Source organism: Lates calcarifer, linkage group LG14 (assembly GCF_001640805.2).
Source record: "Lates calcarifer isolate ASB-BC8 linkage group LG14, TLL_Latcal_v3, whole genome shotgun sequence".
NCBI classification, from domain to species: domain Eukaryota; kingdom Metazoa; phylum Chordata; class Actinopteri; family Centropomidae; genus Lates; species Lates calcarifer.
The window spans coordinates 12,253,590-12,484,035 of NC_066846.1; the positions used below are offsets into that span (position 1 = coordinate 12,253,590).

Here is a 230,446-nt window from a genome sequence, read left to right on the forward strand (position 1 = left end):
TAGTTTTGTGAACCTTTTTCTTTGTTTGCCTGTTCTTTCTCCTTGACCTCACTATCAGGAGAAGCCTTTGAGGACGGTCATGTGAGATTTACATGAAGAAAAAAAAGTCAAACTGGACACAAACAATCAAAGCACGCCCTTTGACATAAATATTTAGGTAACTTGTCAGTATAGGTTGAATAAATAACTTCTTGACAAAACTACACTAGCACTAGTTTTCTGTAATTTAGTGCTCTGACCCTTGTTATTCTTACATTGGATTTATAGCAATCAAGTAGTTGAACCTGTAATATTGCACTTCCTTGGATGTAAATATCATTTTTGTGCCTGAAATGTTATGTCAAGACAAGAAGAATGCAAACAAAACATTATTTATGGTAAGTTGATAAATTGTGCACAGCAACAAAACTGACAAATGGTTTATCAAATTCAAAATACACAGATGATAAGGAAAACAAAACAGGAACAGAAAATATAACATTTATTGTAACAGTAACAGCCTGGTTCATTCTGCAGCTGTCCGCATACAAAAAGCGTGTTGTATAAAAAGAACAAAAGTTTTCAAAAGGACTGAACAGAAGGTGAATCAATACATAACGCCACATCGACAACTAACTCTTTACCTGCTGCCTCACCTTAAACCTGACAACAGTCTATTCTATTTATCCATATCCATATATTACTCTGAGCATTGGCTTACAGTCCAGTATGGGGCTTTAATTTGGATGATTAATTGACGATTATTTGATGATTCATTTGGAGGCTGCAGTTTGTGGTGCTGTTGAATTATTGTTCTGTTGTTCAATAGTTTTTGTTTTTTCTGCTATTTACAGTACAAATTATATACTGTATATGAAAGTAAATTAATTAGAAACACCTTTCAGTGGAGCACAGAACTCATGTCCACGTCACAAATTTGATAAACCGTTACTTGCTGGAGGAACACAACCTGGCATTAATGGCTCGTAACTGATTGATAAATCAATTAATTACAGTTTATATACCCTTTCTAAATGGTGCCATATTAGAAAGTGGTACCAAAACCTGATCGATTGGCAGAAAATTGCTTGTCTTTATAGGATCCATTATTAGATGTGGATTGATAAAATATGCTTCAGAGCCTTTAAACTTTACTGTAAATTGTGACTCATCACAGCAGATGAAGGACAAGTTCAGAGTCACTGTGTTACGAGATGCACTTTGCTCTGTATTAAATAGGTACTACACATTAAGTGGGTCAAAGAGAAACCGTTCCCTCATCGCTGTTTACCGACACACCCACCTCAACATGGGTATCTATGTGGGTTGACATAAACATGTTAATGTAAACACACATAGTCAAAGAAATGTACACACAAACAAGCACATAAATCAGGATAAGACGTGACCTATTTTTACTCTGTGAAACATGAATACAGTAAATAAACAGTAAACAGTAAATGACGTTTTAGATTTAGTGTGCATCACCTAATCCTACATTTGCACATGCATGGTTTTGGAAAGGCTACAGTGAATAATGACATCCAGAGCAGCACTATAGTCCTGTGTCTCTCAGTGACCCAGTAACCTCAAATAATAATATGCTTTCCTTCATGTATCACACAGTAGAACAACAACAGTGTAATGGGATGTAACCTTGATAATATCTGTCTAAGGTTGTTGATCAGTGCCAATGTGACTCAGACATTGTCAGGAGATTTGTGGATTTGAAAACTCACTTTCCCGTAAGGATTTATTTAAAAAACAGTCAACACACCTATGGACCTTTGGCTTGTTTTGACCCAGAAAATATTAAGACAAAACAATATCACGATTCAAGTGTTTTGCCTGGTGATTTTCAGGCAGAAATATGGTTCGATGTAACCTCTAAAATGATGCATGTAGGGAGTTTGATTTAAACTTAAGCTTGTTTTCAGTATGCCGAACAAAAACATGACTCTTGTGGATTACAATCAGGTTACAATTTTGCCCGAGGTTCCGCAGTGCTGGTCTGTTACAGTAATATTTAATTACCAAGTGACTGGAAATCAGTTTTACAGGACCTCCCTGACTATTTCCTCAAGGGATTGTGTGTGTGTGTGTGTGTGTGTGTGTGCATCTGAGTGTGTTGTTTTGTCCTTCTCATCCTAATCTCCAGTGACAGATGCTGTAATGTTTTGAAATAACACACAGAAGCACATTTTAGCAAGACAGCTTCCCATAAATGTCACACTCAGAGGTGTAGCACTGGGAAGAAGTGACCTGTCACATCAGATAACATCAGGGCTTGTATTTACTGTATGATGTGTCATTGTTGCCATACTCTATGCCTGGAATTAGCAAAGTTTTGTGGTGAAGAACATGCAGTATCTAACCTGTGGAGATTTGAGAAGCTGGAACTTTTAGAGTTAGATTTTCTATTGTTAAACCAACCAATTCACCAGCTGCTGACATTTAGCCTGCAGATATATCGTGCTAACATTACCGTAACATTTAGCTTGTTGGCACTGCTAGCATGTAAATGCTATCATGCTAATGTGGCTCTGACAACTGTGTGACTTTTTTACTCTTTTTAACTTTTTTCATACCATTAACTTAATTGAAACATGCCTATTAAGTGCATTAAGCAAAAAAGTTTTTTAGCGTCACCGCTGTTGGCCCACAGATGGCATGTTAAAAACAGTTTTTCTAGGCTGTGAGAATTCTCAAAAATATAAATTAAATGGATTTAAATATATAATTAAAGCATAATAAGTGACCTTGTATGCAGATCAAGATTTCTGGTCAAAGGTTCTACAGACTTCTCTTTTATAAAGGGAAAATAATTTTTAGGCTGCAGGGGACTTTTTTGTTTCAATTCCATGAGTGGCCACAGCTAGGTGGTGGCGCTGTATCCAGCTCTCTTAACTCTGTATTTTCTTTAAAAAAGCGAAAATAGTGTGACAATGATGTACAGCCTCAAAGAGCACGACCTTGGAGACAATTCTTTGTTTCCCATCTACCAACAGCACGGTTGTTCCCTATCCTTAACCAAACCTCGATCTGTCCTCAATAGCAACCAAGTAGTTTTTGCACCCATACCTAACCAAATCTAGACTGATGTAATGACACAAATATACAGTAAAAAAAAAAAAAATTAAATGGTGATTTATTAATGGTTTTGGATGGCACTGCATCAGATCAGAAACTGCTAATCTAGGTATTGAACTTTGTCGCCTGGTCTGCAAGAGTTGTTGCTCATGAACTGAAGTTTAGAACAAGATTGATCCACTTGTGCTGCCAGATTAAATGTCAGAGAACGACCAGAGTTTATAGGAGCCATCATCCGGGGACCATGAATGTTGATACCAGATTTCATGATTATCCATCCAATAGTTGTTGAAGAATTCAACCCTGGAGACTCTAGAAGTGTTGGACCCTTTTTTATGTCATGTGGGGTGATGCAAGACAGTAGTCGGCCAAGTTCTTATGTTTGTAATCAACATTACTTATTGAATGGATCAGGTCAATAAAAAAGCAAAAAATATTTCTGATTATATGAATGTGCAGACAGGAGTTGTCCCTCTGTAAACCAATGAACCTGCGATCAATCTAGTGATGGTTGACAGTTTGCCAGATCACACAAAGACAGAACAGTCAACAAAACATCTGCGTCAACAGTCAGCTAATGCAGCATGTTACTGAGAAACAGCTATAAATATAAATTTGTTAAAAGAAAAGCTGGGGAAAAGAAACTAAACTCTGAGTTCTAGAAAAACAGTTGGTGGTAGAAACCTCATTCAAATACATTCAGGCATCATCAACATTTCCTGTCATGTTTTGTGTTTCTAGAGCACTTTAGCCTTTGTGAAATGCAAACTAAATAAAAACTATATGTTCCAGCTGAACTCTAAATAACTTCTGATTACATTTAATGGGAGAGATAAGGGACAACCAGACATGCACTGTCACCACATCCGCTATCAGAGAACTGTTGGCTTCCAGTCAAGGCCTGTTCACATTTATATGGCATTCAGGGTAACCCATTTCAGCGAACTTCACCCTGCACAGTCCACATGAGGACTTAAAACTGGTCAGATGAGGTCATGTCTGCAACCTTTCTTCGATCCGTTTGTCCAAGGGAATTATTTCCTTTTACTTCATGGCAATCAAAGTTTAAAGTTCACAGGGTGGGCAGAGTTTTTTTTTTTTTCATGACCAGATGACAGTGGACTGATTGTGCTATAAGAGAAACTGGCACAGGTCAGTTGACAAAGGCTGCACCTTCAATGTCAACCCTGCTAAAGAGTCCCTTGGCAGAATTCCTGCCCAGCCCAGTGAATTGTACCAACAGTGACTTGAATCACCCACATTGTTAGGTAGAAAAGTGTAATTAACTGAAAGATTGTTTGACATGAATGGCTAAAGACAATATAAACACAACAGCCAATCATCAAGTTTCCAGTCACACTTAGTGTGGTTTAGGATTCCTCAGCACACAGATGGATTTTGTAAAATAGGGCGATGTTTCAAATGAACTTTGAGCAAAACTGTATTGAAAAGTATCGCAAACAGCCATCAAAATATCACAAATCTGCAACGTTTGGATGTTGAAAGCTGGAGTTGTCCTTACACTATCATAAAAAGCATTAAGAGTAAAGAAGACATTTGTGGCAGAGCTGGAAATTAGAGTTACCTAGGCAGCAATGGTCAAAGTCCACAATCATCAGGTCCACAGTTATAATTCAAGGTAAAATTCAACAGTTAGCTGCCTGTGAGGTCAGATTCAATCTGCGCTTTGTGCTGACAAAGGGAAAACTGAACCAACATATTTAAGAAGTTTGGAGTAACTGATAAAGAATAAGAAAAGTCACATTAAATAGATTTTAAATGCAGATTTATGGCTGTTATCATGGCAAATGATCATGTCACGCTTTTACCCGGCATCTATTTTCCATTTGCAGAACAAATTTATTTAGTCTTTCCAAATCTTAGTTTGTTGTTTGTTTATTTGTTTATTTTAGCTTTTTGGATGGATTTAGGTGAAGGCAACATTGCAGAAAGTGCACATAACATTCATCTAACACATGAATGTACAGTGTATGATGAGCATAGCTGACTTCTCGCTTTGATAACAAGTATCATAAAACTTTATGTTCCAGCATTTTTATTGTTGTGCTCTGTAAATAGCTATAGTCCTGCACTTTCCATGCTCAGGATGAAAGATGTGCATGTCAGTATAACTGGTTTTCACATCAGTTCCTTCAAATATTTTTGCATTTGTCCCACATTTTGCATCTGTCCTGCATTTGCTCAAATAATCATCTACACAAGAAACCTTTAATTTCATGTCTCAGCTCTCTGCTGTTTCACTCTGCAGCTGCTCAGCCTGTCGGGCACAATCTGATGAGTCATGCTTGGCGATAATGTATGATGCAGATGTTCTCAGTTTGTAGGGCGCAGGATTCCTGTCAGTCTCATGCTCCTCTGGGGGCCCATCAGTGATGAACAACCTTACAGGAATCAGAGCAGGAATTTTCCATTACATCCATCAGTGATCCTCTGTGCTCCTTGATAAAATCAACCGTACTTATCCTCTCTTTCTCTCTCGGTCTTGAAATTCAACAAGTGTTTAAACATACTTTAGTTGTGAGTCTGTTTTGCACGTAACGTCCAACGTTTCTGTCTTGGCCGGGACTCCCTTTGGATAAAAACATCCTTGCCTATTCCAGGCTGACCTGATTTGCCCTAGAAAACCTAAGACTGGACTTAGATCCCAGGTGCTGCTTTGTACCTGTCCACTGCTCTGAAATTGCTAGAAAAGACCAGTGTAGAGGAGTTAGTTATACTTAATTAATCTCCATGTGGATTGATAATTATTACATAAACACAACTAATGGTTTGCCCAGACAAATTTTGCTTCAGTCACATCATCAGTACCAACACGGAGAACACGTGCTGGCGTCTTGTGTACTGTATACCTGCTTATGTAAACCACATATGCAGCATTCGCATATGCATGCTGTCTACATTGTATAAGTGTGGCTGCAGGTGTGTCAGGTCAGGGGCATCAGTAGTCAAAGATATACTGCAACACACAGACTCTGCAGATTGATAAAAGCCTTATCTCACTGCAAGTTCATTCACACACTGTGGCACCGAGATGGAAACACACACATTCAGTGACCTCTTTACCCCCACTGAGTTTCTGTGTTGCGGTCCCTTTATGTTGCGATCACGTGTGCTGTGTCTGGTCTGCCTGTGCTCACGTTGTCTATATGTATACATGTAGAAGTAGAAGAAGAAAGTGTCTTTGTGTGTGGAGGAGACTGAGAGAAGTAGCACACAGAAAAAAAGAATTGGACTAAATGGGTTTGGATGGCCTCATTTAGGGAAATAACTGGTTTTCTCCAAACACATAATGTCACATTTGGGCCAGAAAAGGGAGATAAAGAGGGAGTGAGGGGTGGACGACACAGCATGGACTGTGACTCTGTCTTCCTCCCTCCCTCTTTGCTTTCCCTCTCCTGGGATCATGGCCTGTCTATATAAAGGAAAGCCCAGCCTTCACTGCCGGTGCCACAGCTGAGTTCGCTGAGTCAGGCTGACTTGAAGAGACTTCCAGCAAACCTGCGACTAAGAAAGACCATACTGAACCTGACTTCACAACACCTCCAGACTCACTAGACACTCGGACTGGTTGAGATTTCTAAAGTCCTGGAGGTCAGGTTTTGCTCAAGACTGAAGAGCAGCAGGTCACTAAGAGGAAGAAAGTCTCATTGCTAAACACCTGAGAGCACTGACTCTACAATTAAGTGTCCAAAGATGCAGGAGAAACACTTTTTTGGCCAAAGGAAAGCAGCAGTAGCACTGTGCATTGTGCTTTTAATGCTGGTTCAGCAGGTGAGTGGATTGTCTTGACTTGAAGAAATAGTTGTGGTCCCGAAATCTGGATAAATGTGTCTGATCTTAAATCAAAGGATGGATGGATATGTAGTTTAAATGATAGATTTATGTCTTGTCTTGCCAGGACAAACCAAAATTCTTGTGGTGCTATAACTATAAATACTCTAATTCTATGTGGCCCTTGGGTTAAAATTATTTTGTCACAAGAGCTGATATTGTTTTGCACTGATGATTTTCATGTTTTACAGTGGAAATTAGGCAGTTGGCATACATTATGTGCTTCTATATTAAGACAGCACGCCATTAAAATAAAATAATTTCAGAATTTGTTGAGTAATGTGACTCCAAACAAGCACTTTAAGTAAAGTATTATCTCAGCACTTTGATTCAGCATGCACTCACGTGTCCCATAGGGATACTTAGAGTTGACTTATGGAATTATTGTAATAAATCAATGCTAATTATGCCATGTCTGCCTGGTTTTCCTTGTTTCCTGCTCGGTTCTTTGCTAAGAAATATTTCTGTACCTTTCTGTCTCTGTCTAACAGGTGTTTGCGGGTCCGTTGACCTCTCAGGTGCAGTCCAGCCCCGACCAGAGTGCTGATTCAAGGGGGGAACATATCGTCCACACACTGAGGAGAATAGCTCGGATGACCCCACTGTGGAGAATCATGAACAGTAAACCATTTGGAGCTTATTGCCAAAACAACTATGAATGCTCCACAGGACTCTGCAGGTAACTGAGACAGAAAAAGTACAGAAATAACAAATTTAGTACAAGCAGTCATATTTTTGAAGGAATTGTGCTCAAGTTGAGGTAAAACTATTGGAGTTTAAAGCCAGTAAATATAAAAAGCACTCAATTAAGGTTACTGTCAGTGAAAACACACTTATTCAGTTTTATTAATTTTGGTGGTGATCATTTATTAAATTCTGACTGGCCAGAGATCGCGTTTGACGGTCAGTCAAAAAAAAAAAAAAAAAAAAAAAAGCTGAATCAGAGCTAATCTATGTAATTTGAGTTATATAGTCAGGTTAACTAGCGCCACCTTGTGGCAAAAACACTTACCGTAAGGACTACAATATGTTAAGCACTCAAAAAATTGAGTTTTTAGAGTCATGTCCTCTTTTAATTTTTGGTTAAAAAGTGAAAATGGTCATTGTACTAAATGTAACCTACCATACACTGATATTTCAGCTACCTTGCACCGTTAGCAAGAGTAGCGGGTCGGTATACTAGCTAACGAATTTTGTTAAGTTAGGCAGTTAGCAAACTTTATATTTTTTGTTTAAGCTTAAAATGAGTCATGTTCATTTTTCTCAATATAAAGAATTCTTATGAATATCCAATAAATTTCTTTACTAGCTTAGCACATGTGCATTGGTAGTATAGCTAAGCGAATGTACTTAGCAAAAACATAAGAAAAGAAGCAAGCTAATCAGACACTTCATAAAATCACATTTTTAGGTGAGAAAAACACATCTAAGTGAATATTATAGTTAAAATGTGTGTGAATGTTTGGCTTCTTTGGTTTATTTATTCCCTCTTTCTGTTTTTCTTGTTATCTTTAGAGCGGGACACTGCTCCACCAGCCACCGCTCCCCCTCAGAGACCGTGAACTACTAGACGTCCTTGGACACAACCAGCGTGTTTACATGAGTGTACAGCCATAATCCTTATGAGGGGTTCTGATGACTGGGATATGAATTTACCAGGCTTTTTTTTTTGTTTAAACCTGAGTTTTGTATTTATATGTGCCAATACGTTTCTGATGATATCTAAATGTTTATATGGCTTTACACAATAGGTAGTTATAGCCAAGAAAAGGTGCGTTATGGGGTAAGTTCACTGCTCCACTTTATAGATTTTTAAAAGGTGAAAATATCACTAAAGAAAGGAGTCATTTAGCCTTTATACTTGATATTCTCTGATAGGATAAGATGTGATCAGTGAGAAAGGGTTCAAATAACTAAAAACACTTGTATTTTTACTGCTATGGACCAAAAATCTTTCATCCCTGAGCTGAGACTGCGATTCAAAATGAAAACAAAAGGATCAGTTTTTAATCTCAGAGGCTCCGTCCTGCCAGTTACTGTAGCCTTGAACATGCCTCCAGAAATTAAACAATCAAGTCTGATGCCTGCATAGCTTCATATAAGGTTTTAATGGTGACAGCCCATTGTTTTACTCATACATCTTGGCGATGAGACTCTTTATCAGTTGTATTATTTTAATAACAGATAATGATGGCGGCAGCAGGGAAGACTGTGTACCTTTTAGAAGCTCCTGACCTTTAAATCTTTCCCGATTTCGTCACAATCGTCTTGTGTCGAGCTCGATAAGTTATCACTTGGGTGCATGTTAGACTTAGACTTAGACGGACTTTATTGATCCCTTTGGGATGACTCCCTCTGGGAAATTACGTATGTTGAGAAAGTCTTATCATTGTACCGATAATGTGCTGCATGGAAACACGAATGCTTCCCTTTTACCAAGAGGAATCGATGGATTTGGTTTGCAGATGTGCTGCACTGTACCAGACATCTAGCATCCACTTAATGTAAGAATAAAAACATATATATATGAGTCAGTTACTTAAATTATAACCATTATCTATTAGTAACCAGCAGGAGCATTAACAACGACAAAAAGACACATTTTCACAACAGACCAAAAAAATCAAAGAGCTTGAGAACTAAGGAAATGACCTGGAGCTGACTTTCAGCCTTTGAACACACTGGCAGTTTGGTAATACGAAGCACACAGTGTGTTTTGAATTCCAGGAATTTCAGTAATAGCTGAATCACTGGTATAAATCGACAAGTTCTGCAAAACTCAAACAGACGTGTGATATGTTGGAATTACAGGAGTCGACGGTCAGAGGCATAAAGTGTTCAAGAGAGGAAAATGAAAGTAGGAAAAAAGGTATAAAAGAAGAAAATCAAGATAAGACAGCAAAAAGGAAGAGGAAAAGATAAAGATGAAGCAAAGAGAGAGGGAGCAGAGGTTACAAATACTGAAACAATGCTTTTAACATCTTTGAGGGTTTTTTTTATTCCAGTTTTATTCTTTTAAAAGTTATATTTAAAGTAAAGTTTGATAGGCTACAAATCCCTCTTCAAACACATCATTTATACCAAATGGAGGATACATAAACGTCATTCATAATATCTGTAATGCATGCATGTTAATTTTGTGTAATGCAGTGATTATCTGATCTTTTATTTATTTTATCCTTGGTCTAAATGTCAAAAATGTACCCATTTACATCATTTTATGTAGTATTTTTTAAACTATATAAATTTGTTTGATATTTTAATGGATTGTTTTAGAATAATCAATCACCCAGACTGGATTTTTAAAAACTTTTCCAGTGGGAACTTTTAGATATCTCCTTGCTCAGACAATCTTAAATCTCTAACCAACAACAAATCTATCTAATATCCTGGTTGAGTGTACAACTTCTTCTTTCTTTTCTTTTCTTTTTTTTTTTGCACATCCATCTCCTCAAATCAAATAAGCGACGACAGATTTCGCTTCGACTTGCCTGCACAGTTTACGTCATGCACAAAGCAGGTGGTGGCTTATATTTTGTACACTCAACATGTTTGAGAAATGTTTGAGTAGGACTGCACTTTTAAACCCAAATTATCTTTGTACTGTGTACTGTCTACTGTATGTACTGTGTTACTTACATGTAGGGAGAGGGAGACAAAAGTGGAATAAAAGCATCGGAAAAAAAAAGAATCGCATGTGTCTGTGATTCATTTTTAGTTTTGGTTTAAGAATAATTAATGTCAAGCAGATAACTGTGTCTTTATGGTTATGGAACAAATAAACCATGCCTGCACTGTTTTTCTTTTGTTGGGAATTTTAACACACTTGTATAAATCTGCTGAACAGCTTGCTCAGCAGATTCCTCCAGGATGTTCACATGTTGTGTGGATGACATTGATTCCTGCTTGGCTGCAGCAAACACCAGCACTAATGTGAAACTCCTGCGACTCGTTTCATACATCTGCAGCGAGGTGACAAGACCATGCTGTCGCTGCAGAGCCAGACACTGACTCATGAACTCTGACTCATGAACTCTGACTCACGTGCTCATTTTTTTTTTCTTGTCAAGTCAACCAGCTGTTGGCGTTCGGCCGTGCAGCCTTTCACAACGACAGAGATAAGCCAAGTGTGCGAGTGGAACAAACTTGAGAGAGTCAAGAAGAATAATGTCTCCTGGAGGATTTTTCTGTGTCTTAAGAGAATGTGCAGAGTCAACACATGTGTTTGCGTGATTGCATGTGTTTCACATACATACATGTGAGCAGCTGTAAACGTGTCTACATGTACTTGTGATGAGTCTACATGTCAAGAGTTTTTCTTGACACATGCGGAAAGCACAGTGCAAATAGTTGAACGTTTCAGTTTATGTGTTTTATAGCTGTTAATTCAATAGGCCCTTTCACATAGGTGATTAACTTTAGCATTAGCTTTGTTAAATTGTATTTAGGCTCCAAAAATCATAGCAGTGGTGTTTATTTGTGAAGAGTATCTGATGAACAAAACATGTTAGCATCATAAATTTTTGTTGGTCACAGAATTCGTTTTCTGGAATAATCCAAAACCCAGTGGAAAAATCTCATTGGCTTTTTGTTGACTACTACAAGGCACTCATGGCTGGCATGCTGCAACCAAAGGCGGCATGTTCAAGGGAATTCTTAACGTCAATATTGTGCAACCTGTGTGTGATTAAATCTAGGACAAAACAATTTCTAGCATCAGATCTGAATATGAACATTGGCAACAACGAACAGGCCTTGTAGTGTGACACAATCATATTTTCCTTCCTAGCGTGACTTCTTCTACGACGTATTCCTTTAGGTTGACGAACACAAATATGGTGTTGGGATTATATCGCCACCTGCTGGCTTCAGACGCTCCTGATGCCAGACAAGGACGTGAACGATGATTAGTTGGGGCCTATGGCACTACGTTTAATCTATGTGGTGGCCATCGTGAAAGACAAAAAAATCACCTGGTCTTACTATGGAATAATGGAAGAGAATACAAGGGTAGTAAAAATAATGGGTATTGTAGTGTTTAGAGCTGTCCGTCACACCAGAAATGAAACTGAAAACCACTTTGCAGCTCTACATCAGCGCTGCTTTAAAGCCGTATTTACCGTTCCTTTGTATGATATTGTGAAAAGTTCGAGCTCCTGTGGCCTGGCGCTGAACTTTCCCAAACACTCACCATCCATCAAATGTTGTCTGAGCAGGAGTCATCTGGCATGCTTGACTTGAACTCAGTGTTCTTCATGCAAGTCATACCCGATGCCATGTTAAACTGTGTGTTGGATCTTTTAATAGTTGTGTGGAGGATGATGATGATTTAGGGGGATCAGGTGATAGAGCTGGGCAGGTAGGCTGTTGTTGGACAGTGATTCGCACCTTGGTTTATAAAATCTCAGGATTTCTCTTGAGATTAAAGCACAGATCCAGGATCTGTGTGCATCGGCAAGATTCCATTATGAAATAGCTCAACCTTTCCTCTGCTTCCATGTCTGTTTTTGGGTAATTCTCGTCTCTTCTTTTGGGTTTGGGTTCACAGCAGGTCTTTGTTAGAGCCGCATCTGATTCTGGTTTTATTTAATAAGCAAAATTACAAGGCTGCTATCTACTTTCATTTACTTAAAATGGGAACTAACCCTTCCTGGAAACCTCCTTGGAAGTGTTTTGTGAAGCCTGTGACTAACAGTTACTTTCATTATTGATTAACCTGCCGACAATTTCCTTGAGTAATCATCTTGTCTATTAAATGTCAGGAAATAGTGAAAGTTTACAACTGAAACTGAACAAAATAAGAGTAAAAAAAGAGGATATGTAAAGAAAAACTGAAAACTGCAAGTGTTTTTTATTGACTGGTCTGTGTTTCACATCAGTCCTGAGAAATAATTTTAAGTGTTACTGTTGGATTTACGACACTGTCAGTGTTCTGCTGACTGCTTCAAACTGGGTCATATGTTTCACATTTGAATCTTTTTTTGATCCAACAAATGAACACTTTCTACTCTAGTTGAACTCTATTTGATCAGGCAGATGACAGGTTCGTACATGTATGTATGTGTGTTCACGTGATCACATATGTTCAGTGTCCAGGTCAGCATGTTTACTGCCTGTCTGTTTGCTTTTTTCAGATATATGTAACCCAAGTCATGTATTTTTGTCTAGCTAGCTAAACTTTGAACTCTAAACACAACAGTTCAAAGTTTAACATGACATATTCACTATCTCTGAACATTTTCTTCTTTGAAAGAAAAATATTTATAGAACAGTGCAGGGATGAGGTATTTTTGTAGGCCAACTCGGAAGTTAGCATCACCCTGGTTCCCTTGACAAAAAGGGTTTTTGGATTATTGCAGAAAATAAACTGTGATCAACAAAAGTTTGTGATACACATTTTGTTCATCAGATCTTCACAGATCAACACCACTATTCTGATGCTTGAACTCTAAATCCAATCTCCAGAGGTAAAAAGCTAATGTTAGTCTCCTGTCAAAGGGAAACCAATAACAATTTAAGCATATAGCCTGTTTCAGTTTCCGCTGTTCAAGGCCTTGGGTAACATTTCCCTCCTATTTTCAACTTTGGTTTGGAGAATCGAGTTGAAAAGGTCATGTTCTCCAGAGTCAAACTATGTTTCAATCTGACAGTTTTCTCCTGAGAATGAATACAAAACAGTTTCAGCCTCAGTCCTTGTCTGAACCTAAATGTTATGTCATATTATGTTCAAAACACATCCACAGAGTTCAGCTGCTCTTTGTGCTGGAATCCACATTTAACCAGATGGTTGTTTTCAGGCTGTCACTGTGTTTCAGTGACACTGCAACAGTGATGAAAAGTAACTAAGTACATTTATTCAAGTACTGCACTTAAGCACAATTTGCACTATAATAGAGGCAAATATTATTCTTTTTACTGCACTACATTTATCTGACTGCTGTAGTTCCAACTTACAAAATACAATCAACAAATACTTATGATGTACTATATAGATTAAGCTGTATCATATAAAGCAGTTAAAATTAGCCCCATCTTTAGCCCCCACAACAATGTATTGGTGGCTCACGATTCTACATTATTAGTGCTTTTACTTTTGGCACTTTGAGTATATTTTGATGTTTTTATATTTTGAACACTTTTATACTTTTACTCAAATAACATTTTGAATTTATGACTTTTACTTGTAACTGTGGAAGCCTATTTCCACCAATAAAATGAAATAATAACATCTCAAAATAATGATAATTATTAAGAGTAATGATAATTATTTTGAGAAAGTTTCTCATTGTAATGACCTACAGACATTTATTTTTTCATCACACTGGCAGAAATTGACTTCCATATTTAAATTCGTTTGGACTGAACCTGGGGCTTTTGGGACCCTTTGTAGTTGCTTGCTTAATCCAGCCTCGTTTTGTTACTTTACAATAGTCTAAAAAAAGATTACATTTATAGATGAATAGATATTCTCCACAAAAATAGACATACATTAGAATACATCTCTCAATGACGGAGTGCCATTGTAAAAGATCTTCATACAGCACACAAAACGCTGAGTGATGAAAATGGCCTTGGCCTGAATCAGGAAGTTAATAATGATACACAAAGCACCACCTAGTGGATGCTTTCAACCACTAGCAAACAAAACATGATGCTAAAATTAACCTTCAATGTGTATGTTAACATCGTTGATCTTGGAAACTGTAAGATGACAAAACAGTCCCAACTCAAGGACTGCTCAAAAGATTTCTCTGGAGCTGGAACAGATCCATCTCCACAAGGAAAGCTGAGGAGGCAGTGTGATACGACGGAAAGCTCTGGAAGAAGCACGTAAGTGGACCTTGAGTTTGTCAGACTACGAAATCATCAGCAGATGCTGTAAAACTAAATCTAAACTTAGAAAATAAACGGTAGCTTCTTCTCTCTTTTATTACAGAATTAGTTTCAAAAATAACAACAAAAAACAGACAACGACCAGTTTTGTTCAGTGGATATTTTCTAGTAACAGAGAAATCACTGCCTCCCATTCTTCTCAAATGTAATAATATTAACACCCTCATTCTGCCATGATTGATTGTAGCTCACATGGAGTGTGGTGCTCACATCTTCAAATATCACAAAATAATTCAGTTATTGTACATTCAACCGAGAGACATTACACATTTCTCAATAATGTCTCAACCTGAAGACATAGAATCATGTCTGTTCTCAAATTACCTTTAATTTATTCACATTTTTCTCCCAGTGTACTGGACGGTGAATCATTGAAACACTCTTACAGAAAAAGGTTAAAGGTGAAATGCGTCCAAAATAATGTAAACTAACACGAGTTACTGTGATTAAACTAGAATGAACAAACAAAATGAAAGTTAAGGCCACGACAGCAGTAAATTAAGGCTTTTCCCTTTTCAAGAGGACAGAAATCTGAATTGCACATTTTAGTATTCACTGCACTGCTTTCAAGAATAACTGCAAAAGTACAGTATTACATGCTAAAACTATTTTATCTCCAAAGTAACACAACAAAAGCTCTAAATGCTAATTTGCATAGTTAAAATTAAACAGTGTTCTTGTAGTTTCAATCGCACACACACTTTAATAAGTGCTACAACGTTAAGGCGTTCAAGAAATTTCCTAAATAACTGTTGTTAAGTGAACTATAAAATAAATAGTAAATAGATTATCTAATTTTGTCATTATTTTGTACATCACACAGCGAGTGGGATTTGAGGTATAGTGACATGAGACTTGTAGGTTCAGTAGGTGTACTACAATCTTAGCATATGTGTGGTAATAAATTAAAGAGTTATGTAGGTTTTGTAAAACTTTACGTTTCGACAATGGTTGTACACGTGAGAACTGTGTGTGTCCTGGGTAAAAGTTGAGCTTGTCAGCTGGATATTCAGACTGAATTGCTTTAGGAAACTGCCCGGGTCAAACCACGTTCTCTTCTACTGGTTTTAATGTTTTATTTTCGTTTATTTCGTTAATGTTTTATTAAAAGACTAAAACCAGCAATGAATGAATCCTATAAACAAGTATTGTCTGTGTATCCAAAACCTGCATTTATGCATTACTAGTTTATTTTGACCAAATCCCACATGGGACATTCTGCTGTTAATACTCATTGGAGCAATAAATGTGTGTTAATCCGCAGCTGAAAGTAGTCCCCAGCAAATGCACTGTTTACCGCAGTTTGAGTGACGTTTAAGAAAATTATTTTAACTATATGTTTTTTTTACAGGTTGTTCGTCTTCAGTAGGAACCAGGGCTGAGAGCCACAGAAAGTTTAGGGAGGCTGGAAAAGCCACGTCCTTTAAGCTACAAAGTGAGGACATGACGCTAAGCTAACTGCTGCTACAGTTTCTGTTTCTGAATGTAACCTATAAATGTAACATATTAGATCTTAGAATTTATCGGTAATTTAACGTTAAAAAAATGTTGTATGTCTCAGCTTTAACGAGTGGTTTCATGCCTGCTCTGGTTTCTCGTGGCGTCCTCTCACTGCACAGCACACGACCCGCTGGGCAGGAAGTCCTGCACGTACACGGCCACGGCCTTGGTGAGGTAGGTCATGCTCCCGAAGCGGCCACTGGGGGCGCTGTCGTACAGCAGCCTGCACACTCCGGTGGACGGATCCCGCTCCAGGATGTGCTCCTCTGCTCCCAGGTCCATCTGGAGGAGAGGGAGAGATGAAACATGCTGCCCTACTCCATCACAAAACTAATAACACCAGATTTGAGTCATGTCTGTTGACGCCGACCTGATCTTTGTAGAACATGTCATTAGCGATGTGGACGATCTTCTCCACGTGGATGATGGAGCCGATACTCTCGATCTCCACGTCGGCCAGCATGGTGAGGACCAGGATGGCCTCCACCAGCAGCTGCCGGTACTCAGGCTGAGGGACGCGGTTCAACACCGTCTCCACATGGACGGAGAATTTGATCTCTCCAGGCGTCATCTGAAAGGACGAGGAAGGAAAAGACAAGAAGTAGAACAGGAGAGGGATGGATTTAGGTTCACCTTTTGTAGGTGAAATGTGCCTAACATTGGTTGAACTCCTAGAATTAAACTAGCATTAAAACAAACCTATTCCATCAGACTTTTTCGTCACTTTTGCGTCACAGAAATCTAATATATATCAATATACAGTCAACACTAAATGAAAAACAAAAAAAGAGAAATGAAAGGGTTGTTTTGGGAGTTTGAAAAGGTGTTTTACAGTTCTTAGTTCTGATGGCCAATTTGATTTTTGATGTTAAATTAATTGAAATGTATGCAACTTAAAAGCACTGACAGACAAATCTAAAGAGATCTGATAAGGAACCTGTTTCAGATTAGCTGTATCTAAGTGGTTAAGTGAAATTTAAATTTAAAGTGTGTGAAGAGTGTGAAGAGAGCATGAGATTCACTGTGCTGATGGATTACCTCTCTGGTGGTTGAAGAAGGAAGTACAAATCCCTCTATAGAGAGTCCATGGCACTGGAGGGCAACATATTTGTATCAGTACATTGTGGTAAATGTCCATTACAGATCAAGAACAAACAGAATATCATCTGTGTGCCGTGTGAGAATCTGTTTTATTAAAACCCCAAAGCGTCAAACTCTTGTGTGTCCTTCAGCGCATAAAGACTGACCTTCTGCAGGATCTTCCAGACCTTCTGGTAGAACCCGACAGGGACTCTGTTCAGAGCCCCGTCCAGACGTCTCCTGCGCAGCCATTGGCCGTGCCTGGTATCCTTGGCAACTGGAATGCTCTCCGGAATGTCCAGAGATTCTATTGACGGCAGCCTGTACCTCTGAATCACCCGAGAAACAGAAAGGATTTACTGTAGGTGAGTTTTATCCTGGAAAAAACAGCACCCCCTTCCTGTTTTTGAGGCACATCACAGTCCCGCAGACCACAGACCAGGCTTTTACTGAACTGACAACGCAAAATATGAGAAAAATCTGATTAATAGACAAATTTTTACCCCAGATTCGATGTTTTCTATGTCCAGTGACTGAGATCGCATGCCCTGAGACGCAGTAAAGACAAAAACAAAAAAGAAAGGGAAGGGAGAGGAAAAAAAAGGAAAACAGATGCACAAAATGAAAAACAACAAAGCTCAGCAGTTGACAAAAGCGCGAGTGATGGATTCAAACAGTGATGACAACAAAACAAAACGAAAGCTGGCGGGTTGTTGCCTCTTCGTGTGCTACATCAAGAGTCACAGCATGCATGAAAATCAAGATGGGAAATGATAGAAATTAGGTTAGAAAACAGCAGATTAAAGGTGAATAAACAGATTAATTTCCTGGTGTGCGAGTTTTAGAGGCTCTAAACGCTGAATGAAACTTCCATCGTCATGTAACAAGAAGTTGAGAAGCAAACTGGTCAGTTTACATTTCCATTTTTTTCCCTGTGCCTTCATTGATTTTCATTTTTTTAATATACATTCTGGAACACTTAATTTACCTTAAATTAACTGCACTTAATCCATCCAACAGGAAAGTGCCTGTTGTTCCTGAAAGTATAACTTGTTTATATCATTTATCAAGCAGAAATGCCAAATATTTACAACCTCCAGCTTCTAAAATCTAAATATTTGCTGCTTTTCTTCATCTGAAATCATAGTGCGTGAGATATCTTTGGGTTTTAGAGTTGACTGTTATCTGTAGACCAAACAATGAATCAATTAATCAAGAAACAGATTGATAATGAAAACAATTGTTAGTCGCAGCTCTGCTAACAATAAATTATAATTAACTACACACAATAAAGTTGCAGGATATTTCACTTTTTGAGCAGCCACAAGGTAGCAGAGGGTTAATCACTCAAATTATTTGATTTATAACTTTTTTAGTTGATGTTCATGTGAATTAACACCCAGAAAAACGTGTTTAATGTCGTTATCACCTTGCGAGGGGAGGACAGTGACCGGTCGAACTGAAATGGAGAAAAATAAAAATCCACATTTCATAACAGGTGACTTTCATTTAAAACCTGTAACACCCCAGATAATTTAAACCCTCTCTATTAGCCGAAATTAATTAATGGGTCAAAACAAGTCTGACACCTCCACCAACACCATCATCATCATCATCATCGCTCTGATCAGCTCTGTCAAAAACAACCTGTGATCATTCCGCATCTGAATCAGAATAAAATCAACACTTAATTACAATTCTATCAACTGTTAAAGGAGCTGTGTGTAAGTTTTCCGTGCCGCTGAATGTGGTCTCTCCCTGGGAATAGGTGGTGAGCAGCACTGTTTGTTCAGAGCAGTGAGTCGCTATCGGAAAGTAATGAGACGGGACAGGGCTAGCTAGCTAGCTAGCATGCTAACTTAAGTGGAAGAGAAGAAGTGATAGAACTAGAGGCAAAACTTTAGCGTTGCATTATTGACTCTTTGGCAAGTAAAGGAATACAGTTTGATGCTGAACTCGCAGCATTTTTTCTAAAACAGCTGCTAATGCTAACGTTAGCTATGTAGCGATAGCAAAAAGGTACAACTAGCTCCTTTAATTCAGTCAAATCTCAGCATCTAGCTCTCCCTCTCGTCTCCAAGACTCTTATTTATTAATTTCATCATCATTATCACCTTAACTGAGTCAGTCAAAGACACCCTGCGGTCCATCTGCAACAGAGGAAACACAATGAAGTGCAAAAATTAAAACACAACTGTCACCACAACTGCTAACTGTCATATTAGCGAAGCCATATTCTGTTTCCACAGCAAAGCCAGTTAATGAGATTAATGTCATCCTCCTCAACATCATTAAAATCTTCAGTTTACAACTCCACAGCAAGGTGAATTAACTCCTCCTCCTCATCATCATCATCACCTCCAAAACTGGATCTGTTAAAGACAGCCTGGGGTCCTGAATCAAAACAAAGACAAAACAAGCAGCATTGTGAAGTCAAGCTTCAGTCTTGACCTTACAGAAAGCAGCTAGAAAAACTCAACCTGCTTGATCTCGAGCTTTCAACTGCATCACACAATCTTCTTCTACCTCTGTGATCAGATTTTCCTCATTAAACATTTAGGTTCACAGTTCAGTCTTGACCTTGGAAACAGCAGCTTAGCTCAAGCCAAAAGCTCAGGAAAAAGCGAGTAAGTGGACCTTAAGCAAACCTGAAGTTGTTTTGTCAACAGCTCTCCAGAAGACCTGAAAGTACTCAGAGTTTGTTTGACGTTTGAACATCTGCAGTTTCATTTCAACGGAGCTAACTCCATGTGATGATGAGAACAGTGAGATGCAGCTGAAAGCTCCGGAACAAGACACAGAACTACCCTTTATTGACTAACAAAAACAACCACATTACTACAACCACAATTAAAAAAAGTCTCCTTCACTTCCTGATCAATCTGACATCTGGTGATGTTTACATGGAAGATGAATTAACATCTACAGTATATTCTGGATCATTGTTTACTGATACAGTAGAAACATATAATACTGTGATCGTTAATATTCCTTCATGTGATCATCACCTTAAATGGATCCGTCAAGGACAACCTGTGCTCCGCCTGCAACACAAAAACCATGAAGTCATGAATAAATTAACTAATAAACTGAGGGTGCTCACATCGACCACAACAACTTTAATTAATTTCACCCTGTTGATAATTTTTCAGGATTTTTAAATTTTTCCTTAATTGTCTCCTTCTCCTTTCAATTTCTCCACTAATTATTTTTCCCGTCAGCCTCATCAAACTGAATTAGGACCTGATCTGATTCAACATTTTTCAGTCGTCGTCACCTTGCTCACATCCGTCAAAGACAACCTGTGTTCCAGCTGCAAGAAGACAGAGTTCAGTTTGAATAAGATCCTCTCATCCTTTAACCTCATCCTCCACCTCTTCATCATCATCGTCCTCGTCACCTCCTAAATGTTCTGGGTTTTTACGTCAACACCATTTTTAATGACGAGCTGTGAGAGACGTGTTTTGATCTCACGACCACAGGACCCTACCATCTTCATGTCGCTCTTCAGTTTGCTGATGCCGGCTCGCTCGCTCTTGGTGGCGCCAACGTTGCCCAGATGATGGATGGAGATGGCCGGACTGACTCCGGCCTCCATCTCTCGCACTGAGGAGGAGAGAGAAAAGAAAAACAACTTAAGTGTGTTCAGTCTGTTCTTTCACAGGGAAAACTGAGTGCTTATATATGAAATTTTTATTACAAACTTGTAGAAATGATTTCTGTAAATATACAATCAGACGAAATAACATCTATATATCACTTATTATTGCTGGCAAACGTCGTTACTCTCCTATAAAACTACACCCAGGGACCAACTGTCTCATAATTAATATAAATAATAGACTGCTAATTCAAGTTTTGCTGAAAGCTTCTGAGCTTCGTAGCTGCAGAATCTACAGACCTGATAATTCAAACTGGAAAAAACACTGAATAAAGAATTCCTCGTTAAAAAACGTTGCTTCTCCGTGGCGCTCTTGGACGGGAACAGGACGTCGAGAGCGGCTGTTTGCTTAGCGTGTTTCTCTGATTACTGAAGATCCAGACGTCTGATGATAAAAAAAATCTGTCATCTGGTTAAAACGTTATAAAAAGTGACGGCGATTTTGAACTGTGAGAAAGTAGTTGTTCATGACGCTTCTTAAGACTTTTCAAGACCTTCACATGCTGAGCTTAATGAAACAGTAACTACGAGATAATGAGGCCTTAGTTCAGAAAGACTGAATTGAGTTTCGACAGAGAGGAGAGACAGAGCAGACTCTGATTGGCTGCATGGGATGGATTTGATTGGTTGACTGACCGCTACGCTGAACTCCAAACTCCTTCCCGCTGAGGATGTGGTGGAGGAGATTCTTCAGTTCGGACGGACTCAAACTCATCAGACTTTCTGTGGCCTCTTCTCCTGCACACACACACACACACACACACACACACACCACAGAGATTTAAAAAAAAAAAAAGTCAAATCGTGATTTTAACAATTTGCTTAAGGCCCAAGTTTAAACACCACGTTCTTCTCGTCTCACCTGAGCAGTTGAGCGACTGGGCGAGTTCAGTGGCCATGACCTGGATGATGAGGCCGATGCGGAGCCTGAACATCTCGCTGAACAGACTGGGCTGAGTCCTTATGCTCATAGCCAGGTACACCATGATCTCCTGAAGGATGGAGGGAGAAAAAACGATGAGGGAGGGAAAAAAATTCACAGGTGATAGCGGAGGAGATGGCTCACCTGGGTGAGTATAGCCACGCTGATGTTGTTGTCGCTGGCCTCATCGATGAGGACGGCCAGCTGGTCTGGAGGTATGGGAGCGGTGATGGTTTTCTCTCGGGGTTCAGGAGGTAAACCCACGGTCAGGTGCTTCTGGTGAGCCAGCAAATCAGAGCAGGCCTACAGAGAGAGACCGAGAGATTACAACCAATCAGAAAAGGCCGCCTTTGCTGAAGGAAAACTCTGAACGCTGCTGTGTTTTATTCATAACCACGTTTATGTCCACGCGAGCTGCTGTCGTACCGAGTCGAGCTCCTCCACCTTCTTCCTCAGCATGCCAGAGATCATCCTGATGAGGCCCCAGTGTTTGAGTTCTCCGGCCTTGTCGTAAAGGTCGGTCAGCAGGGAGCGCACCGTGGAGCCTTTGCCGTGCAGCTGAGTGTCCCAGTCCATTCCCCTGTTAAAACAGACGCACGAGAACAAACACAGGGAGGCTAATGAAAGCTGTGCAGTCAAGAGACGGTGAGAAATGTTTGAGTTTTATGCAGTTTGACAGGAACGATTTTGATTCTTGTTTGCAAAGTTTGAATCTTCCAGTTTGAATCCTCATTTTTGACTTGTTTTCTGTTTTACACCCTGTTTTCTAGAGCACACGAGGCAGAATCTTTGCATGAATGCATGAGGCACCACACTTTTATTTTATCAGAATTATGAGTAAATGAAGGAAAGGTGATGAAAAACAAAGACACATGGTTCTTGAGCAAGTTTTAAGCATGAAAAAATCATATTTTCCTGGTCGATACTGCAGATATTTTTAACAAGGTTTGCTTCTGAAACACTGCAGCGTTATCAAACTGTGTATCTCACTGGTCTTTGAAGAGGATGTAGAGTATGTCAGCCTGGTCCTGGAGATTCTGTGTCTCTTTTAGCAGCTGGACCAGAGCGCTGTAATCAATGTTGCCGCTGGCGTCTCTCGGGATGCCGCTCTCGGCCATGACTGCCACGTCTGGACTCTGGAGGAGGACGACGGACGGATAGAGGAGAAAAGTTAAAGTTGGATTTGGATGAAAGAGGGATGGCGGAGGAGTTAAAAGACACAAAAACACACCGTAGTTTGTTGTGATTCAGAGGAATCTGGGAGGTTCAGGTTGAGCGACGGCTGAGAGGAGCGAAAGAGTTTGTTTGGCAGGTACATGTTGACGTCTGGACAAAACAACACAAATCAAAGAGCAGTCTGGTGTCAGCGAGTGCTGGTATCTTCTGAGGGGTGTCTGGAATATCCAGTCCCAGATTAGGGATCCACTCACTGTGAACATTGAGGTCCTGAGCCTTGTTCATCAAAGACACCATCTCCTTTGTTTTGGTGGCAGCAGCCTTGAACCTGCTCAAACCCCCGACCTGCTTTTTGGGCTTCTTGGGGGCAGCGTGGGCCAACAGGTGGTCCAGGTACTGAGCGAGGTCGTCAGCCTCTGTGAGAGAGGACAAAAAGGACATATGGAGATGGGACAGAAGGAACAGGATGGAGAAATAGTTAAAAAATGTCACGAAAGTGTCACAAGAGTCACAGGGAGCAGAAGTCACAACTCACCTTAAAAAGTGAGAGAACCATTCATTTAAACTGAACCACCTCAATTATCTGACTTCATGAAATCCATTTAAATATCTAACAGTAATAACAAGAGTTGATATGCAGTTCTTAAAAGGTTTTTTCACCCAAATCCTCCAAAAAACATGTTTCTCCCACACATATACACCTGAGGATATTTAACCAAGCTTATAGTTTTATTTGGGGTTTTAAGATGCTGTAAACAGTTTTTATCAGTCGTTTTCAATAGGAGCTATATTTTTATATTTGTTTGTAGACTGTATATGAGTGTATGTGTCTTCATATTCAGTCATTATGAAGTTCAGATGTTATTTTTCAGTGCCCTCTTGTGTCAGTTGTATTAGCGGAGCAACATTATCTGTGTGGCTATATTCACCTCTTGTGAAAATAAGTTAATTCATGAGTGAATTTAATTGTACAGTGATGTAGCTGTGAAGATTATTATCATGCAACCAAAATGCTCTAAAACTGTGAATATACAGATCATCAAGTAGCAAAAACGTGCATCCAGTCACAGGCTATTTAACACCATGCATGTGTGTTAAATTACAACAGACGAGCACAAAACACAAGCAGCACAACATTTCAGGATTCTATGATCAATAAAGTTCAAGTTATCCGTCATTTAAATGCAACATTACTGAACAAGTCTCATTTACCAACAAGCCAAGACATGTTTGACAAAAAACAACTTTAGTTTCATATTTATATTTCTGTTGAGATCTCTGTCAGGTGAGGAATATTAAAACGTACGTTTTTGAACAGCAGTGGTGCAGGAATGAGTCGTAAAACCAGGAAGTAAGTTAGCATGTTAGCACTTCCTGTTCCCTCGTCTCAAAGTCAATGGGTTTTTGGTAACTTTGAGTGATTCAGCAGGTTAAACATGCACAGCTACAGTCTGTGGCCGTGTATGTATTTCAGGAATACATACCACCAGGAATGGTCGAACCACCGATGGAAAACAAACCACCTCGCGCTGTGAAGTTTATTTATCTATTCAAAAAAATATATTATTCCACAGCTGGTGTCGCCATTCCAGCCATCTATTTTTTTCTTACCATCATCACAGCGTAACTCATGCACGTATCCATCGCCGCTACTCTCATCATCATCATCATATGCTTCCTCGTGGCGGCCCATGCTGCCAGGACCCTTACCGTCCAGGAAGCTGAGGTGAGCAAAACAGGAAGTGGTCAAGAACTCCGACAGCTTCCCCGTCTGGATCCTAGAGGAGGAGGAGGATGAAGAGGGAAAAAAGAGGTTTTTAGATTTTGTATATGTCTGTTTTTAAAGCGTATGTTAAATATGTTAACATGTGTTATATTCTTCACAAATTACAAAAATACATATACAAATACAAAAAATAATTAATTAAATCATTTAACATTTTTATTTCCTGTAAATTTCATCTTCTTACGAATCTACAGTAAACTTCCAGGACATACAGTAATTCACCAAAATACTAATCAATTTAATTTGACATTTTTTGCCTAAAATTATTCATTTTTAAAGATGACCTGTTTAAAAAAAACAGCACAAAATCAACCATGTTCTTTCCTGACGTAAATTCACCTTGCTCCTCCATAGTAACCGTCCTGTAACTTTTTCAGTGTCGCCAACACGGCAGGGTCCAGGTTTGTACGATCTTCAGCTGAAACACAAACACACACAAGACGAGGAATACACACACTCTGTTCATGTTTTCAGCACAAAGTGTGTGTGTGTGTGTGTGTGTGTGTGTGTGTGTGCTCACTCAGCATCGTCTGTGAAATGGGGAAAGTGACGGTGGGTCGTCCAGTCATCCTCCATCTGGATGAGAGGTAGGCGATTTCTGTCCTCAGCATCTCCACGATCATCTTGTTGTCCAGCGCCATGTAGAACTGCTGGTGGTCGATGAACTGGAGGGAGGATTATGGGAAATCAGGGCTTTGGACCAACCTCTTTTCTAGTGACTCAATGAAATTAAGGCAACAACATTACGTAGAACTAGAGAACATGAAAAGTCTGGGTCTGGAAATTAGTATTTCAAGTACAGAATATGTGCAGTATATGGACATTTTGGAGATAAAATCAAATCCAGTCCCATTTAAACACCAGCCTGACTTTCTTAAATTATAACACAGGACCTTAACACGTTTTTCATTAAATTTTATCTTCTGCTTTTATTAGTAGCTTTAGGCTTTTGTAGAAGAGAAAACAGGGCCAATTTTCATCCCCCCTCCTGATCAAAGTCAGCAAAGGACAGATTATCTGATGGTTCTAAAGATGATCTTATCAGATTGTCCTGTGGTGTGAGGTGTTTCAGATTTTTTTTTTTTTTATGTTCATATTAGATTTATCTTTGTGTGGAACAATCAGGCAGCTGACTGAAGGACCAACAAGAACTGCGTGTGGATTTGGTTTGCAGTCGCTCTGGTGTTGATCTTCTCATAGCACATCACACACTATAAAAACAAAACAGTGAAATCTGACATTACTTGTCGTCGTGTGTGTGGTCTCTCACATTTTATCAGTTACCTGAGGTGTGAATGCGAACATGGTGTTCCTGATGATGTAGAACTTAGAGGTTCCCAGGACTCCGATCCTCCTGTAGGGCCGTCCTGTTAGACCCAGCCTCGGGTTACGTCCTGGGACAGAGCAGGAAAAAGTGAGCGGCGGCTCGGAGAGTCGAACATTTTCTAGTTGTTAACCTCTCAGCTGAAAGTACCTCAACTCTACATTTTGCCTTTTTGTACAAATTAAGATCTGAGGTTTTCTAAATTACGTGAAGGGCAAAAAGATGGATTTAAAAAAACAGACACTTTCCCTTTATTCCTAAAAGTTGTCACTTCTGATTTAGATATTAGAAATATTCTTGTCTGAGGTCGCACCGAGTCTGGCGTAAATGTGGCTCAGGACTCTGGAGGGCTGCACGTGGATGGGATGGATGTCGGCCACAGTCTCCACGTATATACCGTTCTTCACCAGCAGCTCTTTAATCTCCTCAGTCTCTGCCAGAATCGACACTGAAAGAGGAGAGAGAAGGTTTCGACATGGATTAAAACACTCCCCACGTTATTGCTGCTACATCACTGAACTAATCATGTTTCCTGATAACTCACCCTGTACGACCACGTCAGGTTTAGGGATGGTGGAGAAACGTCGGTTTAGAGGGTCGATCTCTCCGGGAGCAAGAAAACCCTGAAAAATGAGAAAAAGTCAGAGCCCCTAAAAATACATAAGTAATGTTTTGAATGGGTTTGAAAGAAAAATCTGGAAACTAAAGAAGAAATGAGACACAAAACCAATGACACATGATGTTACTGGAACATTTTGAGTCATGAGATAACTTTGGGTTCAAATAAAGGTCAGTAAGTTAGTAACATTAGGCTCAGTAACATTCAGTAACATTAGGCTTTAAAGTAATTCCTCATTTCATAAGCTCAAAATCTGATTATCAGCATTTTAAAAGTAGCAACTGTAAAAAGTCGTGCCTGATATAAGATTCATGACAGCCTACAACAAAAGAAGAGTTACAAAAATATAGTGACCAATTAATTTGTTTAGCATTTTAATTAGAAAAAATTAATTAAACTAAAATAAAATGAGACTGTAGAGACAAAGCAGTAAGAATAGTTAACACAAGGGTCCAAAACAATTAGAAAGATTTTTTTTTTAAAGAATTAAAGCGACAAAAAAACTAAATAAGTTAAAAAAAACAACTAATACAGCTGACAAACTTAATCATGACGCTTTCTTATGTGTTTTTTAAGGTGTTTGCTGATAAAATGACGCCTCACCTCGGACAAAAGGTTCCCCAGGATGTACAGAGACTGTCCCCATTTCAGAGGACATTTGCCCATAGGAACTCTCTCCACAGAGTGAGGGTTCATGTACTCTTCCTCCACCTGTTTGAGAACATACAGGAGAATAAAAGCATGTTAGCAGAGTAAAAATGTCATCAAGAAGAGCTAGAACTTCCCCTGAATTCCTCACCTTATCCGCGGGGACGCTGTAGAGCTCCGGGACCAGTCGAATCCCGTCTTTCTGTTTGATCAGGATTCCCTCCAGAGCCTCCTGGTACTCCTGCACCTGGATGGATTAACACAAATATTATTAACCTCTTTAAAATCCACAGAGTTCAACAGGTACACACTCTGTCAAACCTCACATGCAGGTGTGAATTACCTGTTCAGGGCTGTTGATAAAAATGCCGTCCAGTATGAGGTAGGTCCAGAACAGCGGCCACTCGCACTCGATGTTCTCAAACAGCTTCAGCTCTGCAGACTCGTAATACAGTCTGTTTGGATCCTGCAGGAAGATCAACAGAGGCAGAGTTTAGACGAGCAGAATATTCATTGATCCCTGCAGGAAAACTTGACTCTTCTCCTCCGTGTGCTGATCGAATGTCGTCTACAAAGACAGACTGCTGCGTGCATGTTTTTTTTAACTAAATAAAGGTATTTTTTTATCCAGCATGAAACTTTAAGACTGTTTCTCTTCTCCCTGCACCTTGGACGTTGGTCAGGTTGTGCCAGAAATCCCTTTTCTGCTTTTCTGTGACCTACAGAGCTCTAGACATTCTTCAGGGCACAAATAGTCCAGCTGATAACTGGAAGCTGCTCAGTAGATCACAGCAGCCGTTTCTAAATGAAGTTGACATGAGGACAGTTTTTTTGTTTTCTAATATTTCTTAATGCCAGACATTGAACACCATAAATAAATTGATAAGTGGTTGATGGACTGTGAAAACACCAGGGACAACAATAATAATCCAGCACAGTCCTGATAAAGTCTGAAATGTTGTCTAAAAAGAGAGCACAGAACAGGTCAGAGGTTTTTAAGATAAAGTTCGCTGTCAACTCACTGACCTCTAAAGAATAAACCTTTATAGTGCTGATGTTTTTCTACGCTCCATTAACTCAATGACCTCCTCCAAGTTGTTACGTAAGAGCTGAGCAACACTGACCATAACATACAGCTCCCACACTCAGCCCTCTGTGACCAGACCCTGTTTGGATTCATTTAAATGTTCCTGCTAACTACCAGAGTTAAAAACAAAAGAGGAAGAGAGGGACTGAAAAGGAGAGAGATTAAACCTCCAGAGAAGAGTCACAATCTTCCTCCAACAGCTCATGTACTGAAGGGCACCTCCTCAAAGCTAATAATCCCAAATATAGTCCGTGTCTGTGCAACATGCAGACACCGTGTACTGACATTTTATATCCATTACTCATCTGAAAAAGACTTTTACAGGTCGTTCACCTCTTTGGGTGTTTTGTGTCCGTCTCTGAGGAACCTGCAGCAGCCGTATCGACCCTGAGAAGACGAGAGAAAAGGCAAAATATCTTCAGTCTGTCTATATGTAAAATATGTGCTATTCATTACTTAAAAGCAGATTTAAAACAGTTTAATCAGTGTCAGGTTGATCTCCTCTTTCCAGTGAACTCCTCTGCACCTGGAGTTTGGAGATGATCTCCTCCTTGGTCATGTTGACTATGCTCATGTCCTCCACAGCAAAGGCCGGGTACGAGATGATGGCCAGGACGCCGGCATCCACCTCTTTGGAGATGGAAGCTCGAGGCAACATGGAGGTCAGGATGGACTGATGAGAGATAGCTCAGAATCAGAAGATGCTGATATGGTTTTTCTGATATGTGTAATGTGTGTGTGTGTGTGTGTGTGTGTTTGTGTACCTGGCAGTGCTGTATGTCGTCAGCCAGGGCGTGGACCACAGATCCAGGTCCTCCTTTTGCTCCAAACAGGTTGAGGTCGTCTAAGGCCTCCAGAGCTGCCTGGAGGACACACAGCAGCAAATCAGAGCGGCAACTATCGACCAGTTATCAACAAAAATCTGTCAATTAAAAGAAAAATACATCTAGAACTGTTTTCATAATTGTGAGTCGCTTTTTAGGCAAAAATCCTGAACAGAATTTCCTGCATTTTTGTTCTAAAAACTGAATATTTTTAGGGTTTTGGACTCTTTGTCGCACAAAGTAAGACGTCTGCCGGCATCACTCTGGGCTCTGATATAACTCAGCTGGACATTTTTCACAGTGTTATGATGATTTGTGATCAAAAATACAAATAACTAAATTTCAGTGCACGTTACATTCAACTCGTGCCGCTTTGCTTTTATAAATGCTAAAAACGACATGTAATTAATGGAGCAGGGAACGACCTGCAGTGGTGCCTCTTTCCAGTGTCTTAAATTAAACTGTGTGTCAGTAAATATATGTATGTGTGTGTGTGTGTGTTCACTGTGTTGAGTACTGTGAGTACTGTGTTATTTCTGAGCCAGAGGCCATTCTTGGAAGACCACAGAGAACCTGATACCTCCTGTTTGCTGGCAGCCAAGGACAGCACTGGGTCAGGCACAGAGAGAGTGAATACCATATCATATGTAAAAATAACTACAATGTTTTCGGGGTTTTTAATTCTCTTTGTATTTGAAGGATGTCTGTTTTTAAGACCAGAAACCATCCAGCAGCATCAAAAACATGCTCTCATTTAGCTAAAAACACGGCTGATAATTCAAGGATTTTCTCTGACAGCAGGATTACATTTATCCACACTGACATCGGGACACGCTGCTGCTGCGTCGTACACCAAAACAAAGTCCTCCCATCTGATCCTGAGTCAGTTTTCCAGCGTCTGGGTTGCATAAAGGTCAGAGTAAAGGCCGTCGCAGTGACTGGACACCTTCCACCGTGCCAGAGATTTTTAGTGGAGCACCTGTTTCTGCCTCTGTGGTGGGAAGCTCGGCTCTCGCTCAGGCAGTTTCTCCTCCTCACACCTGATTCCCACTGTTCTCCAGAGGCAGCATATATCAATCTATTCCCTGTATGTGTGTGTGTGTGTGTGTGTGTGTGTATTAACCTTGGCCATGCCTATAGAACTGGCGTTAATCTCAGTGATGCCCTGGTTGGTTTTGTCTCCTCTTTCCCACATCCCATAATCCTGTGGGGAACCAGAGAGGACGACAACAACGTTAACGCTTTTCCTAAAGTCCTCACAAACATAATAACATACAAACCGAAACACACTGATTGTTGTACTTTTCTGTTTCTCTTCAGCTGAAAAATTGAGTTTGTGGGTGAATGACTGAGCACTTACTGCCACTTTGTAAGCTGCCTCGATGTAGAACATGAGATTCTGAACCACGTCCACTTCATCCTGGGTGTAGACGATATGAAGACCTGAGGCATGCACACAAAAACGTTGATTTATCAAAGCACAGAGTAAAAATAACATTACAAGTTAATGGATATAGAGAAAGATGCTGTAGGTGTTTAACAGAGCATAAAACATGGTCAACGTGGTTTTCAAAAAACATACGTATTTATGCTCAAATTGCTACTTCCCAAGCCAACTTTTCCCCCACATTCCCTTGCATTTTTAATAAAGCAAGACACTCAAACAACAATCCTCCTGAAAAGCTGAAACTTCCCCTGAAATTCACTTGAAATTAGCTGCTTTTGTCCCACTTTACAACTAGAAACGCATCTTAAAACTCCATTTGAATGGGGTCTCTACATGCTGTATATATTTGTAAATTTGCTCCGTCGCTGAACATGGTTTCTCTCCAAGATACAGCTCCTTTAAAGTTGCAACAAACCACACAATTTCTATCTGTAAATCTTAATTGGATACTGCATTTAAGGGTAAATAGGGCCCAAGCTAGTATTTAAAATGTAAAAATGGCTCTTTGTTGCATTATTTACCAGATGCAGTCATCTGAGCGAGGAAGAACAGGAAGAGAGAGGTGGCGTCGACCTGTAGGTGACCCCACTGGTCGTCTCCAACAACTGTAGCGCAGGTCCTGGTGTTGTACTTGGCGTGGAGAGAGTCTGAGGTGCTTCGGCTGTATTTAAACTTCTCCACCTTATCCAGCTGTGGAGGTGGTGGTGAGGGACAGAGGAGAAAGAGATCAAGTTAGTTAACATTTTCTTCATTTAAGACCATTCGGCTATGAATCTGAAGCACTGCTGTAAAAAGAAGTAAGAATTTATGTCAGTAGGATTTATCTGGGGCTTCAGCAGGGTTTAACCTCCACTTCATTTCTACTGTTATTGCTGGGACAGTGTCCAAATCCTTTGTTTACTTCTCAACCTGTCCTGTGTGAGTGTGTATAAAACAGACAGAAACAGATTCAGAGGGAAAGAAACGAAGAGCGGCACATAGAAAAATGACATGACATACCTGCCTCATAATACACTGCAGGACACCTCTCATTAGCTTCACCACACTCTAAAGAGAGAGAAAGAGAGAGGGATGTTAAATGTCAACATCTTCAACACATCGTTCCTGGTTTCTAAGCAGAGAAACACGAGCCCCTTCATCAGCAGAAAGAAAGGAGCACACTCTGCTCCGGGACATGGAAAGGAACCAATATGATACTGCAGGGAATAAAAATATTAATCCCATGTTCCTCTTTATGTCCATGAACGCAGACACACGCCCACCTGCTCCAGTTCGTAGGCCTTGGCCTTGTCCTCGTCTCTGTCTGCGTTCTTCCTGTAGGCGAGACTGAGGGCCCACACTGACAAAATGCTGTAAACATTGTCTCGGACCCAGGCGTCCGGCTGGTCTGTGCTGCCCGGCAGGAGACCCGTTACTGGATCCTGTCAGACACGCAGAAAGGTCAGAGGTCACAGGTCAGGACTTAACAAAAACTAATAAGATATGTTGGACACTCGAGGGTGGAGATAAACTGCTTCAGGGTGTGCACTTTTGAGGGATTTCAATAAAACAACCTGGGAATTTATACATTTGTCTTGAATTTTTAAAGAGAGGGTAAAATTAATAAAATGAATATGACAAAATCCAAATAATAATAAGAGTGTTTTAAATACATCAGGGACTCTGTTGCATGATCGGCAGCTTATCTACATTTTCTCCCCCCCTTTGTCTTCATATAATATTATTTTCATTAATGTTTAACCAACTTGGTCAATAAAATGTGAGAAAACAGGGAAAACTGTAACAGTTAACAGTTAAACAGATTGTTTAAAAGTGCAACATACTCACTTCCCACAAGCCCTGTTGCTTGTTGTTGTAAAGAGGATGTTGCCACTTGTCTGACAACAGCCCTTCATAACAACAAAACTACTTGGTTAGAGCTAAAAAATAAGTGGAATAAATATTAATATTTGTTCATTATTTTCTGTAATTGTCCTTGGACATGAATAACTACTAAATATTCATTTTTCCTGACGTCTACGTCATAAATTGTCATTTTATTACAGCGGAGACACAAAAGCAGTCAACTGTTTCACCATCAAGTTGAGTTTCATCATCAGCAGTGAGAAAAGTCACACAATGTGGTTTCTGGCCAAGTTGCATAAATACACAGTGAGAAAGTCGACATGTTAGACCTTGTCAAGTCATCAGCCATTGCTTCTTCTTTAAAAGTAAGTGATCCGTGTGTTTAGACTAGCTTGCGCTGAGCTATTTTACTAATGGAGTAGACAGCTGAAAGGCTACCCAATGCAGATGCCAACTCAGCAAGAACAGACAGATTTACTAACACTGGATTTATCATTTCAAATTAAATGTATTATCGATGACTCCTGGCTGAGCGTCTGTGCTCTCAGTGAGCAGATTCTGGTCATTAGTGCAGCGACCCATCTGAGCAGCGAGCTGTATACAACTGCAAGGTGGCAAGCAGCCATCTGGAACAAATTCAAAAGTGACTTCATGCTGAGTTTTTAGTTTTTAGAGTAGTTTTTTGCGAATGGACTCTGGAGAGGCCAGGGAGTCAAGAAATGAGATCCAAAACCCTATGGACCAGAGTTTGTCAAGCACCCATTGGTGCTGGATCAAACCCACTCATCAAATTTACGACAATTTAAGATCCCGTCCAGTTGGATTTTGTGTAATCTTTTTTGGTTCCCCCACGTCAACCCTTAGACACACAAGTCACATGTAAAAGAGACTTGAGACCTTACCCAGAGTCCAGGCTGCTAAAACTGAACTTAGTTGCTTTTCTCAATAAGGATTTCCTGTGTGTAAGCAATCTGTTATTTCCACCAAGTAAAACATGGCAACTATCGGCCATCTATGTCCATCTGGAACATCCATCTTCGAACAAAGGTGGTGGCCTACAACACCAACTATCAGCCACCTACAACGCAACATCTTGAGATTCTTCCCTGGACGATTGGACCCCGATTGACCCTAACAACTTACATGATGTTAGGGTGGGTCAACAACTCTCAGGAACACATCCAAGAGGTTTAACACCTGGGACGCCCCGGCCAAGCTCTAGAACTGAGGAAGCCTTTCAGATGAGAGGTGAACCATCTTCAAGAAACCTGGAGGAAGTCCAGTTGCCTTCGACTCTGGCACTTAAGACGTTTTAAGGAAAGACAGTGTATTTTCACAGAAGGTTAGGGTAAGAGTTGGGGGCAGAAATGTAGATGTTATACTCTACATGGCCAAATTATCTGGACACCCGCGTCCAAATACTGGACAAGGGCGAATCCCTGCAGCCAGATACCAAAACCCTGTGGGCCAAGTGCAAAAACCCCCTTAAAAATCACTAACACAACTCCATACCTTCATTATATTCAGTTCACACACACACTTTACAGTGACCAAACCATGAGTGTATGTGACAGATCACCGTTGTCTTGTGAAATGTCAGTTTTCTTCACCTACCGCATGAAAACATTTGAATATTCGCTCGCACCGGACAAGCTAATATGACTTGGTCTGTAGCTATGAAGAAGAAACTGCTATTGTCGTTGACAAACAACCTTTGTTTAACTGTTAATCTAAATAAGTAGAGGTGAAAAGCAGATTCAAACACCTACTTGGTGTTTCAGGATAGTTTGCTGCACTATCCGGGCATAGTTGTCCAGTTTAACGCCCGAGTTACTCCGACTTCTCATGGTGACAAATCAGCGGTTTGAGTTCGGTTCAACGGCACAAAACTCGTTAAATCCTCGACGGTAAAGTCATTTCCTCGGCGCTTCTCTGAGGTCCACACCAGCAGAAAGAGCAGGCAGCTTTCAATGCGAGCAGAAAAGCTGCTGCCCGGCTGTCATGAAGGCAGCTTACAGGCGGCAGCGACCGGACATACAACAGGGGTTGTAACCTGAAGCTGCGGTAAGTTAGGCACAGGTAACGGACGAGAAACAGGAAGTGAGGAGTTCTTGCCTTCAAAATAAAATAATTTTGTTGCCAAATACCCCCTTTTTTAAAGTTTAAAGGTACAGCTTTTCTAAAAGGTGGATACCCCCCTCTCCCCCCACATTTTAATTGATTAGGATACAGAAAAAAACCCAAATCAGACTGTATATACATACTATTTTTATTTAGTATTTTCACTGTATCAGAGTATTAAACCGTTGAGTATTTTATTTTGAATTTTTAAACCGGAATAGCTATTCTTCGTTGTAAATAACTTTGCACTTGTGTAATTTAACACAAGTTTGCATGTTTGTATGTAAGTGTTTGTATGGTGTGGGAGTGCAATGTCAGAATTTTAGATAAGGATGAAAGTAATAAACCTACACTGTTAAAATTTACTTAAGAAAAGTTTAATGCTTGAAAAAAATCTAATTGCTTTGCAAGAATATTTGAACAGCTGTGAAATACAACCAGGAAGCAAACTGATGCAAAAACAATAGAAAACAGTCAAACGCCAACACGTAAAGGACATTTGCTGTTTTAACCAGTGCACTATCCAGCAGCATGGATTAACATTAAATGTGGTCAACTATAGGTAAAGGAATGACATTTTATATTTGGCAATATCTCAGAGAGTGAATTGTGGTTTGTAAGAGTCCGCTGTTTTTGGCGCCCCCTGTCGGAAAGCATAGATTCTCCCTCAAAGCTTCCATTGAGCTAAGCCACTTCATATTTCCAGTCAATTATAATTTAGAGGGAAATATAATAAATATACTTTTGGGTGCTGTGACAACATCACAGACTCCAGCCGGGACTTCCTGCCGAACTTTTCTTCAGGTCACTTACGACAGCTTTGCAGACCTTCCTGGTGTCCTTCAGGTCTGGGCAGAAACCTTCAGACAGTGAGGCCCTCCAGTGTCTTCTCTACCAGATGTTTGTTGTGGTACGACACTTGGTCAACACTCTCATTATCAGCACATGCAACTAATAGTTTGAGCTGGTCGTCGACTGTCTATAATAATAAAATCTGTTGCCCCAGGAAAATAAAACCATTCTCCATCTCGTTGCCTCCATAACAAAAAATGTCTAAAATCGATCGTTTTCTCAGTCTTTCTCCTTGTAAAAGGAAACCTCCTAAGCCATTGTTTTACTGGATATGTCTGATGCAAATGACTAAAGGAAACGCATTTGTTTTTTATAATTAACACTAATTTTACCAAAAGTTAACCCTTTGGTTACTTTAGAGAGAAAGACTACAAGAAATCCCAGAATGCTTCTCGCTCCGTGCTTAAAAACGTCCGCGCTGTTGAACGTTAGATCCGTTGTTGTGTGACCGTTAGCGTCAGTTCTCCGAAGTAAAATAATCAAAATGTCGTTGTTTAAAACGAGATAAAAAAAAATCCCCACAATTTACATCTTTATTTTATTTTATTTTTTTTACATGTTATTATCTTAATTTTCTCTCAAACCGAGTGGTGAGGACCAGTGGCAAGTGAACCCACTTTACCGGTTGTGTGGGGGGAATGTTGACGGTGTAACACCAGACTAGAAAACAGGACGCCGCTCGCATCGCTTCACTGTGAATTTCTAGCTTCATTTTCAGCCAGATAATTTATATTTTACCCACCGTAAATGAGTTGCAGAGGAGACAGTGATGATGACAGCTGTGGTAAACGGAGAGTCGCGTATGTTTACAGTTCGGTTTACATCGAAACTTGCGACACTTTATCCAAAGTGCCAAACCGGGTGAGTTGTTTTATTGAATGAGGAGCGTTATTGAAGCTAGTTACCAGTTTACACTTAGTCTCTCCTCGGTCAGACGGTGTTTTTAACAAGTGGTTTCTACTGCTTTTCTATTTCCAGGCGAGTATGGTCCACTCACTGATAGAAGCCTATGGGCTGCTTGAGCATATGAGGTGAGTTGTTGTTGTTGGTAGTTGTGTTTTCTAACCCAAATGGAGCTAAAAGCGAGATTAAAGTAGAGTTTATCAGAGAGCAGTATAGCTTCACATACTCTACAGAAGCAGCTTGTTTGGCTAGCTCCTGATAGAGATGTTTCACAAGGGCTACCAGGCTTATTTCCTTCACTCATAATGTCTTAAAATGTGTTTGGGCTGCAACTAATATTTTCATTTTTTAGATAGACAGATAGATAGATAGATAGATACTTTATTAATCCTGAAGGAAATTATTATTATTATTATTAATCAATCAGTCAATCGTTTGGTTTGTAAAACACCAGAAAACAGAATTGAATGCCTGTCAAAATAACTTACGGCATCAGGTGATGTTATTAATTGCTTTGTCCAAAATCCTAAAATATTCAATTTACTCCAAGAAAAACAGCAAATTTCACATTTGAGAAGCTGGAACCAGCAGATGTTTGCAGGAAAAAGGACTAATTGATTGATTGATAATTGATTGAATTTTCTTTGCAGCAACATATATCCCATACTAACACATACAGTATGATCATCTACATGTTTTCTCCTGGGTTTGTGACATGTCAGCACATTGAACTTTGTCTACACAGCCACTTCCTTTACAATACAGTAAAGGCGTCTGCCTGTTCTGTGTTTTTTATTCTTATTTTACATGAAATCTAAGGCTTAAATGTTCTGCTCTTAAGTATTTAATATTGTTACAGATGCATTAAATAAGTTGGTTTTTGATGCACCAGTTTTGTCAGTAGCTTCTATTCATGAGTCACTTTTTTATTTTTTACTAATTACTAAATTTCTATGGTTGTTCAGGTTTTGCTGTGAGTTAATGATTATGATTTCATTTCATTGGATGATCGAGCAAAAAATGATTCTATGCACATTAATAAATTAACACTTTGCTTTTAGCACTTAAATTCGTCTAACTCATGAAAACAGAGGATGACGGCTCCGTATCCAAATCCCAGCATATCAGCATAGTATTAATTCTGCTGATTTATTTTACGTTGGCACAGCAGTTTCTGCGTAGCTTGCATTTTCTTTTACTGCCGGCCGTGTTGTGCCAATATTTTCTGCAGCTTTATGCTTTATCCTTGTATCACCAGACTCCAATAATTCACCTGTAGTCGTCTGCAGATTACTGTGGCCTTTACTCACACACAGTATGTTATCTGACAGCTCAGTGAATAAACCAGTCAGGAGAGTGAGCTGCTCTCTCACCGTGGAAGCAGCATGTATTATTAATAATGTTGGTTTATCTTTTCTTCAGCATTGTGAAGCCTCATCTTGCCTCCATAGAGGAAATGGCCAAGTTCCACACAGATTCCTACCTGGAGCATCTTCACAAAATCAGCCAGGACGGAGACAACGACGACCCCCAGTCAGTCGACTATGGCCTGGGTGAGAAAAATCAACCTTTAGATTTTAGTGTTTTATTCTTTAAGCACATATTTTACTGTACTTCAGTGTTAAGCAGGTGTTCACTCTAGATTCAGATGTGGTATGAAAAGGAAATAGAGAGATGAAAGTTGGAAACTGGGACGGGGAATGTCTGTAGAAGTCAAATGCAGTGCGTGTTTGTCGGCAGCAGAGGGCAGTGTAACATCAGATTTAAAAAACATTACTTGAAATGAAAACATTATCTGCTTGAGGCTTTGCTGTCCCTTTCACTGAGTCTTTTTGTTTTGTTTGAGACACTACATTTTATAAAATCTGGTATATTTTAATCCAGATTTGCCTCATCCCAGTGAACCTACACCGGGTGGAACTCTGTCAAAAAGATCCCACCATGGTTTGTTGGTCTTGGATGTCCACCCGGTTCCAAGTCCTTACTTTTCCAAGGTTTACATTTCTAACTTTAGAATAATCCTCAAGTTCACCCTCCTTGTTTTTATTTCCTTGACTCATCCCCGTCTCCCTCCTTTCCTTCACCCTCTTTCACCCTCGCTTTTCACTGTATCCTCCACTCGTCCCTCATCCTGCCCTCTTCCTCCTTTTGTATTCTGTGCTCTTCTCTCCGGTTCATCCTTCCGTCTTGTTACAAAAGCAAACTGCTCCACCTTTTCCCAGACTAAGACCTTTTTCTCTCTCTTTGCCATCTTTCTCCAGCTTCTCTTCAATTTATTTCACGCCACACTCCCATTGTTTTCCATCGATCAGATCTATTCAGCTCCCTCGTTTCTGTCTTCCTCCCCTCCTTTCTTCTTAACTTTCTCTTTCTTTATCTCGTTTCTCATTCCTCACCCATCAGTTCTCTTTAACCTCCTCTGTGAGGGCATGAATTAGCCTTGACAAGAGCTGTCTGTGCAGAAAAAAGGTTCAATTAAAGGCTAAAATGTGTCACAGAAAATAACTATATTCCTAAGAATGGCCTGTCTCTACAAAACAAGTCATTTGAAGGCAGCACTTTGCGCTCTGGCAAGTTAAAATTGACATTTCTCATTATTTTTGACATTATAATATTTTTTTGCCCCTCATCCCCCCTCCTCCCAACTTTGTCTCTCCAGGTTATGACTGTCCAGTGGTGGAGGGGATATTTGACTATGCAGCAGCAGTAGGGGGCGCTACACTGACCGCAGCCCAGTGTCTGCTGGACCAAAAGTGTGAAGTGGCCATCAACTGGGCAGGCGGCTGGCACCACGCTAAGAAGTAAGACAACCACACATCCAGGTGTTTCTAACAGTTAACAACTGACCTGATGGTTAATACTTCCTCCCTTTCTCCTCCAGAGATGAGGCGTCAGGTTTCTGTTATGTAAACGACGCTGTGTTGGGAATCCTCAAACTGAGGGAGAAATACGAGCGAGTCCTCTACGTGGACGTTGACCTGCATCATGGAGATGGTACACACAACAAACAATAAACTTAACAAAGCGCACAACTGAAATTTTATTGTCTTTTAAGCAAAGTCTGGTTCCCATGCTGTGTTTGATCAGAAACAGGCTTCTTTTGTCTGTTTTGTTTGTTTATCATATTTATTATCAGGCTGAAATTCAAAAACCAGCAGATCCCCAGAGCATTTTTAACATTTTTCATTATTGATTCAGGATGACATTGTGATTTGTTTTTCTGCTCCTCTCTCTGCAGGTGTGGAAGATGCCTTTAGCTTCACATCCAAAGTCATGACCGTCTCTCTGCATAAGTTTTCCCCTGGATTCTTCCCAGGTCAGTCCTTGCAGATGTTTCAGATACAATATGTTTTAATGGGATAATCTACAGTATAGTGTGTAACATAAATGTGTGTATATGTAGGTACAGGTGACCTGTGTGATACAGGGCTGGGTAAAGGTCGTTGGTACGCTGTGAACGTCCCGCTGGAGGACGGCATCAAGGATGACCGATACTACCAGATTTTTACCAGGTACACACACACACACACATATAGAGTTAAACATTAGGAATTCTCTGTGCAGCTCAGAGGCGACATATAAGAAATGTTTTCCTCAAGGATCCCTGAGGAGAGATTCTATTTTTCCTCCCCGCTCCTGAATGCATCGCCCCTCCCCAGAAGTCAAAGATCTGGGTCGGTTACAGAGCACTAGCCTTGGAGCTGGTGCAGTGTCAGGGTTTTGCTCAAGGACCCTTCAGCACAGGGGATTCCCTCCAACATGAGGTCTTAAACTTTTTCTCGTAGAGTAAACGCTCAAACATGTAAAACTGTTGCAGCTAAAAGTGAAAGTCAGTGCTTGTTTGAAATTACTTGTGATTGGTGGAACTAACTGTGGACTAGTATTCCATTGCTTCTGATTGGTTGAGCTGAACGACTGTTTCTTCCTTTGTGACTGTTTGAACTGACAAGTGTTCCATCAGTTCTCATTGGCTGAGCTGACTACCAACTAGTGTTCCACTGTGATTGGTGGAAAATATACCGACTCCTGATTGGTCCAGCTTGTATCATAAGTTAATAAAAGTATCAACGTGTTTTTTTTGCAGTGTGATGCAGGAAGTGCGTGCGCAGTTTAACCCGGAGGCGATTGTGATGCAGTTGGGTGCCGACACGATGGCGGGCGACCCCATGTGCTCCTTTAACATGACCCCAGTGGGGGTGGGCAAGTGTCTGCAGTATGTCCTGCAGTGGCAGCTACCTACACTGCTGCTGGGAGGAGGTACGCCATATGTGTGTTTATTATTCTGGCTGGTGTTATGTTTTGTATATGTTTTTGTGCATGAATGCATAGATGTACGTCCGTGTGTTTGTGTGTATGCACGTGCATCCCTGTATATGAGCACATATGCACATGTGTACTTGTACAAATACTCCCTAATGAAAGGCAGAGAATATACCATGCCCTTTGTATGTGTTTGTATTCACTTTGAATCTCAGTGATTTACTCACTTGGGCACAATTACAGACACACATACAGTACACACACACACATGCACACACACCGTGCTCTGTTCCAGACCCCTCAGCCCTTGGCCAGATGATAGCTACTAATTATACGACACAATGAAGCCATTTTACTCAACTACAATCCCACCTCTCTTCCTTTCTCTCCCTCCCTCTCTGTCCTACATACTTTCTCTTCGTTACATCCTCCTCTCCTTCTTGGCTCTTGTCATTCTCCTGATTTTAAGTCCATCCTCTTCATCCTTCAGTCTTTCTCCCTCGGTTTGTCTTTTGTGCGTGAGAGAGAGCTGATGACTTTTCTGACTTAACATTTTGTCTCGTTAGCTTCCAGTTTGTTGTGGTGAGTCAGAGATTTTGACTTTGTCCACACCACGCTGGCTAAAATTGAAGTTGACACTGCCTAATACAGCTCCATTTTTCCCACAGATTCTTCTTTTTCACTTCATGTCTTTGTATTAACTAAATGAAATCTGTGCCATTTAATGTAAAATAAACTTTCAGTTTGACACATGAGAACTTTGCATTTTTATGTTGTTTGTAACAAGAAATTTCCCCCGTTGATTGAAAGGAAATTTAAATTTAAACTAGTTGAGAAGAAAACAGTCAAAGTTGAGCACAATTTTGTCAATTAAGCTTAAAGATTGTGTTTAAGAGCCATTTGAAACGGTTAATGACACTCTGCTAACGCTAGCACTGCTAGCAACAGCAGCCTTCTTTCCTTACAGGTTAATATCCACACACCTGTGCTCAATGTGGTTATATATTACTCCAGTCAAGTGGTTCTGACACAGCCTACATACAATCTTATTTTCATTGCCAGTCCAGCCTTAGCAGGAAACGGACACATTTAACTGGTGATGTACATTAATAAACAGGTTGACTAATCGTGAGTTTCCCTAATTAACCACGGTCAAATGAGCTTTGGGAGCATCGATGTTTGATGTATATGCAGCGTAAAACTACATAATAAAGAACCCTTCTTAACCTTTCTCCCTCTCTCTCACCAGGAGGTTATAACCTGGCTAACACAGCTCGGTGCTGGACGTACCTGACGGCAGCCGTGCTGGGAAAGACTCTTTCCTCTGAGATACCAGACCACGAGGTATGACAACACACACACACATTTACATATTCCCACATGAGCACAAATGTGCTCATTCATTGCACTGTCACACAAAAAGCCACACACACACACATAAAAACACAAACACACCCCCTTGTGTTCGCCGTCTGCTGAGTCACTTGGACTAATCAAAGATGGCCGCCCGTTTCTCAATAAAGGGGTTTGTCTCCAGGTGAGTCAGACTGTGTGTTCGTGGAAAGAGAGGGGTAGCAGTGTTGACAATTCCTCTCTGTCTGTCTCATCTAACACAAGCTCCTCTCTCCATCGTACCTGGCTGTCAGTTATTATTAAAGGAGAGGGAGAAAAAAAACACAACATTAAAGGAATATTTAAACATTTTGGGAAGCATGTTTGATTGTTTTTCTAAGAGTGGGATGAGAAGATTGATATCCGATTCATGCCTGTGCGTTAAAAACAGAACTGGAGGCAGAGTACAGCGAAGTTGTTTTTTGTAAATTGTGTGTATGCACCAGAAAACCAACTTTTCTGTGGAGCAACATCTCTCAGGATAAAACCAATGAATTTCTCTCGTTTTGTGATGCCATTAAGATGTTCCCTGTAGGCCACCAGTTATAGGATTACCAAACCCAACAAGAAGACTTCTGATTTATTGCAAAAATCAGGTGACTGTGAGCCATGTAAACACTTTAACTGGACTGTAATCTGATTATTCTCTGTAATTAGGTCAGAGTGTGGATGTAAACAAATGCACCTACTGAGACGTGAATGAAAACACGTCTGGGGATTAAATTAAGCAACGAAGGAAAATGGCCCAGTAATTTATGTTTGTGAAAGACAGGACATGTGACCACTCGCGCTCATTTTTTTTTTTCATTATGCCGGTAAATGGTAAATCAAATAGACCCATCTTCTCTCCAAATAGAAACCAGTAGACCCATCTGTCTTTCTTGCTCCTGTGTTCACACACACACACAAAGAGTCTCTTTCTCCAGCAGCTGATTTTTGGACCTTGTCTTGGTCAAATGTAATGAATAGCTGTGTGTGTGTGTGTGTGTGTGTATGTGTATGTGTGTGTGTGTGTGTGTGTGTGTGTGTGTGTGTGTGCGCGCGTGCATGCATGTGTGTGTGTGTGTGTATTGTGGCCGTGATGAAGGTACCTCTTGTTTCTCCTCGTCGGCGTCCAGTGGCCCTAAATAGCCTTTGACCTCATTAAGAGGCACTCACTGAAAACAAAGCGACTATCAGTGCAGGCAGCTGCCACAGATGATGAAGACGAGGACACACTCACACACACACACTCACACACACACATATTTTTCCCCTCAAATCAAAAACTGAAGACACAAACACCTCTCTTGCTTTTCCTAACTTGAATACTGAAGGATTTATTGGCCTCTTTTTTCCAATTTGGTCTGTTCTATAGATCTATGCTGAAGTCGTAGCACTACACAGCTTCACACAGATGTGTGTGTGTCTGTGTGTGTGTTCGTGGCTCTGTCTGTGCCCGTTGTGCTCGATAAGAGGGGCATTTATCCATGATGACCAAGCAAAGCTGAAGTTCCAGCGACAAGGGGAACAAAAACTACCTTTGTACCCCTCTGTGTGAGTGAGTGTGTGTATGTGTGTGTCCACCCTTGTGCTCTACTGTAGACAAAACCACATGAATACACACATTCATTACAGTCAGATAATGGTCTGGCCTGTTTTATAACATTTTTTGTATTTCAGCTGTATGATAAATTACAGTTAAAGTGGAGAAAGCAACTGGTGAACTCTCAGTTAGGAAGTCGTATAAGTGGAGTGTTTTCGTTAATGAAGAGGACTCAAGTAGAAGTAAAATAAATTTTTATTTGTTTTTTCTGTGCTGCTGCATTTCAAACCTCCCCTTAACTGACACATGTCTGTCAAACTGAAATAATAAATAATGCTTCTCAGTTTTCATCATCCAAAACCAGCTGCTTAAAACCATTTTAGTTTGTTTTTTCTGCTCCAGTTTCACTGATTTCAATCCAAACAAATTTGTTTTGGTTTAATCTTGTTCAAAATATTTTGTTAAAAGAGTTTTTTTTTTTTTTTAAATAAAATCAACCTCATCTTTTTTTCTCCTCACTATCCAAGAGTGAGTGTACAGTTTTTGGCATGTACGTGGCAAAATGATTAAAATAGCAACCTTAAAAACACAGTCATCAGTCAGAGTTGGCCAGGCACATCAACAATAGTGCTGTAATATTCCCTGATTACCAGACAAAATATTACACAGCAGATAACCCACACAATGACCCTGCTTCTATCACACTTATTATACTGCAAAATCTTATAAAAACATCAGAAAAAAAACCTTTTGTAGTTTGGACAAGGAATCGAGCCGCTAGGTCGAAAGTCATTAACCCTCCCTGTTGACTTGTATTGTGTGTTAGTGGTTTGCTGATACATGTTTGACCCCCCATTGTGTGATAACAGTGGAGCCAATCTGCATGTGAATCGTAGTGCGACAATATGAGGTCTGCTAAGAATAGCTACAGAGGTCAAAGGTTAGTTAGTGCCACTGATTAGACAGGCACGGGGATTGTCCATATAACCTACTTTGTTTCTGAAGAAAATAATCATTCATCTTATTTATGTAATTACTTTACCAAGAACTTTTATTGGTAACGTTCGCTGTCCACATGCTATGTATTGACCTTTAAATTAACAGCCGGCACCATGAGGAATTTTGGATATTAAGCTTTTTGTTTTATTACATTCCTTCAAATGTCAAAACATTGTGACAAATTGATAAATTTGCCCACTGAAAGACATTTGTTAGTTAAAAATTAGAAAGTAAGATATAATATTAGCACATTTTAAACCTAATTGTATCAGCTCATTCTGTTATTCTTCATCAGAAAAACTTTGTGAATTTAAAACTTAAAGTTTAATTAAAATTTCCATTGATAGTCAAGCAGCAGATATGGGAGGATATTTAGCAAGCTAACCAACTGATATGCTACATGCTACATAAATAATACATAAATGATTGTGCTAGCATTATAGTCATTACACCGGAAATGATAGCGTACCAACATGCTAACTGCACATACAGTAATGAACTACCACTCGAAATGTTACATCCTAAGCATTAGCATAAGCATTAGCATGTTAAAATACTAATACACCCATGTTAATGAGATAACATTCTATACGTTACCAAGTATCAGCATGCTGAAATGCTAATGCTTACATATTAATAAGATAACATTCCAGATACTAAATGCTATATGTTAGCATTGCCAGCAATAAACTCCAGATTATTACTGATAGTTTGTTTTTTTTACTGCCCTTGCAAGCTAACAGTAAATGTTACATGCTAAAGTTAGCTTGATAATATGCTAACAGGGCATACATTAATGAGTTAACATTGTGCTGTTAGCGTTAACAGTATATACACCGATGAACTGACTAAATATTAGCATTTAACACATTAACCACAACTTTGCGAATGTGTATTATACATCTTTAACATAAGCTAGTAGAGATGATAGATAGTTAGCCACGCAGCTATGATGTTTAATAGCAACATGTTTGGTAAACAGTCAGAGCTGTCCATCTGCCCGTCTTTTGATAAATCAACCTGCCTCACTTCAGGACTACTACTCTTCCTCTAATTCTGTTTCCAGTCATTTCCCAGCAGCTGAGTTCCTTCCAGCCGCGCTGTGGTTTGATAAAAACAAACCACAGATCCAAACTTCCTGCAGCCGCCCTGCTGCCTCAGTGGGCAAACGCACATACCATATTCTCAACAACATCGTTGGTGTGAATCCAGCTCACATCCTTTGTCACATACTGTACCTTCCCCTCTTTCTGTCGCCTTTCTCTTTCCTGTCTCCATAAAGCACATATTGTACATGCTAAAAATATTCCTAAATGGAAACTGGCAAATGGATTTGTAGAGTGAGGGTCCTAGCCTAACGGATATTAACTTTTATCTCGTCTTTTTTGTGAGGGAAATTTGAGTTTGTTTCTGTTAATGACAATCTTTGATATTTCCGACTTTTTTTGAACATCAACCCTGGATAAAATGCTAATCTAGGCCGAGTTAAATGATCAGTCCAAAGGGCTTAATTTCCTAGCAACTTCCAGATCTAACACGTTCCTGTGAAAGAAAGTGTTATTATCGGCTATAAGGAAGCAGAGGAACAGGTTTCTGTGCAACATATAGCTCAACACTGAGAACTTTGTCTTGGATATCCAGCAGCACTGAGGTTAGGTCTACTTTCAAAACAGAAATAAAACAAAGTACCAACTGTCAAAACCATTATTTTATGTCTTCATGAAGGATAAACAAAATAAAACTGAACCAGACGGAGCAGCTAACAGATTTGTGATGCAGCTGCAAACCCTCTACTCCTGTGACCGCAGAGTGGTCAAATAAGAGAGGCTGTTTTTGTTTCTCTTTTACTTTTTAATATTTAAAGCATTTTTCTTCTCTGGATTGCAGACAGCAATGAATGACACAAAATAAGGACAGAGAGAAAGGCCTGTGAGCTCATTTGTAGGTTTCAAACCTACGACACTGGGAATGCAAGGCATTCGGTTGATAAGCATTTAATGTGTTATGATTTTTATATCATAGCTATTACTACTGCCAGTCAGTGAGTTGTTTCTCTTGCTGCATACATCAGTAAAGTGCAGCACGGTTGGGATTTTTCTTGCTTTTCTGGTGTTTATGCTATAAAGTGAATACATAATTTACTTCTGTCCTTTTGTCCAGTTGCTAGCCTGGTATATTTTCACTTTTTTCACGCTTTGAATTTTAAAAAATCTGAGATGTTGACAGTGATTCAGAGTTCAGGCTCTCCTGTCCGCCTCTGTTACTGTGCAAACACTGATGATTATAGATCAATATTAAACACCTTCTTGAAACAGGTAGAGCGCAGAAACTCATCACCCACTGTCAAAACGCAATCTCCTTCGTCCCGTGTTAACCCATCAGAAGTAAATACGAATGCGTGTCTGTCTCAGAGCCACACAGGAAGGGAGGACGTCTCTTGTCCCAGATTGGCAGCGGGGAAGCGTCCCGCCTCTTTATTTCCTCTCTTCCTGTCTGCAGCCACTTCCTGTCCTGCCCCTCGCTGCCGTCAGAGATGTGTCGGCTCCCAGAGTCACGGGCTCAATCACCGGAAACATCACCCGAGAGGAGTGTGTGCATCGAGGACCTGGGGAAATTTGTCTTGTTTACAAAATGACTCTGAAAAACGTGACTGTGAAGAAGCTGATTATTATTATTCTCATTCTTTTCCATTCAAAATTCTGCTGCTGCTGTGGAATTTTTGACAGATTATTATGTTAGGGAAAATGGTTGGTGAATGTTGGGATGTACCAACAATGAGCTGAATGAATGAGTTGGTTTCCTGTTCTATTTCCCTTCAGGGAGTCACGTCTGTGTTGCAATTATCTTTTAATGTGTTTGTGTTTCAAGTTCAAGGACAGGCTTCATCCTAGAAGATTGATTCATCTTTCACTTTGTTGTTTTAATTTTTCCTATTAGGCGAGATGTTTTTATAAACCCACTTGCCCTGTATTTTTATACTAATGACTAATTAATGTCTTTCAATTCTCAGTTACAACTGAGGTCAGCTATAGAAAACAGAATCTTCTTAGACACATTTAGCATATAGCCATTAATACATGTGTTTAAAATGTATTTTCACAGATTTTAGTGATAGAACTAGAGGCAAAACAAGAGCTAACAATGCTGAACTTGCAACAGGTAAACAGCAGTTAATGTTGGCTATGTAGCAATAGCAAAAACTTACATATAGCACTTTTAAGTTCATCTGAAAACCATTCTCAGGATTAAATTTAGCAGAAAAACAAACATTAACACCAGCCTACATAGTTAAAACAGTAATAATAGGTTAGTGACACAAGGGACACTTAAGTGTTACTCATCATGCTGCAAAACTACATTTACACTTTCTCATTTTAACTTGAATCTGATCCCCTGGGTTTCCTCTCAGCTTTCCCAACATTTCAAAAATACACAAATGCTAATTGTGGGGTACCGTGCCTTAAAAGGAAAAGCTGACAGATGAGTCTAGAAAAGATGGTTTGATGAAAAGGTCGGGAGGGTGAGAGAGAGTTCAAATGCAGAGAGAGAGAGAGAGAGAGGTGTACGTGCGATATGTGCCTGTGATTTGGGCATCGGGCCGTTTTTCTTTCCTTGTTGAAAACATTTATTAGATAGCAGCTTGATAGCAGACCGAGTCCATTTGTTTTCCCCGAGACGTTTTCCCCTCTGCTGCGCGGCTCGGCATCCTTCATAGCTGGAGATCCTGCTGATCGCTGTAAAAACAAACACACACACACATTACTGTCCACAGATGGACACACACACTCAGAATTTCTCACAAATGTACATGTTACTCCTCTTAATCATGTGTCTCAAACGACTGCAGCTTTAAGGAAGCCTGACAAAACATACATCAAAGCGTGCAGTTCAATCTGGAATAGTGTGCTATGTCTTTTAGTAACATTTTTAGTAACCATGACGACATAAATCGCGAAAAAATTTCCCCTTTGAAAGTGAATGAAAATGAATCATTGTGAAAACGATCAAACCCAGCCCTGTTTGAGGCCACATGATTTCATCATACTTTCACGTAGAAACATGGTTGAAACTTTAAACGAGTCACAAGACTTGAGGCTTTTTTGGGTTAAATCTGCGTTCTGATAGCTGTTAGGGTTGTAATGAAATCGCAGTTTAAATTTTATGGAGTTTTTTTTACCGTTTCAGATTTTACAGTGGGTGTGTATTGCACGGAATGTTCTGGGCTAGAATGCGTGACATCACCGGCGCTCTAACTGCCACCTCTGAAAATTTTGCCAAAAAAATTCATTCAGACCTCTTTTAATTCTTATAATTTCCAACTTACATAGACACTTTATACATGAAGATGTAGATAAATTTGTCCTCTCTCACCCAGTGCGACTCTCACTGCGACCTGAGTCTCAGTTTTTGAATAAAATGCCTCCAAGCACAACGAATGCTGACCGACAGTCCCACAGACTGCCATGTTAAACTGATCTCTGAAGTTCTTATAGTACTTTTACTATATAGTTACCACGAACACTAATACTAGAACTTCTGTTACTACTATACCTACAACTATCACAGCAATTTGTACTTTTTCTGCTGCTATTGTTTCATTGTGTACCGTAATACTATTTAATATATACTACTAATCGGTGTTGGCTAATGTTACTTTTAGAAGTAACTTGGTACGTTAGTTACCTACTGAGAGAAGTAACTCGTTAAGAGTAACTTTTGAGTCACCAGTGACATTTTAGCCGTTGCTGTTTCAGAGCTGTAGCACCGGCATGGTTCTCCTCCTCAATGGGCCTCGCTACCAGTGTGTGGAGCTGTTAGCTTAGCTTGCAGCTGCATCTTCAAACTTGAAGTGCAGTTCTTTGCAGCTGACACTAGCACAATTTGCATTTCACTGTGATGCTCCTTTCCTTTTCACCCACAAATTTAAAATAATGTGACTATTTCCATGAGTATTGACACACGAGGAATCTCCATGCAATGCTGGCCAGAAACAGACTGTGCATATTTAGTTTTGGTTTTGTTGTAACGGTAACAGATTACTTTAAAAAAAACTGTCAAATGATGATAATGAGTGAAAAGTGAAAAAGTAGATTTGTGTACACAAGCTTTCTTCACGTCAAGGCCAGAGTTTCTCATACAAACAAGCCCATATGAACAGTGAGTGATGGCCACAGGGTCCATGTTAAGAACCATGCTAAACAAGCAGGGACCTTTCATCATTTATCTCCCTGTGTGTCTCTACCACAGACACTGGAGCCAGTCAGAGGGTATTTTCTGTCTCCTGACCTTGTCCAGGTGATGTAGATGTGCTGCGTCACTAATGTCTTGAATGTATTTCATGTGCTTGAGTCTAAAAAGTATTAGGAAGATATAAAAAGAGACAGATATTATAAGAAAATAAGTGTTTCTTTTAGGAGTGTCTGCACTTCGCTCTCCTCCTCGCTTCCCCTCCCTCTTCTCCCCATGGTCATCCAAGCCAAACAAGCAGGCAGCAGGAGACTGTGTGTGTGATTTGTGTATGTGTGTGTGTGTGTTGCTGGACAGCAGGAGACAGAGCACTGGGTTCATGGGAATACATTGCGGGTGTACATGTGTATGTGTGTTAAGTAACTGCTCTCATGTTGAGCTCAGTTGAGACCGGAGGTAAGACACAGAAACTCATCGGAGTTAATTGGAAACAGACACTCACACACACACACACACATGCACATATATTAAAACAGGGCTTTACCTTTGTATGAAAACACCCATGAACATTCACACAAACACACACATATACACACACACACTTATCTTTCTTTGTCTACCCAAGGGATTGGGGTTTTTCAGCACAAATCCACATTCTTTATTATTTGGTATCTGCCAATACTGAGTCAGATGTGATACTTCTATCAAATCGGATTTGCAAATTTGTAAACCATACACACTGATTTGCAAACAACTCCTGTCCTGTTGTTCTCTGAAGAAAAAAAGTCATTTGCGTATCCACACCCACAGCTTTGCAAACCGTGAGTACAGATTTACACATGGCTCAGCTGACCCTACAGGGACGCTCAGGGTTCGAGTTCATAAACTCAAATTGTGATATGATATGAATGAAATTATTCTGTTGGATTGTGTTAGAGCTAAAGAAACACTCGGTATGGGCTGGTATGCGTTTCTGATGGTATGTTAACCTGAAGCAACAATATTGCGGTATCGCAGTATTGCGATTACAGGTCTAATACTAAAGCACTAATTTCACAGAACATTTGTACTTCACTCTTGACTGCTCCATGGAGTAATGTTAGTGGGGAAACTAGCTGATGTTAGCTGGTTAATTGTTATCTCCTGCAGTAGCAAGCCTATAATATGTAGTTCACAGATACTAGCATGCTAGCATGCATACGTTCATTTCAAGTAACTTGAACAGTATACCTTGAAACCAACCAATAACAGCCAAGTTTAATTAAAGCCTGTTATGTACTTACTTACAGGCCTATCACCACCAACATTGTCATTATAACCAACAAAAGCAATGCACAGCACCGACCGAAAACTAGAGGCTGCTAGCTGAATGCTTTGCTAACCATTACTAGCATCAGAGCCAATACTGATCCTCATAATCAGCTCGGGACATCTCTGCTACACGCACTAGCATAGATTCCCTCTCTCTGACTCACACACACCCATACACACAGGGCTATGAAACAAAGACAGAGTGGTCTTTGTCTTTCAAGTAAACAAAAGTATACTCCTGCTGCATGTTGGCTCGGCTCAGCTGCGCTTGTGTTGCCAACAGACCTTCTGAAGTCTTCTCTAATGACACCCATCTAATCCGCTAAAGAGTTTCAATCCAAAACAAGATATCCCCCATCTTTAAAATGAGCATGGCATCAGTGTAGAAATCATTAAAGCATGTTGAGTCAATCAGTTCGCCAACTTAAAGGGCAGTCTGAGATTTTGGGGGAATTCTTAGGATGAATATGGGTCTTTTGTTTTAGGCCTCAGTCACCTTGGCTCGCTCCGTGCGTTCTGCTGAGTCTTCAGAGTCCAAGGCTTTCACAACAGTCGCTGCAAATGAACTGACGCACTTGTGGTCAAACCTGGCCGCTGAGTTTGTTATGCTCTCATGGCACTGAGTCACGGCCCCGACAAATTCCCTGGAAATACATTTTTTCAACTGACGTGCTCTGGTTTTAACTTCTGGTTGAACCCACTCTCTGGATTTCCACCTGTTTTTTCTTTTTTCTAAAAAAAAAAAAAAAAAAAAAAAAAAACGTTGGCTGGTTTTATTTTCATGGAATTGGTCCGACTCTGCATGAAATGCCAGGAGCCCTTGGTATTTGCTGAAATCATCTCAGACCTTTTTTTTCTTTTTTGTTCGTGTTGGTGAGGCCCAGGCTGTGGAGGTTTGACTGATTTGTGGTTCCTCTTCTGTGTTCTGCATTACATTTTCTTTCTGTACATGAACCAGACGTGACTGTCTCATACATTTGTTTGTGTTAATGCAACTCCTAGACAACACTGAGTTCAGAAAATATAAGGAACATCTGTCCATCTGAAAACTCTGATTGGATCTTTTTTTTTTTGTTCTGGCTCTTGAGACGTCTTTGTTGGTCTGTCCACTGCTTTGGTCAAAAAATATCTCAACAAATATTGGACAGATGGCTATGAAATTTTGTGCAGATGTTCATAGGTCCCAGAGGATCAACCCTAATGAGCTTGTGATCTCTTGACTTTTCCTTATGTACCTTCATGGGGCTCACATTTGTGGTTTTGAGTGAAATGTCTCACCAAATATTGAACACATTGCAATTAAATTTTGTGCAGATGTTCATAGTCCCCAGGGGATCAACTCTAATAAGTTTGGTGATCCCTTGACATTTCCTCTAGCACCATCATGAGTCTCATATTTATGGTTTTGAGTGAAAAAGCTCTGAAATGGATGTCTATGAAATTTTGTAGAGACATCCATTGTCCTCAGAGGATGGATCCTAATGAATTTGCTTATCCCTCTACTGCCTTCATTAGGTTCATATTTGTGGTTTTGAGTGAAATGTCTCAACAAATATTGGACAACAAAGATGACTGTGAAATTTTGTACAGACATTCATGGTCCCTTAGAGGATGAACCGTAATGAGTTTGGTGATCCTTTGACTTTTCATCTTGTGCCATCATGAGGCTCAAACCTATGGATTTGAGTGAAATGTCTCAACACCTTTCAGATGGATTACCTTGAAATTTGGTACAGATATTCATGTTCCCCTCAGGATGAATTGTAATGACTGATCCCTTAACTTTGCTTTGGTTCATGATTAAATACCTGCAAAACAAATGACATTGCCATCAGCCACAAAGGTACTTTGTATTTAATGCCAACTAGCACCTGTTAGAATGCTAATACAGTAATGTAGCATCATACCTGCATGCTAGCATCATCGTTATATGTTAGCATACTGACGTTAGCACTTACCTCAGTGCATATGTGCACAGATTCACAGAGCTGCTAACTTGGCTGCACACTCTTTATTTTGTTTTCATCCCACTTTTCATCATCTATCTCAGTTAAGAAGTGAAAACTACTTTTACTGACTATTTACCTTAATAATAATTAATAAATTAATTTCTATAATGCATAATATGGGTATGAGACAGAATAAGAAGTTGGTTGAAGAGGTAGCTCAATATTTGTAGTAGTCTTGGCTATATATTTTTTTTAAGAAATGATCCTTAAAAGCCTGTGTAAATATTCATCACCAGTCAGTTTCACAATCCAAACTGAGCCTGAAAGTTTCCAGGAAAGCAAAGCAGCTGCATTCTTTAAAAAAGCAGACAAAGAGGAGAAAGTGTACTTTGGCGCTCTGCTGCAGTGACTGTGTGCAGATGTGAGAGATGAAAGTTTGAATTTTAAAAAAAGAGAAACAACATTTTAAAATCAGTAAATGTAGATTTCTTCGAGTGATTGTTGTGACGTGATCTGTGTGTCTGTGTTTAGTTTTTTACAGAATACGGACCTGACTACTCGCTGGAGATCAGCCCGAGCTGTCGGCCAGACCGCAACGATGCCAAACACCTGGACCAGGTCATCAGCACCATCAAAGGTGTGTGTGTGTGTGTGTGTGTGTGTCATGTGTCTATTTTTGGGTGGATGCACAGGTGTGTCTGTGAGGGTGTGGTAGGTAAACAGACGTGTGTCTCCGTGAACCCTCACTCACCTAAAGCTCTTTTGTCTCTGCACGGCTCTTTTTAAGTGTGGTTTCATGTTCTGTTCTCGTTTCTATATGTCTCTGTGTGGGATCAAAGTATGACTTGTCCTTCTTTTTTCCTCCTCCCTGTGACTCTCAACTTCCTTTTTTTTGTGTGTGTGAATATACTGCCGACCCTGCTCCTTTACCCGCAACTTCCTCAGTCTGAGTCTGGGTCTCACACATGTGGCATTTATATTTTTTTGCATCTTTCTCTTTCTATATATCCCTTTATGTTTTGTATATTCACCCGTGAGTGCGTCTGCAGCCTTGTGGTTTAAGCCCTAAAGTCTAGGCCTTTGGTCTCAGTGTTGACAGCCCACAGCACCCAGGAGAGATCCTCCATCAGGGGTGAAACGTAGGCGAAGAGTTGAGCGGCGGAAGAAATCCTGGAGATGATGAGGTCAGGAACTCGCTGCAACAGAAACAACCGAGGTGCATGTCTACGAGTCGGGTTCATTTTCCGAACATCAGACGGTACAAAGAAAACAAATTTGATTCAGTGTCTCGTTAAACGCCGAGGTTCTGGTGTGTAGAAGTGTTAACCACAGACCAAAAGGAAATCCTCCTTCCCTTCTCTCTGTTCATGAGATGTTGTGTTTGACATATCAGCTATCAGCTCTGTGAGTGTTACTGATTTAATGAAAGGTGCCAGAAACACAGTGGACTCTGGAGACACTATGGCAGATAAAATCAGGTCCAAATCTGCACACGTCACCATGTTTTATGTTGCAAAAGTGAAAGATAAACTAAGAATTTTTTACAGTTACATATCTAAGGACCGCTAAAGGCCAGAGGAGGATTTTGTTTCCTCTAAACCACAAGTCAAAACTGGCTTTGTCTTGAAAAACATCAAACAATACATAAAGATCAATGTTTTCAGCTCTGTTTATTCTAAATGTAAACAACTGTTTTAGGTCTCCAGTAAACTATTTTAACCCTGCTTCTGGAGTAATTGGGAATCAGTGCCTAGCTCAAAAGCAATTTGTTGAGGAACATGGGATTTTTTCATTTACCTTACCTGCTCAGGTTATTTCAGCAACTTTCTACATATCAAAGAGATTCTGCATCTAACCTTTTTTTTTTTCTAAAATGCTTCATCCTCCTATAGTTTAAAGGTTCACAATTGCCAAGCAATTCAGACAAAGACGTGTCCTTGCAAAAGGCAGGAGGAAAAAAGAAAACCATTTGCTTGGAAGGTTCCTAATTGAGTAAAATGACCTGGAATGGCCACAATAAGAGCTGGTCAGATTCTCTAAATGCTAAGGAAAGGTGCTTCTGTGCCTCTTATCTCCTTTAGCATATGCTGGACCATCCTTTTTGAAAGGAGAGTAGATAAAGCTGTTCCACAATTCCTTGCAGCAGCAACATCAAAGCTGCCTGTGTCAATAACATCTGCCACTGCATAATTGTGAAGCCTAGCGTAAGTGCTGTTGTATTACCCTTATCACCTTCCTTCCCATCATACAATACAATGTTCTGCTGGGAAACCTTGGGTCCTAACATTCATTTGGATGTGACTTTGAACACGCCTCACCTCCACCCCCCATGGCAACAACACTCCCCAATGGAAGGACCACACCACACTACAAAAGCTCAGAAAACGACAAAGAGCCCAAGATGTTGACCTGGCCTCCAAACTCCCCAGATCCCAATCTAAACCAGTATCCTGTGGGACAATCCGGAACAAGCCAGATCCATGAAGACCCCACCGTGCAACCCACAGGACCCAAAGGATCTACTGCCAGTGTCCCCTGTCTATCTTCCAATGGGTGAGAGCTGTTTTTGCTACGCAAGGAGGACCTACACAATATTTGTCAGGCCCCATAGATTGTGGATCAGACTGGAATCTGGGGAGTTTGGAGACCAGGTCAACACCTTGGGCTCTTTGTCGTGTTCCTCAAGACATTTCTGAGTGTTGTCCATGCTGAGGAAGGCCCCTGCCATTGGGGAGTGTTGTTGCCATGGGAGTGTGTTTGGTGTACAACAATGTTTAGGTGGATGGTCCGTGTTAAAGTGACATCCAAATGAATGTCAGGACCCAAAGTTTCCCAGCAGAACATTGGATTGTAACGAGATGATCGATGTTATTCACTTCACCTGTCAGTGGTTTTAATCTTTTGGCTTATCAGTGTGTGTCTCCCTTTAAGCTATTGATCAAAACACTATGGCTTTCTGCAGACAAAAAATATGTCAGCGAAAACACTGATTATGTAATCAGCTACAGTGAAACAAAATTAGTGCTGGATTTCAAACTTACCATTGATGGCCAGTGGAAATACTTACCCATGTCTGTGAAGGGCTGATAATCACAGGACAGCATTTTTGTTGAGTGTAGTTTTTACTGTGCAAACTGCACAAGGTGGGACTGTTGTTGTCAGATTTATTCACTGGGGAGGAAGTTTGAAAAGCTCCATACTGGTGATGGAAAACTGCGGCCCAGTGTGAACGGAAAGCCAGAAAGGAGGGAAAGCTGTGTTCTCAAATTTTATCCACATTAGAGCGGACATGGTATCAATTAGCAACTAAAACTTCATAAATTCTAACAGAACAGGTCATCGCGCTGCAGCAGAATGACAAAAACCATGTTGGACGTTGGAGCGGTTTATCCAAACAGCATTAAAAGCTCTCCGCTCTGAAGAACTCCAGGTCACATCGAATCAGAGGAACGGGAGTTTTGTTTGCCGAAATTCAGTTGGTCTGTTGGCTCGCATTAAATCATCACAACCGGAGGGGTTGAAAGTATCGCTGGTTTCCAGTCATACGGCTTTTATTAGGGGCGGCGGAGGGAACGGATGGATGAACGGATGGATGGAGGGAATAAAAGGGGAGGAGAAATGAAATGCAGACGAGCCAGAGATGGAGAGAAACGGGGGGAAAATGTGCGCTCGGCTGCTGCGTCCCATCTGCCTCTCCCGACGTTTATCAGATCTCTTGCTCTCTTTCCTCCCTTCGCTCAGTAATTGTTAACTGCTCGTTGAGGGAAAAATGAAGTGGTTTAAGTGTGTAAAGTTGTCAAGTTATTTCAGGATGTCTTACACATTCATCATCACGAATACTTTATTTTTACATTTTTGGTTCGTCCTTTAAGGCTAAGATGAGTCCTTAGGCTCTCATGACCTTTAGTTTTCATCCTGTCTTTTTCACCCTTTTTTTTACTCACCTCTCTTTTCTTTCTTCTCCTTCTTCCACCAAAGTTTCAGTCCTGGTTTGAGCCTGTCGTGTCTGTTTTATGTCCTCTCTCTTTCTTTTCTTTATGTTTCCCTCTCTCTTCTACCAACCTCTGCTCTCCGTCAAGCCAGAAACTACTTCTCACAAAATTAGCTCTGTCACAAAGCCACCTCGCCACACAACAAGCACGACTCCGAAACCTCAACAAGCAGTGAGCGTATGATAATTTTAAATATCGGAGTGAGTGTGCGTGTCTTTTTGTCTCTGTCTCAGATTAAAGAGGGATCTACATGTCTGTTAACTTAACTAATGCACACACACGAACACAGAATAAGGATAAAACACACACACACCTCTCGGCAAACATATCCACATGACATCATTGGGGTGGATAAGTGTTTCTCTGGTTTTGGAAGTGCTGTGCTGCTTATAAACATTGGTTTCCCTGAGAAACTGTGCAGTGTGAGTTTGTATGTTTGTGTGTGTGTGTGTTTGTATGTGTGTGCCCACATCTGCTCTGTCTGCTGGCACGAATGGACTGTAAAGAGTTGAATCTTAAAGTGGTAATCCCAAAAATCCTTTCTTTTTCAATTTGGTTCAGCATGTGCTATGTCTCTAAGCCATATGTTTTAACTAACTAAACACATACATCATAGACAATATGAGCTCTCAGTGCATTGTTTTATGAGAGAATACAGTTTTGTACCAACAGGGAAAGATTCAAGGCATGCATACTTCACAATTCTTCAATGAATGAAAACTAGGGAGGCGACTTTGCTCTTAGGTCCTTAATTCAAGCGCGGCAGAAAATGTAAATTGTGTCCTGAGGGTGGTGTTAATGGAAAGGTCTTTTTAAAACTAAATCAAAAGGGATTGTTGGTTTGTACAGGGGTCATTTTAAGACCATGTCCACATATGACATGTAAAAGCAATGTTTCAATGCTAGCATGCTACCTTGCTAATGGTTAGAATGCTACTTCTGTTAGCATGTTACTCTTTTTAGTAACCTTTAGCGTGTTATTGTACCAGAGTAGTAGCAGTTTTAATGTGCTAATGCTAGCAAACTATCTGAGACTTGTAGAGGTTATCACAACATTTACTGTCATGACACTTCATATAGTAAAAGTCAACATTGTTCTGTCACCCAGTTTTGGTCAGCCCAGTTAATACATTTTCAGTGAACGTATGTGGTAGAATAAACAAATGTTACAGGCTTTAAAAGCATGTAAACAATGCAAAAATATAAGATGCAATAAAATGTTTTCATTTCAGGGAATTACTCAGTCTTTCCTGTTGTTTTGTTTCTCATACAAACACACTCGGGCTTGTTAAGCGCCTGTATTAATTAAATTGTGATTTTTATTAGGTGATTGTCAGAAGCAGCAGCAGCTGTCTGACTGTTTGTGTATTCACAGTTCTCTGTTTACGAGACTCCGGTCGTGTGATTTCCCCAGGGACTTCTTGTTTTGTGTGTTTGATGGTGTGTGTTCAACGTCATCACTGTGAAGTTGTTGTGTGTGTGTGTGTGTGTGTGTGTGTGTAAACTACCAGCCTTTCTACGTGACTGTATCTTATATTTTATCTGTGTGTGTCAGCAGGGAAATATTGCAGCGTCCATACATCCTGCTCCTCTTGCTCTTTAATTTTTCCCTTTGCTGACAAGACCCTTGGCATGTGACGCAAATGAACACACTCTGACACACACAATATAAAAACACACACTCACACAAAGATGAGCACCCAGGACATGAAACACTGCACACTCAGAGATATAAAAGAGATATCTACACATTCAAACTTGAACTAGAGAATTACCTCCACCAATACCACCTAAGAAACACACACACACACATGCACAGTATAACACCCACCCACAGACACTGTGATAGATTAATGTTTGCAGATAGTAAATATCAGACTCCCCCGTGGTCGCTCATCACTTCAGCAGAATTTACCGTCTACATCTGGAAAGCGAAGAGAGACCAGAGGGATGGACACAGGGAGAGAGCTTGTGAGGTACAAGAGTCAATCTTTCTTTGTCAATATTTTTAGATTAATTGTTTCATGTCAGAGAGTAATGAAAAACACCCGTGGTAAGCTCTCAAAGCCCAAAGATGATGTCTTCATATTGTTTGTATCATCAAGCCACCACAGGCCCCAACCCCATATTACTCAATTTATTCCAATTTCCTATTCCTCCATGATCCAGTTCTGATGCTCACATGCCCATTGTTGGTTAAATCTACCTTTCTTTCTCTTTCTCTTGCCTCAACCGGGTGTCAACACTGTCTCCACTTCCTGTGACCGTCGTTTCAAATTAAAAGACCCCGCAAATTCAAAACATTGCAGCGGCGACAATTATTTTCCAGCGGGAACACTGCAGACATAAAGTTAGTGTCTTTGTTAAGTCGTACTGCACCGCAGAGTGTCCCTCCTGCTGGGCTGCTGACACTATCAGCCTGTTTTAATTCACCGTAACACTGGTAGTCTCTGCTTTAGATGTGCACATTCCCCTGACGGGCACACAGCTCTCAGCAGGTAGGACTCACCTGACACCAGAGCAGACAACAGAAACAAGTCACGCTGACCTTCGTTTTCATCATTCTCTGCTTCCAAGACAAGATTTGTCTACGTTTTTCAGTCGAATCAGGGACTTCCCAACCGATGCATCAAGTCGAGATTTACGGGGCAGCTATTTGTGCAACAAGGGCTGGCCTTCAGTGAGTCTTGGGCGTCCATGACTCTGCTGTCAGTTCACTGGTTGTCCTTCCTTTTGGTCAGTACTGACCCATGTTGTCTGGGAACACTGCTCTGCCTGAATCATGTGAACATCACAATTCGACTCTCATCAGAGTTGCTCAGATCCTTAGGCTTGCACAGAAGACTGCTATTGTCTGTTACCGTCCAGGTCCAGGACGGTATCGAGACACTTTTGTTCTTGCAATATCGTGAAATCGAAAAGTGCATTGATAGATGAACAAATGGGGAAGATACCATCAAAAGTGGAAAATAAACAAAAATAAAAATGTTGCACAAAAAATTAATGACAAAAATATTTTACACATTTTTTTCTTCTGTGCAGTTGATCACACACATTTCTCTAATAAAATCTGTTGCCTCTTTTCTACAAATCTATGTTGAAGCCACCACTGCAGATTCACCGTCACCTTCTGTAGAGACACAGAGTGATCAGGACTTGGGGGAGAGACACATGGAAGTATTAAAAACAGTTTATTTTTTCCAGTGTGGTCGTCGATAAAGCCGCCGCTGTTGTCGCTGTCACGGCAGGCAAAACATGACAGGACTCCACTGACAGCTCCACAATGGCTGACCAACAGGACATCCTCTCTCACTGCGTCAGCGACGGGGCTACATTTGTCAGGGCAATTACTCATCCGCAGAGTGTGTGTGTGTGTATGTGTGTGTGTGTCTGTGTGTACGAGTGTGTGTGTGCACGAGGGTACAACATGTTTATTTTTCGCAATCAGGCCATTTAACATAACAATGGACAAACAAAGCGGCATTGTTCGCAACGTAACATATAAAGTAAACGGACGACTAGACTTGATAATGTGTCTATTGTGTCAACTTGCTTGTGTGTGTGTGTTTTGGGTGTGTGTGTGTGTGTGTGTGTGTGTGTTTCAGACAGACATGGAAACCAATCTGTGTCCTCATGCAAATGAACTCGCAGTGTTGCTTAACGTTGTCATTTCCATATCGATTCCCTGTTTGCATGCTTGTATTTCCTTGGGAGTGACAAGGCTTACCTCGGCCAGATGTTGTTTTGCATTTTCACTGGCACAAGCGTGTGTCTGTGTGTGTAAGTGTGTGTTTGAGTGTGTATACATGCGTACAGTGTCCATCTTTGGTTTGTTTTCTCCTGCTGTCTAATATGTGTATTTAGCCTGGTTTTCTATCCCACTTAATGTAATGATGTGTTGACCCTTCTCCGTCCTCCCTGTGTGTGTGTGTGTGTGTGTGTGTGTGGTGTATGAATATGCGTTGTTACATGTGTGTGTTCACCCCCCACCACCCTCATTTCTCTCTCTTTCTCTTGTTTACAGGGAATTTAAAGAATGTCGTTTAGGAGCCGGCAGCCTCAGCCTCCTCCACACACACTCACACACTCTCACACACACACACACACACCATGTTTCCAAACCAGGTCGATGCTCGCCGGCTTTAATGAAGACAATATGGAGCGGACCCCTTCGGCCCCGAGGCACTGGAGCGAACGAGGGAGGGATGAAGGCAGGAAAAAGAGCGAGAGAAGGTTTTGGAAAACATTAGCTGAGTGTTTCCAGGGGAAAACAGTTTAATAAGAGAGGGACAGGAGGGGGGAGACAGAGTGGGTGGTGGTGGTGGGGGTGATGTGGTCGCTGTACAATGTTCACTGTTTTTAATCCTTTCTTTTTTTTGTTGAAAAGTTACGTGTGTTTGTGTGAATGAGAGAGTTTATGGTATGTTCAGTTCAGTGTGGTTATGTAAAACTGAATTATAGCAGTTTTTTTACAGTCGGTGCACACACCCCCAAGTTTTTTGGTTTTTTTTGGTATCAAGGGATGCATTTGTGTGCGTCCTATCAGTTGCACATTTTAAAACTAAATGGAAAAACAGATTTTTCAGGTGTCCAGTTTCACGTTCACCCCGGTGCTGCTGTGATTTCAACCCCCCTGAGGACGAGTAAGCACTAAAACAGACATAAAGCAAAACGCCCAGTTGTCCTTGTTAAAAAAAAAAGTCCTGAAAAGCATGTGAAATGTCTAGAGAAACTTGGAAAGTTGACAGACAGTCTGGAAAAGTTACAGATAACAGATTTTAAGTTGGTTTGCAGTAGCCACATGGTTTTGACCCCAGGGCAAAAATCTGCGAATTAAACATCTGGAATTTTAAATGGAAAATATGTAGGGAAAGTTAAAAGGGTTTTTTTCCCACCACAGACTGACAATAACAAAAGATTACATGAACTTTAAGGAGGATTTAGACAGAAACTGCAATCCTGAACTGGTTTAACTGGCACGACTGGAGATGTAGGTGAAATCCATTCATTTCGGGTCAGTGAACAAATATGGCCGCTGTGGGTTCCTCAGAAGAACTGGAAATGAAAATATTTTGAGGTTTTTCAAACTGTGTATCATTCTCAACTATACCATCATATGGCCTCTACACTAGGCCTGTGTATCCACTGCCAGTACTTTGACTGTGATGTGTCCATTCGCAGCGAATTGAAAATCATCATGTACCAAAAGTTGGCGTTAAATGTCGGCTCTTGTTAGCTTAATATTTGATCAGATAGTAGCTGATTTGAATAATAATTTGGCCAATTTTAAACTAATACTCAAGTTCTCACAACATCGAACACAAGACAATTGACATCTTTTGGGAAATACCAAAACAAGCTAACACTGGCTAACGCTATGTTGCTAACATTAACATCAACAGCTGTTTACTTACTAAGAGCTTCAGCCATTGTTGTGTTTACAAGACGAGGTTAGAATACGTCCTCTTGTTAGCGCTACTTCTTCATCCTCTCATGTTGGACTGACGGCAAAATGGTATTACGAGATGGGTCGATGTTAGCTAGTTAGCATGCTAACTTCAGTAGAAGAGCTGATAAAAACATCAAGAGTTGACATTGGTGTTGCTTTCCACCTCTGGAGACAGCTCTTGGTAAGTAAATGAATTAAGGTTGATGCTGAACTCACAATGTTTCAAAGTAAACAGCTGTTGATGCTAACGCTATGTAGCAATGGCAAAAACTTACACAAAGCACCTTTAAGAATTGTTAACTTGTTTTTTTGTAATGGCAGAAGTATGAAAAATTTCAAATGATACACAGCCCTTTACCGACACAGCATCACTCTCAAAACTGATAGAGATCTTTTAACATTAACTGTAATATTAACTGCCATGGCATTCTGTTTATAGGTTAAGATTCCCTAAATAGATGCAAAGTGCATCTGATTATTTCCATGTCTGGCAACGTTTGGAAAACAGCAAAATCTTGTTTAATCCCTCCAGCTGTATGGGTTTGTGATGTGGCGTTCTCAATGTGGCAGAGTCACATTGCAAAGCTTCAGCAGCAACACATCAAACTGAACAGTGACCAAAAATCTCCAAATCCTTCTAATGAAGGTGAGGTGCATGTGGGATTTTCACATTAGGGAGGAAAAAGAAGTGAAGGCTCAGTGTTAGCATCATTAAATGCTATTAAGAAATGAATTGGATCATCAAGTGTTGGAATGTGTGATTGTACTAATAATTTTAAAGATCCACAGAGTTTCAGCTTTCAGCTGCATGCTGTGGTTTTCCCCAGCTTCCAACTCCATCAGGGGCAAGATGTGGTCAAAAGCTCCAGAAAAAGTGTATGTGGACCTTGAATAAAGACCTTTTTTTGTTAATGTGCTATAACTGTTGTACCTAAAAACATTTTCAGGCATTAAAATCCTTTATTTAAGGTTCATACATCAATAGTTCTATGTAGTTTTTTTATTATTATTCTTGCATGTTTTTTAAGTAGAAGTAGAAAAACTAAAGGAAAATCTTGCATCTTAAAGTGCTGCTGTTAATTCTCAATATATTGTCTGTGACAACACTTTACACAAAACTGTAAACTCACTTCAGTGTCTTTTGACCAAAACCTTCAAACCCACTGCAGATAAACATGAAATCTTGTGTAGGAATATCTCAGAATTGAAAAGAAATTAACGTTAACTGTTTTTTTTTATGTTTATGCATCATGTTTTCACAGAATTACTTTTTTGTTTTTTAACTGTCAGAGTGGTTTGATGTACATACCACGGGGCGCTTTGTTGAAATAAAAGACAGGAGAGCATGTTGTTGTCATGTGTCTCTGCTGCGTTTTTTAAGCAGTTGATTTATGCAGTGTGGGCCGGTTAATAGAGGCTTTAATGGAGAGCGTTTGAAAGAGGAACCACAAATGTCGGGGCAGTTTCCTTTAGAAGTGATGTTCCCCAAATTAATGGCCTGGAAATTCACACCAAATGTAGGAGTCACCACTCAAGAGCTGGCATGTGCTGAACAGAAGTGAGCTACGAGTGTGTGTGTGTGTGTGTTTGAGAGGATTCCCTGTGATCTTTATGAACACTGCTGCGGTCACCTCGGCGGTTTGAGCCCAACGTAGCCGAAGCAAATGAAACTCATTACACCGTTTACGAGTTCGGAAAAGGAGAGACGATTGAAATTCTATCTCATAAACTCGGGGGGAGAGGTGGAGGGGCTGTAAACATGAGCGACGTGAGAGACTTGTGTGTGTTTGTGTAGTTTTCTTTGCTCTCTGTGGAGTCAAATTAGAAAAACTCGGGGGGCCTCGAGAGAGAGAGAGAAATAGAGACAGGATTCGGGGCACCACTGGAATCCCTGGATTGCGTTTTCACAAAAAGAAAAAGTCGGGATCGGGTTCTGTCGTGACCCTTGCGATCTTATTGCGGGAGGAAACTGAGTCTTTCGGTTGTTTATGGTCGGAAATGTGGCCAAGCAAAACTTGAAAATGCCTAATACCAAAAAATAACAAGACGCATTTAAAGCGACGGCGCTCACAGGGTTCATGTTTTGTTGTTTTATGTGTATGATACAAAAACTTTCCCATGTCATCAGTCCCACCAAAGACGCACAACACTGGAGCCACTACATTATGTTTCAGCCCAGTTTCCCTTGGAATTTAAGCAACATTGTGCAACTATTTTACCTTAAAATAACAGCTTAAAAATCATTCTCACTCTGCTCCCTGAACATCTTTGGTGAACAGGTACGATCTCCCTCTGTGACAGTGATAGTCAGCAGCTTAAACTCCTGGAATCAGACCCAGTAAGTTCAAGAGTAATGCTGAACTGTAGATCAGTTAAAAAAGACCTATAAATCATCAAAAAATCAGTGTCCATCTCTGATATCCAGCCAGGAAACTTTTAAATTATCAAGAATTCTGAATGGAGTTTGGTGTGTTTGTCACAGCAACAGCACTTCCTGCTCCAGAAGCTGGAGAACATGGGTAATATGTACACTATTTGGATGTGTTTCAGCTCAGTTAGTGAGACTACCCTACTCCACTACCCTTAACATGGAGGTAAGGACGGACCGTCTTTTGTACTTGAATCTAGTCATTTGTTGATGTTGGTCAAACCAACCTTTCTCTGAAGTAACACAGATGTAGGTCAACGACAGAGCAGTGCACCCAAGAAGGGGGAACAACTGGCCCCAAGTCAATATACAGTACGTGTTATATAACATTTGTTCACTTGCATGCCCTGTTTGCATGGAATTTGAATTACCAGGGACAAGATTATGGAGATTTTCTGTCATTTTAAAATCCCACATAAACCAGCCGTGTGATGCAATGTATTCTGTAAAGGAAAAAAACTGTCTTCCACATTACGGCGAAGACAGAGGGTTTCCTTTTGCCAGCGTTGAGCTGTAATTTGTCTCTGGCTCATACTTTTCTTCCTCTAGACGCACGCAGATTTATTTTTTTCCGAATGAAAATGGAAGACAGTGTTGGAATCTGCCAGGGTAAGGGCTCTGGATTTAGTTTGTCTCAATCACAAGGTGGTGAGTTATAAAGTAGGGTTTGTATCCAGGCCTCCAGTGACTGACTTCAGCCAGTTTTGTTAGCCCAGGATGCTCCGTCAGCGTCTTTATACATTTGTATGATACTTTTTAGAAGCGAAGAAGCCTTTTTAAATGAAGTCCTGTCAAAACAGGTCGATCACAAAGAGCTCCAGAGCAAGAAAGGTCATTAACTTCACCTGGTTTTACTGTGATCTACAGGTTATTGTTGTTGACTCCTGTTCTTGTTTGTATTGAACACATCTTTACTGCTCTATGACAAAAATTTTCCCAACGACTTTTATGCAAATCAGCTCCACACCTCAGCCAGTGCTTTGAATAATGTCTTTTTGACCCCCTCACTGTTGATTTGCTTTGATAAACTAAACCAATCCTTCCTCTTCCTTTGTTTTCCTGTGGTTCCTTTTCTGTCGAAAACATTTGCATGAATATTGTAAATCGTGCGTAGCTTTTTGGGAGTTTTCCAATGCAGATCGTATCTATCGTGGGAGAAAAGAGTGTTTGTTTTCCAATAGGCTTGGTGGCTCTGGAATATTGGGAAGTCCAAGCAGTTTTATCAACTTCTAAACCAAATCCAACCAACCAACCTTTAGAACAAGAGTCCGGTTTGTTTGTCCGCCTGGCAGTTTGACCAACATGCCATAATTATTTGTCTGCAGAGATGGAAATCACAAACGGTTTGTTTGATTTGCATAACGTCTCCCCCGAGGGGAACAAAGCGGCAGTGGGCGGGGTGGGGTGGGGGGGCTCTATCTATACGTTCCTCCTCCTCCTCATCAACATGTGAAGTGTCTGTGGTCAATGGCGGAGGGGATTTAGCCGCACAATAAAGACAGATGCCTCCTTTTATCTGCTTAACGGAAGAGAGGCCTGAGCGCGTGGCACTTGACCGCGGCGTCGCATGTTGTTGGCGCGTAATGACGTCCTCCCTCCACAGGCTCATTGAGATGAATGGTGAATGGGGGGCAATGGACTTGTTCTTTTTTAGCAGGAGGTGGGGGAGGGACAGGAGTTTGGATGAATTGGTGAAGGTTTCCGAACAACACTTTGGGGTGAGAGTTTTTCTTTTTCCCCAAACAGCCTTTGTTTGTCCCTTATGAATAAAATAGGCCAAATCAACCCAGAGGAGAGGAGAATCTGGTCTTCAGGCAGATCTGGTGTTGAGGTTAAGCAACTCCAGATGACGAAGGACAAACTTTTAAACATTTAAACGCTCCAACAACAGCCTATCCTGTGACCACAGACAGTCAGCGATCACCGCTAGTACTTGATATTTGGCAGAAAGTTGATGTAAAATGGGCTTTTGCCTCCAATAAAACTGGAGCCCGGAAGACAAACAAAAATAAGATTAATTTTGCTGATTGCTGCGAGGAAATTGAGTCATTTCAGGGGAAAGAATAGAGATACACGTTGGAAATTCATGAGTTAAAAGTTTGAAATGTGTGGAAATTTGGTATTTTCTCCTGCCCCACATCCTGGCTGTTTTTCATCTTATTTATTATCCTTTTATTGTTTTAGTCTTCAAATATAAATAACTTTTGTGCTGTTGAACCTTGTTTATTTTGTGCATATTTTTGCAAAAATGTCATGTTGTTAATAAAACCTAACCACAACAAGCTGTGTGACTGATTACACCAAATAAAAGAAATAGTTTGCCAAAAAATAGTTACAGGTGGCTATAAGGGTTTTAAACACACTTAATTAATGTAATTTAAACAACGGTGATTATATCCATTCATTAATCAGCTTCTGCTCAGGTGTCACTGATGGTAATTTAAATGTTTACGTGATACAGAGTCAAACAAACATTATTTCTTCTGTTCCAACCGCCAGCCACGATAAATAAATCATTCAACAGATATTCACCAGTGTCTCTAATGACATGAAGACGTCTGTGAGAACATGTAGTCATGCAAATCACTCACAGACATGTGAGCTCTCTCTCTGGTTGAGTGACACAGACAAAGACAGAGAGAGGTTTGACTGAAATGGTCCATTTGATTCCTGATGGTGTTTCCTTCACAGAGCAACATCTGCCCTGTGTGTGGAGCAGCAGCCTTGAAACCCCGGAGGCCGGATTTGTCCTGATGCGGAGCTGGACTGACTTTTTTTTTTTTTTTCCACAGTTGGGACAACATAGGTTGGTTGCTCCCATGTCAGGATCCTGGTGTTTTATGTGTGCACCTGAACACAACACAACCATTGTGAGTATTAGTAGTAACACCTGGGCAATCATCTGAAATAAATCTTTATTGTACAAACTGAATGGAAACACCCAGCGGCTCGATGAAAGGGTGGTGAAGAATCAGCAGTCTGTTAGGTCCAGGTGTGAAGGGGAAAAGAAACCCAGACCCCCCTGGAGAGTCAGGAGCAGGGGGTTATCAGACAGAAAAGGAGGACGCTATTAGCAACAGGGCATAGTGTATATATATTAATATACTTACAAAGAGAGACCCAACAGTTGCCACCATATTCAAGCATTAGGCTACAGTGAAAAGTGCCTCGACCGGTCGGGAACGGAGGGAAAGAGAACATAATCTAAACGGTCCCAGCCCTCTGCTTCAACACTCATCCATTCATCCTGTCTCCATCCAAATCCTGTGCAAGTCCAGTTCCTGGTTTTCGGATGGCAGCCTGCCCGGACAGAGACGCACACACCGGGCTGGTCAGTGAGGAGAGAGAGCGGCACAAAATGCTTTTTATTCAGTAACAAGCTCATTGAGGAGCGGACAGACCCTCCAGAGTCTCTGCAGCCAGTCAGCGTGAGTCTAGTTTATTTCTCTGGACTTCTACTGCAGTTTACTGGCTTCTACTCTTTCATACATACACTGTGTTTATATTCAGACACTTTGGACTTTCCGGACTTGACAGTTGAATTACAGTTTTCTGTCGCTGTCAGTCTGCACCGAGCTTTTCTCACAGGTTGGTCTCTATTTTCTCCACTCAAAAACTGTTGTCAGTACTTGTCAGCGTGTGTGTGTGTGTGTGTGTGTGTGTGTGTTCTCTCTTGTAAATCTATTGAAAGTGTTTCTCCGGGCTTCTCTCTTTTGCCTCCTCGAGTGTTTACATAACATTTTAAATGAGGTCAAGCGTTTTCTGCCTCGAGCTGAAGGGTTTCGCTGCAAAAAGCGTGTGTGAAATTTAATGTTTTCTCTTCGGTTTGAGTTTATAGATGTGGAAAAAGTCAAGTTAGCTCAGTTTGCATGTCTTTTTATATCTGCCTGATATTGTCTTTTCTGCAGAGGTGAATGGTAGGCATCAGTGTACAAGCTATAAATGCGTTTTTTCCTGCAAATTCAACCAGTGTGCTCGCAGGTTTCCCAATTTTATTCACTTTCAATGGATAAAAATGTGACACAAGATTACTAATTAGAGTTTTTAAAGGTAACTGGACGCTTTTCCACCCGAAACAGCAAAGATTTAAAGGATAAAACAAACAAAAACTTTAGATCATCAGGCTGTTTTTTCTCTAAATTGGCTTCTCATTAAGTGTCTTCAGTGTGGATGTTGGAGGCAATTAAAACAAGTGGTGAATGCGTCACGCTGGGACAGCATATGGTGTGTGTGTGTGTGTGTGTGTGTGTGAAAGGGACGGAGACAGATTGACGTTTCAATTTGCTCGTCACGCTTTAATTGTGTAATTGAAACCTCTGTTGTTGGTCTCTCTCTCTCTCTCTCTCTCTCTCTCTCTCTGTGTGTGTGTGTGTGTGTGATGTGTGTGTGCCTATTGACAAATTGCAAAAGCATTCCTTTAATTGTATAACAGGCTATAATACAACATCATTTAGCCTTAAAGTGTAATCAATACTGAACTTATTTTACTTTTTTTGACTTGTTGACAAAATAAAAGCTGCTAAGTAGAGTAAATAATTAGCCATGATAATATTTCTGTATTTCCTTCTGGAGCTGTGTCGTTGTTTTCAGTCTGGCAGACTTTTCATTGCTCATAATTAAAATAAATGTGGACCGGTCCACAGCCAGGACAGCAGCCTAGACTGCTAATGAAATCATTTACAGGGAAACTGAGCCAGGGCCGGTTTCACAATCTCATAAAAAGTGGTTGGAAGAACACAATGAGTCAGGTCAGCTGTGAACAGGAAAAAACATTGGCGCTCCTCCAGCAGTTTCATACAGCATCCTTCCTAAACTCCACCAAACCGCCCCTTCTGTTGGTTGGTTTGGACGTCTCTGGCTCCAGTCCTCATCCTCATTCCAGAGACAAACCGGCGCTTTTTAAAAGTCAAAATTTACCCAATTTAAAAGGCTGAAATCCACTAACTTGTGTAGACAACCTGATTTCATTAATTAGACATCTTTAAATTTACAATGTTTCACAAGGTTTATAATCACAATCATTGCAAAATAAACTGGAGCCTCCAAAAGGCAGCAACTTGAGTACCGATAATTCCTGATATCTATCAGTAAACCCAGAGGTCCTTTGATGATTTAACCCAAATGAAACCAGCAGGAGACCATTAACTTAACTGAAATTCTATCTTTAAACACTCATAGCTCCTCAATAATATCGCAAATATACCACTTGTTGTTGCACTGTCACCTCCTCACAACACTTAGAATCCACAGAAAGAAGCATATTTACCGCTTTATAGACCAAAACAATACTTTAATTTGCAAAATCGGAACATATTTTGCTACAGAAGCGGCCAAATTTCCCAACTTTTCACGAACTTCACCTAAATGAAATTTAGGGAGCGTTCAGCAGTGTTGCAAGTCCTTGATTTGAAGCAGGAACTATGTGATTAAATCATAAGCAAACCAGTATTTTGACCATTAAACAGACATTTGATGGCAGCTTTAAGTGCTTGGAATTTGCTCTGGATGCATTTCAGATGGTACCGAAACCACTGGAGTGGAGACATGGCACATTGTGACTTTTATTTTGTTAATTTTTCTGGGTTGCTATTTGGAATCATTGTAATTGCTATCAACCCAAGCTGACTACAGTTTACATACAAAGCAACCTTTTAAGCCCTACATGCAGAGTATTTCAAGCCGGAATGTCTTCTGGTCAAACTGGATGTATTGTCACTGCAACATGTTCCCTGACACAACTTCAAGATGTTAAATTGTGTGTTTATAAAACAGTCTTAAAAGGCTGAAGTTGTGTGCGTTGTGTGTGCAGATGATCGAGCTCCGTGTGGTGTTTTTTGTTTGCGTCTCCTGGACTCAGTGTGGTGGAAAGCTGTTGAGCAGAGACACCATGTGCAGCCTGGCCCTGACAGTAATCAGTCGATGAATAATGAACACACACACACATACACACACACACACACAGACCTGCCATTGACAGCTGTTTGGTATCTGTGTGTGTGTGTGTTAACTCTATCAGTCGAGTGCAGCTGCATGCCTGCCTGTAGCAATTATGTTCTTGCTAAATAAGAGCCAGTGCTGGGAGGAGGGGCCCGGTGTGTGTGTGTGTTTGTGTGTACTTGTACGACTATCTTTGTGAGGACCAATGTGAGACCTTGGAGAGTGAGGACATTTTGGGCTGTCCTCACTTCTGGAAACATTTTCCAAGTTGTCAGGTTGTTGTTCATACTACAAAACATGTTCTCTTGTAATCTGGAATCTCTAAACCACTGGGGTTTCCATGCTATCTTATTGATCAGTAATGTTGATGTAATGATTGGTAGCAAAGAAGAAATTCCAGAGATGTAGTTTCCCTTCATCCTCTGTCTTGTGTTCTTATTGGTGCAGGAATGGTTTATAGCCTAACATTAGCTTTTTACTTCTGTAGATGGATTTAGGCTTCTAAAATCATAAAATCATAACAGCAATGTTCATTTGTGAAGATTATCTTGCTGGATATTCAGCTATCACAAACGTTTGTTGGTCACAGTTTATTTTCTGTAACAATCTGAAAGCCAGTGAATAAATCGCATTGGGTTTTTGTCACGGAAACCAGGGTGATGCTAAAATAAGTCATCCCTGCACCACTCTATTATCTTTGATGTCTGTGATGCATTGGTGAGTGTCTGGGATTGCATCTTTGAATGATGGTGATCTCCAAAAACTGTCGGCAACCGGAAAATCAGGGCTAAAATTGTGTGGTATGAACTTAGCATCAGGGGCTAGCAAGTGGATCGCATGACTGGCGGTCCTCATGAAGATAGATGTACGAACGTATGTGTGTGTGTGAGAAAGAGGGAGGAACGGGGCACAGGATCAGCACATTTTACTAAGCGATTAACTTACTCAAAGGATAGCCGCTGTGTGTGTGTTAATCCACACATGCTGTTTGAACTGTGTGTAATATAAACCAGCTCGAGGACTTTAACATGAGCCTCCAGGAGTCTTTTTGCAAGAAGGTTTGAGTCACACACACTAAAAAACACACACACTCACCCTTTTTTTTTTTTACCTCCACACACATCCCAGTGATATTTTCTCGCTGTCACGCTTCATACCACACACACTTTCTCCCATTCACACACACATCAGTCAGACATATGCTCTGTTCTCAGGGCCCATATGTATTTATCCTGCCATGTGACCCAATCACTCTTTCAGATCCTCAAAGGCTCTGTTGTGTTGTGAACTCCATTCTCACACACACACACACACACACCCAACCATACATAGACCTATAAACACTCCTTTACCCTGTTGATACCCACAGGCTTTCTCCTCATGGCCTTTTCATGGTTAATTTGCTGCTCAATAGGTCAAGAGGAAAAGCAGACATCAAGCGAATATACACACACACACACACATATATATATATATATATACACAAAATCAGCCTTAAACACACCGAGTCATGCGGCCGTCCAGGCACCAGGGTCGCCTCGTTGCCTGTTTCCCAGACAGATCTGACTTCAGTGATTTACTGGGTCATAAGAACATGAGTAAAGCCGCTCTTGAGTCAACAACGCTTTTGTTGTTGAGGCCTGAAACTGTGGGGATACGCTAATAAATGACCACTTAAGTTATTTGTCATCCTTTCCTCAGTCATCACAACACAAGCTACTAGTTTATCTATTTTTTTTTCTAAGAGTGTGATGTTTAAAAATATTCTTCTTCTTATAAGGAGATTAACCCAACAGGAAAGCTAACAAACAAACAAATCTTTTATCTCAAAAGTTAAAGTAATAGTTCAACATTTTAGTAAATAAGATATTTCACTTAATTTTCTGAGAGATGAGAAGATTGATACTACATTCACATCTGTGTGTTCAGTATTGAAGGTGGTTAGCCTAGCCTAGCATAACAGCTAGCATTAGCCTGAAAATCAAACTGGATTTTCCACATTAAGCCTGTTTCTTCCTGGAGGATTTGTTTAGCTTTGCCTTCACCAAACAGTGGTGAGTGACATATCTGCCCTTGACTGACATTATTTTCAATTAGCACGTTAGCTGCTAGCATTTGCTAAGAGTGGTCAGTTTAGCATTTTTCAAGTTGATTGAAAACATATGAGTTTCTATTTTAAGCACTGAAGAAATCAGAGACATAGACCAGTCTTTATGCTAAGCTAACCACCTGCTTACTGTAGCTTTATCAGAGATCTAATCTAACTCTCAGCAAGAAAGCAAATAATGTGTTTCCAAAAATGTAAAACTGTTCCTTTAAAGGAGTTAGTTCTGCAGGTAAACAGTGTTTAGTGGATTAGTTTTCCAGTTTTCCGTGAGCATCTGGTTTAAAGTGGAATGTGTGTTTTCACCATGATGTTTTTTTTTGTAGGTATGACAGAATCCACTAGGTATGAGCAGACAATAAAACAGCATACAATGAAGTTATAAAAACACAATATTTTAATTTCCTGTTGTGCTGTGCTGTTCTGCAGGTCTGGCTTCAGCATCTATTGGTTTACATCGAATCATTTCAGAGATCTCTCTTTGTAAATCCCGTCTTTAATCTGTAGTCTGGATGATATCACCTGCCACCCGAGCAGGCCTGTTAAACTAACAAGCTTATCTCTTCCCCCTCGTGTCCCAGATTGATGACATTGCATAACATCTCCCTGTTCTTCCTGCAGGCTCGGGGTTTTCCTGGTGATGACCTCACTGCTGTTCCCTGGCAACGCCCACGCTGCGATGAAGGACCTCTCCTCCTCCTCCTCTCCACTCACCTCCCTGCTCCACTACCCTTCCTCCAAGACCTCCGTCGTGCCCTTCTCCCCGTCCTCCGGCCCCGCCTCCTCGCCAGGGTCCACGCTGTCGTCAGCACCGCTGTCCAAACCTCAGCCCTTCTGCCTGCAGACGGGGCCGCATCTCATTGCCAGCATGCAGCTGCAGAAGCTCAACTCGCACTACCAGAACCTCACCGGTGCTTCCGCTGGACACCCAGCACCCGGTGGAGCTCAAAGGGGCTTTGGAGCTTCACCTCTGGGCGCAGGAAACCAGCTCCTGGGGCCATCCGGGGGCCTTGGAGGAGGTGGGATGGGGGTCGGGATCAGCATGGGGAACCAGGGCTCCGGTGCAGGTGGAATTATCGACTTTGACCCTGTGGATGAGGAGGTTCTCATGTCGCTGGTGGTGGAGCTGGGCTTGGACCGAGCCAATGAGCTGCCCGAGCTCTGGCTGGGTCAGAACGAGTTTGATTTCATGTCAGACGTGCCGGCCGGATGCTGACCTACAAGAAGAGAAAACACCCAGATGCAGTGGAATTTATTGACAAAGAGAGAGGAGACTTTCTCTCCCCTGTTTTGTTTTTCTCTTTCCTCCCTTTGTTGGTTGATAAAACAAGGAAACAGAAGAGACACCGAGTGATAAAGAGAAAGAGATTAGAGACATGCTGTTGTTTCTATTTTGCTGTGGGCAGACAGAGGGATGAAAGAGAGCGTGAACTGTTTTTCGTTTCATTCACTCAGTTTATTTTTCTCTCTTGGATGGAACCGGCAGTTGAAGCCCAGCCTGATTGGGATTAAGAATTCTTTTCTTTTGCCTCATACTGCTCTTAATTCTTATTTTTCCTTTTTTCTTTAAAGAAGAAAAACAGAAGCATCGAGCAGAGTATGAACAGAAACAAGAGACTTTATTGCTCCTGTCCTCTTCCCTCCATCACGCCCTCTTGCAGGCTTAATCAAAACCAGGTGATTTAATATGAGAAGGTTTGGCGGAGATGTTTGAGTCAGTCTCTTGGAAACAAACAGCACAGATGACAAAGACACACCTGTTGGACTCGCCCCCCAGTCTTCTTCTCTCAGTGCTGTCCTCTCTTGATTAAGTTAGCGCTTAAAGAAAATGAAAATGGGAAACATGACTTTATGGGAGATTCGCGAAGGATGACAAACACTATGTTTCCTGTTTTCTTAATGGACAATATTAGACTCTGGTCTCACGGGAAAGAGACTCCTGTCTCTTGGCTTCACAAAGAAACTGATTGTCTGAGAACTGGTTATCTCAATGTACTTCTCTTTCTTTCTTTCTTTCTTTTTTGTTTGAATTTAGTTCAACCAGTCGTATTCATAGAACATGTTATTTAAGACAGTGGCTGATATCAATCAGGTCCCTTGGACAAGGAGCGCTTCTGTAATGCATCTATTATCGGTTCTACTTTTCTGAACAAAATGAATTAGATCAAGAGACGAGGAATCTTTCGGGCCTGAATGGAGTAAATTGTTTCTTGCTCTGGAGCGTAACCTCATTAAAAACGATCGAGGCCTTATGGTCATGTGAGTCGCCGCAACGTGTTTTGTTTTCTGTCCTGCAGTGACCTAGGCGGTCAAGTTGGACTGGTGCCAGTGATCCTGGGTAGCACTTCCTTGTATGTTGAGGACACAAAGTTTTGTCAACATGTGTGGACATAAACTGAAGATAAATTCACATGTGATCTGGTTTTTGTTTTTCCTGCTCTGCCACTTTGATGTTTATGTCAAAACAGTTCTTCTTATCACCGCACTTCCATGTTACTGATAAGGAGGCTTTGTCTGTTTTGTCATTGCTGTTCCTGGAGGTTAGTGTTTGCACACCTTGCAGGGCAGCCTTTGACCTAAACACACACTGTGGTTTGGTGTCAGAGTGTCCAGGTGCTGGTGCAGACCAATTCAGGCATTTGGAAGGTGTGAATGGGACCAAAACCTCTGTTCATTCTTTAATGTCTCTTGACGACTGAGACCTTACATAGAACATCTTGAAGAGCTTACGGTGCACCCTCTGGCGGCCATATTGGAGGTCCTCACAGTTATTTGTCAGAAAGAAAGAAAGAAATAGGCTTTTTTTATTTGTTTGTCCACTTTCCACTTGTTAAAAATCACTATTTGCAAGACTGGCTACCTGTAGGAACTAGCATTAGCATACATATAGATAGCATGCTGCTGAAATATCAAGAGACAAAAGGGAAAGTCATGTTTTCACATGAACAACAATATTGGTTTGACAAAAACAATTCCCATTTTTCCAGAGCTGTCACCTGCATCAAACAAATTAACATTTGAGCAAACATGGATGAGAAGTCCTAAAAGGTTTGGATTATATCATAACAGCTGCTGAGCTCGCATGTCGAATCCATCTCTGTCACAACTGAGCCAACTCCCATCTGCCACCGAAGACCATGTGATGTGGTTGAGGCTGCGGAAAAAGCAATTAAGTCGACTGTGGGTCGGGAATGTTTTGTCTAACGTGAAATGTTGTTTTACGTGTGGTATGTGGAACCGCTGTTGTCATCACATTTCACAGCTTAGATTTCACATGAAAATCACATGTGCCTGTTGTATGAGTTTGTCACACATGACACTTCCAAACAAGTGCCTATATGAGAATTCTTGTGAAACAGGGCTTTAGTGAACAGAGGTCAGAGGGCATCGTCCAAACTGCCCAAACGTAACTGATCCCACCTAAAATATTTATTTGATTAAATAAAAATCCTTAAAAAAGGAGAATAAGCTTATAAAATTGTTAATATTATTAATTAATGTAAGTGTTCACTTATATTTTCTAGCAATTCGACCACCTCTGTCATTTATATACATAACCGTGATACAGATTTATATAAACATTACATTGACATGACCTCAGTGTCTTTAATAGCAGCCACACGGCTCTGATGTGTGATCCATGTGTGATGAATTCATGAATCCTTCACTGAACTGGACCTCGATGATGCTGCCAGATGTGGTTGCCAGTTTGGTTCACACCTTATCTCAGACTTTGTGGGTTTTTTTAGTTTATAGAGTCACCTCTCCACCTACCAGGTGTTGTTCCTTGCTGCTGCAGACATTAGCGGCTGAGAAAAAAAAAATCCCATGAGGGGGTTAAACTGATACCTAACACTCCACCCCCTCCTGCCCACCTATAGGTCCTGCTGTAGATGGATGCAGTCCGGATTGGGAAGGGGGGCGGGGGGTCTGACCTATATCTGTTGTGGTAAGAAGAGCCCCGGTAAGGCAGGGTGGGGGTTCGAACTGTGCGGCAGGAACAAAGGCCTTTCACCTCAGCCCACAGTGTGTCTGTCATCTGGGGCATTGTGAGTCTCTTAGTGGACCACACAGACGAAATAACACACCTGTACGTACATGAGAGTGCAACAAAACACCTGCATGTACATTTAGATCCATACAAACCAACTATACGCAGACGTACAAAGGCATGGAAATAAACCCACCACACACACACACATACACACACACAAGAGCAATGGGGATGGTGTTACAGCTGGGAAATGGGAGTAGCAGCCATGAAACAAGCACTTGTTCAGTTGCACACAGACTTTAGAGATGGTTGTTAATGTGTGTGGGACAAGAGATAGAGAAAATTAGGCTGTGTGCAAAACCAAAAATGCAAAAATGTGTGTGTTAAAGCAGGGAAACTATGAGCAGCAGGTAATTCATGCACGTGAGGAAGGAGGATAAACACACGCTGGGCCTTGTTAATTTATTTAGATATAGACAGGTCAGCTTACACACAAAAACACAATCAGTTCCTCAGGAGTGCACACACAGTCCTCAAGTCCTCTCCGACAGTTTTCCTGCACATACACTGCCCAGGACCAGTTTTTGATGTCGATGAGGGTCTCGGTTACAGTCAGTGAGCACAAAACTTTCTTTAATGAAACACGAGAAGCAGAGATTAATGAAAACCCGCTGAAGGAGTAATTTGACAGATCCCTCTTTTAAAGGGGGATTTGCTGGGTATTTCCTTTATAACAATCACTTTACAAACACAGTGGGTCGTGAAAGAAAAGAAATAAAGACGGCCTCTCATCGCTTCCCAAACCCAACAGACAGACACACTGATTCCTCTCTTCCTCTGTCTTGTCGCCTAAGTGGGTCAAAATAACATTCTTCACATCGAAGACGGTCTTGTGTTTGTTTCCATCTGCTCAACATTGTTTGAAAGTCCTTTTTGTGCGTGTGTGTGTGCATATATGTTGTTTTGCAGTCTGGCCTTAATCCCAGCTGAGTGAATGTTATTTTTCTCAGTATGAACCAGACGGACGTCCACCCTCCCCTCCTCCATCTCCCCCTTCCTCTCCCCTGAGAAGTTGCCCGTTTAAGATGTTTGAATCATCTGGAGGGCTTTCATTTCCTCTTTTTCCTTGACCCCTGATATTGCAGATTAACCCCAGCACAGACCTTTTTGAACTAAAATATACCTCCAGTTATTTGTTATCTAATGACAGAAACTTAGATCTAAACTAAAATATTCCTCACTTTGGTTTCAGCTTGCTTGGAAAACCACATGGGTGGATTTTAGCACTTAATTACTGCAAAAAAGTTCTGATGATGGCCTTAACCTAACACTATTTTAAAACACCACACTGCATGTTTTATAACCTGAGTTTAAAACATCTTCAGTGCATCCTCAGGCTTCAGTTTGCTCTCATACTCCATTATATTCAGATTTTTATGCTTAATTAAAGTAATTTTTTCATCAAGTATTGAAACAGTTGCTGTTCTGGGACTGTTCAACTGGTTGATAGAACATTAGCCACAAGATTTATAGTGTATTGTGACAAAACAGAAGATAATTTCCCCATGAAAATGAGATGCTAACTTCAGCAGTAAACAAGCTACACCCAGTAGCATTAGCGGGTTAGCTTGAAGTTGCTGCGCCTGTTTTCACAAATGGTTTCACAATCTGAGAGATGATTTCAAACAGCATTAAGGCTGTAAGTGGGGTGACTAACACTTTCACAAGGAATAAGTGTATTTAAAAAACCTGTATCAGTCAGAATCAGAAGCTAACTTCAGGATTGTCTGTTTCATTGTGTAAATCGGCTACAACCTGTAGCATTAGCTGGTTAGCTTAGCTTAGCACAAAGATGGGAAATAAGTGAAAACGACTCCTGTTTTCACAATAACAGTTTTTCACATTAATACTTTTTGGGTGTTGAGATGGGTTTTCCCTGCTGAGATCATGTAAACCCTTCATGGTGCCTAACTAATGAAGTAAATTTACAGTTTCCACATGACAGCAGTGATTTGTTACACACTTGGCCGTCTCCTCTGGGCCTCAGGGTCATGAAAAATGTTCCGACACATCAAGGACTGTGAAAACCTTCGACACAAGTGGTGATATATCTGTTAAAAGGTCCTTGTTACAAGGTTTCCTCTCCAGAGTAATGAAAATGTTCAGCCACTGCTCTGCTGCCAGGTCTACTTGTGAAACTGAAGTGAACTCTTCGCTGATTTATTCCTTAATTTTCATCATATTTACCTTTAAACCAGTAGATTAAGGTCTTATTTTGTGTTTTATTTTGCTTGCCTGATTTTGGTTCTGCCTGCAGTTTCTGTCCTTGTTTCTTTTTTTTTTTTCCTAATGATGAAATGAATATTATTCAAAGATGATTTTTAAAGCACTTTTGCTCACCGGCTCTCACTTGTACATCTATATCAATATGTAAATGACTGAGATCATATTGAAAAAAAATGCTTGTATTTTTGTTACGGCTCATGAAGTTTGGGGGGAAAATAAAGAAAGTGAAATCTAATCTGCATGGAGTGAATATTTGTCGTTAAAACAGCAGAAAAACATCACATAAATGAAGCAGCAGCTACTGATTTCTACACTTATTCCCTTGAAATGAAGGTCTAACTTACATTTTTCCAGTTTTCCATCAACAAGTGCTTATAAAGATACATGTACCATACACAAAATATAACACTGAAGTCACCAGCAAAGATCTAACATACTGAATAATGCCTATATGTGTTTAAAAACATATTTAATTAATAGTTAAATATTTTATGAGCAGTTGGATTATTCATATGTCTCTTGAGCTAACATAAAAAACACAGTAACATTATATAACAATCAGGTCATCTGTATTACCTGTAGAAAATTAAGTAATCTTGCTGTAATGCCATGAAATTCTGCTTTTTAAATATAATTTGAAAGCAAATTCTCCTGATGAAGATTGTTAACGTGGCAGTTTTTTGTGCAAGTCTTCCATCTGCTGGCTCGTGATGGTAAGTGCACAGGTTGAAAAACGTGGCATTACTTGACATGACAACACCATCAAGTAGTGCACATATATACATAAAAAGAGAAACAGTTTTACAAGATATGGAGCTCTGTAGATTTAATGAAGCTTTAAAAGTACCCAGCATTTATGAATTTAAGGAGCCCTTGGATCACGAAGTATCAGACTTGTGTATGAACTCGTGCAATGCTGCCACCTGGTGCTGATATTACCAAATAACACTGGTACAGAGCTTTATTGAAGACGCATGGCACAGGAACAGTACTTATCAAATGACCATACTTTATATAATTAATGCAGAGATGAATAAAAGATAGATATAAAGGGCTTCTTCAAATGAATTAATTAACACAGAAATAAAGACGACAAATCCAAGTTCAAGTGCTTTACAGAGGGAAAAGTGAGGCATGCATCTTAGAGAAGAAAATAATAAAGAGTAAATGGATTTAAAACAGCAGAGACACAAAAATAAATATGTAGGACCAGTGATACTACAATATAGATAATATACTGCACTATAATCCAGTACAAGCTTCATTTACAAGATAAACTTTACCTTTTAGGAAGAAACTAATCAGACTTCTCACTTTTGTGCTCTTTTGGTCTTATATTCATGTTATTGTTTCTGCTTCCTGACATTTTGCCCAGGCCTCTCTTGTAAAAATGCATCTTTTTAAAATTATTTCTAGGTTCAACAAAGGTTAGATGGATAGACATCTGAGAAAAGAACCAAGAATTAATATGGCTATAGCAACATCTGCACATAATAACAAACAAACAAAAAACAGAGAAGGATGTTAATAATTAAGGGAGACTAATAAATCATGACTGTGTGTCATAACAACATGCATGTTTGGGAATACAAAGCACTTCATAAAAGGGTGAATCTGGCCACAATGTGTGTATTTTCTTGTACTTCTGAACCAAGAAGAGTTTAAACCATACACACTCATTTCATTACCGCCATCAGCTCTACATCTGCATTAAACAACACTTTAGACAGCCAGTTTGAACAAATATCGCCTCTTTATTCTGTCAACTTTTGCAATACGACTCCACAAATCTGCGTTCAATCCTCAGTTAAAACGTCCAGGGTTGTGTATTGAGTGACCAGTATGTTTTTAAAGAAGTGGGTCAGGAAATTAAAGTGATAGGTCCCCCAACTTGCTGCTGGCTGTGAGCCATGTCGTGGAGTTCCTCCAAGTTTTTTGCAAAATGTAAAAGCAAGTCTGAATAAAATGTAGGTTAGTGGGTTGGTTCTGCTGGAAACACACTGCACGTTCTGAAGATTTATGTTTCAAGGAAAGAAAAATAAGGGAAAAAAGTGGGTCACCAGAGATAAATGTGTGAATGTACACAAGGGAGCATTTTTATTTTTTTTATTACGTATAAATAGACTCCAGGTTTGTCCCGAGCTCTGGGATTAGTTCCTGCCGCCTGGAGGAAGCAGAGATGCCTTCAGAGAGAGAGACGACATGTGTGCATCAGTTGGTATCATTTGGCAGAGGAAGAGACAGACCCAGGAGGAGTTTTATCTCCATAAAGTGTAAACAAGACTGAGATCTGCCTGCAAAACTGGCATTTCCTGACCAAGACAGTCTGAAACACAGCGAGTAAAAAGATGCACTGGCAGCATGATAAAAGGAGGTTATATATGATATTTATTTTATTTGTTAATGGCTCCTGGAGGATAAAAATGTGGTGTTTGGCATTTAGAATATAACATAAATATGAATTTCATAGTCATAAATGCAAATTTACAGGTAAAAAGATCAACAGCTTTATTTTTCTTTTAATCCAAAAACTATTAACACCTTCATTATTGTTTAATATTTGTAATTTTTGTTTAAAATCTGGAGAAAAAACATAATAATGATATGATTGTAACTTACAGCAGCTCAAAGTTGTTCATTTTGTATCAGTAAACTATACAGTAGCTCATGTCTACTTTATATAGGATGATTTTGTGGTGAAAAATAATTTCTACTCGAAGAACAAGAGGGAAAACGTTCGGATTTATGAGAAATTTACACTACGACTTTCAGCATGTATGTCCCTCCCAGTCTGCCGTAGACGGCCTTATCATTGAATACCGGAAGACAGGAGGTCCTTTTCCCCGCAGACTCCAACATGGTGAGCTGTTTCTCCTCACGATTCCTCTCTGAAATAATCACCTAACATCGCTTTCTGCTGTTATGTTATCGCACACATATATGTCCTAGTTTGAAATGACACATCTTATCAAACGGTAGATGTTTAAATTGTGGCCAGAAACACCGATTATTGCTATTTATCGATGATTTAAAATCACCTTCTCCCATTCACGGCTCGTTAGCTTGAATGTGGCTATCAGTGTTAGCTCGCTAAGATAACGGGAACGTGCTCTTTAGTTAGTCAGTAATACAATTTGTGCGTAAACTTGTGTGAATTTTCTACATTTTGGGACTGAAGTTGCACTTATGAGTTAATAAAATTGTTAAACTTAAACCAATGCTAATGGGGGATAGCTGTAGCTTAGCTAGGCCGCAGCCGGCGATAGCGTACCATGCTAACCGGTCTGACCTAGTGTGCAATCTTCTAAATCGGGTTTCCCACATCGCCAGCTCCGCTATTTCACAGCCATGGTTCTTGTCATATTCTCGGAGCAGCACCGCCGGTTGTTTGCCCCGTTGTTGACCGGGTTTGTCCTCTCTCCTCCAGGCAAGAGGACCGAAGAAGCACCTCAAGCGCGTCGCAGCGCCAAAGCACTGGATGCTGGACAAGCTCACCGGAGTTTTCGTAAGTGCGGTTTCCACTACTGTTTTAGATTAAATTCAGCTTTGACCTCTGCTTAACGCTGATGTTTTACATTTTGTGTGAAGGCAGGTTTGTTGGTGTTTACAGTAAAATGTTATGTAGCAAACAGGCAGTGATAGTGAAGTGAAATGTACCTTTTCCAAAGTGAGTGTTTGCATCCTCACGTGTTTTTAGCTCAAGAATTCAAGAAGCAAAGCATCAGCCTCTCTAAGAGGAAAATCCCTGGTGAAAATTAAATGCAAACATTAAATCCTGTAGCAGGGAGTTGTTGTGTAGCGTGTTTTCTGTCTGTATCTAAGGAGTACAAATGAGTCTGAAAGGTTTCTGGAAAAGCAGCATTTTGTGTTTTAAAAATGTCAAGACATCTGAGGATTTAATCCTTAGAAAAAAACCTGCTTTACTCTGTTTGTGGGCGATTTACTCTGTGCACTGTTTGATGCATGAAATGTTAAGAGTGTGGAAAAGAGGGATATCACAGTAACTAACTGTGTCTGGTTCTGTCTGATTAAAAGTCCAAAATACAGATCTTCAGTTTTGTGTCACACATGATAAAGATCAGCTGTCAGTAGTTTATCATTTAATTTTCATAATCAGTTATTTTAGACAGTTGATTATCAATTAACTAAGTTCTGTGAGAAACACTGATCAGAAGTCTTGTTTGTGGCTCACATGAGGCAGAAAATCAGCTCTTTTCAGTAACAATTATCAACCTGGCATTCATCAGAAAGAGCTGCTCTGTAACTGTACTCATGAGTTTTTATCATCCTGTCAAGCCTTGCATAGAAATGTAGTCGTACATATAAGGATGAGGGAAATCATGAGGAGAAATCATGAGCGTCTCTCGTTCCTCCTCCCTCCTCTCAGGCTCCTCGTCCTTCCACCGGTCCCCACAAGCTGAGGGAGTGCCTGCCCCTCATCATCTTCCTGAGGAACCGCCTCAAGTACGCCCTGACTGGGGATGAGGTGAAGAAGATCTGCATGCAGAGGTTCATCAAGATCGACGGCAAGGTCCGCACCGACGTCACCTACCCTGCTGGATTCATGGGTGAGTGGAGCTGATGGAAGAACTTTCACTGCTGCTCACATCTGTCCTCTGAAGGTTTTTGACAAAGTCTACAGTCTGGGGTCTTTGGTTAATGGTTTGATGCTAATGTAGAGATGTACTGTTAATATCTAGTAAGATTATGTGAGTCTGTTCAGCCTGTAAGTTGTAGTGTGGTTGATCCTGATGGATTTGTACGTCAGTGCCTGTTACGAGGAGGTAGAAGGAGCAATGATGACTTTGTTGGTTTGATCAGAAATGAGCTGAAACTACTCAACCGATTCCTCTAAGAAGTTCTGAGCTCCAACAACAACACGTTCATATTTCAAACACGTCATTCCAATTTGTTAGAGGCAAGTAAACATCAACAGTGATGGAAAGCAGAGTTTCTGTTGTGAGAGTTCTTTTGAAGGAGGCGCCTCCCCCCTCCTTCCCTAGAGAAAGTTAGAAAACCATCTCAGCACGTCGGCTGTCACTTCAGGTGAATCTGTTCAGGAACAGACTCGTGTTAGTCGTCATATTAGATGTGATTCTTGAGCGCCGGTTGTCAGGTTTGACACTCTCCTCTGGTTGGTTGTCTGGAGACTCAAGCTTTTTGCAGTCACTCTGGATTTGTGACCAGACTGAGGTGAGATACTGAGGAGACCAAGTCAGTCTGTAAATGCTTGGTTTTTGTGCAGAGTCTCTAACAGCCACGCCTCCTCCAAACCTGTCACCCCGTCAGTTTCCTCTCCACCTCGACGCCGGCCAACAGCCTCATATGGAGGTGTGGTGTTTTAATTTCCAAATCCAAGGGAAGTCTTCACAGCAGATGACAGCGTCCTATTTTTATACATGGACGCTCTGCCAGACCAGCAGCAGTAAAGGATCACTCCTAAACAGTTTCCATCACAAGTTAAATAAATATCTGCTCTCCTGTTATTGTTTTATCCTGATGGTTTTCTTTAAAATCTTAATACTTGGACTTAATAACCACATTTGCTTATTAACATTCAACCTAAATGTTCTTAAAAGACAGATAATCTGCCTACTTGATCTGTCCAGTACCTGAACATGTGAAGACAGTCGTTAGTGGTCTTCAGGTGTCTTTGAGAAAGACGAGACCTGATGCTCTTGGTAACGTAGTAGCTGGTGATGGAAATAAACTGTAACTAATCATCTGAGCTGTTAATGGTTTAAACTGGCAAGACAGGTGGAGGTGAGTCAGTCTGCTGGTTCTTGGTGAAATAGGTGGAATATTTCCTGCTGTACTGCTGATGGTTTAGTCAACACGTTAGAGGAGCGTTGGTTGGCTGTAAATCTGTTTCTGCTGTGTTTAATAGCAGCCTCTGTATAACTTAAATCTGCCATTTATACGTAAAAGAGGAACAGGCTTTTGATGCTAAGACTGTCAACTGTTTGTGTCTGTCCAGATGTGATCAGCATCGAGAAGACCGGCGAGCACTTCCGTCTGATTTACGACGTGAAGGGACGTTTCACCGTCCACCGCATCACCGCCGAGGAGGCCAAGGTAAGAACTGGAAACTTATAACGTATTTTAGCCTCAAGTTGTTCGTCCTTGACCTTAATTTTGAGAGCTCACGACTTGTTGATATTTGAAACTGCCACAGATGGAAAAGGGGATGATCAGCAACAGAATGTGTATAAGTAGCCATGTACTGAAAGGATAAGGGGCTAGAGGAGACAGTTAGAGGTTACAGTTAAGATTAAAACCAACCACAGTCTGTCCTTTGATGTAGTGGCTGCTGGGTTTTAGAGACCTAGCCGAATCTTTGCCGTCTTATCCGGTGTAATCGGCATGCGAGATGGGTTTTAAGGATCTGGTCTCTCGCCAAACTTTAAGATCAGCTGCAGCAGCCGATGGCGTTTCAACTGGTTTATTCTCCAAAGTCTTGGTCAAATCTGGTTAAAATCCTCGGCTGTGCGATGAGTTAGAGCTGCAGATGGCAGAGGCAGAGTCGGTGACAGCTGACCAGGAATGAAAGAGACTCAAAGCTTTGATTAATTGTGATGCTCTGCTGGTTTTTCTCTCTGCAGTACAAGCTGTGCAAGGTGAAGAAGATCATCATCGGCACCAAGGGAATCCCCCACCTGGTGACCCACGACGCCCGCACCATCCGCTACCCTGACCCCCTCATCAAGGTCAACGACACCATCCGCATCGACCTGGACACCGGCAAGATCACAGACTTCATCAAGTTTGATACCGGTGCGTTCAGCTCGCCTTCAGCTAACTCAATGTTTATACTTTTTTTTTAATAAAGAAAACTTCTCGAATCAGATTTTTTTTCCTCGTCCTCCCTCCAGGTAACCTGTGCATGGTGACTGGTGGTGCTAACTTGGGGCGTATCGGCGTCATCACCAACAGGGAGCGTCACCCCGGCTCCTTCGACGTGGTGCACGTCAAGGATAGCACAGGCAACAGCTTCGCTACCAGGCTCTCCAACATCTTTGTCATTGGCAAGGTGAGGACTCCAGAAATATTCAGTAAAGTACTAAACTTACCTACAGTTCAACGTGGTGACAGGACAGACCTCTGTCAGAGCCACGGTGGTAAATTCACTGTAGTACTGAGTCGTCTCAGTTCACAAAGTCTCTGGTGCAGAGAAGAAAAGCTGAGATTAAAAACGTTGGAGCAATGATGACAATTTCTGGTTTTGATCAGCAATGAAAATACACTACCATCTCCTCTAAGAAGTTCTGAGCTCCTCAATAAGACAAATCTGTAAATGTAAAGTTTAATGTTCATCTTTCAAACCTCCTCCTCTCTCTCTGGGGTTTTGTGCAAGTTAATTAAAAAATAGGAGGAATTAAACTTTAAAATAGCTTTAGTACAGCGCAGCACTTGGCAGCATTTATGTCCTTAAAATAATCAATTGATAATGGATGTTGTCAGCCTATGAAGCCTCATTTCATAATAAACTAAACTGTGAATAAGTATTGTTTTAGTGGAAACATTGACAAAACAACTAGACTTAAAAATCCCCACATGAAGCTGATTGGATCTGACAAATGTAAAATAAGCAGCAGCATGATTCAGGACTACACGTATTCGTTTTCTCTACAGTAAAGGTCCAGTTTCTATTTTGAAGTAAAGTCTCGCTTCCCTCACAGAAAGCAGAGGTAGACATTCAATGACAAACTGTAAGAAGGTTTGTGTGTCGTCCTCTGTCCCGTCAAATCAAACACATTCAGAGATTACGAGGACCTGGCCCGTGGAGAGCGTCCGTAGTAAAATGTTGGACGCCGCTCTCCGCTGCCTGACATTTATTTGGCCGCTGACGTGACCGGAGCTGTCATCGGCTCGGGCGTCTTTCTTCTGCCTGACATTTATTCAGCGGCCTCGGCCCCCGTGCTTTTCTTCACCTCCACGACGGCTCCACGCTCGAGTGTCGGCGGTCAGATAAATGTTAGCGCAATCAAGTGTTGAGCTTTTCTCCGGCTGCTCGTTAAAATCTGTCATTTTACTGTTGAAAACTTGAATGGCGATTGCAGTAATATCTCCAAATTCTCAATAGGAAATATATTTCTGACTGTTAAAGGATCCTTTCTGCTCAGGGTTTTACAGGATCTCAAAATAAATCTGTTCGACTGTGAATATTTAGGGCTTCAAGCTAACCATTATTTTCATTTTAGAAAAATCTGCAGGTTATTTTCTTGATGGTTTTTGTCTAAAATGTTGGAAATAAGTGAAAAATGTGCAATTTAACCCAAAGGTATTCAGTTTACTGTCACAGGACAAAAACAGCAAATTGACTGACTGAATTTTTTTGCTCGAAACAACTGAAACAAATTAAGTAGCTCAATGAGCTGTAAAGTCATTTTAACAGCTGTAATAAACCTGAATTTTAATTATTTTTAACCAGTTTCAACGCTAATTAATTTAGCTGGTGTAAATAAGAAAGTTCCAGCCCCTCGGTGTGATTCCACCTGTCTGCTGTTGTTCATCCGTTTTAATTAATCTTCTGCCTGCCCCCCTGTTACCCCTCCTCCCGTCTGCAGGGCAACAAGCCGTGGGTGTCCCTGCCCAGAGGAAAGGGAATCCGTCTGACCATCGCCGAGGAGAGAGACAAGAGGCTGGCCGCCAAACAGGGCAGCAGCTAAACTGGCCACAGAAACAGACCACCTGGTTTTCAAATAAACTGTTATTTACAAAAACACTGGGCTCCTCGTACTCGTGGTTCATTTCTGCTCGTTAACAAGGCTTCTTAAGACTCTGATGGTTTATTTACATCAGAGTATCTGGAGACGTCTTAACAGTCTCGGTTCAGATAAAGAAAGTGGTGTGTTCGCCAAAAATGAAACCAGTTTAAAATACAACTGACCAAAGTTTTTCTCCAGTTCACTTCACTCATTATTTCTTCCAGATGGGAAACTTGGCTTTCAGTCAGGAAGCAAAAAAGTATGCTAAGTACATAATTACTACCTAAAATATCTCCAGTACAAAGTGCAAAAACAATCTCTAAAATACTATTTGCAAAAAATGATTTAAAAAATGAATATAAAATTAATTTAAATTACATGTGCAGAAGTTTTTTTGTTTTGTGTCCTGTCGTCCGTTAATGATGCAAAAGTAGATGAACATTCCCGACCTAAAGATAACGGAGCCCGGGAGGAAAAAAAACAAACTAGAAAGTTTCTTGAGATTTCATCAAACTCTTTCAGGATCTCAAACTTTCTCGAAATCTAGAGAAACTTGTGAGATCTCGAGAAATTGTTGAGGTTTTGCAAAACTTTTTTTTTAAACTTACACTTTAGAGACGGTCTAGCTCGTCTGAAATTATATAAAAGGAATTAGAAATGTTTTTTTCAGGAGTTTCTCAGACAGGATACAAAGTTTTGGATTCGTCCTAAATATAAAAAGTTCTTTTTCATGAAGAAGTGATTTTCCTTATTTTCAAATTTGAGTGTTTCCTGTGACAAACCAGCTCAGTCAGGTTGATTTACCTCTTTTTTTTCCAGCAGATATTTTGTGTTGTCAAAGCAGAAGAGGAACTGATGACACTGATTGTTGTGTCCAGGCAGTTAATAATGCGACACCTGTTTGTAGTTCACATTTTTAGCTGAACTGTCCCTTTAATTCCGCTGTAGGACCTTAGCTCTATTCTTCTTCCATCCCTCCCTCCATCTTTATAATCCCTCCATCCTCTGCTCTCGTTCCATCCCATCTGTTTATACTCCTAATCCTTCCACTCCTTCTTTCTTCTTTCCCTTTTCTCTTTCCTTTATCTGCACTTATTCCTCCATCACTTCCTCTCCTCCTCCTTCCCTCCTTGGTTCCTTTCCTACATTGATCCCTACCACCCTTCCCTAAATTGTTTTCTCTCCATCTCTGTCTTCTTTTTTCCTTTCTCATCATCCCTTCATCTTGTCTCCTTATATATTCCTAGATCCTTCCTCACCTCCTTCCTGCCTCATTTTGACTCTTTCCATCCTTCCCTAATTCTTCTTTCCTTTAAAATTTGCCATCCTTTCTTTCTTTCTCCCCCATCCTTCTTCACATGCATCCCTTCATCATTTTTCCTCCCCCTTTTCCCTGGATTTCTCCTCCCATCCTCTCACTCTCAATTCTTGTACCCTCACCTTATTTCCTGTCTGCTATCCTTCCCCTAGTTTTCACCATTCTCCTTACCTCCTTCCTCTCCTGCTTTCTTCCCTCCATCCTTCCTACCTCTCCTTTTTTTACCACTCCCTCCTTCCCTAAATTCCTTCTCGTTTCCCTCTTTTCCCTCCATCTCATCTCCATTTCTGCCCCTGAATCCCTCCTCACTTACACCTCATCCCTCCTTCCTTCCTTCCTTTCTCCCTCCTCCTTTTACTTCATCCCTCTATCCTCCCCCCCTCCCTCCTCTCCCTCCATCCATCCCTCCATCTCTCTGTGTTCTGACTTCAGTACCAGTCCATATGGTGACTGCTGAGTTACAGGCTGCTCGGCGCTGCAGAAACCTGGCCTGGCACACGCCACCTCAGTGTGTGTGTGTGTGTGTGTATTTGTTTGTGAATGTGTGTGTGTGTGTGTGTGTTGTGTATCCTCTCCCAGCCTGTGTCCATGTGTGTGTGTGTGTGTGTGTGTTTATGTAAAAAAAGAGCAAGAGATCAACACTGCAAACACCCGCGACTTCCACTTCCAACCCCGCCTCCTCTCAGCACAGGACACATACTAAAACAACACACACACACAGCAGGAGTGTGTGTGTGTGTCGTTGTGTGTGTGTGTGTGTGTGTGTGTGTGTGTGTGTTGTTGTGTAGACGGGGGCATGGCTCACTCCCATGACCGTCTGCTCCCTGACACACTGAACAGTACAGTAATCCATCATCTCTGGCAGGGAGGAGTGAGGACAGTGAGGACAGAGAATCTGCTGCATTTTAAAAAGAAGAAAGAAAAATCAAGTTCAGCCTTAAAAACCTGAGACGCCATTTTGACTTCACCAACTTCAAGTTTGGACCCAAAGGTCAAAGGTCACTGGGCGCGGTGACGGGGATATCTCTGTAGCTCCTTGAGGGAATTTCTTCATATTAGGTAAAGATGTTCACTTGGACTCAAGGATGAACTGATCAGAATGTGGTGGTCAGAGGTCAGAGGTCAAAGGTCAAGGACCCTCGTAAAGCAAGTGTTTATCTTCTTGAATGTGATATCTCCGTAATGCCTTGACGGAATTTCCTCAAATTTGGTAGAAACGTTCCCTCAGAGTCAGAGATGAACTGTTTAGAATTTGGCAGTCAGGGGTCAAAGGTCAAGGTCACTGTGACCTCATAAAAAAACGTTTTTGGCCGTCTTGACTTGATATCGTAAGTTTGTCTTCACAGGTTGGCCAAAACGTCCGCGTATACTCAAAGATGAACTGATTAGATTTTAAAGGTCAAAGGTCAAGGCCACTGTTAATTAGTCACTCACTAATTAACTGCAGTTAATTAGATTTAATTCAGTGTTTTCATAATATGACCTGAGCTGTAATGAATCAGAATCTGATCATGGTGTTCAACCAGTCTGAAGCACAAACTGGAAACTGACTTTGAATCCACCAAAGTGACGATGACCTTTGACCCTGGCGTGACTCGAGGCCGTGCTGTGCCCAGATTTGGATTCGGATGTAATGCAACGAAATGAAATGACAGATTTTAAACTCTTTTTGGGGCGTGTGTGGTTTAGTAGCAAATCAAAAGTGGCAGCATTGTCCCCATTTTTATGGGCCTGGGACCAGTCCCTGTAAACAAATAAGCACACACACACACACACACACACACACACACACACACACACACACAGTCTTTGAACATTTGAAATATGAGACTCGCCAGACACATGCTTTGCTCCGGTCCTGCTCTGCATCCCCCTTGTGAGCGGAGCAACAATCACATTTGATTCACACTCTCTCTCACACACACACACACACACACACACACACACACACACACACACACACAGTCACACTGAGGCTTTGAAGTGCATTGGGCTGGATGGTGAGAAAAAGCAAAAGAAAATGTGAGCTGCAGAGGGAAAAAAAAACATCCACTCAGAGAACAGAAGACTAATATGTTGAATTATCTCACAGAGGACTGAACACAGAGCAGGACGAGAAACAACAGGCCTTCAGTCATTAGAAACGTCTTTAATGTATCAGCTCTGCTCACATCGCACAAGAAGCTTTTATTAGCAGGTCGTGCATCTTAACGATTCACTAACAAGCCTTAATTGATGTCTGGAGAAAGAGTTCACTGAAGCTCACACGTAAAGACAGGCGTCATGTATGTTTCGGTCCTTCGTTTAGCACGTTATATTTTAGCATAGTTAGCATATTACAGGATGTTAGGTCGTAAATGTTAAGCATGTTTTCAGTTGTATGATTTGGAATTGGGGCGTCTGTGATTGGCTTGTGAGTAGGTCAGATTTGGGTGAATTCCTGGATTTCTTCAGGCTTCAAAATGTCACTTTTCCACACTAATATCTCAGAAATTTCAGAGGTCTCGCATCTTTATAATTTTGTCCCAGTTGCTTTTTATTTGGAGTTAAATTTGACAAATGAATGAATGTATAAATAAAAGAAAGGCAGAGTTATGTTTAAGAAGTATTTCCAGATAAGTTGAATGAATTGTTTGCGTCTTTAAAACTGTTTTTTATGAAATTATGTTGCAGCAGTGCAGCAGTGACTCAGTGTTTACACGACTGATGATCGACAGTCTGGGTCTGTCCTTTGAAAAAGAAACTGCAATTTCAAAGAGATTTTATTTAATTAAGCGTTGGTTTCCAAGTACTTTTTGGCTTTTGACTCCTTAAAAGTTAAATTACATCTACCTGTGATCCCTCTTTACAGGTTTAGTGTTTTAGTTTTCAGTACATGTGGACAAAAAGTCTTTTTTTCCTCTCAGGTTGTTTCATTTGAAAGCTTTTCACAGGCCTGAAGTATATCCTTTTCCACAGGGAGAAAAAAGTAAAGAAAGGTCAGAAACAAAAAGTTTGAAAGCAAATTTTGTGAGGACATTTTGCCTTTATTTGACAGCAGCAGTGCAAGAAATGTGAGGAGATAGAGAGACGTTTGTCTCCCCAGCCAGGAGTTAAACTGTGGATTCAAGAGCAGTTAAGTTCAAGTTCAACTTAATTGTTGTTTGTGCAGAATAACACATCTGCAGCTTAATCATCAGGCTACTGAGGGCCGCGTTTTTCTTTTACTATATTAATACTTTAATCATCTTGTGACCTTTCCTCTGAAATAGTGTAGAACAAAAAAATAGAACAAAAGTGAGACAGAGGGAAGAAGCGAGTCAGAGTGGACAAACAGTAACGGAGGTAAATTTGGAGCGTGCTCCCTGCGCGAGCACAGAAAAGTGGGCTGGGCTGCTAAAACAATGAACTCAGTCATATGAGGAGGTGGAGGGAGGGAAAGGGAGAAAGGGAGAGTGAGCGGGTGAGGACAGCTGTTTCTAATCAATTGCTTCCATGTGATTGACTGCCTGCCTGCCTGCCTGCCTGTCGGCTGATTGGACGACCGGTTTTCGTTGACGGTTGCCTGACGGCGTTTTTTTGTGACGTCTGGTGTTAAAAGAACCCAACGTGGACGATGAAAAGGGTCGACCAAAGCCGGTTGGTTGATTGACTAAATTGACACCTTGGTTGTCATGGCAACTGATTGGCCAAGCGACAGCGCTGATTCGATTAGCGCGAGGCCGTGGTAGTAACTGGAACGGATGATGTAATGTGGCCGCTCCCATCCGCTTCTTCTTCTTCTTCTTCTTCTTTTCCCCTCGGTCTCCTGCACAGACGAGTTTATATCTACATGCTTGATGTCGTGCACACACACACACACACACTCCCTCTCTTCTGTCTCTCTTCAGTTTCTTGTGTTGATGTTTTCAATTGTGTCAATAAAAGGCAGTTTATGTTGAAATTCCTCCTCGTTTCTCTCCCACTCCATCCCCCCTCTCTCCATAAGACAGACACAGACTGCATGAACAAAAACATTTAGGTAGGCCAAGTTCACGTCTGGGAGGGGTTGCTAAAGGGGGCCCGGGGGGCGCTCTGAGGACCAGATGTGCTTTTTTTTTAAGGGGGGTGGTGGTGGTGGAGGAGGAGGTAGGAGGGCTACGTTCTCCTACAAACTAGCAGTTTTCACAGAAAGTGGAGAGTCCTGGAAAGTCCTGGAAAGTGTTGCAGAGCAGAGTGCAGCAAATCCAACAGTGGAGTTTGTCTTGTTTAACAAAGAAAGGGGCGCGACTTGTCACAAAATGATTAAAGGGACAAAGATGAAACACATTATGGTGAGAATTTTGACAAAATAATCACTCTGAAAGACTAAATCCTTGATATCATGCAGATATTAAGTGTTAGTAGATTAATAAATCTGAGAGGTTGCATGTTGGGAAAAAAAGACAAATTTGGTTATTTTTCCCAAGAGCTCTCTCCAGTGTTTGTTTTCTTCTTGTTAAATATTGCATGTAGTTTTACCTCTTCAGGACATCCTCGAAATTATTCAAATTTAAACAGTTTGAGGAGAGAAAATCACTCTGAAACAAACAGCTCGCAGTCATGTTGAACTTGTGACACTGCTTCATTTGAATAAGGCCACAAACTAAAAGGGATGGGTTCAGCTCAATCGATGTTATGAACCACTGACAGTACAAAAGGTCAAAGGTCAGAGTTGTTTATAAAACACCACAATTGTGTTAAGGACTCAGCACATATTGTTTGTGGCAAGTGGTTCAATAGGTGATCCATATTTGATTTGTATTGTTCTAAACAGCTACAGAGACATAATGAACATGTCGTCTCTCAGAGCCAATCAGTGACCTTCACGTCTTTAGATGTAATCGTATCTTGGGTTAATGTGCAATCTTAAAATGCCAAAACAGAGGCACAACAACCAGAATCCAGACTCTGGTTGTTGTGTCTTTGTCATCATATGTGTGGTCTCTCACATTTTCCAAATTGGTTAAGATTTTATAAATGTCATGCATAGAAACAGAACCATTTGGTAAAAGGTCTTCAAATCACCAGAGAGAGACGGATTAAAACAATTATTAAATTAATCAGGGTGAGTATTAGATTCTTCAGATCTTGTTTTGGAATTAAACTCTTAATTCATTCGTCATCTCTCATGAGAGGAGGTGAACAGAGGACAAGTTGTAAGTGTAAAGATTTACAGCAGAGGATGTGAGCAGCTGGCTGAGGGGAAAACACTTGTGAAGCAAGAGGATTCAAACGGCTCCAGAGAGGGAGGATAGAGCTTCTCCACCCTTCTCCTCGGAGTCCAGGGGGGCCACGTCATGTGCCTGAGAGGCTCCTGCGGTGATTTGATTTCTTAAAGAGATACTCTGACCGCTTTCTGTTGTGTTACTCTCCCTCTCTGCACACTTGTGTCACTTTGTGGTGAGGGAAAAAATAAACAAAACAATCCTCTCTGAGAAGTTGGTAATGTTGGTTGACCAGGGAAATTTGGCTCGGATCAAGGGTGCGTTCAGGGACTACGACAAAAAGCAGGGAAACAGGAACCCTGAGGTAGTTGCTATGCTCAAGTGCCTCTCAGTGATATTTAATGATGATCTTGTGACTGTGTTTTGTAATGTATCTGATGAATAACCTGCCCTGATTCCTACAGAAGTCATTCAGCCTTAGTCAGATGCGTGGGAAACTAGAGTCACGTGAAAAGGAACTCCAGTCAAGTCAATAAATGTTTGAATTTAGCAGGGAAATTCACTAACACTCCTTTTCCACCAACATGGAGCAGGTTCCCGTCTGGTTTGTGCACTTAGTTTTGAGCCATTCGGAGCATTTTAACCAAAAATAAATAGGTTCAGAACCTTGAAAATTGGTTTCCAAAAATCACAAGTGTGGTTTTGCTGACTTGTCATCTGCTTATCCAGAGTTGTGGTAGATTTGGAAGACAAGTGGGCTCTGATCTATTTCTTGAACTTGTTTTGATTATGGCCGAACTATTTGATTTCCAGCTTTTTCCTTAGTATTGATACTTGTTTTGTTACTAAGTACCTACAGACACCACTGCTGCAACCCAGATTAAAACCTCAAGCAAAAACCCTAACCCTAACCCCATGGAATAGAGAGGAGAACTGGACTTATTGCTATTCCTTTGCTCAGTTTGAGTAAATTTGAGTATATTTGATGCCTATTTGAAACTATGAAGCTCTTAAATCATCTGTAACGGTCAACCAACTACAGAAGTAGAGATCCATTGGAACGTCTGGTGTTCTTGAGTTAATCCAGCAAACACCCTTCAATTTACCACAATCTTGGTAGACTCAGCAGGTTATAGCGTTGTTGTGTAGATATGGTAAATTTCAAGCTATGGTTTGGTGTGGTTTTATGGGTGCACCTCTGTCTTTGTCTACAGGAATAAAATCTACAACAGGCTCGGATTCTGTGATCTTAGTTTTGTCTTTTATGGATTCAAGCACTATTGTCCCCCATCTGGAAATATGTGCCCGGAGTGGAGGCCTGGACCTGCATTCAGTTTATAGAGTAAGAGAGGGAGAGAGGGGGAGAGAGACTACAGAGCTCTGTGTTGTCTTGGTTCATTTCTGCTCTCACTCAGGAATTTGTGTGTCCCCTGGTTCTTCGTCTTCTCCTCATTTCCAGACCCAGTTGTTTAAATCGACCTCATTTTTACAGCACAAAGCCTCTACTGACATGTTTTGTGTTGCTGATGTCCTTCTTTCTTTCACTATCAACTTTAGATTTAAACAAGCTTTATTTCCATTAATGGACGATAGCAACTGTCCCGTATTTGATTAAAAAACATGACAGTTGGATTAAGAACACACATAAAACTATCAGAAATAAATTAAATGAAGATACTTGGCCAAAAGTATTTGGACAAATAAAAGTTGTACCTCTGCTCCAATCAGCTACAACATTAAAACCAATGACAGATGAAGTGAATAACATTGACTATCTCAGTACAATACAATGGTCTGTTGGGAAACTTTGGGTCCTGACAATTATCTGGATGTTATTGTAGACCAAGCACACCCCATATGGCAACAACACTCCCCAATGGCAGGGCCAAAAGCTCCTCAGAAATGTATCAAGGAACATGACAAAACCCAGAGCCCAAGGTGTTGACCTGGCCTCCAAACTCCCCAGATCCCAACTGATCCAGCATCTGTGGGACCTGCCTAATATTACCAAAACAGCTCTGACCCATTGGGGCATGAACACAGGGTGTTCTTTGGTGGACGTTGGCAGTGGATCCTTTAGTCCTGTGGGTTGCAGGGTGGGGCCTCCATGGATCTGGCTTGCTCTGGATCATCCCACAGATGCTAGATCAGATTGGGATCTGGGGAGTTTGGAGACCAGGTCAACACCTTGGGCTCTTTGTCGGCCCCTGACGTTGGGGAGTGTTGTTGAAAGGGATGGGGTGGGGGTATTGTTTAGGTTGAACATTGTATTGTACTGAAATCATCAATATTATTCACTTCACCTGTCGCAGGTTGACTGCAACAAGTTTCCAGCTCATACAACCATATCAGTCTGTTCTTACACTTAAATACGACTGAGAGGATCGTTTCCTATACCGCCCTTACCGGCGGCAGGACGTATTGCAGTGTGGCAGCATGCCAGCGACAGCGTACCGGAGCTTTGTCGTCATGGTAACAAAAATAAACGTGGGTAACGTTATTGAACGGTATCTGTTTGGTTAGGTTTAGACATAAAAATACCAGGTTAGTTTTAAAAGATCGTGGTTTGGGGTTAAATTGCTTGTCAAAGAAACAACAATAACTGCCACCTCTACTTAATATATGTCAGAATTACGGCCGCTAGGTGTCGATTAACAAGAAGACGTCACTGTGGGTCGTAATAAGGTGCTTGCACAAACGACATATGTGGTCGTTTTTTTAATAGTAGGACAGTGGTTTTAATGTTGTGGCTGATCAGTGAATGACTGCAGGACCAGAACCAGGGGCATTAGCTGCTGCATCAACTCTTCTGGGTCCGGGTTTTCCATGAGGTTTTAGAGCCTGCTTTTAGGGATTTGCTGAGGACCAACATTGATCAGGTCTGGCTCACAGTCCGTGTTCCAGTTCGTCCCAGAGGTGTTGCATGAGGTTGAGGTCAGGACTCGGTGCAGACCACTCAAGTTCTTCCTCACCAAAGTTGGACAAACAGAGGAGTATCCACTCACTTTGTCTTTTCACCCACACATGCACACGCATACCCACACGTGGGCGCGCTCAGTCGCAGGCAGTGATGCATGAAGGACTCCTGAACAATTCCTCCATCCCTCCTCTGTCTGACGCCCTCAGCCTCCTTTTCTCTTTCTCCTCTTCATCTTTCTTCTCCTCATCTTCCTCCTCCATCCAGACAGGTTTGCTTCTCGGGGAAACACCAGACTGTTGCGCCCCGTGTCGCCACGTCAAGGTTAACAAAATAAGATGCGACTTTAGTGTGTTCAGCTTCAAAATAAAAGCACGCACAGGGAGAGAACATGTGCAGAACAACAAAATTACACCAAAAATATAATCAGAAACACTCGGTGCAGGAAAAAATGGTGATAATTAAGGGAAATTAAAAGCCATGAAAATGATTTTGAATGATTTTGTTTAGAGATTTTGAGCGTGCTAAATATTAAAACATGTCATAAATACATATATACATTAAACATATGTCACAAAACTCAGAAACCAAACAGAGAAAAGTCAGTTTAATCATTTTTTCAACTTTTGTTCTTTGTTTTCTGCAGTTGGATCAATAGGAGTGAATATTATGAAGCTTTACTCTAAAGATATTTAGTCTATAAGCTCATATATCAGTGAAAATATACCATAATACGACGACAAATAGATCAGTTACTTAAATCTCACATTCATTTTGACACTTTTGTGGCTTGGATTACTGGGAAAATTGTTCAGCCTACAACTTGGAGCTTTGATTTTGAAAGGTTTAACCGGATGTTTTGTGTGTTACACTCTGACAGATTTGACACCAGTCGTCACAGCAGCTGAGTCTCTCCTCTACACCGAAAAACAGAGAAAAGCTCGCTCCCAGTCAAAAACAATGAGGGCGCACGACGCGCAACTCGCTCCAAGCGTCTCCAACAGCGGCGGAGTTTTTCCTCCCGGAGGATCCGTAGCATGCGTCTGTGCGCCAACCGGAGGGAGAAGGACCACAGGAATATAACTTGACAACCCACGGAGTTTGATATTTTTTGGCGGGGGGGTGAAATCATGCCTTTTTGCAAGCGGACTATACTTCCGAAAGATGTGTGCAAGCCCGACGGCAGGAGGCTGCTGGAGGCGCGTCCGCAGCAGCAGCAGCAGCGGCGGCAGCAGGCGGAGGTTTTCGGGGACTTGGTGGACGTGTGCGGCTTCACCCTGTGCTCGGTGCTCCGGCAGCTCTCGGATCTGTCCCGGCACTCGGTGAGCATCCTGGAGGAGCTGGAGGGAGAGCTGGTGTCCATCTGCCACCGGTCCGGCGCGCTGGAGGGCAGAGTGGTCCGGCTGCAGAGGCACGTCGCGGAGCTGGTCAGCAAACCTCCGCCGAGAAGTAAGAGGAAATTAAACACACAAACACACACACACACACACACACACACACACACACACCTGGTGTCACTTTACACAGATTTGCAGCTGCAGGAGCTGAAGCAGCTTTTTCGTCTGGTGGAGCCAAACTTTGGGAAATCACCTCAAATTCTCTCTTTTTTTCTGATGAGATTTATGGTTTTGTCAGAGATTTTTGTTCCTGACTCATCACGGGGTCATGACCGCGCCGTGCATGGTCTATCTCAACATTTATCCAGGGTGTGAGAAAGTGAGGTTTATTATTGGAGGGTTTGTTTGTGTCAGCTGGCAGAGAGGTGTCCTGCCCTCAGCTGCTGCAGGAAACATCAGATTGTACTCTGAATGCTGCGGGAAAGTGATTAAATTCAGCTGGGAAAAGTTGATTTAACCTGAGCTAATTGCCCAGATGTGACGTTCAAGGAGGCTGGGGAATTCTGTGAGCCCGTCAGTCACTGCTGAAAGATGAGTTGCAGTTTCAAACGCGCAGGGAGAACAGGAAGGCAGTGTAGACTGGTCGTTTCTGATCAGTGGCTTTCTGTCACTTTCGCTCTCGGATGCGCAGGTTTACAAGACGCTCCTGAAGGCAGCACGTTGTGGGTGCAGAGACTGGAATGTAGACTTGGTGTAGATGCAGAGATGTCATGCGTGTTATAGAGTTTTGTCTCTCTACCTGCCACTTTGTCCCCGCATCGACTCCTGCGTCTGTGTCACATTTTTCTTTTCATCTCTGTCGACGTTAAGGCTCAGTTTGGGAGTTAAAGTGACTTGTAGCAGGTCAGGGTGTCTGTGTTCAGATTTAAGATGATGCTCTTTTCACCCACTTACAACTTGAAGCTCCCACGTACTTTCTAAAATGTGTTTTTCCTCTTGTTTATGCAGAGTTTGACTCTTGAAGCCTGTTTTCACATTCACCTACTGAAGAAGGAAACTTTCTCTGATCTCACCTTAAATCAGAAGTAGTCTGGAAGTCAATCATGGCTTAACGTCCAATATTCAACTTTAAACCTCCAGTGCACAACAAGACATGATAGGACTTACTGATGCATGTTGATCAAAGCAGAGTATTTTTAGTCTAAAAACACGTCTTTTAAGTTTGAAAGCCAATTTTTGGTCTCATCCTGGGATTTAGACCTGTCCTTATGTTGGTCAGAGAAGTCTCGTTAATTTAAGGGTTTACTGTGTGCTTACTGTGTTTGTATTTTCTGTTGCTGTAAAGTCAGGAAATGCCAGGATTCAGTCGTTCATATTTTGTATTTCAAGACTGATTTTATTTGAATGTGTGTGTTGTTTTTTTGTGATATCACTTCTCTCTGGTGGATGACTATGTGTTGGTGTCAGTGTTTCTAAATATATCTACTGAAGCTTGAATGTAATGGACGTTCATTTAAATGCTTTTCCGAGGCTCTTTTCCGGTGAAACTTGCACTAAATCAGACTCTCGTGGTCTTGTTGACTGATAGTTTCGCCACAGCTGGTTATGTTGGTGTAAAACCTGTAGCTTCCCACACATAGATCACCTGTAGTCGATGGTAAACGAATTGTTTCAAGACTCACAATAATAATCAATAATCTAAATGCACCTGGTGATGTATTGATCCGTAGCACCACAACAATCCTGGTTTAGCTCGACCTTTCGACATCAGTGTTACAGGGGCTCGTGAACCTCTATCTGACAAAGGTTCCCATGCATGTAAGAAGCAGCCCCAGATGCATGATGGGAGATTTTTCACAGCGGCTGCCAACCTATTTTACTCTGCAAACTTGTAGATGTGCAGTTTTGTCTTTGTTTGCGTTGCAGCTCAAAAGAGTGAGCACATGAATAAAGTAAGCCAACTGCGAACGCAAGTTTACGAGGCTGTCATCAGTGTGTGTGTGTGTGTGTGTGTGTGTGTGTGTGTGTGTGTGTGTGTGTGAGAGCACGTACAGTATGATAAGAGAGAAAGTCCCTCTAAACACAGACCAGATGTAGAGCTGGAAAGAGGAGAGGAGGAAAGATAAAACAAAGTGCAGCTCGCCATTAAGTTTACTTTACTGAGAGTGAACTCACCCATGTGTTGGCCTGTGTGTGTGTGTGTGTGTGTGTGTGTGTGTGTGTGTGTGTGTGTGTGTGTGTTCATCTATGTGAGATCCTCACTCTTCTTCTCTCCTTTCTAAATTCTGTGTGGGCTCTCACTGTATCGCTCACATGTGGGCAGAAGCACACGGCTAAATAATCAATAGAGCCGCCGTGGGCCTTCATCTCTCATCATCATCCCTATTCCACCGCCTCCTTTCCTCTCTCTCTCTCTGTCTTTCTGTCTTTCTGTCTTTCTTGCCTCCTACTGTCGCAGCAAAGATGGAAAACACTGATCTACCTTTTTACCAAAAGAAAAACAAGATATAAACATTTGGGGTTTCCTCCTTTGCCGATTTAAAAAGCTCCAGTCTCCACACTGTGATCTCTCTCTGCTGCAACAGAAGGACTGTCTGGCATTTATAAACAAAATAACATTTTACTTATTGTGATGTTTGTTGGTGTATTTGTTCTGAATCAGTGTTAGAGCAGGGTAAATTAAACAAATTAACATGTTAAACTCAAGATAACTTGACGGAATGAAACACATGATTCTCTAAAGCGAAACTGTGTGTCTTTGCAGTCGTTTTGTGTCTCTTGGTAGTTGTGTGGTGTCTCTTTGTAGTTGTTTTGTGTCTCTTGTTAGTCATTTTGTGTGTCTTTGTCGTTGCTTGATGAGTCTTTGAAGTCGCATTATGTCTTTGTAGTTGCTTTGTGTGTCTTTGTAGTAATTTTGATGTGAAATGAAAAGGAGCTGATCGAGGGATTGATGCATTAGCAAAATGCTTCCCCCAGAAATGTAATGATATATTTTGACCCTGAAAAACAGACTTAATGAAGTTTTTTTTCATTAATGCACAAATTGTTCATACATCATTCTTCTTTCTTAGTTATTTTCTGAACTGTGGCTCCATGATTTTTAGATTTTATCAGCTGTAGCTCGCTATCCAATTAAGATAACATTAGCCTCATGAGTTGGTTGCTCCAGCTGACTCATTTTAAAATGAGAACCCTTTTAACTGAACCATAAATACGCAGTTAATGGCTGCATACGTGATAACGTGCGACAGATTGAGCTGTGTGCAGCTGGGAAGAAGTCAGCAAATGCACAAGTTGATGATCCATGTAGGAGACATGGAGACAAAGAAACAGTATTACAGTGAGGAGCTATTTAGGCCTGGTGTTGTTAAGGAAAAATGCAAGATCAGGCTGTTGTTTCATTATAATGTAACCCTGTTTAGATGCTCAGCTTATGAATGTGGACAAGCAAGACAGAGGTTCGGTTTATCCTCTATTGTTCTTCATACATGGTGTCTCGCTGCAGCTTCAGCATGTGGGCAAATCAGGCTCGGCAGACCTGCTGTGCCTGGTTATGGTCGCTAAGCTGATTGGACAAGTTGAAAAGGATCCATACGACTGCCACCACTGTGGTTAAGTTTTGGTTAGATGCGGGAAGTTTAGGCGATGTGTGTTTTTCCTCCAGTAACAACCGCTGACAATCCCCCCTCTCCTCCACCTGCCAAGACTCAGTCAGAGCCGGGCTGAAACACATGTTCCAGGCCCGGATGAGGGGATTTTTTCCACCCAGTTTTGAGTTTGTACAGGAGTCGGGTCTCCTGATCCTGAGCCGCCTCCGGGGGGGCCTTCGACACGGTGAAGCGGCTGAAGCTGGTTTCCTCTCTCTGGGGCGGAAGAGTCGGACTGATACTGGAGGAAGAGGATGTCAGTCGTCACTTCTTTGGAAAGCTTGATAGCGTGAGCGCTCTCTTTCCACTGGAAGCTGTCACTCAGAAGGGCCTGAACTTGAGGAATTTGTCCTCTGCAGCTCTCTGTTTCTCACACTGGCTTCATTTCCTGTCATTTTCAAGTACGAGTGCACGAGTATCCCAAGTATGTGAATGTGTTTTCTTTCGGTGCCTTTTTCCAACTTAATTCTCTGGGAAGCCGCATTCTTCCCTGGATGCAAAACAGATTTACGGGGCTGTTGTAACAAAATGTTCCTCCCCCCACTACTCAGTCTCAGGCAGGATTAGATGTTTTGAAGGTGATGAGTGTGTTTTAAAGGGTAAATCCGCAGGGAGGCGGTTCAGAAACGAAAAGTGCTTCTCACTTCTGGATGAATCCTGGTCGTTGACATCACAGCAGGTGTTTTCCCTGAGCTGTTAAAGACAACGCACCTGCTATGACATCACTGTTTCAGCAACTTTATTCTGCTTTAATATCGGCTGCATGTTATCATAAATATCATTAGTACTGAATAAATCAATTACTCTAATTACACTGTAGTTGCATTGATTTTAATACTGAAAATTATGACCTTTAGAGGATTTCTGCATGATCTCATGTAGGAGAAACTTTACCAAATTTATCACCAATATCACTGGGTTTATTTGATTTTTTTTTAAAGGTAATTTAATCTATAAAATGTCAAAAATAATGAAAATGACCTTTTATATATTCCTGAGAGCCAAGGTGATGCTTTCAGCAATAACTAAAAACCCAAAATATTGAATTTCCAACTATTTTAAAGAGAGAGAAACAATGAATCCTCACATTTGAAAAGATGGAAGCAGCAAATAATCTGCAGTTTTTTGATTAATCCTCTGTCTTTAAAAGTACAGTGGAGTGTGAGAGGAATGTTTCAGTAATCTAAAAAGAAATATGTAACAGGTCACTTGTAGCAGTAGGAATCCATCAGGATCTGGTTGCTGCTTCATCTGTTTATGGTTTGAACCTCAGACAAGTTTGGAGTCAAAGAGTCACGGCAGTTTTATGCATGAATTAACACCTGTGCTGTAATTCTGGCAATTTGTAACAACTGGTTTCTCTTGGCCTCGGATGTAAAACTGTGGTTTGGAGAGAAGGAGCGAGAGCTTCTTTGTAGAGCTGCCATTTAGCATCGACATTCATCAGTCGTACGAGGAGAAATCCATCATTTCATCGAGGGCACGGATAAAAAAAAATACCATGCAGCTAGAATAAAGTGTACAACTGGAAAAACTTGATTCATTGTTGTTGGCTGTCTTCACCTGAATAAAACTGTCTCTGGAGGACGTCTGAAGGGACTCTGGGAAATCACTAACTGAAGTACACAAGGCAAGTTAGAGAAGTAAAGAATCCATGTGCAATTTGAAATATAGCCCAGTTTGGAAGTTACATTATAGTGCGACTCAGGAGAAACTGAATGCACCAAACAAGACGGATAAACCAGGTAAAATTCAACATTTATTCCTTCCCTGTGCAGGTTTAAATGACTCTTCATTCACTGGAGTAATCGGAATAGTTTATCCCCAAATATTAAAATTAGCCACTGCTAGCATCTAGCACCTCTTGGTGCGGAAGTCGGAACTGGGAGTGACGCCAACTCTGAATTGACCACGTTCCATTTGAGACGGAAAAACATGGTTTGCTCGAAGGAAAAACCTTTTGTTGCCCGCAACCTGAAGAACATATCGAAGGAGGATCAAAGACTAGAGGATTGTGTAAAAAATGTTTTACGTTCAGTTTGTCATTCCATTACCAAGTACGGTTAAAACAAGTAGCAGCCATCTTGAATTCTTACGTTGGGGTCAGCCTGACTTTTTGAGTTAGAAATTCGACTTCAGGGGGCGTTCAAGTCGACTAGGAGCTCTGAAATTCTGACTTCTGAGTACAACTGGAACGTAGCATCTCATCAGGCCACGCTGTCGGCAGCTGAGTTGCATTGTGGGTAATGCAGGGCGCCAGGTTTTGACACGGAAAAGGAGGATGTCTCTTCTTCATTAACTGTGACTTTTTCTCCCAATTGACCTGAATGTTGCACAGGATGAAACTCTCAGCGACAATATTTTTGATTACAGTCGACCCAGTTTTAGTTAAAGTGGAGTTGGAGATGGTGTAACTGAACAAAATGGCGAGTTTATAGCAGATATTGTTGACTTTACACCCCAGCTGAAGCTCAAACTAACGCTGTGCTGGTGCAACAGGCTGCAGGAATGCACTGAACTCAATAAGAGTTTTTTTTCCTGCAGGCAGCGACGGGGAGTGATCGCTTGTTGCTTTCTTTCACTCTGTACCGCTCATTTCCTTCCAAGGCCTGTTATGAAAATCAAATGGTTGACGAGCGGATGAGAAAAAGGTTTTAACTCCCCTCCTCCTCCCTTCCCTCTCTCTCCTCCCTCGTTCCCACGGGTGGACGTCAGCCTCATGACTCAGTATCCCTCCCTGTTGGCCCCTCTGTAATTCCCCTTCTCCTCCTTTCTTACTTCTCCTCCTTCTCTCTTCATCCTCTCAACACATTTGAACATTTGCTTTTACAAACTCTGACACGCTGGAGGCAAAGAAATCGACTAAAACCAGCTTTGGAAACTTGGTGTTTAGAGATGAATTCAGGTTCTGACCCCACGCGTCGACACATTCAGTGGCGATGGATGACTTTTAACATCTTGGCTTTTCGTTTTTGGAGATCTTCTCTAAAACCACTGGTTGTTTTTTTTTTTTTTAAAATCACAGATGCAAGCCTCTAAATCTTTTCACTGTCAAAGTGTTCACTTCTCCTCCTCCTCCCCCACCACCTCTCTTCCTACTGGCAGTGATTCAGAGGGCAGCAGCAGAAACTTCCCGCCACCACTCCAACACACTGCAGGAGAACGGCTTTTATTTTTTCATAATCTGATTTAGATTTTAGTGAAGCTGAAAAATTCAGAGCTGCCAAATCACCAGAAGACGACACTCAATTTCAGATTATTACAAACCAAGTGGAAGTATTCGTTATAACGATGATATTTTCCTGAAACGAGCTATAAAACTGAGATTCTGCTCTCTCTTTAGCCATGTTTTGACCAGATTTAAAGTTCAGTTTGAATTTATACCGATCATCAAAGCAGCATTTAACAAAAGCTTGTTAATATTTTTTAAATACTACAAATAATAATTTTTTAATTTCAAGGATGTACCTTTAAAAAAAAAAGACATGTTTTTATTTATTTGTGTATTTTGCCCTCCTTCCTAGACGTTAGTTGATCATTTCATCCAGACTTTTCAACATTTGAAAACAACAGGCGAACACAAACGTGAATACAACAGTACAACTGGATCAACACAATAGTGATAAAGCAAGGGTTGAACTAAACAAAGACAAAGACACAATCGTTAAGTGTCAAATTAGTGCAGAAGAAGGAACTAAAAACAAAAATCGTCAAACGTCTCATACTTTTTTAAAGACAGGGTCCCATATCTTTGTAAATTTCCCCAGTGAGCCTTTAATTATGAACCCAGTTCTTTCTAGTTTGGCAGATTTAAGGACATCTCTTACCTCAGACTTAAAAGTTCAGTTTCAGTTACGTTGACGTTCAGTGTTTAATGCATTTTCTTCCTCATGGAATTTGCAAATCTGATTTTTTAGAAGTATTTTAAATCCGTCATTGTTTATGTTAATGTTTCCAAACCTGCAGTCGTCGTCTTCCCTGCCTTTGTTGGCTCGTTGCTGAGAATTGCGCACACGTGCATCTGTGCTACTGCAGGTCAGAAACTCCACAGGATACCTCTGACTCACCTGCAGCTGGATAACGCACGTCATAAAAACTTTATGTGACTGTGGTTGTTTGAAACAAAAATGTCACATCAATCTCTGTGTCGTCTCATTCCCGTATGGTAGGTTGGAGAAAGTTGTGTGATTCAGTGGTAATCCTCAGAAAGTCTGTAGAATAAATCACTCGGTATATATGTGTGTGTGAGAGGAGAGTGTGTGTGTTCAAGGTCAGTGAGAAACCATGAGAGTCGTACTGCATTTAATGTTTCTGTTGGAGCTGCAAGTATTCTCTCTGCTCTGTGTGTTCAGACTCAATGTGTGTGTCTGCTGTGTGTGGTGTGTGTGTGTGTGTGTGTGTTTGTGTGTGTATCATTAGGTAGTAAAACTGGGATTAGGTGGAGGTGGAGCTATAGGCCCCATAGTGGTTTCTGTGGTCAACGTGGCCATTAATTACCCGCAGAGAGAGAAACAGAGTGGAGTGTGTGTGTGTGTTTGTGTGTGTGTGTGTTTGTGTGTGTGTGTGTGTGTGTGTTTGTCAAAATGAGAAAGTGCTGTTGTTCTCCCTGAAAAAAACAAAACAAAAAAAAAACAACAGGAGCGAGTTGTAGATTCAGGTAAAAGAGAAGAAAACCAACTAACTAACAACTTCCTGTCTTGGCCGAGAGCCCGGCCATGGACACACCACACCACACACACACACACACTTCTCGTACTCTTGCAGCAGAAAGGAGATGAAACTTTTCTCTCTTTATTTAAATCATACGGATGTGTTGCCACGACAACCGCCCAGACCCATTGTACACTTACCGTAGGCCTCGGCGAACCACAACCAGTGTGTTTTAACGTCTCGTCTCCCGGTGTCTCTCGAACGTTCAGACGTACAGTACGGACAGGAACAGGAAGGAGGATGAAAACCAGAGAAGAAGAGATGTAAAGGAGGAGGAGGAGGAGAGAAGTCGACTGAAAGAAGTGGAGAGATAAGAAAACAGAAGGGAATTGGAGGAAGGATGGGAAGATCAAAAGGAGGAGAGATTGACAACAGCTTAGGAGTCCGTTATGTAATTTTCCAGTTTGAATTTTTTCTTTGTTTGATGTCTCAGTTTCTGTCTGAGAGGAAAAGTCTCCAGACTTCACACTGATGTTGAAAAGTCGCTTAACTTGAATGTCCTATATCTGAATCACTCTCTATGTAACATACTGTGTTTTTTATACAGTTTTAATCTTCTCCTCTCTGTTAATATGTTTCCAGCAGAGACGGTCAGTTTCTGGCAGTGGTGGGAGAACTTTCTCAGACCAAGATGTGTATTTCTTTAAGGATTTATTACAGTGTTGATCTGGCAGACAGCTCTGAAGAAAGGGAGACGCCATATTTTATAAGATTCCACTCGTAAACTGGAACAGAAATAGTTTGAGTACCTCATGTCTAACATATCAGTACATATATTTCATGTCTATATTCGAGTAACTTCTCACAGTGGGTCTGTAAAACAGTCTTTCAGGCTTTCTGTGGGTGGAGAAGGTGGGAGTGGAAGGTTAAAGCTGCACTAGTCAATATTTTTATTTTAAAAGTGGCCAGAAATGTGCAGGTGAACTACAGTTACTGCAGGACCAATTAGTCATCATCAGCGATGGAGATCGTTCTTATTTCTTCAAACCAATCACAATCATCACAATCGTCTTTGACGGTGCTAAGCCTGGGATCCAGGGACGGTGTATGTTGATCAAAGTCTTCGTCAGATTTATCATTTTCATCGTTGCTGAATAAACTTCTAGGTTTGGGCCGGGGAAAGTCCTGTTGACTCTGAGTCAATATTACGCTAGTCCGCCTTCAAAACTCAACAAGTTTATTGAGCACTTAGCGAGCGATAGCGTCAGTAAACTCAAGCAGGTTTTTGAGTACACAAAGAAGACAAAGCCAGACTGACTTTAACCTTCCAGGATTGTTGATGTTATACTGTTTAACAATCCTTAATCTTAAGCAAGTGTGTCAGGTCCAGCCCTCGTTAACCAGATTTAGGATACCCCTACGTCTGGTCTTACCAAATGTTGACTCCATTATCGCTTGACTTGCCCACCGTGTTATAAATCCACACAGGTATATGTAAGTTCATCAGGGTTATATAAAAAGTATAATCTCCTCATGTTCTTCACCATCGTTAGCTTTAGCTTTAGCAACTCAAAGTTCTTTTAAACTTCTTTTCACACCACACTGTGGTAATTAATGGTGCGTTCCAGGAAGTCGGGATTTCCAAGTTCCTAGTCAGAAGCTTCAACTGGAACACACCCTGAAGTCGGATTTCCAATTCGGAAAGTCGGAACAACCCCAACAAACTCCGACATAAGAATCCAAAATGGCTGCTACTCACATCAAAAGCAGTACACGTTATAGCAGTTCAGTCTTAGTTGTCCATGTTTTTCCAACTGCTCAGTTGGAACGGTGTTAGCTCGTAGGTCGAGTTCCAACCTCCGATGTTGATGGAGGTTCACACTTAACACAAACAGTTTAAAGTAACATCTTAATGATTAGGTTGAGTTTAATTTAATCACCGCAGCATGTAGGTTGCTAGCTTGGTGGTTGTTTGTAGCGAAGCTGATTTTGAAACGGTAACAGGCAGGAAGAGACGGGCTTATACCCTAGATCGGCTGAGTCTAAGCACTGGTTGACCATCTCCTGACTTCTATTTTGTCTGTTATTATTTATTAGATGCTAAAAAGGAGTAAAAATTTTAAGCTAAAGAAGAAGAGAAGCAGCAGAGAAAAACGCAAAGATCCCAAAACCCTCTGATTTCCCCACAGTGTGAGAAATAACAAATACCACAGGAGTCCTGGAGAGATTGAGTAACAGCAGTGATATAATGCAGGAAGAGGCCCTGAGTGTGTGTGTGTGTGTGTGTGTGTGTGTGTGTAATGAATACTGTACATGTGCAGAGCAGCACACTCTCCTCTGAGTCCAGAAACTTTTCCTACAAGTGTTTTTATGTCCGTGTGCACAGATGTTGCAGCTTTCGTCTCTCGAGCTTACAAGATGTCTTTTCTCTTTTTCTATGTGTGTGTGTGTGTGTGTAAATCACTCTCTTGTTCTCTGCTGCACACACACACACACACACACACACACACACACACACCATGCATCTCAGTGTTCTGTTAACATGAGGACATGAGGGCAGCGTCTATATGGTATCTCCTAGAGAGCAGATTCCTATCATGGAGGGAGAGAGAAGAGGAAGAGGATGTGAGGATCTCGTTTAGATGGTGTGTGTGTGTGTGTGTCTGTGTCTGTGTGTGTGTGTGTGTCTTAATGGAGGCATATTGTTCACAGGGGGCAGATGTACAGCCTGTGACGGCAGCAGTATGTAAACACAACACGAGACTACACACAGTGAGGAAGATATAGTGATAGTATTGGTGTGTGTGTGTCATATATATATATAGACACACACTTTTTACTCATATTATTAGATTTTATTCTTGTCACTTACATGTAATAGCCTCCAATAATAATAACAGGTGTGTGTGTGTGTGTGTGTGTGTCAGTCATGACTTTCCCTCTGTCATCATTCAGTACAACATGCCTCGTTCGCTTCCTGCCTCCGTGTTTCCTTCGTCATCAGAAGGAGTTCTCGCCGCAAGTGGTCGAAAAACAAAACCCTGATTAATTTTACTTTAATCAGTTTAATGCAAAGAAGAAGTAACGTGATTACTTGGAATACTCCAGGTTATTCTGGGGATTTATTCACATTATATCTGATTGTTTTACACTGCATTGGTCAGACACTGAAAATGACCTCATTTTATTTTTCTCCTGTGAATTGTACCTTAGTTAATTAGCAAACATGCAGGTAGCGAGCTGGGTTATGAGTAATTCAAGCTTGTATCAGTGACGGACAGTTGTTCGAGGTGTGTGTGTGTGTGTGTGTGTGTTTGCAGTGCGAGCTGGTTTTCTCAGTGTGTTTCTGTGCACAGTTTTTTTTTCTCTCAGGGCTGTTACATGGACAAAAGGTTGGCTGTCAACACCAACACGCTTTACGTCGGCCAAGGCATGCTGTAATGGTGGACACAATCACTTCCAGATGACGGACGGAGAGCAGTGTGTGTGTGTGTGTGTGTGTGTGTGTGTGTGAGGTTTAAATTTGAGAATGGGAGAGAGGAAGAGGGGAATATCACTTCATCGTGGAGGGAGTTCACCTGGCTCACGTGCAGGGAACAAGACAGAGTGAAAGGGATTTTAGTAAGTGCATAAATGTGTGTTTGTGTGTGTGTGTCTTTGTTTAAAATGTGTCACATCAACAGCAGAGGAAGGAACGACACAAAACAGAAACAGGGACAAGGAGAGAACGCTGTTAATGGAAACAGGAGTACGACTTTATGTAACAGAGAAAAGCTGCTTTTTGTTGTTTTAAAACGGCCACAGCAGCGTGATATTAATACTTTAATATAGACTGTTTCTCCTTGAACTGTTGAAGTGACCATTTTAAAAGTTTGTGGAAATTTAAATGAGCTCAAATTAAGACAGAACATCTTTTAATAATATCTATCACATGCTAACAGTTAGCTAGCACCAGGGTTGGACATTATAACTGACTCCAGGCCAGTTGATTGCATGTTCCACTGACCCGGAAGGCCTGATATAACTTAATATCATCCCCTTAGCACCCTTAGCTAACCTTAGCTTAACACAGTGACTCTTAGAGGTAATGTCTAGGAAGGAAGCTAAAAAACCTAAATGGCCAAACACTGAAGGTGATGGAGATTAGGAAGAGACTTCTAACAACAAGTCAACAACATAAACCCAACCTTGGGTCGACGAGAAATTAATTTGTCAAAAGACAAGAGACATTTCACGTGTTAATTATCTGAAAATCAAATGTGCCGACACTAGGAAATTTATCATGTTTTTATAAGGAAGAGCAGATTAAAATAGAAACTAGAAGAGGTGTTTAATTTTCCAGTCTTATGTGCTTTTAATGGCCCAAGTTTCCCTAAAGGTTTTATTTATTTAAAGTCATAAGAAATCAAAGTCCAGCTCTGGACCTAAGCACTTCTGTTGCATCTGGGCTCAACAGCGACGTCCTCCGACCGAGCTCAAACCTTCAAAATAAAGGTTTTAAAATGACTTATGAAGTGACTTCAGGAGTTAAACTTTTGGTTTGTTGGACCAGGCAGTTTACAGCAGATGAGATATTCAGCACTGTCGGGGAAAACCAGAGTATTTATTGGCAGCGTTGTGGTGAGGAGGGCTGCAGGAGTGAGTTTTAGTAGAGGAGGGATTGAACAACAACAGAACACACAGTTCTGACACTGAACACATGGACCTGGACACCCTGATGAGTTCTGCCTCTTGTGTTTTTTTGTGTGGTTGTTCCTGCTGCTACCAGCCCGGCTACCTGGCAGACATGAGGCTCTACGGTTTGGACATGGTGTGAATAAACAGTGTGTGTTTGTAAACAGCTCACAGACCAGCTATTCCTTCCGTTAACACCCTGTTATTGTGCTGCGTGGTGTGGAGTCACGCGTCGTGTGAATCACCATTTTGCTTCATTAGCCAAATGCTGTTTTCTGTGGCTGATTTAATCTGTTTAACAGAGCTTTGAAAGTACAGTAAACTGCAGAAGTATCTGAATGTTATGTAGTTCACACTCCAGACCAGTTGGTGGCGGTAATACACCAATTCATTGTTTACAAACCTCCAATAAACCTCAAAAGAAGAAGGAGAAACTTGGAGGAATAGAGTGGTGCAGGAATGAGTTACACAGTCAGTGGCTTTTTGTTTAAATGGCTGAAATAAGATCGTTTTCATGTTTTATTCTGCAACATAAAATACGTCAGAAAATATCTCACTTATGATTTTTTTTTTTAAGCTTTGCTTAAAAAAGGCGGTTGCTAGCAAGTTGCTAAATGAGACTACAGAGGTTGTTGACGTCATAAAACTGCAAACAAAACTCGTGTTATACTTTTTTCACAAGGAAGGAAGGAGGAATGAGATCATGGCAACTGCTTCACTTCCTTTTTATAAATTTACTTGTAAAGTCATAACATCTTGGATTTGCAGGTTGTCCGTGTGTAGCCTCTTGTTGCTGCTGCTTTTACTCACGTAGCCACTTTAGTGACAGTTTTCATTTTTCTGATTCTGACACAGTCAGTGAACGCATCGCCAGACCTAGTTAAACAGCTTGAAAACATAGGGTAAACACATGCTTATTAATCACAAGTAATTATTATAACATGTTAAAAAGCAACATTTGTTCACCAGAGTCTTTAATTCCTCTGACAGCCCGTCAACCGAGAGACAAGGTTTCTATGGTTACGTGGACTCACATCCGCCTGCATCCATGCAGCGTCTGTTAAATATTCTGTTAACAGGCTTTTACTCTGGAATTGTGTTTTATCAGCTCAGGTTGATGTTATTGGTCGAAAACGCTGGTGCAGCTTATTAGTACTTTATATGATCTTTGTGTGTGTGTGTGTGTGTTGCTGCGTGTCCTCTATCTGCCCTCTGTGTTCATTAGTGCCCTGTGTGAAGCAGGCACTCTGCCCTGTCACACACTCACACAGTTTATTTACTTGTTTCGTTTCGCTGCAGACGCTCGAGTGTCGCAGCTCTCACTCTGTGTGCTGCTGGAAACTTTCACTTTAAACACCTTTAAAGCTGCTGCACTCGTTTCCTGATTAGGATCCAGTTTAACCTTTAACTTATTGTCATTTATAATGAGACAGAAAAGCACTTTTCTGTTATTTCTGTGTTTATTCATTATCTATCATCTTCTTTCATTAAGTTGCAGTTTCACCTGGCTGGAGAAGGACCCACTGAATTTCAGTGTGGATCCAGATAAATGCGCAGATACTACATATAAATCATTAATGTTATCCGGCTGCTTCTTTTCTCCTTTTATTCTTCGCTTGTTAGAGCCAGACAGACACCTGTAGGATTGTTTGGCCTTGGTGGAGGTATGTGCTGATGAAGTTTAGGTAAAAAGGAAAACAGTGGCAATATTGTTCCTGATGATTCAGATCGCTGCAGTGCACGTCACACCGAGGCTACAGGTTCTCTAAAAGTCTCCTATTATTAATAGATTCTTGTTTTTCATCATGTCGACGATAATTCACTCAAATTCCATCTCTCTCCATGAGCTTCATTTAATCAGGAGGTCACACTGAGAATAGGAGATCTGAGTTCAGAGGAGTCGGATCAAATAGTGAAAAAGCAGAGAATTAATAAAAATAAGAGAACATGCCTACAAATAAACATATAAATGAAAGTGTGTTGTACATAGATAAACATATACGGACACACCTGCACACATACACACACATATATCCACTCATATACATGTAAAGCAGTCACACCTCAAGTTCGTTAGGCCTTGAACTGGCCTCTTGGTGTCTCAGTAACTGGTTCCAGACAGATGAAGCATTGTATCTGTACTATACTGTGTCTGTACTATACTGTGTACTATACTATACTGTGTCTGTACTATACTGTATCTGTACTATACTGTGTACTATACTATACTGTGTCTGTACTATACTGTATCTGTACTATACTGTGTACTATACTATACTGTGTCAGACAGTGTTTGGAACAGGGTTTTTAAGGTGGAATATGCTGGACACAGGAGTAAAGAGGTTATTTTTGAAGCAGTCCCTCGAAAATTAGTGAATGAAAATGTTGATTTTGCTAAGCTAACGTCCAAACTGTAGCTGAGACTTAAAACCCAGGTTAAACAATCAGCCAATAAATTAGATTATATAATTTATATATTACAAATAAAGAGTTATATAAACACACACACACACACACACACGAGGCAGCGCAGTGTGTGTTCAGTAAGACAAAAGTCGGACAGAGGCTGTTGATAAAATAGAAACGTTGAATTTACTGTACACAACATAAAAATCAATGATGTTTGTGTTATTTGAAGAGTCGTAGGTGTGTGTGTGTGTGTATGTGTGTGTGTGTGTGTGTGTGTGTAGCATCTGTTGCTTTGTGTGTTCCTGCATGTCTGTGACTGTATTTATCTCTGTTGGTGTGTGTGAGTGTGTATGTGTGGGCAGGGCTGACGCAGCAGAACTGGCAAGTGAGCGAGGAGGGGTGCACACACACTCGCACACACACACACACACACACACACACACACACACACACATTTTTACTGTTAAACAGCAAATTAATGCTGCAAATCTAACATTCGGACACTGATGTGATTGAGGTCTGTGTGGGAAAACACACTCTGGTGTCGGTCTTTCTGAGTTCCCTCGCTCTCTCAAACAAAACTGAGTCTACACAACCACAGAAAGACACACACACACACACACACACACACACACACACAGTGGGATTGGGTCATCATGTGAACTGTCAGTGTTGCTGGTTTTATTCCTAGAGAGAGACCACGTGAGAGAGAGAGAGAGAGAGAGAGAGAGAGAGAGGGGCAGTGAAAGTGAGGGAAGGGGTGAGGAGGGAGAGAGAGATGAGAGAGAAAAGGAGGAGAACGGGGGAGTGAAGCGAGAGGACGAACAAGTGGACACACACACAAACAGTCCAACTGACACAGGAGGAGACAGATAGGTAGACAGATGCGCTGGAAAAGGAGGCGATCGCCAGCACGGGGGAGGACGGGGGACGATGAGGATGAGGAGAAGACGGACACCTCCTTCAGAGTGCATTTATTTAAAGGTAGTGTGTGTGTGTTTCTGTGTGTGTGTGTGTGTGTTTCTGTGCCTTCTTGATTTGCCGCATTTGGCTCCTCGTCTCAAGTGTGTTGTCAAGTGACCAGTCAGTGCATCAATACTGTATGTTGTTCTGGTGTGTGTGTGTGTACAGAGGAAATTCTTTGGTTTTTGAAGAAAGTGTGTGTAGCATTTTTTAAAGTGTAAGTGTATTTGCGATATCGTAACATGATGAAGATTCATACTCTTGTTTGACACGCTCTCTGAACAGATATTTACTGATTTAAAGCAACAAAATGTAACTTTTGCGTAGCAACAGCGGCTGCTGCTGCCACAAGTGCTAATTCATCCTGCTGGGCTCCAACTCTGAGCAGTTAAATAGTTTTCATGTGCAGAAAACTCTTGATCGGAGTTCCGACTGCGTAGTCCCACTCACTGAACGGTGTATATTACCCACGATCCCCGGCTTCTGGAGCAGGAAGTGCTGTCGCTGCGACAAACGCACCAAACTCCATTCAGAATTCTTGATATTTTAAACGTTTCCTGGCTGGATATCAGAGATGAACGCTGGTTTTTGATGACTTCTAAGTCTTTTTAACGGATCTACAGTTCAGCTTTACTTTGGCAGTTTAAGCCGCTGATTATCACTCAGTTAGACGGAGATCGTACCTGCTCATCAGAGTTATATAGAAGTGGGAATGACAGAGGCGAGTGAACCATCACAATGATTCTGCAGCTGAGATTTTAAGGTAAAATATTTATAGAATGCTTTTAATTCTAGTTTGGTTGTGGTACCAAATACCCAGCTCTACTTAGCTCTAGTTTTAGTATTTTACCACAGTCAAAGAGTATTTCCAGTGATGTACCACTCAATTGTTTGTGTATTGGCGGCTACATGGTCGACTTTCTTCCTCAGCTGAGCTAAAAGAGGCTAAAAAGCTCTTTACAGCAGCAGAGTTGGTCATAAATTCATCTGCAAAAAACTTTTAAAGGTGTGTTCACATAACTTCATCACATTAGTTCTTAGTTTGAGGACACAAAACTTGTCTCTGTAATGATCCTTATTCTAATTATAGGATGATTCATGGGAGCTGGTCCTGTCTTCATTCATGGCAGGAGAGCTGGGCACCATGAGTGTGGATTCAGAAGACCAGTTGGAGTAACAGATTGATGCGTTTAAAGGCTCATACGATGCCAAAACACTGAACAATGGTTGGTAATGTTCACAGACTGGATTGAAAACTCTGTTAAGTTATTCAGGTGGCAGCCATTTTGTCTCTGGTCATGATTGTGAGGTAAAAAATTGCATTTTAGAGCAACAAAAAGTCAACAAACTGTTACAACAAAAGATCACACATCAACACATGGGAGCTGCCCTGCCCTTCACTCATTAAATAATGTTTGACACATACAGAACTGCTGCTGGATGATATGGAAACATTCACAGATACTTTTGAGCTCATGCTGCTTTATTCCTGATGCAGCTTTCATGTCAGATATTCCACAAAATGTCTTCAAGTATGCGGAGAAAAGGGAAGAGGAGCTTTTATTTTGAAGGGCGAGTCAGATAAACAGAAGCAGAGATGCTGGTTTTCTGCACAGATGAAGCTGCAAATGATGGTTTTGTACCATCCTTTGTACCTGTACCTTCCAGATATAAACTCTGTGAGTCTACTGAGCATTAAAGAAGCTAAAGTCGACGACAAACCTCCACACAACAATCCTGTACGACTGGTAAGACTGTATACTTTGCCTGCGGAGCCAAGATAAACAGATGTCTTTCATATGCGGACGCTTGGCTCACTCCAAACAACGAGTGTAAAAGCTGCTGAGGAGGTCTCGTGTTCAAACTGGGAACAAATCTATGTGGACACATTACCCCCCGAAAACCACAAGCCTCATGCTGATCTCTGCAGTGACACAAACACACACTCACACACACGAAACGCTGGTTTGAATCATTACGCTATCAAACATGTGTTGCTCTTATTATTTAGATGTTTTCAGTGTCTGCCAAGTGCGTTGTACGTCTTATTTTCCCGGTGGTTTGTTGTATGTGGTTGTGGTCAGACAGACAGAGCTTCACTGGTGGCTTGGTTTTTATGAAATGAATTAAAGCTGTATGCAAGTGTGTGTGGCGGCAAAACACTAGTAATCTCCTGTTAAGCTTATCAGAGTAGCTAAAGTTGGCCCTAAAATATCCATATCGATATTATATCTAAAGTTAAACAAATACTTTTCATGTTAAAATTGTTTGTTGGCGTTTTAACGGTGCTTTTTGTTGAGTTTTCAGCGTCACATTTCCATCCACTGCTTTCCACCAAAACACAATGTGCAAATCCCTGAGGTCTAACAAAAGTGCTGAATGCATTTTTTCTTCCTCATAAAATACTTGCAAAGCTGGTTATTTTGGAACAAACTCTTCTTACATCCATGTTTGCTTATTAGATAAAATGAGACAAGATAGGCTGTACTGTCCCAGTGGGAAATTTGCCTTGAATGAAAAACAAAAACAAATATATTAATCAGTCAATTGCGCATGCCCATCTATACAGAAAAGGTTTACAGGATAAAACGGTAATTAATGACAAGAAGGACAGGTAGGGCAGCGTAGGTGGTGATGAGGGTTTTAATGGACAGGGAGACAAAGATGTACTGTCTGCCTGAGGGGATTAGATGATACTCAGGAGGATGTGAGTTGGATCTGAGGTGATTTTTTTGGGGCTTGTCTGATCATGGTGTGGAGCCTTTGACTGTTCTGTCTGGCAAGGAGTCCAACCGGTGCTGAGATTTGGAGTCAAACACTGTCTCTTCTGCAGTATTCTTCGTCACTGCTGTGCTGCTGTACATTACCGTGACCGACTGTTGATCAACAGAATTGATCAACAGACGTGTTTTGTTTGCGTAGGTTCTCAGTCATCCAGGTCACGGTAGTTGTAAGTGCTAGAGTTTAAGACGAGTGCTAGAGTTGACTTAAATGACAACAGGATGGGTCAACGACTCTTAGGACCACCTCCAAGAAGTTAAACACCTGGGACTCCTCAACCAGCCTCTAGAACTAAGGAAACCTTTCGGATCGGATCGTCAACAAACCTAAAAGAAGACCAGTTGCCTTCAATCTAGCACTTAAGAGTAAAGTGGTGACTTCCTCTGAAAAAATTTCTTCCTAGTGCTAAAAAACCGCACATTGTAACTGCTAAAGCAAAGTGTTGTTGCTACGTTAGCTTGTTAGCTAATTAGCTTGTATTATCGCTATTATCTATTATATATCTGTGTTAAGTACTTATTAGTATTTAGTATTAGTATTTGCTCAAAAAAGGGAAAACTTTGACTTTTTAGAGCCAAAATTAATGCCGGGACACAAGCTGGAAGAAGGGTGGATATTAGGAACACAGTGTTTTTATAATCTTTAGTTATCTTGATCTCCTGAGCTTCAATATTGTAGCTTTAATATAAAGTTAAAGGCTTACTGTATTTAGCACTTTGTCTTTTTTGAGATGGAAAAATTTATATCTTTTGATCACAATGTTTTTTGGTGATAGAAAATCCCACTCTGCCGTGCAAAAGAAAAAAAAAAGGAAATAAAAGAAGCTGGTGTTTGTTCGTGCCAACCAGCCTCCGGCTAAAGGAGGATCTGCTGCACAACCCAACTCACATGGCAGGGCTAGACACGGCATCAGAACAGACTGCTCGTGGACAGTTTATAATGTTCCTAGAAATGTTTGCCGCCCTGAAGGAAATTTCCTGAAAGATTTTTTTTAAAGAGAGAAGAAGAGGGAGATGAGCCTGACTCATCAGATCAACCCTCCATCTGTCTCTCTGTTGGAGCTTTTGTGTGTCTGACTGGAACAGCTCCCGAAGAAGCCGCCGTCTCACAGGCTGACATTTAAATGTGCCCGAAAGTTTTAAATGAGCTTATTTGTCCACGTCTTCTGAAAAATTCAGTTGCTGGAGAGCCTGAGACAACATGTTCGCACAGGATGTTGCACCATAATGCTTTTGTAAGGCCACAAATGACCCCAGACTGCTGACAAATGCAGTTAATTTTCTGTTATGGCAGTTATGGCAGCATAGAAATCACGATCAAATAATCTGTGCTGACATGTTGAGCACAGATTGAATGGTATCTGCTGTGAACTGGTGGTTTCAACTTTAATTCTGGTGATAAACTATGTTTAAATGTCTACAAATTCTTGCTCTGGTGCATCCCACTGGTGGGTGATACGTGTCAAAATTGTGGCTGATCAGTGTATATTAGTCAATGCCAGTCACAAAACGTTGACAGATATAATGTCAAAACCTTAAAGGGTAGGTTTTCACCTCATTAAGTCTTAAAACAATAGTCAGGCATCTTTCATAACATTAAAGCAGGTTTTTCTTGCTGTTACCATGTATATATGTGTTTTTGTTTTACTTTGGCTTCTGCTGCTGTTGACCAAATTATAATAGAAGAAAAACAATTAAATAGGATTAAATATCTTTTTCTTTTAAATTCAAAACTACTATAACACACGGGAATAATTTAAACTTGTGCTGTATTTATTTTAATTATTGTCATATTGATGTATTATGATGATGTATCAGTGGGTGACACATTTATTTATGTTGTAAAATGTTGTCATCTTTACATACGCTGATGTATGAAGTGATGACAATTTTTCAAAACAGTATTAAAAAGTAATTCCCTCTTAATATGCTTTTAATTGAAGCAATAGCGGACAAAATCCACTCTCTCTGTGTGAAAATACATTCCAAAGTTTGTTTGTAGTTAATACGATGCTTCAGCCGTCTTAATTAATCAGATTAAGTGGAAATCTTCCAACGTTCTAGTACAAAACTCCCTCTCTGTGTTTGCCTGGACAGTGTTTACATGCTGAGCTGTTGAGGACGGAAGGAAACAAAAAAGGGAACTTTGTACTAAAAAGGAAGACAATGACTTAGACTGCTGAAGCCTCATAGTAGCTTCATCTTTTCATGCAGCAAGAAAAACCTGTTTCGGTGTTAAGACGGACACCTTTCCTTTATTCATGTATCAAGTAAATGCAGCAGATTTTCTGATGTAGTTTGCCTCAGCTTGCGTTGTGCCTCCTCCAAACGATTTGCTGTGTCATTTCTGGTGTGAACGCCCCGTGAGCTGGATAGAGGAAGTCTGATTGCCTCATTCACACACTCACATCCGCACATACACTCAGCCTGGGGGGTCTGGAGCTAGAGGCAGCGAAGTAGAAGGAAACCGACCTGACATTTGGACTGTTGGCACAGCAGTGTGGTATCAGAGCCACATTTTATTTCTCTGATACGACCAAACACTGAAACAAAAGCTTTTTTTTAAGGTGGGTTATTTGCACCTGTGCGTACAAGACATTTCCTCAAGTCTCATTAACTTCCCTCTTGACATGTGACAGCGGTGGGACTTCTGGAAAAGCTGCACCTCCTGGGACTTTACACTCAAACACACTCACGCAGTTGTACACAACTCCCAATTAGTGCTAATTTGGGTGTGACTTATCCACTAAGTTGGTTTTGACAGCCATAAAAATGTAAACCACACAGCAGATGGGGGACGAAAGGGAAATATGAGATGGGATTTACCACAAACAACACTGACATGAAAAGAGTCTTGTTGCACTGCAGATGAGGTCTGACAGGCATTTTCATTGTACTAATTTCTTTTCTGAGTCATTTAATTAATTGTTTGATTAGAAGAATTAGCAGCTCTTTCACTGTGTTGTTTTTATTTTAGCTGGTGAGCAGCAAAATGAGTGAGGGCAGGGTTAATGAATTAACAGCCCTTCATCCCAGCAGAACGTCCATGGTTTAGATTTGATAATTAATTTCTATTAGTGTCAGTGTGATTCATGTCTAGTAATTGGTCCCTAAATCAGAATTAAAATTAAAGATTAAAGTCACGAGAAGAAGCTACATTCTTAAAGCAACAAACTGTAATTTTTCTGTGCAACAGCGCCCTCTGCAGGCACGAGTGGTAACTAATTAATTTGGCTCGTGTCTGAGCAGTTTAAGTGGTTTCCATCTACGAAAAACAACGTTCATCAGTCTCTTGACTGGTTGGATCGTGGGTAATATGCAGGAAGTGATGTCGCTCTACCAAATACACCAAACTCCATTCAGAATTCTTGATATTTTTTAAGTTTCCTGGCTGGATATCAGAGATGAACGCTGGTTTTCAGTGACTTCTAAGTCTTTTTAAACTGATCTACAGTTCAGCATTACTCTTGAACGTGCAGGGCCTGATTCTGACAGTTAAAGCGGCTGACCGTGACGCACTTCCAGCTGTTTATATTGAGAATATGGGAGGACAGTGGATATGCAAGAGTGGCTTGTTTCCTTGGTGAAACTTGCTCACTGTTAGAACAGTGTACAAATCTAACATCAGGACAGTCTCCACCCTCTGCTGTGTACAAATTTACGATTTGATTTGCAAAAGACAAATACAGGGTTAGATATAACTTGAAATGCCTTGCTTAATGACACCTCGATGACAGTCTCGGGCCTACAGGCAGTCGCTGGCCCAGATAGCGACGGTCTGATCTTCAGTCTGTTGTTCAGCACAGGGAGAAACACTTTTCTGTTAATTAAAGTGTTTCCCTCAGCTGTGTTTTATGTGATTCAGCAGATTTAGTTAATTTCAGATCGTTTTCGACCGGCCTCCCATTCACCCCAGGCAGCTGCACTCGAATGCATTTGTCTCCCTTACTCAGAGGAAATAACTTTATTAAAAGGTTGCACTGTTTTGTTCTCTGCAGAGTCGTTTGTAGTTTTATTCTCTCTATTTTCATTAGTGTCTGTGGAGAATTAGATCTAGATTTTATAGGACGGGGACATGGTTTTTTATCTGCAGTCTTGACTTAACACACTTTCTTCTAGTACTTGGCTAATTAAACTCTATATGAACCCACTGGATTGCTAATATTTTATTGTAATGTTTGAGATGATCTTTGTAAAAATATGGAGAGAAATATGGATAAATTACAAGATATCGTCACCTCTGTAGTTCCTACTGAAAAGTGTCATAATGACATGTTCATGAACAGTTGATATTTTGGATACACAGGACGTGGTTTTGCCAGAACTTGTGACCGTAATCATAAATTGTCACATTGTTGAAAAAACTCTTTAAATAATGTATCACATATCGCATCGTGTTTTAAGAATCGTATTGTACTGCACTGTCGCAAATCTTATCATCACAAGCCACACAGACATTTTTACGAATCTTACTTTATTGTACTGTAACATCATAACAAATCGTATCATCGCAAGTCACATAGTTACGTATCTTATTGTTACGAATCTTAATGTATCGTATTGTAATAAATTGTAGCAAATCGTATCATCACAAGTGACATATCTTACTCGTGTGAATCGTCGTTATGTATTATAATGAATCATATCGCATTGTGTCATATCTTATTGAATCTTATTGTATTTTCGTTAACTGTATTGAATCATATATTTCATTTTACTGCATCATACAATAACTACATAAAATTGCATCATGTTACTGAATCAAGTCGTGTTGTAACAGGTTTGTATCATTTAAATCATTGAGTCTTATGATTTTGAATATTATTGTATCAAAGTATCGTGTCTCATTGTAACAAATCATATTGTATCAGATTATATTGTACCATAACGAAATGTTTAGTCTGTATTGAATCATAAAGAATCTTATCGCATGATGTTGAATTATATCAAATTTTATTGTATCACGTTAAATCTGTCTCGTAACAAGTCATATTGTGTAAAATCGTAAAGATCTGTATCGTCCCATATCACATTATATCAAATTATATTACATCCTTTCTGGTATATAATCTACAGTATATTTTAATTTACTTGACATAACTATATAACTTAAATATTGATAGGTCAAACTAGATTCAGACTTTGTTTCCTGAGGAGCATCTTACAATATGAGAGATCTTATCCTTCATTCTAGATACTGCGGTTGTTTACAGAGGCATTTCTAGGACAGGAAGTGTATCTAAATGAAAGAATTTGTGTGTTTGCGTCAGAACAGATTGGTTTGTACAAGATTGAGAGTTAAATTTCCTCTTCTGTTCCTCAGGCAGAGATTTTTTTTCTTTTTTTTAAGGGAGCAGTGTGTCTTTCTCTTTTCAGCTGTCAGATTTGTCTTGTTCGTCAAACTGTCACTCTCCTTGTGCTTGTCCTCCTCTGTCACAGCTTCCCCGTCTTTTCCAGCCTTTTTTTCTCCGGCTGTGTCTTGTTTCACCCTTCAGTCTTCCCTCCCTCCTTGTCTTTCTCTGCAGATTGTCAAGCGATGACAGACACCGGTTTGGTGATCGACAGACAGAGAGAGACTGAGAGGGCAAACAGAGAAAAGATGAAAGACAGAGAAACAATGAATTAGTGGAACAGAGAAAGAGAGAAAGAGGGAGGAGAGGTGTGAAAAAACAAAGAGAAGATGAGAGATGAACTGAGATAAAAAGAGAAGATACAAGTGGAAATATGGATGCAAGGACTGTGAACCAGACAAAAAACATCTTCCATTACTGGAAAAAGTTTTATTTAGATTTATTTTCATTTATTTAACAACTGATTTCATTTAAAGAATTCATTTGACACTTGACACTGCAAATGAGAATGATACTCTACACTCTCATGTCTGTGTAGGAAGTGCTGGAGGTGATTAGCTTAGCTTAGCATAAACACTGGAAACAAAGGGAAACAGCTAGCCTGGGACATGACTCTCACTGAAATCACCACCTGTTGTTTATACATTTATGTGTTTGTATGGATTAAGCAAATGTGATTTAGTGTGCTATTTAGTGAACTTTGGACAGAGCCAGGCTGTTGATCACTGCTTCCAGTCTTTATGCTAAGCTAAGCTAAAATTGTTCCTCCTTACTCAAAGCACAGACATGAATCTTTTTATCTAAAGCCCCTTAAGGACGCACACATGGACAGCTGCAGACATGAATTGTACTTGTTTTTCATGGACGTCTGCACGGAGTCTCTGATGAATAAATTGACGTCATTCAGCCCATCGCATACTCGCAGATGCAGAAAAGAGCGAGACAGGGAAAAAGCACATTTCCCACAACATCGAAATATCCTTTAGCGTAATTAATGCTTTGGCAATATATGCACAGCCGTACAGCTTACTGACTGTGGTTAAAATCATAAAAATGAGTAATGAGGAAAAAGGGAAAGGAAAGAAGTCAAAGAGTGACTTTGAAATAATTTGAGTGAAAAAGAAACAAAAGATGGATGGAAAGAAAGCTGGAGCATAAATAACAAGGAAATGAGACAGAAACAGGGAAGAGAGAAGAAGTGAGAGATGATAAAGAGAAAGAAGGAAGAAGATTAAAAAAGAGGGAGGAAGAGATGAATCGAATGAGGGAAAAAAAGGAGATTGTTACTGTAGTACGATGCTCTCTGTTATGGAACGCATCATTCATCAGCCTCTCAATTAGCTTGTGTGTGTGTGTGGTGTGTGTGTGTGTGTGTCCTCGGGCCCCTGGTGTAGATTTCAACTGGGTGTTCCTGTGTGAAATATGTGTGTGTGCGCGCCACGTGGTTACTGTTTATGTGTGTGTGTTACGTAACATTCACTTCATACTTTAGAAGTTAAAACAGATTTTTCTGACGTGAGTGTGTCACTGTGTAATGACAGTGTGTGTGTGTTGTGGCTTTGGGGGCAGGTTTGGGGAATGCTGCCCATCTGGAAGTTACCTCCTGTGTGTGTGTGTGTGTGTGTGTCGGATACGAGGCTGGCTGACAATGATACACTTGTCTGTTGTTTATGTGCTCTGTCTGACAGTGCAGTTTTCTCTCCAGCAATCCTGGCACAGACTCTACTCACAGTGAAGGAAGGTCATTCAAGGTTTAACGTTCAAAACTGTTTATCCACTTGTGTTTTGTTTATCTGTAAATGTTCATTCAGATGCCTCAAAGGAAAGTTTGAGAGTTTATTCGTTAAGTCACGACCTTAATCAAAGACTATAAAATGCAGAAACATGACCTAAAAAGTGTCCTTGTCCTTAGTAGCTTGGAAAATATGTTGATTGACAACATGTCTTCATTATATTAATAGAACAGCAGTACAGTGCATTTCTTTCAAAACATATTTGTGCAAGTTAATCTCTAGGAGACAGGGTCATCAGTTTACATTTGCTGTTAGGGAAGAGAAGAGAATTATTAAGGTGCACAGATGAAACAAACAAACTAACAGATTGAGACAGCGTTAGATTGGAAACGCCGGTGCTCTGCTCAGTAAAATTCATGTTTTTGTCAATGGAGTCTGGTAGTGATGTATAGCACAAACAAAAGGATCTTTCTTTGACAACATTATGTATAAGATTCCTACAGAGACTGACCTTTCACATCACTATATATCACTACCAGACTCCACTGACAAGAACATGAATTTTACGGAGCAGAAAGTTGGAGCTGTTGGAATACCATCAGCCTTGATCGATAAGTTTGTTTGTGTTATTGCGTAACTTTCAGCAGTGGAAGAAGTATTCATATCCTTTACTTAAGTAAAGGTAACACACAGTAAAACAAAGAAACTAACCAATGGAGCCACCGGTTTTTTTGCAGCTCCTGGTTCTGCTCGGATAAATCACTGTTTTTGTCAATGGAGTCTGGTATTGATTTATAGAGATGTTTCTGGTTAAACAAAAAGGATCTTATTCTTTAATAAAAATGTTGTCAGTTGTCAGGTTTTTCTTTCTTGATCTCCTGCTCGTGCTCTTTATATACACTGTATAAAACAATCAGATAATTAGAAGTAAACAAGACATAAATACGGAAACTAATTATGTTATTGTGTAGAAAAACTCCAGGTCCAGGGTCATTGTTGCGCAATTTCTTTCTGTCTTTGATTATTAGCAGCTTTTAAATTGTCCTTACCCTTAAATTCATTGCATCCAACTTAAAATATAACAAGAAATGACACAGGTGCTTATAAAATGTACAAATCTATTGTGATAATCGCTCAAAATACGACTACAACACAGTTAAAGGTTGAAATGTTCTTCCTTCCCTTCTTTTTGTCTGAAATCCTTCCTCCCTCCTCATTTCCATCCATTTTGTCTCCTCTGTCTCCATCACACACCTCTCTCTCTCTCTATCTCTTTCTCTTTCTGTCTAGACAGACTCAGCAGTAAATATTCTGTAATCAGCCTCACATGCTTCTCTGCTCGCACAGGGCTGCTGCTGTCGCTACACACACTGACGAGACTGTGTGTGTGTGTGTGTGTGTGTGTTTATACATCCTTCCAGCTCTAGTTTTTGATCTAAGTGCCAGTCTGTTTCACATGCAAATGATTTAAAGTGCATCTCTCCTCTGTCATCCCTCGTTTCGTCCAGCTGCAGCGCGAGCCGAGAGAGAGAGGCCGTCTTTATGTTTGAGGAGTCGATAGCGTCAGAAATTGGGCCACGAGATTTTCAACACTGAGTCAGGTCAAATATATCTAGAAATAACACCCCCACTCACTCTCACCAGAAGTGTGACATCCTCACACTGCACTGAGGTCGCGAGGGAAGAAGTCGGAGCTAAAGTTTTGGAAAAGAAGGTTGTTTTGTTAAATATTAAAAAACATAGAAATGTTTTCAACTCAGAGATTTTGTCTTTGCACCAAAATCATCAGATCTTCCATCAAAGCCAATATGTTTACCCCTCCAGAAACATCACTATATATCAATACCAGACTCCATTGACAAAAACAGTAATTTTACTGAGCAGAACACAGGAGCTGCTGGAATACCGCTGCCTCCATCTGTTAGTTAGTTTGTGTTATTGTGCGACGTTCAGTGGTGGAAGTATTCAGATCCTTTACTTAAGTAAAAGTACGACACTATAACACAACACAAACTAACTGATTGAGGCAGTGGTATTCCAGCAGCTGCTGTGATCTGCTCAGTAAAATCTCTGCTTTTTTCAATGGAGTCTGGTATTGATAGCGATGTTTCTGGATGCCAGTATTGGAAGTATTAAAAGAATATGAACTTCATTTCTAGGAAACTGGCTTGTGAGAAAATGTATATATGTTTTAACATTGAGACAATATTAAGGCATAACTCTCAGTGTATCCACCTCTCTACTCTTACAGCCGCATGTGTGTGATTCAGATTATAATGTCGTACAGTAAAGAGTCTCTCTGTGCGTTTGTGGTTAATTCTGATCAGTTTTGAAGTTGGTTTCAGTCTCTAGTGATTCAGTTTTTTTTAAACGTCTTTGGACTGAGTTCTGTTGCAGAGCAGTTGCCAGCTAACGGCTAAAACGCAGCACTGTGACTGGCTGAGCTCTGCTTCGTTTGCCTGACAACACGTTTTTTTTATCAGGACGTGGCGGGAAACCATGGAGCCTCAGGGGGGGATTTTACTCTACAACTCTTCCTAGAAAGTTGGCGCTGCACCTGAAAAAATAAAACCAAAGTGATGTAGCTCTCCGTTCTATTTTTATTTCTTTTTCTGCCTCACTCTTTCCTCTCTCTCATATTCTCCCCCCCTCCACCTTCTTCTCTTCACCTCCTTTTTAATTATTCATTATCTCTCTGTTTCTTTAAGCTCTCATTCTGAAACGATGCAAACTCTTTTTGTCATTTCTTTTGGGTCTGTTTTTGGTCTTTCAGCTCTGAGACTTTCAAACAAGAAATACCAATCATTCCACTCGTGACTTCCTCTTCTCATCCTGTAAAATCAGGGGTCAGGAATCGGCTGATTCAGAGTCAGCCAGCTCACATGAAGGTGGACTAACACTTCTGCGCACAGGTGGTGCATTGATGTACTGTTTTTTTGTGTCTCTCTGTTGTTGAGTTTGAGTTGTTTTTATTGTCTGACAGATGCTTTAATTAACAGACGTCTGATTCAGAATTAATTGTCAGAACATTAGTAATCACCTCAATAAGAAAACAAGTTTAATTAAAGTCAATCTAGTTAAATTAATCACCACCAAAGTGTTCTCTCGCCTGAAAGAACTTCTACATTTTCTCCTTAGATGATTAACGTCCTTAAAGTGAGGGATTTCAAATGTTTTCATTGTTAGAAAGTGTATATCTTTTAAAGTATTTTTAGCTCAGGTCATTAATCTGCAGGCAGATTGTGTTGGCGTGAAGTCAGGAAGACGAAGTGACTTAACAATACTGCACTGTGTGTGTGTGTTAGTGTGGATTTCAGTGGAGGCTGCGCTGAGATCAGGTCAGGAAATAGTGTTTTAAATCCAGGAAATGAGCTTTTATACTCAGCTTGACCCTCATCCAAACTCGTGCATCTCTTGGTTTCGGTTTTCCTCAAATAATATTTGTCGACGGATGAATTCGGTTCAGTGAGAAAGCGCAACACTGCCGACAGACCACACTGTAGACTTAACATGAGGTGAAAATAACAAAGATATTTCACACAGACTTCACGTTAAAGCTCTTAAATGCTGAAGGAAACGGGGCTATAAAGATGGTCAAAGGAAAAAGCAAACCAAAAACAACAGATCGCACAAATGCAGACAAAAAACTCAAGGTACAACCTTTCCTCAACATTTGTCAAAGCCTAATAATATAATCAGGTAATTACAAGTAAACAAGACATAAATATGGCTCCACCTCTTAGAGTAAATTAACGTATTTTAGCTCAAAGTTCAAGGAAATTTGTTCCATTTTTGCAGACTTTTTATATAGTGATTGTCACTTTTGATCATTTAGCAGCTTTTAAATTGTCCTTACCCTCAAATCGTTGTTTCTTTTTTCAACCTAGCAACCTAGAATATGAAGAGAAATGACACAGGTGCTTATAAAATGTGCAAATCTGTCGTGATAATCACTTGAAGTATCACTATAACACAGTTAAAGTCACAGTGTTTTGGCTGCACAGTCTTGTCTTCATCTACAGTATTCTCTTTGGTTTCACATTGTGCTGAAAACACTTTTCATCCATCAAACTCTGAGAATGTATTCTCACATGAATCCTCTGCAGCGAGCTGAACATCTCAGCTCTGAACTGAACTTTCATTTTCAGTAGGTTTAACAGAGTATTTTTGTGATATACACATTCACAGTCTATTTTTTTACTTGACAAAGCAGCACATTGAGTCTGCTCCCTGCTCAGAGAAGTATGCTTGTTCAAATCAAGTTATTTTTTATGAGGAAAAGTTGTGTTTCAAAGTTAATTTTCGACAAAAATCAAAGCTTTGAATGGCCTGTAATAGTTTTATTCTCATATGTATTATTTCAAATTATAGTTTCTACATCCTTTTCGGCCTCAAAATAGTTAATTAATCCCTTTATTTTCTATTTGTTTGAAATAATTTAGCATATTTTTCATTTTAACACACTTTTATCACCCAACAAACTTGATCAAATCAACGATATTTCAGAAGTTTTGCAGATTACCTTCATTATCACAGTTTTTCTGTGCCATTACATTCATTTTAGTTCATCTGTCAGCTCATATGATGCAATCTAGAAATACTACAATGTCAAATATCTAGGTTTTTATCAATGTTTTGAGCCAAGTAAGGTTTCAGTTCCTGTTGTGGCCACTAGGAGGCAGTGCAGCTCAGTTAAAGTGAAATGTGCCACATTCTCCTGAGTGGAGTTTGTGTGTGAGAGAGAAGATGCTGCAGTTTATTCGCTTTACTTGACGTCATCACTCTAATCATCCTCTTCTCCTCCTCCACTCTTTGTTCCCCCTCCCTCCCTGTCATGCACTTTGAAGACAGCTCTCATCTCAGTGTGTGATATAGATTTTGAAATCTTGTTAGGTTTGCTCTGCAGAATCTAAATGTTTCGGTCGGAGACAGAAAGAAGGCTGCACTCTGAGTTTGTGGTTCTCCAGCGGAGAAGGGTTGTGGGTTAAATTCCCTCCTTTTGACTCACAGTGGTTGCCTTTGCTGTGGCTGCAGCTGAAGGTTTTCTGGCCATTTTAACATTATTACCTCCTGGGAATTATCATCTTTTCCCAGATTTCATTTTTAATAAGGAGAACTGTGGATGGCCAGATTGGAGAAGGTATTTTTGTTGGATTACACATAGAGGCAGTGGTAGAGCTGGTTCAGTCCTTAAATCTGGAGGGGAGAGGTGTAAAAGCAGGAAGGTTCTGGATTCAAACCCAACTTCCTCCCACCATCCAAACACATGCAAGTTAGGTCTAAATTGACTGTAAATGTGAATGGTTGTTTGTCTATATGTGTTGGAACTTTTTTGCACTGCCCTCTAGTGGCCAGAGAAATCATTTATTGCAGTCAAACAGGTATTTTTCTTTAGAAATTGGACTGAATACTTAAGAAACATCAAGATATCAGTTCCCAGTATGAAATCCTGGTTGTGGCTGAGTAACTGTGGCTCCTGCTGATTTTAAATTACAAAAGCGATTACATGAAAAATAATTACAGTCTCGAGATTCTGTGCTGAAAGTAAGATGTCTTGAAGTCTTGAAAGGTCAAACTTAAAGTCTGTAATTATGGATTTATACTGATAGTCCAAACTATGACGACTTTAAAATGGAAATTTTCAGTCGGAAAAAAAGCTTAAAGAAATGTTTCATCTCCCTGCAGATTACTATAATTGGACGAGGTGAGAGCGCTCTAACCTGTTGGTTTCCACCTGTTCCACCTGAGCAGCCTTTCAATCACTGATTCAGTTTCAAACTTTAAAATCAATGAGTCACTGATAGGCAGCTGTGTCCAACACACTCTGGCTGAGTTTCCTTGCCTCCGTCTCTCAGCTCTGTAGGAAATGGCTAGATGATTGCTTTGTTGAATGCAGCATGAGGGTGAGAGGTTCAATTTCCTCTCTCGCTTGGTGGAGACTCAAACTGGCACTTTCACAGCAGGTTTTATGAATCCAGTTGTAGAAAAAAAAATATCTACACAAATAGTTTCTGAAAAGCTCTGAGAAATCCAAGAAACTTCAACAGCAGCTGAAGTAAAAACATGGCCCAGATTCGGAGGTTTGGGGTTACATGTTTTCTTTCTTTGCTCAGTTTGTCTTCAGGTTTCTCTTTTCAGCTCAGTTCAAAAACAAGCTGCAGGAGCGACGTCGGGACGATACGAAAGACAGAAAGCAGAGCATCTGAGAAGACAAAAATGTGATAAATAGATACAAACAGAAAGAGAGGATGCCCCCCGACAGAGAGGAGCCGGTCCTGTCCTTCTTTCCACTCCTTTTTAGGGATTACACTCCGGCTGCTCTGGCTTCATTATCTGCTGTGGGATGGAGCTTTGGAGGACCACAACACACTCACACAGTCAGGAGTGTGTGTTGTGTTGTGTGAACGTCAGAGCATGTGCCTTAAAGTAATGTGGGTTGTGAGTCAGTGATGGTTTTCTGGGCTGCGTGCTTGTGTTTATATGCAGTTTCCTTACCGAATATGTGTGTGTCCTCCAGGCAGCAAAAGTGTTTATAAGGAGAAGGGGATGATAATGAAGGAGGGAGTGGGCTGTGGCTTAGAGAGAGAGAAAGAGGAAGAGAGGGAGAATTAGAGCATGAGAGGCTCCCAGCAGGAGAGGAGACCACAAAGTGAAATAAAAACAAAATAGAATGAAATAAAAAGATATGAAGTGGAGTTATGAAAAACCCAGAGTGATGAATTTTACTGTGGCACGAAAGAGGGAAGCTGGAAGGGAATAAGAAATCAGAGAGATGGGAAAAGGAAGATACTGAAGAAAGAGGGAGAAGGAGGAGGAGAAGTAACTAAACAATACATCAGAAAATGAGAGGGGGATGAAAAGTCGCTGTAGCTAGCTTGTAGTTTATTCCTCCTGCAGTGGGACAAACCTTGGCTGAGCTAGAATAAAAAAAAAAAGCAGGAAGAAGAATGTAGCTCGACCATATCAGTGCAGAGTAAAGAGAAGTTAATGGTGGTAAGATAGTACTTTAATTGGATGCAGTGGCTCAGACCTGAGGACTGGTACGTTACACTGACATTACTGAATTACACTTATCAGCTGGGATCATCGGTAACTGTGTGTGTGTGTGTGTGTGTGTGTGTGTGTGTGTGTGAGACCAGCGTTAATCCATCCAGAGGAAGGGGAAACAGAGATGTATTATTCCCCCAAACCCTCATTTTGCTCTTTTCCCAAGTTCATGTTTCACCTCTCTTTACCTAACCTGGAGTCTTTTGTCAATTTCATCCGGAGAGAGGGTGGAGCAGGAATGAGTCCTGAAACCAGGAAGTAAGTTAGCATGTTAGCACTTCCTGTTCTCTCATCCCAGAAGTCTGTGGTTTTAACACGAGCTCAAGACATTTTCAGGTTTTATTCTCCGACATAAAATGGGTCAGTAAATCCCCCACTCCTGATGTTTGAAGCTTTTACGTGTCTTAAAAAAGGCGGTTGCTAACGAGTGTCTAAATGAGACTACAGAGGTTGTCGGGGACGTTAACATGAAAACCCATCTACTCACCAGTCCACCTTTACAGCCTCGTTGTGTTTCTACTCACGCTCTTTCAAACTCTCACTAACTTTCTAAGAAGAAAGGCTTTTGTAGAAGAGCTCAGAGCTAAATGAAATGACCAGTTGGAAGCTTAGTGGAGGAGACGTTGACGTCATGTGACCGTGGTGGAGTTGGTTTATAGCCTAACATTAGCTTTTTACTTCTAGAGATTGGATTTAGGCTTCAAGCATTGAAGTAAATGTTTAAGTGTCATAAACTTTTAGGACACGACAAAGAAAACTTTTGCCTCTTTTAGAAGTGGTACATTATTACAACGTCCTCCATTGTTGCCATGTTTGTCACTGCCAGAAACTTTTGACTCTGAGCTGCCCCCTAGTGGATATGTTGGTAGTACCCATGCCAGTGTAAAGTATGTGAGCAGTGACTGCTACAGTGTACAAGTCTATTTTTATACTTAAAACAAGGATAAATGAGCCTTAAGGGAAAACCAAAATATCTGGATTTGTCCTTTTAAATTGCACAACTTTTTCTAACAACAAACACTCGCCAAGACTTAAAATAAATCACACTTTCAGGTGTCTTGTGGTGGGGGAGGAATGTCTAAGTGGAATACAGGGACTTTATTATAAGGTTGTGAAAAGGTTAGAAGTTTAAAAAAAATGCACTGTCTGCAACAGTGTGCTCCGGTGCAGGCCTTTTTTGTTGTTTTACTGTTGCAAGAAGATGCTAAGCCCAACAATTTTACAGCAAACAATGTCGTCTGACAACGATAATGGCTCAGAAAATGCCTCTGGTAGTAAATAATGTAGGGAAAATGGTGAATGAGCTGCTTTGCACCAGATTCCCTGAGTGAAATAACAGCAATAAATTGTTAAAGCGGAGCATGTCCCCCCTCTTCTCTCATGTTCAAATACCATTTTCAGAATCCACATTTGTCAAATGCAAAGTCTGTTTTTAGGCAGAAGCTGCATTAATTTGAACGATTTTCTGTCTTCCGCCGTCTCCCATCTCCACACCCCGTCGGTTTCTGCCTCCCTCTGATGAGAAGAAAACAAACAGCCTCCCTCTCCTCCATCTCCGTGTTGTTCCTCGCCTCTGGTCACATCTGAACCAAACGTATAGACAGAGGCCGCTATAACGGCCTGTTACCGTCTCTATCTCCTCCCGTCTTTTCCCTTCCATCCATCCGCCTCCCCCTTTCTAACTCTCATCTGTTTCTATTTAAACGTGTCAGATCTTATTTTCTCAGGACTCTTGTGTCTGGAGGAGAAAGAGAGGGCAGGGCTTGTCTTTGTCACACCGAGAGGAGTCACCGAACGGGTAGACGCCGGCAACTGCGGTTGCATCACAAATACAGCAGCGGATTGCATGTAAAATAGCCGTTTTTCATAATTTTGAGGGTGAAAAATTGCACCAGAACCGCCCATATATCGATTTATTTGCAAACTTTCATGCCCTGTGTCTCAGTGATGTTTCATTAATCAGCCTCCTTCTTCTCATTTACATTTTTATTGTCAAACTATTGAGGAGGAAGCTGTGGATGTGTTTGCTTTATGTGTGTGTGCATGCATGTAAAGCAGCAGTGTTTCTGTTTATGTGCAGGGCAGGTCGAATAACTGAGAGTTTGGAGCGAGGCACTTTATTTATTGCTAAAAGTCCCTTCCTCCTCTTCCTCCTCACTTCTCTCCTCTTCCTCTCCACTACTTCACTACTCCCCCTCCCTCTGTCCTCCTTAATCCGCTCACAATATTGTCCGGAAATGACTCCTGCGACAGGAGAAAGACAGAGAGCCACAATATTTTTAATAAGGACATCTTATTAAAACAGGTGGGGTATTATTTGACCCCGTTTGAAGACTGTGAGAACTTGCCATCGCAGCAAAGGAAAGACCGAAATACCCAGAGGACAGAGACAGAAGGACTAAGAGGAAATTGGAAAGAAAAAAGTGAAGAAAAAAAATGCAAGAAGTCATTATTTTGCAGTAGAAGTGGAAGGAGACCCAACTTCCATTTTTACTTTGCTGATAATCTACTAGTTTAGAAGCCAAGTTTCTGATGTAAAATATGCTTAAATTAATGCAAAAGAAACTTTACTCAGAGTACAAACATGATATTTAAAATGTTGAAATGTTAAATATAAGCAATCACGTGTAAAATTAATTTGTTTTTATGCTTTTTCATAGATAATGAAATGTAGATTAGGACATACAGGTTTTTTTGTGTATGGTTTTGTGTTTTATTTGTAAAACAAATTCACAATATGGACATGTGATATTTAAATATCATATTCCAGTTGTGAGGAAGTGCATTTTTATTTAAATGAAGTATGAGTCAGCATGGTTTAATATATGTATTCTTATATTCAGATGTGCTGATGAGCAGACAGAGAAGATCGAATGTGTTTCACCTCGGATGTGATTTAACTTAAAGGTCAACTTGCAAATAATTCTCAAAAAGTACACGTGCAATGAAAACCACAATAAAAACTGACATTAAGGAGAAGTGTGATTAGTTGCCTGTTTTGGTTTTTACAAAGAGACACATTTTTGAAGATGGGGAGAGAGAGGGGAGACAGGAAGATGACTGAGAGGAAGACAGCGAAAGATGAAAAGAGGGAAAGACACGAGGGAAGTCATTATTCTCAGCAGAAAGGCCGACTCTTTGTGGTTGTACAGTGTGTGTTTGTCTGTTGAGGATTATAATGCATGTGCACGTATACGACTTCTGTTTGTGAGTGAGAGCAAAACTGAAGAGGAGAGCGACTGAGGGAAAAGTGAAGAGGAAAGAAAGCTGGGAGGAGAGGAAAATCAATGACTCAGACTCTGATGATAAGACTGACTGGTTCAGACCTTATAAACAAAAACACCTGAATGCTAAGAGGTTGAGATGGAGTATGTATATTATTCAAAGGATAATTCAAACTGGGTTTAGTTTTTCAGTCATTAATGACAACATTGTACTTGATGGAGTAATTGCTGTGATGATTGTGTTAGATTAGGCCTTTATAGAGCCAGAAATTCTTGCTATGACTTAGCTGAAATATAGGCTACACCTCAAACCCCGTCCAATTATAGTCTACCCTCAGTCAAGACTTGAGTGACGGATTATATCTGAAGATAAGAATCAAGAAATTGGGGGAAAACTGTGCTTTTTTGATTCTGCAGTGTCTGGAATAGTAAGCTCTGTACTACTCTGGATAACTTGGGTTTCTTTGCTGTCACGCTGGTAAAACATTACGTGATTTGTTTTGAGAGATATCGAGTTTCGGAAGATGGATGAAGAAAGATGGAAGAGATGAAACGACGGAAGCTGTTATTTAATAATGTCAGGGAGGAGTGATGTGAGGATAACCAGAGAAAGCGGGGGGAGCTTGTAGAGGAGGCGAAGTGACGATAGAGCGACATAGGAGTGAAATGAGGACAGTGAGAGTAAAAGAGAGAGAGAGGGGCAGAGCAGTAGTCCTCCTCCTTCACCCCCCCTTCATCCCTCCGGGGAGCAGAAAAAGTCTGGCTTGAGTTAGCCATGCAGAAGAAAAAGAGAGGGACACACACACACAGTCAATCCATCACTCCCCTCCCACCCTAATACTCGTCCTCCTCTCCTCTCTTTTCCCTCCATTTGCTATCTGAAGGGAAAGACGGTACATTTACTGTCCCTTTTCTTTCTCTCCATCCAGCTGCTTTTTTTCCCCTGTTTGTTTATATTTGTCCGCAGGACGGCCGAACTGAACTGCACTCAGGTATGTGGGAGGGTGAAGTGGGTGAGGGAGGGATGTGGGTGAGGTATGTGTCAGCATTACAAGCCCTCTCTCTTGTTGTCCATCTACCTACCTGTCTGTCTCTCTTTAGCCACTGACACGAATCTCTAAATTTTTTATTTTGTTTATTGACTCTTCCTCTAAGCTGCAAAGACATGATAGACGGAATATGTCAACTTCAGTTTGAAATACCTTTACTGCAGAAGATGATCTGCTACCTCTGTGGTTCTGGTTTGATTAACCTTAAGCAAGTAAAACTTCTTGGTTAAGTTTGGAGAAAGATTGCAGTGACGATTAAAAGAAACCACTGTTGGTTTGTTGACCGAACCACCAACCTGAGTGTAATAACCTCATCAAGCCAGGTTTGGGAACTTTTTCCCCACACATTGAAAGGGCTCGGATTGTGTTTGGGTCAGGCTCTGGTCAGGCTAGGAAATGGGTTTGGGTCAGGCAGGGATTTGGTTAGGACTTGAGATCAGATCAGGCTTTTGTTGAATCTGGCTTGGAGTTGGCATGGGTCAGACTGAGATTAGGTGGGTTAGGATCAGGTTAGGATTTGGCTAGGATTGGGTTACGATTGGGCTTTTGTCGTACTAGGAATCAGGTTCAGGCTGGGGTCGGGCTAGGACCGATCTAAGATTGGGCTAGGACTCAGGCTAGGATTGGTTTAAGATTGGACTAGGATTGGGCTCGGTCTTGAGCTGGAATTAGGCTAGGATCAGGATCGGATTGGGCTTCCTTTGGGAATTGGGTCCATGTCAGGCTAAGACTGGATAAGGCTCGGGTCTAGGTACGATTAGTTTTAGCTTGGGGTCCAAACAAACTACAAAACATTGAGCATCAAATGTAAAAACATTCATAAATGGGGTCTAAGTTGAAACTTTGTCACATCAATCAACAACAGAAAAAACAGATTTATTCATAAAGAAATTGATACTGACTGTTTTTCAGTGGCTTGTTTTTTGGAAACATTTTGTTTTGAGCAGTTAATGTGTTGTGCGTCGGATGCCACAGGGTGAGCGCTAACCTGATCTCCTGCTGTCAGTGCCTTAACAACTCTGTCCTCAACATTTTGCAGACATTAAGTTGAACTTGGAGCCTTGAAGGCTTTATCGCTGAGCATAGATGTTGTGTGTATGAGAAAGAAAGAGCATGTAAACAAATAGAAATATAACACCCAGAGGTATTCTGAGGTGATAACGATCTCTTTCACACACAGCCCAACACAAAATCAGCTCTTATACGTCTATCAGACTGTGTTGCTCTGTATCAGGGAAGATTTTCCTTTTAGACATAAATGTGTCACTCCACATTGCTTGACTGACTGCAAACTGCAAACTCACAATGGTACACACACTCTTTCTATGTTCACTCTTCGCATCAAACACACAAAGATTTGTCTTTTACACTGCTGCAAAATTTATGTCTTATCATTGGCTTCATTTGCATTGTTGTACAACACTGCTTAGAACTCTGTGTGTGTGTGTGTGTGTGTGTGTGTTTCACGATGTACTTGCATGAAAAGACTGCTGTTTGGAGCTAAACCAGGAATCCCAGTGGAAAACAGTGTCAGATCTCTGTGTCTCTGTAAGTGTTGGGGGAACTTTTTGGTCTTTCTGGTTTTCCTGACAGAGCCGAAAATCTTTCTGCTGGAGAAAAATCATCTGATCGGAATCACTTTTATTCACAGAGAAGAATAAATTCTGATAGAGCTGCAGAGATATATCAACAAGTAACTGATAACATGTCGATTCTTAGGCGATAACCACAGTAAGACCTCACATACAGTGCAAATGCATATAGACGATGGATGAGATGGCTTCATGTGATGCTGTACATTCTCTGGTAGATGTTCAAAATGTAGTAAGGGTTATACATATTTTTAGCAGCTAACAAAGAAAGACAAGAAATGATAAATTTAGTGCTTTCTCTTTCATAAATACAATAATTTGGACGTTTTTGACATTGAATACTGAGAAAGCATTCAGAACAAAGGTTTAAAGGTTTAAATATGTATTTGATGATACAAAATTTAGCTGCCTTGGATACTGTGTTTACACTTGTGGCTGGTTTATTGGGTTCTACTAGCCAACGTATCTGCAAAACAGGAGAATTGCATCACAATTTTTTTTTATGCAGCTGCAAAAACTTGAGTAGTACACTCTGAAAGCATTCCCAGACTTGTACACACTGTACAACAGTGACTCTGAAGTGCATACTTTGTTTTTACATGTACAACTTGCCCGACTCAACAGAGCTAGCATAGCAGCAAGCAGGTACGTGTTAAAGTCAACACTGGTCGGTTAGTTAATGACTTGGTTAGCTAGCTTCATCAGTGTGACTGAGCTTGTTGACACAAGAGCAAGTTGTTGGATTTTTCTCTGCATATAATTCCTCAGAAACTATGGTCTTTTCAGTTTTCAGTATGTTTTCAGTAACATTGAACTTAATATGTGGTTTTGTAGATGCCACCACAGTCCTCCTGCTTGAGTACTCCTGTGATTTTACTTACTATGGTGCGTTAGCTTGTGATAAAAGTCACATGTTTAGCTCATAATTATTGTGTCACTTGTGCGTAACTAGCGTTTTAGCCTGCTGGTTCTCTAGGACGCCCCATTCTTTCATTTTTCGGTTCTTGAAGGTATTTTGTTATTTAAGTGTAGATTTGTGTCCCATCAGTGTGTCTCAGTACCTCCCAAAGAGATTAGGGGCCAATTTCACAGCTGGGGATTAAGCTTCATCCCTGACTAAACTCATTTTTCCCCCAATGGAAACCTCCATTGAGACAGAAAATTACTCTCAGACTTGTAGCAGCATTTATGTCTGTGATACCAACACCCCTCGCACACACACTCCTTCATAAGTTTGACAATCACTAATTATCCTGCAGCTTTCCTTGTGACAGTTTCATTATTTAGTTGCAAAGTTTTAAAAGTGTTCATACCGCTGAAGTACTTATGTGCTCTTACAAAATGAAACCTGTGAAAAAATATCTCATAGGATGTTTTAATCCAACAAAATGTACTAAGGATAAATTCTAAATAACATGAAAAAAAAAAACACTGTAAAATGTGTAGAGACTGGATGGTGGCACTGTTTTCCACAATGAATACTTAGTGTTTTGGAAGTCTTCATCTCCTTTAGTTCCAGAGTTCAGTCGAGAACTTCTTGTCCCTGGTGTCTGACCGCAGTGTGTCCACCAGTATTAGGTTATCTGCTCTCGAGGGATTAACCGATTTTCTCTGGTCTGGAGGAATGTGTGAGAGCTGAGCAGCTCTGGCAGCGTGGATAGCAGATCAGAGTACATGAGCCCTGCCCAAGGAGCAAGAGCATAGGACTTAGCAGTGAGGGTGTTTACATTAGTGCACATTAATATTCAGGATATCAGCCCTATGAAAGGTCTTTGGTATATACATACATAGTGTTGAGAAACGTAAGTCTTGTAAGGAAAAGAATAGATACACAGTACACCTTGTTTATGTTGGTCATTTAGTTTATTTGTGTTTAGAGGTCCTGAAACTTATTGTCACGACTTCTTGAATTAATGAGTTTTTTGGTTCTTTCATGTGAGAAATTTTCTGTATTTCTGTTTTCTCTTTGCTCCTCTGATCAAAGTTGGGTTGTTGCCAGGCCAGTATCAATTGAATGTGATAAAATAACACCCTGCAGTCGTAGTGAAGCAGATTATCTGAGACATTGAGTGTTAATCTCTTAATTAATACCTAAGTGTTTTTTTCTGAACTGATATTGGTATATCCCATGTTTTTTAGATATCAGTATGGTTTTTTGCCAATTAATGTAACTCTAACATTGCAAACATTACCAGGATGTTTGGAAAAAATGGATATTAATACTAATATATGGTAATTTGGTGCCTTTGCTCATCTTAACTGTCTTATTAAAGGTGCTATATGTCAATTTTTGCTGTCACTACATAGCAACGTTAGCAAGGCTGTAAGTTCACCATCAAGCTTCATTCCTTTACTCGCCAAGAGCTGTCTCCAACAGTAGAAAGCAACAGCAGTGTTATTTCTTGTTTTGTTTCTATTTCTTTTACTTCGTTCTCTGATGCCGAACGTAGTTTCTTGCCCAGAGCAGGTGGTGATAATGGTTGCCTGCCAAGAGCTTTGGCCATTGTTGTGTTTACTGTTCCAGTCGTTGAATCATTGACTAAAGGTTAGAATACGTTCTTCAGGCAGCTCTACTTCTTCACTCTCTCATATTGGACTAAGGACAGACCGGATGCTACAGTGACTCACTGTTGCCTCTTGTGGTATGAAGTGGCATTATGAGATAGGGCGGGCCAGGGCTAGCTTTTTAGCATGCTAACTTCAGTGGATATACTGCAACACAGTACACAGATGTCTTTAACATGACGTCAAAACTGTTATTTCTTCACATCCTGTTGATAATTTTACTTAATTTTTATGTTTTAAACTGGAATACTTGCATACAGCTCCTTTTAAAGTTACAGAATTCAGTGTAATAAAAAAAAGAAGTCAGTGGGAATTTCAGAAATTCAAGTCTTTTGTTAGCTGACAGGCAGCTTTTACAGGGCTTTCTCAGAGGGATAGTGTCAGCCTGAACACAGCCTTACAGGTGTTACCGTTGTGTTAACCAGTAGCCCAGTTTGTTTGGTATCTTGTTAAAAGCACCTTGTCTCAGTTTAACGTTGTACTGTAAAAAAATTTAGACTCTTCCACAACACACACAATATTCTTTAGATTCGGTTTTCTTTGGGCGTGGATACAGATTTGGCCTCAGTCTCCTCGTGCAGCCTGGTCATATTACTCATCACAGCAGAATGCTTTTAACAAATTACACCAAGTGTGATGTTGTTTCCCACGCTTCTCATCTGTGCCTGCGGGGATGACATCAACCAGCAGCTAGAGGAGCATCTCACAGTGATGATATCATGTGTTATTGTTGCTGCTGGGATGATCACAGGGAAGACCCAAGGGTATATTTTAGAGGCTGCTGGCACTCACAGGGATTATGCGCACTTCCAAGTGATGTGACATACTGTAGTTGGTGAAAGACCAAGTTCAGTTTTGGTGATTTTCTTGTAAAGGAAGGATTAAGTTTTGAAGTTCACACACAGAAGCCAAACTAATGTTCTGATTTGTTTAAAACGTCTTGATCCAACAGAAACAGAAATATTCATCTGGTTCCCAAACATCATCAAAGCTGCACCGTGATGATCCAAAACAGTGAATTAAATACTGCTCTGTTGCATTGTTCAGCTCTAGAAAATGACCCCCTTTTAAACCAAGTGTAGAACATTATAATAAATCCTTGAAAATAAAAACCTTTTTTTGTAATTTCTGCATTCCAGTTTTTACCAGCAACTGCAGTAAATGGCTTGAGGTTTCTTTGTAGAATGAGCTTCAGATCCTTGTTAAGGCTTGTTATCCCAACGTCTCCAATGGTTCTAACCCCCAAATTATCTGTTCATGCCATGACTTCACTGATTTGTGGACAATTAAAAATCACCCCCTGAACTTTGTCTTTCAGCATCTCTACATGATCCACTTGATGCGTGTTTTCATTTTGCAGACCAATTACTGACTGTAATATTGTTACATATTTATAATTCATTTGGTACAAATTACTATACCTTATTTTTATTCAAATGTTCCACAGCTCATTTTGTAATAAAATCCCTCAAGTAAACAAAAATGACCTGGTACAGACGCCGCCACAGACTTGGCCCCATCGTGTCTTGGAGCGACTTGCGGCGCTCTCCCCTTATATTTGCATTGTTCTTTGGCTTTGAGGGGAGCTAAATGTTTAACCACCAACCAACAACACTGATTATTATTTGATTAAGGGACCATGGGGTAAGACTGCAGGAGGCAAATGAAATTAAAGAGCATAATAGAGCAGAACTAAATACCAAAACACTGGGTTGGCCTAATCCTCCCTCAGCACGACAATGTGGGGCGGGAGGAGGAGGAAAGAGGGGTGTGTTTCTGCCTGTTTGTGTATTTGTGGGTCTGTAGTATATATGTGTGTTGTTGTACTTGTATACACATGAGGATCAAATGGCAGCCCAAGAAAAGATAATAAACCCCTCTATAGTAAGGATGTTTTGCCCTGGTTCGCCTTATTAAAAGGCTGACTCAAGGTTAAGAATTAAGTCTAGGAGTAGAATTAGCTGTAGGCCTTCAACTGGTGGGACTATTCCTCAACAACAGGGTTTGGGTTGACTTTGTTTAAACCCACAGATCTTTATTTTTCCAGCTTCCTAAGATCCCAAATTTGCCAAAATGTTAACAAAATGAAACACAAGACTTTGACAGAAAATCTCAACCTATCTTGTCTTGATAGATGGTTGTATTTCAGATCCAGCTCAATGGCCTTATGGAAACCTGGCCCAAAAACAAAGAGGCTAAGAACTCCACCTTGCACCTTTAACTTTCACACTTTGTCATCTGCTACCGACTTGTTAGCTGTGAGAGAAGAGAGACTTTTCTCCAGAGACAAATAACAGCATCAGATGTTTATTCGGATAGCTTAAAACACATTTGTTCATGTTTAACTGACAAGGACTTGTGGTGGCTGTGTGAATCATGTGCATGTTTTTGTGATTTTCTAGCTCAATGCACCTTACACTTGGCCTACTGTGAGCCCTCACTCTTGTTTACTGGTGTTAATCGAGGAATGAACATGTTCTGCAGCAGGGGCTAATTTAGCTCGAGGAAGCGCCAGCCGTATATTAGAAGACAAAAGCTGATATCAGCCAAATAAAACATATCGGAGGTTTGATACCACCAGCTGAAAGCAGCATTGTTTTTTATAAATGCAGATTGAAATCCTGAGTCAAGCGTCTGGCTCACAGTCTCTGAGCATATTGGTAACAATCTGGTCTGTCTAGCTTTTTTTTCTGAACAGGATAACAGTTGTACCAAACAGGGATCTCCTGTTGCATAACAGTCTGTATTAGAGATTGGGAAAAAAAATGTCTATTTGCTCCAAGTGACCTCAATCTCCAGAGAAAATAAATCTGCTGTTGGACCTTGCAGCAGTTGTAAGCTATTGTATATGCATCAGCAGAGATAAGGTAGCATCCACAGTATTAGTATTAGTGCAGGTGTTTGTAGGAGCACTGTTGTACTCAACTCCAGCACAATTTATTTTCACTTATACCCTGTGGGGAATGCAAACGTGGGAGTGTTACCCATAATAGAGCGCAGCAAATGTCCTTAATGGAGTGTTGTTGCATGTGTTAGCACATCAGCCAGAAATACTCTATACATAGCATTCCTGTAAACCATTTTCCAAAACATACCGTACATTTTAAATTGATTATTACCCTGTTCATATCCAATAATAGCCCTTAATAAACCATCCTGCTTCTCATCCAATGCATATTTGGATGGCTTTGTCATATGGCATTACCAAAATTGCTTCAAGCTAGCCGTGAGCAATCACATCTTGTTTTCTTCTCATTGTAATTATGATTACAGACAGATGCAAACAGACACCTGTCCAAAAGTGGCTCTTCAGAAAGGCTCACTTTAAAAGGGACGGTTTTTGTTAACCATTGTCATTGTTTAAAGATACTACATGTACGTTTTTGCTACCGTTACGTAGCTAACGTTAGCATTAACAGCTGTTTACTTAGGAAAAGTTGCGAGTTCTGCATCAAACTGGAAAGCAACGGCAATGTTTTGCTTGTAGTTCTTTCTGCTCTTTTCTTCCACTGAAGTTAGCATGCTAATTACCTGGCTCCAGCCCACCCCTGCCACCTCGTCATTTTCCGATAGCAACTCACCTTAGCGTCCAGACTACCCTGAAGAAGTAGCGCTGCTCAGAGGGTGTGTTATAACCTCTTGCATTGTTAAAACGATTGTTGAAACTCTTGGGAAGTGACAATCACCATCACCCTGGTAAGAAACCGTATTTGGTTGCAGAGAAAACTCACGAACAGTCCTTTAAGTATAGATGAACAACAGTTTTTGGCAGCACCTATAACATGATCTATCATCATCACAGTATTATATTTACTATTTGAATCTAAGCTACCCAACAGTAACATTTAAATCCAAGCAAAAGCACAGTGTAACACACCATTGGTTTTACATCATGTGGAGTACTCCACAGCCTGTGGAAACAGTTGTATAATATCTTCTGTGTCTCTGGATGTCATTAGGGGTCATTGCTTGATCTTGGAGAGAGCTAATTTTTAGCAGAAGGCCTGGATTGAAAACTCGTGGGGGTGAGCAGTTTGAAAGACACAGGCATTTACCAGACAGGGAGAGTTTAATGAAAGATACAATCAAGTGTCATTGTGGGAAGAGACAGGGGTTTTGGAGCTTGAGTCATACAAGGCTCCAAAAGTCAGGATGGCTTGACCGTTCTTTTATCCTGTCTCACCCTTCTTACCCGTTTAATCAAGGCAGCGAATAGGACTGAAAGTCACGATGGCATGATGTCTGTGGCCACAAGTTAGTTTTCATTGCATTATGGGATGAACTGAAACCACTGACAGCCTGAGAGGAAGGACAATAATCACCTTGAGATGTATACCTGTAAGCTGTGTTGTACCTACTGTACGTTATACTGTATTTTATCTGAGTCCTGGCAAACAAAGCACATCAAGTGTCTCACTGTGTTGAAATATAGCATGGTCTTGTTGCATCAGTGTTGCCTTCAGGGTGTTACAGCTCCAGGCAGACAAGGGAGCACTGAGAATTGAACCCAAAAAAAAGTTGTTATTTTTAAAGTTTTTAGTTTTGTGCATCGTTGTACTGTCTTGTTTGTTTATTCCCAACCTGCCACAGCCTTTCTCTCCTGGACCATTTTTTTAAACTCCTTTTTTCTTCATCTTCTCCTCTGTTTTATTATCAGTTTTTTCTCTTTATTTCATCAATATGTCTACTTTTCTGTCCCTTTCTGTGGAAACAGATGCTAACATGCCAGCCTGATACAGATGATGGATGGATGATGAAACAGTTCTCCTCTGGGAGTGACAGAAAGAAAGAAAGCCACGAGTAAAGCCGTACAGGGATGAATTTGGGAGGGTGGCAGATGAAGTGAGGGAGAAGAGAACAAAAGGACACAAGGACATAAAATGGGAGAAATGGAGGAAGGGAAGAGGAGGGAGAAAGAAATGGAGAAAGATAGAGAGAGAGCCAAAATTTCCCCTGCCCCATGTGGTCCTCCTCACCCCGCTGAAATCTTTCCCCACATGGTCCCCCCTCCCATCATCACCACGACCACATTATCTGTCCCAAACCAGAGTTATATAACTAGATTGGGGTTCTGAGCCAGAAATTTCCTTATGTAACCCCACTCTCTCAGACCACACTGTGACAACAGCTGAATTTTTTACTTTTCTGGTAATAATTGAAGGGTTTTGATTCAAATTACGGCAGGAAGAAGGCTCCAGATTTCTCTAAAAAAGTTTTTTTTATTTACTTATGTCTCTTGTCAGACATGAAGAATTTTACCACTGGTCGTTAATTGTTGGGTTAAAGCTGAGGCCAACGCTGCACAGTGGCAACTTTGCTCACTAGCAGCACCACATGGTAAAAAGAGGTAGGTAATTGGATTCTGGGGACTCTGTTACACGGATTTCTTGCAGCACGATATGACGAAGAAATGGTCATGAAAACCTTAGAGTTTTAGGGGAATTCCTGTAGTGTTGATTCACTGATGACAAAATTTGTTAAAGAGTTTTATCTTGACTTTTATTGCAAAATTATAATTTCAGAGTGGTAATATCCATCGCCATCATTGCCAGCGATCAATGTAAGATCTTTATTAACATTATTTTAATTTCTCAACAAACAGCTCCAAATGTAGCATAATAAAAAACTTAGTTTATGCTTTATTTAATCTGGTGGGGCTGCAGGGCTAGCAAAGGGGGAACCATCTTGGAATAACACACAAATGCAAAGATTGTTTTCGTGGAACAGTTCAGGTTGAACCTTGGAAATCCTGACACTTTAAATTGCAATGTTTTTTTTTCGTTGTATCACACAATAAGATCATATTGTATTGTTTTATGCAACATAATCCATCAGTGAAGAGCTGTGTTGTCTTGTGAAATAAAGGATTTGTCTGGTTCTGACTGTGGGGAGCAGTGAAACACTAATATATTCTAATGCCTCCCACATTTTCTTATCAAACTTCTAACAGTAATCTGGCTCTGTGGGGGGGTGGATTAGCAGATTAGCAACTCCCTCCTACATTGCACACATACACACATGTAAATTAATGGAAACTTGCTTTACATGGAGCGATTACTGAAAGCTTAAGACTTCAGGTGACAGTTGTCGACTCCCATCTCCCTGTCAGAATAAGAAGATAAAGATGGTGGGACAATATGTTGGGCTGTTAAGTGATGACTGAAGGGCTGAAGTCACCACTACAGCCAAGAGAGGATATATGTCTTTAAAACTGCATAGAAAGAGGCACTGGAAACTGATAGATGTCAGTATGTGTACTCTAACAAGCTGGAAAAATAGCAGGATGTTAGACACAGTGAAGACAATACAAGATATAGTGTATGGTTAGCTTTAGCAAGTAGAAAACCCAGCATAAGGCTTGTTTTGATCACCATGTTTTAATGTTAGCAATGTTAGCATAACATTAGCTCAAAATGCTACTGAAAGTCATTGCAAGTTTGAACCTGCTAAACCTAACAATCTGTCTAAAAATGGCTAAAGATGCTAACTTTGACCATGTTGATGTTATAACATTAGCATTCTAACGTTTATGCTACATGCTAACTTTGTAATGGTTAACTCTAACTATAGGCATGCTACCATGCTAATGATGGCACATTTTACTAACGTTACATTATGTTTTAATGTTAGCATAGCATTGAGCTCAAAATGCCACTAATAGTTGTGGAAAGTTTGAACCTGCTAAACCTGACAAACTGGCTAAAACTGTTAAAGATGCTAACTTTTAGCTTGATATTATAACATTAGCATTCTTACACATTCACGCTACATGCTAACATTATAATGTGTACACTAACTATAGGCATGTCACTATGCTACTAACAATAGCACACTATATTAACATTGCATTATGTTTTATCGTTAGCAATGTTAGCTTAATGTGAAGCCTAAATTGCTACTAAAACACGTCCTAATATGGCCACTGTTTGTCTAGCGCCACCCTCAGGCCAAGCTCAATTTTTTTGCCCCACAAATGGTAAAGATCTGAGAAAAGGAAAGTTTTTTCTCCTATTTTTCTTCCTTTCATGTTTTCTGACTGTAATGACCATTACAACTTCTTTATCCCCATTTCCTCCTGCTGTTTCTTGGCTTATTTTTGAAGCAGCAGCATCAGTGTTGTAATATAGATAAAGCATCCTGTCTTGTGTACCTTTCTGTCTCTCTGTCACACTTCTCTTCTTGATAGGCCGTCTCTTAGTGTTCTTTCTGTCTCTCGAGCCCAGTGTGAGCAGCACTAATATCACCAGGGGATGTCACATAACTTGTTCTGCTTCAGGGGAATTGTTGATGATTTCAACAGCTTACAGCTCTGCCATGCCTTTAGCTTGTAAAAATTGGTGAAGACAGAACTCCCATGAGGATACAGCTCCGGAGAGAATTAAACTCTCTGCTGTTTCTTTAGCAATTTGCCCATCTTGGTGATGTTTTTCTTCCTTTCCCAGATCTGGGATTTATCTCATCTTCATCTTCCTGTCATTAAAAATGTCTCTTTTGTAGAGAAGTCTTGATGTAATGAAGGTTTTGAATGCGCTTTTTGGTTTGAGCCTGTATCAGCTTGGGGAACGTTGGAGATGTTTCAAGACTGTGTCTATTTTACAGAAAATAAAGACAATTCTTGTTTAGTGGACACTTCTAGGACAGGGAAATTTTATTATTCAGTCCCCACAATGATGCTCATGAACTCATCCGGTCTGATGAAATGATTTAAATATTCTTGTTCCTATTTATAGCTGTTTTCCTCTGACTTATTAGCATTTTAGGGGATTCCATGTGAGGTCCTGAACCCAAGGTGGGGAAAGGATGCCACAGTATATGATTAGCATTAATTTATGCTCATTAAACTATTCATTAACCTCTTACACTCTTTATGGAAGCATCTGCTTTTAGTAGATTTCTAAGATACCCCAGGTTGGAGGCGTTAAGTTTTTGGGTTGTCCGTCCCATTTTTGTGGCTGTGATATCTCAGGAACGCCTCGTGGGAATTTCTTTAAATTTGGCACAAACGTTCACTTGGACTCAAGGATGAGGTGATTAGAGTTTGGTGGTCAAAGGTCAAAGATCAAGATTGCAGTGACCTCACAAAACGCATTTTTGGTTATACCTCAAGAATTCATTTATGACTGAAATGTCTGAAAGAATAGAAGGATGAAGTGATGGGGGAGTCGCTACAGTCTTTAACGCTTTGGCCCTGGGTCACTGGGCAAATGGACAAGTCTGGAAATTTTGTGGATTAAGTTGTTCACACACACACAGACACGCAACAGTCACTCGAATGCGCACAGCTGTTCATTGCACACATGACTAGTCCTCTTTGTCATCAGACTCATTTAAGAAATGAATTAAGGTAGAACATTTGCGTGGACATTTATGTTAGGTCTGGCTGTGTGTGAGTCTGCATGTTGTGTTTTTGTGTTGTCGTCCAGGACAGTCCTCTTAAGTGCATCACAGTGTAATCTCAGTTATTCCCCTGGTTTGCTCTTTAAGGGCACGAACACACACTCACATAGATACAAACACACACACACACGTTTTTGTGTATCCGAGTGTAATCTGAGTTCGTCCTGTCAGAGTCCTCTCTCAGTGGGAATCATTAAAGAGCAGTTAATTACCCATAATCCACTCTGGGCCAGATGTCTGCTCTGTTGGAGTGGTCAGAATATGTGTGTGTGTGCATATTTGTGTGTCAAAGTTTACCACTATTTTTGGCAACCTCCTCTTCTTTTTCCTCCACCTTCTCCTCCTTTTCTTTCATGCACTGTGCAGAGTTTGTAGACAGGATTTGTCTCTGTCAGCGTTGCTCCTCCTCTCCAGTTTGCCTCTTTCTCTCTCTGTTTGTTTCTCTGCCCACAAATCCATCCATCCCTCCCTCCCCTCTCCACCCCTCTCTCTCCTCCCTCTCTCCTCCCTCCCTTGTTCTCTATCATTTTGGTTCGTACTCACTCCTGGACCCAGAGGGATTCAGACGACTTGTTGCAGCTATCACAAAGCAAACTCTAGTCCAAACCTGCCGTCTGATCTGTTGCAAGGTACTGTAACAGTGTGAGTCAGTGTGTATATGTATGAGTCTTGTTTGTAGCATTAAGAGAGTCTGACTTTGAGCTGTGATAGTTGACTGCTCAGTGATAAAGGAGGTTTATGGCTTCATGGTTATTTCACAGTTCAAAGTGTGAACTTGTTTAATTTTTAACTGGGTCAACTGATCTCAAGAAAAAAATGTGCTACCTGAACGGTGTTACTCAACAGCTGACCAATTATTAGTATTAAAGGATGATTTCTGTTGTTTTTTAAATCCTAAATGTGGCGTAAAATGGGTGGTATATCTAATGGAAATGAATAAATGTCAGAGATTTTAGTCTAAAGGTCCATTTAGGTCTTACTCTGGGGCATCCAGTCACTGCTTGTGTTGACATTTGTAGATGTACATTTTGATGATTTCTTGACCACGTTCACTTAAAAATCGAGAGTGAAAGGTTATTTTTTGACCTTTGAAACCGTTATCGTAAGGTTCAGTTAGTCACTGATCTTAAGTTCATTGTTCTTAAGTCGGTTACCTTGAATCTAGAATATTTTAAAGTGATTAAATACCACTTTAAATAATAATACACAGCTCAACATACTCAAATAATCATCCACATTTTGAGCGTTAGAGTTCCTTCTCACCTTGGAAAGCTCACCTGAAGGTCCATTTAGTGTTTTTTCTGGAGCTTTCTCACATGACCTCCATCAGCAGATAAGTTGTCCTTGTCATCATGAAATAGTGGTTAATCAAATTTCAGAACACTTTGAAGAATTCATGTTGGTTTAATCTGGTGAAATCTGCAATAGGCAAATTTTACACAAAAAACTCCACAGTGGATTAGTTGTTCAACTTTGGTGAACATTTATGGGCTGCTGACCTGGAGAAAACCGTCTTGACAGTGTTGATCTTTATTGCACCATCTATGCGTTAGTACCAGCTCGGGAGGTATAATAGTATTCACTACATTGCAGAGTTTCTAACACCAGTTCTGCAGGATCTTCACTGTGCCACTTTCTGGTGTGACCTGGATTTAAATCTCAAAGAAGGCTGGAATGAGTACATTTTCTCATCTCTCTTAATTGACGCATTAAAGATTAATTGAAAATTAAAGGGGGGGGGGACTCAAATCCAAATCTGGATTAACAATCTTTGGCTGTACTGCTTCTGTATCTCCACAGCCGCTAAGAAGAAGAAATGTAGTTCATGACCGTCTTGTTGGATGATTTCTGTGAGGATAAATTCATCTGCATCTACATGTGATGTTGCCTTCTGCAACTTTTAACACTCACGGTTGTACAGCATGAAAAAAAGGTTCTTTTTCTTTCTATCCTTGGCATGGGATCTAGTTTGAAAAAACTTTTTTTTGCTCTTGAATAACCTGAATGCCTCAGTGAGTCTCCAAACCTTGTAACAACTGAAGTGGAAAAAAGCGATTTCCTTTGGACGAATGAGGTTTTGGTGCACAGCATCTGAACCAAGGACATAAAACAATGTTTAATTTACTTGGAAGAATCACTGTGCACTCTAAAGATAAGACAAGTTTTACAAGTTTTACACCTTGTTACTAGCTCTGTAAAGCCTGGAAAAAAAAAAACCTATCCTCCCTTTCATTTGTTTTAACTGGACAAACAGGTAAATCATTTCTGGTGTCATTTTTCTTTCGTAGTAGTGGCTCTTTGAATGGGAAATACCTTTTGAGCAAACCATGACAGAGGTAAACAAAGCTTGAATGACCTTTTGTTTTGATCCTTTGTTTCTCTCAAATGAACCATGAGCTTATTATTATGAGAAAGTTTGCCCTGGCACGCATTGTTAGGGTGTTAGTTCAAGGTCGGGCCACAATTATAAGGAGGAGATAAGAGGACAATAAATATTATGGATGCTTGAGTGAGATTTGGACAGAGAAACAGAAATAGAGTCGTCCTAAGGTGAACTAGTGTGAGAACTGAAGTGATGTTGTGGAGGAAGATAGATCCTCCGGTCATTCTCATGTGAATATGACACGAGAAAGAGGGTGAGAGACGGAGAGAGAAAGGAAAACAAGAGTGGTAATGTAAAATTTTCTCACCTTGTCTGGCTTTTCTGGGACAGACAGAGACAGAGAACGAGATAAAAGGTGATAGAAGAACAGAGACAAGAGGCTGAAAAAGTAAAAAGAGGACAAAGCGGTTCAAAGAAAGAAGACTGTGTGTGATAAAACGAGCTGTCAGCATAACACCGACTCTAAAACAGGGAGAAAGAGAGCAAATGTCCCCCGTTATCCACACTGATAGCTGACAAGATGTAGCCGCTTGTGTGGAATCGATGCCGTCGACTTAACGAGATGGTCTGGAAAATGGATGGCAAAACGGCAAGTCAGCAAGAAAAGGGAACAGCTTGGTCTCTAACGACGCTTAGTCCCCCTCCGGGCCTCGACACCGTTACGTAAGCAGCGGGATCGAATTGTAGGCAAAAGCTAAAAGCGATCTCTATGGGAGGTCCAGGGATGAACCTGGATTAGCAGTGGTTTAGGGATATTTGTAATAGGGAATCCCAGCAGATTTCACTGTGCAAATATGTTTCTTATATGCCAGGGAACATTCACTGCTGTTTCTCATAGCAAAAGAAGAAAGTAGAAAAGAGTTGCCTCAACAACTGGTGGGGACAGACATTCATGTCAAAATTAGCAAATGTTAGCATGCTAACCGCTATACTAAAATATGGCAAACATCATACCTCTGAAACATCACCATGTTAGCATTGTAACTGTGAATATTTAGCATGTAGTTCAAAGCGCCTCAGTGCCTATGTGCAACCTCACAAGGTTGTTAGCATGGCTGTAGATCCTTAAGCCGTTATTTCATATGAACAGGGTTTTTTCCAGCTGTTGGCTGGATGGCCAGACGCTAGAACATTTTCAGCCGACTACTTTCACTGTTTCAAGTCACACACAGCTCCTCTGGGTTATGTCTAGATCAATTCAGGGTTGCAGTGCATGTGTGAAAGCAGCTTTAGTCTAGTTAAAGATGGTGGAGGTGGATCGAGAGTTGTTTATAAAGCTTGTGCATCATTTCAGGCTCTGGTAACTTTTATTCACTGCCGTCTGACATTTTATTGACCAAATAATTAATCCATTAAGTGAGCAAACAGTAAGAAGATTAATTGATAATGAAAATAGTCTACAATTGCAGCTCCTTTTGAGGATTTTGCAGACCTTCCTTTATGCTATAGGGTCAGCCCCTAACTGTAGTACCTGCCCTGTAATGAGCACCAGCAGAGAAACAGACACCATCTATCCTACAAGACAAGTCCTCCAATGCACCCTAAAACCATAGTGATGCTAATAAAGTGAGGAATAATTTACTAAAATGTATCTTCTGGGGAAAGGAGATGAGCTGTGAAGCCATTTTTCTGCTGTGATAGCTCCTGACAGAGAAGGCACAAGTAAACATCCCAGTGAAACCACAGAGCAGAGTTGAATCTCATTTCGCTGGAAGAAAACAGAGGGAAGTCATTGTCCTGGAATCTCATCTTCATTTCCTCATAGCTGATGCTATCTGTGTTTTACCAGAGAAATAAATGTGAACAAACTGGAGGTGTATGAGATGTATCAGAGGTGCAATCAGACAAGGCTTCATTTAGATTTGTTTGATACATCATGTTTGTCATGATGACAATGGTGCAGAGAGGAAAACCTGCTAAACTCACCTGGTAAAACATGACTTTATCAGGAACTTTACAAGTAGAAATGAAGTATTCTTCAGTTCATACAGGTTCACTTCTTATATGTTAAATATAAGATACTTATTTTAACTCCTATTTATTTTATATTGCTTTAAACAGCTGGAACAGACAACACATTTAGCTTTGAGCTAACTTTTTTGTTTTCGGGTTTTTTCGTCCGACCCAGTCTTGTGAACACGATATCTCTCAAACACGTGGAGGGAATTTATTCAAATTTAGCACAAAGCTTCATTTGGTCTCAGGGATGAAGAGTTTAGAATTTGGTGGCCCAAGGTCAAAGGTCAAGGTCACTGCGACCACACATCCATCCTGTTTTTGGCCCTAACTCAAGAATTCAGTTTTGGCAAAATTTCACACAAATCTGATGTCTAACAGGATAAAATTCTGAAGTGATGATATTTTATATCCAAAAGGTCAAAGGTCAGCATCATAATGTTCTGCAAAATCACTTTTCTGGCCATTATCCTACCCCATAACTCTGGGACAGAAGGGGAGATTGTGACCATATTTACAGCAACTTCACTGATTGGTGGAGGCGTACAACAGCAAGGAGGTAATTCTAGTTTGTGGAGAGATAAAGGAGGATTTCATGCCCAAACTAAGAATAATTTCTAGAGATTTGGCATGTGGCAAAACTTATCACTTCGCAATTGCTATACACACTCTGAAATATGTCATTCCTTAATTAGCGATAAAACATCCGGACAGCGTCTTAAAATAACTGGCAACTTGGGTACAACTAAATATGGCTGTGTGGATGTGATGTCTTTTTCTGGACTGCTGATATTTTGGAGCTCTTCAGTACATTCAGCACCTTCTTCTATCAGCTGTTTATCAGGATGTGAGATGCAGCAGTGAGAAAGAGGACGAGCAGAGACGGAGCTGATCTATGATGGCAGCAGCTTCACGGATCAATATAAGGACACAGAGAGATAATGGCGGCCTTGTATTAATTATTAATGTAATATTTAGATTAAAGCAAGTGCAATGAAATTGAAATAAATTTAAAAAAAAAGAGATATAGAGAAAGAAAATCTTAAATAAACAAGTAAATAATCAGCTGTCACAATGTCTATTTATATGTGGACCTCAGGCAGAGTAGCTGGTGTGATACAGCAAACAAACAAACCTGAACTGAAAAAACAAAAAGCAACGAAACCGACTAAATTATTAAAGTCACAATCAGAGACAAAGGCCTGATGGGAGATTCTGCAGTTTGCTTTTTCCAGACAATATGATGGTTGCAGTTAAAATAAAAAGAGATGAAGTTCTGTTAGAGGATATATTTAAACACGCAGAGGAAAATAAAACTGTGAGAGAAAAGTAAATTATACTTTGGGACTGATTGTAAGTTTAAAATGCTTGTAATACAGTGAAGGGGTTGTGAGTTTATGAGAATCGTCCACATTGTTTTTTTCTTCTTTTTCGACTTAAAGTTGCGAGTTAAGCACTCTACATTTTCGAGATAGAGACATCTCCACTGATGCGTCTTGAGTGGAAAATGAATTTGCAATCAGCCCTTTAATAGCAGTGTGTGGGTGTCTGTGTGACCTTGAGTAACCTTTACAGCTGTTGGCCATTTCATGCATTAGAAACTGTCTTCAGCAGTGCATGAAACAGCTGTGAGTGAGTGTGTGTTTCGACGAGATAGATGGAGGAGGGAGAGGGTAAGGGAGGAGAGGAAAGGAGGAATAAAAGGAGGAACTAGGTGGTAAAGGAGGTAGAAGTCATCAGCAGACCTCTCCTCTCTTCTCCTCATTGTGTATTCTCCCCATTTCTCCCTCTCTCTGTCTCATTCTTTCACCCTCTCAATCTCATTCCCTGTGCCGCTCACTTCACTTTCAATTTCTCTGCCTCTGTCTGAACCCAGCCAGTCTCACCTTCCTCATTTATTCATTTCTCTGTCTGTCAGAGCACATTTCTGCTTCCTCCCTCCACCTTCCTCACTCCTCTGCAGCCTCTCCTTCTCTCTATCTCTATCTCTTTTTGTGGTTACATCATGTGGACAAAAGTATGTGGACACCTGTACGTCGTTGTTGAACCAGGTGATAACACCTGGCCAGAGGTGTTGGACAGGGGTTGTGACCAGTCAAGTTAAACAACAAACTGTGAAAACCTTTCCTGGCTTTGTGTTGAAACAGTTAAGACATAAATCAAACTTATTAAGGGTGTAATTAATAGTAAAATCACCAATATCTAGTAAGTCAGTGTGTTTGGCTGTGCTGTATATTCATTAAAATGTTTCATGGACCTTTGCCAGACATCGTATTCACAATATGAATCAACAGAAACTTTATAATGGAGCCAAAGTTAGTATTCATCAGAATATGATGTGGATTTTTAGATTTAGATTTTGACATTTTTAGGATGTTTTTTTAACCTTTAATGATCCAAATACTTGGTATTGGTTGTTGCATAAAAATGTTTCTTTTACACAATTTCTTTCTCCTACACACCTGTAATTCACTTAGCTTGTTAGTTCATTATTATCCTTTCACACATTTTTTTTTTTGTCTATTGCAGCTGCCCGACAAAAACAAAAACCACCACCAAAAAACCCGACACATGAAGACGTAAAGAAGTTGTACAGTTAGCATCTGAATTGCCCTTTAAGTGCTTTACGTAATTATTTTATATTTATGAGATGAGCTCAGTGTCTTAAACATCATGTCTGTTGGTGGAATGTCAAATGTGGGAAAAGTTGTGTTTAAGTTTGTTAACTTTGTCTCAAACGCCTGGATAAGAAGGCAAGAGTAATTAGTGTTTGTATTGTGTCTTGTAGGCACATGAACTTCATTTGTTTGCGCCGTTAATTACGATCTATAAGAAGTCTGGCTCAGCAGATTCAGCGTCCACATACTTTTGGCCACATAGTATTTTTCCCCTTTGTTTTCTGGTCACATAGCTGACAGTCAGCCGATCTATCGCTCTCTTTCTCTGAGCCAACCCCTCCCCTTTTTTTCTTATTTCTCGCTCTACCTCCTTCACTCCATCCAAGATATCTCTCTCTCTCTCTCTCTCTCTCCTCTGGCTTCTGATTGGTTGTTTTCTTCCTGACTCTTTATGAATTGAACGGCAGCATCTGGATGCGACTGGCTGGGAGCTAATCAACACAACGGATGCTCTCTCTCTCTCTTTCTCTCTATCTATCTAGCACACACACACACACACACACACACAAATATACGCACATGCTCACCGGCAACAGCCAAACCTTTCATTGAAATGTGTAGATGTACACACACACACCCCGTCCTCTTCCCTCCTCACACACACACACACCGGCACACATCCTGCTTTGTCAACAGCTCACGTAGCACGGTGCACTCAGACGAGCTCACACACACACACACACACACACACACACACTCCTCTCTCTCTCTCTCGTCTTCTGTCACTCACTCTCTCTCTCTCTCTCTCTCTCTCGTTCAGCCGCAATCACACACACTCACACTCACAGACATGCAGTCACACACTCCGGGATGCAGTCGGCTTCAGTGATGCTTTGACGCTCTCTCTCTCTCTCTCACACACTCACACGCTCACACACTTCACGCACTTCTCGTTGGTTGTCGCTCGTCTCGCACACTCGCATGCTTTAACACGAGACGCACACACCTTCGTCAGCCTCTCTCAGTCAGTCAGTCAGTCAGTGTGTGTGTGTGTGTGTGTTGGTGGAATGAGGCGGTGATGTTTTGGGACAGGAAGAATAGTATGGGCAATTCCCAACGACGGCCCAAAGGAAGACACAGACCCAAATCGGCAACAGGTACTTTATCTTTCTATCTGCTGTGTTTTATTGTGTCTCTCTCTCTATCAGTCTTTTCATCCATCCATCCATCCGTGCACTGATTTGTTCGTCCTGGATCCATCTGTCGTTTATCCACATCCACACCTCAGCTGGCCGCACTCTTTCCGTCTATCCAGCGCCGGTTTTCCAGCCGTTTACGCAGCCGGAATTGTCTCATATTCAAGTGTCCGTTCATCCCTCTCCTAACCCATCCGTCAACTCATCTGTTCATGCACTCGTTTACTTACTGATCTGTCATTCTTCCGTCCATTTATCTCCTAATTTCTGCCATCCCTCCGATCCAAAACTGTCTCATATTTGAAGATGCACACCTCACTCACAAGCGTTCACTCGTTCACCCATCGTTCTGTCCATTTATCTGAAAATTTCTCCATCCTTCTTTCCATCCATCCATCCATCCATCCTATATGCACCTGCACACACAACTTGCCAAGCTTCAGCTTATTCATCTGTTTTTTATCTCCCACTTTCTTCATCCACAATGACCATCCGTCCCTCTTTTCACCCTGCCATCCATCCATCCATCCTTTCCCCAATTATTTTTACACACACATGCACACCTCCCTTGGCAAGCCTTCATCCATCCATTTCTTTCAGCAGCGGTTTATCATATCCAGGTGTCCATACATCCCTCTTTTCACCCCTGTCATCCGGTTCATCTTTTCTTCCATAACTTGCCAAGCCCTCACTCTTTCACCCAACGTTTTCCATCCAGTCCATTCTTCTATCTTCTAATGCTTCACGTTGAAGTGTCTCACTTTCCTGAATCCATCCATCCATCCATTCTCCTCATACTCCACCTCAACCTCAGCTGGTTTTCCTATATGTTTATTCATCCATCTATCTATCTAGCATCCATTCGCCATCTTGTCCAGTCCTCCATCCATGTGTCCAGTCAGGTGTCTCATGTCCAAGCATCCCTCCGTTCATCTCTCCCTCCGTTCATTGCTGGCAGCCCTCCGTCAATTCTGCGTCTGTTGCTTTTTCTGTTTTCCGTCCATTCGTCTGTTTTAATTTCCTGCATCCGTCCATTCAAAATGTCTCCTACTCTGGTGTTTCAGACCCATCCATCCATCCCTCTTTTTTCACCTCTCCACCATCCATCCATCTTCTCCTCCAGTCATCTTTCCCTTCGCCTGGGTTGCCAGGTTTGAATGAACTAGGTCAATTGGTCTTTTGCCTCTTGGCGAGTGACTGAGCTGAGAGACTGAGAGAGAGTGTGTGTGTGTTTCTGTGTGTGTCCTATACACTTTTTGCTTTTGGTTTACTGCTACAGCTGAGCTGAAGAAGTGTGTGTGTGTGTGTGTGTGTGTGTGTGTGTGAAAATCTTGTGGTTTTATGTTTCACACATCATGCGACACCGCCGCCACACACCGCAGTCTTGTGCATGCATGCTCTTGCGTGCGCTGGGAGTGTGTGCGGTTGCTCGTCCTGCACGGCTGGATGGGATTACTAGTGGGCTCTTTAATTATCTCTGAGGGCGAGCGAGAGAGCGAGCAAGCTAGAGACGGTGTGTGTGTGTGTGAGAGAGAGAGAGAGAGAGAGAGGGGAAGGGAAAACGAGAGAGGGAAGCGGAGATGACAGCCCTTGTAAATCTGCTTCTCTTACTCGCTTCCTCGTTGGACGATAAAGGAGGAGAGGGAGGATGGGGTGAGATAGGAGGTGAGGAAGAGGAGGAAGCAGGAAAAGAGAGGAAGAAGGAAGGAGGAGAGAAAACCAGAGGAAGCGAAAATAAAAGGCAGATGAGCAATTTTTGGAAAGCTGGAGATGAACGATGGACAGACAGGCATGATGAAGGACTGGGGAGGAGGAGGAGGAGGAGGAAGGGGAGGAGGGGGGAGAGGTTGCATTAATAAACACACATGCACAGTGTTTGTGTCATGCTGCAGAGCTGCACAGTGCACACAGTGCCAACCAAGAGTAAACATACCCATATGCTCACTCGTTTTCTTTGTCCACACCAGCTATGTGCATATCCCCCAGGAGGAGAGTGTGTGTGTGTGTGTGTGTGTGTGTGTGCGCGGTGGAGTATGTATGTAAGCTTTAACACAAACCGACAGCAGACCAGGCCCGCACACACCTGCCGTGGTGCAGTAATCAGCACAAGACATTACGTTTGACCTTGACTTTAATCAAGGACGCGTTAGTGTCACCAGGTGTCGCGTTGTGCACCGGACACCGCAATTTACTGCTGTTACTGATACGACGACGATGCGGTCAGGGACAAGAGGCGTAATTGATGCTTAATGGGTGAAGAGGGGAGTGAGTTTTTCAGGGATGAAGGAGACTCGGGCGTCCTCACCAGGAGAAACAGCAGCAGTGGTCTTTTGTTGGTCAGACAACCTGTGATGACATTTACCTGCAGGGACCTCTCGTGGCTCTTGTGAATAACAATTATCGCCAAAGATGGAGGTGCTGCGATGTTGGTGTGATGACAGTCAGGGTCGGTTTCTTTTAACCACGACTGCACCAACTTGGCCGAGTGAAATGACTGCTGGGGGGGGCCTTGAGTTGAGTTGAGTTGTTTTGTAAAACTGCTGCTTCCCAGCTCAAAGAAAAAGGGACGTCGAGAAGTGTTAAAGCTGCTGTGGGTGAAACTGTGATGGCTGTTGAGTTTATGTGACAAGTATGATGTGGTGAAAATGTTCATAAGCAGACCTCGAGTTAGGATTATTGTCATTTCTTTACCCATGAACTTTGGCTGAAACAGCCATACGTTTGAAGAGACGTCAGAAAACGCTCACACGGCTCACAGAAGTGACAAATGACCCACTTTGTTGTTTAGTTTGGAGGGAATGTCGGAATAAAGAAAAACCCATGAAATTTAATTTCCTCTTTGTTCGCTCTGTCCAGCTGTAACTGCCAATTTCTTCTGGTTTTATCTTATTCCATGATATTGAAAACACTGAATACTTCACTATAATACTCAGTTCTTGTACATTGAAGCCTTTTCAAGACAAACATATTGAGTCAGTTTGTGAATGATTAATTCGGGTAGAATCCAACTGTCGTCTTCTTTTTCCTACTTGTCGTCATTGCTTGTATCTTCTCTCGTTGTAATCAACTGTACATTTCGTGCACGAATCAGGGTTCAGACTTGATGATGATAATGAAAGAAGAAATGAATGCTGGGAGCGAAAATAGTTTGACAGTGGAAGACGACAGATTTTGAGTCTAGTACACCTCTATACAACAAGACGCCTCAGAGGTTTGTTGACCTTTCTGTTCACTGAAGCTAGAACAGTGACGTTAAGATTAAGACTCTTTGCCCCGCCTCTCCACGAAAACCAAAAACCAATGCCATCGTAAAAAAAAAAAAAAGTACGAAAAAATCTGCAGATCGTCATTAAAACACATGATATAAAACGTATTATCATAAAGTAAGATAACAATATCACGAGATCGTAATTTTTTGATGTCTGTGTTTTATTTTTCAGTAAAACTTTTTACAATGCTAATATTTCAATGCCACTGTTTCCTTTTTCCGTTTGCTTTCAATGCCAGATCTTAACGTCCCTGTTCTAGCTGCAAAACTCTCTCACATCTGTCATCCTCTTTTCCCCTCATCCGTTCATCATTTACCCTCTTCTCTCCTCAGTGTTCCAACTTCATTTTTCCCTCCTCTCGTTAATTTTTGGCCGGCCGTAGTTTTCTATATGATGCCTTTGTCTTCTGCTGCTATGCAACCGTTGTCCTAGCGATCACCCGACAACGCTCTTCTTTTGTTTGGTTTTCATGCTCGAATGTCTAAGAATATTTTGTCTTTATCGCCACTTTTCCTCTCCTCTGTCGTTATCTGATCTGTTTTCATTCACCCGCTCATGCTAAAAGGCATGACCGACCGTTCACACACACACTCACACACTCTGAACGTGTTCATTCATACATTTTCAGATCGATGATGTCATTTTCAGCACAGCCAGAGCCCTGCAGCAAGAGAGAGAGGGAAGAGAGTGAGGGAAAGAAAAGAGGGGTGTGTGTAGAGATAATTGGATGGAGGCGAGGAGGAGGGTTTAGAGAGGGGAGATTGAGAGATCTGAGGCGAGATGCGAGATGAGGGGGAAGCGAGGGACGAGAGATGTGGAGCGATAAGAAGGCAGGAGGGAGGAAAGAGGAGGAAGAAAGGAGTAGAGGAAGAGGAGGAGTAATGGGAGGAGACAGGAAACGGCGCCTGGGAGCGTGCGTGTGTGTGGCCGATGCTGCTGTTTCCATGGCAACCGTACAGGTGTTGAAGCAGGTCAATTGAATGCCGGTCGGCACGCTGCCAGTGACCAACAAGCACGTGTGTGTGTGTGTGTGTGTGTGTGGATGCACTCCCTGGTTTGTCCATTCATTAACAGGGTGTGTGTCGCCCTCCGATCCGTTCGCCGCACGGTGGGCGTGTCGTAACGTTACCTGACGTCAAAGCTGACGGCGTAAAGCAACAGCAGATGTATTCACAAGAACGAGATGAGACTATTTTAAAGAAAACTTCAAATATATACGCCTGGAAAAACAGTCGCAGTCGCTGTTTATTTTTTTCTACCGGGTACCCAAACGATTAAAAAATTGCTGGGGTATCTTCTATGCTAATGTCGTCGGTCATGCTAGCTGCAGTCGGACACTGTATCATCACGGTTTAATATTGCGAGATTTTGTGGCACGAGATCTCGTTTCTTAGCTGCAGCAGCAGCATTTAATCAAATCTCCTGAAACCATTTAGTCAGTTTGTATTCCTGAAATAACGTGTTACCTTTTCCCCACTCTGATTTTAATCAGTCAATACCTACTGAGCCGACACTGTGTTGAAATAGATCGGACTGTGATACGCTGTGATCAACAGTTTGAAGAAACAGTGGTGGAAACTAAACAAGCTAGAACTAGTTGATCAGGATTAACAGGAGAAAGAGTATTTTTACTTTTCATACTGGAAGTATATTCTGCTGATAATACTTCTGTAGGATGATAGAGAAGCTGTATTAAACAAAGAATCATAGTGATTATTCCACCTCTGTGAAGAACACACTATTGAATGGGCATCTTGGACTCAGACTCCATTAAAGTCGTCCTGACTGCAGCTCCTCTTAAATGCACATACTGTGGTATTACAGTCTGTTATTAGCTTTTATCTCTCTCCTGCTGCATCAAAATTAATGGCGTGTTGCTACGAAGGAGTTCGGAGATAATCAAGAGCAGATGGTGCTTTAAGATGAAATGACGCCTTGAGTTGCTTTTTAACATGGGTGGTTAAACACACAATGTGCCACAAGTTGTATGATGCCACAAAACCAAATGTTTCCTTGTTTACTTTTTGTTTTTAAACTTAGCTCATGAACTTTTTAATGATCATGGAACCCCGTCTTGTATATATATTGTATATGGGTCCTTTCTTTCGTGGCACTGAAGCTGCACTGGCTCATTCAGAGGAAATCTGTTCAGCGAGCAGCTTGTGTCTGTTTGAGATAAACCGGTGGTCATTGTTGCTGAGTCACTGTGTATAAAGTGTATAAATTAACCGAGCACCAAGCACAATTTCTGTCACTGTAAACAAACGTTTGTCTCGTCAGTACTCACATACTCCCTCCCATTGTTTTAAATTCTGCAAGTCACATTTCTAATAATTGTAATCTCATTACCACCAGCTTAAAACATGCATTGCTTTATTGCGGTTGCATAGCAACACAAAAAGACTGACCCGTGTTTCTGTGTTTCTTAAAGGTCTTAAAAAAGGTAAGACCCCTTTTAAACCGTAGTTTATCCCAGGCAGACTTGCAGCGAGGCCCCTCTTCTCCTCTGCAGCTGTTATTTTCTGCACCGCTGTGCTTTAAATCCAGTTTCTACCGAGTGCAGCCGCAGTCCTAATGGTGACTGAGCGGCCTCTCCGGCGCTGTCGGGAGTTTAGTGCCTTGCTGAGAGGATCCTCAGCTGTTGTATTTAAAGGTGAGGAGAGCATTAATCATTCGCGCCCTCTGTGGTGGAGATCTGCGGACTCAGCCCCCGTCACTGTCCCAGGCCAGCTCCTCCAACACTTAAGCTGCTGAGGCGTCCAGATATCATATTATTAACAACGCTTGTCATTGACTTTGTTGCCTTAATTCTTCCTGTGTCGTTGTTTCACTCCCACTGCTGTGTGCTTTAGCTTCCATTGTATATATTCCCGTTATTGTGTCCATACCAGAGAAGCTCGTTCACTCTCTCACTTCAAAAAGCGGAGTTTTCTCTCGACAGGATTTTGACACGCTGATCGAACTGATACTGATACTGAAGATCGCCGTTTGCGATAAAAACACTCACAATAAGTTGATCTTAGTGAATTTCCATCCTCGGGATAATCGTTAATGTCCTCGCAAACATACAGTCCTGTACTGATTTATTTAGATTGGCCACAAGGGGGAGCTGCATCTTTCCAGTCATTCCAAAATGCTAATCCAGTCACCATAGCTGAAGGCTCGGCTAGCCCGTTTTATCCCGCGCAAAAGAAGAATTGGGTGTATTACTTACTACTTAATGAAGTGTTGGTTTAATTATCCAACTTTAATGTTTGATCTAAATACGTTATGATACTGTTTTGGTCACCGGTGAATTAAGCTAATGTTAGCCAGGTAATGTTTTGGAGCCATTTCAAGAGTTTAATGCATATTTTCATGATTATCGCATTAATACGGTTAATCGCAGTTATTTTTCATATCGTCCCATGTGTACTGAAGACATGAAACACTGCTTTGGGTGTGGTCAGTGCACTGCAACATCACTACAGGTGTGGTTACAGGTGCAAGAAGAGGTATAGTAAAATAAAACGCTGCTTATAGTGAGCGTTTGTTTCCCAGTGGTGTGTGAATCCAACTCTGCAGCTCCGTGTCAGATGGAGAAGTAATTAGCAGCTTGTATCGAGAAGCAAACTTGTTATTTTCACAGTAAATTAATTTTATCTGCTTTCTCTACTTCAGCAGCAACCTCCTCAACTTTTCACTTCACAACAATATAATCCACAGGCTGACACTGACTCAGTAGCTTTGGGCACGCACAGCGCAGCAGCGCTCCTCCTGCCCTTGGACCTCTTGTTCTCTCTCTTCATAACAACTGTCAGCTGCGTTTTCCATCTGAATAAATGAAAAGTGCCGAAACTGACCACAAGTCATGTCAGTCAGCAAATATTAACACATGCAGATACACTGAGAACAGATGCACACACACAGTGTATTATCATAGGGTACAGTAGAGTGTTGTCTTTGAGCCTGGTGAACATGTTCAGGGTCAGATCACAGTTTACTGTTGCAGATATCTGGGCTGAATTTATTCTTACCTTTATCGTTAAAAAAAATAAGTTTCACTAAGTTTTTTCCAACTTTAATCACATTTTGTGAATTTAGATTTAACTCCAGCTGCTTGCTTCATGTTTTCTACCACAACTCATAAACCCTGCCACACGCTGTCCTCTAAGATGCCTACTCACACATGTTCACATGCAGCATGGATACATAAACACAAAGTGTGAGTGCTGTTGGTCACTCTTGTCACCTCCAGTATTTTCAGGAAGTAAGTGTTGAGGGGAGGAAGGAAAGAGCTGGGCTGCACCGACAATAGACATGACGGAGTAGAGGAAAAGGGGACAGAAAATATTTGACTCTACACAGAACTTCAACACTGTGTTTTAGATGAGAGTAACTGCTATTATGTGAAATCATTTCACTGCGGTTTCATACAAATCACTATTTTCTGCCTTGATACTAATGTAACTAATGAAAGCAAGTCCAAGACCCAGTAGAGTCAAATAAGTGCTGTTTAGTTTCACGTACAGTGAGATGTGAAAATGTGAAGTGAAGCTCCACCTCGGCCGGTTGCGGACATATTTTTTAGGATGTTTGTGGGACAGTTTGAGGTCCTGTTTGGGGCTCCGAAAAAATCAACCTTCCTTTCAAAACAAAATTTCACGTCGTAGTATTTTGTATTCAGTGTGAAAGTAGTCATAACAAAAACACCAGCTCGGATAAATAAACTGACGATCGCACGGAAAAAAAACACCCTCAGTGTGACAGCTAATCATAGACGCCGTTTGATCACAGACTGTGCTACTACAAAGAATGTTGGATAAACAGTTGTTATTTGTTTTAGTTAACGTATAACAACCTGCATGTGCGGTTGCTATCTATTACTTAACAATCAAGATGTTACAGAAATTACATTGTAGCAATCCTTGCCGGGTATGCTGCTGTTGCTCAGTAATCCTCCAAACTGTTTAACAGCATTGTCTCGTTTTCTGTTTCTACGTGTCGAACACAAAAGATGCAGCGTGTGGATGCAGAAGACTTGGAGTCAGATGATAACGGCTAACAAAAGTAAAGTTACGAGTGATATAACTCATTACTTTTGCTGCTGAGTGTGTAAGGAGTAACTGATTTCCCAACACTGTGCAGTAGACTTCATTAGGAATTAATTACTGACAAAATACTTAAAGGCCACTTACTTGCTTTTTCTGGCACTATGACTCTCATCTTATTTAACTGTGTACTGAAGACGACAATAAGAGTTTCTGGTTTACAATGTTTTTAATGTTATTTCTTTCTACAACGTTCGAACATGTCAAATAGTTTGGACAATGTTGTAGTAAACCGGTGCAGGTATATGTGTGTTTGTACTACAGTGGCAGCCTGAGGTGAGAGTTGAAGGGGGGAGAGAGGGGAAGGAGTAGGAGACGTGTTAGGAGGGGAGAGGAAGAGAGGGGGAAGTCACAGCACCCGGCTCCATCAGTTTCCTCCCTTTCTCTCCTCTCACACCACCAGAGAAAACAGTTTCTTTTCCTCTCTCGCCCTCTGTTCTCTCCTCTCCCTCCGTATCTTTTCCCCCCATCTCTCTCATTTTTGCCCGCTGACACGCTCGTAGCCACGGCCTGAATGAGTCACTGGGTTTACCTCTGTAGGCAGCTGGCCTCTCCTCCTCCTCCTCCTCCTCCTTCTTTTCCTCCTCCTCCTCTTTCCCCTCTCTCCACTTCTCCCCACCGAGTTTTGCATGTGTGTGATAGTTTCTGTGCCGGGCAGAGTTTAGGAATAAGGACATGGAAGTTTTCTGGGCCAGGCCAGGTAAGAGACACTGGGAGTATTTTCTGTTTTACTGGAGGATTTATGTTGAAGGAATCAGGGTCTAGAGAAGCTGGAGCAGGGAGCGAGGTGGTACTGAAACGAGGAGGACGGCTTCTTCTCACGATAAGAAAAGACTCAGGAATGCTACACTTGACATTAGTGCGTGTAACGTGACCGTGCAACATGTGTTCGTATTCGCATCATATATGCAGCTGTACATGCATATCCTCTGGTTGTTTTTGAAGCAACATACCACTAAAATACTCTGCTTCTCGAACCGTGCAGAGCATCTGGTGGTTGATACGAATGTGAGTGTGTGTGTGTTTCGAGGTCTGGCATGAAACTTTTCACAGTTTTGAGAGGGAAAAGAATTTCACAGGTTGTTGGGAAAGAAAAGCATCAACGTGTCGCAGAACAGCAAGAAAATATGCAGATAAACAAAAGCATCTTCTTAACTAAAAACTCTATAAAACAGCTTTTAACTAACCTCTTAATGTGCACGTTCTCCCTTTATTTCCCCTTAAGTCGCTTTATGGTTGGAAAAATCCACGGCATCATTGTTCCAACTCTTCATTGAAGCAATATGATTCAAACTCAAGACTCTGTGGAAATATTCCAGATGTCTTGTGCATTATTTTACACACATTTCAGCTGATATCTGTGGTATTTTTAAAGACTTTGGGATCTCACCTAGAATTTTGAGTAAAGCTCTGTGAGTGTGAATAACATTTGGCAGCACAGCGTGAGTTTTTAATGACAAAAAAAGGAGTGAAAACAGTGAATCTGCCGGCTGGACGAGCGATTAAACGTATGGTCCTGGCTTAGCATGTGGTCATGTGTGTGTGAGTGTGTTTTTATGTGTGTGTGTGTGTGTGTGTCATTCGCTCTGAAAGACTCTCTGTGTGTCAGGGAGTCCACGCTTTGCACCTCGCTCGACTTCTTCCCCCGCGAAACGTCTTTGCACATGGCTGTTAAGGTGCCACGAGGTCACTCGAGGTCATCTGCAGGAGTGTGTGTGTTTCTTACTTCATGCGCACACACACACAGACACACACACACACACATTCATATTGGTTTGACAATGTTGCTGAAAGTGCATTTTGACTCTGGCTTGGTCACAGTGTGGTTTTGAGCTAAGCTACAATGGTTTCCAATAGAGCAATTATTATAATATCCAATACACACACACACACACACACACACACACAGCTGAGGTTCTGCTTTCCACCATTTTACACTCCAGTATGGAAAAACGACACACACACACACACACACACACACAGTCACATGCTCATAGCACACATACATACAGTATTTCACAAACTTGTACATCACCTTATCTCTCTCTCTCTCTCTCTCTCTCTCTCTCTCTCTGTCGCCCAATCTAATATGAAAATGAAAGGGAAAGAAGTCGAGTCTCATCAGATTTTTATGCAGATCAGTTGCTAAATGCGGCGCTCCTCGATTGTCGGGAACGGCCCCGCTGATGGATCGAGTGATGGGTTTGAGCCTGAGGAGTGAGAGGGAGGTGAAGAAGAAGGAGGAGGAGATTGTTTGAGTGTTTGCATTTTTTTTCTTCTGTAGACTTTAAACATAAACAACCTGCATTTTGAGTCAGTTCATTTTAGAGTCTGTACTCGCTGTGGCAAATTAAAGAGTGACAGAGTGAGGGGAAGAAGACGGAGAGAGCAGGAGGACGGGGGCAGCACACAGGACACAATGGAAAGAAAGAGAGGGTGATTTGTTCAGAGGATAACAAGGTGGACAGGAGGCAGGTGTGATAAATTCTCCTGTTGCAGGTAGAAACATCCCCCACTTTCCTTTTCCTCCTCTAACTCACTCAGGAGTATGATATTTGTACATTTCTGGTGACTTTCCTGTAATGTTTACATACTGTGTGTGAGTGTGTGTGAGTGTGTGTCGATGAATCTAAATTAAATGAGCATGTAAATGATGGCTTAGACCTGCAAATGACTTTCCCTGGAGCATTTTGGCTCCACATCAGCTGATTTGGTGAGTGTGAGTTTCTTCCTGCCTATAAACCAACCACATCTCCTCGTTGTGAGTCTTTCTTTAAGCAGCAGACGTCTGAGTGCTAAATATGGAGCTACAGTCAGCTGTGATTAACCTAGCTTAGCACGAAGACTTCCAGGTGATTGCAGAGCACCAGGCTTCGCCTGCGCTCTTTATTGGATCTGACTGTCTGGTGAAAAGGAAGAGAATGGGAAATAGACGGAGCACTGTTTCCTGTCAAGTTCTCCTCTGAGGCAAGGAGGCAGAGTGTATGAGCGTGTGTTGTGTGTGTGTGTGTGTCGGCCTGTGGTGTCTTGGGAGGTGGTCTGCACAACATCAACCCACAGAGAGCAGCAGTGTGGGAATAAGCCTGAATGAGAGGCAGGATGAAAAGAAAACACATTCTTTACGAGCGGCGTTGTGGGATGTGGGAGCTGGTATCGGTCGTCTGGTGCCAGTGGGGCTTGTAGTTCGCTGTCAGACAAGGTTAGCTCTTTCAAAGCAGACTGGAACTACAGGAAGTGGTGCCAAAACAAATCTGAGGGCCTGGCAGCTGGTGATAAGGTTCCTCTGGGGACTGTAGTCTGTTCTGACAGATGAGGCCAACTGTCAAAGTGGGCCAGACAGGAAGTACAGCTCTGGATCTGGAGCTCCAGAAACAACAACATTATCATTATTATTATTACAGCAATTAATTGGTGACTCTGTAAATATGCCAAAAATATCATTCAGTGCCTGGCGTAAGGCGTCAGATAAAAGAAGACAAAAACAGAAGAGCTGGTGCATGATGTGAAGGCAATCAGACACATTTTATAAAGATTTTTCTTTAAAAGTTTGAGAAAAATATGATGAAGTTCTTAAAGCTGCATCGATTGATTTCTGGCCTCCAGGGGGCAGTAGAACAAGCTGCGAACCCGCTATTGATCTATTATCACCTCAAAAAGTTTATCTGGCAAATAGCTGCATATTATTCATCTGCAGACATGGAGCAACATTATATTTCAGTTAGAAATTCATGTTTCCATCCACTGGAGGAATATAAGTTGAATATTCACTCTTCTAGCTCTGGTTTTGGTCTCCAACAACGCCAGAGAAGAATATCTGGCTCCTTAGCCGCTAACTGCTCCACTGTGTTCATTAGCTAGTTGTCTGTCAGGTGTTTGGTGCCGAACAGTTAATGTACAGTAAATAATTATTAATAAAAAAGTATGGGTTGGTGCAGCTTTAAAGTGCCTGACAGTTTGGTTTGTGTAGGGATCTTGAGAGCTGTCTCTGCTTTACGTGTCTTAATTAAGCAAACATCCAAACATCCTGCTCTGACACCTTTCAGCATGATGATTTGCTAAATGCCTCCTGTTTTGCTTGTTGTCCCTCTCTTCTGTCACAGGGGGGGTTTAGGGTATGAATGAATGAGCGTCCACATCTGTTGTCCAGCTGTTTGCCATGGCTGGAATACAAAAATCAACCACCGCATCTCTGTCCAAAAGTCAAAACTCAGACTAAACAGAAAAGTGCCCACAGCTCAAAAACACTTCCACCATTGTCCTTACAAAGAAAACAAACTGCAGCTGTAATCACACCTCTAAGTGTGACACAATAAGAGGCTTAAAATAGAAGTGGTTTGCGTGAATTAAATATTGCAGCGGGAGCAAGATTACAGTTTGTCGTGTGGCGGGAGGCCAGAATAAAAGCGAATTAAGTCTCTTCCTCTTAAAGCGCTGCTGTGACTGCTCCTCGCAGACGGCTGCTGCAGTTTGCAGCATGAAATATTAAAAGCACCACAAGTGTTGTTCAGCATGAAATGTTAAAGCAACATCATGTATCGTGGTCGCGGCGTTGTTAAAAAAGCGAGGATACACTCCACGCTGAGTGCAGAGACCGTCCGCCGCATTACGTTTATCCATGTTACATTTAGAAGAAACAATCTCGCAGGGGAAACGGGATTCTCTTCAAACTGCTCTGCCAACTCCTCAGCGGATTCTGTCGTCTCTCATCGACATTTTATCTTGAAACTTTGAGGAGCAGGGTTAATTTTACAGATGTTTTTTTCCCACTTAGATTAGTGTTGACAGATGTTCTGAGTGTGTGTGTGTGTGTGTGAGTGTGTGTGTGTGTGTGTACAGTACACCTTGGACCATCTGTGTCCCAGTGTATTTGCTACAGGGTCAGTGCATGCAGGCGTGAGTGTGTGTGAGGTGAAGTGATAAAGGAAGATTGATGGACTACAGGAGGATGAGTGTGCACTGGCCTTCGCTGATGGGGTCAAAAGGTCGGACCTTGGCAGAGAAAAGACTGTAAGAGTGTGTGTGTGCGTGTGTGTGTGTGTGTGCGTGCGTGCGTGCTATTGACATCACTTCCTGTCTGTTTGCTGCAGTCTTTTCCTCTGGGGCGAGAGACACATACACAGATATACAAACTCTCCCTGTTCCTCATGTGCACACCCAAACTCACGCTCACACTTCCTGACCTCTGGCAGAAGCTGCTGAGTCAGCTGTGTGGGACCTGCCCAGTGATATCTGCAGCGTGTGTGTGTGTGCGTGTTATCAATCACTGTGATAAATAATCGGTGGCTGTGTGTGTGTGTGTGTGTGTGTGTGTGCAGTATGCTGGGTGTCTGAATTTACAGCTGCAGTCAGAAGAGTGACACATAGTCCATCATAGCAATCTGAGCACGAGTTAAAGTTACACAGTCGAAACTTTAATGGAAAGATCAGCGTGTACGTTTTTAAAAAAAAAGGAATTTCTGGTTTCTGTACAAAAAAACTCAACAAATGATCTTATCAGGATAAAAGCAAAAGGCCACGGGTGAAATGACTCAAGAAAAACTCAGTGCATCTACATGTGAATGATGTGAATGATGTTGTATTTTCATCTTATCAAAACCAAACCAGCGCCACATCGCATTAAGGTTTTGTTTTTCAGGAGAGGTTCATCTTGGGTCAAAGGTGCTATATGCAAGTTCTTGCTATCGCTACATAGCTAACATTAGCATTAACAGCTGTTTTCTTAACAAGAGCTTCAGCCATTGTTGTGTTAACAAGAGGTTAGATATACATCCTCTGGGAAGCGCTACTTCTTCATCCTCTCATCTTTGATTGAGGGCAGACTGGACACACAGTGACTCACTATCGCAAAGTGGTATCACAGGATGGAGTGGGGCTAGCTGGTTAGCATGCTAACTTTGATAGAAATAGAGGAAAAACACAGGTTGGCATTGGTGTTGCTTTCCACCAGCGGAGACAGAAAATGATGAAACTGATGTTGAACTTCCTGTGTCTCCTCTAGACTGTTAAGTTAGCTGCTAACGCTAATGTTAGCTATGTAGCGATAGCAAAAACTTACATATAGCACCTTTAAGGGTAGAGTTTTGTTTTGGTCGTGGGTTTGCTGGCTTTAAGTGAAAACAAAAGCCTGGTTGATTCAGATCTGGTTTGCTGCTTTTCATACACAAAGCAGTGTTGAGGTTGGAGCCTATACTTTACAGCTAAATAATAAAGTTTTTTCTGCAAGCTGATAATCACCATAAACCACTACTCAAATAATCTTAGCCCTGTTCTAAGAGCGATGAGGCCCAGACCTGTTGTCTGAGTGTAAAAAATGCAGCAGAGAGGCTGCCAAGCTTTTTTGTGATCACCTCATTTGCGTATGATAATCACAGCAGCGCCTCAGCATGAATGTGCTACTAATTTGTTGTTGTAAAATACTCCACGCAGCACCTTTAAACAGTTTACACGCCCATAAAGCACAAAGTATCTGCGAGTCAGACGGCCGCTGACCTCATTTTGACTTAAATGATGAGAGATTATCACCGAAGGAGAGTTTTAAGGGGATCTGAAGGGATTTTGCAGTTCAGAGACGAGTACAAATTAAGATAAAGCTCATATTTGGGTTGTGGGAGCTCAAATAACACAAAGTCAGATGCTCGTACACAGCCAGCCGTGCGGCTACAGAAAGTGAATGACATCAAAGATTAGGAATCCTGCTTTGGGAAACAGCGCTTCGACTTGACTGTCTGAAATCATCCTCCTCCTCTTTTATGATGGATCTCACAGCTGATTGAAGCTCAGCAGTATTTTTTTAATGAACATGACTCATTCATTGGCTGTAGTTCATATTAGATCATGGCGTATTAGATATTCCACACCATATTCCTGGCATATCAGCAAATTTGACCAATCTGGATTTGTTTACTGTAACAGCCTGTATTTAAAGTGTTATTTATGCAGGAACGTTGTGCGTATGTGGAATACACAACAGCCTGCTTTGCATTTATATAGCTGCACTTTTTCACTCCTGGGAGCAGCTAAGTGTGACTGCATCTATTAAAGAGGTCCCCTGGGGGATGAGATGCCTTGCTCAAGGGAAGAGCGGTTGTTGTGTTGGGGCTGAGCTTGACTGAGATTTTAATTTTCCTCTGACCTGTGACAGCTGTCGGTATCTGCAGGGACTCAGAGTCCTGCAAGCAGATTTTGCCGACACCGGGTAAAGAAATGTTATATTCACATTTTATGTTAAGAGTCTTCATGAAACGTTAATATCTGTCCTGTCTTTTAAAGCATTTTTTGTTTGCAGCTTTGTGTTTATTGTTTGCGTCATATTATAGTTGTTACCTGGAGCTCTTCTAATAGTTTCCACATCACCTACAGTCAGCGTTATGTCATATTAATCATAATAAAGCTGGTATGAATAGTGGTAAAGATATAAATTTGACACATCATGACACTAACGATATTGTTAATATATTTACATCATCAATCAATCAATCAAACTTTGTTTATATAGCACCTTTCACACAGGTTAATGCTTCACTGTCGACAGATAAGAAGACAAAACAAATACAAAACAGTAAAATTGAATTTTAAAACTATAAAAACAACAATTATAAAAGGTCAGTTAAAACGGTCCTGAAAGATAAATAATTGTAAATAGAGAAGCAGATAAATAAAATCTAATAAAAAAAAGAAGAAGCATAAATTAAGGCCACGTATGCTCCGTCATCATGAGGTAAATTGATCGCGAGGGGGAGACGTGTCAGGATCTGACTCTGCTGAGGCGACAGTGATCGATCGTCACGTCATATGATCATTTTGTGGTAATTAATAAGAGCTGCGAGAGACAGAGAATGAGTTTTATAAAACTGATTAAAAAGTCAAAGACTGACAGTCACCAGCGGGACACCTTTAGCTAAAATGGCCTGCATTGACTTTACAGTTTGATATTGATCAGCTGGAGCTCATCAATGATTCTGATCAGAGAGGTGTTTCCCCTTTGTGCAATCACCAGGTTTATATTACAGTTTCATAGACTGTATATGTAATGGATTGTGTTGATACCAGCCTTTATTAAGTCCTGAGTTTCATCTGTCCTTGCCTACAGTTTTTATCCAGTTAACTCTTCCATTATGTTTTGATAAATTCATTTTCTGTTAATATCCTGTGAAGGACGACCTTGTCGTGAACACCTGCTGATCTTCACTTGACTGAGTGGTTTTATTGGAGTGTTTTACTGCCCAGTGGTCGTCTAAATGACCTTTTTACCCCCTAAGTAATATGTTTATGTACGAACCACTGGATGTTTGTGTGAATATGGTGAAATGTGGGAGTTAAAATCTTTCCTCAGAAGATTTTCGTCATGAAGTTTTGCAAAGCAGCAACTGCAGTTTTCACATAACTGATCATGCGTTGAATATAGTGACTGAAATGCTTAGTAATTCATGCTTATGTCACTGTGTGTTTGTGTGTGTGTGAATCACATGTTGCACTGCAGTTTCCCGCCAGGCTGATTCAGCTGTATCCATGGCAACCGCAGCATAATAAGAGCAGTTCGTATTGAAAATAATGGTTATTAATTCCCAAAAATACAGACATTGTCCCCGTGTGGTGGTGGTTTTTGGAGACGAAGGCACTGTGTGTGTTTCTGTGTGTGTGTGTGTGTGTGTTCCCAGTAGTGAGTCATGTTAACTATCTCCTTGTTCGACCAACCATCACAATCAAAGTGACGTAAATCTCTGCGTCAGTAATTAGCATAAAATTGGATCTTTGTTCCTGTTAGCAAACATGGCTGAACGCAGCCCGCTCTTCAATTAGGCCCCCGACTGACACACACACACACACACACACAAACACACACTCTCACACACACACACACACGCACTTGTACTCCTGCAGAGAGGATGAAATCAGTATATGTGCGTTTAGCGGTGTGTCGTTTTTGGGATGATACATATGCAAACACACACACTTACTTGACAACACAAGGATTCACACACACACACACTCTCTCTCTCTCTCTCTCTCTCTCTCTCTCTCTCTCTCTTTCTCTCTCTCTCACACACACACACACACACACACACACTATTTTGTTTGTGCACACTTCAGTCGAGCTCATTCACCATGTTGGCTGAGCCAGGTGGATTAGTCCTGTGATTACCCACAAACACACAATCCCACACACACACACACCTCGTCATTACACTCAATTCTCTTACTCCACCCTCTCACTTGTCCCTCATTTTGTGTGTGTGTGTGTGTGAGTAATGAAGGAGATGTGACAGAAGAAGAACGAGGGAGAGGAAGGAAAGCTCTCAGCAATAAGAGAGGAAAATGGGAAAGGTGGAGAGGAGGAACTCTGTGTGATTTAGGGAATAACGGATGAAATGAAGCGAGACGTGGAAAGAGAGGGGAAGGAAGACGGGGGAGAGTGATTTAGAGAAGGAGGGAGGAGGCGGATAAACGAGTGAAAGGAAGGAGGGGAGGGATGAATTGTGGCTCATGCCACTGTAAATTACTCCCAGGGTCTAATCGCTGCAGACAGCCAGGTCTCACTGTAGAGCAGAGGAGTATACGCCCCTATTAGTGAATGTGTGTGCGTATTGATTCGGGAACTATATTTGTGTGATTGTGCTTGTCTTCGATTGCTTGCGATGCCAGAGACGAACCCGTCCTTTAATAAACTGTCTCTCAAAATGTTTGTAGGGGGAAAAAGTCTGGCTTGAATTATTTACAATCGAGGTCTTCAGAGCATTTAAAAGTCTTAGATAAAGTATTGTTCTTTTTGTCTCAGGCTGATACAGCTGTAAAATTAGATTTGTGCTGACCGACTTCTTGGCTTTGTTTCATATTTGGTGATATTAACTGTAAATGTAATAAGACTCTTTAATCAGGAAACGCTTATTGATCCAGATGTGTGATTTATTACATTGTTTACACCTGTGGTTTGTCATGTAAATTCTAATGCACCTTTTTAACAATCAAAGAAGCTGATGTTCCTCTAGATTTTTCTAAATGTCAACAAATCCCACGAAAACTAGCCATGTATCAGTCCGTCTATCAGGACTTTAAGGACTTCCCGTCCTTGTCCGTGGCCTTTAACCCATTGGTTCCTACTAAGAAAATCAAAACAGGTCATAAAGATAAAGTTTATGACCTGTTTGATTCAGTTTACTATCACTGATGAGAAAATAAGCAAATATTCATATTTTAAAGGCTTGAACTGGTGAGAATTTGCCATTTTTGCTTAAGAATGACAAAAAATCTATCATTTATAAAAATAGCTGCAGATTCCATTAATCAACTAATAATTTCAGCTTTAATTTCAAGTAGGTAAAGCTCATAAAACATCATAAATTAGTGTTTCTGACAGCTTGTAGTTTGTGAAGTAGATTCTGTGATTGTATATTGTGTGTCTGTGAATGTGCTGCTTATTCTATCACAACATCTGGTACTGAGTCACAACTCTTCAAAAAGTCTTGACTGTTTGAGTGCAGTGTGTTTAGCAGTAAACAAACCAACTGATTTAAAGAAATGATTCAGTACACACGTATACTCTATGTGATATTGGCTTAAACATGAAAACTCTGCAGTCAGATTCCATTAGTAATACATCTGAAACTCAAGAACTGCAGGAATAGACCAGAAGTCAGACTATAATTTAACAGAATTTGTTCTGCTTCTTGACAGAAACTCATAAATAATTGATGCGGTTTGTGGTTTCCTCCTCATTGTCATTTTGTTTTGTACCTGCTTCTCCTGCAGAGGGCAGGACTGAGCTATGAAGCGAGACCTAGCTGCAGCAGTGAGAGGCTGCACATGCATGCATGCCTGTAAACACACCCACGAACACACATATGCACACACATCTCTTGAGTGAATCAGATGTGTAGCATGTGAACACATGCACACACTTGATTTTCTCCTGATTTAGCCACTTAGACAGAATCTGACTTGTTATGAGGAAATATTTTACGCCCATGTCCAGATCAGTGGGCACATTAATTAACAGCCGTCATCTTGTTTGGCCGGAGCTTCCTTTAAAAATCTCAGATATCATCATCAAGCACAGCTGGGACTTAAAATTCTCAAACACCCTCTGCATCCTGCACAAGGTCTTAAAAGAATATGTTTACACTGTTTTCTCCTTAATTCCCAAAGAAATGGTCTACACTTCCTGCATCGTTAAAAGTTAATGGGCACTCAGGGGAAAAATGTGCTCTTTTTAAATTGAATGCCCATGAAATTAAAAATTAGAACATGAAAGTGGCCTCGATGATCAGCAGAACCTTTTTTCCCCTTTATTTCAGTTTTTGTTCTTTGAATTGTCAAACTGTGAAGCCTGAATGTGACTGTCCCTTGTGGGCCACCGTGGGTGTTAGTGAGTGATTTGCAGGACTAGCCAGCTCTTTAAAGTGTCAGAGATACTGAATGTGACAGAGGAGTTTGCTATAAACTAAAATTTACCCACCAAAGCAGAAAGAAGTGAGAGTGAGGAAGGCATCTGCCAAAGCCAGGTGAACCTCCAAAACTTCCAGGATTAAAACACCACCACAACATAAGGAAATACTGGACCAAACCAATGCCAAAATATCAGGAAATACTGGACCAAACCGAGGCTAAAACATCAGGAAACACTGGACCAAACTAGAGCTAAAACACTGGTAAACATTGGACCAAATGAGGGCTGAAAGACTTGTTACTTTTGCACTAAACACTGATCAACAACAAGAGCATGTACATATATTATACTCCCAATGGATTCAGTTTGAAACCTCACGTATAAATGGGTTGCTAATGGTAATATTTAAATGTTTTTTTGCCAATATGTATCACAAATCTAATCCGACATACTCCTCAACACTTGTCCTATCTCGACCTACTGTGCGTCATCATTGGTCAGTCATAGCAGTAAGTAACCCCCGGCTTCCTGCGTACCTTTCCTGCTGCAACACCTCTGATTCACACTCAGCTAATTGCTCATTTAGCCACCAGGGTGAGTGGGCCGCTCTGGCATGGGCAGAGTCACGAAAAATGGTAAATGATACAACTTCTTTTAAATTCAGTGGTGTGACTCAGATTTGAATTGGCAGCGTCCAAAGGTCGTCGCATGCTATTTTGGTGTTACTTATTCTGCCACAAGTTTGACTTAATTGAGTCATTTAGTGTTCCAGGATTTATTTTTTAAAGTAGGCCAGAGAGGTCTCTTCTCCAATATGACTTTCAATTTAACTAAATCTGAATTTTTGCAATAACAAAATAATATTTTGTTTATTCTTAACAATAAGTTCGTAATATGACAGATAATCTTCCCATCATTGTAAAACTACTGTGCAGTTGTGTTGCAGTTACTTACTATACTTTTGAGGTGTATTCTTGATGCTAATGCTAAATAGTGCTAACAAAAACTTACATATAGCACCTTTACTGTTGAGAATACAGTTCAGGTTAGGGTTAGGTTAGGTTTAAATCAGAAAATACCTGATTGAATAACAAGTGAAGAAAAGTATCTGAGCAAGTATTCAACAGGTACAGGTACAAGGTACAAGTATTGAGGTTCAATACTGAGCCTTACGTAAACCTTTAGGATTTGTTTTCAGCAGGTACTTTCTGTATTTTCACATAAAGCTCTGGTGCTTTATTACCTGGATAGGAAAGAGACTCAGAGGTCACTTATATTATCTCCACTGACCTTTGTTGTTGCTCAGTCGTAACGACAAAGGTCAGTATGGATAATGTTGCCGCTCAGGAAGCCTGGTTCATTTCGATAATGACACCCAGAGGGATGGCTAACGTTCGGTTTGGGTCTCAGCGTGGATGGTAAATCTGGTTTACTGCACAGCTTTTATTAACTGGGAGAAAACACAAGGCCTGCACACACACACTTTGTTTTTTTTTTTTGTTTTGTTTTAGCCAGGCTTTTCATTGTGCAGTGACAGTGTTATTTAAGATAGCACATAAACCAGTCTGCTGAGCACCAAGCTAATGCTAACAGTGGCTCATAAGTCTGTCATTCATAAATACACGTACACACAAATACACGCACACATAGGTCAGTACGTGGTGTACAACACGAGCACCAGAGCTATCAACCACACTACATTTCCTCATGAGTGTGTGAAAGATACACAGATGTATTTTTATCTGTGCGAGTATGTGGGTGATAAAATGTTAAAATATGGGCGATGGATAACTTGGTTTTACCCATTCATTTGTGTATATGTGTGTGAGTGTGCAAATGAGTGTGTGTGTGTCCGGTGATAACAGCTTGTCTAAATCTGTGTCGTCCCTGCTGACACTCCAACGCACACAGAGGGGAATGAATTAGTAATAGGCCTTAGAGAAAAATAACGTCACACAACACCTCGCTAATGCATTTGTGTGTTTGTGAATGTGTGTGTGTGTATTGGTGTATAGTGGGCGTATTGTGAAACTTTCTATTTTCTGTATGCGCATGCGAGCTCGTGTGTTGTATGGACACGATACAGTATAGACTGTCAAACTTTTTCACGCCTGAATGTGTTGGCGATAGAGAAGTTTTCTACATTTGTGTGCGTTCACGAGGGAGGATGTGTGCATCTCTCTCTGTGTTGTGTGAGTGGGTGCAGCGAAAATATCACTCTTGTGTTTTTTATGTGTCAGCTGGAAGTAACGCTGGGTGTTTGAAAACTCTCTCACCTCTCAGTTTCCCTGTGTCTCTTCCTCTCTTGGCCTGGGATGATGTTAGAGGAGGTCAGCAGGTACTCTGTAAAGTTTGTCAGCAACACCACTAATGATTCATGCTTTTCCCTTTGCACTTGAGTGACAGCACACAGGCTCTTAAATGCTGCAAGGTTGCTGTCGGGTTTGAGTCCCACTTGGATCCAAACCCTGCCAGATGGGTCTGTGTACATAGCAGCCAATCGATTTTTGTTTTGGAGCGGGAAAACAGAAAACAGATGATGAGCCTTTTCCCGTTTTGGAATAAGAAACTGGAAACAAAAAACATTTTTTGTTTTGGAACAATGAAATCTGAAAACAAAGAACGACTAGTATTTTTCATTTTTTCATTTTGTTTTATGTCAACACGGAAAAAGATAAATCTGTTATGGGCTTAAAAACCGTCTGTTTTGTCGTGCATTAAATTAGCTAACGTCATCTGTTCTCACCTTAGCTGGGCGAGGTAGCTAGCTAAGGCCAGCTTTAGACTGTGCTAGCTTACAGTGATTCTGTGCTATCGTTCATTGGTTGACTTCCAGGGCAAAATAAAAATGACAAAACAGATTGTTTTTATGCCTGTAACTGATTTCTCATTTTCCATGTGTAAACATAAAACAAAAATGAAAAAAATACTAGTCGGTCTTTGTTTTCAGATTTCATTGTTCCAAAACAAAAATTGTAAAACAGCTTGTTTTACTGTTTCTTATTCCAAAACGAAAAACAGGAAAAGGCTTGTCATCTGTTTTCTGTTTTCCCACTGCAAAAGGAAAAGCAACTGGTTATTACGTACTTGGACCCAAAGATACAGATACTTCGGAGAGTCTGAAGATTTTAAAACAAGTCTGCTGTGTCATCCAGAGAGTACATGCCATGCAGGCTGAATTAAACCAGCTCACTGGACTTTGATGAATTGCGAACCTGAGACTTTGCGTTGTTCATCCAAATGTGGTTTTCAACAAGATCGATGGAAAACAGAAGCTGGCATGGAAGGGGGTGACTCTGACTCTCTGTAGGCTGCATTCAAATAAATCTAAAACTGGCAGAGCACAGATATGTTCCTACACATACCTGTAGGAAGTAACGATCACTGCAGTTCACTGAAATCTTTACAACCCTTTGTGATAAACACGCAGCTCTTTAGGTTAGCTTCAGTTTGACGATGCTGTGAATAAGACTATTGACTGTTTAACCTGTGAGTTTCAATTTAACTATGAACTCTGAACCATCCACTCACTGGAATGCATTTCTCTCCAGAACCATATTTTCCCTTTCCTCAAAAGTACTGTGGAGATTGAGTTTCTTTCTTTTTTTCTCTCCTAAATCTGCCCAGTGATGCCCAGAGGCTTGTATCTCTCCTCCATCCAATCCCTCCATCTTCTTTCCTTTTTCGTGTCACCGTGGTTACATAAGGGAGGAAGGAAAAAAGCGTGACATCTCCGCTGAGGAGGACTGAAGGTGCTGTGTGTAGACAGTTTGACTCCTGCTCAACTTTTAATCAAGAATTAATTGTTAACCACAAAGGAAAGAAGTTTCCTCTGAAGACTCCTCTTGTCTCTTGTACCTGTCAAAACAATCTGTGCCATCAGCTCTCAGGTTTGAAAGTCTGTTGAGGTCAAAATATTCCTCAGATGCAAGGACTGTGAAAACACAATACTTTTATGTCAGCAATAATTACTGTGGCTTTTCTTTCATCACTTTAACACAGGACTGAACCTATACATTTGGTCAAGCAAGCAGATTAAGCTCTGCTATCCTCAAAAGACGTAATTTTTTGCAGTGTATCAGCTAGTAATTGTTGGTTTTTTGTTGGTTGTTTCCTTGAAATTGAAAATATCATTTAGGAAGCAAAGGAAACACTATATGATTATTTTCATCCAAAAGAGACTTGGAAAATATTCCCCACTGGCCATTTGTTAGTTATTTAAATTATGCTATCAGTGCCAGGGTTAATTTCCCTCTGGAGGTACGTTTATTGAATGTAAACACCCATCAAACAGCTCTAGCCTGCTATGAATATTGTAACTCTATTAGTCAAATAATATCTTCCTATCACCTATTTATTCTAGCAGGAAGATTTGATTTTGACCTACAATCTATTGCCTGACTATACACAGTTTAACTGCCTTCGTTAGCATACGGTAAGGCGTAGTTTTAGCTCATTTGGCTAGTGTGTGCAGGCTAGCTTAAATTTGCTAACTTTTACGCTTATGTCAAAACTCAGACTGTGAGCACTAATGCAGCACTCACACAATGTTGGCAAAATGGGATATAAGAGGACATAAAAATACTTTTTACTTGTGAGTTCATGCATTTTTCCAGGGTGGTGCTAACATTGTAGTCACATCAGGTAAACAGCCTCAATTAGCTGCTTTTGTCGTGTTGTGATTCTGTAGCAATTTGCTGTTAGGTAAAACTAGATGCAAACAATGTTAATCTATATAATTAACTAAATCAGTTGTAATAGTGTTAACAGCAGATTTTAATCACAACATGTTTTTTTCTCACTTGGTTGCTCGTAATTAAAGTTTAAATGATATGACACGATATGTTTGCTAACTTTTTAGCTTCTGTAAATACTGCTGAGCTATTTTCTGATGTCCCTAGTGTTTCTTTGAAGCTACACACATTAAATTAACCATTTGTCACGACGGCATGAGCAAAAATAGCTAGGTTATAAAAAGACAGTAGTTGGAGAAAACATGCTTCCTAACATAGCTAGCAAACAAATTACCTATTTGTCCGCATTAGCATGTTTCTCTAGATGTTTTTGAATTGCTCAACAAATTTTAATTAACATTTTCCAGGCTGATTTACTGCTTTGAAGTACTGTTTTGTTTTCTGGCATCAACATCACAGAAAAGCAGCGTATTTCCTCAGAGCTTGCTCCCTGACTGGCACATCACGGCTACTGTACTTTGAATTTTTCTCTTGTGGATGACAGGTTGCGTTCTTTTGTGGTCTTATGACAGGTGGTGTTTTTTATGGTCTTCAATCAGGTGACAGGTCATCTCCCTCTAATGTCTTCTAGTTGTCACAGCAGATGAGGAGAAACTCACTGTCAAGGTAGATTAATACAGAGAACTCTACAACCAATTATCCATAGGCTGGTCATTTCATTTTGTTCAACCAAAACCTTTATAGTCCTGTTGACATCCAACTGCAGCAGCAGTTTTGGACTTGAACCTGAATCCTTTGCGGCTTACAATCTGTGAAAAGCCTTGTTAGATAGATGATGACTCCGTGCTGTGTTGATGTGCAGTGAGAACAGTGAGAAATCCTCAGCACACAGTCGAAGTAACAGTGATGTCTCAAAGGTATGATGGCAACTAAGGTAGTTAACGGTCTCTCTCCCTCTTTCTCTCTCTAGATTGCATATGCACAGTCTAATTTGTACCACATTTTCAGAAACTCCTGAGGCTTGTGTGACTTTAGCACATATTACCTAACTCTCAAGCACACACAGGCACACTCACCCACACTAGATCATATATTTAACTTATTAAAGTCCCACATCTTCAAAACTCAGTGTTTGATTTGGTCTGAAGCTACAATAGCTATACGTTCTCCAATCCATGCTATATTGTTTTAGCATCAAAAACAATTTGTCACTTCTAATTATATAATCAGAGTACTTTTGGTAATGTAATCTGAGAAGTTAAAAAGCATTTTTGTTTGAATATTAGTTGATATTCAAATAAATTTTAAAACATAACCTTTAAGAAATCTTTTTGAGTTTGCAAACATAACCAGAATTGCTACACATTCATTAACTTTCAAGATGTTTTTGAAACTGTGACTTTGGGGAGTTTGGTTCCATCAAACACACTTGTTTTTACTTTTCACCTGTGTCTATGTTTTGTTGGTTTGCTTGTTTTTTTGCAAATTTGTTAGCAAGATTATACAAAAAGTGGTGAACCGATTTGAACCAAACTTGGTGGAGGGATGGAGCTTGGGTCAAGGACGAACCCATTAAATATACGTGCGTGTCTGGCTTAAGAGGCAGATATGACAAAGAAATCATTTAATTTATCAGACTATTTCCTCTTGCCTGTTACTTTTCTATTATAAGAACTAGACAGACATGTGGAGAACTGTTTGGCATTAGTAGAAGTATGTGCTCTACTGAGTGCCATTCTAGTGAAGGAATTTTGCCTTTATGTTTTTGCCTATGTTAAAAGAAATGACTTTCATGCAGACCTGACCACATCAGCTTCCTCTGTTATTATGTAGCTGTAGAAAGTCTGATGTGCTTTTCTTTTACTAGGGCTAGAACATCATATTTTTTCAGTCCCTTATTTAGATATTCACTACGCTCTGAGCAATCTTGAGAGTGCATCCTTTTTTATTGTAAACAATGAGAAAGGGAAGCTAACATTTTGAAAAGATGTTTCTAGTGAGCCTCATCACTTATCTTCTGTGTTGACATAGCATCTGTCTGTGGCTAAAATATTTCTCATTTTCTACATGTGCATTTCAGAGGTTAGGAAACTTGTGCTCCAGATGCCAAAATCAAGGTATTTTTGGAGAGACCCATATCAGCATCTTAACATGGGCAGAACAGACCTCTTGTCAAATTCTAGCTAATGTGATCCAATAACCAAACCTCCAGAAAGTTTGTGATGCTGCAACCCGCTGGCTGCAACTCAGCATCTTTGAATAATTTGAATTAGAATCTTTAAAAATGAGGATTAAATTACTTGTACCATAATCTGCTTAAATTTTCTGTCTATTTATATTTTATTTTGTCAATATATGTATATTTTCAAATGCCAACAAGAACTAAAAGTTATTTTTGACTGTATGTTGTTTTGCATTCAGTACAGTAGGTAGGTTTGTGGAAGAGTTTGTTTTCCTGCTTGAAATATTGCAGACTAAAAAAGGGGGAAAAGGATTATAATCTGCTGGGTCAGTCTCCTCTTCAAACTCAAGTTTCCTAATGGGATATTTAGCTTGTGGCAAGAACCACAATACAATGCATACATCCAGTGCACACAGATTAGCCTCAGCGAGAAACAATGCAAAAAGAAAGAGTGGGAGACTTAGTCAGAATGAATGTATTTAAGGCTCCAAATGAAAGAAGTAAAATAGACTCCATGGTGAGAATATATGTCTATTCTACAGTGTGTTATAAATCACGTATGATCGCCTTAGTTCTCCTCTCTGCAGCTGATGCTAACTGACGTGCACTTCTGTATCATAAACAGTAGCTCTCTCTGGTGGGAGCCGATTGTGTGAAAGCAGCTTAGGAAGATGAAGCCAGTGGCTGGAAGGGTGAAATTGTGATTGCGTACAGTACGGTGGGTTTTGTGAGAGTACACAGCTGCTTCAGAGCAAACACGACAAGATAGTGCCGGTGGTTTCGCTGCAGAATTATGAAGAATAGTCTATACGTCTTGTCTGTCTGCTGGGAACCACTTTTTCCCCCAACAGTTCAAATCAAGAAACAGTTTCTGCGCATTCCCCTTGGGGATACTTCCCACACACATGTTGGAATCGACATTTATATTTAGAATATTGTGGGTTTAGTTGAGGATCTTAAGTGGTTTACTGAACAGCAGTTGGTGCTTCAGTGCCACTCCGGCATGGACACATACTGTATTTTTTGTGGCAGGATTTGACATTTCTGTCACAGGACAGTTTGTTTCAACTAAAGGGCAAATCACCCTGCCTTTATTTTTGTCTCCGGTGTTCTCTGAAGCGCTGTAGAAGATCATTTAGTGAAAAAAAAAATCAATTGAATTGAGCCTTGTAGATGAAGACCTACCTTATTTGGTCTGTTCCAGTTTTGGCTACTGGATCAACTGTACTACTTTACTACTTTAATACAGGCAAATGTACTTTTAGTTAGTTTAGTTTAATTTAGTTTGCCATGTATGTCTTCATGGGTGTCACCATTATTGTGTTACGTCAGACAACTGCTTGCCCATAAAGTTGGGGTAGATGGATTTGCCACAAGCTCACAAGTCAACTTTCTCATTTTACTTTTTCTAGTTGGAGGTCAGAAAATTGCGGTGTGCCCATTGTTTTTGTGTCATTTAACCTGTATTTGATAGATTCCATCAGAGAAATACAAAAATCATAGGTAGGAATCAAAACCAGGACATTCATGGGATTCCACATTAGCAGCAACCATTAGCAAACTGAAGTAGCATACCTTCTAAATAGGGAACAGTATGTGTGTAGTGTGTTTTATTTATCAAAAAAGCAATATGAGTCGCTCTTCAGTTCATGCGCAGTGTGTGATGTTGATGCTTTGTTTGTGACTGTTGCACCAGTACTTTTTATGTTGCGTTTAGGGATTTCTACCCTTTCTCCCACAAATTTAGCTTGTATCGGACAGTTTATGCCCAATACCAATGTTTGGCGCTAATATAGAAAGTAATTGGTTGTGTCATGGTTTTTTGTTGTTGTTTCTTTTTGAGGTGAGGTGTCCCCTGTGGTTTGCCGTAGGACAGGTTTCTGACAGGCTGTGTTGGTGATGAACACACAGTTAAACCTCTTGTGACGACTGTCGTTTCTTTAAAATTAAATTTGCTCTGTAAGGTGAGCTCAGGACACGTGGTTACACTATTAAACCTAATCAGTGATTTTGCATAATCTAATCGTCCACTTCCAACATTAACTCATGCGACTGACTCTACTATCTGTCACCTGTGGTCGCCGTCACAGCTGATAAAGGTGATGGTTTCAAGTTTTTTTGTGTTTCTTTTTGAGGTCTAGCTGCTCAGTTGGACAGCGGCTGCTGTCACATTTGGGATTTCCTGAGTTTTTGTTAGTCATGTTTTATCAGCTGCTGAATGTGTCAAATTATTTCATCAGCGCTGATTCAAGGCGACGCCTCATTCATGTCGACGCTGAATGGCCATTTGCGATCGCACGGGATGGTTTGTTTTGATTGTCTGTTTGTGTTGGAGTTTTGATAGTGACAGGGGCAGACGTTTCCTTCCTTCTAGCCCTTTCCTCCTTCTCCTCTTTACTCAAATCACACAAACTCCCTCCTTCCTGCCTCCATTCCTCCGTTCTCCTCCCTTTTAAATGTCATCCCTGTTTCCCTCCTCCTCCCACTCTTGTTCTTCTTTTTCTTCATAATGCCACAATCCCTCTTTGTCTCTTTTTTTCCTCTCATACCTCCCTGCCCTAATCCCTCCTTCTCCCCCTCTCCTCCCTCTCTATCTCCTCCCGTGACCGTCCCTCTGTCTTCCTCCCACTCCTTTTCCCTCCTAATTAAGCGCTCCCTTCTCTCTGTTTCCCGTCCAAATCTGCTCTCTACCTCTCTCCCTGTCCATCCTTCCCCCGTTTTCTCACTAATCCCCCTTTTATTTTTTGTCACCCTCTATCCCTCCCTCCTTCCCTCCTTCCTTCCTCGGTCCTTGTTCTCCCTGACAACACACTGCGTTATGTAATCTACGTCTCTGGGTATTAGTTATGCAAATTCATACATTTTTATTTACGTGTGATTTTTTTTATCCTCCCCTCTGTCTGTCTCCCTCTTTCTCCTCCCTCCATCCCTCCATCTCTCCTCCTCTATCCCTCCTCTTTCTCTTTCTGTACCTCTCTTCTTCTCTGTTTTTCCATTTACTCTTTTTATATTCTATCTTCCTCTTCTCATTATTCATCTCTTTCGTCCCTCTCATTTGTCCCTCTCCTCTCTCCACCTTTCCTTCCCCTCTTTCATCTCCTCTCTCCACCTCCTCCTGTCATCCCCCTTTTCTTCCTTCTCTCCTCACTTCTCTTTTCCCTTTTCCTCCCTTTCTCTTTTCTATATTTTCTCCTCCTTCTCCCTCCCACTTCACTCTCAATAATCTTATTTCCCTCCTTATTTCACTTCCTCTCTCCCCTCTGTTGCCCCCCTCTTCCTCCTCCTCCTCCTCCTCCCTGCTCTCTCCCTCCATCCATCACTTCCTCTCAACATTTTTTCCCTCCTCCCTCTCCTCTCTTCCCTCCCTTTTCCTCCAGCCACAAGCGGTCTAGAGGCGGAGAGCGGCAGGCGCGGCGGCAGCAGCAGCAGCCACGGCGACGGCAACCACAGCAGCAGCGGCGGCGGCGGCGGAGGAGGCAGCAGCAGCAGCAGCGGCGGCGCGGCCCACTTCAGGTCTCCATGGCAACAGAGCGTGAACGTGTTCGGCTCGTGGAGCAGGCCGGAGTGTGTCGAGGAGCTGCACCAGCAGGCGCAGCTCAACCTCCAGAGCCTGCTGCAAGGTAAGGATGGATGGGAGAGGAAGAGAGGGAGGATTGGATGGATGGAGTGTGTGTATGTGTGTGTGTGTTTGTGTGTGTGTGTGTGTGTGTGTGTGTGGGCGAGAGTGTGTGCTGTGTTTCGAGTGGGTGGGAAAGGCGTGGAGGGAGAAGCGAAGAGGGGTGGGAAAGTGTTTACATGTGTGTGTGGCATTGGACTGCGCTCATGTGGGTGTGTGTGTGTGTGTGTTATCATGCAGATATGCTGTGTGAGAGGGTGTGTGTGTGTGTGTGTGTTAGATTTCCCTTGCTGTCTTGTGTTTATATTGTACTGTAGGGTGTGTGTTAGCTCATAGGAACACTGCTGATGGTGTGTGTTGGATTCTCCTTGCAGCGTTGTTATTTAAGGTAGTATTTGTGTTTTGAACACTGTGATTGTGTGTGTGTGTGTATTTCTGCAGTGTGTGTAGAAAGAGGCATTCATACAAGCGTGTTTACCTTTTAGTTGGTAGTCAGTGGTTGTTACTCTGCCTTGTTTTTGTTTTTTAAGGTGGAATGCTGTCATTCTCGTTTTAATATTAGTCTCTTGTTTATGGAAGACGCCGTAGTATTCAACCTGTGTGTGTGTGTGTATGTGTGTGTGTGTGTGTGTGTGTTGATGCAAATTAGCACCCGAGGGAACAAGGGTTTCCATTTGCTCTCAGGTATCACTGTTTCTCTCTGTTTTCCTTTCTGGCACTTGCCTCTCTCTCCTCTCTCTCTCTCTCTCTCTCTCTCCTCTCTCTCCTCTCTCTCTCTCTCTCTCTCTCTCTCTGTGACTCATGCTGTCTTACCCTTTGCCCGGCCTTTCCATTAAAACAATCAGTGTGGGTTTTTAGCTGAATGAACAAGGGGGGTGCTGAATGGGAGCACGACAACCTTGACCAAGCACCTGAGGGAGGGAACAAATGAATGTCTTAAAAACGTTTTATAGCGTTAATCTTATTTTTACTTACTGTCAACATTGTGTTAGTCACTGATCTGTTTGTTACTACTGAAGACATAAAGCTTCAAAAAATGTCTCACAAATATATAGTTTCAGTAAAATACATATCCTTCAAAAAAGATTCCATAATTTCCTAAAAGAGCTCAGCGCTGTGGTTTTAACAAACATTTCTCAAACAGGACATTTGCTTGGGACTATTTTCAGCTGCGGATGAATACACAAATTGTGCTGTAGTGAATGTTCTGGAATTCGAGTCATTACAATGAACGCGAAAAGTATATAGTCAAAAAGTAATGTAGATAATAGCTGGCTGTGTTAGCTGTCCTTTACAATAGTCCTGTAAACTATGCCTGGGACGTATATAATGTAAATGTTCGTGTCGCAGGCTAGCATGCTCTGGCTAACTTTTAGCAAATCTAATGCAAAAGCATTTAACTACAGGGATAGACTGAGAAAAAAGACTTTTTACACTAATCTGCAAATGCTGCATTTGTTATCGAGAAGCAACTTAAATGTGTGCAGATTTTACTTTTACTGTCTGTTCTTGCCTTGTAGTTGGGTAGCTAATGCTAGTTAGCCAACCATCTGTAGATATCAGGCTTAATGCTCGTCAAGAACCTCAAACAGTTGGAGCAATTAATTAGTTTGGAATGAAGAAGTGTGCAGACTTTCTGTTTCTGTGCTGTCTGTGCTGAATTTAATTATGAATGTACTGTATGTAACTGAGACGTCAGGTGAAGACTGTCTGTAGATTAATGGGATAACCCATGTTTTTTAAAATGTGGTCTATCATGTTGTAGTCTTTAAAAAAGTTGGTTAAAATTAGTAAATCATCCCCAAACAATGTATATTTTATGTTTTGGCCATGTGTCCCAGCCCGGCATTTCATCGTTTCTGGACACCAGTGCAGCTCCATGGTGCAGAGGCATAAGATGCATCAGGCTTTAGCTGCTAGCAGGATCAGTTAATTGCTGGTTTTGATCTTTTCATGGGATTAGTTGACAATAAGGAAAATATAAGCTTTTCCACCAGCCTTATCCTTTAATTCCTTTAAGTCACTCCATTGATGTCACTTGTTGATCAAAAGAAACATTTGACCAAAGTCAGAACAAAAAACAAGATGCAGCAGCTCATGAGTTCACTCTGTATCGATTCAGGAGATGTGAGCTTAGACAGTACAACGTGTCCCCTCCTACATATCCCTCTGTCTCTTCTCCCCTTTTTCTCCACTGATATGTCTTTTTACTGTGCGTGAGTGTGTGTGTATTTTGTGTGTATTAAGCCAATTATTGTCTCAGACTCGCTGGCATCTTGTGTATGGTGAAAATAAGATGGATGAACACAGTCGTGGGTGGACAACAGCAACGAGTGTGTGTGTGTGTGTGTGTGTGAGAGAGAGAGAGAGACAGAAAATGTGTGTGGCCATTCATCTTTTTTGTCATCTGTGTTCATTTATGTCTGTTTGTGTTTATGTGTTCATTGCTGCCTGTGTGTGTGTGTGTGTGTTCCTGCAGTACGTCCATGTGTGCGTTCTTCTGTATGTTTTCATTTTGTATACCAGTGTCCATTTGTGTTGTGTTTGTGTCCATCTGTTTGGGTGTGTGTTATATAACACTGAAGCAACCAGCTGTACTCCCTCTCTGGCCATCCTCACCATCAGTCTCCCACTGGCCTCAGCTCAGTAAAATATTCATACTCTTTCCTGCTTCTCAACACTCTGCCCTCCATATTTATGAAGCTGGCTGTCGTCCTCTGGTGTTAGACGGATCTTCTGCGTTTTCTGCCGAGATGCAGCTCCTTGCGGCAGCGAGATTTGTGCAAGATTTACTTCACTGTTGCTGCTAAGTGGGCAACAGTGAAATCCAGCTAGCGTTCCCTCTCTTCATCAACACCCTGCCATAGAATGATTAGCATACTGGGATTTCTTGTAATGGACCGTTTTGGGTCTCTTTTGCTCCTGATTGGATTCCCCAATTACTTTAATGAGCAAATTTGATTCAATATGGAAATCTCCAATTTTAATTTAGTGAGTAATTTTTGCAATCGTCAGGACACCCATCCTGATTTTGATACTTGACACTCAACAAGTCCTCCACACAAAAGATGTTTTTCTCATTGTCTTTAAAAATTACGCCAATAAGCATTTTCTTTCCAAAACACAGTGGTCATTTCCTGATCTGCCACTGCTATGGTCAAGGTTGGGTTAAAGGTGCTATACGTACATTTTTGCTATCGCTACATTGCCAATGTTGGCATTAACAGCTGTTTATTTACCAGTCTAAAGGAAATGTTACCAGTTCATCATCAAACTTCATTCCTTTACTCACCAGCAGTCGTCTCCAGCTGTGGAAAGCAACATCAGTGTTTTGCTCCTGGTTCTATTCTTCTTTTCTTTGCCACTAAATGGGATTTCTTGCTTGCCAACAACCTCAGTCATAGTTGCATTTAGAAGACGAAACATCACAATACGCCCTCTGGACAGCATTACCTCTTCATCCTGTCATGTTGGACTGAGGGTGGACTGAGCGCTACAGTCAAAGTGGTATTACAACTGGTTAGCATGCTAACTGCATTAGAAGAAAGGAAGAGATAGAAATAGAAGAAAAACAAGAGTTAGTGTTGGTGTTGCTCTCCACTGCTGAAGACTTCTTGGTGAGTAAAGGAATGAAGTTTGAGGCTGAACTCTCAACGTGTCTTTTAGACTGGTAAGTAAACAGCTGTTAATGCTAATGTTAGCCATGTAGCGATAGCAAAAACTTTTGCATTCAGCACTTTAAAGCTCAATTCTTTACATTTACCAAGCTTAATGATGTCCTCCTCTGTGGACTGAACTGAATAGTTTTGTCCCAATACACAGTACTTTTAATTAATAACAACATTTTCATATTATCTGTCCTTGTCAATCAGCAATACATTCAAGGCTCAGGATTCCCATCAAGATTTAAAACATGTCTTAAGATATTCAGATGCTACTCTGCGGCACTAATATATTTTTAAAGCTCAGTATTGTATTCCACTGAAGGCAGATGTATTGTTTAATGTACATGTTGATAATAGGAAGATTTACACATCATTTTTTTTCTTCTGCTCCTAACTGACTCCTCGTCTCCTCTGTACTTGACCCTGCATATTTATCAAAGGTTTTCCCTCCTCTGCAGACAGATTTACTGTTTTTTGGTAAGATACACAGCAGCCACATTTGCATTGTGTATTTTTTTCTGCACTTCATTAATCAACAGCAAAAAATATTCATATTTTTACTTCACATTAACAGTGAACTTTGTGTTTGAAGTTTAGCTAGTGTCATCCATTACAGTCAGAGACTGGCTATTTGCACATACTTGGTCTGTAATTTTATGACAATCCATTAAGCAACGCTCAAATATTCATACTTTACCACCTCCTCAACACTCAACATATTTCAGTGACATTCTCTTTAGTGTTACTAACTGTGCTTTGTTCAAATTCACACATATTTGCAGAGTAATTTCACTCCAATCTTATGTCTCTTAACACTAATGTCTTCAGCCCCAGTTTGACTTGATGCGGCAGCAACAACCTGCTGCATAATTCTGCTGTTTAAGCACTGTTTTGAGTGTTTTCTCTTCCATTAACATAACTGATGAAATTTGCCATTGACGTGGGCCTTTTGTGGGACTTTATTGGAGTTGTAGACAATCTGTGCCAGAGTGGATGTGAAGCTCTCCTGGCAGCTCCTGTTGGCTCGCTTCCCAAGTAAGACACTTTTATTTTTATTTTGATTTGGCAGCTTAAGATTTGATCTGTAATGACAGCGTGTCAACCCTGTTGAGACACTGTAGTCGAACTACACGACTTTAAATTCATGATTTACCACAACACATTGTTCTACAGACGTGGACTGGTTTATTTGATGGGTAAAAAAAATGTATTCAGCTGTAGTTAGTTGATTTTTTTTCTGTGGAATGCCAGCAATTTGGATCATCCTACATGGGATTAGAAGGCATTGCTGTACTGTATGTCAAACATCAAAAACGTTAAGGATATCTTTCAGTAACAAGCACAAAAATAAACCATAAAACATCAACAGAATTTCAGGTAACATCTTTTTTTATGTGCGATAATTTACACTTTATACTGTTTGTGCTGTGGTGGTTAATCAGCAGCTGATTAAACTTTGTTGACATGCTGTTGACCAGGGTTTGCCTTTAAAACAGCACCAATTCCACTAGGGTTTCAAGGTACTTGGCAGGTAGGTTGCGCCAGGCATGTTGGAGATTTGTAGTGTCTTCTGGCTCTTCATGTGATCTCAGACTGACTCTATGATTTTGTGATCAGGGCTTTGTCAGGGCCAGATCGTTTGTTTTCAGGAGTCCTTGTTCGTCTTGCATCTATAGGTAGTTCTTTCATGACTCTGGCTGTGTTTTTGGGATCGCTGTCATGCTGCAGAGTGAATTTGATGGTCGAAGATGATGATGGATAAGAATCTAAGTATCTAAAGTGTCGAAAGCCTGTAGAGTTAATGTGTTTTATTTTGCTCTCGCTTCACTAAACAGAAGGTTGGGGAAAAGTGTTGGGCACGCAGTCGTTTTGTAAGATCAGAGGAGAGTTTCTGGGAAGATGAAGGATGAGAGGGTGTTTTTTGATCACTACTACTACTTCCTCTTAAGTGTCATGTAAAAAGAGTCAACCACTGATTCAGTGCTGAACCAGACGACTTTACATGTTACTTGCTCCAGAGTGAGGAAGCTAGAACGAACCAGAAATCATGTTAACATACACATTAGTATCCCAGCTGATAAAATATGGCCAGGTGTGCTGTATAGGACTACCTTAATCTGTCCGATCAGATTTCCTCTCTGGAGATATCTGTTGAGTAAATGAGGATGAGAGCAGTCTGAGATCCTCTTCAGAGCATTTGATTGGTGAGAGGGCTTTGAAACGTGCACACACATTGACACTCTCGGTGTTAAAGACAACAGCTCTTAACTGTCATCTAAACTGCTTCTGGTCACACTGCAGCCAGAGGGCCTGAGATGACAGCGTGTGAATTATCCATTACATAAGCCCACATTTGAACGAGAGAAGCTTGTTGTAGGTATTTCTGTAATTTGTAGATACACTACATGGCCAGAAGTATGTGGTATGGGATTTTTGAATATCTCATTTCAGAGGCATCGGCATTAATCTGCTGCTGTAACAGCACCCACTGTTCTGGTTAGAGGCTTTTCACCAGATTTTAGGCCCTAGCTGCAGGATTTACTCCCATTCAGCTACAGGAGCATTAGCAAGGTCCAACACTGATAATGGGTGATAAGGTTGAGCTTGCGGTCGGTGTTCCAGTCCAACCTAAAGGTGTTGGATCGGGTTGAGATCAGGGCTTCTAAGTTTCTTCACACCAAACCACTTCTTAAACTGTCATCACAAAATTGGAAGCAAACTATCATCCAAAAAACATAATTTGTATTCTGTAGCCGTAAGATTTTCATAATTGGAACCAAGGGATGAAGAGAAAAGAGAAATATAAGCAAAACAAGAGTTGACATTGACGTTGCTTTCCAACACTGGAGACTGGGAAAGTTTGATGCTGTACTTGAAACGTTTCTTTTAGACTGGAAATGAGCAGCTGTTAATGCTAACATTGGCTATTTAGCGATAGTGAATTCTTACATACAGCACCTGGTGACACAATATTCATGTTTATAGTGGAAGCCAATGGTTTCAGTAGTGCCCAGAGCTAAGTAAGAGTTTGTCCGTCTGTTCTGCTTTCAGTTGCAGTTGCCTGCAGCACATGAATTAACAGTAGCACCATCAAAAATCTTCACCATATCCTTTCTAATTTTATTTGCTCCCTTTATTACCCTTTTTTCTCTTTCTGCACATCAGCTAAGCTTCATTTTATCTCTCCATATCTCACATAGCTGCACTCTCCTCAGTACTTTAAGTGTCATCGCTGCAACCTTTCCCCGTCACGGACAGTGCAAGGTGTAGTGATATAACCAGCTGAACTTTAAAATGTCACAGTAACCCTTTAATTGTGTCATAGAGGGTCTGAGTCAATGCCAGCTCTGATGCAAACAGTCCGATAAAGCCTCCCCGTCTGCGCTAACTTGACTGTAAAATGCCACAGCGGCCCTTTAATTGTGTCAGAGAGGGTCTGAGTCAATGCTTGCCATGATGTATGCAGCCTGATAAGGTTTTGCTGTGGTCAGTATACATTACTGAACAGGTGCAGCATTGATCAAGTGGAGAATGCTGATGCGGGAGAAACAGTGTAGTTTCCATTTTAGCCATTAAAATGTGACTTCAACTCTAATAAAATAATTGCTGTTGAATAATTGAAACTATTAAAGACGTTGAGGTCTTTCTTGTAGCATTGGTCAGAATTGATTTAGCTATATATTTCAGATTACTTGCTGGGGTAGGCAGTTTTTAAAGATCTCAATTACCCAGACCCTTTTAAATGCTATCACTCACTTTCTTCTTGTGTTGATTTAAATGGACTGGAAACATTTCTTTATTAAATTTCATTTCAGTTTACTCAGTTCCCAACTGATTCTACCTGACAAATATTGTACATATCAATTTAAATGTGTTTTACAATTATTTTATGCAAATGAGTTGTTAACACAGCATTAAATTAAAGTGGGCATTTAGCATTTTTGGACAGATTTGGCTCATGAACAGAGAGCTCAGACAAGTCCTTGTTGTCACACTGAAATACAGCCTGGAGCGGTACCTTTGACAGTGAAGGGAGCTCTTTTTAGAGGATTTATAGATTGTTTGAACTTTTATTACTGCATGACCTTTTATATTCTGGTTGTCTGTTTGCCTCTGAACCTCAAAATATAGCCTTTCTCTTCGGGAGAAGAGTCAGTTTGGCTCACTCTCTTTGTCTTTTTCCAATTCTCTCTCTCTCTGTAGAGCTTTTCGTCAGAGTGACATCGCTGTGAATCAGGCAAGACAAACTCGTCTGTCTTGTTTCTTTCCTCAGGGGTCCTTTAGAGAAGTTTCTCAAACACAGGCTGAGAGGTGACAGTTAAATGCTACAATTCAGTGGCATTTGCATTTAAGCCATCCTGCCAAAACCGCAAATCAACCTGATTCTGATCAAACACAGGGCTGAGGTGACAGTAGCCCTAAGGTAAGAGGAGTGGACTCGTGATGGAAAGTCACCAGACTGAATCTGTAGAGGGCTCAAAATCCTTGACAAGGGTGTTCTTGAGCAAATCACTTAACCTACAACTGCCCTAGTGGAAGCTGTAACAGAGAGGAATACAACACGGCACTGAACGACTGTTTTCCAAAACTGCTTTAAGAAAAGGTTGCTGTTCCAAGCAGCTTTGGAGCAGTGTATTTTAATGTAAGTTATTTATCATCAGAACAATTTTCAGGTAGCCAACCTGGTCGGGCTGATTGCGCCTGTGGTTTTTAGGTTTGACAAGGTTTTGCAGGTGCAGGACAATTCTGGCTGGGGATCAGCTCCATTTAGCAGGATTTGGGGTAGTTTGTGGCCCCTGGAATCGACCCAAGTGTTCTCTGTATATATAAGCTTTTGGGAACTTCTCTTTTACCTTTGTATGCCTCTGTTGTCCAGCATATGTTCCTACCTTGTGATGGATGGGCTCACTATCCTCTGCCTTTGCTGATTCATTGCGCTTTTGGCATGAGTTTCGTAACCAGGTGTACTGGATTTAGGCCGCCGTTGGACCAAGGGTAATTTAAAAAAAGCGGCTTACATCAGATCCAATGCATCAGGACCTTGAATCCCACTGGATTCACAATTCCTGTTAGATGGCAGTGCACATTCACTGTATGGTTTGTTTCAGGGGAGAGGAAGAAAACCAATTTGTTTTACTTTGTGTGCAAAACTGATTTCAACAAAGGATCAAGAAATAAAGTGTGTGTCAATCTCTTATCTAAAACAATTAGTGGATGATGCTGAGATGTGAGGTTTTGTGGTTTACTAAGAGATATCTGCAGTTCCTCAAGCTTGGCGAGCTGAATGTAGAAAAGATGAGACTATAATTGAACAGCTCCAACCACTGCCAAACTCATCATCATCTGGATGGATGCCATTGCAGGCTGGTGGGTAAAACCTACAACTTGCAATGTGTATCTAGTTCAAGTTAATGAATCTAAAACAAAATTCTAATTTACCTTCTTAAGTTTGAAGCAAAGAGCACACTACAGAATCGATTTCCCTCCTAAGAAATTGTTTTAGCTTTGTGCACCGCGCTATAAAAAACATCAGGTATTCGTCCACAAATATTCCTTGGATACCTTACAAGAATTAAAGCCAAAATTTGTGCCTGTACAGAGAGGTCCTGATAATTGGATCAGAACGCTCCTTGCGGTTTCTCATGACCAACATAAACCAGGCCGCTAACCGCTAAAGTCTGTCCTTCTAGGTCACAACCATCCACTCTCATGGTAACAAACACCGGCCCCCTTTTCCCTGTAATGGACTGATCAATTGTGCATGTTAAATCACAAGGACGAAAGACATGACATGAGTAGTGGTGCGTGCCAACACACACATGCACATCCGTGGCGGCGTGCACGCAGAGTACACAGACAAACAAACGCTCCGTCTGCGGTGAAAGAGGGGTATTGTTAATTTCTGTTTTTCCCCTCCTCTTCGTCTTCCTGGAGGGGGAAAGAAAGGGGTGACCCAAATTTGACACGACCGGGGCGCATATTGTCAAGGATGGTTGGGTTTATCTGTGAATGGTTGTACTGTACACTCGCACAACACACACACACAAACACACACAAAGATCCTGATGCACATGTGTGTAGATAGACACATGAGTTGTTCAAAGCTAGCTTATTTGCACGAGTAGCCACATGTGAACAGAGTTTGGTAAACAGTAGTTGAACATACACTTCTGCCCAAGCACATAAACACCTGAATGAGCGATACACACACACACTCACATATAAACACACACAATACACAGGTTAGTGATGCATGAGTGCATGGCCTGCTTGTCTGGACGGAGGAAAGGGGGGTGGGGTATTCTTAGCTGCTGTATGTGTGTGTGTGTGTGTGCATTAGTGGGAGTGACCGGCATACCTTTACACCCCGAACACCAATAGCATCCCTCCTCCCCCCTCCCTCATTTCGCCACCACAGTACCCTGCAGTCATGTAGCTGAGCCGCAGTCAGTGGAGCCTGGCTGCTATCTGAAGCATGGATCTACAACTGTTTACCTTCCCTCTCTTTCCGCTTTAGTTGCTGCTGCCTGTTGGACTCGAATCCTGACGGTCAGCGCACAGAGCATAGAGGCTGTTTCCAAACTTTTAACTCTGAGTGTTTTTAAATTGCTGCCAGGGTATCACTGCACTGTAACTTGGGAGGTATTCAGAAGTATTACGTAAGTAAAACTTGCAATTCTACAGGGGTAAAAATACTTAACTACAAGTCCTGCATGCAGTGTTTTTTTTTTAAAGTGAAAGGAAGTATTATCTGCAACATGTACTAAAGTAGAGGTTTAAGCAGCAGATTGGCTTCTGCTGTGTTATTAAATATGATATTATTGGATTATTTTGACAAATTTATTGCTGTTTTTGGTCAAGAAGGAGCTAATTTTACTTTATTTTGTTTTATCCTGTACCAATCTATCTTATCTTATGAGCTGATCAGATGTTTTGTATCTAAAATATAAGCAATATATCTTGTAATTACAACCGTCAAACAGAATGTAATATTTGAAATTTCAGAAAGCAGAAGTATAAAATGAATTTACTCAGGAGTACTGCAAAATTAGCACTTAATTACAGTACTTGACCACTTAGGTAAACTCCACCAAAGAATATGGTTATTGTTTTCTAATAATTTGTTGCATAAGAGGTTTATTGATTGCATTGGCTTCATTAATGCTCATTAAGTGTAAAACAACATTTAAATTGCCAGGTTGCGATGTAACATTTTGGCTGGTATCCGCCATTAACATAAATTTTTGTCTTCTTTTTATGTACCTCTGTAAAAGAATGGTTTTTAGAAGATGAAAATTTGACAAGGATACAACATGTTATTCAGGTAGCTCCAGTGGTGCTGATGGACATGTCTTTCAGCTTTGGAGAGAACTGGGCTAACTGTTTCCCCTTATTTCCAGTTTTTATGCTAAGCTAAGCTAAGCTAATCACCTCCAGTTATCTTTGCTTCTAACTCCTGGTTAAAAAGAGACTATGTTTCATAAGTATATTTTCCAAAATGTTGAATCCTTTAATTAACCAGAGAGTGCTTAAGTTCTGCTGGAGGAGGACCCCAGAGGTTTTTTCTTGGTAATTGCTTATTACTGATCTTTAAAGTATGCCATCCTAGAGAGTGGCACTTTAGCTTGTTTCATTAATGCTGCAGGAACAAGTTAAGCCTCAACACTTTTGGATGTGAGATTAATCAGAAACATGTTGGGTCCTATTTTTATCCTCCAATCACCCACCTTTCGGTCCTGAGCCAGCTCCGCCAGCATCTACGCCCCTGTAGGTGCTGTTAGTTTCGACAGATTGGTCCTCATTGGCGCTGTGTTGTGTGAATTCCCTTCCTCCTCCTCCTCTTCCATCTTCTTCTTTTCTCTGCCTACTTTGTCTTTTTTGGTCTCCTCTTAACTTTTATTTTTCTGAGTCTTCTCCAGCGTTTCTGCTTCAGCTGCTTCGTCTTTACCTTACCTCTCTTCTTCTCCACCTACGTCGTCTTCTGCTGCCTTTCCTCTGCTCCTCCTTTTCTTCGTCTTCCTCTGCCTTTTCCTAATCATTTTCTGCTTCTTTCTGTGCCCCTCCTTCCTCTTATTGCTGTGTCAGTTCATTACTCATTTCTCTGGATTTTCAGTTTGTCCTCTTTTTACCTTCTACCTCTTCTTTCATGTATTTTTCATCTCTTTTTATTCAATTTACCTTCTTGATTTCTTTTCATCATCCTTATTTCTTTCTCTGCTTCTTGAAAAGTGCTTCTTTTTTCTCTCATCTTCCTCACATACTCCCTCCTTTGCCTCATCTTCACCCACCTGTGCCTCCTCCTCATGTTCTCGGCCTTTTCTTCCTCTGCATCAGAGTCATCTCCACCAGCTTCTCCTTCACTTATTCCATCACTCCTCTTCCTCCTCCTCCTCCTCTCTCTCTCTTCTCCTTCTGTATCAGTCTGTTTACCCCCCGTGTCTTTGGACTTTTGCTGATGCCTCACTTCTTTGGGCTGCTGGAAAGAGTTTTGGCTCCTGCTCGCTGTTTACTATCCGGCTGATCCTGCTGTTTTTGCACGCAGCCGTCAGGCAGTTTTTTAATCAATTATTTTTAACACTGCAAAATAGACAGTTCTCTATCACGAGCACCCGGTGTGTAATATGCCTCTATGAATGCAAATAGCCAGGGACGTACTGTATCCTCTTAAAGCAAGCGCTTACAAAGTGAAATGTCTAATAGTTTCCCAAGGAATTGGCTAGTCCTTAGGACTTCAAACTTTAATTACAAACGGAGGAGTTGTGTTGCAAAGAGAGAATATGATTCGCACCATTGCTCCAACTGTTGATTAGAAAAAATATTTGTGATTTAAATTCAGTGTTGATAAAATGATATTTTAATGTATACATTAAACATCTTATGTAATAGTACATTAGGCTGTCATCTTTTTCCTTCAAGGGACATTAACAACTTTTAAGTTGTGAAAAATCGCCGTAGGTGGTGAGTCACTAATAGTCAAGTCATTAAAAAAATGTGCTTATTTGCTTTCTCGCAGAGAGTTGGGAAGATTGATCCCACCTTCACATGATTCATATGAAGCATCACTTTTAACAACAAAGAAGAAGATGCCATTAATGCTGCAGTCCCTAATGTTAGTAAAGGTCTTTGGTTTCCCTCTAATGAATATTTGTGTAATAATAACACATAAAGTCTGGAGCTGTAATACACATTTAATACATTCAGAGATGGTCGGAGGGTCCACCTGATGGAGGTGGGTAATGAAGCGTGATATTTTTTTTAGAACCTAGCAACCAAAAAGTTGTTCTAGTAAACAATTTCTTAACCATTTAATAGTTTAATTTGGTACAGGTACACACATGGCAGCTGCAGACAGCACAACAGCTAACATGAGTCATGGTGTAGCAAGTGTTTTTGAGTTAGCTGGAGGGTGCATGATGCTCATTGGGATTAATGAGAAAGTTCTCGAGTGGGGACATTAATTCCAACCAGATTAAATTGGTTAGAGTTTGCACATGCAGGAATGCTAGCCCCGGGCAAAGAGAGGGCAGGTTGCTTAGTCAGATCCTCTGCCTTGTTAGGATGCATGTTCCCAAAAACTTTTAACTTTTCTCAAACTTGCATCCAAAACCATCAAGAACCACTGCAGTGTCTTGACCACCCAAGCAGCTAATAGCTTGTCCGAACCTGGTCTTATCCTTTTCCTTTCTCTTTCTGTCTTCCAGGTCTTTGTTTGCTCCCACTCGCTGCTGTTTGTTTATTCTCCACACAAAGTAGAAGAGAATAAAACTTAAATGTCAACGCGTGGTGGAAAATTGTTTTCAGTGTCACCTCGGGGACGCAAAAACAAGGAGCAGCCTACAATGTGTAATCCTCATCTTGTTGCTTCATTGTTACGGTTTCTCTTTAGTTGAAGGATTACATCTCTGGGTGAAGCATAATGTCTGCCATCCTTGAGTTTATAAAACTGCTTTCAAACTGAATAACCTACTAAATGCACACTGGCTGAGCAGAAAAAGACGACACAAATGAGCACACCGCCGTAATCCATCCGTAAGGTTGTGATAGTTTTGTTGTGTGCACAAGCTGTCCTGTGTTTTCTCACAAGTTTAGAGGCATAATTGTGCGAAAAACGACTGAGGTCCTATTGACATTTTCCTCCTGCTGGCGCTTTTAGTGTATCAGAGGGAAAGCTGTCAACAGCAATGATCCCAACCGCCATTAAAAAATCTGCAGAAAATCTGTGGGTGGGTGGACTGCCTACCCTCATATAAAAACACATCATTATCTTTTTGTATTTTGTGGTGTTGCTGCTCCATATTAATTTCTATTCATGAGTCTATATTCATTACTCAAAAACACTCCCACGCTGCCTGAGCTCACTTAAACCAGACACCTGCCAAACTTTCCGGAAACTACCTACACGTTTGAATGTGTTCACCAGGCTTGAGGGCCACCGCAGTTCACTGAGTTTAAAAGCAGATGCCATCACCTTGTAAGTTAAAGTACTTTACCGTATGAATACAAAAGAAAGTCCGGCAGTCACTAAATTGAAGGCAAGATAATTTAGCAGGTCTTCTTTAACCAGACTGAGAAAGAAGCACAGTTTATCAAAGGCCACTTTGTCTCATAAAAGTGAATTTAAACATTTAAACACAACATTTTACCTTAAACATTAGCAAACGCTACACAGAGCAATGTTAGCATTCAGTTTTTGCCATAAAGCAGTTGGGTAGATTTACCATCAAAACCAGCCTGGTCACTGGAATAATGGTTTGTGTATTTTAGTGTTATTTATTGATGCTAATGCTGCGTTCCATTTTCATCGAACATTGGAACTTGGAACTAGGAGTTAACGGCATTCCAGTCGGAAAAACATAGATGCTAACAGAGCCTTTATAGCTGCTCTTTCGGAATATACACAACTTAAAAACAAATACGCACTCTACCTGACAAATACCTCAGTTGTTAACGTTAGATTTTACTATAAAAACTTGAAGTATATTCTCAAAATGGTGTTGAAATTTAACTGAGAAAAAAAGAATCGTTAAGCCATGAACATCAGCCGATTCAAATGTATCCCGGACTAGCCACTGTCATTGCTAACTATTGCTAGCAATACTAGTTGATAACAACAATCTACACGGTATTTAGCTCATACAAACAGCGCAGCAACATGTCCATTGATAAACATTGAACAGTACTATCTGCATGACTGACTTAATGTGGAACAAATAAGACAGAACTGCTGTAAACAGTAAAATTAGCAGAGTATTAGCTACTGTTGGTGTGAGTAGCAGCCATCTTGGATTCTAATGTTAGGGTTGGTGGGGCGACTTCAGGGGTTTTAACTGTTGCACCTTTAATGTATACTTTAAAGATCCCATTTATTAACACATTGGAAGTTACTATTAACCCCTCTTGGGTGGGGGGATGGGGGGTGTTGTTGTTGTTGTCACTAGCCGCCCCTGTGTCGCTAGGCAACCGTATGCCACCACGAAAGAATCCATATTGTGCAGCAAGTTCAACCCAAAACTCTATACCTCACTGACGCTGCAGTTCCTCTAAAGCTGTCAGCGGGATGGTGCTGGGAGTGTGTGTGTGTGTGTGTGTGTGTGAGTTTATGCGAGTGTGTGTTAGAGGGCTTTAGGGATGAGTGGAGAGTGGGGAGAGGGTAGGGAGTGTGTTTTGGGGTGAAGGATTGGCTGAGGGGTTGTGAGGGGGAGTGTGGTTTCTGTGTGTGTGTGTGTGTGTGTGTGTGTGTGTGTGTGTGGTGCAGCAGGAGAAAGACGAGGAGGTGGGGGTTAGGAATCTGTTTACAATGGCCTGAGGGAGAGCCATCTAAGCAGCCAGAGAGGGAGAAACAGTCAGATATCAGGAGGAGGAGTGTGAGGAAAAACTCCAAGACGAGGGGGAGAACGGAGGCAAAGACAGAAGGAGGGATAGAGAAAGAGCTGAAGAGAAGGAATGAATGAAGGTAGAGAAAGCGCCGGAGCTCACGAGAGGATTAAAAAACAAACTTAAGGAGTTCCTTTAAGGATCCAGAGCAGAAGTTGCACCAGGAGTCACAGGAGGGAAACTGCAGGGTGATGCAAAGCTGCAGTTGTACTAGATTTCCTCTATGCAAATAGGATATCTGGTGTGTGAGTATGGGTTGTGTGTTTTTTGTGTGTGTGTGTGTGTGTGTGTGTGCGCATTTGCATGCAGTGTCGTTTTGTGCTGCAGAAAGTTGACGTTAACTTAAAGGCTCTTTCTGTTTTTCTTTCTTTTCTGCTCGTGCTTTCGTTTGCTCTGCGTGTGTGTGTGTGTGTGTGTGTGTGTGTTTTTGTGAATGTGAATGTGTGTGTGTGTCTTTGTGCGTGCAGACTTTGAGGAGCAGTTGTACGACACCAAGCTGACCGGTCAGACATTCCGGCATCCGTCCTCGCAGAGCTCTGACGACACGTCCACCTCGCTCAGCCGATCGCCCATCTCCCTCAACAACAAGAGACCTGACTTCATCTTCCTGGTAAACACACACACACACACACACAGAGAGAGAGAGAGAAGCATATACACACACTCGTGCACGCTCATGTTTACACCTGTCTTATTTGATAATGCTCCTTCACACCAAATGTCATCTCGCTGGTAAACAAACACACACGTGTCCAAGTTTCATATACGATTATTTGGAGCCACACTTCTGTTACAACACACACACACACACACACACAAACAATACATTTCAGTCTCTCTTATTTTACCATAAACCTTTCCCACAGGTAGAATCACACAGAAACACACACTCCTGAAACCATGAGAGCTGACTTCATCTCGCAGCTCAACACACACACACACACACACACACACTCAGAAACCAAACCGTGTCCACCTCACTTATCTTTTCCACTTTTCTCCCAGAACAGCAACAGACCAGACGTCACATTTCCACTAAACTGGCGCTCACTCACTCCATCCCCCTCTCTCCACTCTTTATTTCCCCTCTACAGTTTATTTCTAAACATATTGGACGCTTCCGTTTCCTCCGAGCTCAGCGAACCAGACGTCAGAGTCGCTGTACGTTATGTCACCCTCCTCAAATTAAAGGAGAGTGGTTCGCACACAAATCCATCTCCTTCCCCTCATTTATTAGTTTTTGTCATCCAGCTGCTGTGCGATATCTTACTCAATATCTGCTTCTGATTAAATGTGGCAGGATGATGTATCGCACCATTTGATGTCTCTGCTTTATCTGATGAATCTTTACTGACCTCATGAACGCAGCTGTATTGTCATAATTCATCAAATTCTCATATTTCCTCTTGTGCCAGTAAGTTTTAAAATTGTCACACTTAGAATCACGATTCTCAACTTCTATGACGTCCAAAATCAAATCTGTTATGTTGAGGAAACAACAACAACAACAACAACAAAAAAAGTCGGACACAGCAGCATCAGTCTTGTAGTTCATCTACAAATTACACTCGTTTTGAGTGTAACATTTTGTGAATTCTTCATATGCCATCACTTACTGACAAACATTAGTGGAGTAGAGCACCGAACTCTTTTTACTGAATCCAGAATTGTTTCTGATTCACATCAGAAACTGAGTCCACCTCTCCTGTACCAGATTCAAGCTATGTGTCCACGCAGAAAGGGATTCACAAGAACCAGTGGAAGATAAAAGCTAGTACATGTGCACTGTTTTGATGAGTCCTCTCAGTTCGCACAAAGTTTCCATTCGAGGTGTGAATGCTGCGACTTTGAGAGGAAGTCTTGGTTCCACTAAATCACTGTTTCTGTATCAACCAGGACTGAAACCTTAAGGATTATAACGTGAAGGTCAGAGTGAGATTAATGTCAGCCATGTTTACCGTTGGCTTCTCCTTTATTGAGTAGAGAGTAGTGAGCACTGCAGTAGTGGTATTATTCTTCCCCTCTAGTATCTAACAAATTACTATTTAAGTGTCACTAATAGTGTTTCATCTTATATTTTGTGTTGTGACAAAATGCCTCGTTGCTTTTGTTATCATCCCTTTTATTTTAAGGACTGAAGCCGAATTATCCGCAAACTCTCGTACAGTATGTCCCACCCCCTCGATCAGATTTGTCAGAATTAGTCATCATCCTTTTCACACTCTCAGCAGGTTTCCACAAACAAATGCCAAATGATTTAGTTTCCTCCAGATGGAAATATAATTAATACGTGATAAGGAATCAAAATAGCGAATGGCATTAGCCAGCCCCTGCACATAGACGCACAGAGGTGTTACTGACTGATTTTTCCGCAGGTAAAGAGGATATAAACATGCATTTTAGGGCCTTAGAGAGTATCAATGTGATTGACTTGCTGCTGTATGTTATAAAATATCTAAAATGATCCAAACTGAACCCAATATGTGAAACAGATTCATTCTTTGGAGCTAGTTCTTCTCTATTTTCCCTCCTCTGCCTCTGCTGCTAATAGTTCTCAGGCTGTTTCCCTGAACTGTGTCGTTATGGCAGCTTGATGGACCCCCGCGGTGATTTTACTGCAAGATGGCTGCACACTTCCTGCATATTGACACACCATTCCTTCAGCAAGCTGTTAAACAGCTCTGTTAAGTTAATGCCTCTCTCTCTGTTTGGGCTAATTTCAATTAGAATTTGGCAGATCCCCACGAGATTTGAATTTCTACAACGCGTGCAAGCTCGGGTTCCTCACTTGGATTTCATCAGAGAAGATAGACCTGAAGTGTTTCCTGCATTGCAGCAGCAGCAGCACCCAAAGCGGTTTGGGTTTCAGTGCCTTGCTTAAGGGCGATTTGGCAAGCGATGGCTGATACCTCAGATTTAATACCAGGCAGCTGACAGATGCCAGTTCCCTCCCAGCTGGGATTACACCTTCCCGTTGACGCCAGGGACTAAACCAACAATGTCTCTGCCGCTTGTCAGCCTCTGTCCCTGCCGGCTAATCAGATCTGAGCAGACATTTCCCATATTTCTCGCCTTTTTCTTTTCACTTCCACTTCTTCTGCTTCGTTGCTATGTCTTCCTCATCACCTTTAAGATTTGCTGCTCACATTTCTCTTTCTTGAGCATTAATCCTGTCTAAGTAACAAGACCAGATGTGCACTTTGTTTAATTTTATAACCGTGTCTTCTCCTTTAGCTTCTCTTTCTTCCACTGCTCACTTCTTATCTACTTCACTGTTCCTTCCTCTGACTGGAAGCTTAAAGAGGACTCAGCATTTTATTATGGTTGAACGGCTGTAGATGACCTCCACCGGCTGTCCCGTGTCCTCCACGTTTTCGATTGCTTTGATTTTTTCTTTAATTGAATTTAGACTTTATGTAGGTTTTTAAAGAAAAAAGAAGCCTATTGTCTAATTTTCAAAATGGCTCAGGCTTTCTGTGGAAACAAGAATGTTAAAAGAAGTTGAAAGTATGGCACAGTTTGTAACAAAAGCAGAGATAATTCAATCTGAACAGAGATATCACTGAGAGGAAATCAAGTTAGGAACATGGGGGCGGGGGGGATTCCTGAAATCCATGACAAACTCCTCAGAAAATCACAGCTGTTGTATAATACAACATAAAAGAGACTTTAATTTCCAACAAACAACACAAGATCACCAAGTCTAACTGCTCCTCCCTCTCCTCCTCCTCTAGCCGGCCTCCAAACAGCTCTACGAAGATGAAACCACCTCCTCGGTGTTTGGACTGAGGTCAGTGACTGACCCGTCTCCCTCTCCATCCCCGTCCCCCTGCGGCTCAGATCGCCCCCCTCTGGGCTGGAGCAGTAACAACAGCAGCAGCAGCACCGCCACGTCCGTACACACCGGGCCGCCTGTCGCTGAGAAACCCCGCTGGCACCTGGGGAGACGCACACCGGCTCACTTTATACCACTCGACATCACAGGTACGATACAAGTGGGGTATTTGGAGTATCATGGATGCATTTAAAGGTGCTATATGTGAGTTTTTTTGCTGTTGCTACGTAGCCAACGTTAGCATTAACAGCTACCAAGAGTCATATTGCGTTTACAAGACAAGAAGTTAGAATACGTCCTCTGGGCAGCGCTACAACTTCATCCTCTACTGTTGGACTGAGGGCAGACTGGACACTACAGTGACTCACTATCGGTATTACGAGAAGGGCTAGCTGGTTAGCATGCTAACTTCAGTAGAAGTAGAAGATAGACATAGAAGCAAAAAGAGTGAACATTACTGTTGCTTTCCACCACTGGAGTCAGCTCCTGGTGAGGAAAGGATTGATGTTTGATGCTGCTTGTAAAAAAACAGCTATTAACGCTAACGTATTAATGCTAATGCTAACCTACATATAGAGTCTTTAAGGGTGTAATTGCTGCTCATACTGTCTAACCCTACATCAGATTTCAGCTTAAATTAATTCTGTTCCCTAATGTGCAAAAAGTAGAGACTATCCTGAAAAGAAAAACACCGAGGATGTAACCTTGGTGTTTTCTGTAATAATGGCCACACGTATAAGGCGCTGACATAAATGTACCTTTTTGAGGTGATGGAGTCGTTTTCCAAGTCTTATTTTTTGTGTTTTGCCCTTTATGTAAAGATCTCTGTAAGGGAGAGACAGGAAAGGTGATAATATGCAGCAGATTCAAACACAGTGCAGTGGTGTTATATGCATCCAAGCCAACTGGGCCTCCAGGATGTTTTTGTGGAAACAGAGTTGTTGAGGTTTCACCGCACGAAAATTTCGGACAAAATCAGTATACACAGCATAATATTTCCTAGATCTTCACTCAGAAGTTTTTGGACTGGCACTACTACAGACTCTCTGGGAATTCATGAATGTTTCATCGCCTGGACCAGACTGGTCCTGAGCCATCAAAGTGCTGAAAGAGTTTGCTGTATTTAAATGGGTACATGTAAACAGAGGCGGCTGGCATCCAGCCTATGAAGTGGTGGTGATTATACAATCAAAGTGCAAGATGCTCATATGCTACATCGGTCTTGTCAGTAATATTTTGGAAGCGATTAGCTGATTGATTGATTGATTGAAGAAGAACAAGAATTTGATAACATACTCTGGTTCTAGCCTCTTATATGTGAGTATTAGTTTTCTTTTTCTCTGTTTTATATCATTGCACATTAAACATCTTTAGGTTTTTTTGGTTGTTGGTTGGAAACAAACAGTTTGAAGACATCGCCTCGGGCTGTAGAAACTTATGATGGGAATTTTCCACCATTGTCAGACAAAGCAATTAATTAGTCATAAAAAATAAATCCAGTCAATGGTGGAATTGTTGTTGTTGTACAAAAGGTGACATGATCAGTAAGGGAGTAGGAGAGAAAGGGGTTGGATCGAGGTTAATTATAGTGGGTTGACGGGGGGGGAAGGTGAGGTTGCCTTCAGGCTTTACTTGGTTTTATTAGAATTTATGGCCTCAATATGAAATTTCACTGACAAATAATCCAAAATTAAATGGATTATCCCCCAAGATGAGATCCTACTGGAAATTAATCACCATTTAGCTGCTGTTAAATCGCTCCTGTTGCCTGACGCAGCTCTGACAGTAAACTGAACTGTAGATTGAGTATATGGTTAAACTGAGTCTCTTTTTTTCCCTCAGTAATAAAAGAGAAACGCTGGTGACTTTGTTCTGAACACTTCACACCTCAGACGCTGAAAACATTTTCCTTCAGCGACACTCTTTTGTTCTCAAGGGAGCTGGTTTTTCCTCTGAGAATCAGCTGTAAAAAGTGAGAGTCATGGGAAATTAGACTGAAGGGAAAAGCAAAATAAATGTGACTTTTTGTCTTTTTGGAGGTCACATCAGTAAAATTTGACTCTGAATTGATACAATAGTTGTAGAAGAAAAAAAAAACTTTGACTTTTGCAGTAATCCAGGCAGTTGATCATTCTGTACACCCTCATTCTTCAGGGTTTGTTGCAGTAAATGTGATTTTGACAGTATCTCTTAAATCAGAATTCACCTCCTAATTGCTAAAAATGGTCCCAGTGTTAGCTTGTATGTGTCGGCATGTCTCTAAAGTTTTGTAATATGGTTAGAGGAGCAGGTAGTAGACTGAGTTTTGAGGATGTTTATAGTGAAAACTGCAGCCCTCCACTTGATCTGATCATGTAGTTAAGGCTTAAACTGGACCAATCAAAGCTGTAGAAATTGGCCGGTTCAGACTGAAATATCTCAACAAAAAAGGGATGTATTACCATTAAAGTTCATGTTTTTCACAGAATGAAATGTAATTACTTTGAGAATCCCTTGAAAACCACTAATTATTGCCTGCATTACCTTGAGTTTCAGAAAGTAAAACTATCTTTGTTAAGGTCAAAGCAGAGAATTAGGCAGGTGTGATTTTTGTTAATTAAAAAACAAAGTCAGGGTTCAGATATTATCCCTGATTTGAACCTTCCCAGGTGCTAGTTTGCACTAGTCCTTTCTTAAACTCATTTTTTACTTTTTAGCTGTAAGAAAAAAAGAAAAAACAAACATCAAATCTCATCTTCTCCCTCAGGAGATTCTCACATTAATCCATTTTGAATGAGTGTATACAGAAACATGGTGGAGGGTGTGTACAGATGAAGCATCGCTAGAGGTAGGATCAATCATTTCCAAGATAAAAAGGACACGTACTGCAATTATTACACACCAAGATGATCTGTGGCGTGAACTGACAAAGTGAAGAAATGCACAATTTAATCAAAACAGTAAGGAACAGTATTCGAGCAGGAAAGCTTCACCGTTTTATTCTCTGCATACAGGTTCCCTTGTTGCTCGAACAGTTTGCATATTCATGCCAGAAGTCATAACTCACAGGTTACACTGCATGATGTAGACATGCTGTGCTTTAACACACACACACACACACACACACACAAATACACAGACTCCCACTTGACATGAGTTTGAGCTTTAAGGGGGAAAAAAACCACACAGCAGAAACAAGATCTGACGTCGAGAACATTTTCTTCTTATAATCACATTCGCTATCGCCCTCGCCCATCTCTGGCAGTCAGCTTTGCTTGTGTGCGTGGTCTTTGTGTGTGTGTGTGTGTGTGTGTGTGTGTGTGTGTGTGTGTGCCGTCAGAGCTGTTAGTATGCTGTGGTCATCCTCAGCAACATCGTTCTGACACTCCTGCTTCCACTCGTCTCAACCAAGCCTCCCCCTTGTTTACTTTGTCTGTGTGTGTGTGTGTGTGTGTGTGTGTGTGTGTGTGTGTGTGTGTGTGTGGTCCTCCTGGTTTTTGGCATAGCAACTGCTTCGTCACTGGGTGCCTCTCCCCTCCTTCTTCCTCACGCATATCCATTTATAGTTAAATATCTCTCTGTCTCTTTCTGTCTCTTCTTTCTCCTCGTCTCTCCCCCGTCTGTCTGTCTTCCTCCCTCTACCTCTCTCGCCCTCCTCACCCACTGTGTAGAGGAGTAGAAGGTCAGGTATAATGATTCCTGCCTGTGGTGTTGCACTTGGTGGGTATTCCTGTCTTTTAGAAAGACATAGGAAGAGAGACAGGAAGAAAAAACAAAGATCAAAACCAAAACACTCTCTTCGAACGATCACAATCTCACATTACACGACACAGGAAGACGTGATTGTGTCATGTGACTCTTTTGGTCAAATCATGATCAAGTGATAACACCTGTGGTAAAAGTTAGGGTAGTTTAATTAGCTCAAGATGAATAATAACTCTGAGATCGCAGACCCTCTGGGCACTTTCAAATCAGCAGTGTGGGTCTGAACCGAACCACGAATCTTAAGAATCATTACACACACGTACATGATTGGTTTAAGCTCTAGAAAAGGTTTAGTAAACAGTTTTTTAGCAAACACTACCCAAACAGGAGGAAAAGATGCTTTTGTTCTGGACTATTTTCAGCTGTGGATGAATACACATTTGTTGTTTTACAGCAGCCGGTTGTCGAGTGAATTTAAACTACTGTGGCCTTGTTAATGGTAATGACTCACCATGTAATTGTAGAAAGAATTACACAGAAAATACTTGTTGCAAGAATGAATTCATTGTTGAGTTTGTTCTTTTCAAAAAACCCCCCAACATCACTAGACTTATCCAGCTTGTTACCCTGACACCCAGTCTGTCATCCCTCTGCTTCTCTTTCACTCACGCCTCTTACTCTGTAAACCATCGTACAGGTAGCTTGCAGCCAGCTTGCTGTTGCCATGGTAACTTGCCACTCTTCCTCTCTCCTCCCTTAAAAAAAAAAAAAAGTGGGAAAAAAAAGCAGCAGCGAAGGAAAAAGAGAGGAAGTGCATGTGAGTGAAACTGAAGCCTGGAAGGAGAGAATAGCAAAGAGGCGACGAGGAAGACGGAAGAAAGAGAGAAAATGCAGTTTGAGGAAAGACAGGAGGAGGAGGAGAGAAAAGGAGGATGGAGGGATACAGGATGAAAGAATAATGAATGAAGGATAATGAGAGAACATTTTGTCACAGCTCCCTCCTCCCAATCTCCTTCCTCCTCCTCCTCCTCCTCCTCCTGTGTCGCTCCGTCCCTGCACATCTCACTCCGGCAATTTTCATGAATGGCTGAACTACTGTAAGCAGAGAAAATGTGAATGCAGACAGACAGGCTGAAGGCAGACTGACAGACAGACTGACAGGGTAAGAAATTAATCAATCTGTATTTTTTTGATTTGATTCCAGAGATATTTTAGTTACTTTGGAGAAGGAATTACATTTAATTATATATTTTATTTTTAACTTTACAGGCATGTAATTACACCACTTAATGAGTCCCTGTTGATTGCTCATCTTGTGTAAACCAGTCCTCGATATAATTGCAGGAAGACGGTGTCACCAAGTGGGTTTCTTGTGAATGTAGAGCTTCATAGTCGTAAACTGAAATATAAGCAAGCACAGCTTGTGCAGGAGTTACTTTTTAGTTAAACCTAAATTTTGTCCATGATTTGAAACAAGAAAAAGTAAAGAATAAGCAGACAGCAAGTAAAGAGCTTGCAAATGTTGTCACTTAGAGCAAAACAAAAAAAAAGAAGGAAAGAATGTCAGACAATAAACGAGGCGTTTTGTGAATGCACTTCTGAATATAGTGTGCTGAGAGTCAGCGAGCGAGGCAGACAACTCATGAATGTCGAGTTCAGCAGAGAGACAGACAGGCATTCATGCTGCTGAGCTGCAGACGGTCTAATCCTCTCAGTTTACCTTGAACGCCTCAAGCTACCAAGAATCTGACGGGGGGCGGAACTTTTCAGAACTGGGGCAAATCCTGTTTGAAGCCATGACGTTGCCATTTAAATCCTTCTCTAATTGGATCCAGGTCAAACAATAAGCTAAAAATTTTGATCTCGAGTCGTTGTTGGTTCGACTGCCTGCATTTACTCAAAGACATTCTCATTTATGTTGGCTTAAAGGTGCTATATGTAAGCTTTGCTTTTCGCTACATAGCCAGCGTCTAGACGAAACATTGAGAGTTCAGCATCAAACTTCATCCCCTTACTCACTAAGAGCTGTCTCTAATGTCTTGTGTCCAGTTCTCTCACTTCTTTTCTTCTACTTATATTAGCATGCTAACCAATAGCGTATCACTGTAGTCTCCAGACTACCCTGAAGAACTAGTGCTGCTCAGCTTGTATTGTAATCCCAGTGATGCCAGAAGCTCTTGGTAAACGCTGCTGCCAGGAAGGAACCATGTTCAGCGGCATAGAAAACCCCTTCAAAATTTCATTCTTGATCTTGGACAGTCTCTGCTCAAGATCCACTTACTTGCTTGCTCAGGAGCTTTAGACCGCATCACACAGCCTTCCTCAACATCGTACAGCATCTGTCAACTGCTGGATCCAAGGTCAAAAGTGTTTTATTTATTCATTTAGGATAGGAAAGGCAGGATTTTTCCTGGCATTTTTCTGGCTGCAAATTTTAATCATAATTAATTAACCACTAGGTTTGAAGGTTACACAGTGTTTTGACATATTTTTTCTGTGTGTAAAAACAGGCTTGACGTGGAAAACCAAGTACTGATCTTGTTACAGATGTGTTTTAGGTCAGGGTCTCCAACCCATCCACTTCCATAATGAAAAAAGCTGCCTGAACACTCGCAGCAGGCAGGAAAGCAGTGAAGCCAGGGCCACATTGAAGAGACATTATGATGAATGAATCATCATCTTGTCTCTCTGGTGAAGGCTGCTGATAGTTGAAATAGTGTCCATTATTTATGGCTGCAGGAGGAACACAAAGACTCTCATCCTCTGAGTCGCAGCTCGATCTGAGACGAGGCTGATCGAGAATGAGGACAGTGTTCTGAAAGAAAGACAGACAGGTAGTAAATGTGACCATATGCATGTGTGAATCTAATGGGTTTGCTGCACAAGACTGTAGTCATATTTAGCCCTGCTCAATGGCTGAGTCATATCTTAGCTGTAGATGCTTCAGCCCAAACACTCTTACTTATTCATGCACAGAGGGGAATGGCCACTGAATGGCACTCAGTGAATGAGCTAAACAGACAAATCGTCGGAGAAATAGACACAGGATGAATGACTGGTGCAGAGATAAATAAATAAAAAAGACAGGTGGAAAAAACAGAGGTATTCACTGAGTGAAACAGACAGACAGAGACCAGAAAAGATTTTTTTCCTCTTATAAAATAAAACAGCCGTGATTCATCAACCAGGGTCGACAGGTTCTCAGCTAAATCTGTGATTTAATTGCTATCTAGTCAGGAAGTTAGAGTTCTGGCTTCCAAATTTCATTCTCTGCAAAAACACACCACCTGTTGGAGTGTCAAAACACTCCCAACCCTCCTAATATCGATCATTAACTTGGTGATTTGCTGTTTAAAAGATTTCTACATGTCTAAATTAAAACTAAAGTGTGGAGTGTTAAGCAGGTTCTGACTACATTTTGAAATATAATCAGCTTTCCAGCCAAATTTAGGCCCATGGATCCAAGGGACCAGAGCCTCTCTTTGAAGTAACTGAACATTTCTTGTTGGAAAGTCAATGAGATAAGATGCAAAATGGCTACAGAGAGTCACAAAACGGTTACAAAGTGATGCAAAACAACCACATAAAAACATAAAATGATGACAAAAAGATGTGATGTGGCCACAAAGAGGTCCACAAATCGAAGCAAAACAGTTATTAAGAGACATTAATATATGCCAAATGAGCACAAAACACCTACAAAGAGACACAGAATACAAACAAATGAACCCTTTTCTATTTATTTCACTGAATTCTGACCTTTCAGCTGCATAAGCAACGGCAAAACAAAATTAGATTTGTTCTGTAACAAAACTCAACATTTTGTCTCTCAAACTTTGTGTCTCAGAGCATCGTTCTGAAAATACAGCCCTAAAGCTGCATCATTTAGCTTAATGAGTTGTTTTTTCTCTGCAAATGTTCTGTTGCAGGGAATATAATCATTTCTCATCTATCTGCTATTAGCTTGCTCTTTGGTCTCCTCAAACATTTGTAATGCTGTGTTGTTCGGCACTTGGATGTATAATTAATACACGCCACTGCAACAGGGACACAACTAGAGACAAAGTGGAAGGAGGGCGGGGTGGAGTCATCTGTGACTGTAAAGCTCTTAAGAAGCAGCAAAAAGAGAGACAAGGAAACAGAGATGCAGACAGGTAGACAGACGGATGCTGAACGCCTGTGTACTTATGGGACTTTATGTTTTCTACACTGTTTGTCTTTGGTTTTCAGTTTGTCACATTGGTTTATAGTCTGCAAAAGAAGCAGTTATTGGATTTGACAACACAATGCTTGATTCATGAGGAAACAAAAAGCAGGAGCTCTCTTATATCGAGTGCTTACCATCGTCAGCGGCTGTACAATAAATACTGTGTTGTTCTTTTAACTCGGTTTGTTTTGGCACTGGTTGTGTAATGCTGGTACACTTTTTTGGGGGGCTGGGGGCAATTCAACTTCATCTGATTCATTTTATGTTTTGACTCATCGATTTTTGTGTGTGTTGGTGTTATCCATCCGGCTGATTTAACATCCCAGTCTTCACAACAGAACTCTGTCGTAGGAGATAAATTCAAGCAGCAGACTGCATCCGTTATGACTGTGGGTATAAAACATGGCTGATGGCTTAATAGCAGCCTGACTGAGTTATGCAGATGGGTGAGAGACCGCACTGCATGTCATTGAGGTAATCAAGTGGGTACCTGCTGCCTCCGATGACTCACTGGATTACTGTCTGCCCAGACAAGACATCAGAAGGACAGCAAGTACAACAGAACAGCAGGTTTCTCAGCAGCATCTGCTGTAAGTCACTCAGGATTAAAACATGACGGCAGGAAATGTAAAACACAAACATGAAGGTTTATGGTGACAGTATAAAAGAGAAAGCCAGGCTGTTCAAGCATGTAGCTGCTTCAGTTGAATGTACTCTTCAGCTGAGGTGAACTCTCGTTAGTGAGTGTTGTTTTTGCCACTTGACAAAACCTTGACTTAAACAAACTTCAGGAAAATTGTGACAGGAAATCCAGAAGTAATTAAGTGTAGTGTCAGTGAAATGCTCACATTCACCAGCCATCCTGATGGTTTACACCAGGCGTCTCAATCTTTCATTATCTGTGGAGTGCAAATTGGAATTGTGCTGAAATTACCACGCAAGCCACCTTAGTAGACTTAATTTCACCCCTCCGGACTTATTAGCAACCGCCCTTAATTTGTTCTTTCTGGCTTTGCCCCCCGGCTATTATTCGAGAATTACTTTAACAATGTAAGAATTTGTGGATAAGCGGCTCTGTGACAGAGTGGGAAAGTAAAAGTGACAGAGAATATGGAGATTAGCAGAAATTCACACTAGAGGAGTTAAAACAACATTGTGCAGCTAATCTACCTTAAAATAACAGCTTCACAATAATTTTTGACGTATTACTGATATGCATAATGCTAGCGTAATGTTTTAACGCATTACGTATTCTTTCTTCCATTTATGAACCTCTTTGACAAATTTTGTTGATTGATAAGGTTTGTTTTCTGTACACAAGCCCTGTAATTACTACTTCTGGCCACAGAGGGCGCTGTTATGCTGCTCAGCATGTATTCTTTTTTATATTACATTTGTCTTTTTTATATATTTCATATTTATCTTTAGTTATGTTTTGAGTTTAGTTGAGATATGTTTGCGTCAGGGCAAAATGTAGGAGAAAAGATCTTTCTTAAAGAACTTTTGCCAAAACTTCAAGTGGACAGTTTTGCAAGACTCATCTGTTTATTCACAGGAAATTCATTATTAACACACATTCTTATGTAAAGTTAGCAAATTTTGCCACCATGCTTAGCAATGTGACAATTACATTGCTGAATGTTACTTAAATGAACCTCTATTTATGTTTGTTCTGCATTAAAATTACATTTTAACTTGAGTTAGACAAATTGAGTAAATACGTTGGGCAGCTGTGAGTTGAAAACGCTGTGCCCCTTTTAAGAACGACTTCAAATCAGACAATGCTCACAAAATCAAATTTTTCTCTACACATCTCTATCTATCAAGCATTATAATCTAATAGTTTATTGCTGTGTCAGCAACATGATTGGATTTAGTGTTTCATTAAATTTACTGCGTGTCAAGTAAAATTAGTCTTCCCTTCCTCTTTGCTGACCTCCCTATTTTCGTCCTTCTCCTCCAGGTGAAGGAGGAGGAGGAGGAGGAGGAGGGGGGAAATTCCACGGTGTCGACCTCCTTCAGCACTCCCCGTCCCCGTCCCCCTCTCCAGGGGACCCCTTCCCCCACCAGCCCCATTCCCTGGAGCCTATCACAGACACCCCCCACCAGATTCTCCCCCTGAGGAAGACACACTCCGACCTCGACACAACCTTACCTGCAGGTGTGTGTGACCATTAAGGGAAGCTCCCACCCTCCTCCGATGCTGTGGATTTTTTTCTTCTTCAGTTCCTTTTTTCTTGTGTTCCCGCGGTGCAGATCTCGTTACTGCTCACATAAGCTGTGTACCGCCTTCAGAGAGAAACAGAACAGAGGCAAAAGAAGGGAGCAAGTCACCTCAAAATGAAATTTCTCTTCTCATTAGCTGAAACTCTGGTGGCGTTCTTAGAAACCTTGAACTTTTGCTGGCTGCAGAGACAGATTGATTTATTGCAGTAGGAGTTTGGAGGATTTTGATGGAGATCATTTTGTACTTTTTGTTGGCGCTGTAAGTTTTTCCCACTCTTTTGATAACTTTGTAGAAGGCAGTGATGCTCCAACAGCTAACTCTTTTGTACATTCCTACAATTTTAAATCAACTTTTTAGTGTCACCGAGGTGAAAAGATCACATATTTCATTTTATTTTGGGATGAATTATTCATTTTACTTCTTGTTTTTGTGTCAGATCCCATTAATATAGCTTGGTTAGATTACATTGGATATGGTCATACTCCTATATTAAAAGGGGTCACTCTGGCACTACACCTTAATCATTTCTTTCGCTCTCCTTTTCACCCACTAAATTTAAGACCAACAAAAAAACTCCACAGAGATTTTTGTAGGGTCAATCATTCCTTTCCCCCTGTATTTGCAATAACCTGTTTTGCTCAGTGAAGGACAGTGTTGCCGGCAGCCAGGATCTTTTCATGCCTAATTGGTTTATTCATTGCAACAGAGATACTCAGTCGCAGGGTAGGAAGGGTTCAAGTAAACAGTTTAGAGTAAGACCTTAACTGCAGAAAGGTGAGAAAAAGCAGAACATCTAAACTAAAACTGCATGGGCTTTTATTTTTTAAATTTGTTCCATTCCCACAAACTTTGTAAAGATTTTATAACCGTATTTTGAATTGTAATTCATTCCAGACAGGATGAAAACCTGTCTTGTTTCTGGAGATTTTTAGTCACAAAATAGTGCATAATCTGTGAAGTTATGAACTCCCTCACATTGTAAGTATAAATTCTATTAAAATAAGCTTTGGACATGCTACAGCCATGCTTGCAGCTCTGTGAGGCTGTAATTGTTGTAATTGTGTGTCTGGTAGTCAGAGTAGTTTTTGAAATGGGCAGCTAGAGATGGATAGGAGCTGAGGAGCTTTTAATGTGAGGATTCATTGTTTCATGTCAGCTCCTTCTCTCCACCTCTTACCTTCACAGATAATACTTTAGAGCAGCGTGCCCCCATCCGACTTCACCCAGGCATTATGGACCACTCTGGGCTGCTGTGTTCAAACACACCCTCCGCCTCCTGGAACGGACCTAAGGGCTCCACCTTTTCTCCCGGAGCGTGGAACGAGCCTTACAATTACAGCATGAACAAGGGCCCAGCAGTTCCTCCCAAACAGCACAGCATTATCGGTAATGCAGGAGGTGGCTCGCAGGACGGGGTGATGTTGGTGAGCTCGGGACAGTCGGTGAGCTCGCATTCCAGTTCTTTCACATCTGTGACAGACGCTTCGGGGAGAGGAGGGAATATCATGCCGGGGATTTCGCTGGCAGCGGCGATGATGGGGAAGCGGAGCGAGACGGAAGGAGCTGCGGCAGATGGAGGGAGAGGAGGAGGAGGAGGGGGAGCTGGAGAGGCAGGGAGAGGGAGGGAGAGGTCAGCACGTTCCATAGCAGCACAGAACGCCTTCAAGTTCAGGGAGCGTTCGCTTTCCACGCCCACGGATTCTGGTTCCTTCTGCTTTACAGAAGGTGGTATAGGTCAGCCAGATGGGAACATCATGTCCACAGGGAACGGGAATGCTTTGATGATATCAGACCATCAACAACAGCATCACCACTTCCTAGGTTCGGGTGAGAACTATGCCCTTCTCTACCCTCGAGGGAGCTCTGAAGACAGCACCAGTACCGCCGATACAATCTCCGTCACAGCTTCGGACTACAGCACCGATGGCCGGTTGCGCCTACGCTCCCGCTCCATCTCACTTAAGAAATCCAAGCGCAAGCCACCGCCTCCTGTGAGGAGTGTCTCTCTAATGAAGAACCTTGGAGAAGCCGAGGGAAGAATCCACCATGAAGGCGGCCTTTACCGGGACGGCCGGCCAAAGAGCCTGCACATCCCCAGGGACCACTTCCCAGATTTCCAGCCTGATTTTCTCCTGCCCAACTCGTCCAGCTCCTCTAAACCCAATGTCAGTGAAAGGGAGCTGAGCCACGGAGGCAGTGATGGACCTCCAAGCCTGGAGGTTCAGGCACCAGAGAGGGAGGGAGAGACAGAGCTGACCTTTCCCACTCACTGGCAGTTGGGGGAGTGGAAGAATGACCCCTACAGGTAGAAAATAAAACTACACTCTATGTTAACAGCAAATATTTCCCCTTAAGTATACTTGAGGTTTGTTAAGTAAAGACTAGAAATGCATTCTCTTTTATTCTCTTCTCCAGGTCTCTATCAGGCTCCAGCACAGCAACGGGCACCACAGTGATTGAATGTATGAAAGTCAGAGGCAGCTCCGAGTCCCTCCTTGACTCTCCCTCCACCTCTAGAGCCACCTCGCCCTCACAGCTCTCCATGGAAACTGATGCCAAGGCATCATCACCCTTCAAACCCCCAGGACTTATGTCCCCATCAAGTGGCTATTCTAGCCAATCAGAGACTCCCACCCCAACTGTTCCACTCAGTCAATTGGCAGGTCAGGGGACAGTAGGGACACTAGGGTGTAAGATGCGTCCGAAGATCCCAGAAAGGAAATCATCGCTACCATCGCCCAAGGACCCGGCTGCGAGGTCTAGATTGTCCTTTGAGATGCCTGGGAATGCACATCTGGAGCTGTCATCAATCAAGCCAAAGCAAAAGGCCAGCAGACGGCACTCAGACACCTCGACAGCAGCAAAACCAGGAAAAATCAGCCCCAGCTCTTCACAGGCATTGCCTATGGTTACCCAGAATGAGCTGAAGACTGTACGGCTTCGCTCAGTCTCTCGTGGTGACCTTGAGGACTGTCCCGATGGTGCCTCTGACACCATTGAAGAAGAACAGCAAGGCCGAGATCTAGGTGAAGTCCCCAGCCCTCCGCCTACTCTACCGAAACCCAAACCACCTGTTGCTGTCAAGCCCCCCTTGCCCAAGCGGCCCATAAACCTTCTCCTCAAGTCTCCCTCCCCCTCCTCAACATCCCCTCTTGCCCTCGACTCACCTCCTGCCTCCCCAGTGGACCGGCCTGTGCCCCTGGGCAACATCTACAAAGTCATGAAAAAACCCAAACCCAAAAAGCCTCCGCCGCAAACCTCAACAAGTCCTTCTGTTCTCCCCGATTCAAATTCTACCAACGCCCCACAAACTGCCTATGATCATCAATTCCTCCCCCATTCCCAGTCCCTCTTTGACCTCCCGCCTCTCCCAGACCCCCAGCCTCTCCTGGAAGACCCAGCGTTAGAGCCTGAATTTGAGGCTGACTCAGAAGTTCGGCTCGGGCCCGTGGACGGTGGCTCACTCCCCTCTCCCTGCAGTAACCAGGAGGCCCCAGAGCTTCAGGACAAGAGCAAGACACTCCCATCAAGGATGACCATCTCCTGTCTGGCAGAGCTGTCAGACAAAAAGAAACCCAAGGTGAGGAAGAGTCCTGGTGCCAAATAATGTAGAAGTACAGTTTATGGAGGTAGAGATTGTCATAGTCACTGTCCTCATTTTAAGTAATCATACTCAGAATTATTGCCGTACAGAGTTGATTTTAAAAATGTCGTCATCCCTCTTAAGGTTCCACCTCCAGTCCCCAAGAAGCCAAATGTTCTGCTTCTTCCCACGTCGGTCCACTCCTCCACTAATGGCAGCACAGATCGGCAGACGCCGCAGACTGACAGCCCCGTGGACCTTCGGTCTCCTGTCGGAGTGTTCCCACCAGATGATATTCCCAGTGCTCCTACTGTTCCAGATATGCCAGAACAAGATGAGAATCACATGGGAACAGACGAGGAGAGTTCAAAAGAGTCGTCACTTCAGTCATCTCTGAAGGACTCCTCCCTCACAGAGCTGGAAGGGAAGATGGCCAACGCTCAGATTGGGGCAGGTATGCTTATGGAAAAGACTTAAAATTAGAAATCAAGTATAATCCTTTGTCTGCATCACAAATGACTTGCATTGTTAGAAAGAGACTTTCAGTTAATCTGTGTGCCCTTCTACACCTATTCTGTACAGGCCTATGCTCTGGCTCCATCACAAAACTATACTCCTACTCCAACTTTTCTTTAACATTTTAACTTTTCTTTAACACTTTAACAGCAAAGAAAGGTTCACACCACGGAGGACAAACTTCACTATATATGCAGTATTTGCTAACATATATTAACTTATAAACACTGTTTGATCTTAGTCTTCTTTTGAGAGAAGCTGTGGAACTCTGAACCTTTTTCTTATCATTTCATATGCATGTGATTAATGAATACCTGTCAGAGCCGCTACATTTGATTAGGATCCTTCCCCGCTGCGTTTGATGCATAATCTCCTGATTCTGCCAGGGGAGATTTCTCAAGTTTTCAAGCAAATCAAGGCCAATTGCTCTGAAATTGGACCAAATCAAAACACAGTGGTTCCCACTGTTTGTAACACTGAACATGACATGTATCATTATTATTTATCATTCATCATCATTATTGTCAGTATTACCTGATTCTGGATGTAATTGAGCGACATTTACTTTAATTGCAACTAATGTACACGTACAGAATGAATAATAGTTTTGGTTAAACAACAACAAAGCCAGCAGAAATATACAAATATAATATGTTTGGCTAGGCACAAAGGCAGTGTATGAACTAAAGTCCACCATTTACAGAAGTTATATTTTAATATGACATGTTAATATGATTTCTTTGTCTTGTTCAGACGACTCCAATGAGAAGACAGTACTCCACATCACAGAGGAAACAGATGATGACTTGCTGGCCAGCACACCTACAACACACACCACTGAGGACCTGTTCACCATTATACACAGGTTTGATGACTATATTATGATATTTACAGACAGCAATATCACTGCAGATGCCTTTCCTCAAAAGGTTGTTGGAAAGGTTAAGTAGTGCATTACAGTTTTGCCAGTAAAAACAAATTCTCACAGCACAAATGTTCTCAGCCATCACCATGCTTGCCTGCTGGCTTATTATAACCCAGCGCATGTGACGAATGACGCCATTGTCTTGTTGAAAAGGTGTGAGGCGGACGGAGCATAAGGTTCCCTAGCAACGGCTACATGTACAGTGGGTTACTGCACGACCAGCAGCTCTTATTTAGTCCTTTTTTCAGAATCTCTCCAACACACACACACATATGGATGGAAGCACACACAGAGAATCACAAGAAAGCTAGTCTCTAAGCAACAAGTGCTCATGATTTTACCTTGTATGATGCTGAAAATAGTTTGAAAGGCAGAGAAGAAAGGATGAGGGGGATAAGAACAGGAGTCAATGTTTTCATCTCTTACAAGAAAGGATGGAATCCCTCCCGTAGCTACGTTTTTTAGATTTTCATTCTCAAAAAGGCGAGATGTCAATCTTAGTGTGACTCATGTTGAGGCTTGAGGAGTAAATTTGAAGTAATTACGTGAAACACCTGCAAACTGGGGGGAATTTAAACAGGATTCTTTTTCCTTTCTTCTCCTAGATCGAAGCGAAAGGTTCTGGGTCGTAAGGAGCCATCTGACTCCTTTGGCAGCCGCCAGAGCCTGGTATCCCCAGTGAAGCACAGCACCAGCGGTAGTGACCTCCGAAACCTGACCTTGGGCAGCAGTCAGAGATCAAGCTCCCGCAATGAAAACTTCATGGCCCTGCTTCAGAAGAAAGGCAGTAAGTCTTCCAGCGGAGGGGCCAGAGTTTCTGCCATGGAGCTTCTCAAAAGCACAAACCCTCTGGCACGACGGGTCACAGAGTTCTCAAACACCACATTGACGACTGCCGAGGGAGGAGAGGCAGCATCTGGCAACAGCAAACCCAGCGATCAATGAACCGAAGTATGGTTAACAGATGTTAACTAGATCCGTTTGCTGTCGAGAAAGCTACCAACCAATTCTACAATGTGCCACCCACTGCAGATGGGGCCCTCTGACTAACATGTCCAACCAGATCGCTCCAACTACTGATTGACCATTTGCACTGTCCAATCAAATTGGAGCACACTTTTGGACAGAATGGTCCCTCCCATGGTTGGAGCGCTATTGTTCCCTGTCAAACTGGTCCCTCTAGGAAAGTGAGAAAGCTGTGGAGAACGTTGAGAAAGTTTGTTCTCACTACATTTTCAATGAAAGGTGGAGGCTTTGAGGTCACGCCTCATCACCACACCACGTTTTCCTCATTGAGAATTTTTTCAGTGTGGAGGCTGGATGGATTGATCGGTGGGTGGAGCAGATGCTTGGAATCTGAGGTTATACAGTGGATATCTTTACTCCTGGCTCCTTCTGGATAACGACAACAACTGATGACGACAATGGTTAACGTATCTGAATCTGGTATACTGATCAGCTAGGATACCACAGATGATCAGTAATCAAATCAATCCAAGAAACACATGGAATACAGAAGATGCGAGACTTTCAAACGATTCATCTACCAACCAAAACCCTCCAGCCAGTAGATCTACTGCACCGACACGTGTAGACCCTACATGAAATGAAGGGTAAATTATTAATGGTGTGATGAGGCACCTGGGAAAGCAAATATTCCCAACACTTCGGACATCATGGCTCTGTCTTCTCAATATGGTAAATACAGTACCATAACAGGCATTGGCACTGTCATTTTCAATAGACAGAACATTCTGCTTTGAGCAGATGAAGTGGAGGGTTTACAAATAGAAACCACATGGGGGCTTTTTGCCACCAAAGATGAGGCATGAGCATGTCACAGATATCATTGCTCATGCTATGAACATGAATGTGGACCTTCACAAAACATTCCACAGAGGCACCAAGCAAACAGAACACAAGCACTTTTTTTTTCCTTTGGCGTTGGAAGTCGTTTACACGGTGCAGCCTTTGCGTCGCTGCAGTTTGTTCTCGAGACACTCGTCAATCATTATTTTTTCTGGTTTTGTTCAAATGTTTTTTTTTTTTTTGCATATATTTTTCATACACATGCTAGATGGCCATATACTGTACATGTTCAGTTGGATTGTACTGTATGTATCATGTACAAAGATAAATGTTAAGCATCTATCCATGAAAATCAAGACTAAAAATAGTGTACAGAGCAGCAAACAGCTCGGACTACAAACTGCCCACACCATGGAGGGAAAACACACACTGAAATACACACACAGACTAAGGAGTAACGCCATGGAGGACAAGCAGAAGAGACCTATCTACACAAGTGTGTGTGTGTCCATATGAGTGTGCACGCAGATGAAATCATGCCTGTGGAGTTTCTGTACAGAGAGTATGAAGCAGGCCTGGTTATTAAACAGGGTTTTTATTCATTTTGGTCTATGGTGATGGGACCAAAGGACTGTTAAAAAAAACTACAAACAGACCAGAGGGGACCTAGTGGTGCATATGTGTGTGTTTGCACTTGTCTGTGTGTGTTCATGTGTGTGTATAGATGGAAGTGCCAAGAACAAAGTGGGAGAAAGAGAGAGAGGACAGAGAGAGGGAGTGCATGTACGTGTGCCTCCTCACTTCTTTGTGTGCGTCCTCACTTTGTGTGCATATGTGGACTCGCACATGTTTGTGTGTGTGTGCGTGAATGTGTTTGTGTGCGCATCATCACCTCCACCCGCACCTAGTCTGGGGATAGGATTAGAATGATCTAAGCACCCCCCCCCCGTCATCATCACATTATGAAGATTCCAGAACCCAAAGGGAATCTGGAACCAAAAGGATTCCGGAATCAAGCGGATTTGGGAACCGGTGGATTACGGAAGCAAAAGCATTCCAGAACCCAAACAATTCTAGAATGGATTGGCAGAGTTTGGAATTCCGGAATGAGGGAGTCTTCAACTCAGCTCCAGCCACAGCATTTGGGAGACTTGTTAAAAATTCCATCCGTCTGTCCGTCCACAGTGTTGCAGGGTGGCGTCACGGGGCCGAATAGTTTCTGTTTGTTTTGCCCTCTTCCCTGTGCATTTTCACTCTTTGTCTCAGAGGGGAGGTGGTGGTCTGCCTCCTCCTCTCCTCCTTTCATCACTGCTGGAGCACACACTCCATCTGCCTCTCTGCATACAGCATCGTCTCTCTCTTTTTCTCTCCTGCAACCTCTCTTCTGGCACATAGCACACACTCCCTTTCTCTTTCTTTCCCCTATATACTGCAGCCTGTTTTCTGCACGTAGCACCACCTCTTTACCCCTTTCTATCTTCCTCTTCCTTCCTCTCTTTTAACCTTCTCTCCCTCCTTACCTCCCTCCTTGACCCCCTCCACCCATTTTCCGTTAACCTTCCCTTGTTTCTCCCATCTCTTTCCTCTCTCTTCGTCCTCTTCACCTCTCTCTGCATTCAGTCTATGCATCTGAGCTCGGCAGACGACGCGACACCGGATGAATGTCAATGAATGACTGTTAAGAAAAAAATGCTGTGCGTAGCTTGCGAGTGCATAAAACATCTTTCTATCAGTGCTTATCTTCTGCCTTCTCTCCTTCTTGCTCATTTAGTTTTTATACTTTTTCTTTACCTTTCTTTACAGTATCTTACGTAAGATGGAATTAGCATGGATGAATGGATGAATGAATGGATAGGATCTGTGCTCAAACACAGAAACAGGCAGGGTTTGAATGTGTTTTTGCATTAAGGACCTTGACTTTTGGACTGTGAACGAAATGCCCCGTGGTCTTTGATCCCGTACCGACCCTCAGTTCTGGATCACTGTGTGGACGGTCTGATCACTTTGGATTAGCAGCGGTTCAAGCTCTAACACCTGACTTATCCCCTGGCATGAATGGACCACGTAGAGGGAGGAGGGAACCTTTCATCTCCTGAATCCCAGGCGGCAAACTATCCCTCGGTGCTATTGAGTCAGAGCTCCCCCTAGTGGATGGAAATACACAAAACAACAGGAGAGTTTTAAAAAAAAAAACTGTCACACACACATCCTACAACAGTCCTTCAGGTATTCCATCATCCTGAGAAAAAAAGATGAAAATTTTAAATGCATAAATTATCACCATTTATGATGACTAGTCAAGTGACGCTTGTTTTAAATATTTAGTGAATGAAAAAAGATAAACCTATAAAACTCTGTGTTTGTTTGCCTTGTATACTGAATTATGGGCGTGTTGCTGCAGCGCCTAGTGTGTTTTTTTATTTTATAATTATTATTTTTTTATTTCAGCTGCCTTGGTAGTACACACACAAATACAACCTTTGATAAATTGGGCCAAAAATAACAGTAAAAGTATAAAAGGGAGCATTTATGTTCAATCTGACCTGGGAGGAAAAGTTTAGAAGTGTAGTGTAAAGTGACTCAGATAATTGAAGTCTTTACCCAATAAATCAGCATTCATGTGCAGGTCTACAGAGTATGGCAGTGTAGTAATCACAGATCCAAGATCAGGTAGGTGGAAAGGATGGAAGGGAGGGCCAGTCCAAGACAAACCTTATTCGAACTAAATCCACAGATCTTGTCAGAATATAGGAACAGAGTGGGAACAGAGAGGACAGATACAAGTACGATGTGAGGAGAGTTTCCACACAATATTGACAGGAACAGTTTCTGTGGTGTGTAGACAAGACACACTTGCATCTAAAAAAATAGCATCAGAGAGGATGTTTCAGTTCCAGTGTGTTCAGGATCAACAGACCATACAGTTGTTTTATTTGTTCCTATGTAGACAGATGGTGGAAATCTTCAGCAGATTTGGTTTGACAGTCTTTAATAGAGAAGTAAAGAATGGTACAAAGACACATATGGGTACACTGGTAAAAAAGGGTGCTATCCCGTTTGTTGGGATACAAGTATTTTGTTTTTTTTGTGCAGTTCTACATATTTTTCTCAGGCACTGGGCTGCTCCAGTGGCAGAAATAATCTCATTGGTGGGTTAATTGTCAATGGGAGGAGCCAAAGAATGTTACTGCCAAATCAGTGCCGTATTTTTGCAACTTTTTAGTTCTTCTGAAAGGCAACTAACAATGTATTTACACAACAATGGGAGCAATATGTCATCCCTCATCTCTTCCCATTCACACCGTGCAAAAATCTGCTTCCTTAGCTCCACCCACAGGAAGTTTAACAGCCAATGAGGTTATTTCTGCTGACAGAGCAGCTCTGCCTCCAAGAAATTTCTGTAGAACTAAATTACCAATCTCTAAAATATGCTGACAATATATTATATTGAAAATGACATTTCTATAAAGTGTGAAAAGAGAGCTGACAAGAGGAATATATTGAATATTTAATCCATTATCCCGTCTCTAGGAGGACAAGAGGGGAAGAGAGGAAGGAGGGGAAATGAGGTTGCGGAGCAGAGGTTTGATGCCGCTGAATGTGGGGATTACCACGCTAAAATTTCTATGTATTCCATCATCTTTTCCTTCACCTCCTCTCTCCCTTCTCCTCAGCTGTTGTGTGACTCAGAGGAGTAATCATGTTAAAAGCTTTTCCCTCTCTCTCACTCTCTCTTTTTCTTCCCTGCTGAGTGATAAAAGGTATGGGAAAGCAATAAGAAAAGGATAGAGTGCTGCAATCGCTTGTTAATTAATTTGTTTTAATTTTTACAGACGGTTTCCACAAGCGGCCAAATAGCAACCTGTTGCTAAGAGACACAAATAAAAGCAGTGTAGAAAAGTTACACATTAAAAGTTAGACATTTGGCAGGGATGAAGCCAACAGAGAGATCACAGTTTATCTGAATAAGCTAAACAAAGCTGAGTCTGTGTGAACAGTGTGTTTACAGTCATTTATAAAGTAAAATGAATAGAGCTACTACAATGAGAACGGACGCCAGACCAGCATAAACAAATCAAACATCCCCTCAGACTGAAGACTCCAAAACCAATTCAACCACAACTCATCCCAGCATTTGCAAAGGATTTACAGATGTAATCTGTCAGTATCAAGAACAGCTACTACAGAAGTTAGAGCTATTATTGTATCACTCTGTAGAGAAATCTATCACAATGGGCACAAAAGTTTTAAATTAAATGCAATGGTCCACGTTTAGCAAAACAATCAGAGCAGATAATTGACCTGACAACCTGAGAAAGCAACAGTGAACTGCACTATTTAAAAGTTCAGGTTGTTTTTAACAAATTTATTTCTTAACCGTGGGACGTTCACCCAGCATATGCCACTAAACACAATGGAACAATCAGCTGCATGAGCTGCAATGAAACAATTTCTACTTAGGAAATTTACAGGAAATCTAAAGATCGCAGTACAAATAAGAAATTTTCTACCTGATACAAACTTCAGATTTTTGGGTCAGTTTCAGGCCGTAATGGTCAGTAATGGATTGAATAAAATAAAATTATAGCATTGAGTGTTAGGTGTCAGATTTGTTAAGACTAGTCAGGTTTGGGTCCCACTTTTAGGTCCCTGTAGCCCCCAGGCTAACTCTAACTTAGCTTAGCTTTGTTGTGATTTGCTGAGGTTTGCGTATTTTGGCGGTAGCTCAACACAGTACAGCTGCACTCATCTCAAAGTCCCAAAACATTATATTTAAGCCAAAGTTCATCCACTATGTCCATGACTCTACCCATGCAAGAGAATGAAACCTGTTTAGAAAAAGCTCTCTGGGTCATCACGAGTAATCATTTTGTTGTATTTGGAGGTTTTAGTCGTAATTTTTGGCCTTTTTGGGCACAACAAACTCAGTTCTCACTGACTGTTGGTGAGCTGCAGTGGATATTTCCAAACCTGTGCTAATCAGTGACCTGTCCATTATGAAATTTGCTGTTAAGAGTGCAGTTGGTTTTACTTGCATTGGCTAATAACTTTTTAAGCTGTGATCCAGCTTTATGAGAGAGTTAACGAGGGTGAAACAGCAACAAAGAGAGAGAGAGAGAGATAATGGCTGCAGATTTGGGCCAAAGAGCATTTTGCGTTTCTTTTAGGGAGTGACAGAGGGGTGAGGTTTACTGTGTTTGTACATTTCAGGGGTACTATGGAGTAGGCGCACTGCCCATCCCAAAAACTAATGTCCTATGGTGGTAAACCCCGCCCTCCTGCAACTCGAAGCAAAGTAAAACTACCCCCCTCCACCCAAAGCCCAATTTAAACCCCAGTGTTGGGGGCTGTACAGGCAGCTTATAAAGACACAGAGATGATAATTAGAGAGACACAGAGAAAGAGAGACAGACAGAGTTATTGGAATTATTCTATTTTTGTTATTCCTCATTGAAAAAGACATATTTAAAGGAATATTCCGTGTATGTATTGAATAACCTCTGTTTCCCTGCCCCATCCAATGGTGTGATCTGTAGCTGCGAGGTGGCGTCACACACAAACGCTTCCCTCTGCAGCTATGCAATGCCAATGTGATGAAATTATTATATCACTATAAATAAATTATTTTTCTTGCTTAAAAAAAACAGTACATTTTGTTTGTTCGCTTTTCCTGTTTTGTGTTGCTGTCTGCCCTTCATGTCTTCAAGGTTACTTTCAGAGTTGGTATTAATGAGGCTCCCTGGAGACACAGCACTGTTGTTAATTGGGTGTTTCTGTCTACACAGTGAAGCATGAGATGGCAACTAAAACCTCTTGATCCGAAGTTTAATCATTATTTACTTATTAAATAATGTATGTTTGTGTAGTAGAAGCTGATTTATGTGTTTGTACATGACAGGAACCAGCTCTAATTCCTCTATAACCGACCAGATCTCAGATTAGGTTTTTTTTTTTTTTAATTATTATTAAGTATAAAACCTTGAACATCCCTTTGGACATCTTAAGTGCTAAAGCTGAAGGCAACTGGACTTCTTGAAGAAGTCCAGTTCCCTTCAGCCTTAGCACTTCAGACTACCATGACACAGATATCCTTTTGGACAAATTTGGCAGTTTTGAATCCTGCTGGTTTCTCCTAAGTGAGTCTTTTAATCAGTCCACTTTGAAAGACAACACATCAGGCCAGATTAACCTGCCATGGGCCCCTCGAGCAAAATGCTCCTTCTACAAGATGGGGCCTCAGATTAGATGAAACCACTGGTGACACCTTGAGGTTTCTAGCATTCCATTTGCATTCGCATTTTATTGTGCTTTAAAGGCACAAATTACCTGTTATCAAATTACAGATTCTCACACCTGGTGAACATGAGCCTGCTGTCTGAAACTTGGGTCTCCTGGACCCAAGACTCCATGTGGCCTTGTGGGCTCAGAGTCCATGGAAGTCCAAGAGAGGACAGGAGATTTCAGGAAAGTTCATTCTGACCAGAACCATGGATTTCTACTCACAATATGATTATGTATTGGGAAAAACATCTTTATCAGCATCTGCATCTTTGTGATTATGTGTAGAGTGAAAATAATAATAGATAATTTAATGTTGAGTTCCACTTTAATTGTGATTAAAGGGTCTAGCCCAGACCATAAGGCCTGAAAAACTGGGACAAGGCTGTCAATATCCTTTTGGCCACACAGTGTATAATTACAATGAATAGCTGGAATAGTTCCATATAGATATTGTTCAATCTTTAAATTCCCTCCCTGACCTGAAACAAAAGTTGGCTTCATTAA

The 230,446-nt window shown here is 41.1% G+C and overlaps 6 protein-coding genes and 2 non-coding genes across 22 annotated transcripts; 7 read left to right on the top strand and 1 right to left on the bottom strand.

Moving 5' to 3' along the window:
- The first annotated feature begins 6,515 nt into the window (after window positions 1–6,515).
- Window positions 6,516–10,612, top strand: leap2 (liver-expressed antimicrobial peptide 2). Its single transcript, XM_018703790.2, has 3 exons — window positions 6,516–6,861; window positions 7,413–7,600; window positions 8,437–10,612. Exons 1-3 carry the CDS (start codon window positions 6,784–6,786, stop codon window positions 8,489–8,491), a joined length of 321 nt encoding a protein of 106 aa, XP_018559306.1. The 5' UTR covers window positions 6,516–6,783; the 3' UTR covers window positions 8,492–10,612.
- A 4,220-nt stretch (window positions 10,613–14,832) lies between these two features.
- phka1a (phosphorylase kinase, alpha 1a (muscle)) lies at window positions 14,833–34,786 on the bottom strand. 10 transcript variants are annotated; one of them, XM_018703784.2, is made up of 36 exons: window positions 34,503–34,786; window positions 32,151–32,309; window positions 31,888–31,935; window positions 31,410–31,578; window positions 30,802–30,884; window positions 30,565–30,645; window positions 29,382–29,480; window positions 29,144–29,290; window positions 28,951–29,004; window positions 27,874–27,996; window positions 27,682–27,777; window positions 27,486–27,593; window positions 26,808–26,886; window positions 26,577–26,711; window positions 26,224–26,333; window positions 25,460–25,604; window positions 25,279–25,357; window positions 24,864–24,931; window positions 23,408–23,569; window positions 23,209–23,303; window positions 22,968–23,113; window positions 22,404–22,557; window positions 22,122–22,280; window positions 21,918–22,047; window positions 21,692–21,793; window positions 20,885–21,000; window positions 20,672–20,707; window positions 20,403–20,438; window positions 19,753–19,788; window positions 19,509–19,544; window positions 18,824–18,853; window positions 17,898–17,942; window positions 17,562–17,723; window positions 17,353–17,406; window positions 16,685–16,885; window positions 14,833–16,596 (listed from the first exon to the last, which is right to left on the bottom strand). In XM_018703784.2, exons 1-36 carry the CDS (start codon window positions 34,578–34,580, stop codon window positions 16,423–16,425), a joined length of 3,735 nt encoding a protein of 1,244 aa, XP_018559300.1. In that variant the 5' UTR covers window positions 34,581–34,786; the 3' UTR covers window positions 14,833–16,422. The 10 variants fall into 10 exon arrangements, with proteins under 10 accessions (XP_018559300.1, XP_018559295.1, XP_018559297.1 ...); XM_018703779.2 differs by having other exon boundaries at window positions 24,765–24,931; XM_018703781.2 differs by lacking the exon at window positions 20,672–20,707 and having other exon boundaries at window positions 24,765–24,931.
- Window positions 34,787–36,340: 1,554 nt separating this feature from the next.
- On the top strand, window positions 36,341–64,053 carry hdac8 (histone deacetylase 8). Its single transcript, XM_018703824.2, has 11 exons — window positions 36,341–36,567; window positions 36,685–36,737; window positions 38,032–38,162; window positions 39,269–39,410; window positions 39,491–39,603; window positions 39,848–39,925; window positions 40,013–40,121; window positions 40,694–40,866; window positions 42,119–42,213; window positions 53,764–53,869; window positions 61,249–64,053. The coding sequence occupies exons 1-11, from the start codon at window positions 36,454–36,456 to the stop codon at window positions 61,269–61,271; spliced, it is 1,137 nt and encodes a 378-aa protein (XP_018559340.1). The 5' UTR covers window positions 36,341–36,453; the 3' UTR covers window positions 61,272–64,053.
- Window positions 64,054–68,383: 4,330 nt separating this feature from the next.
- cited1 (Cbp/p300-interacting transactivator, with Glu/Asp-rich carboxy-terminal domain, 1) lies at window positions 68,384–79,657 on the top strand. Of its 2 annotated transcripts, XM_018703825.2 has the most exons (3): window positions 68,408–68,529; window positions 68,612–68,689; window positions 73,764–79,657. In XM_018703825.2, exon 3 carries the CDS (start codon window positions 73,783–73,785, stop codon window positions 74,356–74,358), a length of 576 nt encoding a protein of 191 aa, XP_018559341.1. In that variant the 5' UTR covers window positions 68,408–68,529; window positions 68,612–68,689; window positions 73,764–73,782; the 3' UTR covers window positions 74,359–79,657. The 2 variants fall into 2 exon arrangements, with proteins under 2 accessions (XP_018559342.1, XP_018559341.1); XM_018703826.2 differs by lacking the exon at window positions 68,612–68,689 and having other exon boundaries at window positions 68,384–68,529.
- Window positions 79,658–82,201: 2,544 nt separating this feature from the next.
- rps4x (ribosomal protein S4 X-linked) lies at window positions 82,202–88,147 on the top strand. Its single transcript, XM_018703823.2, has 7 exons — window positions 82,202–82,282; window positions 82,850–82,927; window positions 83,810–83,990; window positions 85,400–85,497; window positions 86,025–86,196; window positions 86,295–86,452; window positions 87,990–88,147. The coding sequence occupies exons 1-7, from the start codon at window positions 82,280–82,282 to the stop codon at window positions 88,089–88,091; spliced, it is 792 nt and encodes a 263-aa protein (XP_018559339.1). The 5' UTR covers window positions 82,202–82,279; the 3' UTR covers window positions 88,092–88,147.
- LOC127143282 (small nucleolar RNA SNORD61) lies at window positions 84,216–84,291 on the top strand. Its single transcript, XR_007814573.1, has one exon. It is a non-coding gene; the product is annotated as a small nucleolar RNA SNORD61 (small nucleolar RNA).
- LOC127143281 (small nucleolar RNA SNORD61) lies at window positions 86,623–86,695 on the top strand. Its single transcript, XR_007814572.1, has one exon. It is a non-coding gene; the product is annotated as a small nucleolar RNA SNORD61 (small nucleolar RNA).
- A 9,976-nt stretch (window positions 88,148–98,123) lies between the features above and the next one.
- Window positions 98,124–229,305, top strand: nhsl2 (NHS-like 2). 5 transcript variants are annotated; one of them, XM_018703798.2, is made up of 10 exons: window positions 98,124–98,979; window positions 187,097–187,339; window positions 203,342–203,484; window positions 206,609–206,858; window positions 216,564–216,761; window positions 218,013–219,132; window positions 219,243–220,407; window positions 220,555–220,864; window positions 221,680–221,791; window positions 222,457–229,305. In XM_018703798.2, exons 1-10 carry the CDS (start codon window positions 98,661–98,663, stop codon window positions 222,794–222,796), a joined length of 4,200 nt encoding a protein of 1,399 aa, XP_018559314.1. In that variant the 5' UTR covers window positions 98,124–98,660; the 3' UTR covers window positions 222,797–229,305. The 5 variants fall into 5 exon arrangements, with proteins under 5 accessions (XP_018559314.1, XP_018559316.1, XP_018559317.1 ...); XM_018703801.2 differs by lacking the exon at window positions 98,124–98,979 and adding an exon at window positions 114,381–115,231; XM_018703802.2 differs by lacking the exon at window positions 98,124–98,979 and adding an exon at window positions 156,471–157,062.
- The last annotated feature ends 1,141 nt before the right edge of the window (window positions 229,306–230,446 follow it).

Bases quoted from the DNA above. Each gene is read 5' to 3' on its own strand.
- leap2 (XM_018703790.2), top strand. From the start codon at position 6,784: ATGCAGGAGAAACACTTTTTTGGCCAAAGGAAAGCAGCAGTAGCACTG. The intron at 6,862-7,412 runs GTGAGTGGATTG...TCTGTCTAACAG, and splicing joins TTTTAATGCTGGTTCAGCAG to GTGTTTGCGGGTCCGTTGAC. The intron at 7,601-8,436 runs GTAACTGAGACA...TGTTATCTTTAG, and splicing joins TGCTCCACAGGACTCTGCAG to AGCGGGACACTGCTCCACCA.
- phka1a (XM_018703779.2), bottom strand. From the start codon at position 34,580: ATGAGAAGTCGGAGTAACTCGGGCGTTAAACTGGACAACTATGCCCGG. The intron at 32,310-34,502 runs GTAGGTGTTTGA...CGTGTCTGACAG, and splicing joins AAACTATCCTGAAACACCAA to GATCCAGTAACGGGTCTCCT. The intron at 17,407-17,561 runs GTCAGTCTTTAT...GTTGCCCTCCAG, and splicing joins TCTGGAAGATCCTGCAGAAG to TGCCATGGACTCTCTATAGA.
- hdac8 (XM_018703824.2), top strand. From the start codon at position 36,454: ATGAGTTGCAGAGGAGACAGTGATGATGACAGCTGTGGTAAACGGAGA. The intron at 38,163-39,268 runs GTGAGAAAAATC...TTGTCTCTCCAG, and splicing joins GTCAGTCGACTATGGCCTGG to GTTATGACTGTCCAGTGGTG. The intron at 53,870-61,248 runs GTGTGTGTGTGT...TCTTGTTTACAG, and splicing joins GGTCATCAGCACCATCAAAG to GGAATTTAAAGAATGTCGTT.
- cited1 (XM_018703826.2), top strand. From the start codon at position 73,783: ATGACCTCACTGCTGTTCCCTGGCAACGCCCACGCTGCGATGAAGGAC.
- rps4x (XM_018703823.2), top strand. The intron at 83,991-85,399 runs GTGAGTGGAGCT...GTGTCTGTCCAG, and splicing joins CTACCCTGCTGGATTCATGG to ATGTGATCAGCATCGAGAAG. The intron at 86,197-86,294 runs GTGCGTTCAGCT...TCCTCCCTCCAG, and splicing joins CTTCATCAAGTTTGATACCG to GTAACCTGTGCATGGTGACT.
- nhsl2 (XM_018703798.2), top strand. From the start codon at position 98,661: ATGCCTTTTTGCAAGCGGACTATACTTCCGAAAGATGTGTGCAAGCCC. The intron at 98,980-187,096 runs GTAAGAGGAAAT...CTTTTCCTCCAG, and splicing joins CAGCAAACCTCCGCCGAGAA to CCACAAGCGGTCTAGAGGCG. The intron at 187,340-203,341 runs GTAAGGATGGAT...TTGTGCGTGCAG, and splicing joins CCTCCAGAGCCTGCTGCAAG to ACTTTGAGGAGCAGTTGTAC.